At 37.7% G+C, this 288,358-nt stretch overlaps 3 protein-coding genes across 13 annotated transcripts; 1 reads left to right on the top strand and 2 right to left on the bottom strand.

Annotated features, from left to right (window-relative positions):
• Window positions 1-15,075: 15,075 nt before the first annotated feature.
• On the bottom strand, window positions 15,076-166,267 carry Alpk1 (alpha kinase 1). Of its 8 annotated transcripts, XM_058583770.1 has the most exons (17): window positions 166,111-166,267; window positions 155,203-155,268; window positions 151,022-151,084; window positions 95,032-95,153; window positions 93,960-94,191; window positions 88,898-89,052; window positions 57,472-57,670; window positions 51,128-51,187; window positions 50,296-50,382; window positions 49,355-49,431; window positions 48,378-48,473; window positions 46,920-47,024; window positions 43,671-45,780; window positions 39,070-39,223; window positions 19,609-19,771; window positions 16,974-17,160; window positions 15,076-15,735 (listed from the first exon to the last, which is right to left on the bottom strand). In XM_058583770.1, the coding sequence occupies exons 5-17, from the start codon at window positions 94,078-94,080 to the stop codon at window positions 15,536-15,538; spliced, it is 3,714 nt and encodes a 1,237-aa protein (XP_058439753.1). In that variant the 5' UTR covers window positions 94,081-94,191; window positions 95,032-95,153; window positions 151,022-151,084; window positions 155,203-155,268; window positions 166,111-166,267; the 3' UTR covers window positions 15,076-15,535. The 8 variants fall into 8 exon arrangements, with proteins under 8 accessions (XP_058439753.1, XP_046315085.1, XP_058439754.1 ...); XM_046459129.2 differs by lacking the exon at window positions 155,203-155,268; XM_058583771.1 differs by lacking the exon at window positions 95,032-95,153 and having other exon boundaries at window positions 93,960-94,139.
• A 13,117-nt stretch (window positions 166,268-179,384) lies between these two features.
• Window positions 179,385-191,187, top strand: Tifa (TRAF interacting protein with forkhead associated domain). 3 transcript variants are annotated; one of them, XM_046459019.2, is made up of 2 exons: window positions 179,385-179,577; window positions 185,710-191,187. In XM_046459019.2, the coding sequence occupies exon 2, from the start codon at window positions 185,731-185,733 to the stop codon at window positions 186,283-186,285; it is 555 nt and encodes a 184-aa protein (XP_046314975.1). In that variant the 5' UTR covers window positions 179,385-179,577; window positions 185,710-185,730; the 3' UTR covers window positions 186,286-191,187. The 3 variants fall into 3 exon arrangements, with proteins under 3 accessions (XP_046314975.1, XP_046314974.1, XP_046314976.1); XM_046459018.2 differs by lacking the exon at window positions 179,385-179,577 and adding an exon at window positions 179,593-179,843; XM_046459020.2 differs by lacking the exon at window positions 179,385-179,577 and adding an exon at window positions 179,880-180,301.
• Window positions 191,188-193,523: 2,336 nt separating this feature from the next.
• Ap1ar (adaptor related protein complex 1 associated regulatory protein) lies at window positions 193,524-230,612 on the bottom strand. 2 transcript variants are annotated; one of them, XM_046459104.2, is made up of 10 exons: window positions 230,172-230,611; window positions 211,157-211,205; window positions 209,194-209,220; window positions 206,228-206,253; window positions 203,290-203,386; window positions 202,067-202,165; window positions 200,029-200,087; window positions 199,160-199,233; window positions 198,047-198,175; window positions 193,524-195,400 (listed from the first exon to the last, which is right to left on the bottom strand). In XM_046459104.2, exons 1-10 carry the CDS (start codon window positions 230,252-230,254, stop codon window positions 195,135-195,137), a joined length of 909 nt encoding a protein of 302 aa, XP_046315060.1. In that variant the 5' UTR covers window positions 230,255-230,611; the 3' UTR covers window positions 193,524-195,134. The 2 variants fall into 2 exon arrangements, with proteins under 2 accessions (XP_046315060.1, XP_046315061.1); XM_046459105.2 differs by lacking the exon at window positions 202,067-202,165 and having other exon boundaries at window positions 230,172-230,612.
• Window positions 230,613-288,358: the final 57,746 nt, after the last annotated feature.

The following is a 288,358-nucleotide window of genomic DNA, read 5'->3' on the forward strand; positions in this document are numbered from 1 at the left end:
GCAGTTTGGCCACACAATACTAGAATACTAGAGATAATAGTGCCATGTCACTAAAGTCTGAGAACAGATGGTAACCAATTTCTTTAGAGTTCTCTGGCTTGCATATTGAATGATAAAATTCAACAATAATAGTAACCATTATTACTACAATTTTAATTCGTGTACCACATGATTAAATTTTAATTAAATAAGAACCAAAATTAAAATCATGGAGGAAGAATCTTCCTAAGCAATGAAGCACTCAAGCATTTTTGCATTTTTATCTAGACAAAAAAGCAAAAACAAATAACAAACAAACAAACAAAAAAAACCTGTCCACCCAGGAGCTAATCCATTTTCCACACTCATTATCATTCAGATGAGCCTTTTGTAAAACAAAGATGTCGGCTTGGCTTTTTTCAGGGTCTGAGAACGCCTTTCTTATTTGGATTGTACAAATACAGAGGACCCTCTGGATCTAATTAAGAGATTTTTCACCTGCCATCCTTCATTCATTCAGTTCACAACCATTTATGGAGCACGTGCTATGTTCAAGGCACAATGTTAAATACTGTATTACACTAAGAGTTATACCACAATGGGCCAATCATAAAACCACACTCTTAATTAATCTTGCAATTTTTAATGATTTAATTCTTTCATTCAACAAGGCCTTATTAACAACGAAGTGCCAGGCTAGGCACTGGGACTGCCAAAATGAACTCACAATCTCTGCTTTCACGTGCTCACAATCTAATGGGGGGAGGCAGAGACATAAACAAGTAATTATTGTGCAATTGAGGTCCCGCCATAAAGGTCTGCAATGGTGTAATGGAGCGTGTGTGTGTGTGTGTGTGTGTGTGTGTTAGAGAGAGAGAGAGAGAGAGAGAGAGAGAGAGAGAGAGAGAGAGAATGTGTGAGTAGAGGGGATTGGTAGTAGGAGAATTAGGGAAAGTCTTTTTGAGGAGATGTCACCTGAGTTGACTCTTGAAGGACAAATACAAGTTTCCCAGGGGAGGGAGGAGAAGATAGTCTAAATCTGGGCAACTGTAGTCATATGTCAGTGGGAAGATGGGGAACCACCTGGAGATGAAACTTCAGCAATATGGAATGAGGAATCAGGTTTGAGAATCATTTAAGTAGATTCAGATGGACTTGTTGATATTAGACTATTTTCTTAAAAAACCCCAGCAATTTAAGTAATATTTCAAGGTGATGTGATAACAATGAATGGGCATTATTATCACTCCATGCACATGATCTATTATTATTATCATGGTCATTGTGACTATTATTTGTATTCACGACTTCCCATCCCATCAGAATGGCTTCTCCCTAGGACCGGGATTGTTCTCTGTGTCTGGGCCAGATTCTAAGTTTACATTCATCTAAGCAATCTTGCCTGCCACAGTTAGTGATTGTGGGAGTAGGAAAGTGAATTCAGCAGAATCACAGTGGGGAAAGAGCTGGGGTAATATTGATGAAAATACCCTAAACTTGGGGTGGTGACTTGGCTCAGTTGTAGAGCATCTGCTTAGCGTGTGCCAGGTTCTAGTTACCATCCCCAGCACCAAACCAATATCTTTTATTGAACAGAAAATGTTCTAATTACTGCCTTAAGCTCTTCATAGATGTTATCTCAAATCCTCACAACATCCCAAAGTGGGTCTTTCTATACCCTTTTACATACAGGAACCTTAGGCTCCAAGAAGTCAGGTGACTTGCTCAGTGCCACTGTGCTAGTCAGTAGTAGAACTAGGACCAATTTCTGTCTAATCTTCTGTACATTCCCCTCCAAGGAGACCTAAGAGAGCAACTGCAAGACCTAGAGAGGACCATAAATGAACTTGAACAGCTATTGTCCAGAATAGAAAATACCAGAAAATGAGTGTAGCTTCAAAAATTAATTCAGAGTTGTGGAATTCCTGGCTTTTCAGTTTTAGGGGATTTATTTATTTATTTATTTATTTATTTATTTATTTATTTATTGTTTGCTTTGGGAAGGAAGAAAGAGAACAAGATGTAGAAGATGGGGGTGGGGATATAAGAAACAGTTTCCTAACATGGGAAGAAAAGTGAAGGCAGGGCAGGCTCCCTCCAGTGCAAAAGAACCAGCTGGCTCTATAATTTAACCCTTTGTTTACTGTGGCAAGAACAAAGCACATTCTGCTTGTGAAGTCCTTCCCAACTACAGTTACATGGGGAGGGGGGAAATGGGGCCATCACAGGATGAAAGCAGTTTCCTCAATTTGTTCCCCCATCTGATGTGCACCTGAAGGAATGAACAAAATAGTACAAAATGAAAATTTGAAACATGTTACTAAGGGAGTGTTCTTAAATTTTGAAGTTAGATGATGTTCTTATCACATTGGGGTGGTGGTCCTGTTGAGACTCTAGAGTTCCCGATGGTTTTGTAATCTAGAAGCCACCCAGCACACTACGATCCCCAGGGGAACAATGTCTCAGTACCTCCATGTGATCCCTGGGCACAGCATCTCATCCATTATCCAAGTGGCCTATTCTAGAAACCATCTTTCGGGTGTGCCTTTTCATTTGTTCCTTCAGTCCCACATGCTGAGAGTGATGACAAGGGTCATTTCTGGTTAATGTTGTGGACAGTGCACTCAGAGTGACCTTTTCAACTGAGAAGCAACCATTCAGCCTGTATCTTAAAACAGATTTCTCAAAAAAAAAAAGTAGGTGTATTTTCTTACAGATCACACTTTGAATTTACACAGAGATGCCTGCAACTCTCTGAGTCTTAACTCTTTCCATAAGGAACATAATTTTGTTAGGGTCTGAAAGAAAAAAATCTCTGGTGGAGTTCTGTTGCCTGGACAAAAGGGAAGTGATTTTTAGCAGAATGGGAATAAATGTGTAATTGTATTTACAACAGAAAACATTACAGTAAATACACAGGCACTTAGCCAGGTCTCCTCCTTCTAGTAATTGCCTGTCTTAGTTGTACCAAACTATAAAATGCTTCCTGAAAACATTATTATTATTATTTGGTACCAGGGCTTGAACCTACGGCTCTTAACCACTAAGCTGCATCCCCAGCCCTTTTTATTTTTTATTTAGAGACAGGGTCTCACTGAGTTGCTTAGGGCCTCACTAAATTGCTGTGCCTAGCTTTGAACTTGGTATCTTCCTGTCTTCGCTTCCCAAGCATTGGGATTACAGGCATGAACCACCATGCCTAATAGAAAACATTATTTTCTTGGTAACTAGAATGATTGTTAACATTTATAAGATGCTAGATTAACTCAAGTACCTTGTTCAGTTTATCTTTTTAGCACTTGATAAGCATACTGGATGGAAGATATTCTAAGGGTTGCAATTTTGAAATATCTACAAAAACCATCTAGGAAGTAAAACAGTCAATATATATATGTATAACTGACTAATGTACTTAATTCATCTTGAGCTATGTTTTAATCCAATTTTTTAGGTATTGGTGACAGAGTCTGACCTTCTCTTATCATCTAAGGCAAATTGGAATTGTCTGTCTCCCAGTCATTGGCTGCTATGCAGTCACCAAACAACAACAGAAGTTATTATTGGGTACACAGTACCCGCTAGGCTGGGGTACACAATAGTCTCCTGTTTGACTATTTGCATATCCTTCTCTTCTCTGGTAACCAAGAGTTGACTATAATAAAAGCTGATACTTGGCAACTCAGAGTTCTAGAGAAGTCACGTTTAATTCATCTTTGTATGTGATCATGTCTAAAGATACTTAGGAAAAATGTTTTGATTATTGAGTCTGTATCCCAGGTCAGCTCAGACAGCAGAGGCTGCATGGCAGGATGGTGAGAGGAGAAAGGCAGCCGGGGAAGAACTCAGGTAGATTTTGCATCACGTTGTTGAGATTGCGTTGAATTGTAGAGCTCTGTTTAAGATCCAGTTTGATCTCACGTCATCTTTCATGGTGCTTGTCTGAAAGTCTTCGGCATTTTAAATTGCCTTTGTCAAAACAGTTCATAGTTGTAGAGCCTTTGCACATGGCGTGTTTCATGACTCCCCTGCCCTTTTTAAAAATTTTTATTTGTTCTTTTTAGATATGCACGACAGTAGAGTGTATTTTGACATATTATACATACACAGAGTCTATCTTATTCTAATTAGATCCCATTCCTGTGGTTGTACACAACATGGGAGTTTCACTGGTGGTGTATTCATATATGAACATAGGCAAGTTACGTCACATTAACTGCACTGTCATTCCTATTCCTATGCTCCTTTCCTTCCCTTCACTCCCTTTTGTCTAACCCACAGAACTTTATCCACCCCCTTCCCTTGTTGTGTGTTAGCATCCGCATAACAGAGAACATTCAGCCTTTGGTTTTTGACTCCTCTGCTCTTTACCTTTATTGATACCTACTGAAGGATCTGGCTGACTTGTCAATAGTAGAGCACTGGGGTGGCAACTTGGATGGATGCCTGTGTGATGTCCTGGCCCCTCTGCATGAACATGCCCTGGAGGCTGGGGAAGAATACAGCTGGACAGAGGCTCCTGTCCCTGATCTTCCATCCTCTCCGATGCAGGTGGCTCAGTGACTGCTGTCCAGCCCAAGGGAACACGGCGCATGATCCAGGTGCTCAGTTCAGAGAGAATGTTCCCTATTGAAATCACGTTGGGAACATGGCCCCTCAAAGCCAGTCATTGTGGGTCCTTCTGTTATTTGGAAATGACCATGTCAAATGTCTAACAAAAGTGTTTCAACACCCCATCTCCTTTTTGGTGATTTGTGTAGGAAAAGTTAAATCTGGTGCTTGACCTTAGCAAAGAAAATGTACATATTCCACTTTTGTTCCTTATTCTTACAGTACACTTCTAGAACATACAGCTAGTTAAGAGAAAGGGTATTTGCAAATATAGGCAAAAGAAACAAAATAGGGCACTCTTTGATTTAAAATCTCTGACTAGTAAAATTGGGTTTGTATTTTTTAAAAGAACTTGGCATGGCAAAGTAAGGGGAAAATATAAATAATGAAGGAATTTCTAAAATGAATGGGAATCTAAGAAAACACGAAATTCTTTCCTAGTAATGTTTAAATGAAAAACACAAGTTAAACATGAATTAAAATTCTTTCTAATTAAAAAATAGTTAACTAGAGAGAAATGGACTTAGGTTAATTTTAACTAATGCATTACTTAATATAAAATGAAATACTTTGATCCTTATTTTTATCTTCTTCCTTTTGGAAATCGCTGTTAAAAACAAATATAACAAATATAACAAATGTTCAATTATATAGAATATTTTCTGTAATGATAAATATTTGTCTCAGCTTCATGAATTAGAGGCTGTATCCTATCTAGCCTTTTATTATGAACCCACTTTTTTATGAGATTCATTTAAAATTTTATTACTGTGTAGATCACACAGTGGAATAACAGTGTTAATAAGTTGATACTGTAGCTGCAGGATTTGCGACCTAAGCTGGTGAAGCTTACTGCCCCGGGGCCAACGGCTGCTCATTTATTTCACCATATTTAAATCAATTGTGGAGGCAGTCAGACAATAAATTGTGTCCATCTCTGGTAATAAATTTGGCATCTCAAACAGCAGAGATTTCCACAAAGATTTAATAGCTCCCGTTTTGGGGTGAATTGTCCTTTCTATCATCTCATGCAGGGAATAAAAATGATGTTTAGATGTAAAATAAACATTCTTTTTCTCTTGTTAAAATTCTGTCTTACCACCGTTGTAGTTGAGTCCAACGTTTCCAGTTTCTGTAAAACTCCCACTTAACTGCTTGAGGGGAATTCTTTTGTCTGGGCAGCGGAACAAGATAACCGACTTAATCTTCCTAGTAACACGTGAGTCGCCATGTATCATTTTAATCTGCAAAACACTAGGGCTGAGTAGTGTCACATGCTGATTTTACTTTTCTATGAGAAAGTGACTCCCTGGCTCAATGATGGATTGCTTGTTCTCTTTAAACAACAGTCAAGATGGTGAATGCCCCGGGGTGATAGACAGAGTGTGCAATGGGAATGGGGGCAAATCTGATGGCCCGGTTCAAGTTCACCTGACAAAGCTGGAGCAGTCTGCAAGCAGCATTTGAGAAAGGATTATTCACACTTGCATTATATTTTTGAATGCATTTTCTCCTTGTGCAGCTGCAAAGCTCCCTCACACTGAAGGTTTAGGCACCATAATAAAGAGATTTATTTTTTTTTCTTTCACTCTCTCTTCTTACACTTTACACCTAGTTTCTACGGAACTGTTGAGGCAGAGGACATCTGTATATCCAAACTACACAGAACAAACATCATCTTCAAAACAATAGCACTGCTGAAAGACAATAACAAAAGCTTGACATTTCTGATCTCTGAAGGGACAAAGATTAAGTCTCCTTTGCTTGAATTCAGCTTATGAAACTTAGCATTCTAAATATTGTCATTTCACAACTTTACACACTCCACAAGCGAAAAATAAAAATAAAAATGGATTATTTCATTCTAATTAGAAAAATGATAATGTGGTTTTCCTAAGAATTCCTTGAAAAATTCTCAATATCCATTTTGCTATGAGAAATCTATATTAAAGAACAAAGGGAGAAAATTAGAAAAGTTTAAACACAAGGGAGCAAAGGGAGTTTCTTTATAAGGAAGGGGTAAGACTGAGACAATTCTATTCTTTCTCTCCTTCTAACTTTCCATCCTTCTGTTCATCCACAGATCTACCCATATCCCACCTTGCTGCCGATGGTTTTTTGAAGCCTGAAGAGTTCAGACATTCTCTCCTTCTTGCCTGCCACTTTATGTAGCAAGAATTAGGGATTTAATAAGCACTTACTGAGCATCTAAAATGCACAGAACTATCCCTGGTGTCTCCCTTATTCATTTAGTCGTTCATCCACGTGAACAGAAATGTACTATGCTTTGATGGATGTGAAGAGGCACAAGGCCCAGCTCAGGCTGGTGAAGATGGACAGGGTCATATTCAAGTGGCCTGCAATAATCCCCACCTGCTGCCACTCATGTCCTTTTGTTCTCCTCCCACACTATACCAAGGGTGCTCTGTGTGAATAACAGAGTATAGAAGTGATGGCATGTTGCTCGAGAGGCTAGGTTACCAAAGACATCGTGGCCTCTCTCTCTCTCCCCCTTGGATTTCTCATTCTGGTTGAAACCAGCTGTCATGTAGTTTTGTGGACAGGCCATGTGATAAGAAACTGAGGCCTCTGACCCACAGCCACACAAGAGAGCATAGAATCGGATCCCCCAGTCCCAGCCAATCCTTCAGATGACTGAAATCCCAGCTGACATCCTGACAGTAACCATAATAGACATTCTAAGTCAGAAATAGCCGGCTAAGTGAATGAAGCAGGAGCCCACCATGCTAAGTGAAGTAAGCCAGACCCAGGAAGTCAAAGGTTGAATGTTTTCTCTAATATGTGGAAACTAGTCCAAAAAAAAAATCAAGAAAGAGAGAGAGAAAAGAAAAGAAAGGGCATGGGCAGGAATTTTATCAAAACAGAAGAAAGATCAGTGGAGTTGAGGAAGAGGATTGGGGGGTGGGTGGGTGAGAAACAGCATAAGGGAAGAAGAGTGAAATGAATCTGACCTAACCTTCTTATGCATATATATATGGATATACCACAATGAATCTCGCCATCAAACAAACAAACAAACAACAACAACAACAAAACTGTAGGTAAGTAGCAGAAAGATCCAGTAGAATAGAGGTAAGGAAACACAGGGAGGGAGGAAGGAAGGGAAAGGGAAAGTACTGGGGACTGAATTAGAGCAAATTATAGTTCATGCCTTTATAATTACGGCAGAATGAATCTTAATGTTATGTATAACTAAAAAGAACCCCCCCCCCAAAAAAAAGGAATTAAAAAAAATGCCAAACTAAGTCACCTTCCTCCAATTTTGGATCTGCAGAAACTACAAGATAATAAGTGTGTAGTCTGCTTTTTGTTGCTATGTCTAAAATACCGGACATGGATCATTTAAAGGGGGAAAGTTTTATTTGGGCTCAAATTTTCAGAGGTTTCAGTCTGTGCTTGGTTGGTTCCATTTCTGTGAGCCTAATGCTAGGCAGAGCATCATGGCACAGGGGTGTGGTAGAGAAGAGCTGATCAACTCATGGCAGCCAGGAAGAAGAGACAGAAGAAGGGGCCAGGGACAAGATATAGCCCCCAAGGTCATGCCTCCAGTGACCCACTTCCTTCAACCAGCCCTATCTGCCTGTAGTTTCCACCATGTCCAAATAGTCAATTCAAATTACTAATCCACCAAACCGATTAATTCACTGATGAGGTTAGAATCTTCATAATCCAATTTTTTTTTCTAAAAGCCCCACCTCTGCACATAGCTGTACTGGGGACTAAGCCTTCAACACATGAACCTCTGGGGGACATTCCAAATCTAAACCATAACAATGATTTTTTTTGGTGGGGAGTGGCTACTGGGGATTGAACCTAGGGGTGCTTGTTGGGTCACATCCCCAGATCTTTGTATTTTTCTTTATTTTGACACAGGGTCTCACTCGGTCACTTAGGATCTTGCTAAATTGCTGAGGCTGGCCTCAAACTTGTAATCCTCCTGCCTCAGCCTCTCGAACATCCTGGTTACAGGCATGCACCACCATGCCTGGGTGATAATGTTGTAAGTCTCTATGTTTTTAGAGAAATTTATCATGCAGTAATAGATAAATAATACTAAAGATAGTTGTAACTCAGCTACAGTAGAGATAATATGAAACAACTGCATATTAGCTTGCCTGCCCTTCCTTCTTTCTTTCCTCCCTTCCTTCATTGCTTTTGTGGTATTGGTGATTGAACCCAGGGGTGCTTTACCACTGAGATACTTCCTCAGCCCTTTACAACTTTTTTATTTTTAAATTTTGAGATAAGCTCTCTCTAAGTTGCCAAGGCTGGCCTCAAACTTATGATCCTCCTGCCTCAGCCTCTTGCCCAAGTAGCTGGGATTACAGGTCAGTGCCACCATTCCTGGCCATGTTAGCTTTCATGATAACTGTGCAATGATAGCCACAGTTATTTGGGGGAGATTAAAGGAGGGGTCTTACTTAGGTTAGGATAGGGAAAAAAGGGAATAAAGGTTATTAGGGAATATTTTTTTTGTGTGTGTGTGTGGTGCTGGGGATTGAACCCAGGATCTTGTGCATCAAGGCAAGCACTCTACCAACTGAGCTATATCCCCAGCCCTAGGGAATATTTCTTGAAGGAAGTGTTGACTCAGGAAGGTTCTTAAGCATGACAAGCTAGAAGCTGCAATTATTCTATAGGTACTAACAACAAATAGTCACAAATGATAAAGCATCTTATAGTGTGCTGGAGAAGCAAGGTGGGTCATAAACTAAGCTATGGTCAGTTCTGTCTTACAGAGTTTATTACAAGAATAGAAGTGATGGGTCAAGGAAAAAGCAGCTTACATGAGCTCATGTAATAATGTTTACATTCTACTGGAAAGGAGAGTCATTTGAAGTTCTTATTAACAGTTCTGGATATAAGTAATACATGATTACTGCAAAAATTTTTGGAAATGCAAATGATATAGAAGAAATGAAATCCACATTCAAGAATTCACTAGGGAAAACATTATGACTACTTCAATATATTGTATATTATTTTTTCTATTTAGATGAATTCTGAAATAGCCTGGGCCTGGAAGTAGACACTTCCCTTTTCCAGCTGTGGATGAGAATATAATCCAGCCAGTTGTCACTGCAATCATTGAGAGTCTAAGTAGAGGACCAACCGGGATATGCCTAGACTCCTGCCCAAAGATACTATAAAATAATAAATATGAGTTGTTTTAAGCTGGTAAGTTTGAGATATGCAGCCGTGGAAACTATTACCTTTTCCAGTGAGGCTTTTGCTCCCACGACTCCACTATATCTGTTCACATCAAGGTCGCCAGTGAACTCTACCATGCTGAATTGAACAATTTAGTTCACTGTCCTCGTCTTATTCATCCACGAATACCATCTGACACAGCCCATCTTTTCTTCCTTAATTAATTCTATATACTTGACTCAGAATTTCCTCTCCTTCTTTCTTTTTTCCTCCTTCTAAAAAATTCCAAGTTACATCAAATCTTCTTTCCTCCTTGTCTCATTCTCTCTTTTGTATTTTCCATACCTGCCGCAGTCTGGCTGCAGCAAAATAACCGGGGGGTGACGAGGAACTTGTGCAGATTGATACAGCAGGAGTGGGAGCCGTTTATTGTAGGACAGGAGCGGTATTTATACATTCCACACAGCTTATCTAATTAACATAAACTCGATACAGCAGTCAACCAATAAGAAATCTCCACACTTAATGGCTCGCTGGCATTACTTCACAAACCACTCCCTCTGGCAAAATGCCAGGCGCCATCCAGACTTGTTTACAGACCTTAACACATCCCTTTCTCTTTGTGCTGCATTTTTGATTCATTTTTAAATTTTACTTCAACAGTTATTTGTTGAACTATGCCTAATCCACAGTTTAACTTTTCTATTGAGTTATAAATTTAAATGCCCGTGTTTTTCATTTTTTAGAAAATAATGTGGCTTTTTGAGGTATCAAAGTGCATTCTAATGTCATATATAGCTAATGAGAACAAATAAACATAAATAGAAAAATAGAAATCCCACAAAATTATATTGCTAACTAAAAAGTTAAATTAAAAATGATTAAAAAGAGAATATTGACTCTACATGTTATAAATTGAATTTATGACATCCCTGGTGTTGAAGGACAAATAATATCAGTGGCTTGTGTCTATATGATATTAAAGGTAAGACTAAGAAGAATATATATATATTCTCATATATATATATGAGCTATGTTGGAAGAACTAAGAAGGTGAAAATGCTATTGTATCACGACAGAATTTTTCCCCATAAAGTAAAAAGTAAACATCCTAACACTCAATAAACTGACTCCAAAGGGCAATTATTTATATTTTCTGTATTGGAAGAAAAGTTTTCTCTATTTTAATAAATTTTTGATGTTGAGAGAAAAAAAAACCCAGTTGGCCTTTTAATACTTACATGAAGCTTAAAATACTTTTGATTTTTTATTAAGAATATTTAAAATACTGGTTATTTATTGTTACTTTATATGATATATAAACATATAACATTAAATAAAATAAAAAGTGACATCATGTAATATCATGAAGAGGATTGATGACCCACAATGTCTGGGCCGTGGTCTCCTCTTGAATAGAGGAAGGGGTAGATCAGGGTTGGAGGCTTCAACAACATTTAATTTCTTAAGATGATGGGAATCTGCATAGATACAAATGTAAAGAGATTTTTAAAAAAATTCTCTATTTCTGTTCTTTATAATACAGAGATGTGCACTGCTACAAAGCTTTTATTTCCTTATATTCCTGACTCTGTCAGTCTCATCTGACTTAGCAGAAATCCTAGTTGGTTTTTTTTTTAGCTATAGGTCTGACTTGGTGACCCTGACTGGCCTTGAAATCCCAGGTTCAAGCCATCCTCCTGGCTCAGTTTCCAGCCTCCCTAGTGCAGGGACTTCAGATGGAGATCTAAGCTTTTTGCCTTCACAGAGAAGTATGTTCTTATATGTGCTTTCCATCAATTTATGTCTCTATCACATCCAATTTCTAACTTCTTTACCCATGATTGTTCTTTTGTGTTTTTTTTTTTTTTTTGATGTTCTTTTGTGGATGTGGCTAAGAAATATCTATACTCCTAGTCATGCGTGGTGGTACACATTTATAACCCCAGTGACTCAGGAGGCCGAGGCAGGAAGATTGCAAATTTGAGGCCAGCCTCAGCAGTTTAGACTCTATCTCTAAATAAATAAATAAATAGGATCGGGGATGTAGGTCAGTGGTAACCCAGTGCCCTTGGGTTCAAAGCCTAGTGTCAAATAAATAAATAAGTAAATAAATAAATATCCGGATTCTTTTGTAAATATAAAATCCTGTTTTTTCCCCCTCATTTTATCTGCTTCAATGGGGATTGATGAACTTTTTATGTTCCTCCAAAGAAAAAATAGTTTTCACTTGGAGCCTAGGTCACAACCACTGCACTCTGCTATTGTAACACAAAAGCAATCAAAGGTAATACATAACTGAATAACTGTGTTCCAATAAAACTTCATTTATAAAAACAGATGACTTTTCATAGTGTGTTTGGCCCATGGACTACTTTGCTGATTTCTGTTCTACGGCATCTGAAAAATCACTCTGTCAATTAATGGCCTCTACCTGCTTTGTCAGCAACCTCTTTTCTCTGTCTTCAGTTCTTGTTAGAAAAATTCTCTAACTTTTCTATAGAATTTTACATTGTTGACCACTTCTCCTTATTTCTTTCCTGACAAATTTGTTTGATATGATCTTGATTTTTCATCATCTCTCTTTGTTCCTAAGATTTACTTGCTTTTTTTTTCCTATTACCTTATATTTAAGAAAAAAATTAATGAAGACTTAGAAATATGTATAGAAGCAGAAAAACATGTAAAATGAATTCTCAAGTATGCATTTTCCCAGTTGTTTTAGACAGCTTTTTCACCTCATGACTAGAAGATCTGATCAGAACAATTGTAGAGGAGGAAAGTTTATTTTGGGGTGGGGTGTGGGGGGGCTCACAGTTTCAAAGGTCTCTGTCCATAGACAGTCAGTTCCATTCCTTGGGGCTGAAGGTGAGGCTGAACATCATGGAGGAAGAGTGTGGCACAGGGAAACAGTTCACATGAGGGATCAGGAAGTAGAGAGAGAGATCTCCACTTGCCAAATACAAATATATATCCACACACCCCAATGCCCCACCTCCTCCAGCCATACCCAATCTGCCTTCAATTAACACTCAATTAATCCCATCAGATGATTAATTCACTGATTGGGTTAAGATTCACAGCCCAATAATTTCTCCTCTGAATCTTCTTCATTGTCTCATATATGACCTTTTGGGGGACACCTCACATCCAGACCATAACACTGGTTCCACATCATCACAAAAATTGAATTCTAGCCCTATTTTTTTTTTGCTTTGGCATGAGTATTTTATTTTATTTTTAGAGTACTGAAGATTGAACCCAGGACTTTGTACAAGACAAGGGCTCTGCCACTGAAATACATCCCTATCTCTGGCTTGAGTATTTAAGATATTACTTTACCAATTTTATCTAACATCAAACCCATATTAAAAATCCACAACTGTTCCCCAAATGTTATTTTGTCACTGACTTGTTATTCCACTATTAGTGATTGGATTGATGATATATGCAATGGAGTATTATTTAGTCATAAAGAAGAATTAAATTCTGTCATTTGCAGTAAAATGGATGGAGGACATTACGTTAAATGGAATAAAGCGAACACAGGAAGACAGGTAACACATGTTCTCTTTCATATGTGGAAGCTGAAAGAATATCAATCTGAAAGTAGACTAGTGATTACTAGAGATTGGGAAATGTATGTGTGTGTGTGTGTGTGTGTGACAATGGAAAAAGGGTGGGTGGATTTGATTAAGGCATGCTATATGCGTGTATGGAATTATCACACCAAACTCCATTAATATGCACAAATAATATGCCTTAATAAAATAAAGTAAATATAGTGTCCAAAGATGTTTTCCTTCTTTAAAAAAAAATTGACTTGAGATGTAAGTAGTGTTAGCCTAATAACTCTATTATAAAGTTCTTCTTCAACCTTTCTCCCAATAGTATTAGAAGTTATTAAAATGTTTTGTCCAGATCAATTATTTCATTAAAGGGATGCAAAGTTGTGATTTTCTTCTTCTATCACTTCTTCTATTATGTTTATTAGTTGGAATTCCTCTATAATACTGAATAGAGTTGGGATAGTGGGAAAATTTTTGTTCCCCTTCTCAAATGGAAAGGTTAAATTGCTTCACTATAAATGATAATATTGCTGCTTTTCTTTTCAAGTTTAAAAAAACCCTTTATCAGACCCAGAAAGTTTTCCTTTATGCCTAGTTTTCAGTTATGTTTTTTTAACACGAGATGATCTAGAATTTTATTAAATTACTTCTCTGCATCTGCTGCAATTATTATTTCCTCCCTTTATTTTGTTAATAGGATGAATGAATATATATAATGAGATTAATGAATATACATGTATACACACATATCCATATAATATATATGTATACATATTATATATATATATATATATATATATATATATATATATATATATATATAACTTTAAAAAATAAACTTGTATTAGTTTATGTTCTCCAAGAAGTATATGCCAGGGAAAGATTAGACATGTAAGATATTTTTTGGGTGAAATGATCACAGAGAACCAATAGGATGGCATTAGAGTTGGCAAGAAGACTGCAACAAGCTCAACACCTGTGAAAAGAGAGGACAAAGAAAGGAGGATAGGGCAAGGGGAATCTTGTACCACAGCAGTAATAAGAAAGTTTTATCAAGTCAATAGGAAGGTTTTGTGCCAGAGTCCTCTGTTAGATGAATTTTGAGACTAGTATCCTTGCCATGCGTGGCTGTGGGCTGAGAATACAAGGGAAAACATGGCTTCCCCAGGAACACTGGTAGACCCAGCCGGGTGGAAGATGGGAGTGCCAGTCAGAGTGCTCCCTGGAGCAGATCAGATCTGCCTTGTTCCAACTGCAATTGTGAAGAGACAGGGGCAGCAACCCCAAACTGAGAAGAATAAGTACCCAACCTCTCCATCTGTAGAGAGTCTCACCATGAGGTAAGGCATCCGCACTTTCTGATATAGTAGTTAAGGCTGAGGGAAACTTAGATTGAATAGTGGAGGAGGGAGAGAGTGAGCACTAGTTATGGTCCCAGAGAGGAAGTGAAATGGAATTGTTTTATCTTACCAGTGTCCCTTCTATATATTTCTTTCAGTGAGACCATGGAAAAGCTGCAGCCTAGACCTGAGTAAAAACATAGATCTGTGTAGGGCAAAGGGGGGGACTGTGGTGGCCATGATAATCTACCATTCTCTGTCATATCTTTCACAGATTATTAATACACTAGAAGAAAACACGGGAAATTAAAAGGAAAGAAACTCAGAGTATAAGAAAGTTCTAAGTATCATCTATAGCCAAGAAATTATCAAAGAAAAGATTGATAAATTCAACCATTAACAAAAAATTGCAGACAAATGTTTTATGCAAAGTCAAATGTCAAAATACAAACAAAATGTTGAATTCATATCACAAAGCCCTGAATATTTTTAAACATATATAACATGCCTAAATCAATAGGAAAAAAGTCAATAGTGTCAGTCTCAACAGACAGTGATAGCAAGCTCCAAAATCTCAATGGTTTAAGCACCAAATTTATTTCTTGGCAGTGTTTTGTTTCTGACCTGTGTTCATAAGTAGCTACCTCCTGACACATTCTTGGTAACTGTGACAGAGAAAGGAAACCCTGAAGGATATTGTACTAGAATTAAATCTAGGCCTGAAAGTGATACTCATCAGTTCCTCTCACAAACCATTGGCCACAACTAGCCTCAAGGAGAGGGGCTGTGCCATGTTCTGTTGCCTAGATGGAGAGGAGAAGTTGATGTTGGTGAGTACAGAGGTCTGTCTCTTTGCCAATCCACAGTCTATGACTTGTTTAGTTTCCCCATTGAAGGTCTAGTCAAAGAAAGACGGTGGCATATTTCATTACATTTCACATGCTGGTCATTAAAGAAGTAAAAAATTCCTCTCTTTCCAAAATTGGTAGTGACATTTTTCCGATCAACAGAGTGAATTTGGGGATCTGTGAGGTAGATGAGTCCTTTTCCATTACCAGTCACCCAACCTGAAAGAGAAATGGATGCATCTGAGTATTAAATTCCCTACAAATACCAATCAAACATTTTAGGGGAAAAACATATACACACACAAATGCTTAAAGAGGTGCTTTTAAAATTTGGTCATCTTATGGTTTATGTTAGTAAGTTTTGGCTAAGGAGTCTGGGCTGCATAATCCAATGCTTGGCTTAAGAAGAATTGAATATTGCATAATTATTTTTGTTAAAGTTGACATATGAGATCACCAATTTCTAGGCATTAGAGAGCAACATAAAACACTTAGAATAATGATGACAATCACAATATTGGATTTTACTTTGATGACTTGGAAGCTTCTTTAGTGCCTTAGTCATTGATTCATGTAGTCATCTGTCTAGGCCACAGATATTCACTGAGTGAAAACTCTGTGTGAAACATCGTTTTTAGAAACTGGGGATATGGCAGAGAACAAGCTAACAATCTTTGTATTCACTGAGCGAACAATCTCGTGAAGGAGGACAGATTGATAAACTACAAATAATTAAAACATTTAATATGACAAAGTAAGAAATCATGTGGAGATAGAATAGGGAAGGTCTTGAGGTGGTCATGTGGGCATTACTAAAATAATTTTTTTTTAATTTTTTATTGTTGGTTGTTCAAAACATTACATAGTTCTTGATATATCATATTTCACACTTTGATTCAAGTGGGTTATGAACTATAAATCACATTTGCCATTTACACTAAGTGTAGAATAAGACCTCTGATGAGTGCAATACCAGACAAATAAATACATTAGTACAGATTTTAAAAGAAGTCAGATGTAAGTACACACAGCTTTCTCTTCCATAATGGTCCCAATTATGATACTCCACACTACCCTTTTAGTAAGGGTAAAGAGCTGGAGAAAATAAAAATGGAAAAATGATTTTGACATGTGAAAAAATCAATAAGAAATCTACATTGTGCAAATCTGCTTGAGTGAAGTAAAAAAAATACTGTTCTGGATTTTGCCCTGGAATTAAAACTAACAAATATGAGTCAGACCTCCTCATTGATTATGTGATACAATATACACTTATAGAAGTATCATACATTGTGTTCTTTCAAGAATCATTTACTACACATAGTAAAATGAATTAATTCCAAATAATGTCCTATATACTGAATAATCTACTTAAAATGATTAGGGAAAACTTTCAAAAACTTACATTCACAAGCAAGTAATATTTGGAATAAAACATTATTCCCAGTTTCTCATACCTTGTAAATCAACCACAACATCTTTATGATTAGAAAACTCATAAGAAAAATGGCCATAAGCCAAGCCATATTCCGTGGCTTTGTATTCTGTTTTCACAACTTTGGCATTATTTGATAATTTTACAAATTCTCCCAGGATATAAGGCTCCACACTGATACATCCCTTTATTGTCTTGCCTTCTAAAATCTGAAAAATAGAAGCAGAGGCAGTATGGTTAAGGCCATGGCCTCTGGAGGTGGATAGCTCTCAGTTTGGATTTTGTTACTTTTCTTCTCTAGACCTCAGTCTCCACACCTCTAAAGTGTATACTATTAACATTCAATAACTACCTTTTAGTTTTGTTAAAAGGATTACATAATAAAATGTGGTTAAGTGCTCAGCATTGTATGTAGTATAAAACAGAACCTAAATTTATTATTGTTCATATAGTAAAGTGCTCACTTAAAAATTAGACCATGAAGAGCCAGGTGCATTGGCACACACCTATAATCCCAGCGGCTCTGGAGGCTGAGACAGGAGGATCGTGAGTTCAAAGCCAGCCTCAGCAATGGTGAGGTGCTAAGCAACTCAGTGAGACCCTGTCTCTAAATAAAATACAAAACAGGGCTGTGGATATCGCTCAGTGGTAGAATGCCCCTGAGTTCAATCTCTGGTACCAATAAATAAATTGGCCCTAAATTTCTGATCCTCCTGCCTCAACCTCCTGAATAGCTGGGATTACTTGAAAAAAAAATTAGATCATGAAGTGACCTACCCTTGGGGCTAGCTTGCCAGGGTATAAGAACAGATCATGCTATGGGACTCTGGGTTGGAATATCAATTCGGTCATCTCTGAGTGATGTGATCTACTTTGCAGAGTTGTTTTAAAGGTTAATGTTTGCAAAATGCCTGGTACAGTATGTGACTTAAAGATGGTGAAAATTGGACGATGGCTATAATTATTAAGAACAATAAAAGAGGTTAAAAATATCTCTGGCAAAATGGAAAAAAAAATCATGGTAAGTATGAATGTATTAAGAATCTAATATATTTAGGGAGGAGGATATTCTATATTCGAAGAAGAGAAAACTCAGGGGCTGGAGTTGTGGCTCAGTGGTAGAGTACCTGCCTAGTATATGTAAGGCACTGGGTTCGATACTCATCACCACATAAAAAATAAAAATAAAGGTCCACTGCCAACTGAAAAAAAAAAAGAGAGAGAGAGAGAGAGAGAGAAAACTCAGTAGGGATATTTACCTTAATTAATTAATTAATTAATTTTTGCAATGCTGGGCATTGAGCCCAGGACCTTGCCCATGCTAGGCAAGTGCTCTGCCTCTGAGATACATTCCCAGCCTTTCTTAAAATTTATTTTGAGACAGGGTCTTTCTCAGCTGTCCAGATTGGCCCTAAATTTCTGATCCTCCTGCCTCAACCTCCTGAATAGTGGGATTAAAGCTTGCTCCATTATGCTGGCCACCTTTATCTATTTCAAGGACTATTTAGTGAAAAGAGAGTTATCCCAATGGCCCCAGAAGGTACAGCCATGGGCAGAAAACAGAGGAAGACAGACTTGGGCCAAGTCTAATAGCTTTCACAATTATTTAAATTAAATCAAAAGGAGGATAATTATTTTTTAAAAAATAAAGATGTTTATGCTATAATTCGATACCAGTTGGTTGAAGGAGGTGGGGACAAACAGAAGTAAAATGGGATTTATGAGTAGTGTTGAGGGGATAACTCATTAGGTATGATATCTAGGGTCTCTTCTTTCTCTGAAAGTAAGAGACAGTACAACAAGAAAGTCTACTAAAAATGCTACCTTGACCATGAGGGATCAGATACCAGGATCAACAGATATACAAATGTGACTTGGAAGATCTAAATGATACACTGATGGGGATGGAGGGTCACATTTCTTACATATCTGTCTAAGAACATGAAATTGATGAAACAGACGAAGGATTCTAGAAATCTGAGTTTATTGGATTTTTACCTGAACCATGGTAGAAGTAGACAGATTGGCAATCAAAATCAAAATTATTATTATTATTATTTTTTGTGGTACTGGGGATTGAACCCAGGACTTAACACATGCTAGGTGAGTGCTCTAACACTGATCTACATCCAGCCCTCCCCCTCACCCCCTCACCCCCCCACTTCCCCGCTCCCTGCCTGTTTTCTTTAGTTGTAGATGGACACAGTACATTTTTTTTTTGAGAGAGAGAGAGAGAGAGAGAGAGAATTTTAAAATATTTTTAGTTTTAGTTTTCGGCAGACAAAACATCTTTGTTTGTATGTGGTGCTGAAGATCGAACCCAGGTGGCACACATGCCAGGCGAGCGCACTACCGCTTGAGCCACATCCCCTGCCCAGTACATTTAATTTATTTATTTTTATGTAGTGCTGAGGATCGAACCTCACACGTGCCAGTTGAACGCTCTACCACTGAGCCACAACCCTAGCCCCCTTTTTGTTTTATTTTGAGACAGGGACTTGCCAAGTTGATCAGGCTGGCCTGGAACTTGAGATCACCTGCTGCTTCAGCTTCCCAAGTAGCTGGGATTACAGCCATGCAATGTACCACTGCACCTGGCTAACATAATATGTATTTATAGGTCTGTTTAACACAACCCTTTCTCTTAAAAACCTTACCAGTAATATTGTGGAGGGGATGTAGAATATCTGTGTTGGGATCTTTTGTTCATAGAGTCTCTTGTTAAACTCTGTCACGTAGTACTGTGCAGTCATCTGCCGCTCCACATCAATGAAGTGGTGCCAGAGCCCCTTCTGCTCTTTATATTCTTTCCCAACATATCTATGAATAGAGAAAATCCACATAACATAGTAAAGTGATATTTTTTACTACAGAATAAAATTGAGAAGATTAAAAAGAGATCTCAAAAATATTACTTTTTCTCTCTTATCTGGTCAATATTAATTATCTTGACTTACTTTGTTATTCAAATGCTTTTGTCAGAACCACCTGAGCAATGCTAGAATAATACCCAGAATAATACCAATTATAAAAGGTGTCCACTTAATGGGGGTCTTCTGATTCTTTTGTAAGCCAAGGTATTCAACATGGTAGGTGGGGAAGTTGTCTAGATTCTGGAGCCAGATCTTTCAGTACCTGCAGTGTGGCCTTGTACACACCAATTATTCAATTCAAAGCCTCTCTCTATCCCTTTCTTGTATGCGTATTTCATCCCAATGAACACTTACTGGTTATCAACACCTATTACATTCACAACATTATGCTAGTCCTAAGTGCTTTGAAAGTGTGAGACATGGTTTGTAGATCTTCCAGGGCTCACATCACAGTTGAAGAAAAAAGGTACAAGTCAGTAAATGATTAAGTAAAACAGTAAGCACTACATTTTACTGTAGCTTACACACACTATCAGCTGATGTGGATTTATGAGCCATTTCACATGTGTCTGGAATGACCTCTAAAAAACAAAGGAAATTGTCAGAATCATAGACCTCAATGAGACTAAACTCTCCAGAAATTTCTGAATCCAATATATAATGGAATCTAAGGAAGCAACAGTTTGGGTCATTCAAACTCCTGAGGATCAGGAAACATCTCTGACAGGAGGCTGCAGAAGAGCAGCCTTCATGACACGAGAAAGCAGCCCAAAGAGGAGCAGTGGTCATAGCACCGTAGTCCAGTACTTCAGGAAGTTCTGCTCTAGACAGAACCTGAGATGGGCAAAAGATCTGGAGCAATTCAGAATTTTGCTTTGTGACTGTGGACAGAGATGTCCACAAAGGGGTAAAACCTATGGGTGCCAGTACTGAAGTATTTCCTGAATATTCTGCCAGGGGACCTCCAACTCTAGGTGTGGGATCAACAATCTGGGAGCACAGAATCATTCCTTCCTTCCATTTGGACTCTGAACCATTTTATTGGAATCATTTCTCTTTGGTGAGAATTAGTGTAGACTCTCACAGTCACTTTTCTTTTAATTTGCAAATGTCTTTATTTTGCCTTCCATGAAAGACAGTTTCAAGTGCATGACTTCCATAGTTCCTGACTTCTATTGTTGCTGGTGCAAAATCAGATGTGTATCTAATTGACATTTCTTTGTATGTACTCCATTTCCCCCTGCCCTCCGCCCCAGTATATACTGCTTTTAAGAGTCTTTTTTTTTGTCCTTGGTATTCTGAAATTTATTTAATTTTTTTTCAAGTGCTGGGGATTGAACCCAGGGCCTTGTGGATACTAGAAAGGTGTTCTACCACTGGAATGTTCTACATTCCAGATCTGTCCTTGGGATTCTGAAGTTGGACTATTATGCAGAAGTAGATTTATGATTGCTTGCCTTCATTTCTTTCTTCCTTCCTTCTTGTTTCTGTTTCTATACTCCTTGAGATTAATTGTGATTCTTGTATTTGAAGATTAGTGTTTTTTGAATTCTGGAAAATTACCAGAAATTTTCTAATTAAACATTGCTTCTGTTCTATTGGCTCTGTTACCTCCTTCTGATCAGGTGCATATTAAACCTTCTCATTCCATTCTCCACATCTCTTAGTCTCAATTTATTTCTCATCTTAGATCCTCCTAGGATATATACGGGTACATTAGTTTACTAAGAATGATGTAACAAGGTACACAAACTAAGTGGCTTAAACAGTAGAACTTGATTTTCTCACAGTTCTGGAGCCTAGGAGTCCAAAGTCAAAGTGCCAGTAGGATCATGCTCCCTCTGAAGGCAATAAGGAAGGATCTGTTCCAGGACCCCCTCATCATTTCTGGATGTTCCTTGCCTTGTGGCTGCATACTATAATTTTCACGTGGTATTCTCTGTGTGTGCACCTATCTCCAGATGTCTTCCTTTTTAAAAAAACCAATTACACTGGGTTAGGGGCTCACCCAGTGTGGCCTCATCTTAACTGCCTGTGAAATGACTTGATTTACAGTCTGAGTACTGGGAACTTCAACATATGATTTTTAAGGTGTTTTCAGGATACAGTTCAGCTTAAAATGCCTTTATTGACCACTTACATATGTGACTTTGGGTAAGTTTTTTTAACATCTTTGTGCCTCAGTTCCTTCATGTATAAAATGGGGACAATAATAGCATTTACCTCATTAGGTTTTTGGAGGATTAACTGAATCAGTCCGTGAACCACTTCAAATAGGGCCTGGTACCTGGTTAAGTGCATTTGCATGTTTACTGTTATAATAGTCAACTTTTCAAGAATTTTCAATTTTTACTGTTTACTGTTTCTGTGTCTCTTCTCTTTCCCCTTTTCTTTTCTTTTTTTTTTTTTTTTTTTGGTTTGGACTGGGGATTAACCCAGGGGTGCTCTACCACTCAGCCACATCCCAGGCCTATTATGTAGATTATTTAAAGACAGAGTCTCACTGAGTTGCTTATAGCTTTGCTAATTTGCTGAGGCTGGCTTTGAACTTGCAATCCTCCTGCCTCAGCCTCCTGAGCCACTAGGATTACAGGTGTGCACCACTGCACTCGGCTTTTCCCATTTTATTTCTTACATTATTTGGATTTAGATAAATAAAGAATAAGACAAACTTTTTTAAAGTTTTGGCTTATAGGTCATTTAAGAATATAAATAGTATAAAGTTTGGCCTTAAAATCAATGAACTAATTTTTCAGATGAGGTTCTGTTTGAAGTTTTCATCAAGAACTAAGGCCAGCACTGAGGCTGTATGTAGCTTAGTGGTAGAGTGCTTGGCACTAAGCTACATACAGCACATATAAATAAGCTACATACAGCACATATAAATAAAGAAAATAAAGGTATAAAAATATTATGAACAAAAAAATAACTAAGGCCAAGTAGAAAATTTTTTTAGACACTTTCCTCAGTGAAGTGGAATGCATACTTTTGTTGTTTATTTTTTGTTTTCTGGTACTAGGGATTGAACCCAAGGGCACTTAACCACTGAGCATTTTTTTATTTTGATAAGGATCTCACTAAGTTGCTTAGGGTTTTGCTAAGTTGCTGAGGCTTGCCTCAAACTTGTGATCCTCATCAGCATGTATGCCTCAGCCTCTGGAGTTGCTGGAATTACAGGCATGTACACCTGCATCCAGCAGGAGTGGAATTTTTAAAAGATAATATTTCTGAAAGCTGCTAGTGGTAGCACACACCTGTAATCCCAGTAGCTTAGGAGGCTGAGGCAGGAGGATTACAAGTTTGAGGCCACCTCAATAATTTAGTGAGACCCTATGTCAAAACAAAAAATAAAAAGGACTCAGGGTGTAGCCCTGTGGTAGAGTACCCCTGGTTCAATCCCCAGTACCAAAAATGGAAAAAAATAAGAAAGAGACAATCATTCCATGGAGAAAGTGCCGCCACTGAATCCCTGCTTTCCGTGAGTGGTCTCTAAACTCACTATTCTTTGTGTATATCTTTTGTCTCTAACTGTCCCCCATCCCACCCTGCCCCAAACTCCTATGGAGGGTACCTAAATGGTCCAGTGAATACTTACATCCCTGGACATGCTTCTTTCCTGGCCAGAGGATAGAGAATCTTCCTACCTTTTTTTTTTCTTTCTGTAGACTCACCTACTTATTTAAAAGTGTGGTTTCCACAGTTTAGCCTCTTTGCCAGCATTTTTTTTATTGGTTGTTCAAAACATTACAAAGCTCTTGACATATCATATTGCATATATTAGATTCAAGTGGGTTATGAACTCCCATTTTTGCCAGCATTTTTAGTGAGTAAGGCTCTCTGGCCTACCATATGACCAGGAACTCCATTTTTCTTATCTGCACAGTGGGCCTAAAAATGTTTCCCAGTGAATTTGAGATGATGAATATAAGACATCCAGCAAAATGGCTGATATAACATGATCTTCAATAATGGTAGCTGCCATTAACTAACTAGTGATAAAAAGAGAAAAGGGTAGAAATCTGAAAACATACATTTTGGCCATTTTCCCAGCCCTTTCAAAAATCTCATGAATGGAATTGGCGGAAGATGGCGGTGAGGGGAGTGCATTGCCCCCGAGTGCCGTGTCACTGTGCGGGAGAATGACGAGTAAGGACGGCTAAAGGCTATCTTGTTAGGAATTTCCAGCAAAAGTGGGGTGCTCCGGAACCTGGAGGAAGGATTTCCATCGCACGAGGATCGGCTACGGGGGCTCAAATGCGAGAGATTTGTCCGCACGTAGGGTCACCCTGCTTGTTCAGCAAATCGCCCCGCGGCTAGAGTCTGCGGCACGTGCTGGGAAACCAGGAGATAGCGACACAGGGATACAGCGCTGCAGTTTCTGTGGGCTTCTGCCAGCTGTGCAAGCACCGTACTCAGTGCTGAATTCTGGGTTTGAGACGGGGGAAGGAAGCGGTCCAATTCGGTTCTCCACACCGGTCAGACCACAGAGGAAGCCAGCGGCCACCATCTTGGAGAGCTGATGTCACCATCCCTGTTTTCGACTGATCGCAGCTCATTCAGCCACAGAACAGGTAATTTCAGGCTGCCATTCGCCTGCGGCTCGCAGACAAATTACGCAGGCTCAGTGCTAAATAGCCCGCGGAAACTGCTTCTTGGAGCCTGCTCTTATCAGAGCTTGCACCGAGCACAGAGCGGCCGAGTTCCAGCTCCAGGAACTGCTCTGGCCCAGGGCTAAGGAGCCCACGGAAACTGCTTCTCGGTCCGGGTCCTGCTGAGTACTGTGGAGGTAAACACCAACCGAGCCTTCGTGGGCAGTGGCAACGGGACTGAGACGGGGCTTGTGAGGGCCGGTCAGGACTCACCCGTTGCTTTGGTCACCTGGCAAAGGGAAAAAAATGCTGCCATTCGCATGGGATACCAACATGGCAGAGATCTGATGTCATCAGAAAGCGGCGGAGGAGAGAACTTCATCAATACCAGCGGCGACAGAAACAGTTGGTCTCCTGGTAGGGAGGGTGAGTCACAGACACCCAAGTCTTTCTTGCTTTATCGTCGAGCCAAAGGGGAGGAGCGGGGCCGCTGCCTGCGCCCGGAGCAGGCCCAGCGGCTCGCCGGCGTGGTGGTCGTGTGACCCCAATTGGAATGGGGGCGGAGCGGAGCCGCCACCCGCGCCCGCAAGGTGGGCAGTCCTGCGACCGACCGGCAGAACAGGCCCAGTGGTCCGCGGGCGTGGTAGGAGGGGCAGGGCAGAGCCGCCGCCCGAGCCTGCAAGGTAGGCAGACCTGCAACAGACTGGCGGATCAGGCCCAGCGGCCTGCCAGCGTGGTACACACGTCACCCCAACTGGAGTAGGGGCAGAGCAGAGCCTTTGCCCGCGCCCGGATCAGGCCCAGCGGCCCACTGGTGTGGTGGTCGTGTGACCCCAATTGGAGTGGGGGCGGAGCGGAGCCGCCACCCGTGCCCGCAGGGTGGGCAGACCTGAGACCAACCTGCAGAACAGGCCCAGGGGTCCATGGGCGTGGTAGGAGGGGCAGGGCAGAGCCGCCGCCTGTGCCTGCAAGGTAGGCAGACCTGCGACAGACCGGCGGATCAGGCCCAGTGGCCTGCTGGCGTGGTACACACGTCACCCCAATTGGAGTAAGGGCAGAGCAGAGCCACCGCCCACGCCCGGAACAGGCCCAGCGACCTGCTGGCGTGGTAGTCACAACACCCCAATTGGACTAGGGGCAGAGCAAAGCCACCACCTGTGCCCGAAAGGTGGGCAGACCTGCGACCGCCCAGCGGTACAGGCCCAGTGGCCTTCCGGCGTGACAGACATGTCACACCATTTAGAGTAGGGGCAGAGCAGAGCCGCTGCCCGCGCCCGGAACAGGCCCAGTGACCTGCCGGCGTGGTAGGCACGACACCCCAATTGGAGTAGGGGCAGAGTAGAGCCGCCACCCGCGCCCGAATGGTAGGCAGACCTGCGACCGACCAGCGGAACAGGCCCAGAGGCCTGCCGGCGCGACACACACGTCACCCCATTTGGAGTAGGGGCAGAGCAGAGCCGTCGCCAGTGCCAGCAAGGTAGGCAGACCTGCGACCGACCGGTGGAACAGGCCCAGCGGCCGGCTGGGGTGGTAGGCACGTCACCCCAGGTGGAGTAGGAGCAGAGCAGAGCCTTCGCCCGTGCCCGGAACAGGCCCAGGGGTCCGCGGGTGTGGTAGACAAGTCACACCAATTGGAGGAGGGGCAGAGGAGAGCCGCCGCCTGCGCCTGCAAGGTTGGCAGACGTGCAACCGACCCACGGATCAGGCCCGGTGGCCTGCCGGCGTGGTACACCGTCACCCCAATTGGAGTAGAGGCAGAGCAGAGCTTTCGCCTGCGCCCAGGACAGGCCCAGCGGCCCGCCGGCAGGGTAGTCACGTCACCCCAATTGGAGTAAGGGCAGAGCAGAGCCGCCGCCCGCGCTTGCAAGGTAGGCAGAACTGCGACCGACCAGCAGAACAGGCCCAGGGGTCCGTGGGCGTGGTAGACACCTCACACCAATTGGAGGAGGGGCAGAGCAGAGCCGCCGCCAGACCCTGCAAGGGAGACTTTTCAACTATACAAGAGCGATATAAATATATAGGGGGGAAAAATTTTCAAAAACACAACAGTTTCACCAAGCAGAAAGAAACGCAAACAGTATGAAAAGACAAGGAAAGAAAGGACCACAAGCAATGCAGGTCAACTCAACTTTAGAAGAGGTAACAGCTGCAGCAGATGAAATGTCAGATAAAGAATTCAGGATATACATGCTTCAGATGATCTGGAGTATCAAGGAAGACATTAGACAGCAAAATCAGACAATGAAAGATCACTTCGACAATGAATTACACAAACAAATCCAAGAAGCAAAAGATCAACTATATAGGGAGATAGAGGTTATAAAAAACAAACAGAAATCCTAGAAATGCAGGAAACAATAAACCAACTTAAAACTCAATTGAGAATACTACCAGCAGAGTAGAACACTTAGAAGATAGAACATCAGACAATGAAGACAAAGTATTTCAACTTGAAAAGAACATAGACAGCTCAGCAAGACTGTTAAGAAACCATGAGCAGAACATCCAAGAAATATGGGATAACATTAAGAGACCAAACTTAAGAGTAATTGGGATACAGGAAGGTATAGAGGTCCAAACCAAAGGAATGAGCAATCTATTCAATGAAATAATACGAGAAAACTTCCCAGACTTGAAGAATGAGACAGAATCCCAAATCCTAGAAGCCTACAGGACGCCGAATGTGCAAAATCATAAGAGATCCACACCTAGACACATTATAATGAAGATGCCCAACATACAGAATAAGGAGAGAATTTTAAAAGCTACAAGAGAAAGGAAGCAGATTACATTTAGGGGTAAGCCAATCAGGATAACAGCTGATCTTTCAACACAGACTCTGAAAGCTAGAAGATCCTGGAATAACATATTTCAAACACTGAAAGAAAATGGGTTCCAACCAAGAATTGTGTATCCAGCGAAATTAAGCTTCAGGATGGAAGATGAAATTAAAACCTTCCACGATAAACAAAAGTTAAAAGAATTTGCAGCTAGAAAACCATCTCTTCAAAACATCCTCGGCAAAACATTACAGGAAGAGGAAATGGAAAATAACAATGAAAACCAACAGTGGGAGGTAGGACAGTAAAGGGGGGAAATATAATCAAAGAGGAAAACAAACCATGTTTAGTAACAGAAATAAACAAATATGGCTGGAAGAACAACCCATATCTCAATAATAACCCTAAATGTTAATGGCTTAAACTCACCAATTAAGAGACACAGGCTAGTAGAATGGATCACAAAACAAGACCCAACAATATGCTGCCTACAGGAGACGCATTTGATAGGAAAAGACATACATAGGCTGAAGGTGAAAGGTTGGGAAAAATCATATCACTCATATGGACTTCGGAAACAAGCAGGAGTGTCCATACTCATATCAAATAAAATAGATTTCAAGCCCAAGTTAATCAAAAGGGATAAAGAGGGACACTACATACTGCTTAAGGGAACCATACACCAACAAGACATAACAATCATAAATATATATGCCCCAAACAATGGTGCAGCTATGTTCGTCAAACAAACTCTTCTCAAGTTCAAGAGTCTAATAGACCACCATACAATAATCATGGGAGACTTCAACACACCTCTCTCGCCACTGGACAGATCTTCCAAACAAAAGTTGAATAAGGAAACTATAGAACTCAATAACACAATTAATAACCTAGACTTAATTGACATATATAGATTATACCACCCAACATCAAGCAGTTACACTTTTTTCTCAGCAGCACATGGATCCTTCTCAAAAATAGATCATATGTTATGTCACAGGGCAACTCTTAGACAATATAAGGGAGTAGAGATAATACCATGCATCATATCTGATCATAATGGAATGAAACTGAAAATCAACGATAAAAGAAGGAAGGAAAAAGCATACATCACTTGGAGAATGAACAATAGGTTACTGAATGATCAATGGGTTATAGAAGACATCAAGGAGGAAATTAAAAAATTCTTAGAGATAAATGAAAACACAGACACAACATATCGGAATCTATGGGACACATTGAAAGCAGTTCTAAGAGGAAAATTCATTGCTTGGAGTTCATTCCTTAAAAAAAGAAAAAACCAACAAATAAATGATCTCATATTTCATCTCAAAATCCTAGAAAAAGAAGAGCAAAACAACAGCAAAAGAAGTAGAAGGCAAGAAATAATTAAAATCACCGACAGAAAAGGCCCAGTGGCCCGCGGTGGGACAGAGCTTCCAATCACTCCTGCAAGGTAGGCGGGCCTGCGACCCACCTGCAGAAGAGGAGCAGCTACCTGCTGAGAGGCAGAGCCGCCCCCTCCCCCTGCACCGGCAAGGTAGAGGGAACTGTGACCATGCACAGAGCAGGCCCAGCGGCCTGCTGAGGGGCAGAGCCACCCCCCACCCCCCGCGCCTGCCAGGTAGGTGGAACTGTGCCCACCGACAGAAAAGGCCGAGTGGCCCGCGGCAGGACAGAGCTTCCAATCACTCCTGCAAGGTAGGCGGGCCTGCGACCCACTGGCAGAAGAGGAGCAGCGGCCTGCTGAGAGGCAGAGCCGCCCCCTCCCCCTGCACCGGCAAGGTAGAGGGAACTGTGACCACGCACAGAGCAGGCCCAGCAGCCTGCTGAGGGGCAGAGCCACCCACCACCCCCCGCCCCTGCCAGGTGCCAACCAACAGAAAAGGCCCAGTGGCCCGCGGCGGGACAGAGCTTCCAATCACTCCTGCAAGGTAGGCGGGCCTGCGACCCACTGGCAGAAGAGGAGCAGCGGCCTGCTGAGAGGCAGAGCCGCCCCCTCCCCCTGCATCGGCAAGGTAGAGGGAACTGTGACCACGCACAGAGCAGGCCCAGCGGCCTGCTGAGGGGCAGAGCCACCGACCACCCCCCGCCCCTGCCAGGTGACCACCGACAGAAAAGGCCCAGTGGCCCGCGGCGGGACAGAGCTTCCAATCACTCCTGCAAGGTAGGCGGGCCTGCGACCCACTGGCAGAAGAGGAGCAGCGGCCTGCTGAGAGGCAGAGCCGCCCCCTCCCCCTGCACCGGCAAGGTAGAGGGAACTGTGACCACGCACAGAGCAGGCCCAGCGGCCTGCTGAGGGGCAGAGCCACCGACCACCCCCCGCCCCTGCCAGGTGACCACCGACAGAAAAGGCCCAGTGGCCCGCGGCGGGACAGAGCTTCCAATCACTCCTGCAAGGTAGGCGGGCCTGCGACCCACTGGCAGAAGAGGAGCAGCGGCCTGCTGAGAGGCAGAGCCGCCCCCTCCCCCTGCACCGGCAAGGTAGAGGGAACTGTGACCACGCACAGAGCAGGCCCAGCGGCCTGCTGAGGGGCAGAGCCACCCCCCACCCCCCGCGCCTGCCAGGTAGGTGGAACTGTGACCACCGACAGAAAAGGCCGAGTGGCCCACGGCAGGACAGAGCTTCCAATCACTCCTGCAAGGTAGGCGGGCCTGCGACCCACTGGCAGAAGAGGAGCAGCGGCCTGCTGAGAGGCAGAGCCGCCCCCTCCCCCTGCACCGGCAAGGTAGAGGGAACTGTGACCACGCACAGAGCAGGCCCAGGGGCCTGCTGGAGGGCAGAGCCGCCCCCCACCCCCCGCGCCTGCCAGGTAGGTGGAACTGTGACCACCATCAGAACAGGCCAGACCTGCAACCGAGAGACAGAACAGGCCCAGTGGCCTGAGGAAGGGTAGAGCCCCCCCCCCCCGCACCTGCAAGGTAGGCGGACCTGCGACCCACTGGCAGTACAGCCCCAGAGGCCTGCAGAGGGGCAGTGCCGCTGCCGGCACCTGCAAAGTAGACAGAACTGTGACCACCCACAGAACAAGCCTAGCGGCCCGCAGAGGGACAGAGCCGCCACCCGCGCCTGCGAGGGAGACTTTGCAACTATACAAGACCAATATAAATATATAGGGGGAAAATTCAATAACACAACAGTTTCACTAAGTAGAAAGGAACGCGAACAGTATGAAGAGACAAGGAAAGAAAGGACCACAAGCAATGCAGGTCAACTCAACGTTAGAAGAGGTAATAGCTGCAGCAGATGGAATGTCAGATAAAGAATTCAGGATATACATGCTTCAGATGATCTGGAGTCTCAAGGAAGACATCAGACAGCAAAATCAGACAATGAAAGATCACTTCAACAATGAATTACATAAACAAATCCAAGAAGCAAAAGATCAACTACACAGGGAAATAGGGGTTATAAAAAACAAACAAACAGAAATCCTAGAAATGCAGGAAGCAATAAGCCAACTTAAAAACTCAATTGAGAATACTACCAGCAGAGTAGAACACTTAGAAGACAGAACATCAGACAATGAAGATAAAGTATTTCAACTTGAAAAGAACATAGACAGCTCAGCAAGACTGTTAAGAAACCATGAGCAGAACATCCAAGAAATATGGGATAACATCAAGAGACCAAATTTAAGAGTCATTGGGATACAGGAAGGGACAGAGTTTCAAACCAAAGGATTGAGCAATCTATTCAATGAAATAATACGAGAAAACTTCCCTGACTTGAAGAATGAGACAGAACCCCAAATCCTAGAAGCCTACAGGACGCCGAATGTGCAAAATCATAAGAGACCCACACCTAGACACATTATAATGAAGATGCCCAACATACAGAATAAGGAGAGAATTTTAAAAGCTACAAGAGAAAGGAAGCAGATCACATTTAGGGGTAAGCCAATCAGGATAACAGCTGATCTTTCAACACAGACTCTGAAAGCTAGAAGATCCTGGAATAACATATTTCAAACACTGAAAGAAAATGGGTTCCAACCAAGAATTGTGTATCCAGCGAAATTAAGCTTCAGGATGGAAGATGAAATTAAAACCTTCCACGATAAACAAAAGTTAAAAGAATTTGCAGCTAGAAAACCATCTCTTCAAAACATCCTTGGCAAAACATTACAGGAAGAGGAAATGGAAAATAACAATGAAAACCAAGAGTGGGAGGTAGGACACTAAAGGGGGGAAAATAATCAAAGAGGAAAACAAACCATGTTTAGTAACATAAATAAACAAATATGGCTGGAAGAACAACCCATATCTCAATAATAACCCTAAATGTTAATGGCTTAAACTCACCAATCAAGAGACACAGGCTAGTAGAATGGGTCACAACACAAGACCCAACAATATGCTGCCTACAGGAGACGCATTTGATAGGAAAAGACATACATAGGCTGAAGGTGAAAGGTTGGGAAAAATCATATCACTCATATGGACTTCGGAAACAAGCAGGAGTATCCATACTCATATCAAATAAAATAGATTTCAAGCCAAAGTTAATCAAAAGGGATAAAGAGGGATACTACATACTGCTCAAGGGAACCATACACCAACAAGACATAACAATCATAAATATATATGCCCCAAACAATGGTGCAGCTATGTTCATCAAACAAACTCTTCTCAAGTTCAAGAGTCTAATAGACCACCATACAATAATCATGGGAGACTTCAACACACCTCTATCACCACTGGACAGATCTTCCAAACAAAAGTTGAATAAGGAAACTATAGAACTCAATAACACAATTAATAACCTAGACTTAATTGACATATATAGAGTATACCACCCAACATCAAGCAGTTACACTTTTTTCTCAGCAGCACATGGATCCTTCTCAAAAATAGATCATATATTATGTCACAGGGAAACTCTTAGACAATATAAAGGAGTAGAGATAATACCATGCATCCTATCTGATCATAATGGAATGGAACTGAAAATCAACGATAAAAGAAGGAAGGGAAAAGAATACATCACTTGGAGAATGAACAATAGGTTACTGAATGATCAATGGGTTATAGAAGACATCAAGGAAGAAATTAAAAAATTCTTAGAGATTAATGAAAACACAGACACAACATATCGGAATCTATGGGATACATTGAAAGCAGTTCTAAGAGGAAAATTCATTGCTTGGAGTTCATTCCTTAAAAAAAGAAAAAACCAAGAAATAAATGATCTCATACTTCATCTCAAAATCCTAGAAAAAGAAGAGCAAAACAACAGCAAAAGAAGTAGAAGGCAAGAAATAATTAAAATCAGAGCTGAAATTAATGAAATCGAAACAAAAGAAACAATTGAAAAAATTGACAAAACTAAAAGTTGGTTCTTTGAAAAAATAAACAAAATCGACAGACCCTTAGCCATGCTAGCGAAGAGAAGAAGAGAGAGAACTCAAATTACTAACATACGGGATGAAAGAGGCAATATCACAACAGACACTTCAGAAATACAGAAGATAATCAAAAATTATTTTGAATCCTTATACTCCAATAAATTAGAAGATAGTGAAGGCATAGATAAATTTCTTAAGTCATATGATCTGCCCAGATTGAGTCAGGAGGATATAGACAACCTAAACAGACCAATATCAATTGAGGAAATAGAAGAAACCATCAAAAGACTACCAACTAAGAAAAGCCCAGGACCAGATGGGTATACAGCAGAGTTTTACAAAACCTTTAAAGAGGAACTAATACCAATACTTTTCAAGCTACTTCGGGAAATAGAAAAAGAGGGAGAACTTCCAAATTCATTCTACGAGGCCAACATCACCCTGATACCTAAACCAGACAAAGACACTTCAAAGAAAGAAAACTACAGACCAATATCTCTAATGAACCTAGATGCAAAAATCCTCAATAAAATTCTGGCGAATCGGATACAAAAACTTATCAAAAAAATTGTGCACCATGATCAAGTAGGATTCATCCCTGGGATGCAAGGCTGGTTCAATATACGGAAATCAATAAATGTTATTCACCACATCAATAGACTTAAAAATAAGAATCATATGATCATCTCGATAGATGCGGAAAAAGCATTTGACAAAGTACAGCATCCCTTTATGTTCAAAACTCTAGAAAAACTAGGGATAACAGGAACATACCTCAATATTGTAAAAGCAATCTATGCTAAGCCTCAGGCTAGCATCATTCTGAATGGAGAAAAATTGAAGGCATTCCCTCTAAAATCTGGAACAAGACAGGGATGCCCTCTCTCACCACTTCTGTTCAACATAGTTCTCGAAACACTGGCCAGAGCAATTAGACAGACGAAAGAAATTAAAGGCATCAAAATAGGAAAAGAAGAACTTAAATTATCACTATTTGCAGATGACATGATTCTATACCTAGCAGACCCAAAAGGGTCTACAAAGAAACTATTAGAGCTAATAAATGAATTCAGCAAAGTGGCAGGATATAAAATCAACACGCATAAATCAAAGGCATTCCTGTATATCAGCGACAAATCCTCTGAAATGGAAATGAGGACAACCACTCCATTCACAATATCTTCAAAAAAATAAAATACTTGGGAATCAACCTAACAAAAGAGGTGAAAGACTTATACAATGAAAACTACAGAACCCTAAAGAGAGAAATAGAAGAAGATCTTAGAAGATGGAAAAATATACCCTGTTCATGGATAGGCAGAACTAACATCATCAAAATGGTGATATTACCAAAAGTTCTCTACAGGTTTAATGCAATGCCAATCAAAATCCCAACGGCATTTCTTGTAGAAATAGAGAAAGCAATCACGAAATTCATATGGAAAAACAAAAGACCCAGAATAGCAAAAACAATGCTAAGCAGGAAGGGTGAATCAGGCGGTATAGCGATACCAGACTTCAAACTATACTACAGAGCAATAGTAACAAAAACAGCATGGTACTGGTACCAAAACAGGCGGGTGGACCAATGGTACAGAATAGAGGACACAGAAACCAATCCACAAAACTACAACTATCTTATATTTGATAAAGGGGCTAAAAGCATGCAATGGAGGAAGGATAGCATCTTCAACAAATGGTGCTGGGAAAACTGGAAATCCATATGCAACAAAATGAAACTGAATCCCTTTCTCTCGCCATGCACAAAAGTTAATTCAAAATGGATCAAGGAGCTTGATATCAAATCAGAGACACGCCGTCTGATAGAAGAAAAAGTTGGCTACGATCTACATACTGTGGGGTCGGGCTCCAAATTCCTCAATAGGACACCCATAGCACAAAAGTTAATAACTAGAATCAACAAATGGGACTTACTCAAACTAAAAAGTTTTTTCTCAGCAAAAGATACAATAAGAGAGGTAAATAGAGAGCCTACATCCTGGGAACAAATCTTTACTCCTCACACTTCAGATAGAGCCCTAATATCCAGAGTATACAAAGAACTCAAAAAATTAGACAATAAGAGAACAAACAACCCAATCAACAAATGGGCCAAGGACCTGAACAGACACTTCTCAGAGGAGGACATACAATCAATCAACAAGTACATGAAAAAATGCTCACCATCTCTAGCAGTCAGAGAAATGCAAATCAAAACCACCCTAAGATACCATCTCACTCCAGTAAGATTGGCAGCCATTATGAAGTCAAACAACAACAAGTGCTGGCGAGGATGTGGGGAAAAGGGTACACTTGTACATTGCTGGTGGGACTGCAAATTGGTGCAGCCAATTTGGAAAGCAGTATGGAGATTTCTTGGAAAGCTGGGAATGGAGCCACCATTTGACCCAGCTATTCCCCTTCTCGGTCTATTCCCTAAAGACCTAAAAAGAGCATGCTACAGGGACACTGCTACATCTATGTTCATAGCAGCACAATTCACAATAGCTAGACTGTGGAACCAACCTAGATGCCCTTCAATGGATGAATGGATAAAAAAAATGTGGCATTTATACACAATGGAGTATTACTCTGCATTAAAAAATGACAAAATCATAGAATTTACAGGGAAATGGATGGCATTAGAGCAGATTATGCTAAGTGAAGCTAGCCAATCCCTAAAAAACAAATGCCAAATGTCTTCTTTGATATAAGGAGAGTAACTAAGAACAGAGTAGGGTCGAAGAGCAGGAGAAGAAGATTAACATTAAACAGGGATGAGAGGTGGGAGGGAAAGGGAGAGAGAAGGGAAAATGCATGGAAATGGAAGGAGACCCTCAGAGTTATACAAAAGTACATACAAGAGGAAGTGAGGGGAAGGGGAAAAATAATATAAGGGGGACAAACGAATGTCAGTAGAGGGAGCAGAGAGAGAAGAGGGGAGGGGAGGGGAGGGGAGGGGAGGGGGATAGTAGAGGATAGGAAAGGCAGCAGAATACAACAGACACTAGTATGGCAATATGTAAATCAATGGATGTGTAACTGATGTGATTCTGCAATCTGTATATGGGGTAAAAATGGGAGCTCATAACCCACTTGAATCAAATTGTGAAATATGATATATCAAGAACTATGTAATGTTTTGAACAGCCAACAATAAAAAATTAAAAAAAAAATAAATAAAAAAAAAAAGAAATAATTAAAATCAGAGCTGAAATTAATGATATCGAAACAAAAGAAACAATTGAAAAAATTGACAAAACTAAAAGTTGGTTCTTTGAAAAAATAAATAAAATCGACAGACCCTTAGCCATGCTAATGAAGAGAAGAAGAGAGAGAACTCAAATTACTAGCATACGGGATGAAAAAGGCAATATCACAACAGACACTTCAGAAATACAGAAGATAATCAGAAATTATTTTGAATCCTTATACTCCAATAAACTAGAAGATAGTGAAGGCATTGATAAATTTCTTAAGTCATATGATCTGCCCAGATTGAGTCAGGAGGATATAGACAACCTAAACAGACCAATATCAATTGAGGAAATAGAAGAAACCATCAAAAGACTACCAACTAAGAAAAGCCCAGGACCGGATGGGTATACAGCAGAGTTTTACAAAACCTTTAAAGAGGAACTAATACCAATACTTTTCAAGCTACTTCAGGAAATAGAAAAAGAGGGAGAACTTCCAAATTCATTCTATGAGGCCAACATCACCCTGATTCCTAAACCAGACAAAGACACTTCAAAGAAAGAAAACTACAGACCAATATCTCTAATGAACCTAGATGCAAAAATCCTCAATAAAATTCTGGCGAATCGGATACAAAAACGTATCAAAAAAATTGTGCACCATGATCAAGTAGGATTCATCCCTGGGATGCAAGGCTGGTTCAATATACGGAAATCAATAAATGTTATTCACCACATCAATAGACTTAAAGATAAGAACCATATGATCATCTCGATAGATGCAGAAAAAGCATTCGACAAAGTACAGCATGCCTTTATATTCAAAACTCTAGAAAAACTAGAGATAACAGGAACTTACCTCAATATTGTAAAAGCAATCTATGCTAAGCCTCAGGCTAGCATCATTCTGAATGGAGAAAAATTGAAGGCATTCCCTCTAAAATCTGGAACAAGACAGGGATGCCCTCTCTCACCACTTCTGTTCAACATAGTTCTCAAAACACTGGCCAGAGCAATTAGACAGACGAAAGAAATTAAAGGCATAAAAATAGGAAAAGAAGAACTTAAATTATCACTATTTGCAGGTGACATGATTCCATACCTAGCAGACCCAAAAGGGTCTACAAAGAAACTATTAGAGCTAATAAATGAATTCAGCAAATTGGCAGGATATAAAATCAACACGCATAAATCAAAGGCATTCCTGTATATCAGCGACAAATCCTCTGAAATAGAAATGAGGACAACCACTCCATTCACAATATCCTCAAAAAAAATAAAATACTTGGGAATCAACCTAACAAAAGAGGTGAAAGACTTATACAATGAAAACTACAGAACCCTAAAGAGAGAAATAGAAGAAGATCTTAGAAGATGGAAAAATATACCCTGTTCATGGATAGGCAGAACTAACATCATCAAAATGGTGATATTACCAAAAGTTCTCTATAGGTTTAATGCAATGCCAATAAAAATCCCAAAGACATTTCTTGTAGAAATAGATAAAGCAATCATGAAATTCATATGGAAAAATAAAAGACCCAGAATAGCAAAAACAACTTTAAGCAGGAAGTGTGAATCAGGCGGTATAGCAATACCAGACCTCAAACAGAGCAATAGTAACAAAAACAGCATGGTACTGGTACCAAAACAGGTGGGTGGACCAATGGTACAGAATAGAGGACACAGAAACCAATCCACAAAACTACAACTATCTTATATTTGATAAAGGGGCTAAAAGCATGCAATGGCGGAAGGATAGCATCTTCAACAAATGGTGCTGGGAAAACTGGAAATCCATATGCAACAAAATGAAACTGAATCCCTTTCTCTTGCCATGCACAAAAGTTAACTCAAAATGGATCAAGGAGCTTGATATCAAATCAGAGACACGCCGTCTGATAGAAGAAAAAGTTGGCTACGATCTACATACTATGGGGTCGGGCTCCAAATTCCTCAATAGGACATCCATAGCACAAGAGTTAATAACTAGAATCAACAAATGGGACTTACTCAAACTAAAAAGTTTTTTCTCAGCAAAAGAAACAATAAGAGAGGTAAATAGGGAGCCTACATCATGGGAACAAATCTTTACTCCTCACACTTCAGATAGAGCCCTAATATCCAGAGTATACAAAGAACATAAAAAATTAAACAATAAGAAAACAAATAACCCAATCAACAAATGGGCCAAGGACCTGAACAGACACTTCTCAGAGGAGGACATACAATCAATCAACAAGTACATGAAAAAATGCTCACCATCTCTAGCAGTCAGAGAAATGCAAATCAAAACCACCCTAAGATACCATCTCACTCCAGTAAGATTGGCAGCCATTATGAAGTCAAACAACAACAAGTGCTGGCGAGGATGTGGGGAAAAGGGTACACTTGTACAATGCTGGTGGGACTGCAAATTGGTGCAGCCAATTTGGAAAGCAGTATGGAGATTTCTTGGAAAGCTGGGAATGGAGCCACCATTTGACCCAGCTATTCCCCTTCTCGGTCTATTCCCTAAAGACCTAAAAAGAGCATGCTACAGGGACACTGCTACATCGATGTTCATAGCAGCACAATTCACAATAGCAAGACTGTGGAACCAACCTAGATGCCCTTCAATAGACGAATGGATAAAAAAATGTGGCATTTATACACAATGGAGTATTACTATGCATTAAAAAATGACAAAATCATAGAATTTGCAGGGAAATGGATGGCATTAGAGCAGATTATGCTAAGTGAAGCTAGTCAATCCCTATAAAACAAATGCCAAATGTCTTCTTTGATATAAGGAGAGTAACCAAGAACAGAGTAGGGACGAAGAGCAGGAGAAGAAGATTAACATTAAACAGAAATGAGAGGTGGGAGGCAAAGGGAGAGAGAAGGGAAATTGCATGGAAATGGAAGGAGACCCTTAGGGTTATACAAAAGTACATACAAGAGGAAGTGTGGGGAAAGGGAAAAATAATACAAGGGGGAGAAATGAATGACAGTAGAGGGGGTAGAGAGAGCAGAGGGGAGGGGAGGGGAGGGGAGGGGGGATAGTAGAGGATAGGAAAGGCAGCAGAATACAACAGACACTAGTATGGCAATATGTAAATCAATGGATGTGTAACTGATGTGATTCTGCAATCTGTATATGGGGTAAAAATGGGAGTTCATAACCCACTTGAATCAAAGTGTGATATATGATATATCAAGAACTATGTAATGTTTTGAACAACCAACAATAAAAAATTTAAAAAAAAATCTCATGAATGAGTACTTAGCAGAATGGGAAGATGAGCCCATTTTACATTGGTGACATAGGTATTTTTTTTTTCAGTTATACCTTCCCAGAGTTTCTTCCTGATGGAGATAATGAACCCAAAAGGCATTTCTTTGCTTGCCTTTCTTCTTCACATTTAGGTAATCTCCGAAATACACAGCAGTTTCCTGGGCTGTCCACAGTTCAGACTTCTTGGAATATTTTAACAAAAGAGCATCTGGAAAAGAGATAAGAAGAGAGTAGAGCTAAGTTTTAAAAGAATGTTACAAATCATGAATAAAGTTGAAGAAACACGAGTCCTAAAGCAACCCATCTGAAATCTTCGATTTTTTTAAACTTTTTTTTTCTCCCAAATTTTTGCCTCTTTTCAAATTATGGATACTGTTAAAAAGTTAGTGAAGTACTATAAAAAGGTAACACTTCACATTTTGCAGTGAAGAGTGGTGTAGGCATTCAGCTTGAGCAGACTGTAGGCATCTTGGTAATTGTCAAGATTGCCCCTGAGCAACCCTGGGAGGCTTCCCAGCCCACTAGAAATAAGTGAAACTATTCTCACAGTGGTATGTGGAGCTTTATGACAGGACCTTGGTGTTCTCAATGCCAGGAATTTTTGATATCAGCTTGAGAGAAACCAGGTGGGATGAAGTCTCCTTTCCTGAACACTTCATAAGCACAACTCTTCTGCCCTAAATTGTGAGGATCCACTGGTTTACTGTTGCCCATAACCATGCTTTTGTAAATAAGCTCCCAGTAATTTGCATTCTGTTAAACCCTGGATCTGTCTGCCTCTTTCTTTGGTGGTACTTTCTTTCATGGGACTTTGGGTCCAATTCTCATAGGCTGGGACCAGGCTATTCGAGAATGAATAGCCTTTGATTTGCAAAATCTCTTGCTTGGGAAGGCAAATGATTAAGATCAGATCAGAGTTTCTGTATGAAAGAGATGGAAAATAGAGGGGCTTTTAAAGCAGCTAGATCCCAGAGAGCATGTTGGGATAAGAGGTATGTTTGCAACTTCATCCAATCTGGGAATCCTACATAGAAGAGCTGACTTCCTTTGTCAGAACAAACAGAAATAACTAAATAATTTTACCTGAAAGGCTCCTAGCAACTCTAGAGATTCTAGATTACAGATAAAACGGCATTCTTATTTTCTCTTGTTTTAAGTCAGGAAGGTCTAGGAATTACTTAAGAAATTGTAGCCACCCTACAAAGATGCAAACTCCACTTAAAAAAAAAAAGATTAGAGCAAAAAGCCAGGGTTGTTTCCATCTTAAAGAAAGGAAGAAGAATGCTGGGTTCAATGCTGTGTGCCTTATTCCCAGCTACCTGGACAGCTACAGAAGGATGGTGAATTTAAGGCCAGCTAGTACAATTTAGTAAGACCCTATCTAAAAAAAATAAAAATAAAAAAAACAAAATCAGGAAGAACAGTGCTAGGAAAGAAAGTGTCTCTTCTAGGGAAAAGACCAATATGAACTCTAAGAAAGAAATGCAACATCTTGGTATCCAAGTTAAAATTCAGTGAACAAAGACCTCCTGTGTGTCTAGGTTGTGACAATGAAAGAATGAATGGAAAACTTGGGAGAGAAGATATTTAAGATAAACCCACAGGTATGGAAGGGGATGACTCTGGGCTAGTGGAGATGGTGTCCAGGGTTTGATGACTCAATGAGAAACCGGGATGGAAACAAAGGGTGAGATGCTTGTCCATACTCGTGGAGGGTGGTCACTTGAGGGAAGAAAGGAGGGAGCTTATGACTTATGTTTCTGCAACATTGGGCCTTCTCTCCTCTATGGTGGTTTTTGTCCATAAATTGACACACAATAATAATAATAAAAAGTACAGACAGCAGAAATTGTAAATGTTTGTATGAAAAACCCCACAAGGCAGGAACAAATCTCTCGATACACAAAGTGCAAGTCCTAAATAAAAGATGATTAAATCAACTCAACCAAACTTAGGACTTATATTATGCAAATAATTTAAGTGAAGAGACAGACTATAACTAGAGAAGATATATTTACAATACAAACAACTGACAAAAGATTAGTTATATAGTTTCTATTTTTGAAAAAATAGAAGAAACATAAAAAGGCATTTCACATGGGGCTTATAAACAAATAGGAAGATGTTCCTGGCATTACTGACTATGCAAGTATGAATTAAAACCATAGTCTTAATTTCATTGTATAGCCATAAGATTTGCAAAAATTGGGCCTGATAATACCAGGGGTTAGAGAAGATCTGTGGAACTCACATGTTGTGCAAGACACAACTCCTGTAGAAAACAGTTACACTTCGCTGACATAAATTTTTGCATACCTTGTGATCTAGCTCTGGACTCCTATTCATGACAAAGTTTTGTGCTTTGGTGTATGCAGGAATATGCAAGAATATTCATAGTGACATTTGTAATAGCTTGTAACTAGAAAAAGTGAAACATCTGTCTATGGAGAATGGATACATAAATTAGGTATATTTACTCCAAGTGATATTCTGTAATGAAAGTGAATGACCTACAGTTATACCTTGCAATAAGAATGAATCTCAAATGTTAATGAAAAAAAAAAAACCCCAATTTCCATGACATTACATGGTATGTGAAGCTTTATGACAGGACTTTGATGAGCTCAAAAATAAGCAAAACCAAAGAGCATATTGTCTGGGTATGTATATAAAACTGTACTGTTAAAAAAAGATAACAGTGATAAACCAAAATTTATCTCAGTGATTTCCACAGGAGGATCAATAAATGGGGACAGACAGAAACACAGGCAGGTTAAAGTTAAATGAATAAAGTTCTAGCCCTTGGGTAGGAGGGCCTGGGTGTATGCTATATACAGTTTTGCTTTATAACTGTCAGTTCTGTACATCTGAAATAGGTTGTATTGGATACATGCATTAAGTTTATTGTAAAAAGTAAAGACAAAATGAAACGAGGGAAAAATAACAATAAGGCAATTACCTAATTAGAAGAAATGTGATTCTGAAATTGCAGCATCTCACAGTAGTAGGGAAAACCCTATCACTAGCAAAATTTTGCTTTTTTAGCAACAACCTGATGTGTATTTTAGTCTGACTTCAAGGTGCCTTCATGGGTGGGCAAAATATTAGAATGCTTTCAAGCAGAAGCCCTCAACATTGGCTTTATATGAAATCATTAGGGAGTTCCCAGGACATCCTGATGGTTGGATTCATTCCCCAGACCCACTGGATGGGGCTGTCTGGGATGAGGCATAGGAAGTTTTAAAAAGCTTCCAGGAGATTCTACTGCATTGCCCTGATTAAGAACTACTACTTCATATCTAGTATTTAGTAATCAACATAGCTTATTTCTTCTGAGATGCACTTTACAATAGTTTTTTTCCTCATTCAAATGATTCTTCTGTATATTGGAAAGGCATTATATACTATGTTTCTCTGGGCTGAAAGAAGAACCTTCATGCTATCTTTCACCCAGTCTCTCTTTTAGGCTGTGATAGACATACTGACTGCTGGTGGCTCCAGCCCAGCGTCCCTGCTGTAGGAAATGACTTTAATAAGAAGTTTTTGCTAATTGCAACCATAGGGGTCCTATAGTTTGAACATCTGTGTCCTCTTAGAATTCTAATGTTGAAATCCTAACCCACAAGATGATGGTATTAGGAGGTAGAGCTTTTGGGATGTGATTAAGCCATGAGGTTGTGACCTTATAAATGAGGCTCCTTGACCCTTCCACCTTATGAGGACACTGGGAATTCCCAAGGATCCAGAACTATGAGAAATAAAATTCTGTTGTTTATAATCTCCTTTGTTTACAGTTTTTATTATGGAGGCCCAAAGAGACTAAGAGAAAGGGGCACATAATCAATTCTTTGGCTGGCAAGAAAATGCTTAGGTGGACAAGTGTGAAAATCTCTGTCCACAAGAAAGATGATATTTAACTAAGACTCTTATCCTTGATTTTTTTTTTTTAAGTATCAGGGATTGAACCCAGGGGTGCTTAAGCACTGAACCATCTCTCTCCAGCCCTTCTAATTTTGAGACAGGCTTTTACTAAGTTGCTTAGGGCCTCGCTAAGTTGCTGAGGCTGGCTTTGAACTCAAGATCCTCCTGCCTCAGTCTCCTTCTTCTTGAATTTGAATAAGGAAAAAAGAAATCATCTGGTTGGTAAAGAGAAGTAAAAGAGGAGACAGATGCTGAATGAATGATTGACTATCCAGAGCAGTTTTAAATCCTGAGTGATAGCTGTGTTAAGGCCTCTGAAATTCCTGTCTCCCTTTCTGCCTCACATGTCCTTATAGCAAACCTCAAGCATGTGAAGTAAGCTTGAGCAAATCTCTATTCTTGGTCACCATTAAGGTCTGTCACACAAAGGGTGAGGGGGGCCCCTGCAGTTTACATTTCTCTGTGGAACTCACAAAGTACAACAAAGAATAAAACATTTGTCATGAGATTTTTAAAAATATTTTTTAGTTGTAGATGAACACAATACCTTTGTTTATTTTTATGTGGTGCTGAGGATGGAAACCAGTGCCTCACATGTGTTAGGCAAGTGCTCTACCACTGAGCCACAACTCAGCCCTGTCATGAGCTTTAAGTGGTCTATACAACAAGATTTTCAGAGGGCCCCAGAAGTAGGTGATTCCAACATCTGTATAGACTGAAAATATCGCACTTACTGTGAGCTCGTTGGAGTTGACTGGGCTTAAAAACGCCTGTATTTTCCAGTCTCTGAAACAGCCAATCATGCCTCACTCCTGCCAAGAGTTTGTCCAAGTCATCGGGCTGCAGGGTACGAGCCTCAAGGACTTCTTTCCTCATTTTTCCTAGCGATGAGACAGAAGAAGAACTTCCACTGGAATTCAGAGAAGACCATAAGCTTTCCCCCTCAGAAGAACCACTGGAAAATGTAGGTGACTTCAACCACCATGAAAGGGATGAGCTGGAGCTCTGGCTGCAGTTTAGCATGTGTCCGGGTTCATTTCCTTCTTCTGTGGTGGCACCATCCTCGCTGAGCACAGGAAAGGGAATGTTACTGTTAACAGAGGAACTGGGGGTCTCAGTCTTCTGACCAGGTGGCTGTCCCATGGTGCACAGTCTAGGAGAGTCATGTCCACCTGAGGAGCAGACATCTGTGCTGTCAAAGAGGTGGCCCTCCTCATCTTCTGTAGGGGCATCAGGGTCAATGCCCTGCTTCCTGACTGAGCCACCACCCGCCTTCTCTGAGTCAGGATGTTGATCAGGCTGATAAGTGAAAGAGCTACATGCTAACATGGAACTGTGGCCCTGAGAACTGCCCACGACTACACGAGAGTCTAAAGGCATATCTTTTGTGCTTTCCTCTGTTTCTCCTTCTGGGTCCACCCAGAAGAAGCTCTCTTTAAATACAGGGCCCACATATTTTTCATTGAGTTCTTTTCCCTTTTCTTCCCCATGTCTGTCTTCAACGTCACAGTTGGTTTCTGGAAAATCATCAATTATTTCAAAGTCTTCTTCTTCTTGGACTGAAGGACATGAGGCCATGTGCTTGAACCTACCAGAATCAGAAGACCAAGAAGCAGAACTACATGAGGATTGGAAGTGAGCAGAAGTATTGCCAGGTCCTACAAGTTGGACTTCCTGGACAACTTCTGGAACTTCTTCTGATAGCCCTGCTTCAGAGACCAAGCACGTGTTGGTTGTGTTGTGAGGACAGAAGGTTGTTAAGGGCATGCGTTTGTGTGGTTGACCCTGAGAAGGCTTTAAACTGTCATCTGGGGATATTTGGAGAGAAACATTGTGAAGCTCTGAAGACAATGACTGCACAGCTCTGTGATCCCTGCCATTCTCCAGCTCCTCAGACGGGGCAGTGGAACACTGGGTGTCCACAAGATGTTTTTCTTTGCTAGATTCTTTTCTAGCTGATCTGTCATCGATAGGATAATTCACTTCCTCCCAGCTTGAAGAAGAACTAAGCCCTGATAACTTGCTCCAAGTACTGGAGCTCTGGCTGTTGCTCAGAGACTTGTTGCAGACATCTCCCCCCACATTGCTGTGGTCAGGCGGTTCAGTCTCAGTCTCCACATCTTGATCCAGGGAGACTTGGAATGCCTCAGAATGGGTCCAGTTTCTCCTTCCTATCCTTCTGAGTATCTCTGGACCCTTGCCTTTTTGTGAGCGTGGTTTGTCTTGAGTAGCAGTCATAGTATCTGTGGTTTTTGTTTCTGTTTTTAAAGTAGTGATACAGACTCCTGTTTTTATGTCTTTTTGTTTATTTTTGTTGTTTCCACAAATGTTTTCAAAAACCTCACACACGGAGGTGTGGTGCTGTGAATAGGTTTCAAGGATTTTATGGAAATCCACTTGTCCATGCAAGATAGGTTTATTCAATCCGTACTTGAAACTCTCTGGGACATAAGATCTGTCATCTAAATTTGAGAAGCTTTGGACCTGTAAATGATCCTTCACCTGGCTGATAACAGACATGATCTCTCGAGACAGAGATTCTCTGTCCTGACTTCTGGAGGAAGTACTGAAAGTGTACAGCTTCTTCATGGCTTCATTACAGAGCTGACTCGCGGCACAGACTGCGTGCGTCTCTCCGTGGATTCTCCGGTGCACTGTGGTGAGACCGAAGGCGGCTTTGATGAAGCTATGAAGTTCCTGTTTTCCGGTGACTACCTGATCATCTCTCTTGGTGAGAAGGCCGATCTCAAAGGCCTCTTTGGCTTCACACAGATACAAGTTTTTCATTCCTGGAGGACAGTCATTAGAACTAGTATATGATAATAAGCATGTGCCACGGATATTCTGTGGAAAATACAAACACAGAATCAGATACTGAGTTGCAAACTGGAAGCACATCAGGATAAACTTTTCCCTCCTAGAAGATAATCATTTGAAATATTATGGGACAATAAACAGATGCCGCACATCTTCTGAGGCAAATGCACACTTTGAGTTAAGGACCGATGTCTTTTTGGTGAATGAGAAGAAGGGACGGGGAGGTAAGGTATTAGCTGGTATGAAGGGATAAGAAATTAGCTTTAAAGGCCTCCTACTGTAGCCCTGATACTTTTTGATTAAAGATGGCAGAAGTATGGCCATTGCTGTTTTAACAAACAATCTATACATGGAATATGGACATAATAAGTTTCTCTATGCAGTAAGGTTGTTTTAACACATCACTCACTTAACAATAGCCCAAACAATAGAGGTTTTCAAATCCGTTTGTGCATTAGAATCATCTTTGCAATAAGAGTCATCCCTCCGTATTGGTGGATTGGTTTCAGGACCCCATATGGAGACCAAAATCTGTGCCTGCTCAAGTCTCTTATATGAAATGACATAGAATTTGCATAGTCTATGTCCATCCTCCCACGTACTTTAAATCATCTCTATGTCACTTACAATACCTAATACAAGGTAAATGCTATGTAAATACTTGCTGTACTGCATTATTTAAGGAATAATGGCAAGGACACAAAAGTTTGCATGTGTTTAGTATGGATTCAACTTTTTGCTCCCATAAATAGTTTTGATCCAAGGTTGGTTGAATCTGCAGATTTGGGACCCACAGACATGGAGGACCAATTGTACTTCAAAGTGAAGGATTGCTGGATATCAGTCCCATAGATTTGTATTTAATGGACCTAAGGTAGAGCCCAAGAGTATGCATTTTGAAGAGCCTCCTTGGGTGAGTCTAATGTGCTGTCAGGCTTGGAAACCACTATTCGAGAACAGAAAACATTCTGTGCTTGGGCTGGATAATTTAGCTCCCATCAGGATGTGGCCACTCTAACTGAGCGCTTTTTCCCATGGCGAGTCTCATCACAGCTGCCAATCATGAGGCACACTGCCTACTTTAAGCCTACACCTTTCCCTCCCACTGGTTGCAGAGGGGAGCACCCCAGGGAAAGGAACTAGGGCGGGGGCTGCACTCTATTTACCACAGCTGTGAGCACGAACAGGGGTGTGTAGGCACTGAAGGCAGCTGCCAGTTTGCAGGCTTCCGCAGCTGACAACAAATGGTGGTCAAACTCCTTGAGCAAGCCCTGCAAGAACACAGGAGGCAAAGTGGAGGGTGATGATTTATCCAGTAGCAAAAACAGGTGGCGGAGTTCCTTTACTTTTCTTTTAGGATCCTGAGGGCCCCTTGCTTCTCATCACAAACCTTTTAGAACAGGCCAAGAAAGAGTAAGTGGATTTAAAGACCCCAGGGTACTGATCGTCCTTTCCCCCAGGTCGACACACTCTCCATATTCCACCTCTCCACTCCAGAGAGGGCCTAGGATGTGAAAATACTTATAGTGTCTGCCTGTGTAAGTGAATCAAATGTCCTTAAAATGGGGGCAGTTCTTCATTTGCATGAACTCTTTATATTTTGCAGTCAGGTTAATTGAGGCATTTTGCATTGTTCTTGGCAAAGAGACCTTCACAGCAATGAGGATTCATTCACTCATTTTAGAAAGATGTATTGAATAATTGCACAGGCCAGGTACTGTTCTAGACTCAGGGAGGCACAGAACAAGGAGCCTGCTGTGAGTTTACTTTCTACTGGGAGGAGGGATTTGTCAACACGAAAAGCAAATCAAATGCCTAGTGTCTGAGATAATAAGAGTTCTGGAGGAAAACCAAGTAGAGAAGGGGTTACAGAGGTCTGGATTGGGAAGGAAGTTTGCAGTTTTAAATAGTTATTTTGGGTATTTAGTAGAAATGGCAATTGTAAAAAAAAATCTTCATTTCAATGCTGCCTGGAGAGAAGTTCAATGTCAACACCAATGCTCCAGATGACAGAGACCCAGGCTCTGTTCTCATTCTCTTACTGGTTGTGCAAACTGCAGATGTTACTTAGTTTTTCTGAACCTCAGTCTATTTCTCTTTAAAATGGGAATGATACATTGTGCTCTGTCTATCTCATTGGGTTTATGTGGCTATACACATTTTTTTTTAGTTGCAAGGTGATATGTAAATATTAGTCATCATTATTATTAATGATAACAGCCTGGATTAAATGACTGATGGGTGAACTGATTTGAATGGATAGTGATGGGTTTTAAATATGTACCCCTTTATCATCAAGATGACCCAAATTTAGAAACTGAATTTTGTGATAATTTGAAATGAAATGAATTGGACTCAAAATCACGTTGAGGATATTCATTCTACTCATTCACTAAAAAAAATGTTTAGTACCTTGTGTTTCCTGATTCTATGCTAGGTGCTAGGATAATAAAGCTGAACAAGACACCACTGGATCTGTCTCCAGGACTTCTCCTGTTAATCCAAGAGGAGATTCTCTGCTCCTTGACCCTCAGTCTCCTCAGAAAGTGCTTAACACCAGGAATAACATTGGCAGTGCCTAGATGGTGCCAGTCTGAGCCATGTTTTTGGCATATGATAATTACCAAGTTAATCTGTGGATTGTTTTTAAACTTTTCATAATCTTTTCTGCTCATGGAAACAAAGATGTCTGCCAGTATTCCAAGTGATGTGGAAATGCCCTGTAAAGAAATCACAAACAAATCAGACTTAGAATTCAGGGCGGCTCTCATCTCATGGCTTACAGACCACAATGATCCCTCCATATGAACCTTTGTCTATTATTTTAATAATAATCATTATTATTACTATGCCCTTGAAGACACTTGTGAACTGAATGTCACTGGGCTTGAAAGACCATCACCTCTTGAGACACAGGGACTGACTGTAAACACAATTATTTTTAGTTGGGTTTCACATGATTCATACTTGCTTATACTGCTGGCCCGAATAATTGGCCCAAGAAAGGGATCTCACATCAGATCCTAGCCACGTTGTAAAAGCATAGGCAGCAACACTGCTGACCCAGCTCAGGGAAATGGAATAAATAACCGGAGGCTTCAGATAAGGAGGAGAATATTCCCCCAAATTATTGAAAATGAAAAGGTCAAATCGGAGAGCAAAGAATGTATCTTAACTTCTTAAAGATGCTACATAAACAATTCATTGAAGTCTGTGCCCACTTAACTCAAAGAATGATTTTACACATAAGCAGCTTGGGCATGGGTGTTGAGAGCCACAGCCGAAGGGGCCCCAGCAAACTTCCAGCTGAACTTTGCTATGGAATCAAGTAAAGGCTAAATGCACAATAACAGATGAATGGACCAGGAGAGAGAAATAAACTGATGGTTATAAATTATTACAGAGACACTAAATATATGCCAAGAGCTCACTGTGAGCAAGGACAGAGCAAGATACAGATGCAAGTTACTAAATTTTCTGGTCTTGTGCTCATATAGACTAAATACAAACAACACAGATAGAATCGCTAAATGGAAAATAAGGACATAATCATCCAAAGACAAATTATGAGAAAGAAGAAAAAGAACATGAGACAAAGGACCTTCTTATCTGGCTGAGGAAGTGTCACATATCCTACGATGGAGGCCCATATTAGCTCTGCTGCTTCATACCACATGCCTGAAAAAGAAAAAGAAGGAACAGGGAGAAGCAGCTCATACCTGTGCTCTGGTGTTAGAAGATACCTTTAAAAACTAATACAGAAAGAAGATTCGTCAGGTTCTGTTGGGAAAACTCAGGGCTAGATTAGGTTGACACAACAATTTGTCTTTTCAGTTGATTTAATATAGAAAACTTTCCCATTTTCTTATATATATATTTTGAATATAAAATGTTAATATTCATACATGTTACATATAGTTTTTTCCTTGACTTACAATAATACTAATTATTATCTTCTCTTAATTTTTTTTTCAAATTTTTAACTTTAAAATTGCATGTTAAAATATAATTAGGGTCCATAAACTTTACTTGAAAAAATTCATGACTGCCCCAAAGACTAAACAAATAAGGTGTTACAGAGGGTTTGAGATGATGTGTAATTATATATACCAAGTCCGCTGAACTGAGTCAGAGGCTAGGAATAATACTGAGAAGTTGGTCACTAACAGGTATAATATACAACTGTAAATTTCTCTAACAAAATCAATAAAAATATTTTATTTTATTAATATTCTTAACACTTCCAGGTTTTATTATTATTATTATTGTTATTATTTAGCTGAGGGTCTTGCTATGCTGTCTGGGCTGGTCTAGAATTCTTGGGCTCAGATGATCTTCCTGCTTTGGTCACTCAAGGAGCTGTGACAGCAGGCTTGTGCCACCACCACCAGCTCAGCTCCTGAGATTTGAAATGTCATAATCTTTTCAATGAGTAAACTCAGGGAAGTGGGGATCAACATTTTAGCCATATATAATAAGAAAATTCCACAGCAAAATCTTGTAGCCAGACTTTGTAAATCAGCCTTGAGAGGAATGCCATACCTAGTTTTTGCAGAATTTGTCCTCTGATCTGTATACAGACTGACTGTACCAGGATCTTATCACTTTCATTTCTGTATATCCAGGTACCTAAAATATAAGAAGGAAAAAAATTTCCTGGGTTTATTAAGAAAACGGCCTGCTGAAATAAACCTATTTTCTTTTCTTTTTTTGGTACTAGGAATTGAACCCCTGGGCACTTTGCCATTGAGCTTCATCCCCAGTCCTTTTTATTTTTTTATTTTAGGGATTCCCTAAGTTGCTGAGGCTGGTATTGAATTTATGATCCTCCTGCCTCAGCCTCCCAAATTGCTGGGATTACAGGCATGTTCTCTGGGGCCTGGCTAAATAAACATATTTCCCCAGAAGCCTTCATGGGCACTATGACACAGATTTGAGAGACAGTGTTGTCTCTAGAATAAGTCCAAACCACAAGGCTCCACAGGAACTAGTGACACAGCTAAGGTTTGGACAAGTCAGGCTGTGGTGTATGGATGAGTAGCCCTTTAAAAAAATTCAACCTCTCTGGTGTGGGGCAAAAGGAGATGAGGATGGATGGGATCTGAAATCTGAGTGCAGTGGTACATGCTTGTAATCCCAGCAACTCTGAAGGCTGAGGCAAAGGATCCCAAGTTTAAAGACAGTCTCAGTAACTTCTCGAGGCCTTAAAAAACAGTAAGATCCTGTCTCAAAATAAAAAATAAAAAAGGCTGGGAATGTGCCTCAGTAGTTAAGCTCCTGTGGGGTCAAACATTAAGGTCAGTAAGTTGTTATTAAACTAGAACTCTCATAGGGTCTGATGGTAAGAGTCCTGGGGAAACATGACAGTACGTACCTGTTGCTCCATTGTTGCTTATTAGACTGCTCAGGATATACTCTGCTTTTAAAAGTTTCCCTGAAAGGAAGAAACCAAATGCTACACAGTTAGTTCTGAACATGTACTTAAATACTACAAATGCTCTAAAGTTGATGCATTGTAACAGAGAACATCGCCTTTCTGGAAAATATTCTATTTTAAAACTTAAAAACAATAACTGTTTCATATATAAAACTGAAAAAAAAGCTGAAGTTTTCAAAAATTGGTAAGATGGGTGATTACAGAGTATCTGAAATGGTAATTAGATTCATATATATATATATATATATATATATATGCATGTGAATGTATGTATTATGTATGTATGATTATATGTATATAAACAAATATAATTGGCATTTCATTCCACTTTGTATATACACACACATATAGAGAGACTATTGTTATATATATGGAATTTCTCATATATATGCATACATATATATATATATATATATATATATATATATATATATATATATATTCCTTTAGAGCGGGGCTTAAGTAGTAGAGGCAAACCTTTGTAAAAGTGTGTGCTCCTCTCTATGAACACTGTATCTGATAGAATTGCTCATGAACAGGACTATTTACAGATTTATCACAAAGGGATTTTTGTGCAAGAGTGGGGAAGTTTGGGGTTTTTAAAAGCTTTTGACTTATTTTGGTTGCCACCACTAGGGAGGGGCCTTGTCTATAAACAGCTGTTTTCCATAAGTAGGAAACTCAGTCAATTACCCTTTACCCTCCTTTCTTCCAGGTAGCTCTAAACCCCAGGTGACCTGGCCCCTCCCTCTCATTCCCTCTACTTCAGTACTACTCCTTACTGTCCCCGGAGCCAGCCAGGCTTGTCCTCCCCATCATAGTCTTCATACTTACAATTATTTCAGCCTGGAATGCCATGATCCCAAATATCTCTTCAGGTCTTTGAACAAATCTCACTGTCTCCCAATTGTGTGGGCTGTTCCTGCCCACACAATTTCAAATTGCACACACAGACATACACCCTGACTGGAGTAGATTGTGTTTCCAAAGAAGGTCCCAACAGTAGCCTCTATCCACAGCTTTTTTGCAGCATGGCCTTCATTAAGGAATGCAATCTAGATTTTACTTCCCCTGTCCTTGAACATGAACTGGCACTATGACCTGTTTTATGACCAATGTATATGGCAGAAGTGACACAGTGTACCTTGTTTGATCTGTGCCTTAGAAGGTCCATCTTCTAGATTTAATTTCCTCCTTACAAAAATGCATCCTCTGTGTGTGTATGTGTATGTTTACAACAGAGCACAATGTCTCAGAGTAATAAATGTTTTTAGTTGTGTCTGAAAATGTCTATTTTATCCTCAGTTCTGAATGATGTTTTTGCTGGGTATAAAATTCTAGGTGGAAAGTCATTTCCTCTTCATTTTATGTAGATTCTATTGCTTTCTGGACTGTTATTACCAACAAAATCTTTATTATTAATAATAATCTAAAATCTGTCTTTTCTCTTTTTCCTTTAAGATTTTCTTATTGTTTGATTTTCTGTAGTTTTTCCACAGTGTCCAGGTATAGATTTTTTTTTAAATGTGGGTCTTTTTTTTCCTCAAGGCTAGATATATTTCTTTAACGTAAAGAATTATGGTTTTCTCCAGTTCTAAATCTATTTGTTCTTCCTAGAAGTCTTAAAAGTGTATCCTCATTCTATTTGAACTTTTAAAATTTCTTTTATATACTCACTCATCTGCTTAACTCTGCTTTACTCTCAGGCATTTGTTTATTTTTCATGTTATTGGTGATTGAACCCATGGGTACTCTACTACTGAGCTGCATCCCTAGACTTTTTAAAACAAGATTAAATTTTGAGACAGGGTCTTGCTAAGTTGCTGAGGCTGACCTTGAACTTTTTATCCTGCTCCCTCAGTTTTCTGAGCAGCTGGGGCTACAGGCATGCACCACTGTGCCTGGCCTCAATATTTTCTTCAAATACAATTTCCAGTCCCATGATCTTCTCTCCTGCTCTTAAATATGTTGCAGCAATACTTTTCAGGTAGGTCAGTAGGGAACTGCACACCTATGAGATAGGCCCCAGGAAACTTGTGCTGATCTTTGGGTTGTTGCCAGACATATGTACCAGGTGGGCAGGCAGGCACGTTGTTAGACTCTTTAGCTGGTCCCTTGCTACTCAAGTGAAGTCCGAACAGCAGCAGCCAGGTCATAGAGCTGGCTAGGAATGCAGTCTATATGCCTCCTCCACACCTAGGAATCAGAATCTGACTTTTAGTCAGATTGCCAGGGGATTCACAGACCCATGGAAATTGGGAAGCACCACTCCAGAGAGCTCCTCAAGGTGCCTTTTTGTTAATGGCCTGAGATGAGATTAAATGAAAAACTGACAGTGAGCATTGAGAAATGTTTACAGTCATTTATCAAGATAATTTTATAATGTTTGAAGCCACTAATAAATACTTCAAAGCAGCATTTTAATATCTTTTTAATTCATTTTTCTAATGAGTTATTTTATTGTATTCACCCTAATGAAGCAATTATTTTTTTAGTACTGGTAATGCTGGAAGCTTTTCCTACCCAGTGAGATAACTGTTGGGTTTTCTGGCTGTCTCTATCCATAGTTTTGCAAATAAATTCTAGTATCCTGTATCTCCAAAATAATAATAACAACAACAACAACAACAATAACAACAACAACAATATCATCAACAACTTGTATGCTTTCTCATTATGGGGATAATTCCTCATCCATGACTATTATTTTCTGAGAAACACATTGATTTGTAATTTCAATTATAAATTCAATTTGCAATTTCAATTGTATTTTTAATTTCTGAAAGTTCTGTTCAGTTCTTTTTCACATGAATAAATTCATTTATTTTTCTTTTGTGTTTTAGTCTTTTAAATATACTATTTTTTAAAGCTCCATGAGTCTGTCAAGTTGTTCTGCAGGTACTTTCCTTAATGTTGCAGCCCACTTTCATTGTGTGTAGGATAAGATGCTGCTCTAGTGTTTTGTTTCTTTCTTTGCTTATTAAAATATTAAATATAATAATATAATTATAAAATATTTAATATAAGATCATCTTTGGTCAAAAAAATATATATTTTGGTACTGGGATTGATCTCAGGTACACTTGACCACTGAACCACTTCCTTAGCCCTATTTTGAATTTTATTTAGAGGTGGGGTCTCATTGAGTTGCTTAGCACCTTGCTTTTGCTGAGGCTGGCTTTGAACTTGTCTTCCTCCTGTCTCAGCCTCCCAAAATGCTGGGATTACAGACATGCACCACAGTGCCCCACTCTGCCAAGAATATCTTCCAATGGGATTCCTACACCCAAGAGTGAGGATGTTTCTCCAGAGCATAGTTTATACTTGATTTTCCCCTGAGCCCCAGAAATTTCAGGCTTAAATCTTTTTTTAGAATTAATTATTTGGTGGGGGATTTCTTGCCTTGTGATAAAGGTAAATTCATACTCCACACTGACATTTGGCATAGACTTGAAATTTTTCTTTATTTTAGGAGGCTTTTTTGTTTTGTTTCCTATCTGGGTCCCCTTTCATGACCTATGCAATCATTTAAGAACTCCAGCTTTATGCAAGTATTTCACGCCTCACGTGGGCCCAAGGCACCCTGCCTCATGCCTCTGCACAGGGATTAAAATGACAGTCTCTTCCCTTAGGACTATATCCAATTGCAAACCCCTATGGCTACAAGTATCACCTGCAGTAGTCTACTGCTTTGATTTTGAACACCTTTGGTCAGGTACTTAAAAAATATGTTCACCTACTGGGTAGGATAGCACATGCCTGTAATCCCAGTGACTCGGGAGAGAGACCAAGTGAGGAGGACAGCAGGTTCGAGGGCAGCCTCAGCAACTTCAAAAGGCCCTAAGCAACTTAGTGAAATCCTGTCTTAAAAAATAGAAAGGACCAGGGATGTGAATCAGTGGTTAATTCCTGGTACAAAATATATATATTTCATATATATATATATATATATATATATATATATATATATTCAATATACATATATCATTTATGTATTTGTAGTGGGAGAAGACTTGGCACCTGCTCATGTTCATGGAATTGAAAGTCTGAGCCTTTGTTTCTCACTGTGATTTAAAAGGGTTGTCTCCTAATTTCAGGTGAGAGTGAGCTGGGCAGGCCCAGGGAGTCTTCTCTTGGCTCTGACCTCCCATTATGTTGCTGTCTTGGTTACTTGCGCGGAGAGGATATCAGGAAGGGCTGGATCAAAGGGGCTCATAGGAAGACTGCTGTCCTCTCCTATCACCTTTATTGATCTTCTTACTCCTTGTAATGCAATATCCCTCTCATTTATCTACTCCAAGATTCCCAAAGGCTGGGATTGAGCATCTTTCTCCCTCTTTGCTTTACCTTCTTCCTTTACCCCTACACATCCTTACCCTTTCTACACTCAAGCCCTAATCCAGCTCCCCATCCCTACATACATGCAGTGGAGACTTCAGTGATATTTTGGGGCAGAAGTTTAGAAGGAAGACTTAACTCTGAGGCTGAGTTTTTCTTCTTGTGACACTTTTGGAAGTGTCTTTGATGAAAAGCCAACCCCAACTATTGGGGAATAAGATCCAGGACTTTCATCTTAGGCACATGACAATGTGAGCAGAAAAGCGTACCATTCATGATGCTATCAAGGCTTGTCCATTATCAGGAGAAAACCACTATACCATCTTGGTTAGAGATATGAGAGAAATAACAAAAACAAAACAAAACAAAACAAAAAGCAACAACAACAAAAGAAAACTTAGCAACTTAGTGTGGCTGTGTGAAAGCAAAACTATAAACATACCTACTTATCATTTGATTTGGATTTCCATGCCACATCATAGCAGCTCTGTATATTGCAAAATATGTAAATATGTGATGTAATTCTATTTCAAGTTATTTTTTAATTGTTAGTTGTTGATGGACCTTTATTTTATTTACTTATTTATATTTGGTGCTGAGAATTGAACCCAGTGCCTCACGCATCCTAGGCAAGTGCTCTACTACTGAGCCACAACCCCAGCCCTATTTCAAGTTCTTTTTGATGGAACTCACCTTGCAAGCCTGGTGGCACATTCCAGGCCTAATCATTCTGTTCCCCAGAGAATGCTCTGCTTATGTCACTGTCATCTGACACTACCAGAGGGAACACTAATTGTTTGATTCCCCTCATGCTTCAAACATTATAAATGTTATCAGGGACAACTGAAAGAAGACATTTTTCCTAAGTTCAACTTTATCCCTACAGTTACTTTAGAAAAGTCAATAATAAGATGGGGGGCGGGGCTCAATTAATGCACAGTTGCCAGAACTTGAAAGTGAGTGAACTTGAGCTTTTGAAAAGGTAACCTCCACAAACCCATTTCTCCCATGTCCTTTTATCTGTCGCTTTGGCATTCAGTGATTGTCCTACTTAGTTTGATTACTACAGTTCCCTTTCAAAGGAAATGAAGTAGTTAAAGAGATTTTAACCTCTAACAGACCAGAGTTGTTTTTTTTTTTTTTTAATAATGGTAATTGTAAAACCAATCATAAAGGAACCAGTCCTGTTCTGGAAGGGACAACCTGTCTTCTTTTCATGCTTCAGTCTTCCAGATTTGGAAATGAGAATAGCATTCCACTTCCTAAGTGGAATGGTTATCAGTAGTTTAAATAATTCAAGAATTCCCTGGAAATGGACTATGCTGTAACACATAGCAGGGCCCCCTCCCCTCTCACTCCCCCCTCCGCTCCACATCTTAAGTTGGACTGTCAGCCTCATTTTTTCATTTCATTCAAAGTGACAGGGGGAAAAAAAGATACTTTCAGACCTAATCAGGTACTGTACCGGTGTTCTGAATGATGAAAAAAACCCTCAAATTGCTTCAGTGGGTTTGTCAGGTCCATTGTCAGCTTAGTCAAGTGGCCCTACAGAAAGGAGACAGGAGCGCTAAGAGAAAATAGTAGAATTCTAATCTGCTTTTTAAAGGCTCTTGGTCCGAAGTATAGCGATTCAGATACCCCTGTTTGAAAGCAGCAGGACAGATTTGTTAGAAGACAAAAGCTCCAATTAGTATTTTCCACACCCTTTCACAATTTTCTCTACTGCTTTTGGCTCTGAAACCCTTTATGCCAGGGCTTTTGTGCTGGCAAAGAGGCGGGTGGAAGGGCAGGCGCGGGGCGGGGCGGCGCGGAGAGGTGGCACGCAGGGCCGATGCCCGCGGGCTGCGCGCGGGGCTGGCCGAGAGTCGCAGCGAAGTGCAGTTGAGTAAGTACCAGGCGACGCCCGCACGGACGAGCAGCCGGGTCCGCGGGAGAGAACCCACCTGAGTTGACCGAGATCCGGGCTTGACGGATAACCACCTGCGGGGCGATTGGCGTCCCTGGTTGCAACTTGTGGAGACCTTTGGCCACCTGCAGGAGCTTCCCGGAGACGTCTAGCCCGTACAGGAAGCGGTCCATCAAGAAGACCAGAGCGGCCGCGGCGGCACAGTCCTGAGCGACGATGGAGGCTCGCAAGGACACCTGCGGGAACAGCCAGGGAACCCAATGGACCCGATGGCACAGCAGCCCGCGGACAAAGATGGCAGGCTTAGCCCCAGACTTGACCTTTGGGACATTTTCATTCAAACAATAACCATCAAACTGATATCTAGGAGTACATTGTATTCGATAACTAAATCACAGAAGAAAAAATAAGGAAAATTCAATTCATTTGAAAGAATATATTTTGTTCATTCCATTTCCCCCACTATATTTCTCAAACTGTTCCAAGTGCTAAATGCGTATTTCCTGTTGTTAAAAATTCAAACAATAGGTATATATCTAGGGTAAAAATTAAAAATAGAGATTGTGGCTCAGTGGTGGAGCACTGGCCTGGCATGTGTGAGGCCATGGGTTGGATCCTCAGCACCATGTAAAAAAAATAAATAAATAAAATAAAGATATATGTCCATCTACAATTAAAAACAAACAACAACAACAAAATGTAGCCCATAGTTTCCCTGAACCTTATCCCATCCTTCCCCTGATCTTGTTCCCACTTTCCCCATAAGGATTTGTGAGAGATTCTTCCAGAATTTCTTGCACCCTTTGATGTAATCTCAGACACTAATTGAGTCTTTTTTTTGGGGGGGGGGCCTGGCTTTCTCTTTCCCTTTCTTCCTCTCTGTCTCTCTCTCATAAATGAGATCACACGCAACATGTTACTCTGCATTTTCTTCTTTCAGTCATCATTACATCTGGGAGAACGTTCCACTCAGTTCATAACACCCTGCTTCATTTATTGCATACACATTAATTCAGAAGAAACACAGAACTTTGGGTGACAATTCTAATTTAATTTATATTATCATTTTATACATATAGTTAATAAACACAATAAGAAAAGGAAGAAAATAGGCATGAAATGAAAGTATAAGTGAATAAGAAATAAGAATAAATGAGGCAAACTTCTGTGGACAAACATCATCTGTCCGTGTGTTGTACTCAAGGTCTTTGATTCAGTGGGCATACAACTAACTGCATGAATGAGCCTGTCCCCGAGTACGATTTCCTTCATCTGCTAAACTAAGCCAAACTGAGTGTTTTCTAAGCATGTTTGTCCACAGATGAAGTCTACTCTGCCCTGCAAGCATTTTCCTACTACAGCACTTCTGTACTAGTCCCTGCTTTCTTCACCTGTAATCACAAGTACTCAACTTGTCTGGCAAAACTAGGTACATAGCACAGTGTACCTCGTTTTAGTGCTTTATATTCACTAATTCCCTCAGTTCTCACAGCAATCCCGAGGCAAGTTCTGTTATTACCTCCATTTGTAGAGACTCAAGAGAGGTTAAGAAACATGCCCAAGGTCACATGACAGGATGTAGGTGCAAGCAGGAGGGCCAGGTTCAGATCTACCCTGCTCACAAGCCTTGCTGTGCCCACTTTGCATTAGGAAAGCTGCAGGAGTTAGATATCAATTATCAGACACTAAGTGATGTTACAGTGAGTGCAGTCAATATTGCAGTTGTTGGTCTAAGCATGGCTTAATTAAAAAAACTGTAAGTGTTATACACAAACTCTTGAGAAGGAGGGAGTCTCTGAAACAGAAGGTTTAATGAGCCATTATAGATGCTTAAGAGGACCTGGTCTGGGACAAGCTCCTGTCACTTCTAGCAGCAATTCTAGGTGGCTATTGGAAAATGTTTGTTGGACCAGAGCTAAGACTATTTTTTATAATGAAAATCTGAGGTGGAAAGACACGAGCTGTTTCCATTGAGCCCACACTGGTTATAGATGAGAGGGATGGGACAAAGCAAAGTGGGGAAAGTTCCGGGATAGGAATGCTGTCCATAAGGAGAAGCAGCTGCTGCTTCTGGATTGGTTGGGGTTGTAAGTAAGCCACTGTAGCACTGAGGGGGTTGTGATGGGATTTGATTTAAGGTTTTAATGTACATTCAGGAATACAAGATGGTCTTTTGTTCTTTTCAGCCTGTAGATGTTGACTGACCAACCTCCTCCATCTCTCTTCCCTTCTGTCCTCTAGCCCTCGTAATTAAATTTAGGACATCTTGGAATATTCCTCTTATCAAAATAAGAAAGAATGTATTCATTCCCATAGGGAGAGAGTAGTCTCTTCTTCTCGAAATATATTGGGTACAGTTCTTTTAGAGTTTTAATAATTCATGCTCTAGTTTGGAGGCTGAATGATCTAAAAGGCTATGTGTTCAATGGTACCCCAGAGTGGTACCATTGGGAGTAGGGGGACTTTTAGGAGGTGACACTTTGTGGGAGATTCTCAGGTAATTGGGGAAATGCTCTTGAAGGGAATTGTAGACCCCAACCTTGTCTTCCTCCTTTTGCTTTCCAGTCATGAGGTGAACTGTTGTGCTTCACCATGAGCTCTGCACCTTTGCCATCCAACATGCCCACCAGAGGCCCAAAGCAATGGGCCTGCTCAATCTTAGACTGGAACCTCCAAAACTGTTAGCCAAAATAACATTTTTTTCTCTTCATAAGTTAGTTATCTTGGGTATTTCATTACAGTGTTAGAAAGCTGACTAAAATAATCAGCATATCTCTAAGTAAAACTGGCCTCAACTTTCACATCTGGCCCATTCTGTATTCTACCTATGGTATTTGTTCATATAATTTGATTTCTAGTTTATGCTTTTCTACCTAATGATCCATATACTGCATGTAGAATATAACATTTATCTTTGTGGGCATTTTCATTAATCAGGTAACACCTATTGATAACCAGCACAATAAGCCTTCTTGTTTCAAAGAGATAATGTCTTAACTTGTTTAGATTTTTAAACCATCAATGTGTTTATTAGGTATTGAATCTATCTTGTGGTTCTAAGCCAATACATGTTCTTATTGTGCTGGAGATGCCAATTGTTAAGGAGGATATCCCTTCTCTCCTCTTGATGCTCCCTTCCATGTAAAGGGGGCTGGATTACTGTAGCACCCCTGGCCTCTCTACTCTACTACCCACTCCACCACACAGGAGGAGGAGTGACTAATCGTACTGAGAAGAATAAGCTGGGCATGCATGGCTTCACTCCTCCCTTTTCCTCTTGGGAACACTGTGTTAATAAAACAGGGATTCTTTTCTGCTCTTCTCTAAGTTTTTATATATGTATATTTTTAGTTGTAGATGGATACAATATCTTTATTTATTTATTTTTATGTGGTGTCGAGTTTCGAATCCAATGCCTCAAGCATGCAAGGCAAGTGATCTACCACTGAGCTACAACCCAGTCTCTCTAAGTTTTATCTAGAAAGCCATCTTATATGAGATGTTCTGTTTGGCCCAGAAATTACTGTGACTGGATATAGAAGGAAGTCTGCATACTTCTGGGGTCAGCTATGTTCTAATATGAAGGTTTATCATTCAACTTACTCGTTATCAGAGTTAAAGATAATATTTGATCTTTTGTCTACCTATCTGTTTTATTTCCCAGTCTGTTCAGATTAGGGAAATAAAGAGCTTTATTCATTGGACCCTCTCCTAAGATCCTTGCCTTTCTAAGGCACACAGTAACCCACAGCCCCTGTCTTTGAAGCAGCCATGTATTTTGCCACTTCGCCTTGACACCTTCTCTCTACCCCTTGCCTTCTCAAACCTGGCTCCATGACTCTGTGGCTTGGCTTGAAAAAAAGGAACCTATCAATCTGAACTAAGACATGGTTATGGTTTGGGTATGAGGTATCCTTCAAAGATTCTGTGTTAATGCAGGAGATGAAATGATTGGGTCATGAGAGACTACCTTAAACAATGGATTCATCCATTTATTGGATAAATAATTTGAATGGATTACTGTGTGGTAACTGTAGGCAGGTGGGGCATGGCTGGAGGAGGTGGGTTAGGGTGAGCCTATGGGATCATATATTTTTTTCCCAGCTCCTCTCACTCTCTGCTTCTTGTCTGTCATGAGCTGAGTAGCTTTCCTCCATCATGCTCTTTTGCTATGTTCAATGGATCTGACTGACCATGAACGGAACGGCTGAAATTATATAAATCCAAATAAGTTTTTCCTTCGCTCAGTTGTTATTTTGGGGTATTTTGGTTTCAACAATAAAAAATTGACTAACAGATGTAGAAAGAATTTGCTTGTTATTGCAAGACAGAAAGAAATAGAAAGTGGAGTGTGGCTGAGCCACATTTATGGGCAATATGAAGGAAAATCAAAAAATAATGGCTCCACAGCAAACTCTACCTTCCCTGGGTGCATTCTTAGAGTCATGTGTCTCTGGTACTGTCCCAAATTTACTTTCATGATAATGTACACCCCTTTTATGAGTCTACCTGATTGAGCTTCTCTTCCTTCCAGCTAAATATAGCCTAATTAAAATTAAAATACTTCAAACTTCTATTGAGTTTTGTCAAACAAATCATTAATCTGAAAATGCAGTTTCATGATGAATATTAGTCATTTGACATTCATAAAATGTGAACTCAAAAGTGGAAAAGCAAATTGTTGGTAGTACATGTGCCCAGCTCTGTCTAAGAAGGCCAGTCTCTTAGTAAGAGTCCTACCTATGGGGCACTACATAAGAATATTCATTTGGTTTGCAACTCAGGCAAACTATCTATAGAACTTGAAGTAAACAACTTAGGCTTACTATCCATAGAACTTGAAGTTTCTTCCACTGCCAGCCTCTCTTATACGGTTGCTTAAAAAGAGCAACTCCATTCCTCTCGCTCTGCTCATGGCTGTGTACGTTGGATGGCACTCAGCGAGCCAATGAGGGCCTTCTCTTTGATGTTGCACTTTGGTGCTTGACCTGCTCTCCTTCTCATTGGGGCCTCTCTTCCACCTGAGGTAGATGCAGTTACCACTGGGATGAGATGTTCCAAGGCAGGCTATTCTCCAGAAGTGACTCTTGCCTCATTATAATGGTTTCCATCTTTGTAGCACCATTGAATTTATGAAAAATGTTCATAAACATGAGCTTGTTTGATTCCTACTGTAACCCTAAAGTCTAAATAAGAAAAGGAAACAGGCTAAGAGGCTAACTGGCTTCTCAAAGACACAAAATTAAAAGGGTGAGAGTCAGGCAAGAATTCAAGTTTCTCTCTTTCATTATGTATGCATGTATATATAAGTAAGTATATATAGTACTGTGGTAAAAACATAAAATTTATTGTCTTAATCATTTTAAAGTGTACAGCTCAGTAGTATTAAACATATTTATATTGCTTTGGTGGAGATCTCCTGGATTTTTTCACCTTGCAAATTTGAAACTCTATTTCTAGTAAATAGCTCCTGTACCCCCAAATTCTGGCAACCACCATTCTACTTTCTGTTTTTATGCATTTGATTACTTTAAGTACCTCATATAAGTGGAATCATACTGCACTGGTCTGTTTGTGACTGGGTTACTTCATGTAGCATGAGACCTTCAGGGTTCATTCATATTGTATGAGGTGACAGAATTTCCTCCCTTTTTAAGGTGACTATTAGTCTATTGCATGTGTATACCACAGTTGGTTTATCCATTCATCTATCGATGGACACTTAGGTGACCATCAGCTCTTGTGAATGTGCTGCCACAAATATAGATGTGCAAATATCTCTTTGAAATGCTTTCAGTTCTTTTGGATATATACCCAGAAGTGGGATTTCTGGCTCATGTGAGCTTTATTTTTAATTTTTGGAGGACCGCCATACTGTTCTCCATAGAGGTTGCACCATTTTACAGTCCCATCAACAGTTCCATTTTTTCCACATCTTTGCCCAAACTTAAGGAATAAAAGTCTCTTGAGGTTCACTTCATCTTCTGCTTCTCCTCTGTGGTTGATCAAGGTAATTTGGAGCAGTGCCTAATTGTGACATAGTGGGTCTTTGGGTTGAATCCACTACTGAGTCTAAATAGTAGCTTTTGGAACCTCATATCCTTCACTATGATAGGAAAATTCTAAGAAAGACAGAAAAAGAAGAAATAGAAAAATAACTTCCAATGAAAAGAGTGTTTTTGTTATGTATTTAAAGCTAAGAGAAAGGAAAGAAAATTTCCCAGGAGAGGCCTTAATTTCAATGCTTTGAAATTCTCTAGTAAAAGTTAGTCATGTGCTAGGTTAGAGCACTTGCCTAGCACATGTGAGGTACTGGGTTTGATCCTCAGCACCACATAAAAATAAATTAATTAAAGGTATTAAAAACATAATAAAAAAAAGTTAGTGCCATGAGAGCAAATGATGATTTGGTGATTAGTGGGGAGTTCCTCCAGTTGGTCTCTCCTCCCATGGAGTTAAAAGGAAGCAGTGTTAGTCCAGGGTACCCTCTGTGGGGTGGTCTCCCTGAAATGAGAAAATGGAGAGACCAAGGTGGAGTTCACCAATGGAGAGGCCAAGGTGGAGTTCACACACAGAGTATCAGAGGAAAAGAGCTGCACAAAACAAGAAGTTCAGAGCTCTGCAGAGGGTCCCCCGGCTGAGTCTTTAGCCAAATACAGGTGAGCTCATGCATGAAGAAACACACAAGACTGGGGAAAGAATTATCTGAAAGGTCCAGGGGAAACAGTCCTCAGGCCTCTGGGAGCTTGTGTTTCCACAGGCCACAACAGAAAATCTCATCATTCAAGTGCTAAGGAAGGAATTGCCTCAGTAGTGACTCAAAATTAGCCTCAGAGTAAGATTTATCCAACTCGGTAAGTTTAGAAGCAAGGGATCAAATTATTTGCTAACTTGAGTGAGTCCCAAAACAAACTCAAGAATATTCAAAGGCACACAAATATCTGTTATACAATAAGACAAAATCTACAATATCTGTCATAGAATCAAAAATTACCCATCAAGCTGGGCTTGGGGAGCTGAGGCAGGAGGATCACAAGTTCAAAGACAGCTTCAGTGAGGTACTAAGCAATTCAGTGAGACTCTGTCTCTAGATAAATATTAAAAAAAGGTCTGGGACGTGGCTCAGTGGTTAAGTGCCCCTGGGTTCAATCTCTGTTACAACAAACAAACAAAAGTCCCAAAAACAATCAGGAAAGAAGCCCATATTGCACAGATAAATAATCTATATAAAGTGACCCCAAATGACATTTATAACTTTATTGTACATGTTCTACGAGGTAGAATAGAAATTATGTATATGAAGTATAGATATGGAAGATATAAAACTTCCAGAGATTAAAAACATATATAAGATCTGAGATAACACCAGCGATACCTGGGTTTGTTTCCCAACTTCACTAATTTCTTCCCATGCCAGGTCACTTGACATCTCTAGTCTCGATGACCTCATCTGTGAAATGTGGATAATATTTATTTGTGGTGCTGTTTCAAGATTAGAGGCTATTTGGGTCCAGTGCTCAGCACAGAGTTGGACAGATTGAATGCTTAATAAATGACATGGAGTATGATGGGAAAAAAATAGAAAAAAGCAATCAGTCACTCATTCCCTCTTTCTTGTATGACAAAAATATCCATAGGCAAAGCCAGGCTTCCCCCAAAAAAGTTTCAGTGGAATTTTCAATTGAGCGAAACAGAAATGATAATGCAGGTCACATCCATAAGGCTTATCTCAGAAAATGGGGGAACCTCTAACTTCTTTTAATCTCTCTTTTTTTTTTCCCCTTCACCAACTCTGAGGACTGAGGTTCCCGGAAACTGAGAAAGAAAAAGGGAAACGAGCACACTCCATGGCCCTTGGTGGAGGGAAGCTGCTCTTCAAAGGGAAGCAGCCCTCTCAGCACGCACGTGTGCGCTGCTTTTGGCTGTTGCCAACGCAGGAATCCCTCCCCAGGCACCTGTAAACTGAGGCTGCAAACACGCTATTCTGCACCCCGCATGAACACGCCATATATTTGAGCACAGAACATTGCCTAATCTATTTTTCCCCCTTCTACTCTTAATAGATCGGAGCACAAAAGCCTGAGAGAGGGTGACCCGCCAAACAAAAGGGCCTTTGAGTTCCTTGGAAAAGTAGACTTGGAGGAGGATGGAAGGAATCCAAGTGGCCCTATTATTTCCACTTGCACTAATTAGACATTTTTCTGTCAGCTATTGAGCACTGCTGAGAGGCCAAACTCACTGAATTCATTTCTAAAGTGTTTACAGAAGTTTGCATCTGTTTGTGTCTCTTCAGGAGGAAAATAAGCACTTCAATAGCATTGTGGAAAATCTAAACGAAGCATCCTATTCTGGAGGACCTGGCATCTCCGCAGCTGCATAATTTAACTCCAGTTCGGGGCCCAAACCTCTCGTATCTCTCTCCAAAACCTAACCACGCAAAATGCAGAGAAGTCAACTCAGGAGAATCTTTTCTTTTCCTTTCATTCTCTTGGCTGTCTCTCTTTTGAAACTGGCCGCATGCTGTGTGCTACATACAGATTTAGGTGAGCATCATTCTTGTGGCCTCTCTCCCGTGTTTCCACCGGCCACTCTGAGAAATTAATACCCACTTTCATTTGCTGCCAAGTGAGGGGATAGTAAATTCCTCGGCAGCAACACAGAATACATCACCATTCTGGGAATCTCCCCGAAATGTACAGCCCCGGGGAGCACTCTGACCTCAGAAGGGGAGAAATGAAAGAGGCCAGGGTGTGTGGTAGGGAAGGGACACTAAAAAGAAAGTCTCCCTACATGGCAAAATGTGCCTGGGTTGTGCACAATTAGATTAACATGAAAGGGAGCCCCTCGCCCTCCCCCAGCCCCAAAAGAGAATGAAAAAGAAAACAACACAAAAACCCTAACCCACTGACTACATGGGCAGTGTCTTTGAAATGCATATTTGTCCACACAGAATTCGATTCAGGGTTTTTTGTTTGGGTCTTTAGGCCCACCACCAACCTGCCATTTCAGAGGACTCAAAATTATGATTTTTTAAAAAGTTGTGTCACAGTAGCAGAATTTTAAGTGTTGGGATGAACAGAGTACATCTCATGATAAAAAACGAACATGAATTTCTATTCCTTTCTCTTTCCTCAGAAGCTGACTTAAGGGAAAGATTGTCCAGAAAGCCACCAAACTCTTTTTCTTGTTGAGTGATCAATTTTAAACACAAATATTTGGATGTGGATAAGAGAATGTGCTAGATTTCTAAAGAGATGGGTTCACAAATGCAAACACACCAACACACAGGCTGGTGTACACATGTGCTCACAGGTGTGCACACACACGTACACCCCCCTCCCCCAGTTGTTGTGTTTTCACATCTGCTTTCAGGATAGGAAATACGGGATTCTAACTGAGTTTAAGGCACAAAAGAGAACTTCATGGCTAGGAAGCTGAGTCAGGTGATAAAGGAATTAAACTCTACAATGAGATTTCGATACACAGATGATTGAAAAAATGCTAAAGAGCCTTTTCTAAGGGCTTTTGCTGAACAGCAGCAAGAAAAAGTGTGTGCGGTTTTCATGGTTCCTTGCATTAGTGCCAGCCCCTCCCAATGCCGAGCATCAAGTTTGGGACCCCGCGATATGGGTTCAAAGCCACGACGTGTTCACAGCAATGACAATGGCAGCTGTTCTCAAGGGGGGCTGGGTGAGGGGGCTCAGAACCAAAGCCATCTGGCACTGCAATTGGCAGGAGCAGTGTAAAGGGACATTATTGCTGCATAGCAAATTGGAAGATTGCAAAAGGGAAGGGAAAGTTGGAAGAAGGGGGGCATGTCCTGAGATGAGGAATTAGCAAAATAAGACAAATGAAAAGTGATTGACTCCAGCATAGTTATGCATCAATGGTAAAAGAGTAGGAATAGAACCCACCAAACTGGTCTGCTCAAGCTCAAAGGGAGCCCATGCAAGGCATGCTCCATGTTTGTCCATCCACTAAATGGGAGAAGGAAGAGGGAGAAAAATGAACTTTCTTAAGATTTATGTCCAAGACCTATAAACATTATATTGGTCTTTCCTTCACTTTTACCAATGGAAAATGCAAATACAAGCATATTTGGAAAACAGTTGTAAGCTTTTTCTTTATACCTAAACATGACATTTTGGGTCATCTCTTTCGGCTTTCTTTCTCTCTCTCTCTCTCTCTCTCTCTCTCTCTCATCTATGGTTGAAGGAATTGGTTGTCTGTTAAAGGACACAGAAAGTTGTACCAATATAGACCACCTAACCAGGACACTGGTGAACCTCAAGGCTGCTGTGAACCTCAGACTTTCTCGACTTGCTTCTCTGGACTCCAGATGCTGCGGCCATCCTGGTTCCTGTCATTACTCTTGCTTTTTTTAATATTCACATTGATGATTTATCCAGTGTATCACTCTCTCTTGCCCATGACCTTCTTTCTCTTTAGTGATCTCATTCTACACTTGAGATGGTTTGAATGTCCTCCACGTGTTGAAATTTGATCCCCAATGTCAGGTCTTAGAAGGGTAAAAACAATTCAGCCCTGGTATTTGGAGGTGTGAACTTTGGAGATAGTTAAGGTTATATGAGGCTGTAAGAGTGGGGTCCTAATCCAATGGGTTTGTGGCTTTATAAGAAGAAAGAGGAGAAATCTGAGCTGGGACCTTATGTTTTGCCATGTGATGCCTTACACCAATTTGGGACTCTGTAGAGTCACCTCTAGCAAAAAAAAAAAAAAAAAAAAAAAAAAAAAAAAAGCTCTTATGAGATGTGGTATCTTGGACTTGTGAAACCATGAGGTGAATAATCTTTTTTTTTTTTTTTTTTTGGTACTGGGGAGTGAACCCAGGGGTGTTTTACCACTGAGCAAGGTCTTGCTAAGTTGCTCAGGATCTTGTTAAGTTACTAAGCCTGGTCTTAAACTTGCAATCATCCTGCCTTAACCTTTGGAGTTTGGGGGATTATAGGAGTGCATCACCATGCATGACTCTAAATCTTTATTATTTATAAGTTTCCTGGTCTGTGGTATTTGATTATAACAACAGGAAATGGACTAAGATAACATCATACCTTAGAACTTGCCATTTTAACATCTCAGAATTTAAATTCAATCATTTGATTCTCTGATATTAATCTCCTGTCCTACTAATGCCCTTCCTCTATAGCCCAACTTCAACAATTCTGGAAAGCTTCCAAAACATCCACCAATCCCTTGACCCTACATTCTTTTGCTATTCCATCAATTCTCTCATATCCTCACTTGTCTCTTTAAATTCCATGGTACCTCAATGTAATGACTTTTGAAAAAGCATTCTTTGTTCCTTTGTCCCTTTCTGCCTGTGTCATATTTATCTGGAAAATTCCAACCATGTTTATTATTAGGAGAAAACCCTGGCCTCACATTAGAATTACCTACGGGGGACTTTCAAAATTCCAGATGCCCAGATGGCACCCCAAACCAGTTAAATCAGAATCCCTGGCAGTGTACCTAAGCATCAGTTTCTTTTAATGATTCCCAGGCAATCCCAATGTGCAGCCAGGGTTGAGAACCCTGAGCTCTCCTGACTTTCAGCCTTTCTCCCCACCTTCAGTATCTCCTCCCCTCTGGAGATAAAATGAGTTTTCTGATGAGCAAGGCAGGCCTGTTCTGCATGAAGGAAGGTGCCTGCCAGCATCAGAAAGAGTCTGGAGTGAAGAATTGGCTAAATATCAGAAGCTACATCCTGACCATTTTATAATAATAAAGATTGCTTTTTTTTTGCTTCAATTTCTTAATTGATTCTGAGTACAAGGGGGTAAGATGTGTTATTCATTGACAGTTAAAATTCCAATGTTATATCATATTCTCTACCTATCCTGAGCTTCTACTTAAGCAAATGATTTTGGCTGGAGAAAAATACACAAGCATGACACCATCAATTTATGACCATGACTTGAAGTTGGCCCCAGCATGGGTTGGCCATCCCAGTTACTATTCCACCTTCTGCTCTCCTCTCAGGCTGCCCAAACCTCTCTCACCTCCTCACTGTCTATTAATGGCCTTGTATTTTATTTCACTGAGATAAAATAGTCAATGAGAAGAGATTGTCCTTATTCTTGTACCGACATTTACTGATACTTTTGCATCAGAACCCACGGGTCCCTCATCCTTCTATTGGTAAAGATATAGCCAGTACTATCCCTTCCTTCCATTATTCCTGTAATCACCTCCTTGCTCTCTCTCTTTTTTATTTTTTGGTGGGGGGAGGTACCAGGGATTGAACTCAGGGCCACTCAACCACCGAACCACATCCCTAGCCCTATTTCATATTTTTATTTAGAGACAGAGCCTCACAGAATTGCTTAGTGCCTCACTTTTGCTAAGGCAGGCTTTGAACTAGCTATTCTCCTGCCTCAGCCTCCTGAGCCACTGGGCTTACAGGCCTGTGTTACTGAGCCCTGTGACCTCCTAGCTCTTCAGCATCACTGATTTCCTCTTCTCACCTAGATCAAGCTCATCACCATACAAACATATATTATCTTGCATCTCTAAAAAGTCCTGTCTTGGCCACAAGTCTCTTTCCAGCTCCTGTCCCATTTTTCTGCCTTCCTTTATAGCCACACTAAGAAGACTCATCTACACTGCCCGATTTCACTTCCTTGCCTCCACTTTCTCATAATTTCACCCCCAATGCTCCACTGAACCCATTTTTTTTCAAGGTCACCGACAACCTCCAAACCCAATGACCATCTAATAATCCTCAACTTATCCAGACCCCAGAAACATTGGTTAAGCCAGTGGATTTCTCTTTTATTTTCATGTGGCTTCTGGCATGACATACTCTCCTGGTTTTTTTTCCTGCTCTTTTCTCACTCTGCTTTCCTGGATCACCCTATTTCCCCTGAGGAAAAATGTCCCCAGGTCTTAAAACTGCTTCTGTTCTCTAACTAAAGCCTTAGGGCCTCATGGCCTCACCATTTTGTTGACGAATGATGAATTTAAAACCCACTGCATTTCCTGAAATGCAGATTTGTATGTGGAATTGCCCATGACAGCCTAACTAGGGTCTCAAATTTAACATGTTTAAAGTAGAATTCTTTTTAAATTTTTAAAAAATATTTTTAGTTGTAGATGGACATAATACTTTTGTTTTATTTGTTTATATGTGGTGCTGAGGATCGAACCCAGTGCCTCTCACATGCTAGGTGAGCGATCTACCGTTGAGCCGCAACCTCAGCCCTAAAGTAGAATTCTTTATATTATCCCCCATACTTGCTTTTCTAGCTCAGTAATGACATGTTATATACTCATTTAAGACAAAATTTAGATTTTTTTAAATCCACGTTTGTGCCTCTTGTACTCTCATACTCTACATTCAAACCATAGCAAAACTTTCAAAATATGTCCAAGAGCTGACCATTTTTCATTCCCAGAGCAACAACTTCAGTCCAAGCCACTATGATCTTGCGCGAGTATGAGCCACAGCCTCCTAACTAGAATCCCTGCCCTTGCCTCTGGTGTCACTCTTCCTCTGGTCGATTCCTCTCACAGCACCCAGAGTGATCCCCTTAAAATGTAAATTAAATATTGTTGATTCCTGCTCTCCACTTTAACATGGCTTCCCATCACATTTAAAAATGGAATTTAAATCTATTTTTATGGCCAACCAGATCTTACATGATATTGCCTCTGACTGTTTCACTGACCTATTTCTTCCCATTCTCATGGTTTCTTATACTTCCCCAGCCTCCTTGCTCAGCCTCCAGCAAGTCAAGCATGTGTCCTTGAAGTATGGTCCTTGTGCTGTTCCTCCATCTGCAGTGCTCCTTCCCTGCTATTGTCATGGCTTCTCCATTCAAATCCGGGGTCCAATTACCCATTAGAAGAAGCTTTCTGTAACCATTCCTCCAAATAACACCTACAAGCATTCGCTATCCTGTGACTCCGCTTATTTTTCTCTTCATAGCACTTAATGCTCTCCAATATTTAATTATATATCATTAACATCATATAAAATATTATTAAAATTATATATGTATATATAATACATATAATATACAGTATTATACAGTATACTCGTGTGTGTGTGTGTGTGTGTGTGTTCCATCTGTTCATTTCCTGTCTTTCCACAGGAAGCTTTTCATTTACATTGTTTCAACACCCAGGCACTCTGACTTGTTCACCACTGGACCTCAATGCCTTGAAGATAAGGTTTTAAGTTGCAAGTAGTTGTGAAAAAATGAATTAGTTCATGGCTCTCTAGTTGTTTTGCTGATTCACTTATTTTCACACATGTACGTATAGCTGTCCCAGTGATACTTTAGTCTTAGATCATGATTTCTCCATTATATGAAGCATAAGTGAAAATACTGATGGACCAAAGTCCCCCAACTCAGGCAGTAAAACACCAAGTAATTAAAGAAGATCAAAACAGACAATAAGGAAGACAGAAATGATTTTGTTTTTCCAAGATAGCTTGCTTTAAAAGTACAGACTTTTTGTACTTATTATTCATGGCAATTTCATGATTATATGCATTATACAAAGAAAATTTAGAGAATTCTTCTAACTATGAATATGCCTATAAATCCACAGGAAAACTATATCTTTGAGGGTCTCTTCATTGAACGTAACTACCAAACAGAAAACAAAATCAAAGATCTGTGTTAGTTCATATAACACATTGCTGAGGGCAGAACTAACTCACTTGGAGCCATGAGCTCTAATCTCAAAAATGAGAGAGAACTCACTGTTGCAATATATTCCATTGGTGGGGGAAAACTTTGCCCTTGAAACTTTACAATGTAGCCACTGATGCTAGGCCTATGACTTAATGAGAATTCATTCATTTGACAAAATATTAGTATCTTCTGGATGTATCTGAAAGACACTGGATATAAATTAATAATCAAGACATATGTGATATTATTTAATCTGTAAACATTTTGAAGACAAAAGTTCCTGCTTAAATGAATTGAGAAGAATATAGAAATTATAAAATACACTAGTGTCAGAGTTGGAAATAGGAAGCTAATATGTGGATCTCAGGTTTTAGATTTTAATCTGAATCAACCTATTGGCTATTGTTCCAAAAATATAGCTCCCCAGATAAGAAGTTTTCTGATGAGAATGATGTAGTACATACCCAACCATTTGGACTCCTGGGACGATGACCTTCCTTTCAAAGAGTACCAAATCAGATTGAAAGGCTAAAATCCTTTTTTTTTTTTAAATCTAATATGTAATCAGAAGACCTTTGTAACTGATGGTAAGATGACAGTCTTTCTATTTTGGGGGGATCTAAATCCACCCTACATGAATAGTATTCCTGTAATAACAAGTGGGTACTGTCAGGGTCAAGAGTAGGATCTCGGTATTTTCCCCAGAGGCATTCCAGGAAACAACCCAGAGCACTGGATTACCACCAAATGGGACTGTCAATGTAATCACCATAGAGGAAGTGACAATCTGATAGCAATCAGAATTTTGCTATCTGGGGTTCTGCCATAGATATGTTAGTGATGAGTAATCCTCTCTCTCTCTCTCTCTCTCTTTCTCTCTCTCTCTCTCTCTTTCTCTGGTACTGAGGAAGAAACTCATAATTTGAACAGTCAAATTCACAGATATACTATTTGGAATGCTGTTTTCATCATTTGAAAGATTGCCTAAACATGTTAATCAATAATTTTAAGATTATATCAGTCATTTTTGGCTATTGATAGCAATATTCTGTTAGAGGCTTAGTTATTCTATTTGATCTCAACTTCTGTCTGTCTTACTTCAGGACTAGAACAATCCTACCTGGCTCTAAACCACGTTCTTTTGTCAATTACTCATGCAGTAATAATAGTCACCACTCTGTGAGTGCCAGGCATTGTTCTAAACATTCCTTGTGAACTCCGACTCATTTAACTCTCCAAACAATCTATAAGATAAATAATGTTACTACTCTCCTTAATGGATAGGAAAATGGAAGCCAAATGGGCAGCATTAGGATTTGAATTCTAATAGTCTAATTTCCAAGGCGACTTACTCAATCTCTATCTATACTGCCTTAAATTTATCCAGATTGTCATGGGTATGAAAAGCACACACTGGGATGGTGGCAGATATAAAATACAACAGAACTGTTTCTTCCCTATTTTCTCTAAGGATCTTTATTTGTTCTTAAAGTAGTAATTGTCACTGAAAGGATAGCAAAGGCTGAATTGTGACTCTTGTCATTTTAACATTCAGGCATACTTAGAGAAACACATGGAACTGACTTCTCACTTTAGAATCACATTCACATGAGCACAGAGGAAATACGTGCTTTTAATCAATGAATGAAGGAAATACGTGCTTTTAATCAATTAATAAAACCTCAAATTAAAAATAATCTTAGAACTACTAAACTAGGAAGTATCTCCTTATGGAATGGCTACTTAAGTCCCAAAATGTTTCATTTGGTGGAAAGGCTCAATATAAGATTCATAAATAAAAAGATTCAATAATTTGTTTATAGCATGATTCATTTGTGAATTTTTAATGACAAGAGATTAAAGGGGAGAATAAAGTAGTGCTATCTTAAACAGGTTACAGGTTATATATTAGAATCAATAGCGAAATTTCTTTAATACAGATTCTTGGATCTCAGTAAAGGTCTACTAAATCAGAGTTTCTAGACGTGGTAAGACTTGAGAATATATATTTTTACAAGTTGCCTCCTCTTCCCTCCTGCTAGCACACATACATCGTAGGTAATTCTGATTCAATCAGCCCACTGGCCAGTACTGGAAATCTTTGACATAAGTCATTAGTCATAAACAGACCTAAATTGTATGCACTTTAAACCTATTAGCTAAAGGTCTAACTTTATACAAAGAGGGAAGGATAATTGTCACAGTTCCTGGGTAAAAAAATGGGAGAGCTATTGAGAGAAAAAATTGGGAATCTGACCCTTTAAGCCCTTTTACAATTCCACCTGGCAATGAGTCCAGAAGGCCCAGAGATCTCAGTTTTATGTCCAAGACCAGAAGTAATTCTTGCCTCATGCAATAGGAGGTTTTCAATAGTCATGAACCTCTCTTGCTTTTACATGGTGAATAAATATAAAAAGTCCCAGAACTGAGCTGATAATACTTTCAAAATGTGACAGATTGTCCATATATATGAAAAAGAAGGCAATTCAATGAGTCCACTTTCATGAAGAAGCCAGTCCAATCAGTTACACACAGATATAATTGTGGGAAAGTAAAAAGAAAAGGGGTTTTGGCTACAAAGAAGCACTACATAATTTTTTTAGCAAGTTACTTAACTTTTAGATCACAGTGTTCTCATCTACAAAATGAGAAAAAATACTAACACCATTACTGAGAAGATTACTAGCATTACTGAGAAGATTACTTTACTAGCTGTTCAATACATTATAACAATCATATTTTGAGTGGATTGAGGGTCTCTTGAGATCTCAAAATGGAAAGAAAATCAAAAAGTTTCAACTGAAATTTACAAGTGAGAAAGAAATTAAGCTTTGCTAACATTTTAGAAAGTGTATTGACACCAGTATCTGGCTGTGTGATGGTATCCATGGCACAGGAGGGTGTCTCATCTTGGAGGCACTGACTTGAGAACTCTTATTAGACTGTTTTCAGTGTAGTGTATTATAGTTTGTAGTAACTGGTTAAATAGATTTACAGATTATATTCCCACAAATTATAGATGCTTTAGAATAATTCATAATGAGAGGAATAAAAACAACAAAAATCAAGACAAAGACCTTTCAAAACTGGTCAAATGTAGGGAGTTAGACATTTTTCTTTGTTAAAAAGACAAGTACTCCAAATCTGCCAGTCTTTTCAGTGATGACAAGTAACTGACAACAATGTGCTACCCAACAGATATTTTGGAAAATATCTTTCAAATAATGAGGACTGAAAGTGTTTGCATCATTGTGATTTTTGACACTAAAAATAATGTATTGCATAGAAAGAAAAAATTGCAAATGGGGAATTTGAAACTTGTTTAAAAATCTTCCAAATGGTTCGAATGGATTTTTGATACCCCTTTAAAAAAAATAGTATCCTCTATTAACTTGCAGAACATGCAGTTTTTCATTAGGGAAGGTGAAAATTTCCTTCCTTCCTTCCCTCCCTCCCTCCCTCCCTTCCTTCCTTCCTTCCTTCCTTCCTTCCTTCCTTCCTTCCTTCCTTCTTTTCTTCCTTCTTTCCCCCTGCCCTCCCCCACCATGTTAGGGATTAAACCCGGTACATTGCACAAGCACTCTACCCTTGAGCCACACTGTCAATCCTTTTTAAAAATTTTTTCTGAGACAGGGTTTATCTAAGTTGCCCAGGATGACCTCAAACTTTCCATCCTCCTGAGTAGCTGAGATTATAGGTGTTAACCAATGTGTAGACTAACTAGCTGCATTTCAACAAATGAATTTTTCATAATTATGGATAGTGGATAGGTTGAAATATAAATAGAATAATGAGTAAAAAGAGCTGACCATTTCTATTTAGATCTACATATCTTTGGCACATTATTATGTTTTTTTTCAGTCACAAAGCCTTTAAAAACAAAGCCAGGCACAGTGGTGCATACCTACAATCCCAGTGGCTCAGGAGACTGAAGTAGGAGGATCTCAAGTTTAAAACCAGCCTCAGAAATTTAGTAAGGCCCTAAACAACTCAGAGAGACCTTGTCTCTAAATGAAATATAAAAAGGAATGGGGATGTGGCTCAGTGATTAAGTGCCCCTGGGTTCAATCCCTGATACAAAAAAATAAAAGTATATATTGAAATATTCATATTCAAAGTACTAAGTCAAGATTTTAAAAACAATTAAACATATTCAATCACAATGTTGATGCAAACAAAAAGGTTCTCATGCCAGTAGTGCATCCTTTAAAATTATTTTAAAATATTCATTTAATCTTCATGTCATTATTTTAAATTTTTGATTCTATAGAACTCTAAATAACAATGTACAGTACATGCATATAATAAAATAGAAAAGTAGCAAACTATATATATGTGAGCATATATGTGTATATATGTATATGTATGTATGTATATATAGTGTAAATATATATAGTATAACTTTTGCATAAAAGTTATTCCTAGTGGAAGCTGAATGTGCTGGTGCAAGTCTATAATCTCAGCATTCAGGAGGCAGAGGTGGGAAGCTCTCTTGAGCTCAGGAGTTCAAGACCAGGCTGAGTTTAAAAATACTCAGTTTCTACCCTTGTGAGTGAGGCCAATCTGTTTTATGAGGCAGGCAGGTGAAGGTGTAAATGAGTGTTAAAAGGATAGCAGGAGACAGGGGTGGGGGAGGCCTGAGGGAAGAGCTGAGGTTGGGTCCCAGCTTAACTACACTCTGTGACGTACCTCGGGAACCTCTGTTAAGCTTTTGGAGCCAATCACCTCCTCTACAAAATGGGCATAATGAATTCTATTTTGCAGGGTTGTCATTCAGATTATGTTGTGAAGAATCTGTCAGATGGAATCATGAAATTGTCAGTATTGGATGTTTGCTGACATCCACAGGTAACATTTCCATATGGTTCAACCCAATATAAACAGTGTCAGATAGATATGTTTAAGCTCCTTATTTGTTAATACATAAAATTTCGAGGGTGACATTATTCTTCCTTGCTGGCAAGCATCCTTAGGATTACATATTTTCTGAAGGTCATGGCTTTCTTTTGTCTTCCCGACACTTCAACTTGTTCATTTTCTGCTAGTTGCTCTGCCCACAGGTCTTAGTCAAATCAACTCCTCCAGGACTTGGCTCAGCCTTCAGACCTCATTATGGGGAGACATGAAATTCATGCCATAGGGTTAGCCCTCATCAAAGGGATAACTCGCATGCCTGATGCTGGGGCAACCAGAGTTTTGTTGGTAGAATTTTAAGGACAAGCCACCATTTTAATTTATCTTCCATTGAAACTTGAAAGTACCGTATTAAAAGGACAGTTTTTGGCAGAGTTTTAGAGCAGGGTTTAAATCCTTGGTGATTTTAATCATACTCTTATCTTAAAGTCTGAAAGTACATAGCCTTGGGGCTAATATTTATCCTCCCGAGGCTCCATTCTCTTGGCACCTACTTTTCATTTATTAAATGAAATTTATTTTTTAAAAAGCTGAACCTTTCATCTGACTTCTGTTTAAAACAAGAACTACAATATTCAGTAGAAGAAATGAAAGTTTTAAATGTTGATGATTAGAAATTCTAAAACTTCTGTTTTAATTAATTCTGCCTTGAATAAAGTCAAATTATATTAACAGAAGGGGCAGAGGGGTGGGTTATGAGGCAGCAGAGAGAACAGGAGTCCAACAAAGGGAAGGCTGCCCGGTCCTACAACAGCTCTGCATAAAGACTCACTTAATCATGGGATTGTCAAGATTCAGGGAGGAAACACCAAATTTAGGATTAAGAAACCTGAGTGTCGTTATTCTGTCATTTCTACCAACTGGCTTCATGACCAGGTGAGCCACTTCTTATTCTTTCTAGATTTCAGTTTCCCCACGTATCCAACAATGGACTTGAAAAAGAGATTCTCTTAATTCCTCTCCAGTTTTGAAGTTCTATCATTTGATAGAGAAATGATTTGTGTCCTGCACCAATTCTATATACACTTACATGTGGGTATAGGTGTGCACACATGCATGCTAAAATGATCTCTGAAAAGATAATGGGAGATAATGAGACTTAACCTATAGTAAGTTACCAAATGGGAAGAATAAAGAATCAGAAAAAAGAACACTGCACGCAAAATCCTTACTTTACTTGGTGTAAAGATGAATATAGCCTGAATCAATTAATGACTTTAGCTTCTCCATTGTTAAGGTAACTTCAGTATTTTTACTTAAAGAAGTGGTGAGTTTGTTTTCGAACATTTGACCCTGTCTAGATTTACAGACAACTCTTTAGCAGTTTTCTCTTTCCCATTTCTTATCTCCCTTTCCCTTATTGTAATGGTAACAGTTGTTTATTGTGAAGAATCAAAGAAGTAACTAGTAATCCCATCATCTTAATAAAAATGTTCACTCAAATTTGTTTAGAAGATTTTTCTTGTTCAGGATTAGTGGTAGGAGCTTTTGTAAGATCTATATGATTTTTTACTTTGCTTTTTAAAAAATATTACTTGACATCCCCCTTCTGAATTTGGTGCGGGGGGGGGGGGAAATGTCAAGTTGCTATTTGATGCATTGGTTGTATTGTGGAGAAAAGTTGGCAGGCCATCATGCTCATGAGCATTGTCTGCCAACATATTTCCTGGTCTTCTTCTTCTGGGTACATGGTAGGATTGTATTTTGGGGAGAGAAAAGTGTGACCATGTGCCTTCTCTTGATCAGTGGTCACACCTGTATGGAAGTGTCTTATGATCCAGTGTGCAGTGCTTCCTTTCTGCTCCCTCCCTCTGACAGCAACCAGTGATATTCTAGATGGCATGTGTTCCTTCAATTTGGAATCTCTGAGAGAGAGAGTGACAAAGCACAGCCTCCACACTGACCTCAGATGCTCTAAGCCCCTAAGGTTTGGGAGTTTTTATTTTTCTGTTTTTTCAGCAGAATAACATTACTAATACAGGGCATCTGACCATAAAGAGAGAGAGAGAGAGAGAGAGAGAGAGAGAGAGAGAGAGAGAGAGAGAAAGAGAGGAATTAGATAAAATCTAGGGAAAAGATGATGTGGTCTGAACCAGTATAGCTATGATTGAGAAAAAGAAAATACATCTGAGAAATTTTAAGAGGAAAATTAGTAGCACTTGGCAATTAAATGAGATATGAGGGGTTGGGAGAAGACGGAGTCAAAGACAACTTCTACATCTTGATTTGGGTAACCAGGTGGTTACACATCATGAGCTATAACAATGGGTGAAACTGTGATAACCCCAAATTTTATTGGCTTTAATGACAAAAATTTTTCATGGTCGTCCGTATTTCATTTTGGCTGCAACATTGCTACAATCTTGAGACTGCTGTACGTGTCTTGCCCTTTCCAGGATCCAGACAGAGGGAACAATCCCTATCTTGTTCATGAAGTGAAAGAAAAAGTTTCCAGTGCTGAACCACACAATGGCTTATAAATCTCCTGCCTGGTAGTGATGGATGTCATTTTTAATCACATTTCATTTGCTGACACAGGTCATGTGGCCAAGCCTGATAACAGTGTGGGAAGGTGTATCTCTTTGAGAAGAAGGCATGCAGATCACAGGGCAGCAGAGGCTACGTGGCAACAATAACACAACCTAGTTCCTCCCTCTAATGATCATATTCCTCGAGCTGTTTTTCTGTAACACCTTCTACATATGTTTCCTCTCTCTTCTCAAGCCCAACATTTCCATGTGTTCTCATGTGGCCATTCTCTCCTAATCAGTTCAGTGTACTCCACAAACACAGAATCTCCCAAGATCAACTCATAATGTGCACACAACAAATAAATTTGTTTTCTTCCGTTATTATTTTGTTTATCAGGAATAATTTAAGGCATTTATTTAAATGCCTTTTTTGAGAGCTGTGTGGCCACTATTACCTTGGCCACTGCCCAGCCAGGTGTCTGTGTGGGCCACACCCAGGACAGCCTCATTTCTATGCCATTATGCATGCATATCAAATACCATATTTGTTATTTCATTTAAGAGTGTTAATTGAAGATTTATTATTTTAGGTATGAGGGACATACAGGTAAGCACAGACCAAGCCCCTGTCTTCATGGATCTTACAGTTAATGGGGGGAAAGAGACAGGAATAAATAAAGAACCACATACAAATGCAAACTGGAATTTGGAAAAATTCCACAAAAGAACTTTAAAAATTGGGAAGGAACTTGGAAAGGAACTTGTGGAACTTGGAAAAGTTCCACAAAGCTACACCAAAGTAAACCATATGATGTGACTTCATGTAGTCACATAGGTCAGAAAAGGAGTCTCTGAAGAATGGAAACCTAAGCTGAGAGATGAAAGATACAGAGAAATTAATCAAAGAGGGGAGGGGAGTGTGTCTTAGGAATGGAGAAAAGCTATGTGCATGGAAGTGTCATGGTTAGAATGTGAACTGAAAGACACATGTGGCTAGAGAGGGCAGGGCAGGCACAGCAGAAGGATGGACTGAATCTGGCAGGGCTGTGAGCCTCATTACATACTTAGCATTTCTAGGCATACTGGGGTTACATGACTATGTTTTTTAGATTGCACAAACCACTTTCTGCCTGGAGAAAGGATGTGGAAGAGTTAAGTAACATGGACCTGGGAGACTACTCAGGAAGCAATTACAGGAGGCCAGGTGAATATAACAGCATGAGGACAGGGATAATACTGTGGCTTGAATGTGTCCCCTAAAGATCATGTGTTGTACTTTATCCCCAGTACAACAGTGTGGGGGGCTGGTGGGGCCTAATAATAGGTGATCAGTTATGAGGACTTTGCCCTCATGAATGGATTAATGTCATGATTTTGGGTGTAGGTCAGTTATCATGAGAGTAGATTTGTTATGAAAGCCAGTTTGACCCTCTCTTGCTCTCAGCCTCTCTTACTTTTCCACCTTCTGCCAAGAGATTACACAGCTTGAAGACCCTCATGAGATGCTAGCACCATGTTCTTGGACTTTCCAGTCTCCAGAACCATTAGCCAAATAAGCCTCTGTTGTTTCTAAATACTCAGGCATTCTATTTTAGCAACACAAAACAGACAGATAGTGATGGTAGTGGAGGTGAACTGGAGAGAGAGATACTTAGAAAGTGTAGCCAACCCAACTTGTGATGGTGTGGATAAGGTAGGCAAGGGAGGGGAGGTGACTCTGAAGTTTCTAGTTTGTGCTAGTGGATGGTGGTGGTTCCTCTCAATGGACCCTGGAAGACCATGTCTGTAAAGAGGGCAGAAGATGACCATGAGTTTGAGGTGTCTGTGAGACGTCCAAGAGGAGAAATCAAGCAGGAATACACCTGCTCCTCCTCCTGTACCCTCTATCCCAATCTCTGATGTCTCAATGTTTTAAAAGCCAGCATGGCCCTACAGGTGTGTCCCTTAGAGGGAAGAACAGAGATGTCCTTAGAGAGGTGGAAAGTTCAAGTCATGACCTGGAACAAGTTATTTAACTTCTCTGAACATTAATTTTCTTAACTGTGAACAGGGAATAATAACAATACTTTTTTGAACTTTTTATTTTTTCTTTTTAGATATAAAGGGAATAATAGCATTTTAAGAGTTAGAACATGTATGGAGTGCCTTTCACATATTATATAGTCAATAAATGGAAACAACTATTTTATTTTTTATTGGGGGAGGGATACTGGGGCACTTTCCCACTGAACTACATTCTCAGTCCTTTATATTTTCTGTTTTGAGGAAGGGTATCATTAAGTTGCTTAAGGCTTCACTAAGTTGCTGACACTGACCTCGAACTTGAGATCTTTCTGCCTTAGCCTCCTGCCTGAGCTGTTGGAATTACAGGTGTTTGTCATAATGCCCAGCTCATGAAATCATTTAAATTCTGGTTTCGTTCTTTGTACTGCTCTAACATTCCCTAAGTCTTGTCTATGTGGTTGAAAATGTATTACCTCCACATCCTCATTCCCATTCTTAGAAAGCGGGACACAGCTAAAATGTAGGGCAAGCAATCTTCTATAGAGTGAGTAACTTATAAGTTGCACATGTGACTTCCCCTCACATTTTATTCTGATAAACTTAGTCTCATGGCTACATTTGTGTGAGTAATACTGGAAATATTGGCTTTTGCTGGGTGTCCATCAGCCCAGATAAAATGGCATTTAGGGATAATTAACCCTCTGTTGAACAAATGCTGGGAATAACTATTTTAATAAGCAGGTTTGGGCAAGGGTTGCCCACTCTCTTCATTTTTGTAGATTTTTTTCCATAACATGACCTGTATCTTCCATTTCTTACATTTATCTCATTACTCTATATCAAACGCCTGGCACATTGTGGCACTTAATGAAATCTTTCTGAATGGATAAATAAATATATGGTTTATATCCCCTATTATAGCCCCAAGTCACTCAGTTGAAAATGAGAAACACATTTGAGAAAATCAGTTACTGAATGAAATCATAATCCAAACGGCACCTGCTACTGCTTTTGAATCCTCTATTACTAATATGAAGACTGGCACCAGGGATAAATGAGGTACATTGGTTTTAAGAACATCTTTTAATCAAGAGCTTATTCATGGGAAGTATTTTATTCATGAGGCAGGATTTTAGATCCCATTGATAATGTCTTACATTCTTACCTAGTCCTCACAACCATGTAACCATCTTTCTTCAGTTTGACATTTCATTTTCTTTTTTTTTTTTCCATTGGCAATATTTTCTTTATCAGTATTCAGAAGTAGAGTCAAGCAGTGGTTTACCTAGCATGACTTATTTTGGGGGCAGAAAATGGCTTAAGTAAGGATCAGGGTTACATAAGCTTCTTTCACCATATCAATTTTCTTTCAGAAGCTTACAACATTCTTGTCATGGGCACTCATGTCATCCACATTCATTTTCTAATAAGTTCATACTTCTGTTCTTTTGCTGAAGGTCTTCCTCCATCTTCTCAGCTCCCAAATTAGTCACACTAGACATTTGGGAAGCATTTTCCTGCAGTCTTACAATGGGCCAACTCATATATTTATTCACACTTATATATGCTTTAAACTTGCCCCTTTATATCTTAAGTAGTTTAAAATAAAAATATCAAGTCGGAGGGACCAAGGTTATCTAAAGAAGCACCTTAGAAAAATATTCTGAAAGCTGAACTTATCAAAATGTATTTATCCACAAAGGCTTTCCACTCCAAATAGCAAAAGAAAATAACTAAACATATTAATTTGTGTGTATGTGGAGGGGAATTCTCTATTCAAATCCCTTCTAGGTAGCAAAAAAAAAAAACTTTTTAAGAATATTTGTGGCACATAGGCCAGCAGATTACTTATTTCCAGAAATAGAAAAGGCGGTGGAAAAAAGTACCCTCATTCTGATCCTGCTTCCTCTCACCTCAGATGAGCTTTTGTGTCAGATCATAAACATTAATTCCTCTGTTTTTCCTTGAGGAGGCGCCATAGGAAATTCAGGGCTGCCTTAGAGCAGGCCTCTTCCTCCAAGAAACAGGTTGGGGAGAAACACCAGTCCCCTGCCAGCCTCAGGACCCCCAACTCTGTGAAGGAATTTCAAAATTGAGGTCTATCAAACAATTCTGCTCCCAATTGCTATATACATAGAAACCCAAATGCGCCTTTTCTTGCCCTTTTAAAAGCTTTGTTTTCAGATTTCCTTTTGATTGTGAAAGGAACTGTTCCTTTCAGAAGAGTGAAAGTTATTGCAAAACATCCTAGAGGTGGAGACTTCCTCTTCATCCACCTGGAGACTGGTGCCCTCCTTCCCTGGCACCTCGGAGGTAGGATGGGCTTTACTAGTTAGCCTTGCACGGCTGCAGCCCAAAGCCTGGCTTAGAAACCATGCTAACTGCCTTCAGTACTTTTTGAAAAATCCATCAAAGGTTTTACTGAATGATATTTATAAGGGCCTTACTGTTCTCTTTCAAAAACTGAAATGCCCTTCTCCGGCACTTGAAAAAAGTTGCTCCTGCTTTTCATCTTTCCCTCTCAGAGTATAAACATTGTTTTGAGTGAAAAGAGCTGAAGGAGTGCTTACTTTCCCTTGAAATTTTATTTTTAAATAAGAGAGGGAGAAAATCCTTTTTCTGACTAATACTAATAATACAGGTCAAAGTGTCAGGCGATATACAATTAAATGGAAAACAAAAAGGTTCCCCCTCTTTTTCCCACAGTACAATGGCACTGGAATATAAATTACCGATGAAGATGAAATAATACTTCAAAGCCTATAGGGAAGGGCAGTGCCGTGTTTACAAAGTATTTTCCATGGCACGATGAGACATTAGAGAGGATGGTAACCCACGGACTCGGGGGTGTTGCTGAATAGACTGAAGCTAGCATGAGGCAGGATTTTAGGTCCCCATAGCCTATGACCCTGCGATATGCTTTGTTTTACAAGGGCAGCTGCAGTTATCAACAGATGTTTCAGCAATAAATAATTGGTATCATCTCGGAAAAGACCCATCTACCTGGGGAGAGGGCATAATACCCAGAACGCTGCCCGGCTATTACAGCCACATTAATCTCCCATCTCTCCAGGTTTCTTGGGGAGCGTACTGCAGGTGTTTTTTCTGGGAGAGGGGGACAAACTCTCTCAAGTCAGCAAGCTTTGTGTGCAGTGTAAAGGAGGTTGACCCCTGCCATAAATTTCTGTCTGTGGCCACACACCAAAGGGAAAAAGATTGGAGGGTGGGGGAGGAGGGAGGGAGCCTGGTGTGGGGGCGGGGGAGGGTCTGGGGAGGGGTGTTGAGAAGAAAGCCAAAGCACAAAACACATAAAATTTTTTTTTCTTGATAAAGTTCAGGCTGAGCGAGAACATTATAAATGACCATGAAATTCACCAGTTCGGTAACTGTGGAAAAGAGTTCTGATTTACCTTTTTCTTACGTATTTTATGTTACTGTTATTTGTGGAATTAACTGAATGACACAGTATTTTATCCTCGAAGTGTAATATTAATTTTTTTAAAGGAGGGGGATTTTTATGGGAAAGATTCCATGTCAAGGTTAAAAACAAAACAAAACACAAAGTCATAAACAAACTATAAGAAAAAAATAAGGACTGAAAAGACCAACTCATGGGCCTTTGACTATTACGTATGTCAGAGTGGAAACTCACAACTTGTCCATTATTAAAACGTGGCCATTCAGCTTCATTAAGTTGTGAGGTTGAAACTGATGGTGTACTGGGACAAAAACAAGCCATGGAATTTATTCAAGCTATTTTTTAACAAGCTAAGATATTAAAAGCAGTGAGAGTTGGAGAGAGCCTGGCCCACAGGGCGCTATAGTTCTCTGTATTTACAAACAGAGTGGTTTAGCAATTGTGCACTTGGGGTCTGGCACAATAGGAAAGTGCCCTAAAATCTTAGGAGGTGTGGTTCCTAATTTATAGCTTGCTGGGTAAGCTAAAGAAAATGATGCTCAGAGTTCAAAAAGCTCCCAGATTAAATACCTTAGGGACTAAAGGAGGCCTAATGGACTGATTCTTAGAGCTGCCACTGAGTGACCTTGTGAACCGGACACAAACTTCTTCAATTCTCGGTGCCTCTGTTTCCATAGTTGTGAAATACATAGAGGAATAGTGAGAGAGTGATGAATGTGCTGTAAAAACAGTTCAACAACCTTGAACAGCTCATCTCCCAGCTCACATTAATCCCCAGATGCACCGAGACTCAAGAGTCTAAAAACATCAGCTTCAATTTTTCAACTAATATTGCTACCCACTTTGGAAACAGGGAGGCGAAACTGGTGATCGCAGGATGAAACCAGAGAAGTAAAAGCCTGGTAACAGTGATGTGCTACATCCCAAAGATGCTTCACCCTATGTTCCAAGTCAGAGAAACTTTCTCGCCCAATGGTCAAAGCAGGGGCTGCTTCCAGCACAGCCACTCTGCTCTCACTTTCCCAGGAAGGCTTGTAGCATTTCCTGTGCCACCAGCCTAATCATACAAGGACTCCCTTAGCAAGGGAAGCTATGGCAGGCTCTTCCAGAGCAGCTCCCGTTTAAGCAACAACTCCCAGAATTGATGGAGAAGAGATGTCTTTCCTGGCTGGTCTCAGTGTTCACTTGGGATTCTCCTTTTGTTTTTACCTTGTCCCTTTGGTCCTCACCTCTCCATTAAGGATCTGCCTTTCTCTCTCATTCTCCCCTCTATTTTTTTCTTCAGGGCAGCAGTTCTCAAACTTCAGCCTTCATAATCATCTGGAGCCCTTGTCTAATGCTAAGTGCTGAGTTTCCACTCCCAGGATTTTTGATTGTGTAGAGGATTTTTGATATGGAATTTCCAAGTTCCCGTGGGATTCTGACACTGTGCTTGGGAGGTCTCGCTGTAAAAAGCATTGAAGTAGAGATGCACTGTCCAATAGAATGGTGGCCCTGGCCACATGTGGCTGTCTTCATAGGAATTAATAAAAAGTCAATAAAACTATAAATGATGGGTGAGTATCCACTCTAATGTCTCATGGAAAATACTCTGTAAACACTGCATTTCTCTTCCCTCTAGGCTTTGAATTTTAATTCCTCTTCATTGGTAGTTTATATTCTAATGCTGTTGTATTGCAGGGGGAAAAAGGGGGAAACTTTTTGCTTTCCATTTAATCATATATCGCCTAGCACTATGAAGTACTCAAGAGCCACATGCAACTAGTGGCTGTCTTGTTGGACAGACTCCTTCTAGAGGAGGTCTCCTGGACAGTCTGCTTGAACACATCTCAGGGCTTCCTGATGGAAAACTGGGATTGGAAAAAAGAGGAGGCTAAAAGTCAAAGCTCTCCCATATACTCCTCCATTCCCTTGGACAAATTTGTCTTTCTGCACCTTAGTTGCCTCCTTTGTAAAATGAAGATAATAACGGTGATAACCACCATAAGGCTATCTTGAGAAATTAAATGAGATTATGCACATGCAAACACTTTGCAGACTCAATAGTGATTAAAAAAATTATACTTATTTCATTCCACTTCTCTACTAATATCAACCACATTTATTTAAAACTCCTGGCTCAACACTGCATTCTTTCCAAGTACTCACTTTCCTGGGCTTGCCATCCCCAGTCTGCTTAACCTGTTTGCTTAGTTTTGTCGGGGGTATGAGAGAAGTGGAGGTTTCACTATTTCTGGTAAGTCCCTAAATGTGCTGCTGAATGTCCATAGATCAAGGGGTCTTTCCTAGATTTTTGCTTTAACAGTTAAGGACAATTTCTATACATTTATTTTTGGGATGATCCCAAAACACAATCCCATGTAAACTGAGAGAGTAAAAATTTTAGGATGTTGTCATTGTTCTAATGCCTGATCTCCAAACAAAGGAAATTTTATGTGATGAAAAAAATACCTATAAGCCAGTAGGATTCCTTGACAACCTCCTAAAAGAATGTAGGCACAAAAACAATGTCACTAAAAAGGAAAATGGGCTGGGTATGGTGGCACATGCCCATAATCCCAGCTACTCCAGAGGCTGAGGCAGGAGGATCTCAAGTTTGAGGATGGTCTCGGCCACTGCGTGAGGCCCTGTGTCAAAATAAAATTTTGAAAAAGGACTGGGCAATGTAGCTCAGTAGTAGAGTGCCCCTGGGTTCAATCTACAGTACCACCCAGGAAAAAAAATTTTAATAAAAATAAAACAAAATAATTAATGAGGCCCTAGTATTCCCAGTATCACCACCACCAAAAAAAAAAAAAAAAAAAAAAAAAAATCCCCAGAACCTAATCTAAGCCTGAATTCTTAGCCCTAACCAGGATTCCTATGCTGTTCCTGAAGTTCTCTCCTATCTGGAGTAGAGGTATCCACTCAATTCATTTCTGATAGATGAGTTGAGGATAAGCATGTCAATGACTTTGACCTGATGCTTCCGAAACAGCCTTAAACATGAGAAGCTAAGGGAACAAATAAAATGGAATCCAGGGAAGGGATATAAACTAATCCATATTCATATGGACCTGATTTTATATTTAGGTATGGGATTCAAAATATGGCAGAGACAAACAGAATAGATAACATAATATTAATAAATAGTTACTATTACATTTATTATTCTCTTTCAGATTTTATGAAAACTGGATGGAAGTCAATAGTACCACTTAATACTAAGTGAATCTGACCTTCATCAATAGTTAGAAACATACAAGAATAATCATACTACATCAACCAAGTGTTAATACCAAGCAGAGACTTCAAAACCGAAGTGGTGATTAGATGAATAATAATAATTCAATTGGTGTAGGAGAAACACTGTTAAGAAAATAGAGCCAACAATCTCATATAAACCATGAAATCCTGTTGCTATAAAGAATGTTGAGCATAAATACCATCAGAGACAGTAAAAGATGTTTTGAAATATCCTGAGGCTTGAAAAAGTGTCAAATAAAATCCTAACAGGAGGACTTGAATTATATGTTTTTGATCGCCTCTATTAAATTATGATTAATTAGGAGGGCTTAAATTATGTTTTCAATTACTGTTAAACTTCAACAGTTTAGTCAGCAAGTCACCTTGATGAGGCAGTGAATGATTTATTTTTTTAAAGCTACCCAACTTTTAGAAAGTGGCTTTTTAAAATAAGAATGCTATGAGGCATAGTGGAATCAAAACTGCTTTGGTTCACCAAGGATGCCTAAATGGTTCAGGATGACAGGTTTCATATTGGACCCACCCACCGCCCTTGTTCACTTTTACTAGGTATGCCTTTCCAACATCAGATCTTACAGGCAGATGCTTTTCGAACAGCAATTTCCCCTACATTAGTCAATCTGGCAGAGCAGACCATAAAGATAGGGACTGTCTTTTGCTTCAAAGGAATTTAATCTATTAGACCACTTAGAGACTAAATGCCTCACTTGGGGATGTCAGAGGGACAGGTGGTGGAGCTCTTCCTACCAGTAACTGCTGCAACCCGGCGCCAATCACATCCTGCAGGTTTGTTTTGTCCTCTGGGCTCATGGCTTGTTTGTACTGCCACTTTTCAGGCACGAAGGGCCACTTCATTTCCTTCGCCTCCTGGATCAGGGTCCTTAACTCGCTGGGGAGTGAAGCTGCAGAGGTCAGAGTTCAGGTAAGGAAATTGCAGTCAAAGAAAAGGCTGTTGAACTCCCCCATGTTATGATGAAGCACCTCAGTAGCAAAAACACTTTTCCCTAGCTCTTGTGGCTGGTCTGAGCTGTTGGTTCTGACTCAAAGAATAATAGCAAGGAGCTATCTGTCAGGGGTGGCCCTGCTCTCCTTTGCCCTACAGGTAAATTGGGGTAGTCAGGCATTAAGAAAGGTTTTTAGCAGGAAGTAAAGCACTTCAGTGACTATCTCTGCATGAAGAATCAGAGAAAGGAATGGAGGAAATATTATTTTCCCTGTAAAATGAGAAAGGGACTGGAATGGAATGGTATTGTGGGCTTGTGGCAGCTGGGTAATGTAGACCGTAAGTTTGTTCAACCTCTTTTTGCTTCTTTAAGACCCCATCTCATTCTTTCACCATGGACAACACTTGAGTCCAGACAATAAATATGAAAAACACAGATGAGATTTGAAGAGAGATCAATTAAATGTGAAACAGCCTTAATTTCATGTTAGTGGCTATGTTTAAATCTCGCAGTGAGCACCAAATCTATTTCTACTGGTTCACAGTCTCCTATCCAAAATCCAGAAACCCCCAAATCTCTGGAAAGTAGAAAATTTTCCTTATGTTTACAATCCAAACTAGACTTGAATTGGGTAGGGCAATTTATAGTCCCAATTATCCTACTGAGTGAGATTACTTAGAAGTTTTGCTTAAAAAAAAAAAAGGTTGATGTCTGTCTTAGCTGCCACCCTACCTTCCGTTTCAACAATGAATAGAAACATATGTACCCAAAGACCCTCTTCCCATTGGGAAAAGTCTGAATTTTGAAGTATCTGTGATCTTCAGGGTTCTGGATAAAGGACCATGGTCCTATATACATGACTGCCAGCTATAAATCTCGTGGTACTTATCTTGCAGGTATCTCACACTGAACACGTACAAAACTTATCTCATCAGCTCTTTTCTGAACTTATTTCCCCTCATATTCTCTTTTTTGATGAATGGTACCACTGTGCACAAAATCACCCAAGTCTGAAGCCCAGACATCAGTCTAGACATTTACTTTCTCTGTCTCCCTGAATCTAACTGGTTGTTGAATCCTGTCATTTCTAAAACTCATTTCCTCCTCTTCTTTTTCAATAATTTTTGCTTGAATTGCTGTTTATAATTTCACCGAATATTCCTTATTTTTCCATATTTTTTATTGGGGCACGACAATTATACATAGTGGTGGGATTCATTGCCACATATTCATACATAGACATGATATAACAGTATAATTTGGCCAATATTATTCCCCAGTATTTCCCCTTTCCCTCCCTTCTTTCCTCCTCGTGGTTATTTTCTTCTTCTTTATTGATTTCCCTTAGATTTTCCTGAGATTCCTTCCCACTTCCTGCTTTTCTTTTCCTTTTTCCTCTCTACCTGACACATAGGAGAGAAAACATAATGACTCTTGACTTTCTGAGTTTGACTTATTTCACTTAACATAGTGTTCTCAAGTTCCATCCATTTTCCTGCAAATGAAATAATTTCATTCTTCTTTATGATTAAAACTCCACTGTATACATATGCCATATTTTCTTTATCCATTTACCCACTGATGAACATCTAGGTTGGTTCCATAGTTTGGCTATTGTGAATTGTGCAGCTATAAGCATGGGTAAGCATGTATTACTATAGTATGATGTCTTTAATTCTTTAGGATAAATACTGAGGAGTGGCATAGCCTGATCTTATGGTTGTTCCATTTTTTGTCTTTTGAGGAACCTCCATACTGATTTCTATAGTAGTTGTACTAATTTTACAATTCCAACAAGAATGTAAAAGTATTCCTTTTCTCCATATCCTCTCTGGATCATCTTCTTTATTTTTGATCTCCCCCTTTTTCCCCCTAAAAACAAGATGGATCAGGCCATTGCCTTGTATAAAATTCTTTAATTCTTGAATTTTGTACATCCTGTTCTGACTGTATCCCTCTCACTCAAAGCCTTGATGATCAAATTCAGACCCACTACTTTCAGTCTTCAATGCAAAGGTTGTCATTTTCCAGCCTACCATGACCTCAAAGAGGACTTGAAAATACCTTTCTGTGCTCTTAAACCACAGGTGCTTGCTCCTTTCAGCCTTCATACCTCCTCCTTAACTACACCTGTCTGTCTCACTGGGCTGGGAGCTTCCTGCAAATAGATATCATGTCTCATGTCCCATTCCTTTTGTAAATCACATCATGATGGGCAAAAGACCATCATGGTTAAAAGATGTGGTTACTGTTGTGTCTACATGAGGCATGCTGAATAGGGCAAAAGATATATGACAGAGAGAACAAAAACCAAAAGAAGAGAAGGAAGAAAATCTAACTGCACCTTAGTTCTTGATGGTTTTTTTTTTTTTTTTTTTTTTTGGAACTTGCCAACTAGGCAAAGGAAAGGAAGTTTCCTGTCAGGAAAGGACTGCTTGACATTGAAGGGGATATCATGTAGGCCACACCAGTGAATTATCTGCACTGATTGACACTTATAATGACTTATAAATGTCACTCTGAACACCCCCCACTCCTGGTATTCAGCAGCCTGGGGCTCCTGAGCACCTACTCTGCAATACTCTGCAACAGCAATTCCCACATTGAAAGTAGAACCCTGACATCCGGGATCTATGGGATCACAGTCTGCTGGCAAAGCTGGCTCTTACTGCCACAGACCAAATTGTAGCTTCTGAAAATGTTTCTAACGTAAGTGTAGAGAAAATTTCTTCAAGGGTATTAGAATGACCATTCAGTCCTGTTTGCTTAGAAGGGTCCTGTGTCGTCCTAGGGTACTTATCAATAGTGTCCCTTTCTGTCTCAAAAGTGTCCCAGTTTGGTAAATTATTTGGACACTGTGATGAACATAAGTCGCCTCATGACAGCAGAAATGTAATCTCTGAGTTCCCAGATCTTCATCGCCCTTTGGACTTAGTAGTTTAATCTTTCCAAATTGCTTCATCAAAATGGAGAAGGCTTATTTTTACAGCTCAGGTTTTCCTCCTGCACCCCACCTCTTCCCTACAGATCATGCCAGACCATGAGCAGTCCAGTGGAACACACTGAAAGAAAAGATGCCTCTAAAATACATCTGTAAAAGATTATCTCTTTGGACTTCAGTTTCTGCTCCATCCCGGGGAGAAGGATGTGGTTGAGAGGTGGAAGGGAGAAACATAAAATACACTGTGTTTCAGAGCCCGCTGGCTCGCCCTGCCGCCATAAGTGACCCTGTACTAATGCCTTTCTCTCGGGGGCACAAGAGCTGACGACATCGGTGGTGGCAGGACCCGCCTGCTGGAGATGCTCAGAAACCACCTGCCAGGCTAAGGGCACGCGTTCCGCCCGCGCGCGGTCAACCGCCTGCACTGCTGTGCAGCACGCGGCTCGGCCGCGGGGGTGGGGAAGCTGCGGTCCTGGGTGGCTTTGCCCAGGAAGATTCCTCTCCATCGATTTACCGGATTCAGCCATCACCAGACTGTCAGCTCCGGCCCCGGTAGCCGCTGCCTCTGCCTCTGCCATCACTTACCTCTCCACGGGGCTTACCTGGAGGACCGTGTCTAATTTAGTGATTTTACAGCAGTGATTTGCCTTATCTGTAACTAAACTGATTATTTCTCCCATTCTGTGACACTTGGGAAGAAAATGCTACCCGATCAGGGGGGCTCAGAGTCTTTACTAGGGAGAACATAAAGCTTAAGGGAATTTGGGTTGAGAACACAAAGCGTGAGATGGGGTAACTGGTCAAGAGAAAAACTTGAGTAGAAGAAATGACTCCTCACCACGCACTGCCCCCGGCGTGGGGGGCGGGGGGAGAACTAGGACCAGCAACAAGGCATCTTCAGTAGATGCCCAGGAACCTGCCATTCCCTGACGAGGGTCTGACATCGAAAAACGTTGGTGATACCGGGCTAAGTCACTTGCAAGCAAAGTCACACGTGGGGGCACCTGGCTAGTAAAACAAAAGGAAACCCATAAATGATCCCACAGGAGCCTTAAAGCACCCCTGTAAAATGTGCTTTTATACAAGAAAGTGATGAAGAAAGCATTCAGAACATTTCTCCATTACATAATGAACAACAAAAGGACCCGGTGACTGTGCATTTCATTTGGGAATCTTATTTTTGCATGAAATAGCAAGACCCTAAAAAATACAAAAAAATATGAAAAGTTCATCAGAATCTAATTATATGATAAAAAGGAAACCTAAATACAGAGAGCTGCCTCTCCACAATGGGTCAAAGAACTAAAGATTGTTTTAACTTTCTAGACTTTGATTGAGACTTCCCAAATGATGACTTATCTACAACGATGAAGAGAACAAAGTACAAAATGAGCTCAAAGCCAAAATCTTAAATCCTGAGCATGATGCAATTGCTATTTGTAGAGATGAGTGGGTTTATTTTACTATGTGTTGGTGACCAAGAAAAGAGAGATTGGGCTGGTGAGATGACATATTTATGGAAACTGTAGAAGTCTATGGAAATTGATGAAGCACAAAATCCTTGTTTGAAAAAAAGTATGTGCCACCATTCAGAAGTTGCTTCAATTTTTTAATAATTGAAATTTACGTGCACCAGCCAACTTGGACCCTTTGTTCTTCTTGAACTAAACTGTTTCTTGTAGCCTCGTGTTTACTGAAGCCTAAAATTAGAACTGACAGCAATTCACTGGGACAAAGTGGGCTTCCTCCCCTGCCTGTCCGCCTGTAGCCCACATCCCATTCATGCCCTAGAAATCCACTCATCTCTCGGTGGTCATCTGCCAAGAGAAGAAAAATAGGGCAGAGATGAGAACGTGTCGTGCAGGCAGGGGAGAGGGGAGTGAACCTGCTGGCTCACCCCTGGTGCCTCCCAGCAGAACCTCACCTCTGCAGCGCTGGTCCTCGCTCTTGTCTTCCTCTGACACATCTGGCGCCTCCAACAAGATCTGGTCCAGCACTTGCTTGCACTCTTGCAGTAGTGCAGCTACAGCTTTTTGATTATTCATGATGATTACCCTCCCTGGACGATGAATCGAGTGTCCCTGGGTCTATGGTGATCAATTACCTAGGAGAAGACATCGATTCTCAATAAAGGAGACCCTTGAAGGCTGAGGTACCTGGTGAACAAAAGAGGGAGAAAGATGATTAACTGAAGTATCATCAATTATCTGTAAGACTCAAGCAGGGAGGGATAATAGGGCAAACGCATGAAAATACATGACAGCCCCTGAGGACGTTATTAGGGAAGTGTGTGAAATGACTGCGGGGTCTGGTCTAGATTGGCAGCAACTCAGAAGCATCGAGTGCAGAAGGGAGAGGGTCCCCATGCAGACCCCGGTTACACACAGTGATGTCGGTGGAATCACATGGGGCCAAATGAAATGAATGTCTGCCATGATTTATGTATCTTCTGCATTCTTCATGTATGTCAGTGCCTCTGGATCCCAATGGCACTACACTTTCTACCTTTCTGGAAATCTACAGGAAGCACCTGGCTGACAGTTCTAATGTTCACCCATAAGCATGTAGTAATATGAAGTTTACCACTCATAACCCCCTACTGACTTCCTGACTGTGCAGACTTCTTCATGCTATTTAGCATTATATAATTTGGACCAAGATAGGCAATGACAGATGTCGAATTTAAAGCTCTTCACTGCCAGGCACACTGCCAAGTAAAATAAAGAAGTGATATCCCAGAAAACCCAATTTCCTAGTACTATCCTATGGGTAAATCGATCGTATAGATGGAAGAATCTACTTATGTTGCCATGTAACTTATAAACATTGGAGAGATTTGTCATGTAAATATGAGTGTGATGTAATGAACTATTGCAGTCACGGCAATTTTTAGACCAAAATAACTCACTGAAAGTACAAAAATTCTTGATGAAAAAATAGAAAAAAGTTCTTTAATTAATAAATCTCTTTTTCATCTTCATTAATTAAAGTAGTACCTTGTAAACAGAACAAAGGAAATTATCCTCTCTCTGACTTTCCCAGAATGGATAGGGGAGCTTCTGTCTGCTTTAGACACTCTTCTAGTGCACATAGAATTGAATTATCAAAGTATGAGAATCTGAAAAAGAAGACAGTAACAGATTCCTGGATGGTTTCAGTCCCTCTGTTTCTGAGCTAACCCTTGTAACTGATGTAATCACTGAAAATATACAAGCAGTGAATTATTGTGTAAGGTTAAAAAGTACACTGTTACCTAATGGCCTTGGTTTTAAAGAATTTATATACACTTTACTGCCAAAATAAAGCTCGAGGATATCACAGGCTTGCTTTGTTAAAAATCATCATGTATTTGTTGTTGAACACAAGCAGAGTTCTTGAATTTAAAGTGCTTGTTACCTTAAAGAGCTTTCACACAAGAAACTAGTTACTGGAAGGATTTAAGCATAAGTATAAATTTAATCTCTTTTCTGTTTAGGGTATTTCGAAAAGCATTCTTGCACAAATTGAGTTGTTGGACTGAATGGTTTCCAATGACCCTTTTAACTAGAATGTCTATAAGTCACAAAGTTTTGTGCTGCAATCTGGCCATTAGTCTGCCTAGTTATAAGACGAACGAAGTAGAAAGGGTAGATGGAATTTTATTATTGTACTGCTATTGCAAAGAACAGGAGAACATGTCCATCCCTTCTGAGTACTACAGTTACCAAGAAAAGAGCTTATTAGTGGACTCAGTGGGCAAGCAGCCATGTAACAATAATGTCCCATTCTCACTGATCCTTGGAAGAGGGAGAGACTGGTTAAATGAGAGGACAGTCCAGAGACTGAGAAATGCATCTGGTGTTTGAGAAAGTTATGAACAAACTTTCTTGGCATGTGCTGTGGGTGAGTCGTACACTCATTTTTCTTTAAGCCTTAAAATAAGAAGACTCTTCTTTCCTAGTATCTCTTGTTTAGGACTTAATACACAAAGAGAGGTGAAATAAAGGAATATGAAGAGCTGGTTTGTGTACCAAAAAAATCAGACTGCATTCTAATATAATTTCAATAGCACATCATCCCTTTGTTCAAAGGCTCTCAGTAAAGTTTTACTGGTACTGTATCATCCTCTTAGGGTAGAAAGCAGTCTTTAGTTGGACCCATAGAAGCAGTAGATAGGCAAGTGTGTACTGAGAGTTGATGGGTGGTGGGGTTGGGGACATGTTGTTCAAAGCATACAAATTTTCATTAGGAGAAATAAGTTTAAGAGATCCATATTATACAGCATGGTGACTACAGTTAATGATAATATATTGTGTAGTTGAAAACTAGTAAGATATTTTAAGTGTTTTCACCACAAAATTAAGTGTGTAAGGTAAATTCATATTATAGATTGTTTTAGCCATCCTACGATGTATGTGTATAAATACAATCAAAGCATAATGTTGTACACAGGAAACATATAGTTTCAATTTGTCAACTAAAAACAAAATTAATTATAATTAATGGACAATTACATTTTAATTGTTGTGTTTATGTAAATGGTTTAAGCAGGGACAGTATATAGTAAAGAAAAGAGGACATAGAAAAAGGATACCAATGCAAACAATAGTGCTCAATAGTTTGTTGACTAATTCTTCCGCTTCATACTCTGTCATTGAACTGTGAGGCCCATGAGAGTCAATTTTGAGATTTACCTTTCTCATATATTTTTTTCCAAGGAGGCATGGTTTAAACAATTTTTAAGATGCTTCTTGTTCTTAAATTATATACTCAGTCACAATGCAGACAGATGAACTTATTTATTGCTGAAGAATTTCTGCTAATTATTGAAAATCCCTAGCTTTTTTTTTTGAAGGGCTTTATTCCATTTCATGTATTTATTTATTTGTTGTGCAAGGGCTTGAATTCAGGGTCTTACCTGTGCTAGGCAAGTGCTCTACCACTGAGCTATGTCCCCAACCCTATCTGTCCTAGTTCTTTTGAGAAATATTTTTTTTTTTTTTTAAAGAGAGAGAGAGAGAGAAATTTTTTTTTGATATTTATTTTTTAGTTTTTGTCAGACATAACATCTTTGTTTGTATGTGGTGCTGAGGATCCAACCCGGGCCGCACACATGCCAGGCGAGTGCGCTACCGCTTGAGCCACATCCCCAGCCCGAGAAATCTTAAATACAATATGTTTATGTATATTTTTCTTTGTGGTTTAGAAATAATGGTTTGAATTTTAGGGGGCTGATTATTAAATAAATATACTCTTTTGCTCCTGTTTCCTCACTTGAAACCCCGAGTCCTGAGGCAAAGCATCATAAATCTCTCCTTTTTGTCCAAGTGCTGTGAAAGATAAGATATGTGGTTCCATAGGGGCAAACAACAGGACTTGACCTAATTATTTGAATAAAGCTAGGGCAGGTCAGGGGAGGCTTCCCTGAGGACGTAATGCCTGAGTTACTCTCTGAAAGAGGAATAGGGCTTAATGAAGTTGAAAACAGTGGGGAAGGACCCTTCTGGAGAAGGAAAAACAGAGGGAATAGAAAAGGGATGTGTTGGGTAGCCTAGAGTTAAAAGGTGGGGCTGGAGAGGTAAGGAAGGGCCATGCAGGGCTGTGTGCACCAGGTAAGGAATTTTGTCTTGACCCTAAAAGTGATAATGTTAATTTCTGATGGCCATAAGACCCATGACCAGAAATTTGCATTTGGAAAAGATCGTTGTGTCTTGGCTGCAGTGCATATTGGCAGATGGGCGAATGGGAGAAGGTCACTGCAGGCAGATAAGACGGGTACTTATTGCAATAATCCAGGTGAGAGCTGTCAGGACTTTGGACCAGAATGATAGTATTAGAAATGTAGAAAATTGGACGTATCTGAGAACTGTTTAGGGAGCAAGGGCAGTATTGATGCTGGATGCTGCGTGAGATGTTAAAAACGAGTCTCAGGTTTTCTGCCTCACTGGAGTTCAAAACCGAATGGATAATGTTACTTAATATTGAGAGAAGGAAACGGAGAAGAGACAGTCTAGTAAACGACAGAAATACATCTTCTATTTTATATTTCTAGGTAGAAGGAAGATAAATCATACTATCCACAGGAAGCAAACATATTTTGCCCAAGAATACATTTCTAAAAAAGAAGAGTTTACTAAGATAATGTTTAATATTTGTGACTCTCCAAAATGTACTGAAGATATTCTTTATACTTTTCAAATGTTACAGCATTTTCCCTTTCCCCTGCACAATTCAGGGGAGTTAATAGGAAGAAAATAGTGTAACATGAGAAACACTTTGGAATCTGACCATCTGTCCAGACTTGTATGGTTCATTGTTAGGCATAACAGGCTGGAGCCCAGGACACTTTCCTCCAGGCAATGGTCCTGCTGGAAATTTTGATCAACTTCATTTATAAAAGAATCATTTTCAATTTCAACATAAGACAATTTTTGGTCCTCTGAACTGTGGCATTTTTGTGAGCTGTTCATTATTCTAAAAATCAAAGAGAAGTTTCCCAGTAATTTTTTGTAACCTATGGATTATTTTTTTATATTTTAACACATGCTTGTGTGTGTGTTAAAATGCTTGTGTTTTTTATAAAAATCACACCAAAAGGGGCCAGAGAGAGCAATCAAACATTCAGAAAACTCTAGAAAAACACTAAATACCCAACAAAGTTAGAATCATACACCCTAAGGTACACATGCCGTGCATTGCTGAATAGTCATGTGTTCATACAGTCTGTGGTTGGCTTTGACATATGCATTCTTCAGTTCCATTGGTGATTTAGAGTTCAATTGAGTGGCTGAGTATAGGATAACTGACAAATGAGCCATCATGAAAAAGAAGCAAGTAGTCTGTAATTTCAGTGACTCAGGAGGCTGAGGCAGAAGGATCGCAAGTTAGAGATACAGCCTGGGCAACTTTTAATTTTAATCCCAAAATTGAAAATTAAAAGGAGGTGGGAATGTAGGTCAGTGGTAAAGTAGTCTAGGTTCAATTTGTAGTACAGAAGAAGAGGAGGAGAAGGAGGAGGAGGAGTTGGAGGAGGAGGAGGAGGAGGAGGAGGAGGGGGAAGTAGATTATTCAAAACCTTATTTCTTTGGGCATATATGTTTACATAGAGTCTTTTTCACTAGACTTTTTCCTCCATTAGGGAGTAGATCAGGGAAAATAATGGACTCCAAAGGAGTTCCATGCTCCACTGACGGCCACCTCTATAAAACTTCATCAGCCACTGAATCCCCAAACTAAAAGATGTGGGAAAAGCATAAAAAAGCATAAGATATGAACTATAGTGTCAAGGAGTTTATAATTTGAGGGTATGTTCGTTTTTTATGACTATCAGAAAAAATGTTTTGGTTAATTAACTTGTACAGAGAAAAGGTTTATTTGGACTCAGACTTTTTCAGGTTCCAGTTCATAATTGATATGCCCCTGTACTTTAGGCCTGTGTTGAGGCAGCCCACCAGGGCAGGGTACATGCAGAGCAAAAATGCTCACCTCATTACGAGGAAAGAGAGAGAGAAAGAGAGGAAAAATCTGGGAGTCTCACAATCCCTGTCTAGGACACACCTCAAATGACCTAAAGACCTCCCACTAGACCTCACTTAAAGTTTCCAGTACCTCCCAATAACACCACCCTGGGGACCAAACCTTTAACACCTGGGGGGATATAACTTCAGGGGATATTCAAGGTCCAAACTATAGCAGAGGGATAAGACACAAATGTGCTTAACTACATAAGGCATATTACACATGATTATATTCCAAAAGCTCAATTTAAATTATCTGTGTTAGAATTTAATTAATCATTAGTTAAATTCTCCAGCAAATACACAGAACCTATGTAATTCATATATACATGAATAAGTATTCTAAAACTACTTTTTCATCTACATTTAAAATCATTTATTAAATTTTTTTCAGTGAGGCAATGAATTCAGGTCTCCAATTTACAACAGTAAGAATAAAATTTCTAGCCAGGCATGTACACCTGTAATCCCAGAGACTTAGAAGGCTGAGGCAGGAGGATGGCAAGTTCAAAGCCAGCCTCAGCAAATGATGAGGCCCTAAGTAACTTAGCAAGACCCTGTCTCAAAACAGAAAATAAAAACCACTGGGGAAGTGGCTTAGTGGTTAAGTGCCCCTGGGCTCAATCCCTGGTACAAAAAAAAAAAAAAAAGAATTTCTTTAATCAGGCATTGTGGTGAGCCGTTCTAATTAGGCCGTGGCCGCCATTAGAAGATGGCGCCGGCTTCCACTGTGGCCTGTGATAAACAACTCCTAATATGGAGAGTTTGGCGCGCAATCCCTTATCACCCTATGAGAGAGATCCACGTGGCAGCTTGGGATTGGTATGTGGGAGGCTTTATTAGGCTATGCTTGGGCGCTCGGCGGGGGGTCACTAGAAGATGATACATGAAACAAGGCCTGAATAAACTGCTGAAAGAAGAATCCTGTGTCGTGTTTTCCCTTGCCGGCGAGGGGTCGAGACAAGGCATGAACAATGACAATCTAACCTTTTCTACCTTTCCCCCCCTCTCCTGGGCACTGTATGCACAAAGTCTTACCATGATGCTTTTGCACTGATTGAGGGTAGAAATGGGGAAATAAGGAGAAAGAGAAATCTGATTGGAGGGTAAGGCAAATGTGGGGCTCAGATGTTTTTCGAGTTACAGCCATTTATTAGCATTTTAAAACTGCATAAACAGGGAGGAGGGGAGGCAGGGAAAAGAAGAAGGAAACTACTCAGTTACCAAAGAAGAGACTTCTGTTTCTAGCAATATGAAGACTCTCTGACACACACAGAAAACAACTAAAATTATTTGAAAAACATCTTTAAATCTTTAGAATGTATCAATGAAATGGCAAGCAAAGAAGACAAATGAAAACTCGAACCTAAAAGTTTAACTGCAACACAGAAGGTAGCCTTTGCCTTGAGGTATCTGCCAAACTCCATGAACTTAAACTTTGGCTTTCACTGTTTTGGAGAATAGGAGAGTATGAAATAACACCAAAGGTATGTGTGTATATATATACACACATATATATGTATACATGAAATAAATATGTATATATATATATATGAAATATATAATATGTATGAAAGTTGTGTCAAATTCATGCCACTCTCTTTCTTATTCCTCTCCACCTCCCTTCCCTTCATTCCCCTTTGTCTAATACACTGAACTTCTATTCTTCCCACTGCTCCTTGTTATGGGTTAGCTTCAGAGAGAACATTCTGCCATTGTTTTTTGGAGGACTGACTTATTATATGTATGTGTGTGTGTATATATATATATATATATATATATATATACACACACACACACACACACACACACACACCACACACCATAGTGAATCTCGACATTGTATACATGCACAAGACTGGAATCCTAATTGGAATAAGACATATTCCATGCTTGTATAAATGTATCAAGATAGATTCTACTGTCATGTATAACTAAAAAGAACAAATTAAAAAAATTTAAAATTGTTTAGCAAAGTAAACAATTATATTGAAAGTATGAGTAAAGAGCTACAAATTATAAATAAAGTATAGCAAATTGAGTAAGAACCAGAATTTCTAGAAAGGAAAAATGTAGTAACTGAAAAAATTAAATTCAATCAATGGATAGATTTGATCAATTTTAGCTCTCACTTAAGATAGACTTTTTGGACTGGGTGATATATTAGAACATATCACCCAGAATTCAAAAGAAAAAGACAGAGGTGTCACAAATACAGAAGGAAGCTTAAGAAACAGGAAATTATTTTTACAAAAGATGTAACATAGGACCGAGAGTCCCAGATGGGAATAATAGAGGAAGACATAAGAAATATTTGGATAAACAGTGACAAAGAGCTTCTACAACAGAATAATGAAATAATAAAAAATCCATGACCCTTAAGCAGGACAACAAATAAATAAAAATCCCTACCTACAAATACAGTGAAACTAGAAAAACCTAAGACGTGAAGATCTTGAGAGCAGCTGGAGAAAAAGGATTAGCACCAAAGAAATGCAGTGAGTTTGTAGCTAATGACCTAAAAGGAGCAGTAGAAACCAAGCAAAACAAAACAAAACCCACAAACAAACAAAACAACAACTACAAAATCAGTGGAAGAGTATCTTCAATAATACTGGGGGGAAATACCCTGTAACATAAAGATATTTTGAAAGAAATATCAACTGATCCTTATTAAATAAATCTCTAAAATGTGTACTTCAGATAGATAGAAGGAAAATTATCACAGACAAAGGGCTTGGAATTCAGGAAAAATAAAAAGCAATAGAAACAGCAGATTGGTTAAATATAAACAAATGTAGAGTGTATAAAGCTATGAGAGCAATATATTGAAGAGATGTCTGTAATCTTATGTTGATCGCAGCATTCACAACAACCAAAATATGCAATTAACTTAAGTATCCGTTGATGAACGGCTAAAGAAAATAATGTATAAAAATCAATCAATCAATCAATCAATAAAAAGGTATATACATATGTACACACATATACAATAGGATCATATTTAGCTTTAAAAAAAAAGAAGGAAATTCCATCATCAGTTACAATACATACGAAGCTTGAGGACATTACATTAAATGAAATTACATAGATGGAGAAAGACAAATAACACATGATTTATCTTATATGTGGAATCTAAACCATGTGGGACTCTAGAAGCAGTGAGAAGAATGGTGGTTACCAGGGGTTGGTAGTGGGGGAGTTTGAGCAGATGTTAGCTCAAGGTTACAAAAAAAAAGGAGGGAGGAAAAAGCTCAAGCAATCTATAAAATATGGTGACTATAGTTCATAATATTATATTTTAAACTTTAAAATTGCTAAGAAAACTTGTGTTCTGACCACAAAAAATAGGTATGTAAACTAATGTGTGTGTTAATTATCTTGATTTAGCCAATGTATACCTATTTCAAAACACCATGTTGTACCTCAGGCCCATAGCAGTGCAGTTGGCTGACCATGGACTGAGACTTCTGAAACTGCGAGCCCCAAATAAATTTTTCCTCCCCTAAGTTGTTCTTGTCAGGTATATTTGTTTTTTTTTTTTTTTTTTTTTTTTTTTTTTTTTAATTTTTTTTTATTGGTTGTTCAAAACATTATAAAGCTCTTCACATATCATATTTCATACATTAGATTCAAGTTGGTTATGAACTCCCAATTTTACCCCAAATACAGATTGCAGAATCACATCGGTTACACATCCACATTTTTACATAATGCCCTATTAGTAACTGTTGTATTCTGCTACCTTTCCTATCCTCTACCATCCCCCCTCCCTCCCCTCCCATCTTCTCTCTCTACCCCATCCACTGTAATTCATATCTCTCCTTGTTTATTTTCCCATTCCCCTCACAACCTCTTATATGTAATTTTGTGTAACAATGAGGGTCTCCCTCCATTACCATGCAATTTCCCTTTTCTCTCCCTTTCCATCCCACCTCATGTATCTGTTTAATGTTAATCTTTTCTTCCTGCTCTTCCTCCCTGCTCTGTTCTTAGTTGCTCTCCTTATATCAAAGAAGACATTTGGTATTTGTTTTTTAGGGATTGGCTAGCTTCACTAAGCATAATCTGCTCTAGTGCCATCCATTTCCCTGCAAATTCTATGATTTTGTCATTTTTTAGTGCTGCGTAATACTCCATGGTGTATAAATGCCACATTTTTTTTATCCATTCATCTATTGAAGGGCATCTGGGTTGGTTCCACAGTCTAGCAATTGTGAATTGTGCTGCTATGAACATCGATGTAGCAGTATCCCTGTAGTACGCTCTTTTAAGGTCTTCAGGGAAAAGTCCAAGAAGGGCAATAGCTGGGTCAAATGGTGGTTCCATTCCCAGCTTTCCCAGGAGTCTCCATACTGTTTTCCAGATTGGCCGCACCAGTTTGCAGTCCCACCAGCAATGTACAAGAGTACCCTTTTCCCCACATCCTCGCCAGCACTTGTTGTTGTTTGACTTCATAATGGCTGCCAATCTTACTGGAGTGAGATGGTATCTTAGGGTGGTTTTGATTTGCATTTCTCTGACTGCTAGAGATGGTGAGCATTTTTTCATGTACTTGTTGATTGATTGTATGTCCTCCTCTGAGAAGTGTCTGTTCAGGTCTTTGGCCCATTTGTTGATTGGGTTATTTGTTTTCTTATTGTTTAATTTTTTGAGTTCTTTGTATACTCTGGATATTAGGGCTCTATCTGAAGTGTGAGGAGTAAAAATTTGTTCCCATGATGTAGGCTCCCTATTTACCTCTTTTATTGTTTCTCTTGCTGAGAGAAAACTTTTCAGTTTAAGTAAGTCCCATTTGTTGATTTTTGTTATCAACTTTTGTGCTATGGGTGTCCTATTAAGGAATTTGGAGCCCGACCCTACAATATGTAGATCGGAGCCAACTTTTTCTTCTATCAGACGCAGAGTCTCTGATTTGATATCTAGCTCCTTGATCCACTTTGAGTTAACTTTTGTGCATGGCGAGAGGAGGGGATTCAGTTTCATTTTGTTGCATATGGATTTCCAGTTTTCCCAGCACCATTTGTTGAAGATGCTATCCTCCCTCCATTGCATGCTTTTAGCTCCTTTATCAAATATAAGATAGTTGTAGCTTTGTGGATTAGTCTCTGTGTCCTCTATTCTGTACCATTGGTCCACCCTCCTGTTTTGGTACCAGTACCATGCTGTTTTTGTTACTATTGCTCTGTAATATAGTTTTAAGTCTGGTATCGCTATACCGCCTGATTCACACTTCCTGCTTAGAATTGCTTTTGCTATTCTGGGTCTTTTATTTTTCCATATGAATTTCATGATTGCTTTATCCATTTCTACAAGAAATGCCGTTGGGATTTTGATTGGCATTGCATTAAACCTATAGAGAACTTTTGGTAATATCGCCATTTTGATGATGTTAGTTCTGCCTATCCATGAACAGGGTATATTTTTCCATCTTCTAAGATCTTCTTCTACTTCTCTTTTTAGGGTTTTGTAGTTTTCATTATATAAATCTTTCACCTCTCTTGTTAGGTTGATTCCCAAGTATTTTATTTTTTTTGAGGATATTGTGAATGGAGTGTTTTTCCTCATTTCCGTTTCAGAAGTTTTGTCGCTGATATACAGAAATGCCTTTGATTTATGCGTGTTGATTTTATATCCTGCCACTTTGCTGAATTCATTTATTAGTTCTAGTAGTTTTTTTGTAGACCCTTTTGGGTCTTCTAGGTATAGAATCATGTCATCTGCAAATAGTGATAATTTAAGTTCTTCCTTTCCTATTTTTATGCCTTTAATTTCTTTCGTCTGTCTAATTGCTCTGGCCAGTGTTTCGAGAACTATATTGAATAGAAGTGGTGATAGAGGGCATCCCTGTCTTGTTCCAGATTTTAGGGGGAATGCCTTCAATTTTTCTCCATTGAGAATGATGCTAGCCTGAGGCTTAGCATAGATAGCTTTTACAATGTCGAGGTAAGTTCCTGTTATCCCTAGTTTTTCTAATGTTTTGAACATAAAGGGATGCTGTACTTTGTCGAATGCTTTTTCTGCGTCTATTGAGATGATCATATGGTTCTTATTTTTAAGTCTATTGATGTGGTGAATAACATTTATTGATTTCCGTATATTGAACCATCCTTGCATCCCAGGGATGAATCCAACTTGATCATGGTGCACAATTTTTTTGATGTGCCTTTGTATCCGGTTCGCCAGAATTTTATTGAGGATTTTTGCATCTATGTTCATCAGAGATATTGGTCTGTAGTTTTCTTTCTTTGAGGTGTCTTTGTCTGGTTTCGGAATCAGGGTGATGTTGGCCTCATAGAATGAATTTGGCAGAGCTCCTTCTTTTTCTATTTCCTGAAATAACTTGAAAAGTATTGGTATTAATTCTTCCTTAAAGGTTTTGTAAAACTCCGCTGTATACCCATCCGGTCCTGGGCTTTTCTTGGTTGGAAGTCTTTTGATTGCTTCTTCTATTTCATCTATTGTTATTGGTCTGTTTAAGTTGTGAGTATCCTCCTGACTCAGTCTGGGCAAATCATATGAATTAAGGAATTTATCAATGTCTTCACTATCTTCTATTTTATTGGAATATAGGTTTTCAAAATAATTTCTAATTGTCTTCTGTATTTCTGTAGTGTCTGTTGTGATATTGCCTTTTTCATCCCGTATGTTAGTGATTTGAGTTCTCTCTCTTCTTCTCTTCGTTAGCATGGCTAAGGGTCTGTCAATCTTGTTTATTTTTTCAAAGAACCAACTTTTAGTTTTGTTAATTTTTTCAATAGTTTCTTTTGTTTCAATTTCATTGATTTCCGCTCTGATTTTAATTATTTCTTGCCTTCTGCTACATTTGCTGTTGTTTTGCTCTTCCTTTTCTAGGGCTTTGAGATGAAGTGTGAGCTCATTTATTTGTTGGTTTTTCCTTTTTTTGAGGAATGACCTCCAAGCGATGAATTTCCCTCTTAAAACTGCTTTCATTGTGTCCCATAGATTCCGATATGTTGTGTCTGTATTTTCATTTATCTCTAAGAATTTTTTGATTTCTTCCTTTATGTCTTCTGTAACCCATTGATCATTCAGTAACATATTGTTCATTTTCCATGTGATGTAGGATTTTTCCTTCCGTCTTTTATCATTGATTTCCAGTTTCATTCCATTATGATCAGATAAAATGCATGGTATTATCTCCACCCCTGTATATTTACTGAGGGTTGCCCTATGGCATAATATATGGTCTATTTTTGAGGAGGATCCATGTGCTGCTGAGAAAAAAGTATATCCACTTGATGATGGTTGATATATTCTATATATGTCAGTTAAGTCTAGGTTGTTGATTGTGATATTGAGTTCTATAGTTTCTTTATTCAGCTTTTGTTTGGAGGATCTGTCCAATTGTGAGAGAGGTGTGTTGAAGTCACCCATAATTATTGTGTTGTGGTCTATTTGATTCTTGAACTTGAGGAGAATTTGTTTTATGAACGTCGCAGCACCATTATTTGGTGCATAAATATTGATAATTGTTATGTCTTGTTGGTAAATGGTTCCTTTTAACAGTATATAATGTCCTTCCTTATCCCTTTTGATTAATTTAGTCTTGAAGTCAATTTTATTCGATATGAGGATGGCCACCCCTGCTTGCTTACGAGGACCGTGTGCATGGTATATTTTTTCCCAACCTTTCACCTTCAGCCTGTGTATGTCTTTTCCAATCAGATGTGTCTCCTGGAGGCAGCATATTGTTGGATTTGTTTTTTTAATCCATGTTACCAGCCTATGTCGCTTTATTGGAGAGTTTAAGCCATTAATGTTTAGAGTTACTATTGATATATGGTTTGTACTTCCAGCCATGTTTGATTATTTATCTTCTTTTTTTTTTTTTTTTTAATTTAGTTTGTTTCTCCATGGTTAGCTTTCCCCCTGCCCTCTGTCTTTATAGAGGCACTTCCCACTGATGGTTTTGGTTATTGTTTTTCATTTCTTCCTCGTGTAGTGTTTTGCTCAAGATGCTTTGCAATGCTGGTTTTCTGGCTGCAAATTCTTTTAGCTTTTGTTTATCATGAAAGATTTTTATTTCGTTATCGTACCTGAAGCTTAATTTTGCTGGATACAGAATTCTTGGTTGGCATCCATTGTCTTTCAGTGTTTGAAATACGTTGTTCCAGGATCTTCTCGCTTTCAGCGTCTGTGATGAAAAATCCGTTGTTAACCTTATTGGTTTACCCCTGAATGTAATCTGCCTCCTTTCTCTTGTAGCTTTTAGTATTTTCTCTTTGTTCTGTATATTGGATATCTTCATAACAATGTGTCTTGGCGTTGGTCTACTGTGATTTTGTGTGCTCGGTGTCCTGTATGCATCTACAATTTGTATATCCGTTTCCTTTTTTATTTCTGGAAAGTTTTCTGTAATTATTTCTTTCAGCAGGTTACTCATTCCCTTGGTTTGAATCTCTGTACCTTCTTCTATCCCGATGACTCGTAGGTTTGGTTTCTTTATGTTATCCCATATCTCTTGGATGTTTTTCTCGTGGTTTTTAACCAGCCTTTCTGAGTTGGCTAGGCTCTTTTCAAGATGATATATTTTGTCTTCATTATCTGATGTTCTGGCTTCTACTTGCTCCACTCTGTTAGTGATACTCTCAATTGAGTTTTTAATTTGGTTTATCGTTTCCTTCATTTCTAGAATTATTGTTTGGTTTTTTTTTATAATCTCAATCTCCTGATAAAGATGCTTAACTTCTTCTTTTATCTGTCTATGTAATTCATTTTCAAAGTGTTCTTTCACTGTTTGGATTTGCTGTCTCGTATCTTCTTTAAGGTTCCATTCCATCTGTCTAAGGTATTCCTTGAGTTCTTTATATGACCATTTTTCTGCTGACTCTAGGTCCTCCTGAATATTTAGGCTGTCCTTCATTGTTTGTACTCCTTTTCTTCCTTGCTTTTTTATGCTGCTCATGTTACTTCTTGTTCTGTTTGACTGCTGAGTTACTGTTTACTCTTATAGATTTATTTGATGCTTGAGAGGAAAGATATTAGAAGGGAAGGGAAGAAGTCACTAAAGAGAATGAGAGTAGGCAGGTAGAATTCAAGGAAGGGGGAATAAGAAGATTGAAAAGAAATGAAAAGACAAAAGAAACAAGAATAACAAAGATTAGATAATAAAGAAAGAAAGAAAAGACGGAAAAAAAAATTTTAACAAAAATAATAGTGATAATAAAAAATGAAAATTAGAATTAAAAAATAATAATAATAAAATAAAAAAAATTAAAAAAAAATAGAAACATTGAAAAAAAATTAAAGAACAACAACAAATAAAAATTGAAAATGAAAGAAAAAGAAGAAAGAAAAAAAAAAGAAAAAGAAAAGAAAAAAAAAGGATAATAATAATAATAATAAATACAGTCCTAGAGTTCTATTAACTTCTCTTCCAGTAGGTGGAGCTGTGCCCACTGGGCCAAGCTTCTCCTGTCAATAGGTGGGAACCATTCACTGTGCAGCAGCTCTTTCTCCTAGACTGGGCGGGTCTCCAACCCTGAGTGTCTAGGGCCTTGTCTTGTGTTTCCTCAAGCCAGGCCGTGCTCACCTGTGGCGCTCACCACAATACTGGCTACACGCCAGGTCTGCTGCTCCTGGGAGCCCTGTTTTCATGAACACCTGGGCTCACTCTCCCTGTTTGCCTCCCTCAGACCCTAAGTTTGTAGAGCTTGGGGCTGAGATCCCCCAGCGAATTTGCTTGCCCTCCTGTAGCCACGCCCCCGGTAGCTGGTGCAAGAGACCTCAGTTGTCAGCACTGGTGGGAGCGGTAGCCGGGAGTTCCGCGCCGCGAGTCCCGCGCCACTCCTGGTTCCCTCGGTCTGGTTATTGCGTTCACAGGAGAGCTGGGAGTGGCCCTTAAGGTTTCCCCGCTGTGTGGAGAGAGATGGCTAGGGGATTACACACCTGTCGCGCTGGTTTCAATGCAGTTATCTCCTCCGCCCATGATGCCATTTCTCTGCCATGGTGATATCCCATGCAAATGGTGACCGTTTGTTCCCTTTGCCGGATGACCAATGCAACGGGTGGGTCCTGACTGTCTCTCCCAATCCCCGTTTCAGTCCTGTGGCCACTGCCTATGAAGGCTCGGTTGGCTTTTACCTCTGTAAGTTCCTAAGGGCCGGCCAATTATTTCAGCGGGATCGTTAGTGCTGAGTCACACGAAGCAGGCGAACCGGAGCTTAATTGCCTCCGATTCGGGCTCTGTGTGTGTGTTCTGAGGGGCCCAGCCTGTACACCCCAGATCCACGTCAGCTCAGCATTGCCTAGTGATCCTGAGCAAACAGCATTTAGACAGTTTACGGCTCCCTATGCCCTCACAGTTGAAGATGTCAGAGACTTGATCTCTCTGCGCCTGCCACCATGTTACATCTCCTCAGTAATATTCATGTTGCCCTTACAGCTTCCTGGTATAAGCAAGTTCTTGGGATTATACAAACTGCTGCTTCTGTTTCCAGTCCAGATTTCTAGAAATGAAACTCTGGGCCGCGCTGACGAGCGTCCGCGCTTGTCTGCGACCTTAGCAGAGCCGCCCTGGCAAGTGTCCGCGCTTGTCTGCGCCCGTAGCAGAGCCGCCCTGGCCTCCGCAGCTCTTCAGCCCGGTGCCAGGCCCCAGGGGCCCAAGCGGCTGCCGCCGCGGCTCTCCGTCCCCCTCCTCCGGAGCACGGGTCCCCTGGCAGGGGGGTGCAGAACGACCCCAGAGCAGGCTCTGCCCGAAGGTGCAGCGGCGAACAGGCCACAGAGACGCTCGAGGCTGCAGTCCAGCCTTCGGAGGACAGGGCTCGGCACGCAGCCCAGCTGCAACCTCTAGGTCCGGCTGCCGGACAGTGTATACGGAGCCATCAAGACAGCAAGCAGAAAGCAAATGGCGGCTCCCGCGGAGTGGATTTTCGGCACAGAAACCACAGCCCCGCCAGCAATCCCAATCCACAAACTCTCCCTGTATAAAAAATATTCAAAAAAAAAAAAAAAAAAAAAAAAAGGCGGGGCGCACTGAGCTTTCTTTGCCTCGGGTACTTACAATCCACTGCTGATTGCACATTCAGCTTCTCCGCCCAGAGCGAAGCGAAAGAGGAAGCCTTGTCAGGTATATTTGGTCACAGCAATTAAAAGCTGCCTAACATACTGTGGATGAATTTTCTGCTCATTTTCAACATACTGGCATAACATATTCTTGTATTCTTGTGAGTACAAGAATAAGGAAAAAAAAACCTCTAGAAGCAAGTCATAACATGAATGTTGACAACACTATCAACCTGTTAGAGTGTTCCAGTACACATCATCTCATTTATCCTCATCCCAGAAAAATTATGTTTGGAAACCAGAGCCAGTGTGACTCTCTTCGTGGCAAATTAATGCCTCAAGAACAAATAGCAGTAGTTGTAGAAGACAGAGTTCATGACCAGTTCTCAAAAAAAAAAAAAAAAAATCTGATTAGCTTCATTGATGGTGGCAGGATTGATTTTTCTGCTCCCCGGATGAGTTCTCCATATGTACATGTTGTGTGGCTGGACTACCAGCAAGACTAGAAGGAGTGGTGTTTATGTGAGCTGTATGCCAGATTGGATTTGTGCTCCTAAGAGTATGTTGCAAGTTGAGTCCAAGCCCATGAAAATTATTTCTGAATAAATACAATTTGAAAAAATTATTTTATGTCTAGTTTTACATGTAATATTGTTATTTTGTGAGTTTCAAATTACACTTGAATGCATATCTATGAATGCAATATGAGATGCATGCATGATTTCATCTTTGAATGCATTTGAATATAATATAACTGGAAGTATAATTTGCATTCTCAAATTTTATTATAACAAATAACCAAATATTTAAAAATAAATTTCAAATAAATCTTTGGGGGTTGGCAACCACAAAAATACCATGTTGAGCACTGAAAATATATAGAGTTTTTGTTTGCAATTTTAAAAATAAGTAATAAATTGAAAAACATAAAATGTACATACAACCACAAAATGCAAATAAGTCATGAAGAGAATGACTGAAGTTAAATTGTTCTAAAAGATCTTTAAATTAATCAGGTGAAGGGGAGAGATAAGATTTCTAACAAAATTGTTTAAAATTGAGATAAAGCATGTAACTTTGAAACTATTAAAAGAAAAAAAGTAAAAGAAACAAAATATTCTAAAACAAAGCAATATAAAAAAGAAAAAAATAATAAAGAAGAATCAGAATATAAAGAGCAAAATAAGATGGTAGGAATAGTTTTAAATCCAATAAATGCAAATGAACTAAATTCTATAGTTAAAAGATATAAAAACAGCTACATAGATTTTGCTAGCATATAAGAATATGGAAAGGATACCAAAAGAATACAAAAAATACACAAGAGACATATAAGAATAAGAAAAATTACAGTAAAAGAAAGTGAAGTAGCTATATCACTATCAGACAAAATAGGCTTTAAGGGAAAAAGTTTTACCAGAGATAAAAAGATCATGATGATACATGGTTCAATTTGCCAGGAAGACATAGCAATTCTAACCTAGTATTCATCTAGTAGTATAACCGCAGTTTATTGGAGGTGAAAATTGAAAAGCCACAGGCTGGGTATGTTAGCTCAGTTAGAGTGCTTGTCTAGCATCCACAAAGCCATGATCCCCAGCACTGCAAAACAGCAAAAACAAAATAAAACAAAGCCACAAGCCAGGTATGGTGGTGCATAGCTATAGTCCCAGCTACTGGGGAGGCCGAGGAGAGAGGATCACTTGAGCCCAGGAGTTCAAGGCAGCCTGGACAACATAGTGAGAACCTCACCTCAAAAACAAAAGATTATAAAGAAAGACACACAAATATATAATCATAGTGGGAATGCAATACACCTCTTATACAAACTAAAATACAAAGCAGACCAAAACAAACAAACAAACAAATAAACAAAAACAGTTCAGTAATGAAATAATTGATTTGGTCATCACAAGTAGTAAATTTGATCTAATATGTATTTATAGAATAATATCCCCAACAATTAAACATGATTTTCAAGCAAACCTGGGACATTTACAAGAGTAAAAAAATCTCACCAAATGTCAAAGGATTAGTATTGTACAGATGGCACTGTATAACCAAAAAGCAATTAAGTTGATAATAACAAAAAAATGCCTGGAAAAAAAACCCCTCCATATGCATGGAAATAATATACTTCTAAATAACTTGTGGGTCAAGGAAGTAATCATTAGGGAAATTAGAACATATGATATCAGAATTATATCATCAAGGTGGAATATGATGGACATCATTATCCAAAGTACAACATACGTTATATACAACCAGAGATATAAAAAATTGTGCTCTATATGTGTGATATGAATTGTAATGCATTCTGTTGTCATTTATTAAAAAACAATAAAAAATAAAATAAATACTACCATCAAATGTGTAGAGTTCAGTTAAAGTAGAATGTAGGAAATTTATAGCATGCATACTTACAGTAGAAATCAGGAATGACGGAAAGTTGAGTTAAGTTCAGATGACAAAAGTAAGAAAATGAATAGAAGAATAAAATAAAACCAAGTAGAAGAAAATAAATAGAGCAGAAATGAATGAAATAAAAAGCCCAACGTTTAATAAGATGATCAACAAAATAAGATAATGACTCTTTCAAAACAGCAAGGAACTCAGAAAACTACTGGCAAACTTGATCTAGGGATAGAGGACACAAATAGGAGTGAAAATTTGTGGAGAAGACATTACAGAGAGATATTTTGCAGAGCTAATAAAATATTGGAAACATTTGGTACTGAAAAGGTCAATAAAATGAGCAAATCCTATAAAATATAAGAAAAGATGGGGCTGGGGTTGTGGCTCAGTGGTAGAGCACTTGCCTCACATGTGTGAGGCACTGGGTTCAATTCTCAGCACCACATATAAACAAATAAATAAATAAAGGTCTATCAATAACTAATAAAACACTTTTTTTAAAAAAGAAAAGAAATCAAGAAGAAATAAGAAACTCATCTGGTTCTATAATCTTAAAGAAATTTAATCAGTAGTTAAAAAATTTTCCTACAAAAAATACACTGGGAACATGTTGCTTGAGCAATAAATTTTTGTCAATTGTTCATTAAACCAAAAATCCCATTTTAGGCAAAATAGTAAGCAGTAAATGGCTAGGAAGGTTATTTAATAAAAATAAACTATTTCAAAGGCATAAAATACATAAAGTATAATAAAACCCAGGGCCTAATTCATGTTAAACAAGTGCTCTATCACTGAACTACCTGAAAGACATTTAAGATAATCCCAACCCTGAACAACACTTAAGATAATCTAATTATCTAAGGAGATATTCAATGTTTGTGGCCAAAACCACAATATTATTATGATATCAAATTTTCCCAAATTAATCTGGAACTTAATACAACTCTAATCAAAATCTCAACTGGGCTATACGTGTGTGTGTGTTTGTGTATGTGTGTTTCATGTGTAACCTAGCAAGCTGGTTCTGAAATTCATAGGGAGGCCAGGCACAGCTGGAGCATGCCTGTAATCCCAGTGGCTTAGAAGGCTGAGGCAGGAAGATTGTGAGTTCAAAGCCAGCCTCAACAATTTAACAAGGCACTAAGCTACTCAGTGAGACCATGTCTCTAAATAAAATACAAAACAAGGGGATTTGATTCAGTGGTTAATTGTCCCTGGGTTCAATCCCCATTACCCCCTGCACCGCCTCCCCCCCCCCCAAAAAAAAGGAGAAAAAGAAAAGAAAAAGAAAATTTATATGGAAAAATAAAGTTCAAAAGTAGCACAGGCACATCATATAAAAAATAACAGAAGGAAAGGAGATTTGTTATGCTTTGGATAAAAAATGTCCTCCAAAGGCTCATGTGTTGAAGGCTTGGTCCCCAGTGTAGCAATGTTCAGAGGTGGGACTTTGGGGAAGTGATTGGATCACGAGGGCATTACATCATGAGAGGATTAATCTGTTGATAGCTGAGTGGAATGCTGGGAGATGGTGGGGCATGGTTAGAGGAAGTAGGTAACTGGGTGCATTCCCTTGGGACTCTTCCTGTTTCTCTTTCTTTCTGCTTCTTGGCTGTCATGAAGTAAGCAGCTTTCCTCCGCCATGCCTTTCTGTCATGATATTGTGCCTTTCCTCAGGTCAAAAGCAAGAAGTCTGTCAAGACTGTGGAATGAAACCTCCGAAACCATAAGACAAAATAAATCTTTCTTCCTTTAAGTTGTATTAAGTATTTGGTCACTGTGATGAGAAGCTGACTAACCACAAGAGTGTTATACTATATATCAAATATTAATGCAAAGTTATATTAAATTATACAAAAGTCATTGGCACCAACACAATCAACCTTACGGATAAGATTGTGAATCTTAAGAGAGACCCGCATTATGGAAACTTGATTTTTTTTTTAATAGAACTTGATATATGGCATTGAACTAATTGGTAAGTTTTAAGAAATCAGTTCTCATAGCTTAAAGTTAAAAGATAAAACAATACAACATCTCAAAGAGATCACTAAAAAATAATATTCTTATCTTTTCTGTTTAGGGAAGAATTTTTTTAAATTAGCAAAAAAAAAGTGAATTGTAAGGGAAACAACTGATATACTTAATTAATTAAAAGACTGACTTCTGATTTGTAAGGCAATACCATAAAGCATGTGAAAAGACAAATTACAAACTGGAAGAAAGTATTTTTAACTTTGGAAACTGACCAACAATTTCTGTCCGAATATATGAGGAATTCGTATAAATCAACGAGAAAAGGATCAACTACATAGTAGGAAAAAAATGTACAAAAGACTTGAACAGCTATTTAACACAAGAGGAAACAGGATGGCTAATAACATAAGAAAAGTATCTAATTTCATTCATAATCAGGAAATAAAAGTTCCTACCATAGTAAAAAACTACTTTCAACTTCTTGGTTGTATAAACATTTTAATTGCATAGTAACAACTGTCAAAGAATAGTGAGTGTTGCTTACTCCCATTCACTACTGAAATCCACAGTGTGGCATTATTTAGGACAATCAAATATATATACTATGATCCAGTGTCCACTCTCAGGTATATAATCCAGTTTAGAGAAACTCTCAGATCTTTGCTGAAGGGATATATATAAAATAATGTTCATATGAACACAGTTTATAATTGCAAGCAAACTAAAGGAAGGAATCCACATATCTATAGGCAGCAGAGTGGATTAGAAAATTCATACACTAGAATAGAATAAGCAAGTGAATGAATGAATTACAATTACACATAACAACATGGGTGAACCTTAGAAATGATAAGAAGCAAGTCACAGATGAATAATACCTGCATAAAATTCACAAACTGATAGTTAAAAAAATGCATTGTGATAGTGCCGCAGTCCAGCTGCAGCAAAATAACCGGGGGGTGACAAGCAACTTGTGTAGATTGATACAGCAGGAGTGGGAGCCATTTATTGTAGGACAGGAGGGGTATATATACATTACACACAGCTTATCTTAATTAGCATAAACTAGATACAGCAGTCAACCAATAAGGAATCTCCACACTTAATGGCTCGCTGGCGTTACTTCACAAACCACTCCCTCTGGCAAAATGCCAGGCGCCATCTTGACTTGTTTACAGACCCTAACATGATAGGGTCCAAATATATATGGTATAGTAACAAAGGAAAGGATTCATTGTGTACTTGCATAGCATTATCATACTGTACTCATATATTTGTATGAAATAAAAATTTTGCTGGGTGTGATAGTGCACACCTGTAATCCCAGCAGCTTGGATGGCTGAGGCAGGAGGATTGTGAGTTCAAGGTCAGCCTCAGCAAAATCGAGGTGCTAGACAACTCAGTGAGACCCTGTCTCTAAATAAATATAAAATAGGGCTGGGGATGTGAGTCAGTGGTTGAGTACCCCTGAGTTCAATTCCCAGTACCAAAATAATAGTAATAATAAAAATAGTAATAAATTTTTAAGAGAGAAAAGTAAGGGAAAGATAAACTATAAATCCAAAACCATGGATTTTTTTTAAAGGAGAAGGAAGAAGATGGGAAGAAGATGCACATCAGCTTCATTCTTTTACTTAAATTGATTGTTCTATGGGTAGTCATTATGTTCCACGTATATTACATCTAGCATATTTTTATATTTATTTGATACTTAACTTAAACATCAAAAGGAATAAAATAGGGATTCAAGTAGGAGTATTAGAGAGATATTAATTACTGCCCTTAGGGTTGGAACCAGTGACTCCATTAAAAGATGGTAAGAGATATAGCCTTTCAGAGCAGGGAGGGACACTTCCTTTAAAATTCTAGAGTGGGTAGAGTTTACTAGCTGGAGGGAAAAGTGAGGAACAAATTTGAAATGGGGAACGACATGAACAGAGACCATACTCATCTCATGTTGGGGATTCATGAGTAAGCGTAGGCTACTGAAATCATTGATGAAATATGAACTGTTAGTTTGACAAACTCTAGGTTACTAGGAAATTTAATTTGTACTTTCATTCCATTTACACAGAAAATGAAGAAGTATGATTTGATCGTTAAAAAAAACCCAGCAAATTATATTTTAGGAAATTCTATAAATAAAAATAGAATTCATTGACGTCTCTTTCATATCAAGATGCCCAGCCCGGAGGGCCACCAGCTTATTACAAAGAGAAACTGGATTCCAAAGCTGTCCCTTCCCTCTGTCTTGCCTGCACCCCACCCTCTCTAGTTCCCTGCTCTGAATGTGTTTACCAAACTTGACTGTACCAGAAAGTGCAATGAGAGTGCTCCGGGTCACTAACGGGTTATCTGCTTGCCTCAGGAAGAAACAAGAGGGAAAAGAAAAGGCCACATTTGCTGGGGTGTTGCTGCTGTTCTCCGACTACAGTTACCCACTCCATCAGCCATGGTGACATCTGATGAATTATTAGGTTGGCCCCCATGGCTAGAAGAGCGACATCTCAGGTCAAGGTGAGCCAAGCCTGCCATCTGGTTCTGGCTCCAGGCTCCTGCACTGATGGTTTCAAAATGGTACTTCCAGGAGCATTTTCTTTGCATTTTGGCACCCCAAATGAGAAAAGAGCACTCACATATACTCACTCCACATGTCCCCAAATCTAAAGCTTCTATGAGGACAGGAAGGCATTCATAGAGGAAGAAAAAAGATTTTGCAAACTTTGAAGGGCCTTTAATTTGATGCATACTCTCTGAGAGGCAGATATTGTCCACCCAAACTCTAGGTGAAGAATTTGATAAGCCAGGGGTGTTGCTTAGTGGTGGAGAACTTGTCTAGCATGTGTGAGACCTGGGATTTGATCCCCAGCATCACAAGATAAAAAAGAAAAGAAATAAAGAAGGAAAGGGAGGGAAGAAAGAGAAAGTGGGGGAGGGGGGCCAGAGGAAGGGAAAATTGAGCTACGGAGGTGAAGAGGGGGTTGAGTGACTTCCCAAAGACATCAAGCAAAGGAAGTCAGGGTAAGAGTTAAGGGTTCTGAATTATCGTCAAGACACATGGCCATTTTGCTTCCTATTACATAGCATCAAAGTTCTGGAGAAAATCCAGCAAGAGTAATTTTGTTGGAAGAGAAATAGTTCATCTTCAGAGAAAGAAATGGAATAGCCTTGACTCTTTAGTCTTTGCTGCAATGGGTGAGGCAAAGGGAATGTTCTATACCAACAAAATCAGAATGGCAAAATGTTGCATGCCTCCAGGAATGGAATAGGAGGAAACCTGGTTATGGTGTGGTACACACATGGAAATGGCATGAAGCACACTCTGATATAAAATTACCAGGGCTGTGAAACACCACATTTTGTTGTTGTTGTTGGTACTGTGTACTGAACCCAGGGGTGCTTTACCTTTGAGCTATATCCCAGCCATTTTTATTTGTTATTTTGAGACAGGATCTCTCTCACTTGATGAGGGTCTCGTTAAGTTGACTAGGCTGGCCTTGCACTTGCAATCCTTCTGCCTTAGCCTCCTGAGTCACTGGGATTACAGGCTGTGCCTCTGCACCTGGCTGGCACTGTATAATTTTGGCAAAGCCAGCAAATGTGAGGATTAAGGTTAGTTTTGCAACAAAGGGTTTCCAAGTCAATAATTATAATTTCCACAATCTGGATAGTTAATTTATGTTGCACAGAACCACGCAGATTTTGAAGTTAGAGATAGCCCATAAAGGAGCAGAAAAGGAGAAAAGGGGTAAGGAAGCTCTGAAATTATAGAAACAGAAAAATAAAGATGTAGAAATGAAAAATTGTGCTTTCACTGTCTTCATCATCAATAGATAGCTGAGTTAAGCAACTGCTCCTTCCAGTGAGGATTCTTAGGTTTAAAGTTCAGCTCTGCTACTTGCTAATTGGTAGCTTTAGGCAAATTATGTTTCAGTCTCCTGAAAGGAGTCATAACAGATCAATCTCACAGAGTTTTATAAAAGTTGATTGAATTAATATATTTGTAAAACACCAAAAATTGCCTAGCATGTAATAAGAGCTTCCCAAATATTCATTATTGCCATCAATAAAATCTTCAAGAAATAATGTTTATTTTTAATTGGACCCAGTTTCTCCTTCCTTTACCCTACTTGGATTTGGTTTCCTTGTTGGCTTCATTACCATTAATATTTTGGGGAAAGAAAATCAGTTGGCTATGCAAAATCTTCTTGCTTTTCCAGTGTAAAGCCAGATAATGATAAAAATAATAAATAATTCTCCATATCCACATTCAATTAATGAATAGAAACTTTGTTAGAGAATTGAAATATTATGACCTATTAGATAAATAGAGAGATATGAAGGTTATTTGCTTAAATAAAAGAGCCCCAGCCCAGCCAGCTTGGTTTAATCAGCTGTCTGCCTGCAGGCACTCAGGCCCCTGTCTGAGGTGTCAGGAAATGAAGGCTGAGGTGGCTGAGAGGGAAGAAGGACGTCGGATGGATTATAGATTAGACAGAAACACCCCCAGCCCCTCATCTTCTACTCTCTGACACACAAAGCTCTTTATTTATTTTATACTTAAAATGTCAAAGGTGCCCAGAAATGGGCCTCTGGACTAGGGACCGGCAGTCCACACTAACCTGGGCTGACATAACAAAATCCTCCATTTGCCTCTGTGATTCACACAGCGTGTGTACATCACCACAAACATGGATCTTGGCAGGAAGCCTCTTACTGGCTTGGGAACAAAAATGGACTTACATGTCTAGAGCTGCAGGTGACTAAGGTGGAGAATCATGTGCATCTCCATAACTCTTCAGGATGCATAGGTACAAGTACATTTCTGTGAGGCCAATGTCAACCCACTAAACTACTTTAACTTCATGACAACCAAGTTCGGCCCAGTGACAGGGACTCTATTGGACAAGGAATTTGTAGCAGGATTTTACTACTCCTGTGTGATGTAAGAAGAACCCCCCAAAATAAAGTGTCTACAAAGAAAAGACAGCATACCTCTTATTATGACTCCTAAGCATTCCATGTTATACACAAAGGTAGAGTCTTTAACATAGCTCATCTTTTTTAAAAAAATGCTTTTATTAGTGCATTATAGTTATACATAATAGTGGGGTTCATTTTGAGATAATCATACATGAACTGAATTTATTTTGCTTCATTTCAATCCCCAGTGCTGCTTCTCCCCCCTCCCCATTTCCCTTCCTCTATGCTACTAGTCTTTTTTCTATTTATGTATCATTTTTTAAAAATTGGCACTTTATAGGTATACACAAAGGTGGAATTCACTGTGATATACTCATGTATGTACATGGCATAATTTTATCAAATTAATTCTGCATTTCCTCCCTTTTCTCATGCCTCCCCCTCATATCTCCTTCTTCTCTTCCACTGATCTTCTATTTTCCTCAGATCTATATCTCCCTTTTTCCCTTTATTTTGCACTAGCTTCCATAAATGAGAGAAACATTTGAGTCTGGCTTATTTCACCAGTTTCATTCTTTTACTGGCAAATATTCTAATTTCATTCTCTTTATGGTTGAGTAAAACTTCATCATTCATATATATATATATATATATGATTTTTTTTAATCCATCATCTGTTGATGGACACTTGGGCTGGTTCCAAACCTGGCTCTTGTGAATTGCACTGCTATAAACACTGGGGCACCTATATCATCATAGTATGAAAACAGCTCATCTTAAGAGCTAAAGACTTGATTGGAAAACCAGGCCTAATCCTGCTGTCTCCATAACCTGCAGCTTTGTGTTTGATATGGAAAATGAGTACAGCTTTAGAATTGCAGGATTCTATACTTTCTCTAAGAGTTCTGTTCTCCTTTCTGTGATAAAGAGGATGGTGATCTGGGACTTGGTATTAATTCTACTCCTGGCAAATATTCCTTTATTAGCTAAAAGCAAAAGCTAGAATTAATCCCAAGTCTTAGAGCTCCATCTTCCTTGTCACAGAAAGGAGAAAATGAGAATTCTTCCACTTGAGGAGCTGCCAAAAAAAGTACGTGGTGTGGCTCAAAAACAATAAAGTCATCTCCAAATCAAAGATCCACACTCTGAGCATATTTGCTCTGTGACTGAGCACCATTTTCCTCAAGAACAGAAAAATATTTTAAGAATGGATAAATCAAAATGGGCAAATAATACACATTAGTTTTACCCAATCTATTATCTGCAAAATAATTACTTGTTCCCTATAATTTCCTTAATGCTTGACTTTAATAGCTAACTTAGAAGTTTAAAATATAAAGTAAGGTGTACTGTATTTGCAAATTTATTGATGGTAGTTAGCATTTATTAAGTATTCATGGCTTACTATATTTTTGAAGGTAATCAAAGAATCAAAATAAACATTTTCAACTCTCAAAGACTGTCATTTGGGAAGTAAATGTAAGGATATAATTCAATTTGTGAAAAATTCTAGACAACAGTCTGACCCACAGGACGAGTTTACTGAGTTTACTTAAGTTAGACAAGTTGGAGAATTTATTCCGTCCTTCCTGCTATTATACTGTCTTTTTTAAAAGAATATTGGTAAGTAGATTCTGACAAAGAAGATAGAAGAATGGGTTTATTATTTTACTGGTATACAATTCCTTCGCGGAAGACAGCAAGGGAGATGGTCCCAATGAGGAAATAAAGTTCAATGATTTGAATGATTTGTCCAAGGTCAAACAGCAGCTCACTAGAATTATGTGTCAGGAGTTAGACACAGCTTTTAAATATCCACTCCACTGCAGTTTGATAAAACATCGCCTTGTGTTCTAATTTTTGTGAGGAAGAAACCAATAATCACACTGAAAAACAGAAAGTAGTACCTTGGTAGATGATTGATTCTATGACAGAAGTGTATATTTCAGTCGATTTAAATAAATAACTTTTCTGCTTGAATCTCAAATTTTAAAGCACTGAAATAATAACTGCTGTATTTTTTGTGGGGTAAAGACATCCTAATTTTGGCCTAATTCAAGCTACAATATGATTCCAGGGGGACCAATGAAGGGGGATCAATGACTGATGGGGTCTAAGTGGTGATTGCGTTTATAGATTGGTTCTGACTGGAGGCAAATGTATCTACTCCCTGGAGCCCCCAGTGTAGTCAGCAAAGGACTGGGGTCATAATTTATGAGTAGAGTGGATTTGTCCCATTATAATAAACACTTTAATACCTTTAAGTGAAACATTCTTTTTATTAGCAGGAAGCTTAATGAGTAAGTACAGTATGGTCATTTCTTTCCACGTTGGTTTTGTTTGCCATTCTCTCCCATTCTCTATGCTTCAAGTAGCAACCCATCTTGCCCCTAAATGATACTAGGAAAATGTGTACCCTTAAAAAATGCATTTCACATACCCAAATCTGCAATACCTCACGTGGGGAATGAATGGCTGGACTAAATGAGTGGTTGGCAGCAGGGTCCCCTGAGCAGTCTCATTTCCATCTGCTATGGACTGTGGCCTTCCACATATAATTTCAGTTGAAGCCAAGAAGTCATAAAATACTTATCCAAATGAGTCAATGAAGGTAGGGAAGGAGTATAATAATGATGTGACTTTTATTTTCCAGTAAGATAATAAATTCTCATTCTAAAAGACACTACCATCTATTATAAAATATACCAACCACATACAATCACTATGAAAGTGGTTACAAAAGAGTTTTTGTAAAACTGGTGTGTGTCATGGAAGCAAAAATAACTAATTTATAAGAGCAGGGTCAAGCAGTAAATTCCTTTAAAAAAGATTCCTGTTTTGTGATGATATTAAGCCATAATAAATTATATTAAGAGTAAATGTTGATTCTTAAGGTGGGTAATAGTACTATGGCTATGTTTTAAAGGAGTTCATGTCTTTCAGGATTACTCTAAAATATTTATAGATGACATGACGTAAAGTCTGAGATTTGCTTTGAAATAATTTGGGGCAGAGAGAGATGGGAAGAAAGGGTAAAAAAATTAGACAAGATTGGCTATGAATCCTTAAATGTTGAAGCTAAATAGTATGTAAGGATCCTTATATTGCCTCTCTTTTTGTACATATACTAATACAATTTAAAAATTTAGCTAAGCTGGACACTATATCTTTATTTTATTTATTTTTATGTGATGCTGAGGATCAAACCCAATTCCTCACATGTGTGAGGCAAGCGCTCTGCCACTGAGCCACAACTCCAGTCCTAGTAATATAATTTTTTTTAAAAACATATTTGGAGCACTGGAAATGAAAATGAATGGTTTTGGTGACCTCTGACAATAGGAAGAGACCATTCTGAAATTAAGTCTGCCCAGCCCCTGCTTTTGGTAACTGACAAAATCACAGCCTCCCTAACATGACTAGTACTCAGCAAAGCACAGCTACAGCTTCCTCCAGTTCTGCAAATAAGTCCATACTATGCACATTTGGAGTATCTGCTTCATGTGTCACCAACAAAACATTGTATTTAAAATCAGGGCCCCATTCTACCTACAGCCCCACCATATAACACTGCTAGGCTACTCTGCTGCATTGTTCTGTTTGTTAGTGTGTGCTTAGAAATCACAACTGAATTTTAATATTATCTTAAACAAAATACAAGCAAAATGTTAAGTGTGGTGCAAAAATAATCATACCATATACCTCAAAGCCATTAATTAGCACCAGTAAATGAGCTCAGTCCACAAAACCCCCAGAAGCACGCCCCCTATAAACACCATCTTGGGAAATTAGAGGCTGCAACTGTGAATGAACAGAGCAACCCAGGCCTGCTCTTACCAAAACATACACACTTCTATCATCCTACTTTTGACAGAACCAAAAAGTTAAAACAACTGAGAACAAAAATTCTGAATTGTGAGAAAGAGAATGTCTAACTTAGTCTCTTTAAAAAAAATTTTTTTTTAATAGAAAAAAGTAGTCTGGTGGTTGGAATGCTTGGAGTATGTGAATTTAGTTAATTCTTTTTACTCTCAGTTTGCTATCACAGGTACCACCAAAAGATTAGATGAAGAGGGACAGTTGTCACTGGCTACATACTTAATTTTAGGTACTGTGTTAGGCACCTCTGATGCAGTATCTTAGGATGTAGTCTTTATCCCCACTCCAGAGATAAGTTGAGGGTAGTGGAGGTTAAGTAATTTGTCCAAGGTCACATACTTTAAAAAGGGTGAGTTCAGAGTCTCAAGAAGACTTGGACCTCAGGGGTGTTTTCAAAACCATTTGCCTTCCAGCGTACTGGTAAATATTTCAAAATCTATCAATGCATAGAAAAAGAGGATCAACAGAAGTCCTTTTAAATGTCCTCTTAGATGTCCAATAAAATAATTCTCTATATACACTCTCACTTTCCAGATCAATTTCTACCTAGCCTGGTCTTTAATAAAGTTAATCATATTCCATAGTTTCTTCTAACTATGCTAGAAAGAGACAGCTGACAAGTCAGAAGACTAATTCAACTGGTCAATCCTACTATTTTCACACTGAAAGATAATTGCTTTCAACAGCATTCCCCCTAGACTAGCAGTAATTCAGGCTGGAACACTCTCTCTGTCACACTCTAGCTTCTCCAAGTGCAGAGGAGTTCTGTCTCCTAACAGATAATTAAAGACATGGCAGTGCCACTTGCTAGGATTTCTCTCTTTCTCTTTCACCTCTTATAAAAGAAGAAACTTTAGTTTAAAGATTAGTTGTTTTTTTTTTTTCTAAAGCTGGGTATACCAACTGGCATGGGCTGTATTAAAATCAGGAGAAAGCTCAATCAAAAAGCCTCTCTCGGAAGGCAGGCTTTCTTGTTAATATGCACCAACATGAAAGGCTTTCTTTTCATCCTATACAACTACAGTGTGTGTAAATTGCAGGGGGCTCATTGGCATAAATCTCGGCTGCGACCTCTGAGGTAAACTGGATTTACATTACTTTCTGACAAGAATTAAATGAAGGCCTTGTGGATATATGAACAGCCTTCTAGGCTGCAACAGATGGGCATGAATGTGTTCCCTAGGAAAACTATCAGTGACATCTGTGTCCTCCAAATTCTGGTGGTCTCAGCCAATTAACAGGGGGGGAAAGGTGGGGGTTGGGAGGCCACAGCACAGCCCCCAGCCAAAACCCAGGCAGAAGTGTTTGTGTTTGGAGATGGGATCAGGCTGGCCCGCAGCCGGGAGGTTACCACTTTATTGTCATCATTCAAATGGGGAATGTGGCTTACAAGCCATTTGTATACCACAGTGAGGATAATATGATTTTTCTCATTTGACCGGAGGAGATGGCCCTCTCTTGCAGCTGATATCATATTTCAGCTCAATCTCTTTGAGACGAGTGTTTACTTTTGTCTCCTCCGAGGCAGGCTGAGGGTGCTGCTGTCTGCCAGCTTCTGCGGTGCATTCACATGGCACAAAGCAGGTGACTTCTAAGACGAAACAGATCTTTCCCTAAAACAGTCTTCCTTAAAATCATCTCTTTCCTCTTCCAAAGTGGCATGTTTTGATTTCACAAGAAAATCAAAATCAAGATTTCTCAGTTAAAATAAACTCAAAGGAAATTATATCAGACATTTTAATGGAGTGATTGGTGGAGGGTTTCTTTAAAAGACGCAGCACTGTGAATCACGAAACCTATGGTCCATACTTGGCAGATTTCAGGGCATCAGTTCCCCTGTGTTTAACATGCAGGGAGAATGAAAGCTAGAGAAACCGAGGCAGAGGATCGGATTCCTCTTTGCCATCTCTTCCTTTTCTGTACTCTCTCAGTCCATTTGCCTGGACCAGGAATGGGAAACTGGAGGGCTAGGAGGGTAAACAGGGAACTAGCATTTATTTTTTTAGTACCAGCAGGAATCAGAAAACTCCTGCTTTGGTATTCCAGGTCCTGTCTGTCTCTAGGGCCTAGCATTAACACAGAACCTTGATTCCAAGGGACCCAGATCTGAATCCTGCTCTGTCACTTGCTGAACTGAGACAATGGGCAAGTCACTTCAGTTCTTTGGGCCTCAATTTCCTCATCTGTAAACTAAGCTAACGAGAGCATCTCTTAGTGAAGAATTGACATAACATAGAAAAACTCTTCTGACAGGGTTGTGAGAGCATTTTTATCCTGATTTTATGATGAAGGGTTTTAAAGTAGAGATGGGAAGCTCTAAGCTAGTTTTTCAAAATGAAAGGCATTATGTTACACAACACTATGTTTTTGGAAATTCAAAAAACTGATTCCCCCCCACCCCCAAAGAAGCAGTTGTCGTTATTTTTAGTAGCCTGAGGTCATGCTTTAAAAATTAGATATTTCTGAACAGGGGGTGGAGGGGCAGTTCAGTGGTAGAGTGCTGGCCTAGCATGTGTTAGGCCCTGGGTTTGATCCCCAGTACTGTCAAAATGTTTAAAAACCATATATTTCCTTTAATGTATATAAGATTTGAAATTCTGTTTGCTAAAATTAACAAAGCCAACATTATCAGGATATTTCTAAATTGTAAGATAGACTGTCAAGAAGCAAGTAAAAGCTGGGCACTGTGGCACATGCCTACAATTTCAGTGATTAGGGAGACTGAACGGGGAGGGTGGCCTTGGTAACTTAGCAAGAACTTCTCTCAAAATAAAATAAAAAAGGGCTGCGGGTGTAGCTCAATGGTAAAGCACCTCTGCATGAAATCCTTAGTACTTACCACCACCAACAACAACCAAAAGAAAAAGAAATGCATTCAAATGAAGAAAAATAAAATCAAGCTTTTTGTTTGAACCCATTTCTTAATTGCCAGAATGGAAGTGGATATAAGTTGTGTTTGGTCCCAAATTGATTATTATATGTGAAGTTTTAGAAGATGATGGTTGGTTGTAGTAGTTTGAATGTAAACCTTTTACCCCTTTGTCCAAGGTGTTGTTTAAAACACAGTGATACCGTATAAACATTGTTCAAAATGCCACCAACAAAAGGAGGGCAAATCAGACCTTCTAATGAGAGAACCTACTAGCCACGCAGTAAATTTTAAAACAAATTTTCACACATAGATTTTATCCTCTTTTTTTTTTGGCTCTGTATGGTCTTGTAATGATCCTTTTGCAAGAAGTGAAGCAAGTTGAGCCTCAGCACACGCATGTTTGCTTATAGAGAAGCCGCATTGTTGGTCAACAAAGAAGTCACTTTCTGTTTCTACTCATATGCTGGCGTCAGAACCCCCTGGGACTTAAGGGTGAAGGTGAAAATGATGTGAGAACAATTTTTTTTTTCTGATACCAACAGCGAACTTTTTCCTTTTTTGAGCTGCTGTGCCCAATATACCCTTGTCTTACTCTGTGGGTCCCAATATCACTCTGCTGAGCAATAAACAGCAGAGAGGTCTTTGTGGCACTGGGACTCAGAGGAGAATCAATGCTAAACAAAAGCACCTGTTGTTTCGTTCTTGTAATGACCTTAGAAGTGACCAGTTGACTGCATTTCCCCCACACTCCTCCTTAGGCTTTTCCCAACACTGCCATCTCACACATCATTATTGGACGTAAAAGGAGAATAATTGAGGAGAAGATCAATAAATTTAAAAGCTCTTTAAGGAGAGACATAATGAATTTGGTACAGCACATATTTTTAGATCAAAGATGCCTTTGAAGTGACAAAACCCTAATCCATAAACTACCGAGGCACTTCCTTTCTCTCCCAAACTGCTTGTTGTCAAATAAAATGGAAGTTAAGGAAATTATCTTTATCTGAAAATGGCCAAAAGAAGCCATCACCTAATGACAGCCTTGTCACAAGCGACAATTGGGGAAATTGTGAGGAAGGCAAGGCCTAACGAGCAGAGGAGTGGGCTTGCTGTTTGCACTAATCTGGCCATGCCGCCCCCACACACAATCTCAGTCAGTTTGCTGTGTGAAACAGCTAAGGCTTTGTCACAGCTAACAGGGACGGGAAAGAGCACTCTTTCATGAATATGTATCACCACCCCTCCGTGTCTACAGAGACAAACCCTTCAAAACTGAGATATAAAACCCACATACACACACACACACACACACACACCACCGGCCAACAAAAACCAAGAGAGCCTAAGCTACTCAGTTGAGTGTAGTGAAATGCTAGTAACTAATGAGAGATCACGCGTTGGAAATCAGGCCAGAGGGACTGGGTTCTGTGTATTTGCTGGGATCTTTATTTCCCAGCAATTGAGATGAAATCTTCAGGGGGCTTTCAATCTTTGGGAACTGTGTATGTAGATGTGTATTTAAAGATGCTACAAATCGTTACATGGATTGCAAATCACACTCTCAGAATGAATTCACCTTCCCAGTGACAAATGTGTCCTGAAATTCTAATGCTCCAGCGAAAAGAACTTTGACATTAACCAAGCACACATGCAGTTTTAAGGAACTGATCAAATCTCATATTGGCTTTCCTGTGAGGTAGTAAAAATACTATCTGGAAAATTATCAGAAAGAGAGAGCTTTTTCCAATATTTTGCAGGCAAAAAGTGCCAAGTTGCAAATAAAGAATTTGAGGTTGAAATGGGAGGAAAACCTAACTCTACAACCCTTTATAATCCTAACAATAGTTTTTTTTTTCATTAATATTATGTGTATGTTATTTTCTACAAAGATGGATCATTTCACACCCACTCCGGAAACAGATCTAGTAAATGTATTTTGAAATGAGTGAATTTCAATTTTCTTCTTCTGATGTTGAAATTTAATCGAGTTTAAGTATGTGTGTATGGATATATGTATGTATATAAATATCTATATGTTTAATTTCATTTTTATCGAAGCAGACACATAAGGCAAAAAAAAAAGTGCAAGGTTGTTTCATTTTTACTTGTTCTTCTGCTGTGGTAAAGTTCGGATTCCCACTGTGCCAGAGACAAAGCTGAGTTTTGAGGGTTTTCGATATTACGCAATGTTTGCCATAGACATTAACATTTCATTAGCATATTCGGCTCTACGTGAAATCCAGCGTTGAATGCTCCCAGCGCGCTAAAGCTAATCCTCTTTAAAGAGCTACAGGCTATATTACATGTGGCCACAGCAGCAGCCGTGCCATCGCTGAGCACTTTGAAGACGATGAACAGAGTTCTCTTGTGCGGCTGTCTGGACCCAGCCTCATAAACCGCTGCTTTCTGTGCTGTGAAATCCTCTGTTTGCATCAAGGAGAATTACGGCGAGGCTCAAGTCCACGTGAGCATGCTGAAGGCTGGTCTGCGCTCAAAGGGGAGATATTATGCTGATTTCACTTCTTTCTAAGTGTCTATCCACAACCTTTTCAACTAAGATTAAAATGAACTAGATCCAAGTATTTCTGGTCCTTTGATTAGGATCAAGTGCTAACCACATCTTCTGTCTAGGGAACCTGATCCTGGGTGATCAGGGAATGGGACTCAGTGATGTCACAGGTCTTTTTTTTTTTCCCCCTGTTGCTTCATTTTTACAGGATAACATTAAACATTTGATGCAGGAATTTGTTAGGTAGCTCATTGTCCACAAAGACAATTCAGCTGATGTCATCCAACTAAGTGGCACCTAAATAACACAGGGATGTCATTTCAACAAAATAAAGCGAATTAGAAATTGTGCAACCTTGCAGAAAAATTATGGATTTTTTTTTTAGTTAGAAACAAAGGTAAATAAAAGAAGTTCATTATTCTTCTGATAACACTCCCTTAATAATGCTTTGAGTGCTTTCAAAACATAATCATTATATTATAAACAAAACTGATTTTGTTTTTTCTTATTTTATGGTAACTAGTTTATGAATAAATCATTGGTTTCTAAATTGTTTATAATTTTGAAAATAGTTATTACATAAAATTTACTATCATTTTATAAAGTAATTATACATAAAAATAACTACTGAAGGTGTCCATTACATGGTTTTTGTTATTTTACTTAAAACCCCACATAGCAAATTCTCCTATGATTTCAAAGCAAGAGACCCTTTGATTTTCATGCCAAATGGATATATTTCTTTTTATTCAATTATAAACACCTAAATCTCATATTGTCCCTTTTTGCCTTTACTCCCAGGAAACTCAGAATTAGATTTTGTGCTTGGTTCCAAGGGTGTCTGTCATTTAGATGCCATTGTACAAATGGTGTTATCCAGATCCTATTTACTTACACCACATTCTTTACCCTTGGTTTAATAATGCTAAACACATCTGTGCCTCTCTTTGTGGGAAATTTCAAATACTTTTGAAAGCATGTGCAAGTTGAAGTACATTTCCCAATAATGCTATTTATTTAATTTGTTCATTTTCTTCACAAGTATATGCTAGAGAGAGTTTACAGCACAGTGGAAAGCACACAGGGTTGGGAGTAAAGTAGATTTGCTGGCTACATGGCAGGCACTTTTTACCTGCTCTCCTGGGGTGACCATGGGGCATTTCTAGTAATGAAATGCCCCATGGTCACCCCATGTCACTTTGGCATTTCTAGTAATGAAACAGAAACTTTGCTGCCAGTTTTCATGTAGCCCCCTTTTTAATGCTGGCAACATATAAATCAAGGCTGAAGTCTCACTTATGATTAATGTCATCCTCTGCTTGCTCTTATGTTCTACTTCCTTCCAAAGGAAAATATACTCTGAGAGAGCTCTTGATTGCAGGCATTCAGACATTAAAAAATAACCTTTCCAGGTGCTGTGCCACCTTAAAAGAAATTCATCCATCTCTTCTGTAAGATTTTCCCTTTCCCTCTTACACCTTTCCCTGATTACTGCTTAGTACCGCCTTTCTCCCATACTTCTAACTTAAACAAGGTAGGAAAAGAAGTAGGAAGTTGAATATATTTATAATTACTTAAGATATCTTACTCAAAAACTGGTCTTCCTAGAAAAAACACTGAATATGAGTTTATTAAAAATTAAAATATATTAAATAGCTTATTAATCAAGATGATTTTAAAATTCAGACCTTTCAGCTCTGATATATATTAAATGCATGCTACTACTGAACATTTGTGAAAATTAATAATATGGCAAACCCAAAAGAAACTTCATAAATCCCCCAAAGGAAAAAAATTTACTTGACCACGATGCATGCAAAACCATGAATTATTAATAAAAATTAAAATTTTATAAACAAGTCACTTGGAAATTTCAATAGCACTCAGAAATCATCTCTTTGTCATTTTTCAATACATTTCCAAACTTAAGGAATGCAACCAAAACTATGGTCAGACAAAAATTCATAGCTTTATAATCTTTCATGATAAAATTGAAGTATGAACTGTGCTTTCATCTCAAAGAATTAGAAAGACAGCAGCAATCTAAGCCTTAAAAAGTCAGGGGGAATGGATAAACATTTTTTTTAAAAAAATAATAATTTATAAAATAGATAAAAAGCTAGTTGTTTCAAAAGTTCAGTAAGGTAGTTTTGGAAAAATCTAATAGAAAAAAGGAATGAGAACAGGGATATAAACATTATTATTATTAAACCAAGGGTAAAGAATGTGGTTAAGAATTTCGAAGTATAACAGACTATTATATATAAACCCAATGTAAAAAGTGTGAAATTTTGCAGAAAGAATATGTTTTCTAGGATAATTTTTGACAGATTACTAAAAACAGGTTAAAGAAAAAAAAGCAAGATATAATTAAAACTATGGAAAAATTTGTCCACTATTTTCAAGAAAGATTTGGATTCTGTCACAGTTAATTTCCACCAAAACTTCTAGATATATGTAATTTAGATTATTACAGAAACTAGAAAAATATGAAAGACCTCATAATTCATTTCATGATGCTGATATAGTACTGTTATTAAGATGGGATCTGATCTGACAGTGAAAAACATTAAATACAGAGCCCACCCATTTCGAAACATAAACTGCCAATACACATGTAATAAAAAATGGCATTACTGAGGGGCATAGAAGAACCTCCATCCAGATAATATTCCTGGATTTAAAGCCTTAATATTTTAAAGATGCTATCATTTTTAATAAATTTTAGTGAACTTTATAAAAACTAAAGACATCTTTGATAAACTTAATACAACATACCCACAGGGTAAATTTAGAGCTGCTTGGTGTTTAGCAACCAGTTTTCTAGAGAGGAAGGAAAAAAATAGCACTGGCCCATTTCTGAGGTGTAATTGTTCCTATACTGGGCTGATTTCAAGCCACTGATGGGAGATGGATAAAATGGAATTGGGGAGAAATGGGCTGCAACCCACCATTACATGATATGTCCACCACAGAGATACAATAGGTGTACGCAACCTCAAGATCATAGATAATAGAACACCATAAAAAAAATTAGGAAATAGGTTTTGTATTTCCTTTAAAGCAATTTATTTAAAGTTTATATATTTAATTTTTAATGATGGTTGTGTTTACCAAATGGCTCACAAAATTCCTGAAAATTCAATAATTGGATCTCTTGAACCAATACAAGAAACCCTAGCATATCACCAGGAGGAACAATGAAAAATTTCCAACAGAAGAGTGCCTAGAAATAAATAAAACTTTAGGAAGATTAGTACACAGTAGTGAGCTTTTGCTTCTTTTCAAGTTTTATAAAGTCTGTTACAAAAATTTAAATAAACCCAATCTTCTTAGCCATCATTGCTTTATTTTTAATAAAACTGGCATAAATATGTGTTTTTTCATTATATTTTATATTCACTTCACTAAAAAAGACAGAAAATAACAAATGTTGGCAAGGATGTGGAAAATTTGAGCCCTTATTTTCTTCTGGTGGGAATATGAAATGATTCAGTCACTTTGAAAAATAGTTTGACAATTTCTTAAAATTTAAATGTAAATTTACCATAAAATTCCACTTCTGCAGATTTATCCATGAGAAATTAATATATCCTTTCATCCAAAGAGTTATCCATAAATGTTCACAGCAGCATTATAGTAATAGCCAAAAAAGTAGAAGCAACTCAAATGGTTTGTCAGCAGACAAATGGCTAAATAAAACATGGCATGAACATACAATAGAATATTATTCAATAATAAAAAAGAACTTTCTACAAAATGGATGAACCTCAAGAATATGATAAATAAACGAAGCCAGACACAGAAGACCACATATTTTGTGGTTCCATCTTTAAGAAAAGGCAGCTGGCACAGTGGCACATGCCTGTAATCCCAGCAGTTCAGGAGACTGAGGCGGGGTGGGCGGGAACAAATTCAAAGCCAGCCTCAGCAACTTAGCAAGGCCTTAAGCAATTTAGTGATGCCCTATCTCAAAATTTAGAAAATAAAAATAAAAAAAGGGCTGGGGATGTGGCCCAGTGATTAAGTGCCACTGGGTTCAATCCCTGGTACCAAAAAAAAAAAAAAAAAAAGGAAAATCAAAGCAATAGAGACAAAGTATATGGGGGTGGGAAACAGGGCTGAGATGAAAACAAGGATTAATGTAAATTAGAATAAGCAATCTTATTTGGGTGACTAAAATATTCTCAAAATGGATTTTGGTGATAGTCACACAACTCCATAAATGTATTGAAAAAAATTAATTGTATATTTAACACAGGTAAGTTCATCGTATGTAAATTATATTTCAATAAAGATGTCAAAATTATATTCAGCCAAGTTTTATTTATTAATTTTGTTCATCCACATTATAAGAGATGCAAATGAAACTCAAGGATATTGAGTACCTTGCTTACAGTTAAAACTTAAAAAAAAAAGCATTAGAATTCATACCTCAAAATGCAGTTTCTGCCTGCCTGTCCTCCCCTGATTCAATACTAAATAACACGTATCTGAATCACTTTATTCATTATAAAATGAATCAACTTCCTGTTGTCCAGAGGGCTTTCTTATCCATTTTCACTGTGTGTGATTACTTATTTGATTGCTCTTCTCCTGGGGTCACTATGTCTAAAAAGAACAAGAAAAAATCCAGACTTTTGATTCATTCATCTGTTTACTTGTACATTCATCTAGATATTCAACATATACTTACTGAGCACCAAATGCTATTGCAGGCATTAAGGATACAGCAGTAAGCAAAGTTGATTTAATAGTTTTGTGAGAGTCAAGACAAGGACATGGATTTGTTCTTTGGTTTTATATTTGCTTATTAATTTTTCCAAAATGCAAAATTCTGAGAAAGACTTATAGTGGAGAACTTATGTTATAAGCAATAAGTTCTTCTCCTATCAATTCAGATTAAATATCCCAAGAGATCCTGGGGATGAAGGAGAGATGTCAGACTGTCATCTCTCTGAGAAGGCCCTGTACCTGTCCTCTTTAGAAGAAGTCCAGTAAAACCCCAGAATTAACAGAGAAAAGCCTGTATTACTGGAATATGCTTGAACTTAGATTAAACTTTTCTAAGTGAACTGTCATACTGTGCAAGAGATTATATGAAGTCATGGAAAACTATAAAGAGCTGTATTTTTGCCTCTTGACAATTATACTACATCCACTATGTAGGTTTCTCAAAGCCTGGGACTCAGAACTCCACTCACTGCACACTGACACTTCCTCCACCCTGCCCCATTCCCTCAAATAGGACTCCACTGAGTTCTCACTCTTCTTTCTCAAAATGGCTCCAAGTTTCCACTTCCTGCTGAGAGCACCCAGTATTACAGGGAACCAGGAACCCAAACACCCCACTTCAAAGGCATCATCATCATCCATTTTGCAAAAGTAAAAGAATCTTCATCATTTGAGTTACATTTTCATTTATACAAGACTACATCTCAGTGATTAGAACTGCAAGAATAAATCTCCAAGGGCAAATAGTTGCACTGCTCTGACTGAAAAAGAATCTTCACGTAACTAGTGTGAAGTCCTCCCAGAATGGGGCAGGGTGGCAAAAGCAAATATAAGATCCTCATCATCCAGTCTTCTTCCCTGGCTCAAGCAGCAACTGGGATTTTATAAAACAAATTATCCCAGGATTTTTTTTTTTTATCTAGACTTCATATTCTAAGGAAGCCTTTAGCACATGGATTTGATCTAACATAAAAAGACCTCTGAGCATCCTGGTTAAGATAAGAAATATTCCTCCTTCCCATGACTTTCCATTATGGGATATATATCCCCTATTGAGAACCAAGCATACTGTTTTTTTTAATAAATTTATATATGACAGTGGAATGCATTATAATTCTTATTATATAGAGAGAGCACAATTTTTCATATCTCTGGTTGTACACAAAGTATATCACACCAATTCGTGTCTTCATACATGTACTTTGGATAATAATGTCCATCACATTCCACCATCATTTCTAACCCCCTGCCCCCTCCCTTCCCTTGCCACCCCTCTGCCCTATCTAGAGTTCTTCTATTCCTTTCATGCTCCCTCTCCCTATCCCACTATGAAATCAGCCTCTTTATATAAGAGAAAACATTCACATTTGTTTTTTGGGGATTGGCTAACTTCACTTAGCATTATCTTCTCTAACTCCATCCATTTACCTGTAAATCCCATGATTTTATCCTCTTTTAATGCTGAGTAATATTCCATTGTATATATATGCCACATTTTTTTATCCATTCATCTATTGAAGAGCATCTATGTTGGTTCCACAGTTTAGCTATTGTGAATTGTGCAAGCATACCACTTTTTAAAACTAAAAGCCTATACACTAAAGATCTATACCATCCTAATCAGTATTGCTTAGACACTTGTCACAAAGATCCTCACAAAGTTTCACCTGTTGGCCATCTGAACAGGGAACTGTGTTCTTCTTCAGGACATTTGTCAGTAAAATGATGCTTGGAGGAAAATTTGTTTTGTAGCCTGGTTGAGGTGTTTGTTACAAAGGTCTATAAATTATATAGATATAAATTTTATAAAATTATAAAATAAAGACTAAACAAAAGATCAATTTTACTGTATGTTAAGTTTAAAAATAAGCCAATATATGGTGTTTACCAGTGCCTGTCCCGAAAATAAAAAAAGAAAGAAAAGGAAAGAAGAAGAGAAGAAAAGAAAGAAGAGAGAGAAAGAATGAGATTCAAAGAATTTCCCGCTTATATCTGTGGGGCTATTTGAATATAGGAAGGACAGTGTGGCCAACCTATATCCAGAGGAGAGGGGACTTACACATGAAAGAATTGTAGGAATTTTCCTAATTTATGTTTTCAAAAACCAGTTTAAAAATATTTGTGAAAATGAATTCTACAGTTAAGAGTGAGGAGGAAGAAATGAACAGTGCTCCTTACTAATATTGGTTCATTTGCCAGAGATTCATTGTGTTGGTTTGGTTTGGTTATAATAATTGCTCAGTTGATTGGCTGATGCTTGGACTTTGTGGCAGCCTATAGCAAATGAAGTAAAGATGCCTGAAAAATTAATGTAATGTAGAAGAAGAAATACAGACACTTAAAGGTAGAATATGGGAATGGTTTTTTGGGGATGATCTACTCACTCAATACTTTACCATGTCATCCTGGAACATCAAGTGTTCCAGGAACACTTAGCTATATAATAAGTCTGTATAATATAATTGAAAATTCTGTTCTGGTAAATAGAAGTGTAACTTGTATGAGCACCGTGAGGATCACTGTCTCCCATTTCCTAGAATTGGCCTTAGTTCATAGATATAGAGCGCCTTCAATGAAGGGGAGGCTGTGCATCCTCGAGGAATTTCCCTGAAAATTATCATGAGGTTTCCCTTTAGCATTCTCAAAAGTGGTCTGTGGTAATATTCTAGGGAAAATCTCTCTATATATTAGAGATCATTTCAGTTGTCTCCAAGCTACAGTTAACTCTAGGAACATGCAGCATCACTATAATCCAACAATCAGAATAAAGACTTTAGGGAGTTGGCTGGTAAATGGAGTTTGAGCCCAAATCCATCTCAGAATGGTCATTCTGGATCCAAACATCATCCTGTGCTTATTTTCCAAGTCCTTGTGTATAGAGTTAGAGAAGACCTGCTCAGCAACTGGCAGAATTCTCCATTGACTCTCTGACAGGTCTGTGTCATAATTTAATATTCAGGGACCTTGATGATTTTTGCCATTTCGTAGGACTTTAATTGCCAGGTTATTGATGAATTTGTCAATTGATCTACTAGCAAAAAGCAACAAATACATACTATGCCTTGGTAAGACACATGTGACTAAGGAAAAAAGAAATTCCATGAAAGTTCAGAAGTCTTTAATTCACCCATGTTTAGGGGAATCCAGAGATCTGGATATATTGTGATATCCCTTCACAGTGAAAGAAAACTTGCTGCACTTTGCATTCAGTTCCAGGTACAAATATTTGGTGGACTTTTAGTAAAATGTTACAAGCAAAATAATATTACATAGGTGTTGTTCCTTCCTACTTACTTAATAAACCATAAGATTTCTATATTTAAGGAAGGCCCCGAACAAAAGAATATTCTTCAGCCAGTTTAGTTTAAAGAATAAGCCACCCTTGCCACTTAGACCTTGTGACCAAGGAAATCTAATGTACATACAGTGTTTGTGGCAGACTGGGATATTTTATTGAGCTGATGGAATTCCCTAGTAAAATAATTATAGTAGAGAGCTTAGAATTGAGAGCAAAGCCATATCTCTCTAGAAAATGACTACTTTCCTTGAGAATCATATCCTGGGGTTTGTTATTGGGTTCTGGTAGAGAATGAGTATCTGGTCAACAGGAAATGAACTGGTTTTACATGATACCTGAGCTGCCCATCTGAATCAGATGATATTTGAAGGACTGGCTTTTAAACTTGGATGTGCCTAGGAGCTCTCCATCATCCAAAACTGTAGTGGCATATGAAAGATCAGATGTGATCAAGTTCTAAAGGTGCAAAATAGTTTTATAAGAAAGAGGCTCAAATTCTCACGGCACCTAATCTATAGCCTAATGGAGGTTTCTCTTTAGCCAGGGAAGAAAAAAAATTCAAAACTGATTTACAGAGGATTATGCATAGTATCTTTCATAAGTAAATTGACCCAGGATAAAACTCTCTTTACTGTTGGCCATGAAGGACAAGTGAAAGATGTTTTCACAATAAGCAGAACTTGGAGAGTTCCTCAAATTGTATGTTTTGCCTCTAAAAAGAGATGCCCATAATTCTGACTCATTTATAGAGCCTAAAGGTTTGGTGAGATGATAAGGAAACTGGAAGGAACAAGACTGAAGGATTGGTGGCAAAATAGAAATAGGAAAGACAGTAAAATGAACCCAACATAATTTTCCTATTTTCATAAATGAATATACCACCAGTGAAACTCCACATCATGTACACCCACAAGAATGGGATCCTAACTGAAATAAGTTATACTCCATGTATGTATGTCAAAATAGACTCTGTTGTCATATACATCTAAAAAGAACAAATAAAATAAAAGATTGATGGCAAAGACATTTAGAAGTCATGCATGGACTTCTCAGAAAAGGCCCCTGGTGTGAGGAAATTTGTGCTCCAAGTACACTTTCACCAAGGGTTCCCACTGCAGAAGAAAGCTTGCCCAGAGAATGGGCAAGGAGATAGTACTGCCAATGTGAGTTTTTTTCTTTCCTAGGTCTCACTAATGTTCCTTAGTGGGTGTAAGAACCAAGTGACTATGATAACAACAATGGAGATGAGTCAAGGGCTCAACCACACAAATTTTCCTTTACCAAAACAGATATGGCTATCACCACTGTTGGATGTTTAGGATGCCAGCAGCAGGCTCCAAGTTGAATGGCCCACACAGCTCTAAACCTGGGAAATAGGGCAGGTTATTGAATATTGACGGGTTCTATTGAACCCTTTTTATAATGGACTTACTAGCAATTTTTCATCCTAGAATAGATATTTGTTCTGGATCTATATTTGACTTCCCTGCTAGGCTTCCATTAGCAGTACCTTCTGTGGAGTTGCTGAAAGCTTAATTCACCCACAGTGATCATATAGCATTGCTTCTGGCCACTGATGCTACAGGCCATTTCCCATGGGATTCATTGGTTTTACCATAATCCAGGAGCAGCTGGTCTTACAGAGCAGTCCAATAGTCTACTGAAGACTCAGTTTTAGAGCCAGCTGGAGAACACGGGTAGTGGTCAAAGAAAATGGTATATGTTCTGAATCTGTAATCCATACATGCAATTGTTTTACTAAAAGACAGATCACATGGGCCCAGAAATCAAGGAAAAAGTAGAAGTGGAACCTCTTCCTGCCTTCCTGCTCCCTACTAAAGTACTATATTTAAGACTATAAATCTAGCCTGATAATCAATTGTGAAAATAGGGACGGTTGCCAATGTTCATGTTTTCTTGCTTGTGCAGTAGTGTGTATATTATTCATATATTAACTCAGTTATCCCTGCCCCCACTCATCACCTATTATTTTATATAGGCTATATTTATATAGGTGCTGATCACCTTTATAGTTTATTTCATGAATAACATGTAAATAGCTTTTACAAAACTGTTACCAAATGTCTTCTTTCTCTTTTAAGCATATAGGCTATGAATTCTTTTTGGAATTAAGCTCCAAGAATAAGTGTTCACTTATGGATGAATTTTGGAGTGTGCTACCTAGCATGTTTCTCTTCTGGCTTGGTTGTCAGAAGAGAGCTCAGAGCCCTGTGATGTTGATTTGCTCACGTCATGTTTAGGACATTGCTTTCTTTTCTTCTAAATGATTTGTGATCAGTTTTTCATTTTAGCTTTTCCTTCACTGGTTTATGGATATTTTAATAATGCAGGTCACTTCAATATCTTTTTATCAGTACTTAAGGAAATACCTAAGTAAATAAACCTTGCCTTTAGTGAGGCAGTTCATGGCTCCCTTTAGCAGCTGAGCCACACAATAGCCTCTCTGTTCAACCAGCATTTATTGAGTGCTTACCATGGGCACACACAACAGTCCTGTACCCTATTGCTATGTATATCCTGTGTCCTTGACCATCATAATTATTTCATGTCAAATGGCTCACTGTCAACTCCAGGGGAACACTTTGGGGTATGCATTGTTGCTTTTATTTGGAGTGTCCTTCAGAGTCAAATTCCAATTATTTTCTACTCCCATCCCTGGAATTGCCTTTCACTAAGGATGTCTTTAAATCCAAATCCACTCTCAGATAAAAACTAACAATTTCCAAATTTCCAGATAACTTCCCATATCTTAGGTTAACTCTAACCTCATAACTTTCAGAAGCTATCTGAAAACCCAAATGACCTTATCTTGAGAGCTAAGGACTTTGTTTGGAAATGAAGGCATGAAATACTCAGATTTGGACAAGGGCAGAACTGAAAGTGAATACAAACACTGCAATCTCCCAAACTCTATAGATACAGTTCCCCATAAGTGGTTAGCTCCTAGGCCCCTCTTCTTTTCCTGAATTGAGCTTTTCTCACTCCTGCATTCTTTTTCGTCTTCAGGATTTATATTTAGTTTTTCATTTGTTCATCATTTTAAAAGTTCCTACTAAATGTCAGACACAATGCTAAAGATAAATGAACGAATACGGCAGGTTCTGGACTCCAGAAGCACACATTCATGGGAGCCAAATGTGTGGATAACAATTACAGCCTTGTGATAAATGACAGGGCACAGGCACCATGGAAGGCTAGAGATGTCCCTTCACCTGACCCACAAGCTGAGAGGCTCTTTGGGAATAGTGACCCCGCTTTATAATGCAGCAAAAGGTCATTAATCTATCATGTTGGGTGAGCTGATGGGCTCTTTCACGGCTGAAAGAACCAGCAAAACCTCTCAGGCCACTGCACAAACAGGCAGTTTTGGAAAGTCACTCTAATTTCCCCACAAATCCACATATATGTAGTTTTGGTCCTGGGATGGTAAAACTGGTACTCCAAAGTAGAATTTTAAGGGGGAAAATAATCCTCACATTTCTAGTAGGGCACATAGATTATACACATGTACTAAAGAGCTCTCTGAGGACTCCTGAAAGCCCAGCATGACACTCTAGAAATTTCTGTCAGCCCGTAAAATGACGTCAATGAAGGATGGTAATTGGTCCCTAAAGCGTTGCTTGGAGAGTGTGAAGAAGAGTGTGAAGAACGAATACTCAATGCTGGCAACGAGCAAGCAAGGAAGGGTATGATTATTTATCTAGATAAAAAGGCGTAGATACTTTGGACACGTAGATTGGGTTCAGATGATGAATGGTGCTGGATATGCACATTTTGAGAAGGTAGCGCTTTTGAATCTTCCCAGAGACTCCTGGGAAAAGCTGCTTATGCTCCATACTCCATACTCCTTTCTCTTGCATCAGTGACTAGAAGCTAATGCAGTTTGCTTGACAGCACGCATGACTGAGGGAGGACTCACTTCAACAGATAGATTGACAGTTCCTATCAGAGAAGGAACTTCATGCATCTCCCCCAAACCCTTGGACTCTTGAACAGTCTTTATTAATGTATCAGTATTAGTCCTTTCTTCGACAAATCAAAACCCACATTCTTCTCTAGGTAATCATTGCTTAGTATTCTCTCTATCCAAGCTCGCCATCTACAGGCCATACAGCTTACAAATTGCATTTAAGGTCCTCTGCAGATTGCATGGGAGGATTCATTCACAGGTGCCTCCTACTTGGGAGTTTACACTGCTGATGATTGATGCCACAATCAATGGCTGTTGACTGCATACCCACTGTCTGGTTAGGTATTTATGAGACTCTTAAATTTCTCTACCACTCGGGAAGTTATATTAAAAAGGTAACAGTAGGGCTGGGGCTGTAGCTCAGTGGTAGAGAACTTGCCTAGCACATGTGAGACAGTGGGTTTGATCCTCAGCACCACATAAAAATAAAATAAAAGCATTGTGTCCATGTACAACAACAAAAAAATTTTTTTAAAAAGAATAGTAAAGAATTATTAAATATATATTTTAGTGCTATGTCTCTTAAATTTAAAAATAACCATTCTCCCTTCTGATTAACATAAATAGATCTCACTTTTCATTAATGTTTGCATTACAAAAGCAGTAACAATCCTAATTATAGCCACCATTTCCTGAGTACTTAGCTTTCTATGATTGAACTAAAAAATTTACAGATATTTTCTGATTTACTACGTAGAGCAAATGTATGAAGTATTGTTCTTCTTATTTTGCAGATGAGAAATCTGAGGCTACCAGAGATCGGGCAGTCTAACCAAGGATATGGAGCTAGCTAAGAAGCTGCAGAATTGGTACTGCAATCCAGATGGGTCTCATTTCACAACTATTCTCTGGGCAAATTCACTTTACTGGCTTCAAATATTTTACTTGTCTATAAAATGACTGCCTATGGCTTTTTCAACTTTCCATCCTTCTCACTTTGAAGTTTATGTGAATACATGGGAGTGTTTCCCTACTGGTTTCGTAAGCAGGAAAGATGATCCTTTCCCTCCATCTGTTGCACAATAACCCAGAATACAGCCAGACACTGCAAAAAAAGTCTCCTGCCACTCCCTAGTCCATCACTATTTCAGAAGCCCTACGTGAAACTTACCCTCTTCCTGGAGCTTAGGTTGGCAAATGCCACCTGATCAGAACTGATCCTCTGGGTGGACATTAAATGAAGCCATGTTTAATCAACAATGCCTGCGTCTGTGTATTAGGATTTTGTCATATTTTCCTTCAGAAATTAAGAAGGCCATCAAATTTTACTTTGGAGGATAATTCTTGAATTTTCCATTAAATTTCAGTTTCTACTCTTTCCCTGTCCCCAAAGGTTGAGACTCAGGTAAAGTAGCCGAATGCCCACTTTTGGAATTCAGTGGTAAACAGTTGCATATACAGAGAACCATAGTTACCACAGTACTAATTTAGTGAGGTTAGTTGGACTTAATCACTGAGTACTTCTCATAGAGAGGCCTAGACAAACTAGCCATGAAGTTACATACTTTGTTATAAAACCAGGTACTTCTTATCATCCTTCTGATTTTTCCTCTTGATCAGGTCTGAAATCTGGAATTGTTCCCTTGAGGAATTCACCCTATTTGCCCTTATTTGGAGGGCATTCTTCAGTGGTTCCCCTTTTCATTAATTAATTGACGTGATTCAACAAGTATTTTAGTCCTTCTGATGCGTCAGGAAACCACAATCCTTACACTCACAGAATGTTTTTGGGCTAGGAAATTCATCATGAATATCTCTGAAAATTGTGGGGTGTGTCAAGAATGCCAGGCCCAACTTCTTGCCCTGTTCTCTGAGTCATTTATTAGGATTATATTTGTAGCAGAATTTTGGGATAAGGTAATGCCTCCCTCTGGGACAAAGAACAAGCCTGCTATAAAAGCAGCAGGTTCCCAAAGCTAAATGTTTCTCTGCTGCAACACAAACCCACTTCCGGCACGCACAGCATCCACTGGACCACTATCACTCCTACAGAATAGGAAGACAAGGGGAGCCAACATCAACATGGTATCTTATGCTGCTTGTTGTTATGAGTAATAAAGTCCTTTGTCTCTGACTAAGGAGGCTTGTGTTTTTTGCCAACATCCATGAAACAATAAAAGGCTGGCTTGTGAAGAGAGTAAAAATCAAACCCCATACTCTGACAAATTTACTCTTAATTTCCAAGAATTTCATCACCCTAAATAAGCATCATACAAAACAAACTTCATGAATTCCCTAAATATCCATCTCAACTGAAATAGGACAAAACAAGAATGTCAATTTAATTGGTATAAATTTCTTTCCTTTTCTTTCTTTTTTTTAAAAAACTTTCTATAGTCTCCCAAATTTATAGCCTACGTATTATAAATTCCACACTGTTCAAAATTATAAATTCTTAAATTAATTTAATATCAATGAATATAAATTAACCAAACCTTCCTCAGTACTTGCATCCTCTGTACAAAGTCCATAAAGGCTATAAGAATGAGTGAGAGTACCAGAACGTTTAGTGCTCAGGTTTAACAGAGATGACAGAAACATGTGTATCTCAAAATTGAGACTAAAGGTGATCAGGTACAGTTGAATTTTAAGACAAGACTAAGAATGACTAATCGTTCAGGGAAGAAGAGGTGTAATTAAGTTAGGCCTTATTCAGAAGACCAGATAGGAGTTAAACACTGAGGGATGGAGGGACTCCAAAGAGTGAGCTTGGGGAAAACCAGATCTACAGAACAGGGATGGCTGTGCAAAGAGATGCATGTCAGACAGACGGGACTGGTGGGACTACAGCAAAAGCAGATGCACAGAGTTTTGCAGTTCATGACCGCAATGCAGTATACCTGGAATCCCCACTCAGAGATGATGAGTTCAAACTCAGGCTGTTGAAGGTCCCCATGGGAACATGTAGAGAGACTGAGCTCTCTGAAGAGGTGGGAAATGTGAGTTAAGCTAAGGAAAGATTAGAATTGGAGATGAAGTTAGGATTCATATCCATGGATCAATATCTGAGATCAAAGGAGGCAAAGATGGGATATGAAAAAGAGATGGACTTTTCAAGAATTCCTCTACACAAAGCCCAGAGAGTAAGGAAGCAGTCTCCAAAGGAATCTCTTAGAAATGTGAGAACCTTGACATTGCAAAGACTTGATACTGTGCATAGCAACCAGTTCTACCGGAGACCCAGGGAAAAGGCTAGGAAGAGGCAACCAGATAAGAGGATTCGAAGGCTCTTGCTGATCTTGTGTGTAGTCATGAAAGGACAGACCAGAAGAAATTAGTCCCTAAACAAGTAAGTGAAAAGAATAAATATACATACTAGTTTTTTTTAGAAGCTCTGCTGTTAAGTAAAAAGATGGACTAACAATCTCAAGGGCAATGAATATTTCCTAAGAATTATTAGATTTGAATATTTCTGTAGGCTAAGGAGATGTCAGAGGGCAGAAAGAAAGGAAGAAAGACAACCAGAGAAATGAAAAGTTGTGCTCTATGTGTGTACAATGAAATGAAATGCATTCTGCTGTCAACATATAACTAATTAGAACAGATAAAAAACAAATAAATAAAAAAGAAAGGAAGGAAGGAAGGAAGGAAAGAAAATATGAAGAATGAAAAAAGTCATAAAAGAGGTGAAAAGAGTAGGCTTAAGAAAATAGAAAAAAGTAGGCTTGGATTAGAGCCGGAACTTGGAAGCAGGAGGGAAGGGGAAAGAATTGAGAAAATCTGAGAATTCTCCATAGATAACCCAGTATCCTAAATCAAATAGATGGAAATCTGGGAGTTAGGGCAGCAGGAATGAAGCTTGAAAAGAAGGATCCTGGGTTGAAACAGGTGCTCCGGAGAACTGGAAAGACAACCAATTAAGCATGAATAAAAGAACTGATGTGCATCACTGAAAGCCCAGCTATGGTTCGTCTGATCATAGTCGGCTGGGAAATGTCTCAGCTTTGGCTGGGAACCCAGTTCCAGGAAGTGCATGTGATTGAAGAAAAAGAGACAAACAAAAGTCTAAAGTCCTCATCAAAATGATAGGCAACCTATTTAACTAAGGAGTCTAGACTTGGAAGGCTACTGAGGATGGATTTGAGCTCACAGACTGGGCCAAGTGGGAATCAGGGATGGTGGAAATGCCTGTAAGGGTGGGTGAACAAGAGGTGGCAGGGAATTGTATTTACACAGGTGTTTCTCAGCTTTGGCGTCAGCATTTACAGTAGATCACATGAGAACACATTCTCAGCTGAGGTTGTCACCGGTTGATGACTGACTTGAAGTTTAGTCCAGTTCAGGTGGTCTATGACATTGTAAATCACTTTAAGTTGTGGCAACATGTTTTTATGCCATGCAGTAACTACCTGAACTGTCTTTGGCAATGCTATTTTCATGAATCTGTAAATTTTATTTTATCCAATTTATTTTTTTACCAGAGGAAAGAAACACAAAAAATGGCCATTAAAAACTTAAGTATGTTGGGAGCTGGGGTTGTGATTCAGTGTTAGAGTGCTTGCCTAGCAAGTGTGAGGCACTGGGTTCAATTCTCAGCGAAAGAAAGAAAGAAAGAAAGGAAGGAAGGAAGGAAGGAAGGAGGAAGGAAGGAAGGAAGGAAGAAGGAGAGAGAAAGAAAGAAAGGCCCATCAACATCTTAAAAAGGAACTTAAGTGTATTTTGTTTAGTGTGTGTGTGTGTGTGTGTGTGTGTGTGTGTGTGTGTGCGCGTGCGCGCACACATGCTATGGTGCTGAGGATGGGCCCAGGACCTTGCTCATAGCAGGCAAACACTCTAGCACTGAACTACAACCCCAGCAGGAACTTGAGTTTTTCTTGAGTCTTATTTTCAATTCCACTTAATTTCCAGTTTTGGAGTTGAGCCCAGACTCCTTTATTTGGGTCCCTATGGTAGATTGTTTTCCTTTTTTGTTTGTTTTTCTTGATTATAACTGTACAATGATCACACAGTTTGATTTAATGTCTATCTTCTCTATTATAATATAAACTCCAAGAGGTCAGGGAATGAGCTGATTCTTTTCTATAGCCTCAGTACCTGGAATAAGTTCTAGCATATACTAGTGCTCAAAAAATATTTATTGTTGTTAAATGTTTATAATAGCAGATATAGGATGAATTTGGGAAACTTCTCTTCGATGATAAATTCTATGCATTGCTTACTATTGACAAATTAAAGATACTTCATTTCATTTTAGAGATAGTTATATTTAAAGATAAAAGATATATTTAAAGTTATATTTAAAGATAATTATATTTAAAGATAAAATATATTTAAAGATATTTTGATTATCTATGTAAAGTATTAAATTATCAGCCTACACTCTTGAAGTGACAAGAAACAACATGCTTCATTTTAGTGCATCTCCAATCTTTCCTCTTCAGTCGAATGTAAAAATTTCAGAACATCTCTTTGTGTCAATCTTCATCGATCTTTTTAAATTTTTTTTTTAATTTATATATGACAGCAGAAAAATTTCCACAAATGTATTACCCTCTTGCATTATAAGCACATCATTAGATTTTCTTAAAATTCTGTGGCAATGTTTATGAGATAGTTTCTGACCAAAAAATAAGTCAATTCTGGATGTTAATTACCATGTCAGCACTAAATTTGTTTGTCACATCATTCTTGGTCTTAAAGCTGGTGTGCAATTTCAAAGCCAAAAAATTAGTTCTTCTTCTAAGCACCTCACTGCTGCCCTCTTCTGGTGGCACGCATTAGCACCATTACCAGCAATAATACCTTGAACTAGATGTATATTACTTATTAATGAAAACAATGGGAAAAAATTACATAAAAAAGAAAACAAACGAGGAACTCTACAGAGAAAAACAGGTCTAAATAATTTACAAGACTTAGTAAAGACCTGAAGGAATGGAAATCTTCATTAAGTATGAAAATAGCAAAACATATTATTTACCTGACCAGTAATCTTTTTGTAAATCTTTCAGTAAAAATAATCCTTTTGACTTTCATCTTAGAAAAAAATTCACTAATCCACTGTCTCAAAAACTATGCTTCAATGTAGTAATGACAAAATTGATTTTGTCATTATGCATTTTGTTGTTGTTATTACTGGGAATTGAACCCAAGGTTGCTTTGCCACTGAGCTATATCCCCAGTCCTTTCTGTTTTTTGAGAGAGGATCTTGCCAACTTGTCAAGAGTCTCTCTAGGGTGGCCTTTGATTTGTGATCCTCCTATCTTGGCCTCCCAAGTTGCTGGAATTACACGTGTGAGCCATCATACCCAGCTATAACTGTACTTTCTATGGAGAAAGAGCCTGCTAACCAAATGGGTAGTGTCAATGTCATTGTGGGGCATGTTTAAACTGTGTGTGTGTGTGTGTGTGTGTGTGTGGTGTCAGTGAAACTATTCAGAGTATTTTAGAATGGCTAAATATACTATACAAAATACTGATAAGTCAAAATAGACTTATATTTTACTTAATGCTTTATGGATCTTTTGCTCCAAAATAATAATACAGTGTTTTTAGATGTGGACAGATCCAAAGCCATTGTTCATGCTGTTCTCTTATCTCTATTGTTCTCAGCACACATCCTACAGATGACAAAACTGATCAACTTTACCTTGCAGATATGGTTTTGCTCTCTCAGTCCCTCTTCTTGCTGATTCTTCCATGTTCTATCTCTTGTTTGTTTGTTTTGGTGCTGGGGATTGAACCCAGGGGTATTCAACCACTGAGTCACATCCCAAGCCCTTTAAATTTTTTTTTTTTTTTTTAATTTTGAGACAGGGTCTTGCCAAGTTGCTTAGGGCCTCAGCAAGTTGTTGAGGCTGGCTTTGAACTTTGCTATCCTCCTGTCTCAGATTTCCAAGCTGTTGAGAATACAGGCATATGCCACAATGCCTAGCTCTGTCTCCAGTTTGGATTCTTAACTTCCTGCTACCTGTCTCTTTGCCAGGTCTCATACTCTATCCTTTATTTGCTACCTGATAGCTTCTTAAGATACCAGAACTGACAGTCACTTCCCTACTTATTGCTGCTGGCTGACTGTCCAGAGGCTGAAATCCAAATTCCTGAACTCAACATGGAGGGTCCAATCTGTTATGCTCAGCACCACCTGACACCAGGAAGCTTTTTCCATGGTGAACTTGCTCTTAGTACCCTGGAAGAGTGTCCCCGGCAATTAGTTTTCAACTCTGTGCCAGAGTTTGATACCAGCCTCTGTTATAAGTCAGGTACTTAACTGTCTCCACAGTGTTTTGAACATTCTTTTCTATATCTCAGCATGTGATGGTGTGTCTAGCATACTGCAGAAACTGAATGCAAGTTTTTTCTTAATGGACAATGAATGAATGAATGAATGAATGTTCTTCTCTACAATTTTTATCTAATGAAATCCTGTTTTCAGGTCTTAGGTTATAATGCTGCTTCTCTGTTATGGTTTAGATACCAGGTATCCTCCAAAAGCTCATATGTTAGACAAAGAAAGAATTTCCAGAGGTGAAATGATTGGGTGATGAGAGCCTCGAACCATGAGTGGATTAATCCACAGTTATTGATCAACTGGGTGGTAACTGCAAGGTGGGGCTGGAGGAGACAGGTCACTGGGGCCATGCCTTTGGGTTTATATTTTGACCCTGGTGAACGGAACACTCTCTGTTTGCTGTTGCCATATTCTGAGTGGCTTTTCTTTGCCACCAAATCCAAACTCCTGAACTTCTGCCATAATGTTCTGCCTCACAGTGGGCCCAGAACTATAGAGTTGGCCATTTATGGACTGAGAACTCTGAAATCAAGAGCCCCATATAAATTTTTCCTCCTTTAATTGTTCCCTCCAGGTTTTTGGTCACAGTGACGAAAAAGCTAACTAAAACATTCTCAAAAGCTTTTTTTTTAAACTCAAATAAGGAAGAATAATTGCTATTAGAGTATTTTGTTCACAATACAGAGAGCTATTTATGCTTCTGCCCTGTGTATGAGATCATAAGTGCCTAAAACAAACTGGAGGAGTGAAAACAGCATGAGCTTTGGAGTCAGACAACCCTGAACTTATATTCTTTCCACTCACTATCTGTGTCACCTCTAATGACTTGGTCAGCTTTTTGGAAGTGAACTTTAATTTCCTCATCCCTATTGTGGCTAATACCACTTCCCAATAGGACTTATGCAAAGACTAAATAAGAAAGTAAAAGTTCATGACACAGACTTTTGTTACATTTTGGTATTCATTCACTTTCCCAGCAGATGATGACCTTATATAATTTATATACAGATTCCCAGAGCTTCAAAAATCTTTAGATTCAGTTAATATTCATTGAGTAAATAAACACATTCTAGAGTTACAATTAGTTAAAAGTAATATAAGTATAAACTTTAACGAAGTCTTTTAAAGTAGTACCACTGTTTGTTATTCCTTCCTACTTATAAATATTATAGTCTCATATTCTGAGATGGCTTGAATCATATTCTTCTCATGTTTGTAATTATAGCATTTAAAGTATTTAGAAATCATGTGATTTGAGGCAAAATATTTGCAAAGCTTTCATTATACTTCCATTTGTACATTTCTCTTTACATAGTCGATTGTAAAGTATGTTTATGAAGTATTTGAATAAAAAGGAATAATGTTTATTTTTAATGGTTTAAATGTATAATAATGTTAAGTAAGAAAAGCAGAATATAAAATTGTTCATACAGTGTAATAGCAACTATGTAAAAAATTATGAAAAACTACTGACATTTTTTCCAGAGCTAGAAAAATCCATCATAGGATTCATATGCAATCTCAAGGGACTCTGCATATCTAAAACAATTTTTAAAAAGAAGAAGGAAATTGGAGGACTTACACTTCCTGATTTCAAAACTTACCACAAAGATATAGTAATAAAACATATATATTCATATATATTCAAATTATTTTTAACAAGATTTCCAAAACCATTCAATAGGAACAGTTTTTCATCATGTGGCATTGGCAAAACTGGATATCCACATGAAAAAGAATGGAGTTGGACCCTTACCTCAAAACATATAAAATAAAATAACTTAAATGGATCAATGGCTCAAATGTAAGAGCTAAAACTTTAAAACTCATTGATGCTGCATGTGGCAATGATTTCATGGATACAACAACAAAAGAAAAGAAATAGTCCACATAAAAACTAAAGCCCTCTTGCATCAAAGAATACTATCAACAGAGTGAAAAGAAAAAAACCTGTAGAATGGGGAAGAATTGCAAATCATATGTCTGATAAGAAGTTAATACCCAGAATACATGAAGAACATCCACTATTCAACAACACAATAACCACTCAGTTTAAAAAAGACTTGAATAGACATTTCTCCAAAGAAGATAGAAAAATAGTTAATAAGAACATGAAAGATCCTCCATGTCATTAATCACTGCAGAATTGCAAATCAAAACCACCATGAGATACCACCTCACATCCATCATGAACAGAAAATAACAAGTGTGGAAGAGAATATGGAGAAATTGGAACCCTTGTATGTTCTTGGAAAGAAAATAAAATGGTGCAGCTGCTATGGAAAACAGTGTGAAATTTCCCTTAAAAATAAAAACAGAAGTATCATTGCATCCATCAATTTTATTTCTGAGTATATACCCCAAGGAAATGAAAGCAGGGTCTCAAAGAGATATTTGTATAACCATGTCCACAACAGTATTGGTTGTAATAGCCTAAAGGTGGAAGTAACTCATGCTTCCATTGATGGATGAACAGACAAATGAAATTGGTACAGACATACAATAGAATATTATTCAGTCTCAAAAAGAAGTAAATTCTGACACTTGCTACATAACATAGATTAATATAGACAACATTGTGCTGAGTGAAAGAAATTAGTCACAAAAGGAAAATACTCTATGATTCTACTTACATGAGGGATCCAAAGTAATCAAATTCATAGGCACAGAAAGTAGAATGGTGATTCCCGGAGGCCCTGGGAAGAAAGAAATAGGAAGTTATTGTTTAATGATTACAGAGTTTCAATTTTGCAAGTTATAAATGGTTCTGTGGATAGATGATAGATAGTGATAGTAGCACAATAATTTGAATGTACTTTACACCATCAAATTGTACACTTAAATATGGTTAAGATGGTATATTTGATGTTATGTTTATCTTACTATAATTTTAAAATATCACTCAAGAAGAACCAGAAAAAAATACAATGAAATGTTAACCATCTTTTCCTCTAAAAGGTATTTAAAATATTTCCCTGTCTTTTCATATTTCTCATAATGACTATGTATTACTATATAATTAGAAAAAAAAACTCAGTTCAAAATTCTTATATGAAAACTTACCAAAATTTGTGGCCATTAGATTTCAATTCATTACTTATTTAGAAGTTCCTGGTCAAGATAAAGCCATTAAACACAGAAGACTTTTTATAAAAAGAGAATGAATAGGACAATATTTCTCATAATTGGGTCAAATAGGAGTGAAGTTGCAATTGGTATCATCACTATCCATTATTTCAGATATATAAGGAGGAGGAATGTCACATCAAAGGCTTTTTGGTCTCCCCCGCCACCCCCTTAAGTAGGAAGGAGTTCCAAAACTCTCCTTCAACTTTTGAAGCAGTTCAATTCTGTAGGAGAGAAATCTCACCACCAGAAATCTAAACCATCAGTGGTGATAATATCTGATCATTTTGTTATGCAGAGAATGAAGAGACTTGACTCTGCATGTTCTGAGACTTGCACTCACTGACTTAAAAAAAAATCTATTTATTACTCTTGGGCTCACCAGATATAGGGAATCATGTATGATATTTATACAAAAAAATTATTTATTTTCACTGAATTTACTTGATCACATTACTTTCACAATGATTACATTTATAGCCTCTCTGCAGCCCTTGCAAGAGGCAGCTTAGTCTCCTCCAGCCCCTGGGTGAGCAGTCTCCTGGTCTTCATGGCCACTCTGGACCTTGCTTTCACCTTCTTGTTTAATCCACACTCCCCTCTCCCCACTTTTGAAACTCATATCACCAGATTATGTTACCCTCTGCCCCTCATGGTTGCTGTCAAGGGCCAACTCTCAGGGCATTATTTAGCTTCTGTGTCACTGCTAAAACTCTCACTCGCATCCCACCCTGTTCTTGGATATTCAATAACCATGCAGTGATCCAAAACATTGTTTTTATAAATGCTTTCTTCCAAGATGCATCTTTCACCCCACGCCACTCACTCCCTTGATCATACACACTGAGCTGTGACTACAAACAATGTTCACTCCTCCATATTCTCAAATTCCCCCCTTTAGTCTTCGAAAGCCTGGATTTCATTTGTGGTACTTGTTTAGCAAAATCACTAGTCTCGTTGAATCTAGATTTGGCACAGATAAAACATATTGGGCCAGGGGCAGGCGGGGGGGGGGGGGGGCAGGCGGGTGGAAATAACCATATTTCCCAGACTTCACTTTCAATTCCTGAACTTGAACCTCCACCATTCATGTGCTATTAGTGCTCCCAGGCAATCACAGGGCACTTCCGTTCACCTCCCATTCATGTGAAGTATTTGCATTTTCTCTCCCTTCCTCCTGTACTCCCATCCTCAGCAGTCAGAAGAGGACTTCCACACATTCTCACTCACCACTCTCAATCTAACAGCAGCTGCACCCCATACTGTGCCTTGTCATCTGATACCAGAGCTGAACTGCACAAGTCATCTAAAACCAAGCACTCCATTCTTGCAGTAATTCCACCTCTGTCTACTTGAGAATATTGCGTCAGCCTTTCTCCCTCCTCTTTCAAATCTCTTCCTTCATTAAGTTTTTTGCTCTCCCTTGGCTCAATCCTATTTATAAACATGACATTCTTTCTTCTATCTCAGAAGAAATTCTCTTGAATTCACTGTCATCAGCAGTGATTGCCCTTTCTTAGCAATATTTCTGAGAAAATTGTTTCTACTCAAACTTTGAACTGTGTCTTCTCATTTCCTCTTAACAAGCTTAAGAGTGTTGCCCCATGACTCCACTGAGGTTGCCCTTACCAAAGATGGACAAACCCAGCAGACAGCACTCATGGGGAGGACCTACCAACAGCACCTACCCCTCCCTTCTCTCTTTTATCCCAGGACACAATACTCTATTGGTTTTCCTATCACAGATCACTCCTTCTTACCCTTTTTGGCTGTTCTTCTCTTCTAGAACTCCTTACTGTTAGAATATGCAAAAGTTCTGTCTCAAGTTCTCTTTCCTTCTTCCTCTACACTCACTCCTTTCATTCAATTAATGGTTTTAAATACCACATATTCATTGACCATTATTGTTCCCCAAACTCTTTTGAATTTCAGAGACATATTTTCAACTCTAGCTTGGTATCTGCACTTTGATCATCAAATAAACATTACATTCCCAACACACCCGATTAAAATCCTGATTGGTCTCAATTACTGACTCCACCTTCCCTGCACAGTGCAATAAAAGGTCAGCCCTTGGATGAGCTGTGAATTTGCTGAGAAGGAGCAGATGGGACAACCTGAAGGGATGCACCTTGTGGAAGGAACTTGGCCTGGGCTGGTTCATGCACTCAGCTTTTACTTCCTGCACCTGCATTTGCAGACCAGAAAGTCATTTCCTCTGTCAGCTGTGATTTAGGGGAAATGGCTCTGTTGAGACACTGTGGAATTTCTGCTGTCTGTCTGTGGCACAATAACTAATGCTTGTTTTTTTGTTGTTTTTTTTTAATGCAATTTCCTTTTACATATACTCTGGCTACTGGCTTGCAAGAAAGAGAAAGGCATTGCCAGACAACCAAATGCTTCCAGGCTCCTGAAAAGGGTTAAAAAGAAGCATTTCAAACATGAAAGGGCTAGTGAGGCTTAGACAAGAGGATTACAAGTTCAAAGCTAGCTTCAGCAACTTAGCAAGGTCCTAAGCAATTTAGTGAAACTCTGTCTCAAAATAAAAAATAAAAAGGAATGGAATAAATCAACAAATATATGAAAAAATGTTCAACATGTCTATCAATTAGAGAAATGAAAATCAAAACTACTCCAAGATTTCATTTCACTCCAGTCAGAATGGCAGCTATCAAGAATACAAACAACAATAAGTATTGGTGAGGCTGTGGGGAAAAGGGCACACTAATATATTGCTGGTGGGACTGCAAATTGGTATAACCACTATGGAAAGCAGTATGGTGATTCCTTGGAAAATTTGGAATGGAACCACCATTTGACCCAGCTATCCCACTCCTTGGTTTATACTTAAAGGACTGAAAAACAGCATACAGGGACACAGGGACACAGCCACATCAATGTTTATAGCAGCACAATTCACAATAGCTAAATTGTGCCCTTCGATAGATAAATGGAAAAAGAAACTGTGGTATATACACACAATGGAATATTACTCAGCATTAAAAGAGAATAAAATCTTGGCATTTGTAGGTCAATGGACAGAGTTGGAGAATATCATGTGAAATAAAGTAAGCAATCCCAAAAAACCAAAGGCTGAATGTGGATGCTGATCCATAATGGGGGTGTGGGGGGGAGCATGGGAGGAATGGAGGAACTTTAGATAGGGCAAAGCAGAGGGAGGAGAAGGGAGAGGGAATGGGGGTAGCAAAGATGGTGGAATGAGATGAACATCATTACCCTAGTACATGTATGAAGACATGAATGATGTGAATCTACTTTGTGTACAATCAGAGACATGAAAAATTACGTGTACTATGAATTGAAATGTACTCTGCTGTTATGTATAAAAAATTAGAATAATTAAATACATTAAAAAAATTAAAAGGATGGGAATATGTCTCAGTGGTTAAGTGTCCCTGGGTTAAATTCCTGGCACCAAAAAAAAAAGTCATAAAGATTCTTTGTGTGATATATACACGCACACATACACACACATGCATATTTTTAAATCTATATTTTAAAAACATTGTATTATTATAATATAAAAATATTATTATAGAAAACTTGCAGACAAAAAATTAGATAAAAAAAAGAGAGTAAGAACTACTTACGGTCCACTAAGAAATAAATATCACAAAATTTTTATGCCTTTGGGCTGCGGATGAGGCTCAAGCAGTAGCGCGCTCACCTGGCTTGCGTGCGTTCCGGGTTCGATCCTCAGCACCACATACAAAGATGTTGTGTCCGCCAAATACTAAAAAATAAATATTAAAATTCTCTCTCTCTCTCTCCCTCTCTCTAAAAAAATTTATGTCTTTGTTTTTCTTCATAATGAAGTTTTATAAAGTGAAAGCTTTTAAAGTTTAATGAAATAATCTTTGTCTGATAATAATTGAGCAGTCTGGTTTTTGCCTTTAAGTTGAGACGCCTAGGTGTATCCAGAAATGATTTAGCAAGACTGGTGGCATTGTGATCATTTTGGTGGTGCATCCTCTATCACTCATGTTCTGTGGTTAACTCAAAGATGACTTCTGCATGTACTAACTTCTGTTTTTCTTTCAATCTTGTTTTAGAACTGGACATCTCTGTACTGTGCCTGTCTCCCACCTTCCCTTACACAAATGACTGACTCCCACAGTAAACCATCATCAGTGAGTGCTAGCCTTTATCAAAGTCAGGAAACAATCCCTCATATCTAGGTATAGTGCAGCAACATGTGATTGATGGCAGGATGGAGGAGAGTAGATAAGGCCAGGATGAGGTCTGGAGATAGCTGCTCAAGTCAGTAAGGCACTTTGCAGGGCAGACAATCTGCAGGTACTAGGGAAATTCTGTTCTGGCTAGCAGGTCATCTCAAAGGAGATGCCAACAGGCAATTGCATAGTTCTGATAAGTGGCTGGTATTAGAGATGGAGGAGGTGGAGCATACCAATAGCCTAACAGAGCAAGGAGGGAGAAATAATAATCACTTTCCTTTATTGAGTAAATGCTAATAATAGTACCTGACTCATAGAACAGTAGTGAGCATTAAGCAAGATGAAGCATGTACGACTTGTAGCAGAAAGGCTGACCCATAGAACATGCTCAACTAATGTTTATTAATGAATAATAAATGCTGTTTACTATTACAGTAGTCCCCCTTATCCACAGTTCTAACTTTATACAACATCAGTTACCTACAGTCAACTGTGGTTCAAAAATATTAAATGGAAAATTCCAGAAGTTCAGAGACTCAAATTGCATGCTGTTCTGTGTAGTATAATAAAATCTCATCTATCCTATTCTGTCCTGCCTAGGATATTGAATCATCCCTTTGTCCAGCATATCCATGCTGTATATACTACCCACTTGCTAGTCACTTAGTAGACATCTAGGTTATCAGATCAACCCTCAGGACATCAGTGCTAGTGTTCAAATAACCCTTATGTAGTAGCCCAACACTATACCTCAATGCCTATATCATTCATCTCACTTTATCTCACCACACAGGCATTATACAATCTCATATCATCATTAGAAGAAGAGTGAATACAATAAAGTAAGATATTTTGAGAGAGATCATATTTACATAATTTTTATAAAAGTATATTGTAAGCTGGGTATCATGATGCACACCTGTACTTCCAGCTACTCTGGAGGCCGAGGCAGGAAGATTGCAAGTTCAAGGCCATCCTGAACAACTTAATGAGAACTTGGCTCAAATTAAAACAAAAAGGCCTGGGGCTGTAGCTCAGTGGTAGAGCATGTGCCTATCATGCACAAAGCCCTGGACTCAATCCCCAGTACCACACACACAAAAGTATATTTTTAAAATTGTTTTATTTATTGTCAGCTATTGTTAGTTCTTACTGTGACTAACTTATAAATTAAGCTTTGTCATAGGTATGTATATATAGGAAAAGGCATACAATACATAGAGTTTTGTATTGGTTACAATTTCAGGTATCCATTGAAGGTATTTTAATGTATTTCCTATGGATAAGGGGGGACTGTAATATTAGCTGTTATTATTCAGCACAGGTGAACAGATGGAGTATCACTGGAGAGGCAGGCACTTCCTTGACTTGTTACCTTAGATAGATGCTGCCTGCTCAGGAATTCTCTCTGCTTTGTGACTATTCACTTCCTATTGGATCCCAACTTCTTGCTCCCAGGTTCTTTCTACTCATGGCATAGTTGGTGACCTGGATTCTAACCCTGACTCTGTCACATCAGCTCTATGAATTTGTGCAAGTTACCTTTCCCTGCTAGACTTCCATGCAGCTCTTTAAGTGCTGGGTTGATGAATTTATGAGTTTTTGTTTTTACTTAATCCTTAGGGGAAATGTCTTCCTTTGTGAGCTAGAGAGCTTCAGCTAAGTCTCATTTAAAAAAAAATAAATAAACTGGGCAGAACAATAGAGATTGATGAAATTTTATTTAAGAAATCCATATTGGCCATCTACAATGTTTCATGAATTAGGGATTCTGAGATAAAAGTTATAACCTGGTCCTCAAAGAGAATTAAGTGTGTACAAGGACAAAGAAGAAATTATCACAAATCACTTCATTATATTCTGGGGTAAAGGAAAGCTATCATTCCCAAGAAATGCCAACCGAACAGGATGAAGTGGCCATCCACTCTGGTAGAGAGCAGTAATGTAAATGAAGTTTTCCCCAAAGAATTCATCAGTTGGGTCTTAAAAAAAAAAGTAGGTCACATAAGAAAGAGATGGTCTTCCAAGCATTTGGTGATAAAGAGTGTGACATGTCTGAGAACAAGCACCCCTGGTGTTCAGGTTCTTCTGGGGTATTAGAGAGAGGTAAATGGTATGGCTGGAGAAAATGCAGCTGGCAGATCGTGAAGCCTATTAAAATAAGTGCTGAAGGAATGAGAAGCATCTGAATAAGATGATGTGATATAAACTGCTGAACACAGCCCTAACCCAGACTAGGGGCTGAGATCAGAGGCTGAGGACCTGAACCTCGTGAGAACTGACATGTATGAGTAGAGTCAAAAGATATCTAGAGAATTGAATCAATGTGACTTCAAAATCCATTACGTATTATTAAGTTAAGAAATGAGAGATCCAGGGTGATCCCCATGTGTTCAGCCTGAGCATCTGGGTGGAATTTAGCCCAATGGTTTTATGAGGTAATTATTCAGAAAGAGAGAAAAGTGGTGGGGAAAAAAGAAAGAAAGAAAAAGAAAAGTGGTGGAAAGCAGATTTGGAATATATGAAGTGGACTGAGAAAGAAAATAAAAAAGGAAGGCCAGCCTTTTTACAATCAAAAAGAAAAAGAAAAAAGGGGAAAAATCTGGATGAATAGTTAAAGAATTGTTCCTATCGGAGTTGGAAAGAGTCTCAGCTTCCTTCTCAGCAGTTAGGTGGGGTTGACTAGAGTATGATGCTTGCTCCACCCTCAGGGTCAAGTTGCTAGAGTGGGAGAGCTAATCCCTTAGGTGAAACTCCAGGAGGTGGGGTTTAGGCTTAGGTGGGCTCCAGGCTCTTTGCTGAATGCCAATTGATCTAGAGATTAGATCAGCACAATTCCAGGGCCCAGCAACTGCCCAGCAACTGCCCGTCCACGCTGGAAAACTGCACACCAGGTTCCACTCATGTGATGGTGGAGTCAATTCTTAGTCCACCATTGTTGAGAGCCACAGCCAAAGGGGCCCCAGCAAACTTCCAGCTGATTGGCTCACAGCTGTCACAGATTCAGTCTCTAAAAAAAGTTTCTCCCACCCCCTTTCAAATTCCCAGCCAGCTGTGTCTCTCCCAGCCAGTCCTGCAAGCAGCTGGATTGGAGGGGGAGGGGAGATCAGGGTAGGTTTCCAAAACCAGTTTCCCCTGTGTAAACCTCTCTCCTCTCCATCTTTGATTATATCCTGATTACTTAGGCATGTTCTATGCCGTGCAATGTGGGTTTGCCAGGCCTATATTTTGGGGCAATCTTGGGTTTTGCAGGACTCAGCTCCCTCATATGCCAGCCCCTCACTGTAGCTGCAAAATGCTTCCTTCTAATGTCCTCTGCATGCAGTCGGGGTAGTTGGGCTTCTTTTCTGCATAAGGATTTTATGCAGTGTGCCTTTCAGTTTAGTCAGGCAGTGTCTTTGATCTCTAGACTCTCCATATCCAGACACACAGACTCCTAAAAATGGGGGTTCCTTTAATTCTCCTATCCTTCCACTTTGCTCATGGAGGGACCACTCTGGCAGGTGCCTCCATGTAACAGCAGCTGTAACAGCAGCTGTGGGACTTCTTTTATTCTTTTTCTTTTATTTTTAAATATGGCCATTTTATTATTATTTTTTGTTCTAATTAGTTATACAGGACAGCCAAATGTATTTTGGTTCATTGTACACAAATGGAGCACAACTTTTCATTTCTCTGGTTGTACATGACGTACACACCACTCGTGCAATCATACATGTACCTAGGGTAATGAAGTGCGTCTCATTCCGCCATCTTTCTTACCCCCATGCTCCTTCCTCCATTCTGCCATCTTTCTTACCCCCATGCTCCTTCTTCCCCTCCCTCCCCTTTGCTCAATCCGAATTTCTCCATTTTTCCCACTCCACCCGTCCATTATGAATCAGCCTCCACTTACCAACAACACATTTAGTCTTTGGTTTTTTGGGATTGGCTTAGCATGATATTCTCCACTCTGTCCATTGATCTGCAAATGCCATGATTTTATTTTCTTTTAATGCTAAATAATATCCCATTGTGTATATGAACCACAGTTTTTTTTTTATCCATTCATCTATTGAAGGGCATTTAGGTCGGTTACACAATTTAGCTACTGCAAATTGTGCTGGTATAAACATTGATATGGCTGTGTCACTGTTGTATGCAGATTTTAAGTCCTTTGGGTATAGATGAGAAGTGGGATAGCTGGGTCAATTGGTGGTTCCATTCCAAATATTCTAAGGAATCTCCATACAGCTTTCCAGAGTGTTTGCACCAATCTCCAGTGCCACCAGCAATGTACAAGTGTACCTTTTCCCCCAAATCTTCACCAACACTTATTATTTATTTTTAAATATGACCATTTTATTATTTTTTTTGTTCTAATTAGTTATACATGACAGCCAAATGCATTTTGATTCATTGTATACAAATGGAGCACAACTTTTCATTTCTCTGGTTGTACACAATGTACACACCATTTGTGCAATCATACATGTACCTAGGGTAATGCTTGTGTTCTTGATAAATGCCATTCTGACTGGAAGGAGATGAAATCTTAAGAGTATTTTTTGATTTGCATTTCTCTAAGTACTAGAGATGTTGAACATTTTTCATATATTTGTTGATTAATTGTATATCTTCTTCTGAAAAGTGTCTATTCCACTTCCTTAGCCCATTTACTGATTGGGTTGTTTTTTTTGGGGGGGTGTTAAATTTTTTTAATTCTTTCTGCATCCTGGAAATTAGAGCTTTACCAGATGTGCATGTGTTAAAGGTTTTCTCCCAATCTGTAGGCTCTCTCTTCACATTATTGATTGTTTCCTATGCTGAGAAGAAGCTTTTTAGTTTGAATCTATTCCGTTTATTGATTCTTGATTTTATTTCTTGTGCTTTAGGAGATTTCTTATTTTATTATATCCAATTTCCTGAGTCCCCAATCTGTTTTGAATGTTCAGTATTAAATTCCAGTAAAGTACACCCAACACATACACACTCTTTTTTTTTTTCCACCTACCTTGCTCAGAAGCACATATCTGCTTTCTTGATTTCATGCCATGGAGTAGCCAGGAAAGCCACCTTCTCTTTCCACCATCTTGAAAATCCCTGTGTACCTCCTTACATTGGATTTTTATATTTTAATTTTATATATATATATATATATATATATATATATATTATATATATATTTTAGTACTAATATTTTAGTACTAATAACACCATAGTTTTAGTACTAATAACATATTTTAGTACTAATAACACCATAGTTTTACCTAATGCATTCTACTAGCATTTTCAAAAGAGTAACATATATATAATTCTGATGATGTTCTTCACAGAAATAGAAAAGGCAGTCATAAAATTCATTTGAAAAAATAAGCTCAGAATAGCCAAAGTAATCCTCAGCAAGAAAAGTAAAGCAGGAAGCATCAAGATACCAGAACTTAAATTATACTACAGAGCTATAGTAACAAAAGCTGCATGGTATTGGCACCAATAGAATAGAAATAGAAATAGAAAACACAAACATAAACCCACGTCAATTCAGTTGTCTCATGTAGCCAGTTGAAATTAGACCCCTATTTCTCACCCTGAACAAAACTCTATTCTAAGTGGATCAAAGTCCTAGGCATTAGATCTGGGACCCTGTGCCTAATAGAAGAAAAAATAGGACCAAATATCCATCATGTCGGCTTAGGAACTGAATTCCTCAACAGGATTCCTACTGCGCAAGAATGAAAATAAAGAACCAATAAGTGTAATGGTATCAAACTAAAAACCTTCTTCACAGCAAAGGAAACAATCAAGAATGTAAAGAGAGAACCTGCAGAATGGAAGCAAATCTTTGCCCTCCACAACTCAGAGTATTAATCTCCAGGATATAAAAAGAATTAAAAAACTTAACACCCAAAAAAACCAAATAACCCAATAAAAAATGGGCTAAGGAACTAAACAGATACTTCACAGAGAGTAAATACGATCAATCAACAAATATATTAAAAAATGTTCAACATCTCTAGCAATTAGAGAAATTCAAATTAAAACTACACTGAGATTTCATCTCACTTTAGTCAGAATGGCAACTGTCAAGAATACAAGTAACAATAAATATTGGTGAGGATGTGGGGGGAAAAGGCACACTTATACATTGATAGGACTGCAAATTGGTACAATTATTATTGGAAAGTAGTCTGGAGATTCCTCAGAAAACTTAGAATAGAACCACCATTTGACCCAGTTATCCCACTCCTTGGCATAAGCCTAAAGAACTTAAAATCAGCATACTATACTGACTCAACCACATCAATGTTTATAGCAGCTAAAATCACAATAGCTAAGCTATGGAACCAAGCTAAGTGCCCTTCAACAGATGAATGGATAAAGAAACTGTGGTATATATACACAAAAGAATATTATTAAGTCATAAAGAAGAATGAAATTTACCAGTAAATGGATGGAACTGGAGACTATCATGCTAGGTGAAATAACCCAATTCCAAAAAACCAAATATGTGGTTACTAACACACAATAATGGGATAGGGGAGAATAGAAGTTTATTAGATTTAGATAAAGGGGAATGTAGGGGAGGGAAAAGGATGGGAATAGGAATGACAGTAGAATGAATCAGACATAACTTTTCTATGTTCCTATATGAATACATGACCAGTGTAACTCCACATTATGTGCAATCACAAGAATGGGAAGTTGTACTCCATGTATGTATAATATGTCCAAATACATTCTACTGTCATGTATAACTAAAAAGAACAAATAAATTTTTAAAATAATTATATATGCCCAATAACCTTACATAGAAGATGAAATGCATTAAGCATTTTTTAAAAATCCAATGAAAGTTTTTTTTAAGAGAGAGAGAGAGAAAGAGAGAGAATTTTTAAATATTTATTATTTTTTAGTTTTCAGTGGACACAACATCTTTATTTTATTTTATTTTTTATGTGGTGCTGAGGATCGAATCCAGTGCCCTGCGCATGCCAGGCGAGCGCGTTACCACTTGAGCCACATCCCCAGCCCCAAAAGTTTTTTTTAATCATAGTATATTCAGAGAAATAGAGACAGGAAGAAAAACAATTAGCTGCCTACAACAACCACATAAATTTATGAATTTTTATCTATGCCATTTTATGCATGTATTTAAAAGTTTTAATTATAATAGTTGATATTTAATCAATTTTTCACTCAACATTTCCTGTGCTGATACTACTATCCTTCATTCCAGCATGGTTTACAGGCAGACTATAATTTGTTTAAACTTTCCCCTTTGTTAGAATGCTTGAACTTCTTGGTTATTATAAATACCTTTGTGATGAATATCTGTGTGAATTTTTTCCCTACTTAGAATTATTTCCTTCCAAGAATGGATTCCCAGAAATAGAGTTACTGGACATGACCATTTTCTCAATGACCTTTGGCATAAGATACATCAATGGTGCTTGACCCAGATGATGTTGGAGTTCCCCATCCCTCAATGTAGAGGTCTTTGTGTGTCTTAATCAGACCAACAGAAGGGAGCCATAGCTCTCATTCTGGGACAATTCACCATTTTTGTGATTCTATTTCAAAAAATATTGGCCACCTTCTGCATTCCATCAGTTTTATAATAATTCAAAATGAAATGTGTAGCATTTCTTTTTTTTAAATTTTTTTTAGTTGTAGATGGACACAATATTTTCATTTTTATGTAGTGCTGAGTATCAAACCCAGTGCCTCACATGTGAGAGACAAGCACTCCACCACTGAGCTACAATCCCAGCCACTTTGTAGTACTTCTTTATTCATCAAATATATTCTACATCTGTAACTAGGAAATTTGACAGGTGATATTATCAACTGGTCGATGTAACCCAAGACCAGTGAAATTCAGAGACACTGCACTGGTTTAGAAAATATCCACGTCTCAAATGCATTAGGGCAACATAGCTACATTTGGGTGTCACTGTTTTTGCTGTATCTGCATGTTACTTGTAGTATTATTTGTTTCTTAATTCAATAGTAAATCATCTCAGTTTCTTTTTATTTAGTGTCTTCCAATAATATATATATAAAATCAGAGTTTTTATGAAGTAATTATAATTTTTGCTCACATCAAACTAAATGTGTAATTCAAATTTTTAATGGTTAAAAATGTCACCTATAGTTAGTAGTAGGTATGTTATACTTTAGAGAAACTGTATTTGTATCTATCTGCTATTTAGGCTATAATCATCTCTTTCTGTTTTTCAGACACAGAATGATAGCACCAGCTAATAGTCTTGTTTTTAAGTTTGTTTATCCTTAACACACTATAAATAAAGCAAATAGCAACATCCAAGATGTCACAGTTAATATCAAGAAACAAAGACTCCCCCATTAGAGAGGTGTCAATGACAATAACAAGCATAGGGACTGTGTTTGTACCAGAAATGTGAATGCAAGTTCCTGTAAATTATTCAGCCTCTAGGTGCTTAAAATTTCAAGAAGAAAAACTCTTTACAAAGAACAGCTTATGCCCCCAAACATCATTCTATTGAAAAATTAAGGGACAGAAAAGGCAGGATATGTGTGTGTTCAGGGGAAAGGGATCTGTAAAATTCTTTAGAATGGTAGGAGTCATGGAATTCAGAAATATCTTGACACACACACACATGTATTCTTAAGGAAAATTCCAGATTTGAAACCCCAAACTAGATCCTATAGGAGAAGTACCATTCCAGATTAACAGATCAGCCATGCTCACCACTCAGTATTATCATATATAAGATTTTATAACATCTGTCATTTGATTTACATGAGTTTTTGAAAAAATTTTAAATACATTTTTTAAATGTAAATTAATTATTGGCTTCCTTCTTGTGCAGGTAGGGATGCTGTAACATTTTGGTGTCTTATGGGGGGAAGAACTTTAGATCCATCTCAGATTCATATGATCTTTAAAGTGGGGAGGAAGTTATTTTTAGAATAATTTTAAGTATTTTGCTCCTTTCCAGGCTGGAGAGTTGGGAAGGAGATGAGAGAAGTTAATTGTTGGTTCAGCAGTCATAATGACTTGACTTGGCATTTGTTCATTTCTGGAGTGTCCCCCAGGAGGTAATTTTGCTGACATCCACCCCCATGAGAAAGTATATACACCTTACAGACATGAAATCCGTGGCACACCACCCAGACTTGGAGGCCTCTGGGATCTGTGGCACAGTTACACTTGCTCTCTCCATCATGTTTGGGGAGATGATGCTAGCGCCCATGTGTATGCTTGGACAGTGACAGCGAATACATAAGAGAAATTTAAAGTGTTCTTAAAGATGAGATATCACCCAACCCAGAGTCGATATGTAAAAATGTTAGAGACGCTAAGTTAAAAAACAAAACAAAAACCGAGAGGGAGATAAAAGCAAATATTAGAAATAGAGATGCCATTAGGTTGCGTCATAAAGTCCTCTGTTTTCTGGTCCTGCTTCTGCCATAAGCCTTCTTAAAATCTCAAATAATATTAAAGGTTTTAATTTGTGGCTTTCCAAAGTAAGCTAGAGTCCTCCGTTCAAATTCTAAATTTTTTTTGGAGGGGTGAGTATCTTGGATTGAACTCAGGGGCACTTGACCACTGAGTCACATCCCTACCCCCTTTTATTGTATTTTATTTAGAAACAGGGTTTCACTGAGCTGCTTAGCACCTCACTCTTGCTGAGGCTGGCTTTGAATTCATGATCCTCCTGCCTCAGCCTCCTGATTACAGGGGCCACCAGACCTGGCAAATGATAAAATTCTTCAATGAAAGGATTCTTCTAACTAGACACAGGAAGGAATTTAGATTTTCATTCTCACTATGTAATGCTTGCCCACATCCAGAATTCCTGCCAGTTCTTCCCATGTGTCAAGAGTAACTTTTATCTACCTGCTTCTTAGCAAAGTTATTGATTCCATCAAAAAAGAAGTTGTTTCTAAGGTTACTTCTTATGCAGTTAAACCAAAGTACCAAGGTTGGTTTTTAAACTAAGTAATCTCAACAATTCTTTAAAGCTTTAATCAAACATCTTGATTCAGTGACAAAATAAGGTCAGATGTTCATTAGCAGGTCTAACAAGCTCTGTGACGTAAGCACCTTATTATTAAGCCTTATTAAAAAAAAAAACTTACTCATTTTCTCCTCTTCACAATACTGAAGTTTATCACTGTAGGTAAGTAGCCCTTCCCCACCTCTCCTCACCCCTCCTCCATCCCATCCCTCTATTCACCCACGTCTGAGGAATTTTCAGAAGTGTAGATGTTCTTAGAGTACCAAAGTCATTTAAATGTAAACAAGATATGTTAATGAATAGGGTCAGCAAGTATACAGTAATTTACAATTTGAGGAAGTTCTTCCGTACACATAATGCCATCCTTTATAAACAACATCTACTGCAATTACTCATTTGAAGGCTGATACTCACTTTTATCTCGAAGAAGAGGAAAAACACTTTAAGATCCAGCAAATCTGACTCTGGAAAGAATTAATTCCAGTACAATGTCTCCGAAATATACTGTTTCTCATAAACAGCCTTGGTTTCAGGAAGTTGGAATCTGAAAGAAAACAAATGCTGTCACTGTCTCAGAACACGGTTGTGTAATTCAACACCGGGGACTTTCGGCAGTTTTGTCACAAGACACACCCCTTTAGGAATTACTCTGTTGAAAGGTATGCTGGGAGTTGTATTACTACAGAAAGTTCCTTCTCTTAATCAAAGAGCAAAAAGCTCCTTATTTGGACTAAATCAGAATGGAGAGTCCTTTGAGCTACAAGAAAATAGAAGATCAGTAAGAAACAATGAATGGGACATTGTTTAAATTTATTATTAAAGGACAAAATCTTATTAAGTCTGCATTTCTGTGCTGCATCTCAGAATCAGACTGCAGAAGTGAGCTTGATGTCACAGAGACACACACATTACCTGGTTTATTTACACCAAAAATGAAGTTAGAATTTTTCTGATAGAAAATCTGGTGAGGCTGACTGGTTTGATAGTGAGGATGGTTTAACTGGGTTATATGGTGGGCACTGTCCTTCCATGAAACAATCTAAAGTCCAAGTTTTGACCAAAAACCAAAAACAAATCAAAAATACAAGAGAAAATTTAAAATTATTTATCAAAATACATTTTATTGGGGGCTGGGGTTGGGGCTCAGCGGTAGAGCCTCATCTAGCATGGGCGAGCACAGGGTTTGATCCTCAGCACCACATAAAAATAAATAAATAAAGGTATCATGTCCAACAACAACTTAAAAAATATTTTAAAAAGTGCATTTTATTGGAAAAGTTTTTGAAGGCAATGATATTTAAACTTTCTTAATCCTTTCTGAGTCTTCTGGGTTGAAGAACTTTATGTGAATGGAAGAGGAATAGATTTCTTTAATGGTAATTTGAAACATTTTGGTAAAGCCTTTGGTGTACTTCCCAGAATCTGAGAGAGTGAAGGACTTTAATAACTAGGTAAGAAAACCTCAGGCAAGTTGCATGGTTTCCAGCTCTGCCTCCCCAAAAAACAGAATGAAAGAACTGAGTAGTTAGAAGATAGATCACTTTACAAAACTGTTTGTGAGAGAGGACTACATAATTCTTAATAAATGCCCATGGAAAAAGTTCACATAACTAAAAAGCATTGTATAACAAAACTCTTTCTGTTTCTAAACAGAGTTTAATTTTTGTGAAATACTGTTTTATTCTAACTGTAAATAAAATTCATCCATGAACTATTTTTAAAATCCCCATACATCTCACTGAAAAATGCATTTTAAATAAAACTTTTTTTCTGTTTAATACTAATCAAACTATATAATTTCATCTTTCTGAATGAATAATTATTCTGAATGAGTATTATTGGTATAACTTATCTTAAAAAACTTAATACTTATTGTCTAATGTCAAAAGAAGCAAAAATAGTTTCAACGTATACATATTTTCATTGTATTAAAAATGCATTCAAGCCAGGCACGGTGGCTCATGGCTGTAATTCCAGAGGCTCAGGAGGCTGAGGCAAGAGGATCTCTCGTTCAAAGCCACCTTCAGCAAAAGTGAGGTGCTAAGCAACTCAGTGAGACCCTGTCTCTAAATAAAATACAAAATAGGGCTGGGGATGTGACTCAGTGGTCAAGTGTCCCTTAGTTCAATCTCTAGTACCAAAAAGAAAACAAAATGCAATCCAAACTTTGAGACATATAAACTATTTTATATTAGGAGAAAATTTTATGGAGAAAGTGAAATGAAAACAGAATTTTAAGGAGATAAAGGAATAATGTAAAATTTCCTATTGTTGAAGAACTTGCACATGTGTTTTTAAATGGATGATAGGGAGCTTCAAATCACTGGGATATATCATTTTCATTGAGCACATTTAGAATATGTTAAAGTTTTGTTTCTTAAAGGTCTTCTATTTAAAGTTATGATAAACAATGCATATCAACTTAAAAACATGTGAGGGACTAATTGGTTTTGCAGAATTGTTTGTGAGGTGAGTAAAAATGTTAGAAAATGAGTGTTTAGGGAGAAGGACTGGGTATTTGAGAGCCTAGAAGAGAGCACTGGACACTTGGAAAAGAAGAAAGGGTATGGATGGAAGAGGAGGGACCTAATGAGTCATTTATCTTCCAGATACTTAGAGAACAGTCAAGTTGGTCTTTGATAAGATTTCCTGGTAGAGTCCCCAGAATCGCAGAAACACACATATAATATCTCATTTGTGATCACCATATTCAGTTTGGGGAAGTTTGCAAAGATAGTGGTTCCTTGGGTGAAAATTTAATAGCACAAGCTTCAGCCATGGCAGAAGCTTGACATGTGCACCTATGAAGGAAGTGCATTGGGATACACTGAGAAGGACTGATTGCAGCATCATGTTCATTTTGATTTTCTGAGTTTTATAATTTTGAATATAAATAACAAGTTTAAAGTATCTGCTTTGTGCCAAGTGTTCTTTTGGTGCCATGGATTCCGACCAGACTGAGCACATAATCAATATCCTTAAAGCCATCACAATGATAGATAGATCAGTGGAAATTAGCTTGAAAAATAGGCAGCAATTAGCTCATAATGTAAGAGCTATCTGTTTCATTTTAAGAAGTGTGTAAATTTGTGTCCAAAACACTGGGGACTCACAAGAAATTATAGGTACTAGAGATTGAACTAAGGGACACTTGACCACTGAGTCACATCCCCAGCCCTAAATCATTTAACTTTTTTTTAGAAGGTAACCTTGAGGGCTGGGGATGAAGTTTTGCAAAAATAAATAAATAAAAGGAGGAGAAGGAGAAAGAGAGAATGCTTGTTGTAGTGGGAAAATTGAATTATGAGGCAAGGTTTATATCAGTAGGTGGTAGATTGGAAGGCAAGATAGTTAAGGAAAAGAGTTACAAGATTACTGTAATGTTCTAGACAAGTGATGACTGGGCTTAGTTAAAAACAATAATAGTGGAAATAAAAAGAATGGGAAGGAAATATTTAGGAGAAAGAATAACAGACCTAGGTAAGACACATAGGAATTTGGATAAATGACTTAGAGTTAGTAAAAAAAAAAAAAAACTAACTAGTTAGAGATTAATGAGTGAGAATAGACAGGATGAAAAGAGATCATTGAGAAAGAAACTCAGTAATATTAGGAGTTATACAGAAAAAAAGAGGAGTCCTCAGAGAGGCTGGGGAGAGATTCCCTAGAATGATGTAGAAAAAACATGTGGATTTCCAGTTTTCCCAGCACCATTTTTTGAAGAGGCTATCTTGTCTCCAATGCATGTTTTTGGCACTTTTGTCTAATATGAGATAATTGAAGTTATGTGGGCTACACTCTGTGTCCTCTATTCTCTACCATTGGTCTACAGGTCTATTTTGGTCCAATACCATGCTGTTTTTATTACTTTTGCTCTGTAGTATAGTTTTAGGTCTGGAATAGTAATGCCACCAGCTTCACTCTTCTTGAGAAGGATTGCTTTGGCTATTCTGGGTCTCTTATTTTTTCCAGATGAATTTCATGCTCGCTTTTTCTATTTCTATAAAGAATTCCATTGGGATTTTGATTGGGGTTTCATTAAATCTGTATAGTGCTTTTGGTAGTATGGTCATTTTGACAATATTAATTCTGCCTATCCAAGATCAAGGTAGTTCTTTCCATCTTCTAAGGTCTTCTTTAATATCTTTCTTTAGCATGTTATAGTTTTCATTGTGGAGGTCTTTCACCTCTTTTGTTAAATTTGTATCTTATTTTTTTTTTTGAGGCTATTGTAAATGGGGTGGTTTTCCTAGTTTCACTTTCAGCAGAATTGACTGATGTACAAAAATGCCTTTGATTTATGGTGCTGATTTTATATCCAGCTATTCTCACCATGCACAAAACTCAACTCAAAGTGGATTAAGGACTTAGGAATTAAACCTAATGGAAGAAAAAGTAGGACCAAATCTCTATCATGTTGGATTAGGCACCAACTTTCTTAATAAAACTCTTGTATTGCAAGAATTAAAACCAAGAATCAATAAATGGGATGGATTCAAACTAAAAACCTTCTTATCAGCAAAAGAAACAATCAGTGAGGTGAATAGAGAACCTACAGAATGGGAGCAAATCTTTACCACAAGCACATCAGATAGAGCACTAATCTCTAGGGTATATAAAGAACTCAAAAAGCTAAACTCCAAAAACAAACAAACAAACAAACAACAACAAATAACCCAATCAATAAATGGGCCAAGGAACTGGACACTTCTCAGAAGAGGATCTATAATCAATCAACAAACATATGAAAGAATGTTCAACATCTCTAGCAATCAGAGAAATGCAAATCAAAACTACTCTAAGATTTCATCTCACTCCAGTCAGAATGGCAGCTATTAAGAATACAAACAACAATAAGTGTTGGCGAGAGTGTGGGGGAAAAGGCACACTCACATGTTGCTGGTAGGACTGCAAATTGGTGTAGCCAATATGGAAAGCAGTATGGAGATTCCTTGGAAAACTGGGAATGGAACCACCATTTGACCCACTATCCCACTCCTTGGACACAGCCATATCAATGTTGATAGCAGCACAATTCACAACAGCTAAATTTTAGAACCAACCTAGATGTCCTTCAGTAGATGAATGGATAGAGAAACTTTGGTATATATACACAATGGAACATTACTCAGCATTAAAAGAGAATGAAATCATGGCATTTGCAGGTAAATAGATGAAGTTGGAGCATATAATGCTAAGTGAATAAAGCCAATCCCCCCAAACCAAAGGCCGAATGTTTTCTTTGATATGAGGATGCTGACTCATAATGGCGATGGGTAGGGGGAGCATGGGAGGAATGGAGGAATTTTAGATGGGGCAAAGGGGTGGGAGGGGAAAGGAAGGGGGTGAGAAAGAATAGTGAAGCTGGATGAAAACAGAAATGTGTCCATGGGTTTGGGAAGAAGGTCAGGATGACTTTAACAGGAGCAAATCAGTGGAGGGGCAGAAGAGAGCAATGATGGAATACTGTACAATCTAAGTAAGATGAATAAATAAAGCAGGAAGAGAACATTCCAACTAAGCTTTGGCTAAATAAAATATTCAGGGGGTACATACTTTGGGAGTGAGTTATACTTTTCCTGAAAGGATCTTGAATGTTGGAACAGGATGACCTCAAGATCACCTTACCTGTTTTATAATATAATTAATTATGTCATAAATTTGAAGACAGAAATAGCAATGAATAGTGTTATTTCTGGTAGTGGTATATGTATGGGGAGGGTGACCAGAATACCATTCTGGAACTTTCTTTTTAGAATTATATACTTTTTTGATAGCGCAATGATGGTGAACACTAAGAGAGAAACAGAGATGGAGGATAGATGGAAAACTTATTTCAGGTCAGGCATTTCAATAAGCCAGGATTTTCTATTTTATTTTAGGAGAGAATGAAATTATTGCGTTGCAGATTAAATAATGTGTATTTTATGATTCCTTTGTTAAAAAATGTCATTATTTTTCAGGATGTTAGTGATTCATAGATTTTAAAAATTAGTGGTGAAGCATTAATAAGCAAAATGTAAATACTTCTTAAAAATTTATTCTTTTGTTCTAATTTGTTATATATGACAGCAGAATGCATTACAATTCATATTACACATATAGAGCACAATTTTTCATATCTCTGGTTGTACACAAAGTATATTCACACAATTCCTGTGTTCATACATATACTTGGGTAATGATATTCATCTCATTCCACCATCTTTTCTTGCCGCAGTCTGGCTGGGCACAAATCACGAGCCACTGAAGCAGGAACAAACTTTATTTTTAAACTGCAGGAAAACACTTCACACAGCTCCCGGGGAATCCTCCCGAACGCCATGAGGCTTGTCCAGGAACCCCCAGCCGGAAATATCTCTCCCAGAAATCCCTCCTCCTGCACTTCCCCAACCAATGGGAACTCTCGGGGAATCCCCGGAAATCCCCACGAGAACTCCAAAATAGTGCGAGAACTCAAAAGTTGCGGCAGAGGCGGATAGTAATGCCTCGCCTGTCAATCAATACTGTTGGCAAAATGCCAGGGGCCATACAGACTCGGCCGTGGCTCTCAGCATCTCCCCCTTTTTGTTTAATTAAACAGCAAGCAATGTGGCTTAGGGACCGTGCCTGTTAGGTAGTCCAATTCAACATATGGTCCTTACCCGTCATCGGATGAACTGACCTCTAGGCGTCAGCCTCCTGTCTTAGGTTGGTACCACTGCAATTGGATCATACCCGTCACTGACTACCGGTCCAGCAAACAGCCATACTTGTGGATAGGCCTTTGCACCAGTAGGGGGGTGAGGATCTTTGCCTCACCTCTGTTGGCCCCCAAATTTTAGACCATCACTAGTAGAAGGGAGGAGGATGCAAAATGCCATGACACTAAGCCAATTGAGGGCTCCTTTGAAAAATTGTACCACCGGTGACACCATCAGCAAAAATACTCCAGCACTACCACAATTCGCTGTACCAACAGATAGTTCACAATGCATACAAGTGATACATAGTCCAGGCAAGGTCTGCAAGCAATTCAAAGCAGAGGAATCTGTCAATATGTCCATTTCTCCCAAAGTAAATCGACTCCTTAATTGAGCATTACTTGTTGAGTTATTATTCATTGATGCATCAGTTTTTACAGTTTGTTGTGCTCTCAGCATTTTCTATTCCCATGCCCACTCTCTTCCCCTCCCACCCTTCTGCCTTATCTAGAGTTTGTCTATTCCTCCCATGCTCCGTCTCCCTGCTCCACTATGTGCTAAGAGCCATAACCAAGTAATATGATGCATGGCATTTTTGGTTGAAAGGTGCCGCCAGCAAGCCATTGAGATGATATGATTATGTTAAGATCTGCATTCATATGGATATTGGACTCCTGCTGTCCACCTCGGCCTGCTACGGGACTCCTGGAGAGTTCCCATTGGTTGGGGAAGTGCGGTAGGAGGGAATTCCGGAGGAGGGACTTCCTTTTGGGGCTGGGAAAATGGTCGGCATATTTCCTGGGAGCGTTCCGGGCATTGGCGGCAGTTTCAAAAATAAAGTTTGTGGCTCGTGATTTTGTGCCCAGCCAGACTGCGGCAACTATGAATCAGCCTCCTTATATCAGAGAAAACATTCGGCATTTGGTTTTTTGGGATTGGCTAACTTCAATTAGCATCATCTTCTCCAACTCCATCCATTTACCTGCATATGCCATGATTTTCTTTCTTTCTTTTTTTTTTTTGCTGAGTAAGTAAATACTTAAATATAATATTTAAGGTGAAGTTTCTTTTTGTACTAAAAATTTCTTCTGATGACAAGGAGTACTTTTTGAGGAAATTTAGAATCAACAAGGAAAATTGCTACTTGGTTTAGGAGACATATGACAAGCAAAATAGTGTACCTCCCAAATCTTCTTTCCTTACTTACATGGCCTCTGGTACTGATAGTGGGTGACTGGGAGCCCCAGGGCCATTGGCAAACTTCATAATAGACTGGGACCCTGTAACAAAAGCAACTCTTGTTAGTTTTCTGTTTGTTGTGTAATCAGTATAAAATTTGCAGTTTAAAACAGCATCCGTTAAATTATCTGCAAACTATTTATAAATGCAAACGCATTTTAAATGTCTACAAATGGTACCATAAGTAGAGCAAGGAACTTTTTAAAGTTTTTAAGAATTTAGAGGAATAATAAAGTTTCTATGATATACAAAACAAACAAACAAACAAAAACCACAGTGCCCAACAGGCACCAAGTGCACACCTGTAATCCCAGCAGCTCAGGAGGCTGAGACAGGAGGATCTCAAGTTCAAAGCCAGCCTCAGCAAAATCAAGGTGCTAAGCAAGTCAGTGAGACCCTGTCGCTAAACAAAATACAAAATAGGGCTGAGGATGTGACTCAGTGGCCAAGTGCCCCTAGTACATCCCATTCTTATTTCAAGATTTCTGTCAGAAATCTGGCACATTACTGCTGAGAACACTCAGTTATCATCTGAGGCTCCAGGTCCCTTTCAGGCCCATTTGGGTTGTTGACAGAATTGTAGTTGTAGAGCTGAGGTCCCTATTTTCTCATTAGTTGTTGGCTGGACCGCTCTCCACTCTTAGATGGCACCCCAAATTCCCTGCCATGTGGCCTTTGCGAGGAGTTCTGGTGAAACATTTGCCTGCTTCCAGGCCAGGAGCACGTGTCTCTGACTTCATTGAAAGATCTGTCCTCTTAAGAACTCACCAGCTTGTCGAGGACGTGTGGAAACTAGAGAGAAAAAAAATGAACAAAAAATGGCAGCTGGGGAAACTAATGAAGATAGGTGGGAGACCAGTAGAGTAGGAGGACCTGAGAAGTGCGGAGGGAAGGGAAATGGAAGTAGTGGGGAATGAAATGGACCAAATTATGTTATGTGCATATAGGAGGCTGGCTGTTTGTTGTGGATCCAATATAAAATTTGCAGTTTAGTAGGAATATGTAACATCCAAGCCCACTATTACATGTCATAATGCACCAATTAAAAAAGAAAACTCACCTTCTTAGGTCCAGCCCAACTGGATCTTCTTCCTTTGGAAACCAAGACAACTGATTAGGACCCATCACAGTGGTGGCATGCCATCACATATATAGGTTCTGTTGTACTCAGAGGAGGAGTTGATACAGACTTGTTCACCAGTGGGCAGGAGTCTTGGGGGGCCATCTTAGAACTCTGTCTTCCACAGCAACTGTCCCACACTGCCCATAGGGAGAACTGAGGGCCCTACATAGGCTGACTCTTTCACCTCCTTATACCCTCCACGGACCCTGTCTCTAGGGCATCCAGTTTTCTCCTTATCACTAACTACTCTCTGGAGAGCCTGAATTTTATCAGTCTTCCATCATATGAAAAATACTGAGGCTCTGAAGCACTGGGATTTCTCTCTTGAAAGATTCTCTTACTTGTCTCTTTTTATCAAGTTTGAGTGTGTGTGTGTGTGTGTGTGCGTGTGTGTATAAGTAAGTAAATGTAATATGTGCAAAATATTATAAAATCCAAACAGCCTGAAAAAGCACACAATGAGAAATCTCTCCCCCACTCTCACCTTCTACCCCTTTCTCCACCATGCTCTTCTCAGATTAATCAATATTATCAGTTCCATGGGTCTCTGCAGATAGTTCATGCATTGAAATACATCTTTCTACAAATGGTAGCATTTTTGTTCTGTACTTGTTTTTTCTTTAGTAGTGCATCCTGAAGTTCTTTCCACATAAATCTAAATTGTCCATTTTAATTCCAGCTACTTTACTGCAGGAAAAGAAAAAGAAGTCCAAACTGAGCCTTCTGGGTTTCCATGCAAACAATTTGGGCTTCTTCCTGTCACTCATTTTGGGATTAATGGAAGAAGAGCTAGGTGAGGTTATCTCAGACAATGCCAAATGTTTTTGTAGACTAGCATAGCAGCCCTGAGTGGAGTTACACATAATCTGAAGGTCTGAGTTGGACAAGGGAGTCAGGTGAGGGTTTATCTTCATTGCAAAGAGCATCCTGAATAGAGAGCAGGTATCCCATAACCCAGTTACCAGCAAGAAACATAGACAAGCAACTCTGTCTTACTTTTTCTATAGGACGTCATTGTATTACCATAAATCAGCTTCCTTTATTTCTAATTATAAATGAAAAAAGTGGACTTAATTGTGGATTTTGAGAAAGTATCTAAAAACTATTCTGAAGATTCTCTCCATGGAAAAATATTTTTGTAGTCTGAAACAACCAAGTATCAATTAGATATTATGTGGAATCCATATTATAGGGATGAGGGTGACGGTGGTGGGGAAAGTTAATTTATGGAATACGACAATTGAATAGAAGAACTGAGGGGAAAAATACTTTTAGTATCAATACAACCTGGTAATTTCAAAATGTTCAAAGCTGGATAGAAATATGTTAGATTGTGGGCATTTTATATTATTTTCAAATTAAATGATTAGCTACTGATAGTTCAAACAGTAAGTCTCTCATTTTTGCACCAAGAACATTTATATCCATTGTTTTCTTCTGTTTTGATTTGCTGAACAAATTTCCCTAAAGAGTTCCTTTTAAAATCTTCCTGAAAGTACTTAGTGTACTTCCTATGACCCCATCACCCCTGGGAGGGTTTGACTTTTTTTTAATTTTAATTTTTTTTCTTAGAGAGAGAGAGAGAGAGAGAGAATTTTTTAATATTTATTTTTTAGTTTTCGGTGGACACAACATCTTTATTTTATTTTATGTGGTGCTGAGGATCGAACCCAGCGCCCCGAGCATGCCAGGCGAGCGCGTTACTGCTTGAGCCACATCCCCAGCCCTCGGCTGAAGTCTTCATGAAAGTCACAAAAAAGTGGTTTAACCTCTAATTTACAAGGTGTTAGCAGCCCATGAATGCAAGAGAAAGTTTTATTCTTTGAAGCCACTTTAGGACCGAAGGACAAGTTTGTTAAAATGACATGACCACATTGAAACTAAAAGAATCAATTTTCTGTTCCTTTTCAAAAAAGGAAACTACAAATAAGAAGGCCTCAAAAGTGCAGTCCAGCAGGTATTTTCTCATCAGCAGATTTGTAATGGCAGCACCTGGTGAGAGCTTTACATTTCTCCAGTCTAATGTGACTGCTGGAGGACTTTCACATTTTAGTCATTTGCTTAGTAAACTTTCATTGCATAAAGTCCCACTGTGTTCCTTTCACAGTGAAGACATTTTCATGATCAAAGAATGATGCTTAGGTTTTTCCGTTAAAAATGATCTTTACTGTTTATTTAAATTTGACTCTGAATAAAAATAAACAAGTAAAATCTATTAAATCTGCAAAATGAACTCTTCATTTAAAAATAACTGTTTTAATGGCTTTACACAAACAGAAATAGCAATGAAAACAAATGACTTAATTTAGATATGAATGATTTAAAATTGCTTCTTTTGTAAATACTCCCAAGGAACTTCAGAAAATTCAATAAATTGAAATTATGGAAATAGGTACATTTCTCTGTGGCTCTGACCCTGTTCAAGCTTTTAGAAGTTTTTTGGACCTTTTCTCAGTTTTCAAGAAGTTCGGAAAACCAAGATGGAATGACCATACCCACTATTTGAAAGGAGATAAGCATCACATTGAACTCTGCCAAGTGTCCCTTCAAGTCTTCAAAGAACACAAAGAATAGAAGCCTCTCCAGTGCACACTTTGACATTTTTTCAATTCCCTCAATCTTCAGGTTGAAGATCCATTATTTTTAACCAGTTGCCAGAGGGAAATGACTGTTAATGAAATTCGATTATAACACATAAATAATAGCTTATTTAAAGTATCATTGTGAGTCCTTTAGTAAATCAAATAGGTCAATCATCTTAAGAGAAACAGAACAATCTCTAGCATTTTGTACTTTTTTTTTTTTTAGCAATTGTTGCATTTTCTCTATCAGTTACTAATAACACCTACTTATTTGGTTCTTTGCAGTTTATAAAATATTATCACATCCTCTTTGATTTACCTTTCAGGATTATAAAGCAGGGGCTGGGGTTATGGCTCAGCGGTAGAGCGCTCACCTAGCACGTGTGAGGCCCTGGGTTCGATCCTCAGCACCACATAAAAATAAATAAATAAAACAAATGTAATGTGTCTAACTACAACTAAAAAAATACTAAAAAATTATGAAGCAGAAAGTCCAATTCTGATAACATTGTTTTATTTTATGTGTTTATTGGCCTAGTCAAGTTGCACTTCTTATCTACCACCTGCTCTAATGTTCTTCAACGGAAAGAGGATACACTGGCTGTCTTTATTCTTAACAAGAAATAATAAATGTTGATGATTAACAAAATTTCAGTCCTTACAGGAATCTACTTCACTGTAGATGCACCCCTCCCTTGATCATAATCACGCTCCTGACTATCCCTGTCTCAGTCAGAGAAGTTCAAAACTTCACTCCTCCCACACTGCCTCTCAGACCGGGAAGCATCAAGCATGCGTTCGTGAATTTTTATTGCCAGTGAAAATGACCCACAATCAAGCAGAGAATCCAGACGAGTGGCTTCCATTTGATGACTATGAGAATCAGTGCATCGTCTCGCAAAACGTTAAGTAGCTATGATGACCTCAGTCATGCTAAATTTGGCCTCCTTCCAGTATTCTCAATCCATTCTCTCCTTATACAGAATCTGGCTCCTGTCCCAATATTGACACCTATCCTCTTTAGCCCTTCTCCACGATTAGCTCATTCTGAACCTTTCTTGGGGCAGAAAAGCATTACCTTCTTCACTCTAAATTATGAAGAACTCTAAGGGGATGCTTCTCATTTCATCATGTACCAGCTTTTCCCTGCGGAATCCCAGCCCTTGGGAATTAAGCAAAGAGCCCCCTCATAAGGATGTGGCTGGAGAGGAAGGGCCTGTTTGCGTGGGTGTAAGGCGCAGACACAGAGGAGTAGGTTGGAATCCTCTGTGCTTTTTTTTTTTAGAAAAAAGTTTTCATTAGTACATTATGGTTCTACATTACTAGTGGGGTTCATTTTGACACAATCACACATGCATGGAATATATTTTGCTCCATTTCAACCTCAGGGCTTCCTTTTTCCCTGTCCCTCCCTCCCTCCCTCCCCCTATTCCCCTTACTCTACAGATCGTCCTTCTATTAATTAATTAATCAATTAATTAATTTTTATGGTGGTAGGTTCGAACCCAGGGCTTCACACATGCTAAGCAAGCACTCTACCACTGAACTAAATTTTACCTGGGGCTTTCTAGGTATACATAAAGGTGGAATTCACTGTGATCTATTCATGGATACACACAGCATAATTTCGTCAATTTCCTGCCGCGGGTCCTCAGTTGCGAAGGAGACCTACTCTCCCCTGGGGATTGTGATCCTGCATTCCTAGCTTGCTTGTTATGCTTAGTCACCAAAAAGTGAGTTCTGTTCCCAGCCTGCTGTGACCCCAGGGCAACCCTCCTTTGTGGGGAGAAGTAGCCCTTAATGTTGAAGTGATCTAGTTCCCTTCTTTTCAATACCGAGCTCTCAAGTCACATGCTCTCCGGCGTGGGCTGCTGGGGAAGGCGTGGTCCCCGCTGGCACCCAGCGCCTGCAACCGGGTCACGAGAACTCAGGCGGTAACGGGGGCGGGCTTCTCCAGGGAACGTCATTGGCGGAGGTGACCAAAAGAAGGAAGGGGCTGGCGAGGGGCTGGCGAGGGGCGGGCGGAGTCTGAAACCTTCCCGCCTCCGCCAGGCTTTATAAGCACTCACTGGTGGGAGGTTGGGCTGCCCGGGTTCCCTCGCACCCGCAGCCTGGCGTGTCGCGCTGTCCCGGCGCCTCGGCCTGTCGCGCACACCCACCCTCTGCGTCTCACATCTGGCCCCGGGGACAGCTATCCCAAGCCTCCCTCCCGCCGCAGCCGCTCGAGAAAGTTCACGGACCCCTGAGTCCCAAGGTACCTGCTGGTCAGCAGTCCAGGGGTGAGGTGGGGACTCTTGTTTATCCCTTAAAGATGTCAGCTTTGTCAAGGAAGTTTTCGGGTGTCGCATGAAGTCATCACCAGACGCGCCTGCTGGCTTGGTTTGAAGGCGGACACTTAAAACACTAAGGAAAAATGATAGTCTGAGCCCAGCCTTGTAAAACATGGACACTTACAAAATGGGGAGTTTCTGGAAAGTTTTGGAGATGTGGGTGTGCCTTCTTTGTACTTTCCTATATTTTGTAAGTTTTTTTTTTTTTTTCCTAACCAGAAAGCAAAAAAAGTGTCATGTATAAGGGTGGCAGGAGCACGGAGCATCCTTGCCGGAGTCCCTTGCCCTTGCCCCCGCCCCGCGCTCTCGTTGGGGGGCGGGACCTTTCTGCGGGCACCCGAGGCTCCCCGGAGCGCGAGTTCCTCTGCCTGCCTGTTTCAGTTCGGTTCGTTAGGAAAGTATATCCGTTGCTTTCTGGGACTTTCCCCAGCTTCCAGAGCAGAAATCGGAATTTCCCAAATCCCCTGGAATCCTGAATTCACACTGTTCACAGCGGATGTCCGCAGCCTCGGACAAGTGTGGCCGCGCAGGTTCCAAGGGGACAGGCCAGTCCAGCGGCCTGGGAGGAAGAAGGCACAGTCCTGAGAACGCTGAGCTCTCTAAGGTTCTGCTCCTTCTGAGTCTGGTTTTCAGCACTCTCTTTGGAAGGTCTGTGAGCGCAGCACATATTGATTCTGCTGACAAGCTCTGCTAAACTGTAGGGTCCTCCCTGATGGCTTCAAAGGGGCGCTGCAGGGTGATGACCGCCGAGCGGGTTGCGCAGGAGGAAAACTGTCTAGCTTTGCTCCCAACTTTCTCTTGCCCTCCTATAAGCTTAGAGTGGGGTATTTGTCAGGGAGAAAAGACTTGGAAAATAATGGGAATTTCCTACTTTTAATCACATATTCTCTCCAGAATATCAGTGAGGAGTTGAGGCAGAGAGAGAAGAAGGCAAAAATTTTAGAGGGGCACATTTCCTAACATCATCCACAAGGAATTCCATTATTATGGTCAACTTTGTTTTGTTTTGTTTTTTGACCAAACTCTTAAAACTTGAGAAACTTTGTTGGCATGCATGACCACCCAGGGGTGCCAAACTTTCTGTTAAACTGCTTGGACACCTGGCTATTTCTAGCAAAAAAAAAAAAAAAAAAAAAAAAAAAAGAAACAAAGATAAATCTCTGAATATCTTTTTATTTATGACATTTGAAGGCCAAACATCCTTCTGCAATGCCAGGGTAGTATGTCACTTCACTGGTTTTGCAGGACCTTGGGGGTAGGGTGTGTATGGGAGGGGTCAGAGTTGGGAGATGGCCACAGCATTGTTTCATTCAAGGCCTGTGCACATATCCATTCTTCTTTTCTTTCAGAGGAGTCAGAAGCCTTCTCTTGAACTGCATATAACCCTCTTTCCCCCTCCTAAGACCTCCAGTTAAGTGTACACTTCCTGGTGTACAGCTGGGGTCAGCTCTTCTTTTGACACTCAAGCATGCAACCCACATGCCCTGTTTTATTGTAGCTCTTTTGTTAAAACAGATAATACTCTTTGTCAGACATCATCAGTGTTCTTCAACTTTGTGATGTCAGATTTCATAGTTTGCCAATTAATGATGCTTTGCTAATCTCCAATTCCCATAAATTCCTTAAAATTCTAAGACTTCATGATTTTTGTAAAGAAAAAAATTGTTAATGTTTGAATAATTTGTGGAATTTTTTTGGGGGGTGTGTACTGGGGATTGAACTTGGGGACACTCGACCACTGAGCCACATCCCCAGCCCTGTTTTGTTTTTTTATTTAGAGACAAGTTCTCACTGAGTTGCTTAGCACCTCACTTTTATGGAGGCTGGCTTTGAACTTATGATCCGCCTGCCTCAGCCTCCAGAGCAACTGGGATTACAGGCATGTGACACTGGGCTGGGCTGTGTTTGAATAGATCTTAATGCACTTAGTGTAAAATCCCCAAATTTCAAAGTATACGGTGAAAAGTAAGTCTCCTTGACCTGTTTCCCTCCTTAGAGATACCCATTCCACTGTTTTCACTATCTAAGCTCATTGTCCTCTGTTCATTTGGTAGTCTCGCAGATTTCAAAAAGCTTTTTTGACCATCTGCACAGGAGATTTTTGTAAAAATCCACTAATCTAAAATTTATTATTTTAGTTATTTGTTAGTTTCTGCCTTTTCTGTTTTCCTTTTGACTACTTTGAAATGCCAGGGATCCAGGCCACTTTGTAACAAATATATTAGTTTCTGAGTTCCTTGAAATCAGAGACTATGGTCAGAGCAGCTTCAATCAGATTAGATCAGATTAGATCAGAGACCAGAGCAACTTTGGTGCTCCCCAAACAACCTGCCACAGTTGCTGGTGTATACTAGGTCCATGCTCATATTGTTTACACACAGGTTTCAGAATAACTGATATTGATGGTAAGCTGGTGCTTCAGAGCATATTCCTCCAACGAGGCAGTGCTAATAACCATATTTCCCTTCCCAAAACTAGAGTCTAGGTTGGTGGCTTGCTGGCAATAGAACACACATTCCTAAGTCCTCCTTCCTTTTAGATTAACTGCTATAGTTTGTGAAGGAACTGGTAACCAAGGAGGCAGAGCTTGTAATGGTAAGTGAGGGAGCATTAGAGTTTGAATCCTGCCCTTGACACTGCATTTGTGAATAGGCTAGTATTTAAATCCTTTGAGATTCACGTCCCTCATCTGTGAAGTGATGGATCATAGGGTTCTTTTGCACATTAGGAAGATGAAGTGGAGGCTTAGCACAGTGCTTGGCACGTGTAAGACATATATAGTAAGTAAGAACCCTTGTTGTCAGTCCTTTCTTACCTTTGAAAGATAGGTAAATGCATTTGTCAGCTCAGGCTACTTTATGGTGCAGTAACAAATAACCCCAAAAATCTCAGAGAAGAAGGGTTGATTTTTTTTTGCTTATGTTCTTTATGTATCTGTCTCTAGCCCTTCCCTCCAGGACCCAGGTTGATCATTAACTTTTAGAAACTTCTGATGTAACAAAGGAAAGAGAGAAGATGCAAATATACAGTAGCTTTTTAAAGCCTCTGCTTGGAGCCTGGCCTGGTGGTGCACACCTGTAATCCCAGGGACTCTGGAGGCTGAGGCAAGAGGATTGAACATTCGAGGCTAGCCTCAGCAATTTGGTGAGGCCCTAAGCAACTTAGTAAGATCCCATCTCAATAAAAAATTAAAAAGGCTGGGAGTGTAGATCAGAGGTTAAGCGCTTCTGGGTTCAATCCCCGGTACTCCCCTCCCCCAAATTCTTCTTGAACGTTAAATTTCCACTCATGTTTCCATTCATGTTGACATGGTTCTTAAGGGGTGAATCACCATTCTGAAGGAGTAGACCAGTCATCTTTCTAATGTATCAGAACTGGGAGGGGTAGGCCTGGGAGGAAGAGGTAGCAAATACTTGACAGTCTGTGTTGGAAGAAGTCACTACTGGGTGCTCATAGGTTCATCAAACCCTATAAGAATTGATTCACACTGACCTGCTTATAGACCTTGATTTACAAACCAGAATGCCTGTTTTTTCCCTTGGATAATATATCTGCCCTGGGTACAAGGTGTAAAAGCCTACATGGAGCAAACTTTTCTTGGTGGTGAATTTGCTCAAAAGACAGAATTATAAGCTAATAGCTTATGTAGAAATCCAAAACCAAAAATTGGCTGTCTACAAAATGTCTGTTTATATCCAGAATACAGAATGTTTAAATCCAGTTCTTTTTTTTTGAACTGTCCAAAGCCCAGGAATGAATAATGGCAGCTTATCCCAGACAGAGCTGGAGGTCATGGACAGATTCTTGCTCTTCTTTATTTACTGAATGTTAAGAGCAAATTCTTTGTTTTAAATTTTTTTCTTTAATTTTGATTTTTAAATATTGCAAGTGTAATACATGTTTATTGTGGAAAATTTTAAAACAAACAGGAAAACCTAGGAGGAAAGTAAAAATTACCCAGATAGCACAATAGCACATTTTTTCTTGTCAATTTCTAATTGCACCATCCCATGACTTATTATAATTATTCTCTCTTATGCTGTCTACTTCTTGAATAATGAGACTTTATTATCCTAATTAAAGCATCTTCAAATTACAGTGTAGGATGGATCAACCAGTTCTATTCATTGTGTGTTAATTCTTGCTGGCTTTGTTTTCATGATTATTTTTGTCATTCTTGGCCCAAGATTTTGAGGGTTTCTCTCACTTTTTCTACTTATAACTGGACATTTCTTTTCTCTTTGGATAGTCCAATATGATGTTACAATGTCCAAGAACTATATGATGAATGAAACTGTAAAGATAAAGATGCATTTCCAAGTAAAAAATAGTAATCTTGCTCAGCTCTGCCACTTGTTGAATAATGAAGTGAATTAATTTTGGTTTTAGCAGCATAACATTGCAAAACAGAAGAAAAGATTCTATTTTAAAAGTAAATAGCAGGTGGGGGGGCTGGGGTTGTGGCTCAGTGATAGAGTGCTCACCTAGCATGCACGAGGCATTGGGTTCGATCCTCAGTACCACATAAATGTAAAATAAAGATATTGTGTCCACCTAAAACTTAAGGATAAATATTTAAAAAGTAAATAGCAACAAACAGAAAGGGAATAAAGTATTCTTTTTTTTTCTTTTTCAGATCAGTATAGTTTTGATACCAACATCTAATGTAGATGGCAAACAAAAATTAATGAAATCTAAGCTAAAAATCAACCTCACTTAAGATTATTAGTGTCAAAACCCCAAACTAGTATAAGCAGAGGTCCAGCAATACAAGAAAGAAGCACACAAGAAAAGCAGGGGATGCTTAGCATATCTCTACACCTCATCACAACACAGATGAAAGGAACTCTATGGAGCTGTTAAGGAGTGAGCTATATTGAGATGGGTATAGGTGGAAAAAAAATCACCCATGTGCGCTCTTAAGGAAACAATGTAAAGTCCAGAACTAAATCTACTATGTTTATATTTGTGAAAGACCTTAGGGAGAAACATGCACATGTGGCACATATGTGTACATGCTCATGCTGGTGTGTGTGTGTGTGTGTGTGTGTGCATGCTTATGCTGTCAAGAACCAACTTTTTTAAGGTTAAAAGCAATCTTAAAAGCAAACTCTAGGAGAGAAAGACAAAGGGTTAGGATGTGGAAAGAGATTTCCAAATTCTTGTTTTATCGTTTGAATTTTCATATCATATGCATGTAATTTTAAAACTAAACTAGTTTTGAAATGGCAGTTTCATGTTAAAATAACGTCATAAAAATTTTAGCAGTTAATTCTCTTCTCTGGTTATACTACTTTAAATACTCTGATTATCAAAAGTGAACATAGGAAAGTGTAGTTGGGGGGCACCTGAGGGCTCGGGGCTATAAGGATGTGGTTAACAGCAGTTGGTTTGTTGCTTGTGGTTAATGACCAAAAAGCATACAGTTGCTAAAAACCATGCACAGAAATAAACAACTCCAGTACCAGTGCAGACCATGATATTTAGAACTACCTTGTGGAGATTTATTTTAAGTGTGTAATTTCTAAATTTAAAATTAAAGAATATGATAACCATTGAAAGCATTTACTATTTTCAGTTATTTAACTATTGGAACTCTGAGTGAGGATATAAGGAACAATATTTCAATTATTTGTTTATAACAAATTTCTAATAAAGTGTAGGTTTTATGGGTACGTCCTCTCAGGGTATTCAAACCAGAGATTTTTTTAATTCCCAATTTTCTTTTTAAAGTACAACTGTCATATTTTATCTTGGCTAAAGTTATTCTGTTTCAATGAGAATGGATCTGAAATTTCCATGTCACTATGTTGTCAATAATCATCACTTGCTGATGTCCAGATTATATGTATGGTCTTAGGGTCAAACTAGAAATGAAAAGTAGAGATAGCAAAAGGTAAGACACCAATTCCGATAGGGCTTGGTGTAAGATTTCACACATGCATTAGCTAATTGAGAGGGTCTTGTGTATTATGATCTATAAAAAGTTTCCATCAGAATACTAGAATCAAAGTTCTCAGCGATGTGAACTAACTCTGGTGGTTTAACTGTTGCAGGCTGATCTTCTGGTGCACATCATGTCCACTTTTGAAGATGCCGACACAGAAGAGACAGTAACTTGTCTCCACATGACTGTTTATCACCCTGGCCAGTTGCAAAGTGGAATATTTCAATCCATAACATTTTATGATAGAAAGAAATTCCCCTCCACCGAAGTGATAAAATTTGGACGGAATTCCAACATCTGTCATTATGTTTTTCAGGACAAACAGGCTTCACGAATTCAGTTTTCTCTGCAGCCATTTAAACAATTTAACAGCGCAGTTCTCTCCTTTGAAATTAAAAATATGAGCAGGAAGACCAGTCTGATTGTGGACAGCCAGGTGCTAGGCTACCTAAATAAAATGGACTTGCCCTACCGGTGCATGATCAGATTCGGTGAGTATCAGTTCCTGTTGGAGAAGGAAGATGGAGAGTCACTGGAATGGTTTGAGACACGATTTCTTTTTTCTCCAAGACCGCTCTTGCAGGAAAACTGGCCAGCACAGACACCCATACCTGAGAATGGCAGCTGTTCATCCTGTTCTACCCAAAGCCCTCTTCCTACAGAAATGGATGAAAATGAATTGTGAACTGAGGGTCTAAGAGGAGAAACATGAAGGACGAAGAACAGATTGGAGACATTCTGCTTATTAAAAGTTTATTAGTTTAGTACATCATAGTCATCTGTTAGGCTGCCAAGTTTGGGATTTGTTATTACCATCGTGTTGTTACTCATCGTCTTAGTCACCTGTTGCACTTCTGGATCTATGAAGAATTAAGTGTACATTAGTGAGGGTTAGTGTGTAAAAATATCCTTGTGATGAAATTGTGTTCTCAAAATAAGATCATATATTTTCTTTTTCTTCTTGATATCGGTTGGAATTTGCTTTTGTAAGGAATTATATCTTGGTTTGGTCACATCATTTCACAGCTGCCATTAATTTTCAAGGTCAAAGCTCCAGGCAGGTTATTAACTGGTGTCTATAGCCTGTTAGTACTTGTAGAACCAGAGTACTGGAATGAGTTCTAGAGTTCTGTCTGCACGTCATTGTGGCTTAAATATAAGGAGAAACAATACCTTGATTTTTCTTTATGGAATTATATTCTGTTCCTAAGACAACAGTTCTCCTTAATCTCCTGGTCTGTATTTATTATCTAAAACTAATATTTAAACACTTTTAAAAACCACTGTTTAAAATTACTTTCTTACCAAAGTTGAAGTTTGATTTTTATGTACTTTACATAACTTTTCAATTTCATTTTTTTTTTTTTTTTGGTACCAGGGATTGAACCCAGGGGCAGTTTATTACTGAGCCATATCCCTATCCCTTTTTATCATTTATTTTGAGACAGGGTCTCACTAAGGTGCTTAGGGCCTCCCTAAATTGCTGATGCTAGTTTTGAACTCGTGATCCTCCTGCCTCAACCTCCTGAGTCACAGGGATTACAAGTGTGCCACAGCCCAATTTAAATTTCAATTTTTAACAGCATTCATTAACATAATAAAATCAAAGTTTAATTCCTTAACCATTTCTTTGAAACTTTTGAAAAAAGGGAAATAATTATTCTTAGGATGTTATATATAAATAAATATATGTAAATATTTATAATAAATGCTTAAACATTTCTAAAAATTTAGCTTCAAATAAAGTTGTATTTATTTAAAACATTCACATTTCACTTCTTTTAGCTAAGTTAAAGTGAATGTTACATAAATAAGAACCATTTGATTAATTAGATTCTAGCATTAAGAAGTGAAATTTCGGGGCTGGGATTGTGGCTCAATGGTAAAGCACATGCCTTGCAATTGTGAGGCACTGGGTTGGATTCTTAGCACCACATATAAATAAATAAAATAAAGGTCCATTGACAACTAAAAAAAAAAAAAAAAAAAGAAGAAGAAATGAAATTTCCAGGTTAATGAAATGTCCTGCTATAACAGGTCCAATTTTGAAAAAAATAAACATATTCCTGTAACAGCCTTTCTAAAATATTTTTAATAATATTTTAAACTTTCTGGCCTCCTTCCAATGATTGTTAGCCCAAGTAACCTTCTGTTGTATCAGACCATCAGTTTCTCCTGACTATAAAAGATGATGTCCAACACCTCGGCCCCTCCTCAGCCCTGGAACTATTGCTGTAGAGAGAACTATTTGTCCCTACTTAAAGTGGCCCAAATAACTTTCAGTTCCTGTGTCCTGTTTTTTTTTTTTTTTTGCTTACTCCCTGTGGTAGACAGAGTAATGGCTTGGCCCAAGATGTGCAGATGTCCATGTGCTAACCTCTGAAACTGTGAATGTGTTGTTATGTAGCAAATGGGAATTAAGGCTGCAGATGGAATTAGGTTTGCTCATCAGTTCACCTTAAAATAGAGAGATTGTCTTAGCTTATTCTGGACCTAATAATTACAGGGTCCTTACAAATAGGAGAGGCAGAGCAAGATGTCAGAGTGATGAAATGTGAGGACTTGATCTGCTGGTGCAGGATTTGAAGATGGAGGAAGGAGGCTGTGAGCCAACGAATGCAGGTAGTCTCTAGAAGCTAGAAATCATGCACTTGATATCTAGAAGTTGAAAAAGGCAGAGAAACCTCTAGAATGCAATGAAATCCTGTGGATACCTTAATTTTAGTCCAGTGAGATTTGTGTTTGACTTCTTACAGAACTTGAAGATGATAAATTTGTTGTGAACCATTAAATTGCAATAATTTGTTATAGCAGCAAATACTCTGACCTGAAGTTATTTATCTACTATCTCTTCTAATCACTAAGTTGCCTTTACTATATTATCTTTTAAAAAAAAAAATTTGGGGGGGGGTACCGAGGATTGAACTTCAGAACACTGGGCCACTAAGCCACATCCCCAGCCCTATTTTGTATTTTATTTAGAGACAGGGTCTCACTGAGTTGCTTAGCGCCTTGCTCTTGCTGAGGCTGGCTTTGAACTCATGATCCTCCTGCCTCAGCCTTCCGAGCTGCTGGGATTACAGGCATGCACCACGGCGCTGGGCTTACTATTTTATCTTTTTCTGGGATTGTAACTTCCTTTCTGAGGTGGATTTACAAAGTAGGTCACCCAGGCTGTTAGAATTATTCATAGTGCAAATGATCTTATGGTACAAGCTGTCTCTAAGCAAAGTGTATACACTCTAATGTGTAGGTTATATAACATTCAGCCATTTTGAAAGAACTTTCCACTTGTTTCTTGTCTTTGAGGCTGATGGCTGAATGCTAAAATACAAAGTTTTAATATTAAGAAATTTCTGTATCATTGTTACTGAACCCAAAAATGTGTTAGGAGATACATCCAGAAAAAAACCTTATGTTCATATAAACTAGTTAATGATTTTTCCTAATGTTTAACCTGCAAAAGATTTGTTTGATTTGAGAAATACAAGCTTCAATTTAAAAAAGTTTTTTTTTTCTTAATAGATTGGCAAAAGAGAGGGTTACTAAATAGTAATACTACTATTCTCGAAATAATAGAAACTTTTCATAGACCAATTCTTTTAGTAGTAATGGAGTAATTGGTTAGTATTAAAATTGTTTTGATTACAAAGCATAAAATCTCTGCCAGAGCTACCTGAGCACAAATAGGGGTTGTTACAGGCAAGCTGAAGTACCTCACGGAACACATGGAAGGAAACCAGCAAACCTTAGTCAGGATTCAAATGCCTGCAGCTCTGCCCCACAACTAATATCAGCTCCATTCTCCTAATACATGGTGGCACAAGACCACACATAACTCCAAGATTTACATGTTATTGATCATTCAAAGAGAAACTGATCTCCTTATTCCAGTTCCAGGGAAAAGTCAGCTTGTTACCCCTCCACAACCAACTCTCCTTAGGTAACATGGTCACATATAATAGCTGCTCTGGTCAGTGACCATGTGGGTAAAAAAAGCATTTTCTAAACAAAACAAAACAAAAAACCAAAAGTGCCACAGTGGACTAGGTGGGGACAAACAAAATATTGATATTCTGCAGCTGAACTGTGAAAATTTCAACATATACCTGAAAGACTCCTTTGTCCCTAGGAATTGAATTTTCTTGTGCCAAGTTGAGAGGTATGTTAACTTGTGCCAGTGCTATAGTAACTTTTCCTGAGTCTGTAGTTTCACGACATGGTTGTGCCTTCCACTGGTGAAATCTCATGCCATATGATTCTATAACCATTTTCTAGAAAATTCTGTGTGTACTATATGATGTCTGGATTGACTAATAGAAGCCTAACTTTTAGGCTTATATGAACAATGGTATTCATTTCTATGAAGGTAAGATGGGATATGCAGTCACTTAAGCTGTACTTTAAATTATTTATATCTGTAGAAAAATTAGCCATACTCCTACTAACAGGAGATAACTGTTAACATTTTTGTGTGTATAAGTGGTAGCTGCTTTCATGTTACTTCAGGGCCCTTTTTGTCAGTCAACACTTGTTTAATTAATTCCTTGTATTAATTGTTTTGTGTTAAAATAACTGTGGTTACTATTTTATTGTGTGGACCATGATTGAAACCATCAGAGAGCTTAAATTTCAGGTGTTGACCAAGGATGAGAGCTATGTAAAGTGTGAACTGGAATTTATTTGGCTTCTAATTGCTTTGAGTTGTTCCAAAACCAATCACTCATTATTCAACTATTCATTCTACATGAAAATATTTACTTCTACCTCTTAAGTGAGGAATTTAGGGTCAGGAGCTCTGAAGAAAATTGGACAACAGTGATTTCAGCTGTTTATGGTCTCACTACTTTGTTACTGATGGAAGGCTACAGGGATAGAGATGAACCAGTCTGGTACTGTTGACTGTCATTGTTGTTTAAAAGCCAAAAAGAAAACTTCTGACTGTCATGATAAGGTACAACAATGGAACTTCACTTTAGGTCAAAGTGTCTTTTTATGACAGTATCACTTTGGGTATCTTTAAACAATTTTTCAACACTCAGCTAAGCAAATAAAACTCAAACTTCCCAGACCCCTTAAAAAATAATATTGACCTAACTTCTACAGGATGAAGTTATAGTCTTGAGAGTGAGCTCTCAATCATACTGCCTCAATTTATCTATTTCTCGTGTAACCTGACACTAGCTCAGGATCCTTTTCTGAAAAATAAGGATTAAAATAGTACTTCTCTCTAAGTGTCTCTGTTTAGATCAGTTGCGTACACTTATATGGTCCCTTATCAGTGTTCCACACAGCATGTTATTGTGAATAGCACTGAGCACAGTTAGCTCCTTATATTTACAGTCACATATAAAAGATTTCTGAACTACAGAGGATGTTAGTGTATATTCACTCATTTAAATAAATTGTAATAATAAAAATATTCATATTAATATTTTTCTACTTTAATTTTATTTTTACCTTTAATATTACCTAAGGATATAAGAATTAGATTCAGGAAATCCATTTCTTAGATAATTCTTGTGTGATCTCACCAATCAGATAATTAACTAGAGGGACCAAGAAAATAAATATAGGATACCATTAATATATTTGATATCACGTGTGTGTTTTTTTAAGATGGCTATGTTAAAAACTTATGACTAGGACATCTTTATATAGAGCAAAATGATAATTTGGGCCTCTACTAAAATAATATATCCAATTATTGGGCTAGGGTTGTAGCTTAGGTTGTAGCTTACCTAGCACATGTAGGGCACTGGGTTCAATCCTCAGCACAACATAAAAATAAATAAAGTTATCATGTCCATATACAACTAAAAACAAAATTTAAAAAAATATATCAAAATTATTATTATATTATCTTGAAAAAGAGCAGGAATAATTTCAAATTATATCATTTTAGACGTACCTAAAGTATTCCTGGTATCTTAAATAAAAACCTTAGATTACTCCATACCCGCTCCAACTACCCCATTTCTCTGCTGAGAGCAAAACTTTTCAAAAAATGGCGACACCGGCTGTTCTTCATTCTTTATCCCCTACCTCCTCCGTTTCCATCCCTCACTTGTATAACAGATATGCATCAGTCTTCATGTTCCCAAACCCAACCCTAACTCACCCATCCTCTTCTTGGGGCATTTGATATTGGTGAACCCCATCTCCTGGCATGACACCACACTTGTATTCCTTCTGAATCTTCTTTAGGCTGTTTCTCCTTCTCTTTAAAGGTCAACTTGAGAGAAACTGACCTTCTCTGCTTTTATGCTTCCCTGGGGTGAACTCAGATAATGGAATGACTTAAAATACCACTAACCTACTAATGACTCCCAAACTTCACTTAGACCTCCTTCCTTGAGCTATAGACCTACAACCATAGGATCTCCTTGAGCTATAGACATACACCCTAGGATCCTCATTCAAATGTCTCATAAACAGCTCAAACTCAACTTTCAAACAGAACTCTTCATGTCCCCCACTTTCCCAAGCCTGTTTCTTCCATTACATTTACTGAGTCAAGTCAGAGCCAAGAAGTTAATGTGAGGGACAGTTACAACTGCTATGTTGGCTCTCACACTCCCACAGATTTGGCCTTTAGGGAGACTCTGAGCTCAAACAAATTTAGATAGTTTATTACTTGCACTGATAGCAAAAACAACAGCAGCACAGTCATCTCCCTGAATCCCTTGTCCTTAGAAATGTCCCTGAGATGACACTGAACCAAAGGAACGAGAAGACAGACTATATAAGTGTAGCTGAGGGTAGTTCTGTTATTGGGGAGCACTGTTAACTGTGGCCAAGCAGTTTACTAGCCTATTTCTGTACATAACTAGGGGTGAGGTAGAGTCTCATTCTTCACTGGACCCATGGAATTGCATGAGGAATTTACTTCATGGAAGCCTTCTTCAAGAAAGGGAGGCAGGTGACAAATTGCCCTTTGACAACTCCTCCAAGACTATTTGGCATGTTCCAGGAAGAATCAGAGTTTTTGCCTGTGTGGTTTATATGCAGTTATGAATAGGATAGTCTTGTTATCCTCATATCCAATTCATCAGAAAACCCTACAGTTTCTACCACTCAATTTGCTCTTAATTTCTGCATCCATTCATAATTCCAAACCACACCATGTCCCTTTGGGAGTTGTATGCATACACTCCTGTTCTCTTAAAATTCATTCTCTACATAGCAGCTGATCTTTGGAAAATGCAAATCTGATCACTATACATCCTGACAAGCCAATGGCTTTCTTTTATGCATCAAATAAAATTCGCTCTTAACCATGACCTAGAAGGCCTCATATGAATGATCTGGGATCCCTCCAACATCAACTCACCCCACTCCTCCTCTCATTCTTGATGCTTTCAGTTCCAATGGTTTTTTAATTCTTTCAGCATACCAAATTCATTCCCACTGCAGACACTTTGTACTTGCCATTCCCTTTGATTATAACATGCTTCACAAAGCCTTTTTGCTTCCAGCTCATCTTAAATGTCTCCTCAGAGGGGATTCCTCTGACCTATCAAAGGTAGTCACCTGGCCCTCAGTTACCTGACTTCTCACACCTTGCGTATTTCCTAACTGATTTGCTTATACTTATTTATTATCATCTGTCTTTCTCACCAGGATGGTAAGTAAGCAAGAGCAGGGACTTTCTAAGTTTTTTTACTGTTAGGTCCTTAACACTCTCCTAGACCCTGCAGACTCTCCAATGTTTGTTCAATAAATAAGTTATTTCTAGTGTATTTTATAAACATAAAACAAAAATTAACATTCTTTTTCTTAGAAGTTAAAACGTATTTTCAAGTTTAGTTCCATCTTCCTTTCCTAATTTGCTCCTTTTTGTTTTCACATCAGATTTAATAATTTTAAGTTGAGTCATAATATTTGTATCTTTATAAAGTAAAATCAGTAATAATCAAATAATTTATTATCTTTAAATGTAAAAATGTGTTTATTCACAATCCTTGAGAAGTTACCATTCCTTCAGAAAATTTTTTATGAACAAAAAGCCAAGAAAAATTACAATAGTAGCTTATGCCAAACCAAAAATATACATCTGATGTATATAAACTTTAAAAAGCATTAACACAGGCAATGTGAATATAGAGTACCTTTAAAATATTTTCAATGACATAGCTACAACTCAAATTATATTGACAGATGTACATAAAAGCATTTCCTAATGTATTATATTTACATATTAAATTATCATATTTATTTCTATGAGATTAAAAAAAGGACAAAAAACTACAGATTCATTGCCTAGCAGTTCAAATATTGAAAGGACCACATGATTTTTTTTTTTTTTTTTAAATACAGCAGGAACTTTAAGTTACTATTTATATCTGGACCTTCCTATATTTTTGAGAACATGCATGTGTTGCAAGAAAAAGAAAAGAAAAATACACTAAGGGAAAAAAAAGAATTGGTTTGTTATTAAATCATACTCCATCCTCAGCAAAATCAAGGAAAGCAATTAGGGAATGTTTTATATCCCTGGCTTTTGATATTGATACACAAATTTCAATGAGAAGGAAAGTTAACTATCACAAAATGCAGTTATATATATATACATATTGATAGACTTAGTTCCATCCCATTGAAGTACCTTGTACTACAAGGCAAAGAAAAGTGTAATAAAATCAATAGAACCTTTCATACCAGAAAGGATTTTATTTACTTTGAAATACCCGTATTACTCTTTTTATGTTTCCTTTTCTTAAATCATTCAGAGAATGTTCTGTAAAATCTAAGATCATTCATTGGAAATATAGAATTTTAAAAAATAATGACACCTAAAAACTTAATATATCAATTTAAAGTCAATATAGTAGCATGTAAAAGGAAGTGAAAAACCTAAATTATACATATTTCCTTAAATATCATTTTTTATTACCAATTTAAATGTCCAAACTCTGAAAGTTTGTTTTTATCTTTTGTTCAGATTGACTCAAGATCATCATACTAGTTATACAATAAATACAGAAAGAAACTGATATTTCAGCATTTCTTAGGGTCATCTATGCAAATTAATTGTGCTTAATACTAGTTAATAAAATCCAAAGAAGCCATAGAAGTAAATAATGCTGGAAAATGGATACTATTCTAAATCTGACAATCCCTGGTCATGCTCCCTTCACATCTGCTGAGAATTAACAAAAAATACTTTTAATATTTTCACAGTAATGGAATAGGCTTATTAGTAAAGCATTTGAAGTAAAAGTAATGAACATTTTTAAAATATGTAAATCTATAAGAGTAAACAGGAATGCTTTAACGAGTTAAAATAAAGGAAATTGATAACATGACAAAACCATTAAATAGGTCTTGAAAAGCAGAAGGCAGATGATAAAATTGCACTTAATTCTGAAGCAATTCAGATCTATCATTCCTATTCCTTTCTAACAAAATAATCATTTACACTGTGGTTTCTAACCTCCTCTTTACAAAAAGGCGCAACGCAACCATTTATACATTCTAGTTGGTTTTTAACATTTGGTCATAACTGGGATAAACAGGTTACACAATTTCACCCTATCGAGTCTGTTGACCTATATCAGACTGCTTCATGCCAGAATCAGACAGTTCTAATACAGGATTTACAAATCCAGAATACTCGGAGTTGCCATTATCATCCATTTCGGCACTGACAAAATCATTTTCCCACTCTAGTCCGTTGGAATCATCAGAGGCTGATGTGGGGTTACTTCCAGTCTTCTTGCTGCTACACTTAAGTGCTGCCCGGAGAATGTCTTCCTCTGTTTTGGAACGCTCTCTCATTGGAAGCATTCTATTCATGCCTAGGATTTGAGCACAGTTTAAAAAAATCTCAGTTAACATAAAAAGCTATATTAAAAGATTCCCAGGTTTTTACTATCAAACTTGATTTGTGAATTAATTTTTAAGGAGCCAGTCCAATGGAGGCTTTCTCATGGGACATTTTTGGGGTCTAATCCTGAGATAACACCACAGATATTTAAAGATTCCCACAGCTTTTCCTCCCTTCCTACTTCCCTCATTCTAAAGGACAGTCTGGATACAACATTGATCATCTGATGAAATTTCTGAAGAGTCATAAATCAAACACTGAGTTTTCTGATTGCTAATGTATTTTGTCGGGGGGAGGTACTAGGGATTGAACTTATGGGCACTCTACCTCTGAGTTACATTCCTGGCTCTTTTAATTTTTTATTTTGATATAGGATCTCATTAGGTTGCTGAGGCTTACTGTGAACTTATGATCCTGCCTCAGCCTCCCAAGTTGCTGGGATTACAAGAGTGCCTCACTGCGCATAGCTGATATTAGTCTTATTTGTTAAATCAGTGTAACTGATATAAGGTTCTTTCTTACTTAGATGATAATTGCATTTCCCTGAGACTGACAATCACTCCAATGATAATAACAAAAATATTTTTCCAGAACGTACTAGGTTCCTGCTAATATTATATGCACTTCAAAATATGTTGATTTAATTCTCAACAATTTTATGAAGTTAAGTTACATCATTATTAACATTATTATTATCATTAACTCCACTTTAGAGTTTAGGAAACTGGAAAGGTAAATGATTTGCTCAGGATACCACAGTTATAAAGTGGTATGGTTGGAGTTTTTTTTGGGTCAGTGATGACGATGGAACCCAGGGCCTTGTGCATGTGAGGCAACTGCTCTACTACTGAGCTACATCCCAAGCTCTGAAATAAGAGTTTTAATTCACTTAGTTTGGCTCCAAAGTCTGTGCTCTCATAGTATTCTTACTCTCTACCACAAAAGAGTAGCAATGTTTCAGAGGAAGCTGTTCTAGATCTAACTCTGAACAGAAATAAATGGGTAAAATGAAAAGTGTCAAAATCTTAAAGTAAAAAAATGTCATTTTACTGGCAATTAAAGGTAGAGAACACAGAAAAGAAATCTGAATTTGTAGGTACAGAATTAAAATTAGAATGGATTGATAAAGAGACTTTAAAGAGAATATCTAGACAATTTCATTTTCTGACCTTTAAGAATTAGATCCCACAGTATTTAAATTTGAATCACTGTTATCTGTCGTTCCTGAAAAGCACAGACTCAATCCAAATCCAGTAAAGCCAGTTATTTTTACAGATAAGAGCTCATATAAAAGCATTCCCTGGATATTAATTTAATTTTGTAGATTTGTAGCTGGTAGTTTGTTTTGGGGGATTTATGTCTAAAGGAAGCAGGATCGTACACCTATGAAAAAGTAGGTTTCTAGTAGACTTTTTCCTATACTTGGTTTTAACAATTCTCTCAATAACTTGAATAGTAACCTAGAAAGTCAATTAGCTACAAATATTTTTTACTTTTGGTACCAGGGATTGAACTCAGGGGTCCTTGACCACTGAGCCACATCTGAAGCCCTTTTTGCATTTTATTTAGAGACAGGGTCTCACTGAATTACTTAGCACCCTGCCATTGCCGAGGCTGGCTTTGAACTTGCAATCCTCCTGCCTTAGCTTCCTGGGCTGCTGGGATTATGGGTGTGCCACCTACAAATATTATTAGCTTGGTGTGGATGACAGAACCACAAATCAGCATTACTAGAGGAGAGCTAAGGTCCATTCCATTTCAAAACTTAAGAAAATATTTAATGCTTATTATTTTTCTTAAAGTTCTATAATTGAGTCTTCCTTCTTGGATTGCCTATTTCTTAACATGAAAATGAAAACTTAGGCCTTGTTTAGTGATATAGCTTTTACAAAAAGAAAACCAAACGAAAAATATTTTAGCTACTGTTGAGTACGTGTGATGCATCTTGGACTGTGTGTTTTATATATTCAATCCTCACAATATTCCTTTATTTGTTCAAATAATTGTTTTTTTTTTCAGTGCTGAGGATTGAACCTAGATCTCATAAATGCTAGTAAGCTCTCAACCACATCTCAACTCTGTTCAAATATTTATAGATTGCCTACTATGTGCCAAGCATTTTTATACTCCCAAGTAAATTTAACAGTGAAAAATTATCTTTCCTTTTTTACAATGGACTAAATTGCAACAGCTATGAAGACACAGCAGTTAAAATTCAAGCTCATATCTGAGTAATGCCTTCTGTTCCACACCAAAGAAATATTAAAAATTAAATTGTTAATTTATAATTAACCCAAAAAGTCAAATGACTTTTTGCTTTAGACTGCCCACAAGGGGGCAGTAATCCTTTACACTGAGTAATTTCACAAAGAAAATTATAAAAACTTTCAAGAAATTAACATTTATTTTCTGAATCTCAAGAAACATTAAAAATTAAATAACTTTCTAAACCATTTATCAACAAATGATAACTGTACAGAAAATTTTTATATTGATTTTTTTGCAAGGCTTTGTATTTATTCAGTTTAAATAAAGTAAAATACCAAGGTAGAAGATTTGTATAAATCAACACAGAACAAATTAAACGTTTAAGGTAAAATTGTGAATTATAAAATACCTTCTTCATCTTCCCACTCGAGATCTAAGGATGTACTGTCATCATTTCCACTAGTTGATTTAGTTTTGGTCATTAAATCACAGCTGCTTTCTGTATTTGGTGTCAATACTGTGGCATCTGATGATAGTCCTAGAATACATATATAAAATACAATTACATGTTGCCACCTGTGCTCTTTTACCACAACATTTTCTTTTGCAACAATTGTATTTTTCTAAATACTACTATTCCTTTAAACTTCAAAACATAAATTATTGAAAATATTACATTGGTAATTTTCTGTTAAGTACATTTTTTTTTTTTTTTTGCCATCTAAGCACAGCAAACATGCAAATCTAAATTAATTACAAGCTTTGTAAATAGGATAAACAAGCTGTATGTAATTTCTAATACAAAAACACTGCTAAAACACATGAAAGACAGCCTATACTCTCCAAAGGAACCACTCCTAAGCTCCCCAAGCTTCCCAGGAGTAGAAGCATAGGAGTTGACTTTTGAACTTCTTTTCTTTTTTTTGGTACTGGATACTAAATCCAAGGATGCTCTGTTACTGAGCCACATCCCCAGCTCTTTTTATTTTGAGACAGGGTCTCACTAAGCTGCTTAGGGACTCACTATGTTGCTGAGGCTCGCCTCAAACTTGCAATCCTCCTGCCTCAGCCTCCTGAGTTGCTGGGATTATAGGTGTGCACCATCACAACTAGATGACTTGAAGAAACATCAGAGTTTTAACTTTTGATACTTGAAGAAATATTTTAATCTTATAAACCAATTTGTAATAAGTATAATAAGTACACTTTTCTACTATTTCTTCCCACTTTTCCTTTGGTTTCTGGGGAAGGGTAGGGGTAGGATCAGAACAGAAATGGAAAAAGCAGTGCTGGACTCCCTATGTGGCTTATACAGAAATAGTCTGAGATTTTCCTTTGTTTCAAATCCTTTTTAAAAAGGAAAGATAATGTTGTATAATGAATAGCTATTTAACTAATTTATCTGGAAAATACAAATTGAAGGGTAGGGAGTTCTATAGAAAAAGAGCCAGGATTTCCAATTATCTGTTTAATGTGGCATAAAGTAAACTAAAATGAACAAAGAATATGTGAAAAGACTTACTGCTGCTTCGAAAAACTTCATATTGAGACTTTACATTTCTCATACAAGATTCAAAGTCATCTTCTGGTCCTGAACTGTAACAAAATTGAATTTTTTTGTAAATGCATAGTATGTGCATACAGAAACAACAGAAGAAATGCATAAGTTGATGGTATTTTGGTTTGAAGGCCTATTTCAAAAATTCGTAATTGCCATACAGTCAATATAACTAATGAAAATAGGGCTTAATTTTCTTAATGCTAACATGAAACTGAAAACATAAGATTCAAGTTAATTCTGAAGTCAAATCGCTAGAACTTAGTTATAAGTCCAGCTTTACAATTATAATAACAAGGCATGATTTAGTTCTTTGAATGAGCAGGACTACTTGTGAGAAGGTGACACTGAAATGACTTTTCTAAAAAACAACAACAAAAAAACACATTAACTTTCTAAGAAAGGAGATAGACTAAGGAAAACACAAACAAGTAAAGCTATAAATAACTCACCCAAAGGCATTAAGCTATTGTCATCACTTTCAACATGAAAGATGTGATTACTCTTAAAAATGCCCTGAAGTCAATTTAAATAAATGGTCACTTTCTGATTTAAAGAAAATAAATGCTCTCAGTATTCTTCCAAGACAGTCTTAGAAGCAATGATACTTTTCTCTCTTTTTTTTTTTTTTGGTGCTAGGGATTAAACCCAGGGTCTATGCATGCTACACATAGGCTCTACCACTGAGCTACATGCCCAGCCTGGAGAAGCAACCATTTTTAGGGATCAAATAAATGTGAATACATTCACATACATCCTGTTATAAACAGTGCTCTCTTTGGAAATACCATTGTCTACCACAAAGGGAAGAGGAAATAGATGTCAATATTTACCTTTGATAGTCTCCATTACTAGAAGGATGATACCGCTGCACAACTCTCAGCCTTTCTTGCTTTGGAAACATAATATAATACAAAAATCATTCTGTTGGAAAATTATACTTTTTAAAACCATGCATGCAATGTTGAAAAATATTTTTTCCTAGTTTTTAAAAATAAAAAAAGTGATTCTCTTGAAGTTTTTTTTTTTACTTCAATTCACCAATACTCAACTTCTATACCTTGTTACTTAAGGGTAGAATTTTTGTGAATTTACCGGTGTGTAATCTCCCAGTGCTTAGAATATTCATGGTATTGTAAAAAGATAATTTTTAAAAGGAATATGTACTAGTGTCTATTCTTAGTACACTTCAGTACTTCCTAGTAACCGATGAAAGATGAGAGGCAGGAAAGGAATAGCTTAATCAGTACCTGGAATTCTATTCTGTCTGAAATAAGTAGTAATCAAACAAAGCATTTATAAGGCCTGGCTAAGCTGACTCAAATATTAAAGGCGATTGATTATTTAGGGCTCAGACAGAATTTAGAAGACCTGTCAGAATTGTGGCTCTGATAGTTATTTGCAGTGTGTCCCTGGCATGGCCTTTACCTTCTGCTTCCTCATCTGTGTATTACAGATGGCATGTTACTGTCCTAGCAAATATAGGGTTATTATGGAAAGCAAATGAAGTGGTGCGTGTCTGGGTATGTTTGTGTATCAGTGTATGCTGCACGGACCTATAACAAATACTTAGGGAAGGAAAAACTCAGCTAACTCAGAAAATCACCCAAATGGATGCTAAATATGGAATGCTATTAGTCTCTAAAAAGCAAGGAGTAGAGACTTAATTATTGTAAAGTAAGTACCTACATTAACCCCCAAATCATTTTTTTTTTCAGAAGGTGAAACTGTAAAACTTCTCCATTATTTAGGATGCACTAAAAAAAAAAAAAAAAAAAAAAAAGACACTTGCTCATAAAGTTTATCTGTTAAGACCCTCTTCTCCTCCAGGCGAGCAGGGGAGGGAAAAGGGAAGAGAGAATGAGAAAGACAGAGGGAGGAAGAGAAAGACAAAGGACACAGTCCACAAATCACATAACAATATCAAAGATATGACTTTTCAGTTCCTCTAGTTTTAGTATGTGAGATGATCTTAGGAATGCTTCAGTTAACACTACAGTAGTGAATACATATAGGCAAAATATGGAGGAAGATACTAAACAGGTATGCTGGCTAAGCATTGATGTGCTTGAACTCTGGCTCTGCCATATATCAGCTGTAGGATCTCAAGAAAGTTACTTAACATCTTGCCTCATGGGTATTAACAACACAATTTGTTCTCTAGAATTGCTGTGAGGATTAAACACAAATAAACTACTTGGAATAGTTCCTGACATTTAGTCAGGGCTTCATAAATGACTGTATAACTGTGAGGCATTGTGATAATGCCTCATTTCCACATGGCATTTTAAGATATGGTACATTTGCTACCTTCCCTATAATATGCCAATGATTTTTCAAGACCTAAACTTTTAATCTTTCAAAGACACAAGAGTAAAGATAAGAAGTAAACAATATTCTTTTGGGGAAAAATTAGTATGATTTTAGGAAGTTTAAAAAAATTCGAGGAGCTAAAGAATTGTTAAAACAAAACAAAACAAAACAAACAAATAAAAAAATCTCACAAAAATACACTACAAAATGCTTTGGAAATTCTATTTCAAGACTAGTTTTCCCTCAAAAAGTATATTTACTTTTCCAAAAGAATTCTAAATTTTGGAGCACTAAAATTCATCTTTAGAATAAACAGAAATTAGCTTCTGCTAATCTAAAGCTAAACAAGATTCGGTATCAAGCATGTAATTTTATATTATTCTTAGCTGTTATAAAGATTGACCAATTTGCCTTTATGATTCTTAAGAATATGCATAAATACATTTGTTGTTAAACAAGAAGCCCTTGATTCTAGGGGAAAAAAGTCCTAATTAGGATTTGTTAGAGAAAATAAGGAGAAAAGTAACCCTAATATTCGCTGGGGTCTTTTCCCCTCACCTCCAAGAGCTTTCGCTGCTTTGCTGCCCTGGCTGCTTCACGCTGTGCAGCGTATAAAGCTTCTTCTTCTAGTCTTAACTTCTCTTCTTGTATGGCTAACTGTATATGAACAAAACGATAAGGATTAACAAAAATCAGAACCTGTCTAACTGCTCTAAAAATGTTTCTATTTATAAAATAAAAAATAAATCATTAAAAATAAGTGATCTATAAAACATATCAAAATTGACATTTTGAGATTGTTCATTTTAGTTTCTCCTTTTATAAAATAACCCAGATGATATGAAAGACATTATGGAATTCTTTAGAAACTGAATTATAATTTGTACCAATCTATCCTTTTCTAGAATATGCAATGATCTTCATTTTAACAATCATTCCAACACCTATCACCCTGACTGTTTTAATGGTTCTGACTCTCTTAAGTAAAAAATCTTTAATACCAAGGCTGATCATATCACTCTCTATAAAAGGGAACTAAGCTTTCACAAATCCATGTCTTTGCATCTAATCGACATCAATGCACATGTCTTCTTAATTTTATTACTAGTAATCTTAAAATTACTTTCAAAGTTAAGTTCTTGCCTTTCATAACACTTACTTAATGATAGCTATTGCATGTCAAATCTAAGTTAAAAAAAGATTTTTATACTTTTTAAAAAACTAATATTAGCATCTATTGTGTTGATTAAGTGAATGCACTTGAAATCACTAATTGGTATAAAACCCTTAAGAACACTTAATAAATATATAAAGAAGTATGAATAATTTCATTTTGTTTAGTGATAGCAAAATTATAATTACAGTCTACTCCTATAAATACATTATGTAAACATTTATAGTTGTTAAAATTACTTGGTTCACTGAAAACAAATAAAGCCAAGACAAAAAATTTAAACACTACTTATTATGAAACAGAATAATTATTTTAAAAGTTCATTTTAAACACAAAGGTAGATGTTCTCACTAACATCCCTATCTGTGAACTAAGATTAGTTAAGAATGTACCATCTTCATTTTTTGGTTCACATAATCCTATAAACTGAACCAAAATAAAAAAAAATTATAACAGTTTGAAATAAGTTTTTACTTTAAATAATTTTTAACTGTATATATCGAAATATAGGTACAATGACTATATGTAATAAATTATTTAATGACAACTATCCCCTATATGCAAGAGGTTTTATGATAACACATTTAAGTAACATAAAAGATTTTACCTCTTTTTGGATTTTCTTATCAAGATCTTTCTGTTTTTCAGCAATAGAATCATAATGCCGCTCTTGTAGATCGACAATTTCTTCTTCTGTAAGAGGCCTACAGAAAAGAAGAGAGGGTAGGAGGGTGGCAGGAAAAAGGAAAACAAAAACAAACACAAAATCCAAAATCACACAAACAATAAAACCCAGTGAAATTCTGAACATTACTCTCAAAAAGTTATGAAGGCAATTGATACTATGATTCAACTGTTAAGAGTAAAAAGTATACATTCTAACACATTATCTTTTGGTATTTAAACTGAATAAAATGATGAAGTATCTGAGTTTGGTTTTGCGGAACCTTTTAAGAACTGTGAGCATACCTTACACAGGGTCCACTCTAGTCATCTAACCTGTGAATATATACCCTGGAGGGTACCCCAAAATGTTCATCATAAAATATAAACTCTAGTACACGAATTCTAATCCCAGCCCTCAGATATTCTGAACTCTTAACTTTCCTATTTATTCTGCTCAATCACACAGGCATTCCCAGGCCCTTAATCCTTTCCTTTCCTTCCAGTCTATCTATCCAGGAAATCTCCTGGCCTCACTTCATTTACAAGCAATGGGGGCCTGATCTGAACTACTTTCCAACCAAAATACTTTCCTTCTTACACTCCTATCATTGTATCATACACACCACATTCACTCAGATTACTCACATTCTGATCCTGGATCATTCCCATGATTTGCTCTTTCTGCTGTGTGAGACTATAGAAAATCTAACATCATTGGCTCTCAGCCCCAAGCAATTCATTTACTCATACAAGGTCAACTCCCTCTCACATCCTATGCTAACTTCAAAATCTTTACATACTCTGTAAGTTTTTTACCCAAATGGTTTTCTTTCTAATTTTTTTTCTTAGTTGTCAATGGACCTTTATTTTATTTATTTATATTTGGTGCTGAGAATCAAACCCAGTGCCTCACATGTTAGGCACACGCTCTACCACTGAGCTTCAACCCCAGCTCTCAAATGGTTTTCTCTTAAAAGATAAAAGTTCTCTCCACTTCCATCCCTCCACTTACTTAAGTATGTCCTGTTTGGTTTTCTTCCCATCTTCTAAAGAGCGAGTGTTCCTTAATCTGCTTAAGGTCAACCATTATTCTTATTACACTCCTGACTAACATCACCAGTGCCACTTCCCTTCCCTCATTCCAGAGAATTCCATGGGACTTTGCTCCATTAATTAGCACCTCTCTTATCTTTAACCTATCCCTTCTGTCTATTTTTACTTCTATTCCATATAAAGAAAGAGAGGTTAAAAAGGAGTAAAAACCCTTTGTCCTGATTCTACCTCTAGCTACTGCTTCCTTTTTCTTTCCTTTTTAAACCAAAATTCCTAAAGTTAAAACATATAATATTATAGATAGCATATGCAGCACTAAGTGCCAGACTCTCCTCTAAATATTACACATATTAATTATTTATACATATTAACTAATATTACTCACATTAACTAATTTTAATCCTCAACAACCTTATAAGGTATAAAGAGAAATTACATATTAGGGCAGTGGGATGAAGACAGATTAAGAGCATGTCTAAGGAAGTAACATAGTAGTATAAAGCAAAGCCAGAATTTAATCCCAGGAGGTCTGTCTAGCAACTTGTTCTCAACGGTGTGCTTCTCTTGCCTTCTTTTTCTTACCTCCATGTACTCACAACTAACCACAGTCTACCTCTGTTCCCATCACTACAGTAACTCTAGCAAAGCTAATCACTGGTTTCTATGTTGCCGAATACAATAGACAAATTTAAGTCCTTATTTTATTACCAATGTTTCAGGTGACATTGTTGACCATTCCTTCTAGCCCATCTGTCTCTGTCTTTACCTCCTCCCTTGGCTTCCCTTGCTCTCCTTGTTCTTTTTGATGACTATACTTGCTTATCTTCAGACTACTCTTCTGTTTGTTCAACCCCTAGTCCCTCTGTGCTCTGTCTACCCTACTTTATCTCTCCCTCAATCCTGGACTTAAAAGTGATCTAGATACTTATCATGGCTAATGAGCCATGTATAAGGTAATATCTCCTAATTCCGTTAGTGTTCACTTCATAAAATTTTGACAACTGCAGACACTCATGTGACCTCTGCCCAAAGCAAGATTCAGAACATTTCCATCACCCCATATAGTTTTCCTGTGGTCCCTTCCAAACAATTCTCTCACTCTGTATGCAATTTCTCCAGTCAGACACATTCTCCTCTGCCTAGATAGTAACCACTAACCAGTCCTTTGGGAATCAGTGCAGGTATAATCACCTTAAAGAATATCTTGAATACATTCTCCATACACATTTTGGGCAAAGGACCTCTCTCTAGGGTTTCCTAATGTGTTCTCTGTAACTGCTCTTTCCTGACTTTTCCTGCCTTATGCTGAAATGTCATTTATAAGATCTATTTCCTGGACCAAGATATTCTTTCTTTCCATGTAGGGACCATGTCTGGTTTTTAAATCCTAGTATGCTTCTTTCTCAAATAGTGCATGTAATTTTAACTGCACATTAAAAGGCTACTTCAAAAAATTATAGTATTGAGCTTCTAGTTACTGTTGAAAGATGTCAAATTCTTTTAGTAGAACAAGTTTAGAATGCCAAGAAAGAAAGAAAGGGGGATAAAACTGAAAAACTTAGAAATTTATCAATATTAAATAACTTTTTAAAAAGTCTTCACTAGGAAAGTACCTAGACAGTGACAACTGTTAAACTCTTTTATGTTCAAAACAATCTTTTGAGAAATACATTATTTGCTTCAATTTCCTGAAAAGAAAAAACTAACATTCTGTAATGTAAACTTTTCAATGTCTCAAAGACAGCAAATAATAAAGCCTGAATTCTCAGACAGCATCTTGTAGTTCACATAGAAGTTTTTATTTATTTATTTATTTAAAGGCTTACCTATGATTGCTTCCTGGGCTCTCCCCCTGTACAAAAATTAATTCGAAAATTAAAGAAATTTCAATAGCTGAATTATATTTAAGGCAAGCCAATAAAATTTTTATTTAATTAATATTTTCTACTTACATATTTTATCATGGCAAACAAATTTCATTATTTAAAGTGTTTGAAACAAAATCTTGAAAATTTTACTATTTTTCAAAGGCAAAATTAAAATTTATATTTAGTTATATAGCAGCCATTTGCTTATTTCTTAATTTTTTTTTCAACAAACATTTCTAAGATACCAAGTAAACTTCTGCAATCAGGATAAACAACATCTTCATCATTTACAGTTGATCCTCATTATTTCAATCCAAATACATAAATTTACCTATCTGCTAAAATGTATTTGTAACTCCAAATCAATACTCAATATTCTATGCTTTCTTGGCCATTCGGAGATATGCACAGAGCAGCAAATTTGTGTTTTTTTTTTTTTTTTTTTTGTGTGTGTGTGTGTGTGTAACAATGCATATGCCTGGCACAGGTAGAACAGGACATTCCTCAGCATTCTCGTTGCAACTTTCAGGCTATGAACAAGTGACCTTTCATAGCTATTTGGTGCCAAGTAGTTTGCATTTTTGTGTTTTGTATATGGTTTCATTGTTTCAAAATGAACACTACCTCTAGTGCCTAAGTGCTGTCCTATTGTTCTTAAGTGCAAGAAGGTTGTGATGTGCCTTACTGAAAAAAGTAAAGTTCATTAGATAAGCTTCACTTAGGCATAAATTTTTGCTGGTGGCAGTGAGTTCAAAGTTAATGAGTCAACAATACATATTTAATAAGATGTTTTAAAGAGAAACATATATAATATAGTTATATAGTGACTGGTTGATGAAAACATGTGTGACGAGAGGGTCTCAGGATTTACTCCCGTTATTCCTCTAGGAATGATGCTTCAATATGCACTAATGTGGCATCATGGACTTCAAGGAACACAATTACAACAGATGACAAGATCTGACTGTTTTTGTTTTCCTTTGCAAGGCTATGAAACCACCTACAGCTTTTTCCTCCAAAGTAAACCATAATTATTTTCAAGACTAATTTGGGCTTATGAATATATCTTACACTTTTTTTTGGGGGGGGGGTACTGGGAATTGAACCCAGGAGTGCTTAAAAAAAACACTAGGTTAACCACATCCCCAACCCTTTTTATTTTTTGTTTTGAGACACAGTCTCATTAAATAGCTTAGGGTTTTGCTAAGTTGCTGAGGCTACCTTTGAACTTGGATCCTCCTGCCTCAGTCTCTTAAATCACTAGGATTATAGGCATGCACCACCATGCCTGGCTTATCTTACACTTTTAAACTAGTCATATTTGACAACTGAAACACATGACTACCCAAGATGAGAAATAAAAATTCTAAATAATTCAAATAAACTTAGAAAACAGCACTACAAAACAGGATGATTTTCAACAAATAGAAAATGTGAAATGAGAGGAAAGTTAGTTTACAATTAGTTTAGTGAAGCTGAAAATTAGCACAAAAGCTAAAGTTCTTCTAACTATATTTATATATAAGAAATATACAAATTTTATTGATTCTAAAGTGTATTTTTTTCTTTTCATATTTTAACATTTCTGTACTTAATATGGCATTATAACAATTAAATTATATTTTTAAATAAGTAACTTAATAACCACTTGAAAGAAAACTATTTTATTGTTAATATTGTTCAATAAGAACAAACAAAAAAACCTTTAACCAACCAAATAAAAAGTACCTTAGGAGTACACATGAAACTATAAGTGTTTTTGAAAAGCAATATAATACTGAGATGAACTACTGTGAAGGCGGAAAGAACTCTTATTTATTAGAAGCTTTAAAAATGTTGTATTGTGTTTGTGTAAACTTTTAAAAGGGAAAGACATGGAGGTGAAAGTGACCTTTGAGAAGGTAAGGAAACTAGGTTCATGAAATTCGGATGTTATTTTACTGGCAAAAAAAAAAATGGTAGACAGTTCCCCAAATTTGTCCTACCAGTTGATAAATATATATGATTTTTAAGAAGGATTTATATGCAAATTAATTGGGGAAATTCTAAGTTAAACAGGTTTAAATAATTTTGTTTAACAACAGTTTTCAGAATCTTTAATATGCCAATTTATATCTTGAGACTAGTATTTTATATATACTCTGGGAAATGCTGGGCTAAAGAACAACTTAAAAATTTAAAGAAAAGGTATGATTCATTTTCCTCTTTCTTTAGAAAATAAAAAGGACAAAAAGTCAGAGCTTGCTGTGCTTTTATAGTTTAAAATTTAGAGATGTGGAAAGTTGGTCCCTCGGAGGTTAAGTAATTTGTAGGAACTCATACAATTAGTTTAGTAAAGCTGAAAATTAGCACAACTAACTATACCTGTATAAGAAATATACACTACATTTTGCTGATTCTAAAGAATGCTTTTTTCTTCATATTTTAACATTTCTGTACTTACAAAACATTTTAAATTTGAGTTTGGACAAAATGAAATACAGAAGATCAATATTAAGAATAACTGAAAAGAGGTAATAGTTATGGAAAATTGTAGAAAGGAAATTGTAGAATGTTTTGTAGAAATTATAGAATTCTATACTCAGAAATCCTTGAAAAATATTTTAAAGAAAGGTTCCATTCTAGATTGCTGAAGTATTTTACATACTTAAGTGAAGAGGTTAGAATTTTTGCTTTCTGAAGTTCCTTGAGTTCTACAAGAAGCTTTAAAACCTGTGCATGTGTAGTATTATATTGTGGGTTATATAATAAAAAATTCTAAATTCTTTGCTGACATAAATTAGTAAAAGAAGGAAATGATATAGAAGGGACAAAAAGTAAAACTAAATATTCTAAAATAAAATTTAAAAAATAATTATTAGAAGTAAACAGATGATTCAAGAGACAAACAAATATGAGTGTTATACTAATATGGAAATACTTACTTCATCACTTTCTACTAGATTCTCAAACTGAAAGAACAAGAAAGTAAGTGTTAAGAGGGATACCTGTCAAAGGTGAATATCTCACAAGAAATTGTAATTTCCTCACCTTAAAAATAATATACTTTATACACGTACTTTAGATAATAATGATCATCACATTCAATCATCATTGATGTATACAACCAGAGATATGAAAAATGGAGCTCTACATGTAATAAGAATTGTAATAATGGGGCCGGGGCTGTAGCCCAGTGGCAGAGCACTTGTCTAGCATGCGTGAGGCACTAGGTTAAATTCTCAGCACCGCATAAACATTAACAAATAAAATAAAGGCATTCTGTCCATCTACAATTACAAAACATTAAAAAAAAGAATTGTAATGCATTCCTCTTTTATATATAAATAAATAAAAATTTAAAAAATTATTTTGTTAGTTTTCAAATCTATTCATGAGAAAAAAATAATAATATACTTTAATAAGATACTTTAGTCAATTGCCTTTTTATACATCAGCTCATTTAATATATTCAAAAGTCTACAAAATGGGCAAGCAAACATATGCTATTTGTATTTATGACTATATAAAAATAAAAAGAGAATTATAGCAATATTAAATATAAAGGAGAAACTATATTCTAAACTATATCTTCACCTGACTTGAATATTTCATACAGGTATTTTATTTTTATTGATTTATTATGATTTTTTTGAGCAAGGTCTTACCTTGTTGCACAGGCTGGCCTTGAACTCACGATCCTCTACCTTATGCAGTTTTATGTAGGTATTTTAAATATATACTACCAGAATTTTTCACTTTACTTTAGTTCAGAACAAATTACTCAATGTCATAAAGAAAAATTACTCAAGAAACAGGGACAAAAAAAATACCCAAGTAAGAATTTCTCTAAACGTTTACATTTATCCATCTATTTATTTGTATAATTATTTTCAGGAAAAATTATTGGTAGACACTATCCTTACATAGAGGCAGGAATGTGAACAATTTGATTATAATGTGACAAATGCTATTATGTCAAGTGACCTAATGAAAGTCATTACTATTAAACTACACTAATATTTGTAATTTAAATATAAAAAACTTTGATATATAACCTCTTAAGAGAAAAGTCTTAATGTTAACATTGTCTTGTTTAAAGATCAAGAAGAAACAATTCAAGAAAAGAAAACTGTTAAAAATTATTTTTTTTTGTATTGGTTTGTGATATTTTTAAGAAAACTAATTCAGTTTACACACTTCCTTATTTAACATAGAAAGCAGTGAAGAATAGTTTTCAAGTTTTGGAGCAAGGTAGTTTAGAACTGGATTTTGTTTTCTGCCACTTCCAGGTAGCACTCTATAGTCCAATTTTTTCATCTGTCTAAGCCTCTGATTTCTCATCCATAAAAGAGGATAACTATCGTATGTTTACAAAAGAGCTATAGTAAGAATTATGTACAGTGACATTTCTCAACCATATGGAAAGTGATTGGTACATAGTAGGAGATTCAGGAGCTTCTACTGTTATTTGCATTTTTATAAGCAAAGAAAAAGCACTCGGTGCTTCTGCTATGTGTGATATATCAAAGTGCATAAATGCATTCTACTGTCATGTATAACTAATTAAAACAAATTTAAAAAATTTTTAAAAACCAATTTGCTACTTTGATTCTGCTACATCTCTCTGATAGGGCAGGTCAACAGAGCCACTATCACTGATAGGACAGCACCCTTTCTCTGAGATGTATAGGGTAAAATGAAAACAAACCTATTAGGAGAATAAACTTCTCCCTACACACTCTTCTTCCTAGTTGCCCATTTTTCCCCCTCTTCACTAGAATCAATAATATTGCAGTGTAAACAGTCTGAACTAAATTTGGGTCTAGATTATTTCTCCCTAATTGAACGTTTCTTCTGCTCTTCTGAAGGCATTTTTAATCCAATCAAATTCATGATTCTACTTACCTCTATAGTTAAGTGCTCACCTCTTGAGCATGTTCTAAAATACTTGGATCTGGGAAGGAAAACGGAAAAACAACCGTAAAAATCAAAACTGACCCTAAAACTGAATTAAAGTGATGGCATAAAAATATTTCCTCAAGAGCAACTTTAAATTCTCAAATATATAGTACCTTATATTCACAAAAAGGAACAAACAAATTTACCAAACAATATAGTCTAAACTTTATTGAGTTTAAATGTTTAGTCAACAGATATTTCTTTTTCCTGGTATTAATACTTACTAAACTTATACTAATTAGTTTATGTCATTATTACATAAAACAGATTACAATTACATTTTTAAAATTTATCTTTTTATTACTGTCTCAATATCTTGTTAAAAATACTGTTAACCAGGAAAAATCAAATAATCCAATCAATAAATGGGCAAATAAGCTAAAACAAATATTTCTCAAAAAAAGAAATACAAATAACCATTAATTATATGAAAAAATAATTCAACATCCTTAGCAATCAGGGAAATGAAAAGCAAAACTACACTGAGATTTCAACTCACTCCTATTAGAACAGCAATCACTAAGGACACATTAACAATAATGGCCAAAAAGGATGTGTAAAAAAAGGTACACTTATACATTGTTGGGAGAATGCAAATTAGTACAACCATTTTGGAAAGCAGTATGGAGATACCTTAAAAGTCTAGGAATAGAACTACCATAGGACCCAGCTATCCCACTCTTTGGTATTCATCTAAAAGAAATATCAACATTCTATAGTGATATACACACATCAATATTTATAGCAGTAAAATCACAATAGCCAATTATGGAACCAGCTATGGATAAATAAAATGTGGTATATATACACAATAGAGTTCTACTCAGAGATAAAGAAGAATGAAATTATGTCATTTGCTGATAAACAGATGAAGTTGGAAAACATCATGTGTGCTATAAGAAATAAACCAGACTCAGAAAATTAAGGTCCAATGTTTTCTCTCATATGTGGGAAAAACGGGGAAAAAATGAGTTGGAAAAAAAGGGGGGGAATCTCATGATAATGGAGACCAATTCAGTATAGACAGAGGACTGAGAGGGAGGCAGGAGGGGAGGGGAGGGGGAAGTACTAGGGAATGAAATCTACCAAATTATGCTATGTCCATATATGAATATATCACAATGAATCCCACTTATATAATCATAGTACCCTAATTAAAATAATAATAATAGAAGAGAGATCAGTACAGCAAAGCAAGTAGATCATAGGGAGGGAGGGAAAGAGGGAAAGGAAGATAATGGGGAAGGAGACTAATGAATATGGCATAATGAATCCCACTAGAAAAACCCCCCAAATTTAAAAAAATACTGTTAAGTAATACACAAAAAGTATGTCCTCAAATTCTGTTAAAATATGTAAAACATCAAAAATCTAAAAAGGTATTTCTGAAAATATGCTAAAGAAGTTATCTCTAGATAATGGAGTCATGTATCTTTATGCAGGCTTTGTGTTTTCTTCCTATGCCCTCATTAATAAAAGAAAGAAGAAAAACAATGCCTACACATGTCAATCAAACAATTCCTTACATTAATTTTCCAAGTAGGGCCAACTATTGACTTTAATCATTCTCTTCTGCTTCTATTACAGAAACTTACATATGGTCAAATAAACATCTTTATTATCATACTTGCTCCAACAATTTGTCTACACTGTAACTACTATAGTATCAAAGTTGGTCTAGAACAGTCTTCAAATTCTTTTATTACTGGAAGTTTCAGGAAACTAAAACTTTCACTTATGATTCCTTTTATAGCTACCAAAACTGGATGAAGGAGAGGGATGCTCCCTATGGGGATCCATGTCTACACCTGGGTTGCTGATTTGTCAAGAAATTTTTGGCAGAAAACACTCCTTCAAGAAATGGGGAGAGCCCTGGGGTGAGGACCAGTCTGAATGCTTTGTATTATGTATACATGGATCCATATTCACATATAGGATTGCTAACTAGTCAGCATTTTTGGACAGAAAGCTCCCCTTCAAGAAATGGGGAGGACCCTGGGATGACCAATCTGAATACTTTGTATAAGAGTTAGTAGGTTCAGTGAAAGAGAATGTCATATTGTCATGACTAAAGGATAAAAGTAGCAATGAAATTATAGTTATGTATCTTTTCTTTCTTTCTTCTTTTTTTTTCTGGTGACAATCTTTATCTGCTGATAGATGCAAAACAGTTCTTTTTTGCCTACTCAAGAGATCACTGGTAAACTGTAGAAGATTCTGTATTGTTCCACAGATCTTCTGGAACATACCAAATACAAACATAATATCCTTAATCCTCTTACTATTTAGTGCATCCACTCCTGTCTTTTTCATTCTCAAACAAAATCATAAATGAGCTGAGCCTCCCAGTAGCCCTGTATTCTGGCACTAGGATTCCAGTTTTGGGTCACATAAGCTTCTCTCCCTGCAACCTTCACTTTATTCCCTTGAATGAAGACTGTCTCTGATTAATCTATTTCCCCTTCCAGGTTTACCAACCTGTATAAATTAACAGTGAAATGAAGTTCAGTAATACTAGGTAGCCCAATCAATATAAGGCATCAATCAGTATGAAATAAAGACGAAAAAAGCTTATGTAGAACACTATCAAAACTCAGGGAAGTAATTACTCAACTACATTTACATATGATGGCAGTATGCTATTCTATTCAAATTTTACATACATAAGGTAATTTTAGTAGAAGCCAAAGGTGGTGTTCATTGTAAACGTCTCCCTTATCCATCCCCTGTATCCACAACCAGCACCCGAGAGGACAATCATGTCATTACATGGCTCTGCCTCTGAATATCTGACCCAGCTAGTCGTCCCCGACATCTCATTTGATTGGCTTGGGGTTATTCAGAGACAGAGACAATGTGCTCCTAAAAGACCTCAAGAGCTGCTGGAGATTATGATTCCTATTAATCTGCAACAAGAGGAATGAAATCAACTGAAAGAGTGCTCTCTCCGATAGCAATGAAGTCATCTCTAAGGAGCTGGTACATCTCTGCCTGGCTCACAGTTCACTACTTGAGAAACTTAATATTTCTGTAATAAACTCCTTTGCTTAAAATGTTTGATCTGGGCTTCTGTTCCTACAAAGTCCTGACTAAAAAATAAACATGATTCAAAGAGATACCATGACAAATAAACCAGAAAGCAGAATGTTAAAAATGTTAAAAAATATTTAAAAACCCTCAAATTTTCCTTTTGAAGCAGACTGAGACCTCATTCACAAAGACACATACATTGATTCCTATTACCATAAATGCTAAGATAGGTTCAAATAAATATTCAATTTGACAAACTTGGGCAACATTTTTATCAAAGAAGCTTTATTTGAGATATATCTGAAACTAAGGTCAATATAATAATATTGATTTATATATATGTTTTTATGAATTATAGATGTCTGTTTTTATTTGTTTGAACATTGCTGGCACCTGTATAGAACCCCCAAATGTGCAAGTATTAAAAAATATTAAATTTGATCACTGATATTTTGCCAAATTTCAGCCATATAAAAATCATAGTTTTTTTCCATATTTTCCTGTATTTTCTATTTTCTCATGATACATATTTTAAAAGTGATTAGAAAGCCAACTGTTTGAAAGTACCACTTCAAATGTCTGAGAGCTCTAAATTACTTAAAAAGCTAATGAAAGAAATTAAGACTAAAATATTACTGGATCCTTAAAAGTCCAACAAATTTGAAATATAACCTTTTTAGTGTTTCCTGTGATGAATTCCTGACCTTTTATATTTTCTACCTCATGATTTTGTTCTAAAGGGAGGAGCAGGCTCTTGGCAATTCTTCACTATTTGCTGCAGGTAAGATGAAACTAAGTGAAATGTAAGCAGAACAACTGGGGTGGGAAATGGAGAAACATAATCAGTAAATTTTTGTTTTGTTTTGTACAGGGAACTGAACCCAGTTGCTTAACCACTGAGCCATATTTCCAATTCTTTTTATTTTTTTAGTAAGTTGCTGAGGCTGCCTCAAAGCTGAGGTCCTTCTGCCTCAGACTCCTGAGTCACTAGGATTACAGTTATTCACCACTGTGCTCAGCAGGCTTAAGTTTTTAAACTTATCATTATCAGTACCTTCACGAAGTGCTGGACACTGTTCCAAGTGCTGGCAATGTAATAATTGCCAATAAATACATAAAGGCCTTGAGAACACTCTTGGGAATGAATGATAATAAATGCACAGATAATGAATGCATCAGAGGGTGGCACTAGCCATGAAAGCCAAGAAAGAAGACATATAAACCAGAAATAAGTTATAATGGAAGATAAACAGAAAAGCAGAATAGATTTGGGGAAAAATAAGGCTCAGCCAGGGGGAAGGAAGTTATATTATACAGGGTGCCCAGAGAAGGGCTTTTTGCTAAAGTTGAATCAGACTTCCATGAGGTGGCTCATGCCTGTAATCCTAGCAACTCTGGAGGCTGAGGCAGGATATCAAGTTCAAGGCCAGCCTCAGCAATTTAGTGAGGCCTTAAACAACTTAGTGAGACTCTGTCTTGAAATAAAAATAAAAAGTGCTGGGGATGTAGCTCAGTAAAGTGTCCCTCAGTTCAATCTCCAGTATCTAAATAAGTAAATAAAGTAGAATTGGAATGAAGACCCTAAGGAAATGAGGAAACCAGCCAGGATATTTGGAGGAAACAAATTCTAAACAAATGCAAAGACACTGAGGCAAAACTGTCCTTGGCACATTCTAAGAAAGCAAAGGGGTCAGAATGGCTAGAATGAAAAAGGGAGATGAGGAATGAGAAATGAGAAATAAACAGCGAGGGTCAGATCACAAACAAGCCTTTGCAGGTATTTTGGATTTTATTCTTTTTTTTTTTTTTTTAAAGAGAGAGTCAGAGAGAGAGAGAGAGAGAGAGAGAGAGAGAGAGAGAGAGAGAGAGAGAGAGAGAGAGAGAATTTTTTAATATTTATTTTTTAGTTCTCGGCGGACACACATCTTTGTTTGTATGTGGTGCTGAGGGTCGAACCCGGGCAGCACGCATGCCAGGCGAGCGCGCTACCGCTTGAGCCACATCCCCAGCCCGGATTTTATTCTTAATTAGATGAAAAGAGATGTTTGGTTTTGGCAGTCACCTTTTTTTTTTTTAAACCTTTACCAGGAGTTATTTCAAAAAAGCACAAAAGTAGAGTATCACAAACCTCTTTGTATCCTTCACCCAGTTTAAAAAGTTACCATCTTCCATTTTTTCTTTCACTTATACCTAACTCTTCAGTTTCATTTCATTTGGGTAGAGTACCTTACAGGAAACTCGACATGTTATCTTATCCTGGCCTCAATTGGCATCTCTAATTATTAAAAACCTTTAAAAAATCTAATCACATTATCATATGTAACACAATTAAAAATAATTCCTCAGTATCATCTAATATCTAGTTTGTTTGTTTATATGTGGTGCTGAGGATGGAACCCAGGGCTTCAAACATGCCAAGCAAATGTTGCATCACTGAGCCACAAACCCAGCCCCCCCAACCCCCATTATCTTTTTGTGCATCATTTGTTTGAATCAGAGTCAAACAAGGACCACACACTGCTTGTTAGATATCTTAAACCCCTTTTAGTCTTTAGCAGCCCTAATACACTCTGTACTCCTCCCTGCCTTTCTTCATATCCTTAGAGAAATTGTATCATTTTGTTTTGTATAATTTTTCATTTTCTGGTTTTGGCTGATATTTTCCTTCTTGGTGTTGTTTAACTTTTTTCTCTATTCCTGATATTTCTTGAAAATTGATAATTTGATTTAAAAGTCTGATATATTGAGTTCAATTTTTACAGGCAAGAATTTTTCATATGCAGTTCTTACTACTGGATCAGACCAGGAACTTTATCCTACTTCTATTGATGTTAAGATTGATGTGTAGTTTCAAGTATTGTCAGCATCCATCACAAAGATCCATATCAACTTTGTACCAAATAGTTTTATGGCATCCATTGATAATCATTGCTCAGCTCCACTGTATCATTAAAGGGAAAAAAAACATGATTTTATAATTCTGTTATTCTTTGGTAATTTATTAGCTCTATTAAGAATATCACTGGAGGATCTTGAACAGATGATCTGACAAGTTTTAAGAGACCCACAAGAAAGCTGTTAGCAGTACAGCACAGAAATGATGGTGGCTTGGATCACAGTAATAATAGTGGCAGTAATAAGTAGTTTTGAAAACAAGGCTGATAGAATCTGCTAATGTATTAGATAGGAGTGTTTGTAAAAAGAAAGAAACAAGGATGTCTCCTAAATGTTTGGACTGAATACTTCAAAGAGTGAAGTTATCATTTACAGAGTTGAGAAAGGCTAGAAAAGGAGGTAGTTTTGGATACCTAGAGCCTGACATTGTTACAAAGTTAGAGTTTGGGTAACAGTTCTCTAACAATAAATTTCAAACCTATAAATTAACATAAATATCAGTCCCAAAACTCCTTAATAATACTTTCCTATAATTAACCCTGGTGTTACTTCTCAATTCCAGATCAATAAAAGCACTTTTCTTTTCCTCCTTGCTTCAACCCAGAAAACCTAGCTGGGGTGAATTTCAGTGGTATAACACTCGTTTAGCATGTGCAAGGTACTGGGTTCAATCCCAGCAACATGCCAATAAATAAATAAATAACATCAAACACAGGAAATTCATCTTTATTTTTCTTTTCCTATCCCAAGGAATGTTGACTGCATAGATGGCAATGTCAGCACTTTTCCCCCTCCCATACATATACTTCATATTATCACCAATAAATACATAATGCTTACTATTTTTATGGATTTTATTGCTAATCACTATGGAAAAGTAGAACAATAAGCAAAAATTAAAACTAAACAATACCTAATGAATCCATAACTTTGGCATTCTAAGTTACCTTAAAGAAAAAGGTTTAAGACTCCTAGGTTTCAAGACTTAAATGAAAATAGAAGTTAATCTTTCTTTAAAAATTCATTATGAAGAGGAAATAGAAGAACAGCTTAAATGGGACTGCAAAACTGGTTAGTGGGTGTGTTGGGGCAGGGTGGGTCACAGGACTTTTCTTATTCAGTTCTCCCAGGTCTTCAATGAAAGGTGAGTTTTGGAAAAATTGGAATCAAAATGAGTAAAAGTACAATATCTATTGCAAAAACTTGACTCCTGATTATTGTTAGTTCACAGAAATAACAAGAACATTTTCCTTCAATTTAAAGGAAAAAAATATCAGTACTTTACTGACCTGATGTTTTCAGCTACATATGATGCTATAAAAATCAAATTAACAAGCTATTAGTATAATGGACAGCAAAGAGAGATTTACATTACTGAGTCCTTACAAAGGACCTTAAAAAGGGGCAGAAACTAAAGGGTATTTTTGTATTTTTTTTTTGTTTGTATTTTATATACATTTCAAAAACACACTGATTTTGAAGACTGAGTACAAAAAAATGTAAAATATCTAACTCCAATAACTCTAAGCTCTTTTTAATATATTCTATAGTCAAATACAGAAAAATAACTTTTAGATCTTCTTCAATTAATCCTCTCTCGAAGTTTAATCGATCACACTTCAGCAGCTGAAAACAATGCTGTGCATGTTCCAATACAGTTTAGAATCTAAAAGTATGCTCATTTTATATGTAAGACTGGTCATAGCGTATGCTTAGCCTACTCTAAAAGAAAATCATTTTGTATTATATACAAAACATTTATGATTTTTTTATTAATCATAAAATGACTATTATTTGTAAAGAGTTTTTCACAAAATATTAGCAAAAGAAAATCTGGTTTAATATTTTCAATCATAACTGATTAGGATCTAAAAATAGAGAATAGCCATCCTACTTTCTTAGAACTATTGTTAGCATATAAGTGGGTCATACTGTACGAAGCTCCCTAAATTTACTTAAAATAATTATTAGCACAGAGCAGTTTAAGATTTTTCTATTATGTAAACATTGCTTAAAAATAAAAATGGAAAGCTAAAACCCCCTGGATTCATATGTGTAACATTTGACTAAAGTTACTGAATCTTTATTCATTTACTATGATAACACAACAATGCCTTTTGCAAACTCCCAAGTTCATTACACCAGATATTCTTGGAGGTGTGAATGTTTTAAGTATTGCAGGAAGTAACATAAGAAAATGACAATAGTAAATCTAGGGAGGCATCCAGCCCCAACTCTTGGGCAAAACTCAATAGTTAAGTTATTATCAGTGATACTTTTAGCAGTTCAGGTAGAAAAAGAGGGAAAAAAAAGTATGAGTCCCTGAACTACATACAATATATAAAAATATCTCAACTAATAGATTTTTTAGTCCTAACAATTCTAGTTTAATAAAGAAGTCATTCACATAGTTGGGTAAGAAATAATCACCTTGTTAAAAATGAATATTATTGAGATTCACCCTCAGGTTGACACAGAGCTCAGGGGCTATATTCTATTATGCTCACCTATGTGTTTATATTTGTGCCAATAATACAGGGTTTTAATTATTAGAACTTGTTAACTGATAGGACAATTCTACCTTCTTCAAAATCTGTGGAATCAGTTTGTTAGGATTTTCACTGGAATTGCACTGAACTTCTGGTCAATTGATAAAGAATATCTTAAGCATGGGGAGTCTTTCTAACCATGAACACAGTATTCCCTCCATTTATTTAATAGGATTTAAAAAAAATTGTTCTAGTCTATCACTAATTTATTCCTAGTTTCCTTGTTATCATAGAAGATAATTTAAAAATATGCATTATTTATTTGTTGCTGGCATATAGGAACATAATAAGTTTTAATGGAAATATGAGCTAGCATTTCACATTAATTATGTTGGAGAAAAGAAGTCTCTGATAATATCAAATGTTAGGGGAATGACGGAAATCCATTGTTGGTGAAAATATAAATTGGTATAATTTGAAAAAGTTTGGGGCATTTTCTAGTACATTTGAATGTGTATAAGCTATGACTCTGAAATTCTACTTGTAGTTATATATACCTAAGGAATCTAGTACAAATATACTTGAATGTTAACTGAAGCAGTAATAGCAAAAAACAAACAAACAAAAACCAACCCTGAAAATAACAGAAATGCCCATCAACAGGAGAATGGATAAACTAATTATGGTTTACTCATGTTATGAAACACTACACAGGAAGAGAAATAAGTAAATGAACTGGAACTATACACATGAAAATGGGAATTGTGAATGAACACTCTAGGTAAGAATCACTATCCTTGATCAAAGATAATCCTATAGAGCAAATAAAACCAATGTTTATTGTATTTGAAATAATTATAGAAAAATAGGAATACAATTCTTTCTTTCAACTTAGGAGAATAAACCAGCCTTAGTAGTTAGTTGCTCTGGCAAGTGCCAAGAACCACAAGAGTCCTAGATAAATAAGTGGGCATAAATGCATAGAGTGAATGCATGAATAATGTATACAATCAAATTTGAGGCTAGGTAAGTAATGATGACAGCTTGGATTAGGGTGGTGTAAGAAAAGTGGATAGATTAAAAAAATGAGAAGATAAAAATCATGAGGTTTTTGCGGATGGAATGGAAATCGAGATGATGTGAAGCATTGGCAGAATTTCAACAGAAATATAATATGAAAGCAGAAGTCTAGGGTGGAAGAACAAGAGAAAAATAAATTTGGTAAATCCAAGACATACCACTTCCAGAAATGAAAGGACAAGGTATATAAAGTGATGTGAGATGCTAGAGAGTCCTCTAGAAATATAGCCATATCACAAGAGCCAGCTGTGAAGAAAATGGTAATGTCACATGTTATAGTTAGTTACATTTAACTTTCAGGAATTCAGTCACATGCCCTGGAGGGTAGGGGAAGGTGAGAAATGATGTGGGCAACAACTAACCATTCTATTCTAGAGTATATATATTCAGTTGTCAATTGGGGTGAAAGTTGAGCAACTGAAACTAAAAGGCTCCTAAAAATGACTTAAGAAAAATAAAAGTGCATTTTCCTTTTATTAATAGTCAGGAACTCTCCAAAATCATCCATAGACATTCATTTATATATAATCCTTATGTCCTCAAGAGCTGTCTTTAAATGAAATGAAACAGGTTTCTTTATATCCATTTTGCTACTACTGAGATGTGAAAATGTATTTAAAACATGTCAAGGATTTTAGAGGAGTTGAAAAGAGAGGTAATGGTTGGTTCCTGGGGCCTATCCTCTAATCAATGATGGCATATAAAAAAATTTGGAAGAGCTTGAAAGTGATATGGTACAGAAGTGGAGATTTTTATAAACATATTTACTTATCGATGTTATCAAGGTAGATAACAAGATAATTTTTTAAGATTAAAATCTGTCTTGTTGAGAACAGACTGAAAGTATAGTTTTTTTATGCTTCTCATGTTATTTTGCATAGCAGGTAAATACTTTTTTAATGTAAAACTAAAAATTTCTCAAAAATTCTACATTGCTATTGTTCCTTCTCTTCACATTCTTCTATACTGCATCTGTTAAAATATAGGAAGAAAGTCTTTTCCTATATCTTCTATTTGACAGTATAAATAAATGATGAAGAATCAGGGTAAATGGTTCCAAAGTTTATTAAAAATTAAAAGCTTCCCATGACTCCTTTTTTCCCCCCTGAACAAAAGACTGGAAAGGTTATAAATCAGATGCCTGGCAAAAACTATGAGAAAGATAATGATGGACACATTATTTTTCAATTATTAAATATTTCAGTGGAGGTTTAACCAATCAAATCTAAAGAGATAAGATCAATAGAGTTTTCCAGGCAGGAACAGCATCAACATAGGTGGTGTCATGGTTAATTTCGTTAACCTGACTAGGCTACCAGATACCCAGGTATGTTTAAAATATTATTTCTGTGTGTATTTGCAAGGGTGTTGCGGAACAGATTATCATTTGAATTGGTGGACCTAGTAAAGGAAAAGGTCCTTTCTAATTTGGGTAGGCATTAGCCAATCTGCTGAGGGCCTGAATAGAAAAAAAAAAGGTGGGGGAAGGTTGAATTCTCTCTCCTGCACTGCTTGAGCTAAGACCTTCCTTGGTCTTCTGCTGCCCATGGACTGGGACTTAGACCACTGGCTTTCCAAAGTCTTCAGCTTGCAAAGGGAAGACAATGGGACTTAACCTCTACAACAGCATGAGCCATTTCCTCATAATAAATCTCATTTTATATCCATATAAAGGTACAGCTATTGGCAGATATATAGGTATCTCCTACTGCTTCTGGTTTCTGGAAAACCCTAACATATGTGGTAAGAGTAAAGTAACAATACTTACTGTTTAATAAGCTCCTCCTAATGAAGACAAATTTAGGAAGAACAGATACTCAGAAAATCAATTTTATGCCTTGAAAGAGAGAAAGCAAATCTTCTAATTGAACATATCAAAGACAGAGAATGGGCTTAAAAAAATTAGTCACTGCCTTTTAAGAGCCTGATTTAGAGGAATTTAGTAACTAGAAAGGACCTTAAAGGTCTTTTATTTCTCATTCACCTTCTGCAATCTGTGTGTAGCACCTGATATTACTCACCACTTTCTTCTTTTGAAAACTGTTGTCATTTATGCATCTATGATACTGAATTTTTAAATCTTATTCCTATTTTTCACCGGGTTACTGAATGACAGGCATAACTATGAATTTAAAATATAAAAATGAATAAAAATTGATCCATGTGCCCAAGATGCTTATAGTCGAACAGATATATCAATAACTATTTTGCTTTGAGAGGGAAATGTTTAGATTAAGGATACCAAAAAAAAAAAAAAATCACACTGAAGAAGAGGAATTTAGATAGGTCCCAAGAAAGGGAAAGAGGGGATCATAGAGAAAGGACTAAAAGCAAGGGGGAGTGAAAAGAACGTCACTTTTCAAAAAACTGTATTCACTAATTCAGTCAACAACTGTTTACTGAAAATGGACTACCAATGAGGCACTTAAGTAGGAGGTGAGTGTTTAAGGGTAAGCAAAACCCAGCATTAACTCCTTCCTTTATTTTGAGAGCAGAAGATAGACATTAACTAAATAATCTTATCATTTGAAGGATAATCATAACCTGAGGAAATACTCAGAAGAAAACATCATTCTATGATAATGTGAACTCTTATCACCTAAGGGGCTGGGAATGGAAAGACTTCTGTGGGGAATAATTCTTAAACTGGCATCTAAGAGAAGAGAGAGTAGAAGTTACTTAAATAAAAATGGATTCAAGGCAGAGTGTGACACAGATAATAATAATAACAACAACAACAAAAGTAGGCAAGGAATAGACAATGTAGAATCTTGGATGTTACATTAAAGATTCTAAAGATTTCAGTCTTTAGACAGCCTTAAAAATAATTTTGTGCTGTGCTTGTGTCACAGATTTGCATTTAAGATCTCATAAACTCCAGGATGCAGGAAAAAAGTCAGGAATAGATGTGGGTAGATCCACTTGGTAGTTTATTCCCTCAGTTAATAAATATTTATTAGGACCTATTATGTGGCAAGCACTGGTGGAGTACTGCAGATACGGGAATAAACAAAGTCTCTACCTCGGGCTTAATACACTTATTATAGGGAGCAACGGACAAGAGCAAATAAGTACTCAGTCTACAAAGTCATAGAATGGCAAATGCTACCAAAGAAAATTAAGTAGAGCCAGAGAATGGTGAAGGAGAAAGAGTGCTATTTTAACACATGATACTGGAAATCTAGGCAACACAAGATGACAGCTTGGATTAAGATGGCAGCAGAAAGAGAAGTGGGTGGATTAAAAAGCTATTTAGAAAGGACAAAAAAACACCTGGTCCTGAAGATAGACTGGAAGTGTGGGATGATGCGGAGCAGCATCAAAGACAACTTCTAGGTTAGCAGCTATATGCACGCTATACCCTGAGGAGTACAGACAGTGAGAAGAGTCTAATACATTTTGAAGGACTCCAATATGTAATGACTGAGAAGAAAATAAACATATACAGGGGACAGAGATTCAAGGAAAGAGGTAGCAGGAAAGGGGAACATTAGATTACCTTGAAGACTAAGTGAGAAGAAAATGGAAACATGAAGACAAGACAAGACAAATCTTAAGCTGTTAAATGGAAGACGTAGCAGATAGGAAAACAGCTGGCAGGAGACTTAGATCTAACTAAGTTCTAATGGTTCCAAGTTCTAATGGTTCCTTCTCTTTGTTTTTTTGGAGTAGAAAGATACAAGCTCAAAAGTTACCACCACACACTAGTATGGCAATATGTAAATCAATGGATGTGTAACTGATGTGATTCTGCAATCTGTGTATGGGGTGAAGGTGGGAGTTCATAACCCACTTGAATCAAAATGTGGAATATGATATGTCAAGAAATTTGTAATGTTTGAACAACCAACAATAAAAAATTAAAAAAAAAATTACCACCACAAGTGCAGAACTACAATACGGAAGATAGCAAGGTCTTTACTGAGGCAGAAAGGATGGAAAGATGTAGGCAACATTTAGAAGGAATTATCTGTAGGACTTTATACCCTGGGTTTGGAGGGTGAATGAAAGGGAGGAGTTTAATATGATTGTCAGGCTCACAGAATGTTTACCACTCAGGAGAAGAAACAAAGTCATAATGTTAGGGCTTACAAAGAGAAAAGGGTTATGAGAAGGAAATAAAGACAGTTCGGCTTTGTAAAATGAATTTTGAAAGTTATATTTGATACCCAAGTGGAAATATTCAGGAGGTAATTATATATTTCAGAGCTCAGCATGAAATGACTGAGCTCATTAGTATATGGGTAGAGGTAAAGTCATATGTTTTCACACCATTACCCAAAAGGCACATTAAAGAGAAAAACACATTAAGGAAGAATATAGTAAGGTTCAGAACAGAGCCCTAGGGAATCTTTAAGCTATAACCCTGAAAGTACAAGATATTCATATCCATTTAAATTCACTACTGCTTTCTTTCCCAACTTCTAAGATTTCAACAGAAACGTCTTACACTTTCGTATTTTTCAAAGCTAGTAAACATGCAAAACACCAACATGAATCTCTTATAACTAACACTATCAATTACTGTACTTCAGTGACATACATTATGCTAAAATATTTTTAAATTTTTCATTGTGACTCTAAATGGTCTCCTAAAGAGTCAACATAAAGAGGCATGAGTATATGGGGGTGTTTTTGCTAAAGTTAAGGAATTATCTCGAGATCCAAAAAAGAAACTGAAGGACAGAAGAAATCTGTTTTGTAGATCCTATAAGTTCACAGATAATGCTATTCTTTCAACAAACATTTGATACTGAGAATGAAAAGAGATAAAGATAAAAATACAGTATTGGAATGTAAGGACTCTCGGCCAATATCATGCTACCTACCAGGAGTTGGCAAACTATGGTCCATGATCAAGTCTACTATCTGTTTCTGTCAATAAGGTTTTATTGGAATATTGTCACTACCCATTTCTTGATACATTGCTACAGCTGTTCTTGCACTAAAACAGCAAAGCTGAGAAATTACAACAGAGACTGTACAGTCTGCCAAACCTAAAATACATATTATCTAACCATTTACAGGAAAAGTTTACCAACCCCTTATGTAGAACCTGAAGAAAATATTATTTCCTCAGGGAGAAAATGTTATCTTGTGGGGCTGGAGCAAATTTTATAGGAAAAGTAATACTTAAAGATAAGTAAATGTGCACCCAAACCAGGAAATGAGGAAGGAAGAAATATCACATATAAAAGCATAGGGTGAGAGAACACTGTATTTTAAGAGAACAGGAACACTCACAGTTCATCTGGTACAGAGGAGACTGAGGATGTGGCAAGTGAGCAAACAGCAAAGAATAAGGCTAGCAAAACAGGGTAAAGTTAAGTTACCTCTTCAGAAGTTTAAACTTGATATTACTCAATTCAAGGATAATAATTAATGAACAAAGTTAAAATACTAAGATTTCTGAAGGAGCTAATTTTTTGGAATTAGAATAGCTTTAAGGTTATTCTTTTGTTTCTCACTGATTTGTATTGACATGATTTTTCTAAACGAGAAGACAAAGATTATAGATACCCTAATGCACAACTGCCATCATTCTGAGTATACCAACAGACATTACGTTGCATATTTGAATACTATGCAATTCGTCATGGCTGTCACAGGATGAAAAAAAAAACTCGAGAAATTTTAACTGTAGGAAACAGGAGGCAGAAAGCAGTTATAAATAATGGACTGGCATGATCCAATATGGGTTTTAGGAAACCTAACTCCAATGACAGAAAAGGAAGATGGGCAGAGAGATACTATAAGGAAAGCAGCCTGGAAGTTACTAACTAGGCAAAAGGAGAGGCAATATTTAAGGCACAAGCGCAGTGGAAGGAAACAGGTTCTGCAGAGATTGAACAGAATATCTGCAGGAATATCTCTTCAGTAGGCAACTGAAAATAGGTGAATGCAGGTGAGATTTGGAAGTGATAGCTTTCAAAATTGTAGAAATGGATGAAATTTCTTCTGGGAAATGTTAGCACACAGGTGAAGGGAATCAATACAGGGAAAATACAGGAAAACTACATATTATTAATAAGTAGATACAGTAAGAATAGCTAGGAGAGGATCAGAAGGAAAAAAAAAAAAGATAAAAGTGATGCTACAGAGGTCAAGAGCACAATTTCAATAGCTCGTCACACAGAATAAAGTCAGGTTGTTGAGATATGTTCAATGATCTTCCAGTAACAAAGTACAAGATAGTGTGTGGAGAGATAACAACCAAATGATTATATACAGAATAAAGAGTCATGAGATATTCCTTAGAAAGGAAAAGGGATCTGAATTCAGAGGGCTGCAATCCCATTCTTCTATCTTATTATACAAGTTAAACTTTCTAAGCTTCAGTTTTCAACCTATAATACTTGTACAGGTTGAAATAATTAATCCCCAAATCCTAAATATTTCATGAAAGGATCCCAAATCAGAAACTTTCTGAGCTCTGACACAATGTCATAAGTGGGAAATTCCACACCTGACTTCACATGATAGGCAGCAGTCAAAATGCAGATGCACTAAAAATACTATAAAAATTACCTTCAGGCTATCTGTACAAGGTATAAATGAAACATAAATAAGTTTTGTATTTCCAATTGGATCCCATCCCTAAATTATCTCATTATGTGTATGCAAATATCCTAAAATCTACAAAAATCTAAAATCGGAAGTTCTTGTTTCAAGCATTTTGGCTATGGGATACTCAATATGTGATAGTACTTATTTCTTCATAGGAGCATGATGAGGAATGAATGAGGAAATATAAAGTACTTAGAACAGTGCCTGGTGCATATAAGTAATGAGTAAAATATTATTAATGTTATTTTTACTGGGAAAGGAAAAACCATGAAATCATGGAAACTATTGCCTAAGGTAACTCTGCTACTTGCAGCCAAAAGGGTGAACAACTGTTAAATATTGAGGAGGATAAAGAACATAATCGTACCCTTAAACTATAGAACATAAGAACTGGAACCACTGTGTGCAATTATAAAGCAAAGTAAAGATGGGAATTAAAACACAATACAATAAAACATAACTGGGGTCTCTGAGAAAAAATAAAACTAAGAAAGGGACACAAAGTCTCCATGAAAGGTTTCTAATACTGCCCAAAGAAACAGAACAACTAACCAGTAGGTGGAGCTCTCTAGAATGTGTTGGCAGGCTAAATTTCAGTGAAGGATATAACTCATTATGTCTAAATTTTATTTCTTAAAAGATATTTTTAAAAACCCTATTTTATCACCAAATAACTTTATTAGAAGTAAGGTTTCCAATATATATACTTCAACACTGATACTAATATTTTGATTAGTCAACAGATATTCTAGAATATAAAATATTAGAATTCTGTAGTATTCTTGGTTAACTCTGGTTTTGAGACTGGATAAGAGTGATCTGATTTTGAGTACTCCTGGGAAATCTGCAAGAGTAAGACACCAGGCTTTGCATCATAAAGCACTCCTGTGAAGTCCAGTTTGAATCAGCCTAAGAAAACCCAGCAAGCCCTATTTTTCTACCTGTGGTCACTACCATGACATATAAAACCAAATCAAGCTTTTGTTAACTATGCCTTGAGGAAAATCAAAACTTACTAGGTGGGTAAAAATAGCAACCAAATCAAGAGACAAAGTTTAACCTTATTGTGTAAATAATTATATCTACCTGTCTAAATGTTTACAAAAAGCTGCTAGAAAAATGTTAAGATTAATATTAAACAGTAAATTATCAAAGGATTCAAGTAAGGAAACTGTCAAAACTTGTGTTTTTGGATTAAAAGAAATAGGATCAATATTGATTGTATGGTTTCAGATGACAGCATCTACAAGTCCCAGATAAAAAAAAAAAACCCATGTTTCAATGACATTTAACACACTGATTCACTGATTTCCTCCAGCTCATGTACTCAGGGACCAGAATCTACACTTTTAATGCATAATTAGTTTGTAAAATCTCTGTGATAAAACAAAAATTCCACAAAATCTATATAATGTAGTCCAAAGGTAAACAGTAATTTTTGCCTACCCATTCAGATTTAAGACCCTCCTTCCTTTCTAAAGGTTAGAATTTAACCTCCTCAACACAAAGACAAACAATAAAAAAGGCAAATATCCTACTATTGTGTGCATGTAGTCCTTAGGGAAGCCTATTTAAACAACGTAATTCTATGGGTGCACACACACACACACACACACACACAAGTTAGAGGTAAATTAGAAGATTGTGGATGACAAGATAAAACAGCAATCATGCTCCCCTTAACAGTGATAGTAATAATTCAGGGAAACCAAAAGACTAAATCAGGCAGAAAAATCTGTAAATCCTTATAACTTCCATTCCAGGGACATTCAGAGTAAAACCTTAAACTACTTTGTATCAGTGAGATGATACAATGTCTGGTTGATAAGTGAATCATATTATATTTTATGAGACCTTCATTACCCAATGGCTCAAATTATAATCATCTGATTTCTGCATGTTTATGCTGAACATCTTATTACTTAATAATATTGGCTAAGTGGGGCAGATGCTGAAAACTCAGCAATGTTTCAAAAAGTGCAAAATAGTTTATTCCTTACATAAAGTGGCTTGGTTCAGATTTTCCAATTGTAGGTTTGGATTCCTGAGAGATAGTTAACAACAACAAAGTCAACTCCAAAGGGATTTGCCCCAATTTTCTAAATATTCTATTAAATAAAACACAAAAATGGAATATAAAAATTTTTACTCTATGGTGTGGATAGAAAAACCTTAGCATATCCGCAGTTTCACTCAAGGAGTGAGGTTCAGAAACACTTGGATTTACCTAGTGTGTGTGTGGGTAGCAGTCACTGCATGGCACTCCTCTCCAAATTTCAAAATAAAATAATGTGAAAAAAATGACATACTGTCTCTCTTGTCATCAGTACCAAAAATCTGAATGCCCAATGGAAACTCAGCAATTTAGCAACTCCTTCTATCAAAAAGTTCACCAGTGCCTAGAATCTTATTTTATTTCTGCATCCAGATGACGTCTACTTAAAATCCATCCGAGGCATTAACTTTCGAGCCAAATTCTCACCTCCTCTGTCAGGACTAAAGAGGAGATCAAATACAGCGATACCGACTTTGGAATTAAACCCGAACTCAATGTAGGGTGTGTCCAGGTAGCTGTAGAGCCGGTCCTCCTGCCCATCAGCCTGAGAGTGCACCAGCTTCCTCGAGATGATGCCTCCCGTGACTGCTTCCCCGCGTGACAAGGAGTCTTGCTGGGGGTGGCAGGAGCCACACCCCGCCCCCTCCTCAACCTCTTTCGCTAGGAGGCCCAGAGACCGACCCCTAGCAGGGCCTCCACGACCATCATCCCACTCGACGCCTGTTAAGCTGTAAGGATAGCAAGGCTCTCGGACCCTCCTAACAGATGGGCAACACTGAGAGGGTTCCCCGCCAGAAGCTGGAGAGGTGTCTCTCGGGCTGGGCCAGTCCCCTAGCGGGCTTACCCTCCGCCGCCTCCTACACGCTGCAGCCGCCCCGCTTCCTTGCGGAGCAGCCCGAAGCACTGCGTCCAGCAGCAGTTCCCCATCGCATGCCGCCCAGGTGCCGCCGCTGCTCCTCCTCCTCCCGCTCAAAGCCCAAACCCAGGCCCGGCAGCCGCATCCGCGCGGCACGAGCCGAAGGTGGGTTCAGGGAGCTAGGGCGGGCCGGCCGGAGCGCGGCAGTGTGAGGGGCTGGGGCAACGGGAGGGACGAGGCGCTCCGAACAAAGGCGGCGGTTAGTCCAGAGGCCCCCAAGCCGTGGCCGCGCGAGAGAGGAGCGCCGGGCAGCGGGGTTTCGACTGCCTGGCCAGCAGCATGGCCTTCTCGCCTCAGCCCCCAGCCCAAGACGAGTGACCGCCTCCGGCCGCCGCAGTAGGCCAGTCCCTGGGAGTCGTGCGCGCAGGCCCCGCCTTCCCGCGAGCCAGGCCCGAGCTCGGAAGCCGAGGCTGCCACACCCCCGGCCGCTCCTGGGCCCCGATTGGGCTCCCTTCTTCGGCAGCCCCGCCTCCTCCGGCGACCGGTCCTTGCCTCACTTCCGCCAGCCTCAGCCTCAGCCTCTGAGCCGCTCGATTGCTGGGTGTAGGTGTTGTATTTGTCGGACCTTGACCGGACTAGAAAGTTTGCTTCTCTTCTTGCAGTTTCTGGGCTCAGGGCCCCGAGCGCGCCGAGTGTCGTATCGTTAAGGTTCAGCCTTCGAACTTTGTACTAAAGCCCTGGGAGCGTCTCCCTAGAGCCCCAGGCCGGAAAGCAATGAATGTGAAAGGCATTTCTCTGCAGCATATGCTTCGTTTTTGTTAATATACAACCATCGTTGGGAATAGAAATGGATTGAAATTATGCTGTGCACACCAATGATTTCTTTTTCTGGATCTCATCACAATTTCCATACACTGTCAGTGTACTAAGGGAGTTTATTAATGGTGCACTACTGGCCAGGTGGGGAAGTTGGGATCCAGAGGAAATCTGCAAGAGTGCTAGGATCTTTCAGGGTCACCAACCTTGCCAATGATCTGCCCAGAATTGTTGGAGAGGAGTGTAGGGAAAGCTTCCTGATCTGTGGCATCCCTGTTCAAATACATGGTTTTTGTTTTTGTTTGTTTGAACCCAGGTTTTCAAACAAACACAGAGCTACATCCCCAGCCTTTTTTTAATTTTTTTTTTTTAATTTTTTTAGGACAGACTCTTGCTAATTTGCCGAGGCTGGCCTTGAACTGGTAATCCTCCTGCCTCAACTTCTCCATTTGTTGAGGTTATAGGCGTGAGCCATCGCACTGTGTTTCAGATGCCACATTAAAAAAAGCAGGTTTTTGTCAGCAGGTTGCCTTAAAATCATACACAAGATGTGGCTTGGTGAATGCTTAGTTCAGTGAGCGAGATGCTTTATTGACTAAAGAGATATGTCAATAAATTAATGTTTTAATTAATCCTAGTGAAATTGCTGTATTTTAGAAAATTGATATTAATGATAAAATGTTATTTGATTTGATCAATTACTTTATTCCTGAAATCTAGGCCACCTTGGATTTCAGTATTAGCACCACTTAACTAATTTTATTTGGAATTTACTCAGCTTTGTATTCAAATACATAGGATAGTGTACACCTAGTGGTCTGCTCTCACTCCATGAGTGTTGGTGAAATGACTGAATGACTTCCTAAATAGTGACTGTTCTCTTTGCCCTTCCTGGTCTCTGGAATCAAGTAAATATATTAATGAAATAGTCGGTAAAGTTTATAAATATTTAAGGAAACTGGTACATCTCTGAAATACTAATTAATAAAAAGGAATACATTATCGATGAACACATCTTCAATGAATCTGCAGGAAATTATGCAGAATGAAAATGCCAATCTGAAAAGCTCACAGTATATAATTCTATTTATAGTCCGTTCTAGAAATGACAAAATGATAGAAATGGGAGGACAGAGTGCTGGCTATTTCTGGTACCCAGGGAGTTGGGAGTATCCTTGTAGTGATGAAAGCCTGTATTTGGCTATATCAATATCCTGGTTGTGACACTGTTATATATTTTTTAAAGATACTCCCTTTGAGGATAACTAGATTAAGTCATTATCTCTTAAAACTGAATGTAACACCACAGTTATTGCAAAATAAAAAGTTCAAGTACCTGGGTGTGGTGGCAGAGCAGGCTGAGGGGAGGATTGCAAGTTCCAGACTAGCCTTGGCAACTTAATGAAACCTTGCCTAGCATGTACAATATCCTGGGTTCAAGTCTCATTAATACACATGCACAATATTGAATTAAAAGTTCACAGCTGTAGACTTAATAGAGCATTCTTCCTTATAGGCATTCTTGTAAAACCTGATGAAAAGTTAATCTTTTTAAAAAAGTAAATATGCTTTCTTACTAAGGATATGATCTTCAATAGCAATATAAATGACTAAAACATTTTCAAAGGATTCCACTAAGCAAAACAATGTAAATCCAAACAATGAGAAGTCATTGTTCGCTTGTCAAGTTAAAAAAAATTTACAAATGAAATGTTAAGTATTTGCAAGAGTTCAGTGAAACTCATTCTGAAAAATCATTTGGAAATATTTCACAAGAGTCGAACAAACTAAATGCTTCACCATAGAAGGATAGGGAAATTTGCTGCTATGTTCTTATTATGTAGTCTCATAAATGTTTTTTGAAAAACTAGTAATATAGAAAAAGCTTTCTGAATAATATGTGAGAAAAGTTAAGTTAGGATAGAAAATTTTATATATATATATATATATATATATATACACATATATATGTATATATATGTATAACAAATCATGTTTAAATCAAAGCACATACTTCTTTCTTATATATATTCCTAAGGAAAAATAAAGGCTTGGTAAATATGAAAATATGAGAAGAATGCAAATCAAAACTACACTAAGATATCATCTCTAGTCAGAATGACAATTATCAAGAACACGAATAACAATAAATTCTGGTGAGGACATAGGTAAAAAAGAAACCTTTTTACATTGTTTGTGGGTCTGCAAATTAGTACAACCACTCTGGAAGGCAGTGTGGAGATTCCTCAAAAAACTAGGAATGGAACCACTATATGATTCAGCTTTCCCACTCCCTGGTATTTATTCAAAGCAATATAATCACCTCAGTGTTTATAGCAGCACAATTCACAACAGCCAAATTACGGAGTCAACCCAAATGCCTGTCAATAGATGAATGCATTAGAAGAAAGATCAGTGTAGTAGAAGAAGAATGAGAGTTAGGAAGGAAGACAAAGGGGAAGATAATGGAATGAAGTTAACAAAATTATGTTATATGCATATAAAGGTATCAAAGGAAATTTCACCTTTATGTGTATGTAGAAAAAAGGAAGTTTAGTAGAGGAGAGAGAATAGGGAGAGGGAAGAGAGGAAGAAAGGGGGCATAGGAATTGAAATAAAATTTCTTTCCTATATGGATTTGTCAAAATGAACCCAAATGCTGTGTATAATTATAATGCTCTGATAAAAATAATATTAAAAGGAGTTATTTCAAGATTGTGAATTTGGGGAGATTTTTTTCCTAATTTTTGTTTTCTCAGTTTTTTATAATGATCAATTAATATTTAGTAAACTTTTAATGTGCTTCATCAGAAGAAAAGATTAGTGAATAACCAGTTCAATTAAAGTTTGATAACAAATGCAGACATTTAGAAACTGATGATATCTTACTTCAGTGTGGGTGGATAATAAATTGAGGAGAACGACTTAACATTTTAGTTTTAGAAATGTATTAAATTACCATGCTAATATAAGAGGTTTTTGGAATTTATCATCTTGCAAAAATTCACCAATTTGATATTAATAATTTTATCTTCATTGTAATGTAGCTTTTGTAAACATTCAGTTTAATGATGATCTGCTATTGGTTAAGCAAAATTGCCAGGAAGAAACCCCACAGTTATAAGGGATATTTGTGAAGTAGATGTACTTTGTTTTGTTTTACAGATGAGAAAGAGTTCCTAAAGAAATTAAATAATTTGTGCAAGGTCATATAATAGATTAAAAGTGTAACATTAAGAACACCCAGTTCTTCTGGAATTCTGAGGAAAGTATGGTAGCTTAGCTTTCCAGACCAGAAAATCTGAAAGGAAGTAAGCCATTACAATATCTTCATGTACTGAATTCCAGCCCCCACGCTGGCTTTTCAGCAAGGACCATATCCAGAGGTATATCTGGGTTTTGTGGACTTAAAGTTCATAAAACCTGGGGGGCATCTCTAAGTGTAAAACCGTAGTTAGGTACAGGATCTTGGAAGGCACCTGTGCAGGTGAGAAGTCCTGAAAGTAAGCTTTCACTAGCTATGTCACTAATCTACATCTGAAGAGGCATCTTTACCCTCTTTGGGGCCTCAGTAAGAGGAGAAGAGGTGTTGGAAGTGGGTGATTAAAAAAAAAAAGAATACCATTTCTGACAGTAAGACTCCCCCAACACTTAAATTTGGGCAGAGGTATAAAACCAGTAAAGATCATAGTCAAGAGTATTTCAAGTTTTATGTGTTTAATTCATCACAACTTGAGAGTTTGTTTATATTATAATTGGTCCAGGAGAATATTCGAGACTATCTTAGCAGTAAGAGACTATCTGCATTGATGACCCCTTAAAGTCAGTTTGCTACCCCAGCTTCCTGGTATCAAGACTTCTCTTCTCTAACCCCTTCAAAAGTCCCTTCTGTAGTATTTTATCATGTCAAGGGAAGGTTGTTTTTTGTTTGTTTGTTTGTTTGTTTGTTTCCCTCATAGACACTCAAGGAGTCAATCAGGATGCACTTCCAACCATCTTCTGGATTATGTGGTTCCAAATTTGATTCTCTTGTTTGCTCAGAATCCTCTAAGAGCTGTTAACCATGTCTTCAGTTTGAGATCAACTGTTATTATCAGGTTGGTCTGATATGATAGGTAGTCCCTGTAAGGGGAAGAATTCTGTGCTCTCCATTATCACACTAGTCCAAACAGAGACAAAAACTCATCCTTTTAATTCACTACATAATTCAGATTACCAAAATTGACAAAGTGCTAGATATTATCAATCTAAAATAGAAGTAATAAGATAATAAAACTTACTTACCTTTGTTTTCAGGATAAATGATCAAGCATCTGTCAAGTGCTTGTATAAGGTACTATAATACATATAATGTACTATATATACTTTTACTATAATTATATTACCACAAATATAAATGTGAATTATTATTATCCACACTGAAGGGATTTCATCAGCAAGTTATACTTTCCTTTGTAGCCATATCCCTGGCATCCTATGGGGAAAAAATGCTAGATTTTAAAAACTTCCGCTGCTCAGGACTGTCTCCAGGCACACTCCACACCACTACTTGAATTCAGGCTCTAAGACATGGGGCCTAGATAGAGGAAAAAAAATCCTCAAATCTCAGGCCTTGTTTGTCCCATCTTCCCCTTTGCAGATGGTTGAAAGTAAGAATATCCCTGGAGTAAAGAGGACACCTTGCCTCCTTACCAATTATCAGTGTCTAGTCTTAGTTACTCAATGGAATAATCTTCATCTTAACCCAACAATCTGGTATCATTATCCTAAAGTCTTGTTTATTTAATCTTAAATAATACCATGTGAAAGACCAATAATGCAGCCCAGGTTTAAAATGACCCAGCTAATTCCTTTGTACATATTTACTTACATTATAAAGTGTAATTCAAGTGCACTAAATTAGTTTCACCTCCTTAGCACTTAAGAATGGCTTGAATAAGAGATATTTTCATAAATGTAAGTAACACATTCAGACACATCACAGCTTAAATGAATAAGCTGTGTTAAAAAAAAAAAAAAAAAACTACCAAACATTTCTCAAAGAAAGGTCCAAGAGGACCAATTCTACCTATAGTGCAAATAGCTCTTTACATTATCAGTGTTTTGACTCCTTAAAATTACTACTCTCAACTCCCTTTGTTTTTCATGAAGATCTTTTACTTTACATTTGCATAACTTAATAGCTACATAGACCATATGGATGATTTTTTTCAAGAAAATAGACACAAAATGCTGTGCTTAAAGTACAAGGGGGAAATTACCTAACTCCTCGCTCAATCACCATTCTGACTGAGTTTCTGTGTGCTGAGTTTCATTAGTTGGTCAATATTGCTGAATACAGTGCACACAAAATGATTTGTTTCCTTCTTTGCTCACACAACAATGACATTTCACAAAGAGAGGGATTAATAGGAACAGTTACATGATTGATATGGAGTGTCCCCACTGGGCGGAGCGTGTTCCAAATCTCTCATGCCCATTCAGAAACTGCACTAAATTTGAACAGAAAACCTACTTATGAAGTAGGTCAATGGTGAATAATATGAGAAGAAAACTCTAAGGTCAAATAGATATGGCTACTGTAGGGAGTAGCTACCATTCCTGAAAATAAGGAAAAGTAAACAAGGAAGGAATTTAGATATTTAGAGGAAGATTCTTCTCATTTTCTGGGAAGATACATGGATGCCATAGAAACACGCTGGCTGCCACTGTGGTAACGGAGAAGATGCACTCTTTGAATCACCTGAGTGGGTTAGGGAGCACTTGCCTCTGATGCAGACGGGCTATGGCCACTGTGCGAATCAGACCAGGACTTAAAACATTGGAAAAACAATGTCACTGCTTCCATGCCTATAGTGTCTCTGCAAACAGAACCCTTTATTAGAAGACTCTAACATGGTGCCGGCCAGTTACAGGAAGGGAATCCGCTGAGTTCAGTTCTAACATCAAAGATCAGAGCAAAGAAGGGTGGTAAGAACTAGTCCAGGTTTTAACATCCTCTTGGGGACAAAACCATGGACCCATACAAGGATAAGAGTTGAGGCAGGACTCTGTGTAAAGCCAGAAAACACCGGAGGATTTCACTGAGCCTTAATGAAATGATTGGTGGGGGTAGGAGTAGAAGAAAGTCCCACGCTACACTGGTAGATAAAAAAGAAAGTTTGTTAATAATGATATGATCTGGGTTAGAAAAAGGCCCTATTTTCTTTCTAGTTATGGATCTAGAAATTATATTAATCTCAGGGTTTTGCAACCCAAGGCCAAGAAATGAACAAAAAAGTGGCTTAGGGGCAGAGTCGTGGTTGAGGTTTCTTGGAAAGCAAAACAAATTCATTCTGTGTTGGGGGCATAACTTCCATTTAGGTTGTGCAGGATTCCTACAAATATCAAACCACATTGATAATTAACCTGCAATTACATATTACAAACAAAGTGCCATGCTTATTGGAAGAAATTAAGAAATAGCAGCAAGACAAAGTACCCTATGAATTTTATAGAATAAATATAGTAAAACAGTCAGATGGAAACTATAAATAAACATGTTTACAATAGTGTCATTTAAAAGAAAGTGAGAAAATACAAAAGAAATATTAATTAAAATATAACTAGTAGAAATTTAAAATAAGAGCATTGAAATTAAATTAGGGAAAAATTTCTGCTTCCTGTTAAGATATAGAAGGACATGACAGACACTTGGTAATAGTAAGAAAACCCTCCAACAAAATTAAAATCATATTTTCTATGAGGTCAGCAAGGAGTGGTGAACAAAAGACTTGAAAATTGAACTAATTTTCAAAGACATGAATAGAAGGTCCTAGCATCTTTCTTCTCAGTATTAGGTGCTTGGTCTTAATATGGCAGATGGAGAGTTGGCCTGCCAAAGAGGAAGACAAGAGAAACCAGCCAGGTATTAGCAGTGTGGGTTCATGGAGTTCACTGGAATCTGGAAGAAGCCTATAGTAGACTGAGTTTTCCAGAATGGCCTTAATGATATCTCCCATCCTATATTCACTTTCCTATACTGTGACACTGACATTCTTCCCAATGAGTGGTAGGGTCCAAGATCATTCCCTTGTATCTGGTCAAGTTTGTGACACTGGCACAAATAATGATAGGCTAAATTGGAGACTAAGTCAAAAATGGTGATAACGCTTCTACCTTGTTCTCTTGGGATACATAATTTTGCAACCTGATTGCACACCATGGTGAAGAGAGGGCTTATTCAGGTGTTCTGGGTCATCCTTAGTCCACAGTCAACATCAGCCAGGAGGCATGTGATCAGAGCTGCCTCCAGATAATTCCTGCTCTTTGTCATTGACTCACCTTCAACTTAATCCACATAATCCTTGACCATAGTGAAGGGTTCACTTTTATTTCAAATCTTAGTTTTATTTCAATTTGAATATTTTCATTTCAAATATTAAACTGCTAAATTTGGGGTTATGTGTGATAGAACATTAAATAACCTGAATAAACTCCAGATTTGAAAAGAAGTCCTCTTTCCGAAATACTACTCACAAGAATTGCCAAAAAAGGAATGGTGGAGATCAGGTTGGAAAATAGATACAATATATATTCTTGCATATCCTCAAAGTGCTTGTATTCTTGACCCTGACAAAACCTAAAAATGAGTCAAAAGTATCTGAAATTATAACACAACTGTGTATCAGTTGAAATAAAAAAGAAATCAGACATTTAATTTATTGAGAAATAGGCTAATTAGATTCAATTCAAATTAAAAACAAAAAAGTATGGCTTGACTCCATGATTCCATTCAACATGAGTGAAAGAAAAATCTGAAAAGTCACCCTCACCCTCACAAAGAGCATGTATTCTTTGGAGATAACTAAAAGAAAAGAAAAGAAAACAAAAATTATACTCCACTTTTATTGTTGCTTTACAGACAATGTCTACAAATTAACTTTTAAATGAGCATGAAAATAAATAGAAATATGAGACCCATAATCAATATAAAATATAGTCAAATAAAGTAGATCTAGAGATGTAGACACAGGTATATGACTCTGTAGGACCCTTAATGAAACTATTATAAATAGGTGAAAGCATAAACAAGAAAACCTGAATATAATAGGCCATGATATATGACATTTCATTAGAGAAACACTAAAAAAAAAATTTAGAAGTAAAAATTTTCTTCTAAAATGCAAGATCAGCAATAAAGGAATGTATCAGATGGGCTTAATAGCAACTTGTAAAATGCAAAACAAAAAGATTAGTGAATTTGAAAATAATTCAGTAAAAATTAACCAATCTGGAGATAAAAAGATTGGGGAAAATATTAGAATTTAAGTAGCCTATGAGAGTCTGTTAAGTGGTATAGTATACATGTGCTTGAGTCCCAGAAGGGGAGGAAAGAAAGAACTGGACAGGAAAAATGTATTTGAAAATAATTGGTAAAAAACCTCAAACTACAGATCCCCCAAATCCTAAACAAACTGTAATAGGATAAATACAAAGAATCTGCATCACACCATAATATAGTCAAATTGTTGAAAACAAAAAATAAAGAGAAAACCTATAAAAAATACAAAAAAAAATGCATCGGGCAAACCCCAAGAGATCCATTATGGGAGAACAAGGATGAGAATGTTATTTGTGAGATCATGGTGAACATTTGCCTAGCATGCATGAAACCTTAGGTTTGATCCCCAGCAATGTAAATAAATAAATGCTCCTCAGAAAGAGTAGAAACCACAATGCAACAATATTTCTAAGGAAATATAATCTTTAAAGGCAAAAAGAAAAACCCTGTCAACTAGAATCTAGGAAACATGGCTTTCAAAAATCAAGGCAAAACAAGGACATTCTCTGAAAAACACAAGCTGAAAGAATTCAATGCAACAGATTTTTACTACCAAAGGAAAAAAAAAAGTGCTGCAGGATACTCTTCAGGCTTCAGGAAACAATACCAGATGGACACCCAGATTTACAAGAAAGAATTAAGAGCACTAGAAATGTGTATCAATACAAAACACTATTTTTTCTCTAAAATTTTCAAAGGAAAATTGGCCTCATAATGCAAAAATAACAGTGTATTGTGGGAGTTGCAGAAGTAAAACATATGATAATAGCACAAAGAAAGGAGGAGGTTAAATGAAAATATGCAATTGTGAGATTTTTCTATTAGTAAGGAAATAGTTTAATGTAATTTCAAGATATTCTGTGACAAATTAAGAATATGTATTACTCCCGAGAACAGGATTTCTTACTTTCGGCAAATTAACATTTTAGGTCAGATAATTCTTCGCTTTGTGTATGTGTGTGGGTAGTGGTTGAGGGGTCTACCTTGTTCATTACAGGATTTTTAGTAGTGTCCTAGCCTCTTTTCACTAGATTAAATTTGCATATGCCTTTTCTAGTGTGACCAAAAATTTCTTCAGATATTGCCAAATGTTGTCTGGAGTTCAATATCAACCCCTGCTGAGGAACATTGCCCTCAAGCAATCACTAAAAGACACATAGTAAAGGAAACACACACACAAACACACACACGTTGCAGTTTTAAAGCCAATACAATATTTAAAAGAATATTATAAGCAAGGAAGTAAATAAATAGTAAATTATCCAAAAGAAATCAATAAACAAGAACAATAAGAAAGACTTATGAGAGAAATAAAAACAAATTACAAGATGAGAGGCTTTTAAACCAACCATATAATTACCTTAACTGTAAATGGACTAAACACAATAATTAAAAGATAGGGACTTTTTTCTGAATGGATTTAAGAAAGAAAGACCCAACTATACATTGTTCATAAGTGATTCACATTATATATATGAAGATATGGATGGATTCAAATGATTTAAAATTATATAACCATACAAACATGAATCATAGTTACAGAACTGATATGATTTGCTAACATTAGATCAATTTAACATCAATCCAAGGAGCATTACCAGTGAAAATGGCAATTTTTTTTCTTTTTAATTTTTATTTATTCTTTTTGGTTACACATGACAGTAGAGTCTATTCTGACATATTTATACAAACATGGAATATATCTTATTCTAATTAGGATCCCAGTTTTGTGGATGTACACAAGGTTGAGATTCGCTGTGGTGTATTCATATATGTACTTAGGAAAGTTGTGTCAGATTCATTCCTCTGTCTTTTCTATTCTATCTCTGCTCTCTTCCCTTTAGTCCCCTTTGTCTAATCCACTGAACTTCTATCCTTCCTCCCTGATCCTTTCTGTGTGTTAGTAGCTACACTCGAGAGAAAACATTTGACTTTTGTTTTTTGCTTTTTTTGTGTGTGGGGGGGATTGATAGTCTGCAGAAAAATGGTCAAGCTTTAAGGTAAATGAAAATGTTTTAGTGGTATTTTTATTATGATAAGAAAACATAATACTCAAGAAGATATAATAATCTGAAATTTTTACCTAATAATTGACTCAGAGTATGCAATTTCCCTCTCAAAGACACTGTGAAGGAGAACCAAGGGTTCTGGCTGAGCTCCAGCTGAGTTCCTGCTGGCAGCCAGGACAAACTGTCACCTATGGAAGTGAGGTCACAGGGGCTTTCATTGTCCAGAATTTTAACTAACACAATATGAAGCAGAAGAAGTAGTTGTTACTTGTCAGAATGGTGAGAAATAATGCATGGTTTTAAGCCACTAAATTTTTTATTATATAACAATAGAAAATGGACATAATATCTATGTGTGAAAAATAAGAACCATAAATAAAAGCATGTTACTTAGTGATATGAAAGTCATAACTAAGGGAACCAGTAAAAATAATTATTTGCATTTACTGTCTTCACACAAGTAAAAAAAATTACCAAGAATTTAACCCAGGGGCACTTAACCACTGACTCTCATCCCTAGCCCTTTTAATATTTTATTTAGAGACAGGGTCATTGCTGGGCAGAGACTCACTAAATTGTTCGGTGCCTCATTAAGTTGCTGAGACTGTCTTTGAACTCACAGCCCTCCTGCCTCAAGTAAAAAAATTTAAAAGATAAATAGAACTTATGAACTAAAACAAAAATTCATAAAGAAGTTAGCCAGGATTTATATAAAGATGGAAATATAAAAGAGCAGTTAATAGACTGGTATATAGAATGGGAAGGTGTAATAGTAATTCCAGAAGGAAAAGCAAGAAGGATGTGATTGGAAATATTCATAGACATAGCATCCGATATTTGATGTGAAAATACATCATATGAAAATTTTTAAAATATCCAAGTCAGTTAAAGATCTCAAAAAGAATCAGAGAGAACAAATGTATTTTTAGAAATAAGGGACTCTAAGTGGAAATTTCAAGAGCAACAATAAAACCCAGAAGACCATGAAAGAATATATTCAAAGTGCTGAAAAACAAACAAACAAACAAACAAAAAACTCCTAACCAAAAAATTGTTCAATACTGAGAGCAAGATAAATGTATCTGCTCTGCCATTTAGGGAGTAGCAAAACTATGACATCTACTACCGTTGAGACCTTAAAATACTTTCACATTGGTTAATAAATATTTGGGGTCCTAAGCCCTCTGGGTGTCCTCATCATCTATGGTGTCACAATTTTGCCATTCCCTTAGGGCCTTCCCTTTCATCTCTCTGAAATCCAGCAGCTAAAAGGTTAATACCTGGCATATAGAGAGCTTCCAGGATCTAGTGCCAGCCCTATGAATGGTGTCTCTTTTGCTTGATTGGTCCTTGCCCATCTGCCAAATTCTACCTCCTGGGCGCTGCCACCTGCTGTCCCAGGGAACATCCAAAAGACTGGCCTATTTCTTGTCTGAGTCTGTCATCTGTTTGGGTTGGGTGTGAGGGCATCCTTGGGAGTTTGTGTAGGTGCCTGCTAACCCAGAGGCCTGGAAGCCAGGTTGCTGTGGACCCAGTGTGCCTCCAATCACACACTCTTCTACCAACCAAAATGGCCTTCTAACTGGTAGCAGTGCTTACACCCTGGTGGACAAATGCCCAGTACCAGTCTGGCCCCCAACTTAATGTTGTGGCCACCTACTGTAGTCGAATATTCCTTTGGATACATTTTTGAATGGCGTCTTGTGGAAACTGTAATCTTGTGAGGACTTTGACTTGAGAGGGCTATGGAGAAACACAGAAATCAGTTCTCAGATAGTCATGGAGTCCACCTTTGTCCCAGATCAGAGGGTATAAGTTTTTATAGAACAGAAGACATTAGATGACAGGAGGATGTGGAGGAGGGGAAAACTATTGGATGGTTTAGGGCCAGAGGATGCCTTTTTATTACCCCTACTGATTTCTCAGTTTTTAAAAATAGAATAACTATGTTGAGATCCATCTTATTCCCTCCATCACAGGTATACAATTTCATCTTATTATTAAAAATAAAAAATAAATTATATAAGGCTCTCTCTGTTCCAAGCATCATTATAAACATGTATTAACTTAGTTTGGTAATAGAATTATCACTATCACTCTTATATTACAAGTGATGATATTAAAACATAATAAAGAGTATTTATTTGTGTATTTATTCTAGTACTGGGTATTGAAATCAAAACCCTTGCACAATGCAAGTAACCCAACCCTGAGCTGCGTCCCCAGCCCTTTTTATTTTATTTTGAGACAGGGTCTTGCTAAGTTTCCAAGGCTGGGCTTGAACTTGTGACCTTTCTGCCTCAACCTCCCAGGTAGCTGGAATTACAGGTGTGTGCCACTGCACCCAGCTTAAAAAGAATTTTTAAAACTTGAGTTGAAGAGTGCAATTTGAACCTAGGAAGCCTAGACACAAAGCCAGTCATAATCATTGCAATACTATTGTATTTTTCTTTTGTGTTGTGGGATTAAGTTCAACCTAATTAAATAAGGTTATTTAAATATGGTTATTTAAAAATTAAATATAATATTCCAGTAAGGGATACTAGAGATAGTTACTATGTGAAAATCTCAGTAATAGGAGGATTGGTAAAAAAATAAAATTATATAATGTTGGTCAATATTTTAACAAGTAAAGTTACTATTAGGAGAAATTCTGGATGTATTGAGACCACAAGTCACCTAAATATTATTGATTGATTACTGAATTCATGGAAATAGTTTCACACACTTCCCTATATCAAATCATAGCTAAGAGGGGCATCATTTAGCTAGAGTCTTCTATGTCAAATCTAAGATTTTAACAACAAATATAAAATTTGGTAAGTGACTTGAAAGTTACTAGAATTTCTTGATGAATCATATACATTGTAACATTTAAATATAATTTAATATTTAATTAGTATAATTAATATATTATTACTGCTTTCTAGTAATTTGTATTACAGAAACAAATTAGTATATAGATTATTAGAAAGTATTTTTTAATTTTTATTTTAGGAATTATTTATTATGTAACAAAGGCTGATATGGATTCTCTTTTGAAAAATACAATTTAAAGTGGGAGATCTCCATATAATAACTTTTTTCATTAAATACTGTACAAGGGGCTGGGGCTGTAGCTCAGTGGTAGAGTGCTTGCCAGCATGTACAAAGCCCTGGGTTTGATCCCCACCACCACAAAAATAAATGAAAAATACAAATAATTCCCTTTCCCCCGCTTTTCATTATTGCCCTCATGAGCTTAAGAACAAAGTAGTTTTATATTGCTATATAAAATAGTTTAGCTTATTTAGAAGACAACATGAAATACATTGTTTATCTTCAAATCTGTATATTGATTTTTGTATTAGTTTAGGTCATCCTATCAATTGTAAAATGCTCTTCATAGCACATTGGAAGTTCTTGAGAAAAAGAAATTGAAAAAAAAACTGACTTGTATTATGATCCATCTTTAGTTGTGATTTAGCTAATTTCAGGCTTGAGAATCACTGTTTCACAGCAGAGTTTGTCAAATTCCCGCAACTTCCCATTTTCGTAAATAAAGTTTTATTGAGAATGTCGTCATTCTCATTTGTTTGTGGTATCTATGTCTACTATTGTGCTGCAAGAGTTCAAAGTATTTTCTGTCTGACCCTTGATAGACAAAGTTTGCCAAGGATTCCTATACAGCATTAAAAATAAATGAATGAACTATATTCACATTTTCAGATCTCCAATAAGATCATGATGAAAAAAAATCATGCTGCAGAAAGATAAAATTCCAAAACATGCAACACTTCCATACAAGTAATGATTTAGGTAACAAATTAACACACACACCCACACTCACACTGAAATGACAAACACAATATTCAGGATAGTAATTATGATTAGAGAAGAAGGAAGAAAAATAAGATGAGGACAAAGTAGAGAGAGGTGCGTCTAAACAAAAAGGGAAAATAGTAATTAGAGCTGGAGGACAGGTACCCTCAGGCTTGCTGTGTTATTCTCTAAGCTTCATTGATGGCTTAGCTGAAAAATTAAGTATAGTGGACACCGAGGCTTTTAAAATTCTACATTTAGTTCATTATAACAAAATACTTTCAAGTACCTTAACCTGTTGTATTCTCACAATAATCCAGTGAAACAGGATTTTGTGTTAATTCCTTTAGGGTAGGGATTACATCTATATTTGCTCACAACTGAATCCCTAATTACCAATTCAGTGCTTGGCACTTAGATTATGATCAATAAATATTTGTGGAATGATCAAACTAATGAATAATGAATGCATTTGTAACTCGCAGAAGCCCAGCCATTTAAAGTGGCTTATTCAAAGTGAAACTATTCATTTATGCAAGAGCTAGCATGTGAATGCAGGTCACCGACAAGTAGTTGAGTGTCCTTTATAATATTACAAGTTAGCTCCTTCTCTTCTTCTTTCCTACAGTTTGTTATTCATTGAACTAAAGGCTTTGATGGGAATCATTAACAAGGAGGAAGGAATAAACTCTTGTCTAGCATTTTTCTGTAATTATCAGAAATTATCTTGAAAATAAAAATTAATGCTTTCTATTTTTTAATGTTTATTGTGGTGCTGGGGATTGAACCCAGGACCTTCTGTATGCAAGGCAGGCACTCTACCAACTGAGCTATATCCCCAGTCCTGTTGTTGTTTGGTATATATGAGAATGGACACATTGTTTGGTTAATTGTCTCCTATGAGACTGACATGTTTGATGTATTAAAAATATGAGAAGAAGGGCTAAGTTTACTGGCTAAATAGGACGGCTGACTAGAAGGTGGAATGATTTGGTAATCTATCCCAGTATTAACCTTTTGCTTATCTAGTTATTGATTGAACAGATGCTAGCAAACTTCTTCTCCATGTCACTGTTCTAGCGCTCTTTTTCTTCTAAAGTCTTGACCTTAATGATTATGGATAAGGTGGTAACACCATCACTCCCACCATGAACAAATACTAACCCCACCATGAACAAAAAGACATTGCATATCCCTTCAGAATCCTTAAGTAGTTCCACATGATACATTTTATTTTTATTTCTCAAGGAGCTAAGTTAGATTTGTGGATGGGAAAGCTGAAGTGAAGAGAGGTACCATCCAAGTTCATAAAACCAACATATGGCAATGTTTTGATTTGGGCCCCAAATTACATATTATTTAATAGCTCTGGGGGCTAACATCAAATTGGACATGAGAAATTGAAGAGCAAGTCTGAATTAGTGCTAGTGCTCTTCCTGATCTTAGGAGGTTGATTCGGGTTTCTGGCTTTGGAATGGTTATTTTTAGTTCACCATATCGAGTGAGCTCCAAAATTATGTTGGGGCCAAGGCTGGATTTTCAGATGAAGCACAATGTCTGTCATGTAGACTGCACTGCACACACTTGGAGATAAATGACAATGGACTTCTTTCCAATCCAGGGACCTGTGGTACAATTAGATCGTTGCTGCTAGGCCTGGCTCTAAACCAAATGGTTGAAGGGAACATCTGCCCATGTTTGGTAGTTCATTTATTTTTCTTTGCCATATAAGATCTCATTTTTGCAGGATAGATAGTAGCCATATGCAGCATAGAATGTATTTTATTTTTTCTCTCTTTCTTTTTTTTATTGGTTGTTCAAAACATTACAAAACTCTTGACATATCATATTTCATACATTAGATTCAAATGGGTTATGAACTCCCATTTTTACCCCAAATACAGATTGCAGAATCACATCGGTTACACATCCACATTTTTACATAATGCCATATTAGTAACTGTTGTATTCTACTACCTTTCCTATCCTCTACTATCCCCCCTCCCCTCCCCTCCCATCTTCTCTCTCTACCCCATATACTGTAATTCATTTCTCCCCTTGTTTTCTTTTTTCCAATTCCCCTCATAACCTCTTATATGTAATTTTGTATAACAATGAGGGTCTCCTTCCATTTCCATGCAATTTCCCTTTTTTTTACCTTTCCCTCCCACCTCATGTCTCTGTTTAATGTTAATCTTTTCCTCCTGCTCTTCCTCCCTGCTCTGTTCTTAGTTGCTCTCATTATATCAAAGAAGACATTTGGCATTTGTTTTTTAGGGATTGGCTAGCTTCACTTAGCATAATCTGCTCTAGTACCATCCATTTCCCTGCAAATTCCATGATTTTGTAATTTTTTAGTGCTGCGTAATACTCCATTGTGTATAAATGCCACATTTTTTTTTTTTATCCATTCATCTATTGAGGGGCATCTGGGTTGGTTCCACAGTCTAGCTATTGTGAATTGTGCTGCTGTGAACATCGATGTGGCAGTATCCCTGTAGTACGCTCTTTTAAGGTCTTCAGGGAATAGTCCGAGAAGGGCAATAGCTGGGTCAAATGGTGGTTCCATTCCCAGCTTTCCCAGGAATCTCCATACTGCTTTCCAAATTGGCCGCACCAATTTGCAGTCCCACCAGCAATGTACAAGAGTACCCTTTTCCCCACATCCTCGCCAGCACTTGTTGTTGTTTGACTTCATAATGGCTGCCAATCTTACTGGAGTGAGATGGTATCTTAGGGTGGTTTTGATTTGCATTTCTCTGACTGCTAGAGATGGTGAGCATTTTTTCATGTACTTGTTGATTGATTGTATGTCCTCCTCTGAGAAGTGTCTGTTCAGGTCCTTGGCCCATTTGTTGATCGGGTTATTTGTTATCTTATTGTTTAATTTTTTGAGTTCTTTGTATACTCTGGATATTAGGGCTCTATCTGAAGTGTGAGGAGTAAAAATTTGTTCCCATGATGTAGGCTCCCTATTTACCTCTCTTATTGTTTCTCTTGCTGAGAAAAAACTTTTTAGTTTAAATAAGTCCCATTTGTTGATTCTTGTTATTAACTCTTGTGCTATGGGTGTCCTATTAAGGAATTTGGAGCCCGACCCCACAATACGTGGATCGGAGCCAACTTTTTCTTCTATCAGACGCAGAGTCTCTGATTTGATATCAAGCTCCTTGATCCATTTTGAGTTAACTTTTGTGCATGGCGAGAGGAGGGGATTCAGTTTCATTTTGTTGCATATGGATTTCCAGTTTTCCCAGCACCATTTGTTGAAGATGCTATCCTTCCTCCATTGCATGCTTTTAGCTCCTTTATCAAATATAAGATAGTTGTAACTTTGTGGATTAGTCTCTGTGTCCTATATTCTGTACCATTGGTCCACCCTCCTGTTTTGGTACCAGTACCATGCTGTTTTTGTTACTATTGCTCTGTAATATAGTTTGAAATCTGGTATCGCTATGCCGCCTGATTCACACTTCCTGCTTAGAGTTGCTTTTGCTATTCTGGGTCTTTTATTTTTCCATATGAATTTCATGATTGCTTTATCTATTTCTACAAGAAATGCCGTTGGGATTTTGATTGGCATTGCATTAAACCTATAGAGAACTTTTGGTAATATCGCCATTTTGATGATGTTAGTTCTGCCTATCCATGAACAGGGTATATTTTTCCATCTTCTAAGATCTTCTTCTATTTCTCTCTTTAGGGTTCTGTAGTTTTCATTGTATAAATCTTTCACCTCTTTTGTTAGGTTGATTCCCAAGTATTTTATTTTTTTTGAGGATATTGTGAATGGGGTGTTTTTCCTTATTTCTGTTTCAGAAGTTTTGTTGCTGATATACAGAAATGCCTTTGATTTATGCATGTTGATTTTATATCCTGCCACTTTGCTGAATTCATTTATTAGCTCTAATAGTTTCTTTGTAGACCCTTTTGGGTCTGCTAGGTATCGAATCATGTCACCTGCAAATAGTGATAATTTAAGTTCTTTTTTTCCTATTTTTATGCCTTTAATTTCTTTCATCTGTCTAATTGCTCTGGCCAGTGTTTCGAGAACTATATTGAATAGAAGTGGTGATAGAGGGCATCCCTGTCTTGTTCTAGATTTTAGAGGGAATGCCTTCAATTTTTCTCCATTCAAAATGATGCTAGCCTGAGGCTTAGCATAGATAGCTTTTACAATGTTGAGGTAAGTTCCTGTTATCCCTAGTTTTTCTAATGTTTTGAACATAAAGGGATGCTGTACTTTGTTGAATGCTTTTTCTGCGTCTATCGAGATGATCATATGGTTCTTATCTTTAAGTCTATTGATGTGGTGAATAACATTTATTGATTTCCGTATATTGAACCATCCTTGCATCCCAGGGGTGAATCCTACTTGATCATGGTGCACAATTTTTTTGATGTGCCTTTGTATCCGATTCACCAGAATTTTATTGAGGATTTTTGCATCTAGGTTCATCAGCGATGTTGGTCTGTAGTTTTCTTTCTTTGAGGTGTCTTTGTCTGGTTTCGGAATCAGGGTGATGTTGGCCTCATAGAATGAATTTGGCAGAGCTCCCTCTTTTTCTATTTCCTGAAATAACTTGAAAAGTATTGGTATTAATTCTTCCTTAAAGGTTTTGTAAAACTCTGCTGTATACCCATCCAGTCCTGGGCTTTTCTTGGTTGGTAGTCTTTTGATTGCTTCTTCTATTTCATCCATTGATATTGGTCTGTTCAAATTGTGTGTATCCTCCTGACTCAGTCTGGGCAAATCATATGACTTAAGAAATTTATCGATGTCTTCACTATCTTCTTTTTTATTGGAATATAGGTTTTCAAAATAATTCCTAATTATCTTCTGTATTTCTGTAGTATCTGTTGTGATGTTGCCTTTTTCATCCCGTATGTTAGTAATTTGAGTTCTCTCTCTTCTTCTCTTTGTTAGCATGGCTAAGGGTCTGTCGATCTTATTTATTTTTTCGAAGAACCAACTTTTAGTTTTGTCAATTTTTTCAACAGTTTATTTTGTTTCCATTTCGTTGATTTCCGCCCTGATTTTAATTATTTATTGCCTTCTGCTACATTTGCTGTTGTTTTGCTCTTCCTATTCTAGGGCTTTGAGATGAAGTGTGAGCTCATTTATTTGTTGGTTTTTTATTTTTTTGAGGAATGACCTCCAGGTGATGAATTTCCCTCTTAAAACTGCTTTCATTGTGTCCTATAGATTCCGATATGTTGTGTCTGTATTTTCATTTATCTCTAAGAATTTTTTGATTTCCTCCTTTATGTCTTCTGTAACACATTGATCATCCAGTAACATATTGTTCATTTTCCATGTGATGTAGGATTTTTCCTTCCGTCTTTTATCATTGATTTCCAGTTTCATTCCATTATGATCAGATAAAATGCATGGTATTATCTCCACCCCTTTATATTTACTGAGGGTTGCCCTATGGTATAATATATGGTCTATTTTTGAGAAGGATCCATGTGCTGTTGAGAAAAAGGTATATCCACTTGATGATGGTTGATATATTCTATATATGTCAGTTAAGTCTAGGTTATTGATTGTGATATTGAGTTCTATAGTTTCTTTATTCAACTTTTGTTTGGAGGATCTTTCCAATGGTGAGAGAGGTGTGTTGAAGTCACCCATAATTATTGTGTTGTGGTCTATTTGATTCTGGAACTTGAGGATAGTTTGTTTTATGAACATCGCAGCACCCTTATTTGGTGCATAAATATTGATAATTGTTACGTCTTGTTGGTGAATGTTTTTTTTTAACAGTATATAATGTCCTTCCTTATCCCTTTTGATTAACTTAGTCTTGTAGTCGATTTTATTTGATATGAGGATGGCCACCCCTGCTTGCTTACGAGGACCGTGTGCGTGGTATATTTTTTCCCAACCTTTTACCTTCAACCTGTTGTATGTCTTTTCCAATCAGATGTGTCTCCTGGAGGCAGCATATTGTTGGATTTGTTTTTTTAATACATGTTACCAGCCTATGTCGCTTTATTGGAGAGTTTAGACCATTAACGTTTAGAGTTACTATTGATAGATGGTTTGTACTTCCAGCCATGTTTGATTATTTATCTTTTTTTTTTTTAAATTTAGTTTGTTTATCCATGATTAGCTTTCCCCCGCCTTCTGTCTTTACTCAGGCACTTCCCACTGATGGTTTTGGTTATTGTTTTTCATTTCTTCCTCGTGTAGTGTTTTGCTCAAGATGCTTTGCAATGCTGGTTTTAAAAGCAAATTCTTTTAACTTTTGTTTATCATGAAAGATTTTTATTTCGTTGTCATATCTGAAGCTTAATTTTTCTGGATACAAAATTCTTGGTTGGCATCCATTGTCTTTCAGTGTTTGAAATACGTTGTTCCAGGATCTTCTTGCTTTCAGCGTCTGTGATGAAAAATCCGTTGTTAACCTTATTGGTTTACCCCTGAATGTAATCTGCCTCCTTTCTCGTGTAGCTTTTAATATTTTCTCTTTGTTCTGTATATTGGATATCTTCATAACAATGTTTCTTGGCGTTGGTCTACTGTGATTTTGTATGCTCGGTGTCCTGTATGCATCTACAATTTGTATATCTGTTTCCTTTTTTATTTCTGGAAAGTTTTCTATAATTATCTCATTCAGCAGGTTGCTCATTCCCTTGGTTTGAACCTCTATACCTTCCTCTATCCTGATGACTCTTAAGTTTGGTTTTTTTATGTTATCCCATATCTCTTGGATGTTTTTCTTGTGATTTTTTACCAGCCTTTCTGAGTTGGCTAGACTCTTTTCAAGATGATATATTTTGTCTTCATTATCTGACGTTCTGGCTTCTACTTGCTCCACTCTGTTAGTGATACTCTCATTTGAGTTTTTAATTTGGTTTATAGTTTCCTTCATTTCTAGAATTATTGTTTGATTTCTTTTTATAATCTCTATCTCCTGATAAAGATGCTTAATTTCTTCTTTTATCTGTTTATGTAATTCATTTTTAATGTGTTCTTTCACTGTTTGAATTTGCTGTCTCATATCCTCTTTAAGGTTCCATTCCATCTGTCTAAGGTATTCCTTGAGTTCTTTATTTGACCATTTTTCTGATGCCTCTAGGTCCTCCTGAATATTTAGGCTGTCCTTCATTGTTTGTACTCCTTTTCTTCCTTGCTTTTTCATGCTGCTCATGTTACTTCTTGTTCTGTTTGACTTGTGAGTTACTATTTACTCCTATAAATTTATTTGATGCTTGGGAGGAAAGGTATTAGAAGGGAAGGGAAGAAGCCACTAAAGAGAATGAGAGTAAGCAAATAGAATTCCAGGAAGGGGGAATAAGGAAATTGAAAAGAAATGAAAATACAAAAAAAAAAAATAGAAAATAAAAAAAGAAAAAAATTAAAATTAAAAAAATAATTAAAAAATAAGAAAACAACAAAAAAATGAAAATGAAAAAAAAAAACAAATTAAAAAAAATTAATAAATGCAGTCTTAGAGTTTGATTAACTTCTCTTCAGCTGTGTCCACCGGGCCAAGCTTCTCCTCTCAATATGCGGGAACCAATCACTGTGCAGCAGTTCTTCCTCCCAGACTGGGTGGGTCTCCAATCCTGTGTGCCTAGGGCCTTCTCTTGTGTCTAGTCACTTCCCCACTTTTCCTCAAGCCAGGCCCCGCTCACCAGTGACGCTCACCACAATACTGGCTACACGCCAGGTCTGCTACTCCCAGGAGCCCTATTTTCATGAACTACTGGGCACACTCTCCCTGTTTGCCATTCCCTCAGACCCTAAGTTTGTAGAGCTTGGGGCTGAGAACCCTCAGCGAATTTTGCTTGCCCTCCGGTAGCCACAACCCCGGTAGCTGGTGCAAGAGACCTCAGTTGTCAACACTGGTGGGAGCGGTAGCCGGGAGTTCCGTACAGCGGGTCCCGGGCCACTCCTGATTCCCTCGGTCTGGCTATCGCGCTCACGGGAGAGCTGGGAGGGGCCCTTAAGGTTTCCCTGCTGTGTGGAGAGGGAAGGCTAGGGGGTTACACACCTGTCGCCGCTGGTTTCAATGGAGTTATCTCCTCCGCCGCATTCTGGTGACGTCAATTCTCTGCCATGGTGGTATCCCATGCAAATGGCGACAGTTCGTTCCCTTTGCCAGGTGACCAATGCAACGGGTGGATCCTGACTGGCTCTCCCAAGCCCCGTCTCAATCCTGTGGCCACTGCCTATGAAGGCTTGGTTGGCATTAACCTCCGTAGGTTCAGAAGGGCCTACCAGTTGTTTCAGCGGGATCGTTTAGTGCTGAGTCACAGCAGTTTGTCTGCGAGAAGCAGGCAAATGGGAGCTTGAATTCCAAATAATTCTTAGTAAAAAGGAAATAAGGCCAGGTGTGGTGGCACACGTGTGTAATCCCAGCGACTCCGGAGGCTGAGACATGAGATTCACAAGTTTTAGGCCAACTTCAACAACTTAGCAGGATCCCATTAATGAAGCCCAGTCTTGCTGACAGGTCAGACAGGAAAGCTTTCAATATGAGAAACTGAGCTGCTCGTGTGCTGAAGGACAACTTGGGCTCTACCATGGCTCTAAAACTCGGAATGTTCTGTGGTTCCCAGCAGGGACCTCACTTTACAGATGGGAAAACAGGCTCAGTGAGACCAGGTAAGATGAAGCCCAAACTTCCTGGAAAATGGCTGGCTTGGATGGCAGTCTCTCTCTCTTTCTTTTCCTCCCTTCCCCACCCCTTTCTTTTTTGGTACCAGGAATTGAACTCAGGAGCGTTTAACTACTGAGCCACATCCCCAGCCTTTTTTTTGGTATTTTATTTAGAGACAGAGTCTCAGTTGCTTAGGACCTCTCTAAGTTGCTGTGGTTGACTTTGAACTCGAGATCCTCCTGTGTCAGCTTCCTGAGATGCCAGGATTATAGGTGCTTGGCTATTTACTCTTTCTAAAGACATAATAGATATGAAAGGTATTCCAAAATAGGATATGACACGAACACATACATTCATGGAGCTACAAAACAGGAAGTATTACAATATCAATATTCTAAATGAAGTAATGGATAAATGAATATATTCAATTGATTATTAATTAACTTATATCTGACATTTGTAAAATATGAAAGTCAGGGTCTGTTTAGATTTTTATCAGTAAGGAGGAATGCTGGGCCTTTCCATGCTGTTTTGTTTTTCCCCAGAGCATGGGAACCATGTTGAGTACCTGATAGCTAACAGAACAAGAGATACAGAATTTTTTTCTAATGTGAAATTATTGGTTTACTTCTGCTTATATTTCTTAGAATTTCTAACTGGTATGAATAGTATTTTTTGTGACTGAGTTAAAAAACTCCTTAAGACTACACAACCAATTACTTTATTTCATAGATAAGGAATCTAACATCAGAAGAAGGTGAAATGTGGAGATAGGACTAAATATAAAAGTCCAGATTAATTATGTTAACCTTGACTTCCCTGAATAGTTTAGTTGCTAATTTTTATTGAAATTTGTTTCAAAGTGCAGAATCAATCTAGTTATTTTAAGGTTCACTAATTCCTTAAACCAAGCATTCATTTTAATACCTTTAGATATCTATAATATTTTAGGTTGGACTTCATGCTTCCAGTTTTTATTCCATCTTCTTGTTTGTTTTCTTTTTTGTTGTGAATTTATTTACTACTTAGAAAGTGCCCTAAATTGTCTTAAAATGTACAAAATATATTACCTTTATAAAATAATATTATCTTATTATATCAGAAAAATGTACCCTAGGAGGACGAGTTTAGCTCAGGGAGTTCATTGGGGCATGTTCTCTGGATCAACACCTATAGAGGGACCACAGTGAGACTGAGCAGAGGAAGGAGTTGAGCTGCTTTGCAGGCCAGGCCTTTGTGGTCCTATAGCTAGGGGTCATTGGATGCAGGCAACTCCTGGGGAAGGAGTAAGACCTTGGGTGAGGTGACTCTCTTTGGTTTCAGATCATTCCTGGAGTGAGTCTCTTAACCTGTTTTTTTTTTTTTTTGGTGTGTGTGTGGTACTGGGAACTGAAGCCAGGGCCTTGTGCATTCGAGGCACGCACTCTACCAACTGAGCAATATCCCCAGCCCTGGAGTGAGTCTCTAATGTAGGAATTGTCAACTGCCCATATTCTGAGAAGCCAGGAGATTGAGTGTCCTAACCCTGAAGTGGGATCATGTGGCAGCCCACAGGGTCCACTATAAATGTATATAATGAATAAATAAGACATATAGAGTAAAACAAACACTCATTGTACTGGAAGGAATAATGCCCTCACTCCAAGTTGTACATGCCCAATTCCTGGAACTCAGTGGCTTTCTTACCTTGCATAGCAGAAGGGATGTTGTACATGTGACTCAATAAGATCTTGAAATGGGGAGATTATTGTAGATTATAGGATGAGAGTAAGAAAAAAATGTGATTATGAAGCAGAGGTTGGACTGCTGGGTCCCTAAACCAAGAAGCATGGCAGCCTCTAGACATTGGGAGAGGCTAGGAATGGATTCTCCCTTAGAGCCTCCAGAAAGCTCTCAGCTCTGCTAACACTGATTTTTGCTCCAAAAGGCCCATTTCAGTTTTCTCATCTTCAAAACTGCAAGCTAATATATTAATGCTGTTTTAAGATACAAAACTTGTGTTAATTTGTTATAGCAATATAAGAAACCATGATTCCAAGTTATTAGTAAATCCAGGTTAAGTAATAGAACATTATAATGCCTTTGAGAACAACTCTTTGCTCCTCTCTGATCACATTTTTCTCTGTCCCACCAACAGAACTAGAATTCTGAATATTGGTTTTGCCCTCATTTTTCATCATAGTTTAATTCTTTTTTTATCCCTCTCCCTCCTTCTTCCTCTCCCTCCCTCCCTCCCTTCCTTCCTTTCTCTTTCTTTCTTTCAACTTGCTTTCTTTCTGTGGTTACTGGGGATTGAACCCAGGGGTGCTCTACCACTGAGCTACATCCTTAGCCCCTTTTATTTTACTGTTTTTGAGATAGTCTTACTACATTGCCCACGCTAGCCTTAAATTTGCCATCCTCCTGCCTCAGACTCCAGAGTTGCTGGGATTATAGGCATGCACCACTATGCCCAGCTTATGTATACATTCCTAATGTATATTGTTGAGCTTATATGGTTTTATAGTCTTCTGAAACTGCTTTGCTGCTTGAGATTTAATATGAATCATTCATATCCAATTATGAATTTAAAAATATGAATAAGCTGGGTTAGGTTTACAGTCTATTGTATGGTTGCAGTTTCTCCTTGGGACCCAGAATATTTTTATAGCAAATGGAAAAACCTATGAGGCATATATGACATTTTGTTGAGTTTTTGAACCACAAAAGCTTTTAAGCTTTGGATGCTAATTTTCACAGTAGTCATGCTATGAAAATCCCTATGATAAAATTTATTTTACTTTCAGTTCAGTGCTTCTCTAACGGACAGATCTGCCTCTGCATGAGTGTGTGTGTGTGTGTGTGTGTGTGCGCGCGTGCATGTGTGTTTATGTTACCACTGCCTTGACAGTTTCAGAGTACATCCATCCCCTTCAATATTAGTCTGCCTCTAATTAAAACAGAATTTAGAAAAATATTTTTTGGTTATGCCATAAGATATTCTATTTCCAGTTGACCTTACTTCCTACATTTTATCAACCCACTGATTATGCAAGCTGACTTTAATTACAACTTTGATGTGATAGACTGATTGTAACATGGCCTCATCTAGCACCACTAGCTACTACTTTTCTTATAATCAATAACAACATGGTTACTTTAAATAAAATTTTGCATCATTATTTGCCTGAATATACTTATGATAACCCTGTGTTCAGCAGTTCATAAAATACTTGACACTTACTCATAGAAATCCTCTTTACAAGTAGCTTTTTTGGTAAGAGATATGTGTACCTTTTGTAAGATATATATCTGTGTATATATATCTATATATATTTGGTAAGATATATTATATATATATATATATATATCTGTGTGTATATATATACACACATACTGATGTATGCATCTTTGGTAAGATACATATCTATGTATATATATCTATATATTTGGAAAGATATACATATACACAGATGTGTGTATCTTTGGTAAGATACACACACACACACACAGAGATATCTATTTTACCAAAGATACACAAACACACATACATATATAAAGTGTTTATGCATGTGTACGAATGTAGATAAGTTTATATATATATATATATATACATATATATATATATATACACACACACACACACATTCATCTCTTCTTTCCCTTACCACACACACATAATATTTCCAAACAAGTTAACTGCTTTCTTAGATTTTACTTCCATGTCCAAATAAAGGAGTAGGTCTAATTTATTTTATTTAAATTATAAAAATTATGTTGTGAGATTGATTTTATCCTTTTTTCATATTCTCACTTCAAGTTAGGATTTGTAGCAAGGCTATGATTTAACACTTCTCAAGTTTCTTCTTGAATACATTTTATTTCTAGCTGTAGGTTTTCAAATGTATTAGGACTTCACCAAGTTATATAATTTGGAAGCAAATTAAGAAGGACTATTTTAAGCCATAAAAATAGTTGCTCAAGAAGAATGGATAAAATGAGAAGAAAACAACGAATTAAGTATTATATGTATAAATAACCAACAAGGAAGTTTCAAAGGTAGAGACAATTAAAACCTGCATTGGAAATTATTAAAGTTTTATAAAGAGGTAGTATAGGAAAGGAGACTACATTCTTCAACACAAGTTGAATACTATTTAATTAACTACAGAGAGAGTGAAGCAACTCATTGATGGCCAAAGGAATATCATGCAACATGTAAGGAAGCTCAGGGAAAATAATTTAATATGGGCTAGTCATTCATTTAGTGATAACTATGTAGGCAGCACTATGTAGGTGATGGGTGAATGAGTTGTCCCTCAGCTCAAGGAATTTATACACAAGCTGGAATTGTTGCTCAGTAGTAGAGTGATTGCCAAGCACACGTGGGGCACTGGGTTCGATCCTCAGTACCACATAAAAGATAAATAAATAAAATAAAGGTATTGTGTCCATCTACAGGAAGAAGAAGAAGAAGAAGAAGAAGAAGAAGAAGAAGAAGAAGAAGAAGAAGAAGAAGAAGAAGAAGAAGAAGAAGAAGAAGAAGAAAAAGGAGAAGGAGAAGGAGAAGGAGCTGCTTTTGCACAGGAGACTGGAGAATGGGTCTCAGATAGTCTTGGGTAGCATAGGGTTTTCCTCCTTCTTATTGCCCATGGTTTTCAGAATAGCTAGCATGAACTGGACATGCAATGTCTGAGATAGGGATGAACTGCCTAAAATAGCCCAGGCCCTTTCTATCCCTCCAAGAGCAGTCTGTCTACAATACTTTAGTCCAGGGATTCACCTAGTGTAAAACCCAGAGTGAAGTGCTTTCAGGATTCCTTAGCTGCAGTACAGCATGTGCAGATGAAATTCAATCCACCCTGAGTAGCTTTCCTGATCCTTCTGGAACTGGCTTATTATGAATGTTGGGATTCTGTTTTCCCTTGTTGCCTATCTGCAAATAATCAACCTATTTCATGTAACTTGTTGTGCGTGCATGTTCTATCTCACTGGATTCTGGTGAGTAATAAAGTGTAGCTCAAGATGAAGCAGGCTAAAATATTTGGATTCTTATTCCTGGTGGCTGTCAGAGTTGATGGTCTTTGCTATCTTCCATGCAATGGTGCCCTCCTTGGGGTTGGTAATTAGTGAACCTGTTTCACAGAGGCTGTTGAGGAAGTTATACTCCAGACCTGTATATACAGCTGTCTCTTGACATCTCAGTTCAGATGTTTCAGTCTCAACACATCCAAAATTAAACACATGCTCTTTACCCTTATGACTATCTTTTTCTTCAGTGGCAGTCGGTGGTTCCAATTGTTTGTAAGCGTAGAAATTATAGAAGCCAATCCTCCTCTGATCATGTCTTCTAAAAAAAATGTAGACACATAATATAGACTCCATCACTGATACAATCCTATCAGGACTTCAAATCTGGAATAAATGAGGAAAGGATGGAGGAATGGTTAGAAGTAATATGAAGTGATACTGGCATCAACCCGCAGTAGTACCAGCAATGCCAACAGCATCAAGCTGTGGTAGCAGTGTTATCCTGTGGAGGCTGAGCTCACTTGCCAGACTTTTGCTAACAGAAATAAATTGTAGCAATTATTGTTCCTTGTGCTTTTGGAATGGCCTTGGTTTTTTTTTCTGTTTTCAAGTCTGGTCTTATAATCTTACATTCTGTTATTCACTGAAATGTTTTTGTCCTCCCTAAAATCATATTTAGAAACTTTCCCTCCAATATGATGGTTTAGGATGGTGAGTTTGGGGAGGTAATTGAGTCATGATAGTGAAGCTCTCAAAAATGGAATTAGTGCTTCATAAAAGACCCACCCCAGTAAACTCTCTTACCCTTCCCTGTCATATGAGGGCACAGTGAGACGATAACCATGACCAGGAAGTGAGCCATTGTCAGACACAGTATCTGTCAGCACCTTGATATTGGACTTTCCAATCCCCAGAACTGTGAGAAAATAGATTTCTGTTATTTGTGAGCTAGCTGGCCCATGATATTCTGTTATAGCAGCCTGAGAAGAATAAGATGTTCTGTGAATTCCCCAAATCTTTCTCTTTATTTTTATTAATTTTATTTTTTATTGCAATAAGTACTCTTACCATTTAACAAAATTTTTAAGTGTACAGTAGAACTCTAGAACTTATTCATCTTGCATAACTGAAATTTTGGTTAGCAACTCCTATTATCCTTCCCCCAGCTCCTGGCAACCACCACTCTGTACTTCTATGAGTTCAATTATTTTAATACCTTATATAAGTGAGATCACTCAGTATTTGTCCTATTGGACCAGGTTATTTTACTTAACATAGTGTTTATTCTCAAGGTTCATGTCTCATACTGCATATTGCAAAAATTCCTTATATATTAAAGCTGAATAATATTCCATTGTATGTATATATCATGTTTTTAATCCATTCATTCATCCATGGATGTATAGGTTATTTCCACATCTTGGCTATTGTGAATAATATCTCCATGACTATGGAGTGCTAATATCTCCTCAAAATCCTGATTTCATTTCTTTAGATAAATACCCATGTCTGTGATTACTGGATTATGGGGAAATTTTATCTTTAACCTTTTGAGGAACTGTCAGATTGTTTTGCACAGTAAATGGGCCCTTTTTTTCTTTCTAACGGCATACAAATGTTCCAATTCCTACACATTATTTTTTTTATTTTTATTAGTTGTTCAAAGCATTATATAGCTCTTGACATATCATATTTCATACATTTGATTTCCTACACATTCTTGACAACACGTTTTGTCTCTTTATTTTTATTTTTGATAATAACCATTCTAATAGGGGTAAAGTAATATGTCATTGTAGTTTTTATTTATGCTTCCCTGATGATTAATGATGTTGAATATCTTTTCATTTTTCTGTTGGCCATTTATATGATCCTCTTTGGAGAAATGTCTATTCAAACCCTTTGCCTATTTTTCAATCGGATATTAGACTTTGATTTGTTTATTTGTTTTAAGTTAAATAAGTTTCTTATATATTTTGGAAATTAATTCCTTATCAGATATATGGTTTGAAAACAATTTTGTTACATAGGTTGTGTTTTTGCTCTCTTGTTTCCTTTGATGTGAAGAAGCTTTGTAGTTTTTTTTTTTAATATTTTTTGTGGTGTATATGGACAGCATGCCTTTATTTTGTCTGCTTATTTTTTGTATGCAGCGCTAAGGATCGAACGCAGTCCCTCACACATGTTAGGAAAGTGCTCTGCCACTGAGCCACAGCCCACAGCCCCACTTTTTTGGTTTTATATAGTTCCACTTGTCCATTTTTGTCCTTGATTTTGGTAATCGTATACATGAAATTATTGCCAAGGTTAATGTCATGAAGATTGCTCCCTATGTTTTCTAGAAGCTTTATAGTTTTTGATTTTACATTTAAGTCTTTAACCCATCTTGAGTTGATTATTGTATATAATATAAGGATCCAATTTATACTTTTGCTTGTGACTATACATTTTCCCAATACCATTTGTTGAAGAAATCATTCTTTCCCCATTGTGTTTTCTTGGCTTCTATGTTGAAGATCAGAATTTATTTCTGGGCTCTCTAGTCTGTTCCATTAGTTATATTTCTGTCTTCATAACAGTACAATACTGTTTAAATTATTTCATCTTTGTAATATATTTTGCAACCGATTTTGATGCCTCTAGATTTGTTCTTTTAAAGATTGTTTTGGCTATTTGGGATATTTTGCGGTTTCATATGGATTTTAGATTTTTTAAAAAAAATTTTGTAAAAAGTGCCATTGGGAATTCAAAAGGCATTACATCAAATTTGAATATTGGTTTGGATAGTATGGACATTTAAACAATGTTGTCTTCCAATCCATGAACATGAAATGACTTTCAATTTGTTTATATCTTCTTTAATTTTTCATCAATATTTTGTAGTTTTCAGTGAACAATTCTTTTAATTTCTTAGTTAAGTTCATTCCTATTTTATTACTTTTGATGCTATTGTAAATGGGATTGTTTCCCTAGTGGTCATTTTCCTTAAGAAATTACAGGTAATGCTCCAGTATCCCATAGCACATCATCTTAATCCACCTCTGATGTCAGCTTCAGCCAAGTTGAACATTTCTGTATTAGTACGTATTCTCTTTATGACATCCCTTAAGGAGGAGTCACTTGTTTCATAATTTTCTATCCAAGGACCTTTCCTAATGCTACTGGAATCTGTTTGCTCACATACAGCAGGACCTAAAAGTGTGGGGTTATTGCTTCTGGGGATAACCTTCAACCAAAGGAGTAAGATAGCAGATAGAGAAATGCTTCTTCCTCCTGACATTCAGGCAGATACTTCCATAACTTTTCAGAAGGTCCTGGTGCAAACATTTCCCACAAAGAAGACCCGATAATCCACCTTTATTCTTTTTTTTTGCGGGGGGGGGGGGCGGGGAGAGATAGTGGTGCTGGGGATTGCACTGAAGACCCAGGGTCTCACTCATACTAAGCTTTTTTATCTTCCCCATTTTACTCTGCAACATCTATCAGTCCTGCTTTGTGGTTTCAACTCCCCAATATTAATTAATTAATTAATATTAAATAAATATATTAACCAATTAATCTCAGGTTATGCTTTAGGAAACCTAAACTAATACAGATTCTAAAACTAGTTTCTGTTGTTTGCAACCAAGTGCACTGACACACTTCACACCTATTTTCCAGTGGTCCATTTCTTGATTAATGGTACCACTTCTTACTGCCTATGAGAACTTAGGCAAGAAACATAACTATTCTGGGCTTCAATTTTGCAACATATAAAATGGGGATAATAAAAGAAAAAAAACATAAGACACTATTGTGAGGATTAAATGGGTGAATGTAAAACATACAAAATAGGTTTGTTGCCACATAACATTACTGGGTAAGTGTTGGATTTTAATATTATTAGTCAATTATTGGTTCCCAGATTAGGCAACAGTTTTTCAGGAAAGGCTCCCCTAACTTTCTTAAGTCAAATATTTTTATTCTAGGCTTTTCCACCTTTTTTTCATAGTTCTAGTCACATTGTTTTATGATTATTTATGTGACTCCCACCCTAAAACTTACATATTTACTATACAGGTGTTCAATTTATTCTTGAAAAGAATGGTTAGCTGGCACTGGGGTTGTGGCTTAGTGGTAGAGCATTCACCTAGCATGTGTGAGGCCCTGGGTTCAATTCTCAGCACCATAAAAAGACAAATAAATAAAGGTATTGTGTCCATCTACAACTACAAAATTAAAAAAATGATTTGCTATCAAAATTTGTGCACATTTTATTGGTATGTAATTTGTTGGAAGCCGTATATGAACTATGGATTTTGTTTGAGCCATTAAGGCAGGGAAGCTGCTTTTCTGGGAACTCCTGGGTGAAATTCCTGGGTTGGAGAAAGCCCAGATCACTCTGGCACCCTGCCTGAGCTCACAGCCTAGGATCAAATGCAGCCACCTGGAGATGGGCGCCTGGAGATCAGTGTAACCTGCCAAACTCTGAACAACCTGTTTTCCCCCACTGTTACCCTATTTTCCTCAAGAAGCTCCTTACTGAATCCCTTTGGTGCGTACCGCTATAAATAAGGCATTCCCGGACTTTTCTTTTTGTTAGGATCAGAACCATCAGGTCTCTTCCATCCATCAGACCCCTGCTTCAATTAATTTACTGAGTTTTTCATCTTTATTTCTTAACATTACTTTCCAGCCATCCCACACCTCCAAGAGTTACCCACTCCCTCCCCATGAAGGAGATGGGCAAGAATAATTGATATATTATAAGCTGTTCACGTTTGAAGCAATCAACTTTATAAGATTTGACATATGTACACATCTGCAAAAATATTACCAGCCTATCATCATCCTATATATCTTGAAGCCACTGGAAATATGTTTTATTGTTGGAGTACTTCTTCCAGTAGAATTTTCAGGAAGCTCTGTGTATAATAAATATTGTGATGGCTTACATGTCAGTGTGCTTATATTTCAGCCACTTACTTAGATAATAGTTTATAGTTTTGTTAGGATCAGAACCAATTCTAGATTTAAAGTTCTTCCATTTTTTTGAAAGGATTACTTCATGTTATTCTTGCCTGCCAGTTTTATTCTTATATCTTTTATTATTTAACTAATGCATTTTTTCAAAGTGTAGGATTAGTGCAGGTCATGTTGTTTTTGCTCATTATATCAGAGTATCCAGCATGGTGCCTAATAATGTTCATTAATGTTGGTTGGATGAGGTTTAAAATAAGGACAGGCTAGAAACATAAATGAGGCAATGTTTTGGATAGTCTTAATTGTCAGTTGGAAGAGTTTGTATTCAATTAGGTAAGCAATAGAGTTACACAAAGTTTTAAAATAGTATAGTGATATAATTAGAGCAGTATTTTAGGAATCTATTCTGATAGCAGTATCAGGATGTCAGGAGTATTAGAGAACAGCTGTGCTGGAGCTATTGGAGTAGGGAAACCAATTACAGGCCCCACAGCAACAAGGTAGGCTAGAGAATGAAGGCCTAACTCAGATGCTAGGGGTGGGGACGAAAGTGAAGACATATGTGAAGCAGGATAGAACCTGACAAGGGTACTGAGTCAGTCCACAATGAATTTTAAATTTCAGGTCTGGATGCCTGGAAGATGATGTGCCATGAACAGAAATAGTGGATTTCAGACAAGCAGGCAGATGGTCTGGATGAGGCATATGTTCTGAGTTAGGTTTTAAATGGCTTTAGTTTGAGGTGCTTTGGGGATATTCATAATAGGATAACTAGAGAAAAATTGAAAATGTGGCTGTAGAGCTCAGGATATAGGTCAAAACCAGAGATATTGTTTCAAATAGACTGATCAACTATGGCCATGGACATCTAGACCGCTGCCCACTTTTGGTTGGCTCACAAGTGAAGACTAATTTTTGCATTGGTAAAATGATGGAGGGAAAAAGAAGAATGTTTCTTGATCCATTAAAATTAAATGAGATTTAAATTTCAGTGTTCACAAATAGTTTTATTAGAGCAGAACAATGACCATTCATTCCATATTGGCTGCTTTCATACTGCAACAGCAAAGTCAAAAAGCTACATTAGAGACCGCATGGTCTACAGAGCCTAGAATATTTACTATCAGCTCTTTATGGGATGTATATCATTGCTGAGTTGTCAACTGTTGTAACCTTTTGGTAAGGCAATTTTGCCAGAAGGGAAAACAAAAAGTGTTATAGCTACATTAAAACAAACAAAAAAAAATAGATTTTTCTTCTTGTCCAAGTTCAAGGATTTAGATAAGGCATTGATATGAATTCTTAAAATTTTCATGAAAATATTTTTATTAAAAACCTTTTTAAGAGGCTGGGGCTATGGCTCAGTGGTAGAGCACTTGTCTAGCATGTGCGAGGCTCTGGGTTTGATCCTCAGCACCACATAAAAATAAATAAATAAATAAAGTAAAGGTATTGTGTCCTAATACAACTAAAATAAATAAATAAATAAATATTTTAAAACAAAAACAAGACAGGGAGGGAGAAGATGGCCGCTGCGTACGGGGGTTGCTGAAGTGCTGAGCGTGGTGCTCAAAGCAGCGGCTTTAATAGAGATTTCGCACAGTCTGTTAAAGCTCCTTTCACCGTTAAGCTGTAGTGGACCACTTTGCCAAGGAGCAGGAAGAACAAAGAAATCGAAAAAGAGACGCTTGGCTGCTCAGAGCCGCGGGCGCTTTGCTCCCATCTGCTTCCTCTTTCGCTTCGCTCCGGGCGGAGAAGCTGAATGTGTAATCAGCAGTGGATTGTAAGTACCCGAGGCAAAGAAAGCTCAGTGCGCCCCGCCTTTTTTTTTTTCTTTTTTTTTTTTTTGAATATTTTTTATACAGGGAGAGTTTGTGGATTGGGATTGTTGGCGGGGCTGTGGTTTCTGTGCCGAAAATCCACTCCGCGGGAGCCGCCATTTGCTTTCTGCTTGCTGTCTTGATGGCTCTGTATACACTGTCCGGCAGCCGCACCTAGAGGTTGGAGCTGGGCTGCGTGCCGAGCCCTGTCCTCCGAAGGCTGGACTGCAGCCTCGAGCGTCTCTGTGGCCTGTTCGCCGCTGCACCTTCGGGCAGAGCCTGCTCTGGGGTCGTTCTGCACCCCCCTGCCAGGGGACCCGTGCTCCAGAGGAGGGGGACGGAGAGCCGCGGCGGCAGCCGCTTGGGCCCCTGGGGCCGGGCACCGGGCTGAAGAGCTGCGGAGGCCAGGGCGGCTCTGCTACGGTCGCAGACAAGCGCGACGCTCGTCAGTGCAGCCCAGAGACGGAGGCGACGGCGGCAGGGTTTCATTTCTAGAAATCTGGACTGGAAACAGAAGCAGCAGTTTGTATAATCCCAAGAACTTGCTTATACCAGGAAGCTGTAAGGGCAACATGAATATTACTGAGGAGATGTAACATGGTGGCAGGCGCAGAGAGATCAAGTCTCTGACATCTTCAACTGCGCAGGCATAGGGAGCCGTAAACTGTCTAAATGCTGTTTGCTCAGGATCACTAGGCAATGCTGAGCTGACGTGGATCTGGGGTGTACAGGCTGGGCCCCTCAGAACACACACACAGAGCCCGAATCGGAGGCAATTAAGCTCCGGTTCGCCTGCTTCGTGTGACTCAGCACTAACGATCCCGCTGAAATAATTGGCCGGCCCTTAGGAACTTACAGAGGTAAAAGCCAACCGAGCCTTCATAGGCAGTGGCCACAGGACTGAAACGGGGATTGGGAGAGACAGTCAGGACCCACCCGTTGCATTGGTCATCCGGCAAAGGGAACAAACGGTCACCATTTGCATGGGATATCACCATGGCAGAGAAATGGCGTCACGGGCGGAGGAGATAACTGCATTGAAACCAGCGCGACAGGTGTGTAATCCCCTAGCCATCTCTCTCCACACAGCGGGGAAACCTTAAGGGCCACTCCCAGCTCTCCTGTGAACGCAATAACCAGACCGAGGGAATCAGGAGTGGCGCGGGACTCGCGGCGGGGAACTCCCGGCTACCGCTCCCACCAGTGCTGACAACTGAGGTCTCTTGCACCAGCTACCGGGGGCGTGGCTACAGGAGGGCAAGCAAATTCACTGGGGGATCTCAGCCCCAAGCTCTACAAACTTAGGGTCTGAGGGAGGCAAACAGGGAGAGTGAGCCCAGGTGTTCATGAAAACAGGGCTCCCAGGAGCAGCAGACCTGGCGTGTAGCCAGTATTGTGGTGAGCGCCACAGGTGAGCACGGCCTGGCTTGAGGAAACACAAGACAAGGCCCTAGACACTCAGGATTGGAGACCCGCCCAGTCTAGGAGAAAGAGCTGCTGCACAGTGAATGGTTCCCACCTATTGAGAGGAGAAGCTTGGCCCAGTGGGCACAGCTCCACCTACTGGAAGAGAAGTTAATAGAACTCTAGGACTGCATTTATTATTATTATTATTATCATTTTTTTTTCTTTTTTTTTTTTCTTTTTTTTTCTTCTTTTTCTTTCATTTTCAATTTTTATTTGTTGTTGTTCTTTAATTTTTTTTCAATGTTTCTATTTTTTTTAATTTTTTTTATTTTATTATTATTTTTTTTAATTTTAATTTTCATTTTTTATTATCACTATTATTTTTGTTAAAATTTTTTTTTCGTCTTTTCTTTCTTTCTTTATTATCTAATCTTTGTTATTCTTGTTTCTTTTGTCTTTTCATTTCTTTTCAATCTTCTTATTCCCCCTTCCTTGAATTCTACCTGCCTACTCTCATTCTCTTTAGTGACTTCTTCCCTTCCCTTCTAATATCTTTCCTCTCAAGCATCAAATAAATCTATAAGAGTAAACAGTAACTCAGCAGTCAAACAGAACAAGAAGTAACATGAGCAGCATAAAAAAGCAAGGAAGAAAAGGAATACAAACAATGAAGGACAGCCTAAATATTCAGGAGGACCTAGAGTCAGCATAAAAATGGTCATATAAAGAACTCAAGGAATACCTTAGACAGATGGAATGGAACCTTAAAGACGATACGAGACAGCAAATCCAAACAGTGAAAGAACACTTTGAAAATGAATTACATAGACAGATAAAAGAAGAAGTTAAGCATCTTTATCAGGAGATTGAGATTATTAAAAAAAACCAAACAATAATTCTAGAAATGAAGGAAACGATAAACCAAATTAAAAACTCAATTGAGAGTATCACTAACAGAGTGGAGCAAGTAGAAGCCAGAACATCAGATAATGAAGACAAAATATATCATCTTGAAAAGAGCCTAGCCAACTCAGAAAGGCTGGTTAAAAACCACGAGAAAAACATCCAAGAGATATGGGATAACATAAAGAAACCAAACCTACGAGTCATCGGGATAGAAGAAGGTACAGAGATTCAAACCAAGGGAATGAGTAACCTGCTGAAAGAAATAATTACAGAAAACTTTCCAGAAATAAAAAAGGAAACGGATATACAAATTGTAGATGCATACAGGACACCGAGCACACAAAATCACAGTAGACCAACGCCAAGACACATTGTTATGAAGATATCCAATATACAGAACAAAGAGAAAATACTAAAAGCTACAAGAGAAAGGAGGCAGATTACATTCAGGGGTAAACCAATAAGGTTAACAACGGATTTTTCATCACAGACGCTGAAAGCGAGAAGATCCTGGAACAACGTATTTCAAACACTGAAAGACAATGGATGCCAACCAAGAATTCTGTATCCAGCAAAATTAAGCTTCAGGTACGATAACGAAATAAAAATCTTTCATGATAAACAAAAGCTAAAAGAATTTGCAGCCAGAAAACCAGCATTGCAAAGCATCTTGAGCAAAACACTACACGAGGAAGAAATGAAAAACAATAACCAAAACCATCAGTGGGAAGTGCCTCTATAAAGACAGAGGGTGGGGGGAAAGCTAACCATGGAGAAACAAACTAAATTTAAAAAAAAAAAAGAAGATAAATAATCAAACATGGCTGGAAGTACAAACCATATATCAATAGTAACTCTAAACATTAATGGCTTAAACTCTCCAATAAAGCGACATAGGCTGGTAACATGGATTAAAAAAACAAATCCAACAATATGCTGCCTCCAGGAGACACATCTGATTGGAAAAGACATACACAGGCTGAAGGTAAAAGGTTGGGAAAAAATATACCATGCACACGGTCCTCGTAAGCAAGCAGGGGTGGCCATCCTCATATCGAATAAAATTGACTTCAAGACTAAATTAATCAAAAGGGATAAGGAAGGACATTATATACTGTTAAAAGGAACCATTCACCAACAAGACATAACAATTATCAATATTTATGCACCAAATAATGGTGCTGCGACGTTCATAAAACAAATTCTCCTCAAGTTCAAGAATCAAATAGACCACAACACAATAATTATGGGTGACTTCAACACACCTCTCTCACAATTGGACAGATCCTCCAAACAAAAGCTGAATAAAGAAACTATAGAACTCAATATCACAATCAATAACCTAGACTTAACTGACATATATAGAATATATCAACCATCATCAAGTGGATATCCTTTTTTCTCAGCAGCACATGGATCCTCCTCAAAAATAGACCATATATTATGCCATAGGGCAACCCTCAGTAAATATACAGGGGTGGAGATAATACCATGCATTTTATCTGATCATAATGGAATGAAACTGGAAATCAATGATAAAAGACGGAAGGAAAAATCCTACATCACATGGAAAATGAACAATATGTTACTGAATGACCAATGGGTTACAGAAGACATAAAGGAAGAAATCAAAAAATTCTTAGAGATAAATGAAAATACAGACACAACATATCGGAATCTATGGGACACAATGAAAGCAGTTTTAAGAGGGAAATTCATCGCTTGGAGGTCATTCCTCAAAAAAAGGAAAAACCAACAAATAAATGAGCTCACACTTCATCTCAAAGCCCTAGAATAGGAAGAGCAAAACAACAGCAAATGTAGCAGAAGGCAAGAAATAATTAAAATCAGAGCGGAAATCAATGAAATTGAAACAAAAGAAACTATTGAAAAAATTAACAAAACTAAAAGTTGGTTCTTTGAAAAAATAAATAAGATCGACAGACCCTTAGCCATGCTAACGAAGAGAAGAAGAGAGAGAACTCAAATCACTAACATATGGGATGAAAAAGGCAATATCACAACAGACACTACAGAAATACAGAAGACAATTAGAAATTATTTTGAAAACCTATATTCCAATAAAATAGAAGATAGTGAAGACATTGATAAATTCCTTAAGTCATACGATTTGCCCAGACTGAGTCAGGAGGATACTCACAACTTAAACAGACCAATAACAATAGATGAAATAGAAGAAGCAATCAAAAGACTTCCAACCAAGAAAAGCCCAGGACCGGATGGGTATACAGCGGAGTTTTACAAAACCTTTAAGGAAGAATTAATACCAATACTTTTCAAGTTATTTCAGGAAATAGAAAAAGAAGGAGCTCTGCCAAATTCATTCTATGAGGCCAACATCACCCTGATTCCGAAACCAGACAAAGACACCTCAAAGAAAGAAAACTACAGACCAATATCTCTGATGAACATAGATGCAAAAATCCTCAATAAAATTCTGGCGAATCGGATACAAAGGCACATCAAAAAAATTGTGCACCATGATCAAGTAGGATTCATCCCTGGGATGCAAGGATGGTTCAATATACGGAAATCAATAAATGTTATTCACCACATCAATAGACTTAAAAATAAGAACCATATGATCATCTCAATAGACGCAGAAAAAGCATTCGACAAAGTACAGCATCCCTTTATGTTCAAAACATTAGAAAAACTAGGGATAACAGGAACTTACCTCGACATTGTAAAAGCTATCTATGCTAAGCCTCAGGCTAGCATCATTCTCAATGGAGAAAAATTGAAGGCATTCCCCCTAAAATCTGGAACAAGACAGGGATGCCCTCTATCACCACTTCTATTCAATATAGTTCTCGAAACACTGGCCAGAGCAATTAGACAGACGAAAGAAATGAAAGGCATAAAAATAGGAAAGGAAGAACTTAAATTATCACTATTTGCAGATGACATGATTCTATACCTAGAAGACCCAAAAGGGTCTACAAAAAAACTACTAGAACTAATAAATGAATTCAGCAAAGTGGCAGGATATAAAATCAACACGCATAAATCAAAGGCATTTCTGTATATCAGCGACAAAACTTCTGAAACGGAAATGAGGAAAAACACTCCATTCACAATATCCTCAAAAAAAATAAAATACTTGGGAATCAACCTAACAAAAGAGGTGAAAGATTTATATAATGAAAACTACAAAACCCTAAAAAGAGAAGAAGAAGATCTTAGAAGATGGAAAAATATACCCTGTTCATGGATAGGCAGAACTAACATCATCAAAATGGCGATATTACCAAAAGTTCTCTATAGGTTTAATGCAATGCCAATCAAAATCCCAACGGCATTTCTTGTAGAAATGGATAAAGCAATCATGAAATTCATATGGAAAAATAAAAGACCCAGAATAGCAAAAGCAATTCTAAGCAGGAAGTGCGAATCAGGCGGTATAGCGACACCAGACTTAAAACTATATTACAGAGCAATAGTAACAAAAACAGCATGGTACTGGTACCAAAACAGGAGGGTGGACCAATGGTACAGAATAGAGGACACAGAGACTAATCCACAAAGCTACAACTATCTTATATTTGATAAAGGAGCTAAAAGCATGCAATGGAGGGAGGATAGCATCTTCAACAAATGGTGCTGGGAAAACTGGAAATCCATATGCAACAAAATGAAACTGAATCCCCTCCTCTCGCCATGCACAAAAGTTAACTCAAAGTGGATCAAGGAGCTAGATATCAAATCAGAGACTCTGCGTCTGATAGAAGAAAAAGTTGGCTCCGATCTACATATTGTAGGGTCGGGCTCCAAATTCCTTAATAGGACACCCATAGCACAAAAGTTGATAACAAAAATCAACAAATGGGACTTACTTAAACTGAAAAGTTTTCTCTCAGCAAGAGAAACAATAAAAGAGGTAAATAGGGAGCCTACATCATGGGAACAAATTTTTACTCCTCACACTTCAGATAGAGCCCTAATATCCAGAGTATACAAAGAACTCAAAAAATTAAACAATAAGAAAACAAATAACCCAATCAACAAATGGGCCAAAGACCTGAACAGACACTTCTCAGAGGAGGACATACAATCAATCAACAAGTACATGAAAAAATGCTCACCATCTCTAGCAGTCAGAGAAATGCAAATCAAAACCACCCTAAGATACCATCTCACTCCAGTAAGATTGGCAGCCATTATGAAGTCAAACAACAACAAGTGCTGGCGAGGATGTGGGGAAAAGGGTACCCTTGTACATTGCTGGTGGGACTGCAAACTGGTGCGGCCAATCTGGAAAACAGTATGGAGACTCCTGGGAAAGCTGGGAATGGACCACCATTTGACCCAGCTATTGCCCTTCTTGGACTTTTCCCTGAAGACCTTAAAAGAGCGTACTACAGGGATACTGCTACATCGATGTTCATAGCAGCACAATTCACAATTGCTAGACTGTGGAACCAACCCAGATGCCCTTCAATAGATGAATGGATAAAAAAAATGTGGCATTTATACACCATGGAGTATTACGCAGCACTAAAAAATGACAAAATCATAGAATTTGCAGGGAAATGGATGGCACTAGAGCAGATTATGCTTAGTGAAGCTAGCCAATCCCTAAAAAACAAATACCAAATGTCTTCTTTGATATAATGAGAGCAACTAAGAACAGAGCAGGGAGGAAGAGCAGGAAGAAAAGATTAACATTAAACAGATACATGAGGTGGGATGGAAAGGGAGAGAAAAGGGAAATTGCATGGTAATGGAGGGAGACCCTCATTGTTATACAAAATTACATATAAGAGGTTGTGAGGGGAATGGGAAAATAAACAAGGAGAGATATGAATTACAGTGGATGGGGTAGAGAGAGAAGATGGGAGGGGAGGGAGGGGGGATGGTAGAGGATAGGAAAGGTAGCAGAATACAACAGTTACTAATAGGGCATTATGTAAAAATGTGGATGTGTAACCGATGTGATTCTGCAATCTGTATTTGGGGTAAAATTGGGAGTTCATAACCAACTTGAATCTAATGTATGAAATATGATATGTCAAGAGCTTTATAATGTTTTGAACAACCAATAAAAAAAAATAAATATCCTTCACCTATAAAACAAACAAACAAACAAACAAACAAAAAATAAAACACAGGGAGTGCATGTAAGATAATATTGGGTAACATTGTTTCCAACTTTAAGAGTTTAGACAAAGTTGCAACTTGGGAAAATTCTTATTAGTTAAGAGACAAGGTATGATTATGTAAAAAAAGTACGAGCATGGGGGAAAGAGCAAAAATAGAGTCAAAATATAGGAATTGTACAAGTGATGATATTTCACAGGATGCTCCTTCTGTTTTAGAAGTTTTTCTGATGCATTACATGTGACTGTATGACCAATGTGATTCTACATATATTCAGAAAAATGAGAAATTATAATCCATCTATGTATGATACATCAAAGTATATAAGTGCATTCTACTGTCATGTATAACCAATTAAAACAAATTTTTAAAAAAGAAAAAAAAAACAAAAAAACAACAACAACAACGACAAAAAAAACATTTCCAAGTACTTTAAGTATCACCAAACATATTTACCTTGTGAATGGAGAATAAGATTCTCAGCCTATAATAAAAATTGGAATAGATCATTAGGTCATGCAAGCAAAATTGTATACAAAGGAAGCTGACATAAGATGTAGACAGTGAGAAATTAGATGCTGTTGTTCAGCCATAGGGAGGAGCTGTGTCATAGCTTAGTCACATCTGGTTAAAGGTCCAGGTCTCATTTTCTGAGGCACAGGGGTTCAACTTATTAGTTATCCAGAAGTTGACTTTTGAGTATAACTCTTCCCAGTAAAAAACCCACTTGGTTTATAAAAAAGTTGCTTAGTATATATGAAGAGTAAATACAGAGTCTGTGGATTGTTGTCATGAAACTAGGAAACTTTGGGCAAGGGATGTAGCTCAGGGGTGAAGTGCATGTGGCCCTGGGGTCCATGCCCAGTACAGAAAAACAAACAAACAAACAAACAAAAAAAACAAAACAAAAATTCAACTAGAAAGCTTGCTATGGATAAAGAAAATAAACATTGACAAACACTGCTCATTGGTTCTCTTGTTTCATACCCCATGTTGATCATTATTATTCAGCTATGTAGCATTTCAGTGTTGTAGATAACAACAAAAAAATTTCTGAAATTTCTTATTTACTCTCTTTGATAAAATTAAGGAGTAGTTATAGTCTTTTTAATTGAGTTAGGAGAACGCCCCCATATTATCAATATCATTTAAATAACTAACTCAGAAAATGACTTTTATTTACTCTTCACCCTAGTTCATTTTTCTTAGGTATTGTATTATCCTGTTTTTAGCTTTCAGGGGTAATTATTTTACATATATAAATATATATACATATATATTGTTACATATTTGTACATGCACAATACAACAATATAATTTGGCCAACATCATAAGTATTATATCTTGTGATGATTCTCTAACCATTTTTGCTCAAAGGTGATATAGTTTGTTTTCCTAGCATGGTCAGTGACAGAGGTAAAAAAATGTCACGTAAAGACACAATTTTATATAGTATAAGGTATACAGATTTATTTTTTCAGTGTTCAGGCTACATTATTTTCCATGGTAATTTTCTAGCATGTATTTTCTGGTGTGACATAGGATGGGAACTGGATTGGATTGAATTGTATGCTTTCCTTTTCAGACATATTGAGTTTGAGGGACCAATGAAAAACAAAATGACAACATGAAAAAGTTCAGGAGGTTATTGAAGACATAAAATTAGACCTATGGATGAAGGTGAGGCCTAAAGACACTAGAACTGAGAGTGAGGGCAGAGTAGAAAATGAGGCCAATAAGAAAACTTGTGGAAACAGATAAGTTGTGTGGTGCAAAGGGAATTGGATTAGTCAGCTTTTTGTTGCTAGAATGAAATAAATTGAACCAGATAACTTATACAGAGAAAATGTTTATTTAGCTTACATTTTTGTAGGTTCATGGGCATGGCGCTGGCATGGGCAACATTCTTGGCTATATAGTATCATGGTGGACAGCAATGGTGGAAGTGAGTATGGGAGCAGGCAAGAGATAACATCTCAAACTAGGAGCACAGAGGACTGGGTGGGGCCAAACTCAAGCTTCTACTACAACCCTCTTGGGAGAACTACTTTCTGGGGGGCATACCTTCAGTGACCTAAAGACCTCTCACTAGGTCCCATCTCCAAAACTTTCCCCAGAACTTCCCAAGAGTGCCATCCTGGGGACCAAACCTTTAATCAAAATAGACCTTGAGAGAACACTTAGACGATACCCAAAACAGCAGGAATTTCATAAAGTATCTGTCCTTGGGCTTGGCACATGTTGTACACCTTATATATGGAAAATGCTAAGAATGAATCGAAATTGAGAAACAGAGGATTATGCAAAGAAAAGGCCAATGAAAGAGATTTTAAAAGGCAGGAGAATCTTTTTATTAAGGACAGGAAACATTTCATAACATTCCTTCATCATTTGAGTACTTTTTTAAAATAGGATTGAAAGCTACAGATGTATCTACAATAGCTGATAATAAAAAAAAGATAATAAAATGGTTTAGTAAAAGTTCATTTGATAAGAAAATTAACTTTTGAGTGAAGCTAACAACATTGGCAAACAAGAAGACTGCTCAATTGTAGAGATCATGGGATGGAAGTGCAATAATCACAGCTTATCAGTTCATTCTTAGGACATGTCATTCATTATTGTTTCCAATATGTTCTGCTTTCAGAGGTGAAATCCTTTCCTTTGTAAACCCAGTTTGTCATAGATTATTCTATTTGGGAACAAACATTAATTTAAAGTAATCTCTAGAATATGAAGCCTAATATCTAAAGTGTTCTGATCTTCAGGCAACTGTTGCAAACCTTTTTATTTTAAAAATTGCTACACATATGCAAATTTAGAAAAGAATATAATGAATCTCCATCTGTCTATTACTCAGATTTATCATTTATCTATACTTTGCTCATCTTGTTTCATTCATCTCCCAAGATACTCCATACCACCAAAAAATTTTGCTCCCTTTCTAACAAGAAAAATCCAGATAATCTAAAAAAAATCATGACTCTTAGTGAGGTGTTAGAGAACTGAAAATACAAAGCAATTAGATAAATTCTGAAGGATAACAAGTCCCTTCAAGGAGAAATGGCATTTACAATCTGTTCCACATTTGGCAGAGCACAAAAGGGGTTGCAGTGTTAAGAGCAAAAAGAAGAAAATAGCTAAAATTTTAACAAATTCTTAAAGGCCGAGTGTGTGGACTAGTGTGATAGTTTGGGATCCTTGGGAGGGCTAGACACAAGGGCAGTACTCATTTGTTTGTCAATGATTTTCTATTGCGTTCCATCAAGTGTGCACAAGAAAGATTGGGTTTAGGCCAGGAGTTCAGAGAGTACACCACTTGGTGTACTTTCTATTTTCTGGACTTTTCTCACATGCAAAGCAAAATCTCTGGAGGAGTCAGGAACGTATTCTACCCCCAGTGAAACATCTATTGCCTCAGTGGAAAGATTCAAAGCAAAAATTGCCTGCTGCTGGAGGAAAGGAGGAAGTCCTCCTTCCCTAGGCCCAGACAAATATACAATGCTATTGCCTGATGGGTAGAAGTAAAAGCCATCTGCTTTACAGAGGAATGGAAACACCTCTGCCCCTACCATGCTTCTTGCATTGAGTAACTAGAAGAGTAATGCTGCTAGAGAGAGGGTAGAAAATGCTTCTGCCCAAGACTACCAAGATTTTGATTCCCCTAGGGCAGAAACAACTGAAAAAAATGTACTAAGGCCTGCCTAAGGCTGAAAATGGAAGAGAACATTCTTCATCCTACCCTAAGCTACCCCCCTAGTAACAAGCAATGACAGTCTACTGCTAGGGAACAGAAAACAAATAGCGAGGTGGTAGATTTAAATCCAGTCCTAAAATAACTATGTTAAATACCAATGAATCAGATATCCCATTTGGACGGCAAACATTGACAAACTGGATATGAAAACAAGATACAAGTATGTGCTGCCTACATGAAGCTCACTTCAAATTTGAATATATAGACCTGTTAAGAGAAAAACTATGCATTAGCTTATTCAAAGTAAGCTTTTACTGGCCATACTAATATAAGAGAAAGTCGACTTTAGAAGATAAATGAGGGACATATAGAGAAGGGTTTAGGCAGCTGGAGCAAGATGGCGAGTGAGGAGGTGGGGGGGGGGGTGCAGGACCAGAACAAAGGAGCATGGAGACGGTCTTCTGATGAGGTCAATGTCCTGCTTGACAGAAGTGCTCATGGACACAAGTTAGGGACCCAATCAGACAGACATGGTCTTACTCATGCTCCTAAGCAGGGGATCCAATAGAAAAACAGATGTCTGGGGGCAGGGGTTGTGGCTCAGTGGTAGAGCACTTGCCTAGCACGCACAAGGCTCTCGGTTGGATCCTCAGCACCATATAAGAATAAATAAATAAAATAAAGGTATTGTGTCCAACTAGAACTAAAAAGTAAATATTAAAAAAAAGAGAGAGAAACAGATGTCTGGTCAGAGGGGGCACCAATCAATAACAGTGAGGAGCATGTGGACAGGGGTGGAGATAAGGAAAAGAAACATAATAAAATAAAAGGATCAATGAATAAAAGACATATCAATTCTAAATGCATCCACATTTCAAAACAGAATTTGAAAATACTGAAGCAAAAACTGATAGAACTGAAAGGAGAAACAGACAAATCCACTAATATAGCTGGAATTTCAACATTCCTATTTAAGTAATTAATTGATAAATACAGTAGAACAAAAGTCAAAAAGAGTCACTACAGATCTCACAGACATTTGAAGAATGAAACATTGTGAATATTGCCAGTGTATTTGAGAACTTATATAAAATCTGTGCCACAAATTTTCTTCACTCAAGAAGAGATACTTGAATAGTGCTATAATTTAGTTTAAAAACTTTTTCACAAAGAAAACTTGTTTCAGGTGGCTTCACCAGTGAATTGAACCCAATATTTAAGAAAGAAATGTAACAATTCTACTCAAACTCCTTTGGAAAATAGAAATCAGCATTGCTCTGATTTCAAGATTTGACAAAGACATTTCAAGAAAAGACAATCAAATACCAACATAACATATAAACATAGATGCAAATATTTTCAGCAAATATTTATTTGCTAATTGAATCCAATAATATACATAAAAAGGATAATACATTATGCCAAGTTGGTTCATGTTAATAATTAATCATATAATCTACCATATCAGTAGACTAAAAAAGGAAAAATCATGATGCTATCAATAAAGAAAGAAAGCAACATTCAATAAATTTGATATATAAGCATTGTAAAAATGTTTACAATGGGAACATTCTCAACCTGATAAAGGGAGCTTATAAAATATTTACAGTTATCACCATACTTAGTGATGGAAGAGCGATTACTTTCCTGGGAAGAGTAAGAAACAGCCAAAGATGTCTGCTCTCAGCATTTCTATTAAACTAGGAATCCTAGACAGTGACATAAAGCAAGAAAAATTAAAAAAAAAAACAAGTCTGTGAATTGGCTATGGACATTTCTTGTCTTTATTTAAAAATGACATAATTATTTACATAAAAAAATCTCAGTAAATCTACAAAAATTCTACTAAGTAAATGTAGCCAAATTTCAGAGTATAAGGCCAATATACTAAAATTAATCATATTTCTGTAAGCTAAGAACAAGGAACTAAAAATTGAAATATAATACTATTTACAAAAGCAACTAAAACCATAACATGGTTGAAATAAATCTAAATGTATTTTACTATTTTTCTTCTTTCAGCTTCTATTTCTAATCCCATTTCTTCTCTGCAACAGACATTAGAATGAATGACCTTTCAATACACTGTCCTAATACTTATTTAGAGATATATATGTCTTTGAAAAAATCCACAGTAATCTTTGCGTATGCTGAATATTTTTTATATAATTAATTAATATAATTCTCTGTCCCATCCACCCAACTCTAGCCTTTTATGATCTGGCCAAAAAGACAGTACAATTAAAAACTTACAAAAACAATAAAATAAATCAAAACAAGAAACAACTACAAAGTTCAAAAAGTTAACTGAGAATTGTTATATTGCTATGTTGGAAAAAATATATGTCTGATATTTTTTTGTTTATACCCTGGAAGTTATTCATTTTATATTTTTCTTAGAATCAAAGTTACTTTGAAAAATTTCTAATTTAGCATCATATTGAGAAGTGTCTAAAATATAACTTTGGCATTTTTTTCTCCCTAGGTGATAGGTGGGATTCAGTCCTCAGGATTGCCTACACCAAGAAGGTACAGAAATAGGAACATTATCCTTATAAAGTGACTTTAGCAGAAGCTGCCACAGGCAGGTAAAAAGGTAAAATAATAAATTCACTAGGCTTTTTTTCCTCCCTTCAAGGAATGGAATTCCTTATCACTATTTGTTTTTATTTACATAAAATAATCTTACCTCCTGTTTCTGCCAACCACTTTATGAGTCTTTCCTGCTTTTTCTTTGTCTAAGTTTGCTTAACTCCCAAGTCTTTAACTTATTCTTTTGAAGAACACTGTGTCCTCTTCACTTCCTACATTCAGTCTTTCAGAACACCAAAGACATGCGACAAGTTGTTCAAAAATAAAGAATAGATCTAGGAATTCAATTATGGAATATTTGGTATATACATAGCCCTAGGCCCTGTCACACATACAATTTAATCTTAGATTTCAGCTTCCAGGGGTTAGGCATATGCTTACTTGGTTTTCTTCTTCTTTCTTCCTTTAATTAATTGTTAAGCCTTAGAGTTGCTTTCACCACTATGACTTAGAGTGAATTCAACACAAGATCATGAACTTAATTTTACCATTAATTCTTCTTTAAAATTTCTTTGTGTCTGAGGTTGTTTTTCTTTTGGTCTATACCTTTAGATCAGAGATATCTGGATTCCAGAATGAGGCTCACTAACTGGATTTGAATATTCTCATCTCAGTTGCTATATCATTATTTGTTTGAGACAATCTTAATTTCTAATAAGGAGAACAACATTTGTTTAGAATATAAGAGAGTTCTACTTGTAAACATTTCAGTACAGTGTAGCAGTAATAACTATTAACTTTATGCAATGCTAGGCTGAATGAAAAATTAATCCCCACATTTTAGCAGTTTAAGACTCCACCAATGACTGTGCACCCTCTTTTTTCTTTTTTCTTGTAGATCCACCAACTGGAATATGTGTTGTTCAAGGTTGCCAATGGAGGGGAAAAGGAGGATGGAAAGACAACCTAGCTCCTGTTTCAGCACAGGGGAAACACTCCACTTACATTTTATTTGCCAAAAACTTGCTAAAGGGCCCCAACCTGACTCTAGGAAGGTTATGAAATACACAAAAGCACATAAATATCTGATGAGAATTAACAGTTTCTGTCACATTGCTTTTATTTTTAATCCTTAGCTTTTTCTTACAGAGAAAGAAGACTCATTAAGTGGAGAAAACTCTCAGACAAGAGAACTTGAATCTCATCATGGAGCTTCTAACTAAGAGAAATTTGGAACTACTACACACCTGAGATTGATTTTTAAGTATTAACTGTGCTTATAGCAAACAACTGTTTTCAAAAGAGTTTGTGATGATTTTTAAATACAGCCACACATTTGTCATTCTTCTTTTTTAAAGAGAAAGAAATTCATTCCTCTAATCCCTCTCCCATTTTGAGAGTGAACAGCACTTAAAAATTCACTTTTTTTTTTTTTTTGTACTAGATGTGGAACTCAGGGGCACTCGACCACTGATCTAGTTGCCCAGCCCGATTTTGTATTTTACTTAGAGAGTCTCACTGAGTTTTTTAATGCCTCACTTTTGCTGAGGCTGGTGTTTGAACTTCAGATCCTCCTGCCTCAGCCTCTGGAGGTGGTGGGATTACAGGCATTCACCACCGCTCTGGGTTTAACAACTCACTTCTTAATGAACAGGACATGATGGATGTGTCTGGCCTCCAAGGCCAGATCCTAGAAGGCATCATGGCTTCCTCCTTGCTTTCTCTGGATCACTGGCTGGAGGGGTTGGCGGGGGTGGGGGGGTGGGGGGGCAGTCAGGTGATGGGTTGGGAGGAATTCTAAAACAGCTCTATGCATAGTAGGGAACTGAGACCTCTTGCTGAAGGACAGCCATTTTGGAGCCAGGGTAGGATGGGTCCTCCAGTGTCAGTCAAGCCTGAAACCTCAGGAGAGTTCCCATTGATAGTAAGTCATCCAGCCAGCTGATGTTTAATATCAAATCCATAAAAATTGTGAGATAATAAATGCTTTTGTTTTAAGTCACTGTGACTTGGAATATTTTGTTATGTAGCAGCAGGTAACTAATTCAGGGTTATAAGATAAAGTCTACTTTATTGGCATAAAAATTCCCCATTGAAATGCCAACGAAAACTTTTTTGGTGGGCTGGTACTGTTGTTGAACCCAGCTGAACTACACTTACAATACTTTTTATTTTTTATTTTGAGTTGGGGTCTCACTCAGTTGCCCAGGCTGGCCTCCAAATAGCAATCCTCCTGCCTCAGGCTTCCTGAATTGTTGGGAACATAGGCATGTGCCACTGTGTCTTCTTAAAGAAAAACATTTTAAATAATACTTTCAATAGAACTGTGAGTACTCCCTGTGTCTAGAGAAGGAAGAGGTAAAGGAGGGACTGAGAAATATTATTCAGTAGTTTTTCTTGCCCTATCACCATATTATATTAACAAATAACAAAAAAATTCAGAAGAAAAACTCAGAGAATGTAGATGTTTATTGGAATGTCAATGATACTTTAAAAAAATCAATAACTATATGCTCAACATTAAAAAAGAACTTTGTTTTAAAATTAGTCATAATAATATGAAGAGAGAGCCTACAGAATTGGAGAAAATCTTTACCACATGCACCTCAGATAGAGCATTAATCTCCAGGATATTTAAATAACTCAAAAACCCAACATTAGAAAAACAAACAACCCAATAAAAAATGGGCTAAGAAACTGAACAAACACTTCACAGAAGAAGAAATACAATCAATCAACAAATATATGAAAAATGTTCAACATCTCTAGCAATTAGAGAAATGCAAATCAAAACCATCCTAAGATTTCATCTCACTCCAATCAGAATGGCAATTATCAAAAATATAAGCAACAATAAATGTTGGCAAGGATGTGGGGGAAGAGGCACACTTATACATTGTTACTGCAAATTAGTGCAACCATTATGGAAAGCAGTATGGAGATTCCTCAGAAAACTGGAATGGAACCACCATTTGACTCAGCTATCCCACTCTTCGGTTTATACCCAAAGGACCTAAAATCAGCATACCGAAGTGACACAGCCACATCAATGTTAACAGCAGCTCAATGCACAATAGCCAAGCTATGGAACCATCCTAGGTGCTCTTCAACAGATGAATGGATAAAGAAATTGTGGTATATAAACACAATGAAATATTACTCAGCCTTAAAGAAGAATGAAATTATGACATTTGCAGGTAAATGGATGGAGCTGGAGAATATTATGCTAAGCGAAATAAGCCTATCCCAAAAAACCAAAGGCAGACTGTTTTCTCTGATGCATGGATGCTAATTCACAATGCGGGGGTGGGCTAGGGAAAAATAGAGGTACTTTGCATTAGGCAGAGGGAAGTGAAGGGAGGGGAGGAGGTTTGGGGATAGAAAGGATAGTAGAATGAATTGGGCATTATTACCCTATGTACATACATGATTACATGACCCGTGTAATTCTACATCATGTACAAACAGAAGGAGAAGTTATACTCCATTTTTTGTATCATGTGTCTATTGTCATGTATAACTAATTAGAACAAATCAAAAAAGATTAGAAAAAATAGTTATAATACTGTTTGGTGAATAGTAGTTAAAATACAGATTGCATAATCTGTGTGCAACATACAGGAGAGAGGTTGATGGATATTAGAAGTCAGACTTTGGTCATATTCATATAAGCTGCTAATCACTTATTATAAAGGATCTAATTGGATATTCAGTGCCATATTGTCAGTTTTCACTGTGTGGTAATTCAAGCTTGGTGATAAAAACTCTAAAAATAAGCAGACTTCACCAGACCATTATACTGAAAGTCTGTGAAAAAAAGTGAAATTATTTTTATTTGTGTGCCATGTTACCTTTCTTTTGGTGATAGATTGCAAAATACAATTTAAGAATTAGCATATCCCCCAAAGAGATTCTAAATGTGGTCTAGATGGCACTACTCTTAACATGGTATTTAATGGATAATAATAACATTAGGGTCTCCCAAAGAATTAGTCCAGGTGATCCTTATGCCCATGGGTCTATGAATGTGACCATGTTGATGCCCTGACTTTAGACATGCCCCTCGAAATGAAATTTTAAAAAATCATTGATATATAATTCACATACCAGAGAATTCACCCCTTTAAAGTGTACAGTTCAGTAGTTTTTAGAAAATGCAGAAAGATTGTGAAACTATCACTATTGTCTACTTTCATAATATTATCATCACTCCCAAAGAAACCCAATGCCCATTTGTAGTGACTTTTCATTCTTTCCTTGCCTCAATTCCTGTCAACCACTAATCAACATTCTGAATCTGTACACTTTATGTAAATGAAATCAGTGGATATGTGACTTTTTGTGGGTGGCTTTTTTCATGTAATAATGTTTGTCCCTGTTGTAGCATGGGTCAATGCTTCATTCCTTTGTAAGGATGAAGAATATCCATTATGTAGCTATTCATTCTTTTTTTTTAATTTTTAGCCATTCATTGGCTGATGGACACTTGGTTGTTTCTAAGTTTGGGCTATCATGAATAACACTGTAAATATTCTTGTGCAACTTTTTGTGTGGAAGTGTTTTCATTTCTTTTGTGTTTATATGTAGAAGTGCAACTGCTGGGTCACATGGAAATTCTATGTTTAACTTTTTGAGGAACTACCAAAGGTTTTTCATAGCAGTTGCATGATTTCACATTCCCATCAGTGATGTATCAACATTCTATTTTTGCCACACATTAGCACGTGTTATTGTCTATTTCTGATTATAGCCCTCTACTGGATGTGAACTAATATCTTATGATTTTTATTTCATCTCTTAATGACTAATGATGTTGAGTATCATTTAAGGTATTATTGACAATCTACATGTTTTCTATGATAAAACATTTAAAACTGTCTCCTGCCATCTATTAATTCAAACAGCTGTAGTTATAAATATGAACATTTTAAAGCTATCTATATTCCTATGTAAACTGCATAACTAAGCTAAGTTTTTTAGGTCCAGCTTTGAGTAGGTAATATGTAGAAGTTAGTCATGTTGAAGTATGTGAACGTGTGTTTTATCTAATTTTCTTCTTCCTAGACTCCCAAATATCCACATGTTGGGGCCCCTTAGTTCAAATATCTGTAACAATACCTAGGTGGACTTCTTAAGGTGTGTAATTACAAAGAAAACAAAAATTGTTGGTTGAAAACAAATTGTTTAATGAAAACTGTATTTAGTTTTCTGTATTGTTTACTTAAGTAAGATAATATATTATTACTAATAACATACAATGAGAATATTGGTATTACTATTTAATTTAATTTTACTTTTTCTGGTTCATCATATTGTTAGAGAAATTTAAAAATATGTACTTTTGTGATCATAAGATTAATATACATTTATTATAGAAAATTAAAAAATATAAAATACAAAAGAGAAAAACAAGAGTCTTGACTCTTTCAGATATAATCACTACTAACATGTTGGTATGAGTCTTTTTAGATATTATATCTATGCATTTTAAAATAATTTACTTTTAAATTTTTTTAGCTAGTTCACACACAAAATTAAAAGGCTCAAAAGGACATGCAAACTCTTTTCCTTGTATTGCAGTTTTCCTACCCAGAAGTAACCTCTATTATCAGTACCTGCTGTAGTCTTTGAGTGACACACACACATACACAGAAATGTGCATGCATGTGTGTGTGTGTGTGTGTGTGCGCATAAGTCTGTGTGTTCTAAATTCCTCCTCTTTTAGGTATGGTGAAAACTACAAATTGTGGATGGTGTAAGGCCATGCTTTATTTTCTTGACCAACATGGTTTCCTTTTCTTTTTGTGCTGTTTCACTTTTAATGATCCTACTCTTTGCCTAATATCAGTCTCTTGTGTTTCCAGATTCACTGTAAGTACTGAGTTTTTATAGATGGTATTCCTAAGACAGTTTTCTTCTACCATCTGCTCTGAGAAATGTCTCTAGTAGTTACACAAAAGAAAGTTGTCCTTTTCATGGTTCCCTTACACTTGGCTCTGAGCACTCTATTTTGGACCTCTGTAGGGATTGGAGAAGTATTTGAAATTCTATTTCTTTTGGTAGAAAGAGTAATTTCTTGATTAAGGTTTAGCTAATAATAGATTCTCTGTCAGGCAGAACCATGGGCCTCATTATCCTGACTGTGAAATACTATTAATACTTCCTAGGGCATAAGATTTAAATATTTCACTCTCAATATTTTGTATTCCTAAAATACTGAAAATAAGTTTGGCTTTCTGGAATTTGTTGCTACTTTACTGTGAAACCTTTCTAAGGAAGTATTAGACGCTGAAATCACTAAGCACTTTCATTTTTTTTTTCTTTCTCTCTCTCAACAATTTCATCCTTTCAAAAAGAGAGGACTTTTACTTACAAAGCTAATTTTCTAATTGTTAGTTTCCCTTACCTGTACTTATTTTCTCTAATATCTGATCATCTGTCATGGTATCATAAAGTGATATTTCTTAAGTAAAGTACTGGATACTCTCTGGATTAAAAGAAAATAAAACTAGATCATTTAAATAAGCAGTGTAATTATAAAATATTTATATTCATAGTCTGTTTTATTAACAATATATTCTCTTAATTAAAATGCATAATCATGTTTAATGTGTGCTTATTTTTTATCACATATTTTAAAGAATTTCAAATATTTATATGAGCTCCAAAAGCATATCACTGAATTGTTAACATTTTTCTTCAGTGGTTTTACTTCAGCTGTAATGTGGTGGCACCAGGGAGGCCTCGATCCAGGACATGACTAGAAGCACTGAGATCTGGGTGATAATGGTGTGTCCAGAGCAACCAAGCTGGGTTCACTTGAGCCAATGATTTTAGTAATCTGAACTATAACTTTTAAAATTCCATAGGTGACATGACCTGTGTAACTCTACATCATGTACAACCAGATTAATGAGAAGTTACACTCCATCTATGTATGATGTGCATTTTACTTTTATGTATAACTAGCTAGACAAATAAAAAATATTTTTAAAAATTTAAAAATGACATAGATGGCCTTGACTCCAAAGTCCCTCTCAATTTGTTAACACCAAGATTTTAGTTCAGAAAGACTGATAGAATGAGAAAGAAAGCTCTATGGAGGAGAAACACAACGACTAATTGCAAAGTGAAGCAAATGTATGAATAAATAGTGGGCACTGGCAGACAAGGACCAAAGACAAATTCTAGCTCACCATATCCCCTAACCCACCTCTGCTGGCTCCGTAGCATGAAGTACAATCACAGTGCTCCATCGAGTTTCTGTCTAATGGTGACTGTGAAGGGGAAGGACCTGCTGCTCTTCATCTTCTTCCCTGACAGACAGGTTGGTCAGGTTCAAGACTGGGTTCTCCTGAGTTAGAAAACATCACATCTGGTCAAGACCAGGTAATATGGACATAAGTAAAAAAGTCAAGGAATTAGAAAATAACATTTATATTAATTCAGACTCATTATCTTTAATCCTCAGAACATTTCAACAAGGCATTATAATTAAGAAAATTGAAACACCTGATTTTAGGAGCTAGGGACACTGAGATTTAAACTCAAGTCTGTTTTGTTCTAGTGTCTATGCTCTACCCTGATTTATGCAGTTCTCTGAACATGAGTAGTTCTGAGCTTACACAAAAACCCGATGCAGAAGTTTTTCAGTTTTCACTGAATCTCTAAGTGAGCAAAGCAAAGGTTCTTGGTGGCAGAAGTGCAGAAGAGAACATCTAAAACTCGATTTTTAAAAGTAGGGGGAAAAGTTCAGTGTTTCCAAGGAGGTCAAGTAGCAACTCCTGGCAGAGGGACCCCTCAAGTGTAACCAGTTTCCAAAGCCTCTGTCTTTGCACAGCCTAAAGAATGATGCCCTGTGCTGCTCTGCCTATGCTCTGGGGGTGGGTGTAACAGGTTCTGGACAGTGGCTTGGTTGTCACTTTCTAGGAACAGTGAGGGACTTGGAGGCACTTAGATGAGAAGTAAATGCAACCATTTCTTGGGGATCATCTTCTGCTGCTAAATCCTCCTAAGTCTCCTGCAGGAGGCTGTATGACCATTATCTCCCTCAAGTGAATGTGGAAACCTAATGCTTGAAGTGCTCTACTTCTTGCCTTACACTCTGGGAGGTGCCATATTGGCAGATAGCCCATTGTCCTACTGAGATGGAAACAGTGGAGACAGCTGTGTAGGCGATAGGGTGGAGGTGACCCTAATGGCTTCCACTGAATTTCCTTCATGTGGCTCAAGAAATGCAAATCAAAACCACTCTAAGATTTCATCTCACTCCAGTCAGAATGGCAGCTATTAGGAAGACAAACAACAATAGGTGTTGTTGAGGATGTGGGGAAAAAGGTAGACTCATACACTGCTGGCAGGACTGCAAATTGGTGCAGCCAATATGGAAAGCAGTATGGAGATTTCTTGGAAAATTGGGAATGGAACCACCATTTGACCCAGCTATCCCTTTCCTCAGTCTATACCCAAAGGACTTAAAACCAGCATATTACAGGGACATAGCCACATCAATGTTTATAGCAACACAATTCACAATAGCTAAACTGTGAAACCAACCTAGATGCCCTTCAATAGATGAATGGATAAAAAAAATGTGGCCTATATACACAATGGAATATTACTCAGCAATAAAAGAATAAAATCATGGAAACTGCAGGTAAATGGATGGATTTAGAGAAGATAATGCTAAGTGAAGTTAGCCAATCTCAAAAAACACAAATGCCAAATGTTTTCTCTGATATAAGGAGGCTGATTCATAGTGGGATAGGGAGAGGGAGCATGGGGGGAATAGACGAACTCTAAATAGGGCAGAGGGGTGAAAGGGAAAGAAAGGGGGCACAGGGTAATTAATGATGGTTGAATGTGAGGATCACTACTGTCCAAAGTATGTGTATGAAGACATGAATTGGTGTGAATATGCTATGTATACAACCAGAGATATGAAAAATTGTGCTCTATATATGTAATAAGAATTGTAATGCATTCTGCTGTTATATATAAATAAAAAAGTTAAAAAATAATAAATGAAATAATAAATTTAAAAAAAAGAGATCAAGAAAGTAAAATTACCTGAGGAGGAGCCTGTGGACTGTCAGGAAGAGAGGAAGGAGGGAAACCATAGAGTGGTGTTCATCACCATCTTGTAGGCTCCAGGGA

Source organism: Marmota monax, unplaced genomic scaffold, assembly GCF_021218885.2.
Source record: "Marmota monax isolate L192 unplaced genomic scaffold, Marmota_monax_Labrador192_F-V1.1 WCK01_AAM20220418_F8-fsc00002, whole genome shotgun sequence".
In the NCBI taxonomy this organism is placed as follows: domain Eukaryota; kingdom Metazoa; phylum Chordata; class Mammalia; order Rodentia; family Sciuridae; genus Marmota; species Marmota monax.

What these genes read in the sequence shown, in the direction of transcription:
- Alpk1 (XM_046459130.2), bottom strand. Translation starts at nt 94,080, where the DNA reads ATGAATAATCAAAAAGCTGTAGCTGCACTACTGCAAGAGTGCAAGCAA. An exon ending in ACAATCCACAGATTAACTTG is followed by an intron (nt 47,025 to 48,377) that starts GTAATTATCATA and finishes GTGTTCTTGCAG; the next exon opens with GGCTTGCTCAAGGAGTTTGA. An exon ending in CAGGAAGAAACTCTGGGAAG is followed by an intron (nt 19,772 to 39,069) that starts GTATAACTGAAA and finishes CTCTATTCATAG; the next exon opens with ATATGTTGGGAAAGAATATA.
- Tifa (XM_046459018.2), top strand. Translation starts at nt 179,766, where the DNA reads ATGGACACTTACAAAATGGGGAGTTTCTGGAAAGTTTTGGAGATGTGG. An exon ending in TTTGTACTTTCCTATATTTT is followed by an intron (nt 179,844 to 185,709) that starts GTAAGTTTTTTT and finishes TAACTGTTGCAG; the next exon opens with GCTGATCTTCTGGTGCACAT.
- Ap1ar (XM_046459104.2), bottom strand. Translation starts at nt 230,254, where the DNA reads ATGGGGAACTGCTGCTGGACGCAGTGCTTCGGGCTGCTCCGCAAGGAA. An exon ending in AGTAATGGAGACTATCAAAG is followed by an intron (nt 199,234 to 200,028) that starts GTAAATATTGAC and finishes ATTTTGTTACAG; the next exon opens with TTCAGGACCAGAAGATGACT. An exon ending in TGAAGTTTTTCGAAGCAGCA is followed by an intron (nt 198,176 to 199,159) that starts GTAAGTCTTTTC and finishes TATGTATTCTAG; the next exon opens with GACTATCATCAGATGCCACA.